Below are 288,358 nucleotides of genomic sequence, written 5' to 3' on the forward strand. Positions count from 1 at the left end.
AAATATAAAGAATGCAGTAAAAACTTGTCTAAAATTAGACTTCCTAGATTGTTAATATTTTGCCACATTCTTTCACTTCTCTTTCTCTCTCTCATTACATATACCTCTATTTTATACATGCATGCTTGTGCACCTATACACACATAATCCATTTTTACTATTTGAGAATAAGCTCTAGGCATTATTTTAAATTCAATTATATCTACATTTCACCCCTAAGAACCAGTGTTCTCTTCTCTGTATAATAAAAATACCATTATTATATTTAAGAAATATAATATTGATATAATAAATAATACATAATAAATATATTTTATTTTATGATGTCACAACTGCTTCATTAACGTCTCCCTAGGCATTCTCCCATCCATATCCAGCTAAGTATAGCTCACCGCATGTAATTTTCATGTCTCTTTACCACCTAGTAACCTTTGTTTTCTCCTATGGTGGTTTACATAGTGGCCCAGAAAAGACATATTCATGCCCCAGAACATGTGAATGTAACCTTACTTAAAAAAAAAAAAAAAAAAAAAAAAAAAAAAAAAAAAAAAAAACAAGGAAAAGAATGCGTCTTTTGAGATGTAATTACATTAAGGATTTGAGATAAAATCATCCTGAATTATCTGGCTGGGTCTTAAATCTAATGACAAATGTCCTTATGAGAGACAGAAGAGAAAACATACAGAGTGAAAGCCCTTGTGAAGACAGAGGCAAAGACGGGGGTGCAGCCACAAGCAAAGGAACACCAAGTGCCAACAGAACATGGAGGAGGCAAGGAAGAATTTCCCTCTGGAGTGTACAAAGGGAGCACTGATCTGATGAAACCTTGATTTTGGATTTCCTCTCTCCAGAGCTATGAAATGATAAATTAGGTTGTTTTAAGCCGCTAAATGTGTGATTTTATAGGACAATACTAGGGAACTAATGCACACTCCAATCTTCTCTATTTTTCAGTATTTCAAAGTATTGCCTTTTTTTCCCTTAAACCCACACCAGTTGTTTAACGGAATATCTCGTCTATATTCGTTTTGTTATTCCCCCATAACTAGAGATAATTATTGTTATTATCTCATATTTGAGATGATACTTTTTTTGGTAAGAATATAGTATAGGTTGTGCTATGTGTTATTACATCATAATCACGGGAATGTAATATAATCTTATTATACTATTTTTGTGCTTTTTAAAACACACTTTTATTTTGGAAAACAGACAGTACCCAACTAATGATTTGACTTATGATTTTTCAACTTGATAACGAGTTTTTCTGGAAGTAACTTTCGTGGTAAGCCCTGAAGCATTAATAATTTGGATTTATAGAAAGTTGAAAAGAATATAGAGAGTTATTATAAAAGTTACAACTTGATTGTACTGTTAACATCTTACATACTTACAGAATATTTGCCAAAAGTATATATTAGTGTTAGTACAATGCTATTAAGTAAATTACTGATTTATTCTGATTTTACCAGTTTTCTCATTAAGACCCTTTTCCTCTATTCAAAGATCCAATCCAGGATGCAATGTTATATTTAGCCATTATGTCTCCTTAGTCTGTTTGTCTATGACAGTTTTATACCTTTTTCTTATTTTTCATAACCTTGACACTTCTGAAGGAATATGATCAAACATTCTTCTAGAAAGCCATTCAATTGGTGTTTGTCTGATATTGTCTCATTATCACACTGGGTTTATTGATTTTTGGAAATAATATTATAAATGTGAAGGATATATGATAGATATCACCATGACTTATTACTGGTGATATTAATCCTCAGTGTTTGGTTAAGGTGGTGCCTGCCAGTTGTCTCCACTTTAAAGTTACCATTTTTCTCACTCCATATTCTATTATTTGAGAGAGTCACTAAGTCCAATCCATTCTTAAGGGGAGGGGTAAGTTCCACCTCCTAAAAAAGGAGTCCTGTCTTTATCTCTCTGCACACACACACACACACACACAATATAATGTAAAAGTCTTTTGTAAAAATGAATTATTCTTTTTCCCTCACTTTTGACTATTTTTTCCAATCCTTTATTTGTGTCAATATGGATGTGTGGATACTTATTTATTTTAATACTTGGGTTATAATTATTACTATTATTATTTTTGTTGTTATGATTTTGTTACTCAGATTATTCCAGCTTTGATTATTATGAGCTCTTTCAGGTTGCTTCCTGTGTCTCTTTGCTATTGCCCTCTTCTTCTGTTTTTGAACACCTCTTTAGTTTCTGGCACTGTAAGGTACTCCAGGCTAATCTCGTATTTTCTCTGCTGAAGTTCTAGGATCAGCTATTTCTCTAAGAAATGTTTTTTTTTTTTTTTAATTAAGAAATATAGTGTGAGGAAACCAGTATGTAGCCATAGAATGCACTCTATACAGGTATCTATACGTAGTTCACCATCTATCTGTTAAAAAATACACATACACACTGAAATAAGTACATACCAATATTTGCAATTCTAATTACACTAAAGAGTTTCTTCTAACTTATTCACTTGTTTCTTTGCAAAATTTTACCTGCTTGTTAGTCTTGTTAGTAAATTGTTACTCTGAGATTGAGAAACCTGGTTAAAGTACTGTTAGTTTGAACCTGCCACACATATAGTTTCAGAATTCTGAGTCACTAACTCTGTGGTGAATAGCGGAGCTTATGCTTCACAATACAGTGTTTATGTACATGTTATTGTGTCTGTATCCTTATAGAACCCAGTGAAAATACCATTTTCAAACCTACATATATCGGTGGTACTATAGTCACACTTTGAAGGTGCATGCACACTCTTTTTCATCCGAAGACGTGGACACTGATGAAACCACACAGACACCAAACGGATCTGAAGATATTTACTATTCACATAGCGAGGCTTTTGGCAGAGTGCAGAGAAGACATTTGAACAGGTTCAAACATTGCCTGAGAAAGAAGGGAGCAGCAGCTAATTGAGGAGCAGCAACTAATTGTGCCTGTGCATGTGTGTGTGTGTCGTGTGTGTGTGTGTGTGTGTGTGGTTGAGGGGTCAGGCTAAAATGAGTATTCTGTATTCTTGCAGTTTGGATCTTGCATGATTTTAACTCCCCTTTGGCATCAAGGACAGAATAGTGTGGCCTTTCTTATCAGGTACCCAAGATATAGGACAAGAGAAGAACACAGAATGATGAGACTTGAAAACTGCCAACAGTCAAACATCAACAATGGATTCAGACTTTATTACAGTCAGTTCCTTTCCCTCTGTGCCCCATATTGAGGTTGTATCAAACATTTGTAGTAGAGTCAGGCACATTTGTTTCAGTCTAAAATTATTTCCTGGGAAATGCTGCTGTATATACCTGGGAGTAAAATTGCGCGTCATATGTTAGTTTTTTGAGGAACTGTCAAACTTTTTTCTGTAGTGGCTCCTTTACTATTAAAGTATTGATAATACAATTCAACATGTGTCAATCATTTATTCTTTATTTCTTTTTAAACTTTTTCTTTGCCTTATTTGGGTTAACATTTTTTATGATTTCATTTCATGTTTTCTTTTGACTTGTAACAGTATCTTTATTCTATTAGCTTTCTAAATGTTTTGCATAGATTTTCTGTATATACTTTAAATAGCCTGAATCCATCTTTAAATATTGTACTGTTTCTAAAATGGTCTAAGAACTTTAGAACAGTATCTATCCAATTTCTCCCTTCATCTCTTGTGCCATAACTGTCAAATACTTCACTTTGACATATGCTGTGAACACACAATACAGTTTTACTTTTATTACTCTAAGCCATCAGTTCTTTTCAGAGCAATTAAACATAATAACTAATTATATTTTAACTCCATTTAGTCAATTTTCAACACTGTATGTTCTTTTGTGTATATAAACCTTGATCGACAGCATATTACTTCTCCCTGAAGAATTTCTTTAACATTTCTTGAGTATGTCTGCTAACAATAAATTCCTTGTTTTAATTGTCTTTAAAAGTCTTTATTTGCCTGAAAAAAGTCTTTATTTGTCCTTCAATTTTGAAGAATATTTTGCTATGTACACTATAGAATTCTGAGTTTACAGGGTTTTCTTTGTTGTTGTTCCTACTTTAAATATGTTAGTAGCTTTTTCTTGCTTTTAGGTTTCTAAAAACAGATGTAGGTAATATCATCTCCTCTGCTGGCTTCAATTTTTTTTTTTCTCTTTGGCTTCAATAGTTTGAATATTATATGCCTTGCTGTGGGTTATTTGATCCTTATCCTACTTCATGTTCTCTGAGAGTTCCGAGTTGGTGGTTTGGTGTCCCAATCGTTTTGACAAATTCTCATTGATTTTTTTCAAGTATTTCTATCTTCTCCTTTTGGGATTCAAAATTACATATGTTTCAGGATGTTTGATATTGACTCACTGTTTCTGAATGATCTGTTCTTCTTTTTGCTTGTTCAGTGTTTAACTGTTAGGTTGGAAAATTTCTATTGATGTAAAGTCAAATTCATTTCTTTCTACTATAAAGTACAAAGATATGCCTTTTAAAAATATTCTTTACTTCTGTGACTATATTTTTAATTTATAAAATTTTCGCTTATTTTTCTTATTTGTATCTCTCTGATGGCATTTTTATCTGACTTTGCACGTTATCTACCTGATTTATTAAAAGTTGTAGCATCAATTTTAGTTGTTTTAAATTACCTGACTGATATTTCTAACAACCGTATATTTCTAAATCTGTCTTTTATGATTATTTTATCTTCTGATGTGCTTATCTTGCTTTTTTGTATGCCTTGACTTTTTTTTGTTGAAAGCAAAATATGCTGGATAAGATAATAGATACTGATGCCAATGTATTTTTATGTTTGCTGTTGAACATGGCTTTTTCTTTTTTATGCTAGGATGTTAATGTGGGTATTTGGGTTAATCTAGTCAGCAGTTGGTTAGATTTGAAGTTTGTTGTTACCATGGTATGGCTGGTGCACTGGAGACTCCAATTCCCCTAGTGATACTTAGTCATGCCTGATTTTTGTTTTTCTGATTGGTTCTGGATCATGCTTTTGTGTTGCTCCCAGAGGGATCCTGGCTCTTATAACTCATCCAACTCTATGTTACTGTTATTTTTATTTGAGTTTTGCTCACTGGAGCGACGTGGAAGGGTGAGTTCCCTACAAGCCACAAATCAATGCTTTTGTTACTCAGGAATGATAAGCAAGACACGTGTGTGAGGAGTTTGGGTGTTGAGCTTTGATTCATTTCCCCAGTCTCAATAGACTTCTCATAGAACTCTGATGCTGCATGTTTAGATGTTCTTGCTCATAAAAATTAAATCTTTTGTTTCAAAAGGGACACAGGGGAGAAGGGTGTAGATAGATTCTGGCAGTGATTGCGATTTCCTTCCTTAAGCCACCTCCACCACTGGGCTTTCTCAGGATGCTCTCTGACTTTCCCTGTGGGTATCTGGTGGAGTTCCTTGAGGAAAAGTCTGTGTGATGGTGAAAACCCCACTATGACTACATCCCTCAGTAGCTTTATATTGGGACACTCTAAAAAGTGACACAGACAGAGTGGCTCAAACAACAGAAATGTATTATCTCACATCCTGGAGGCTTGAGGTCAAAAAGCAAGGTACATAAAAGGACGGTTCCTTCTGAGGACTGTGAGGGGAAAGACCTGTTCCAGTTCTCTACCCTTGGCGTGTGGATGGCCACCTTCTCCTTTTGTTTCTTCATTTCATCTTCCCTTCTTCAGTGTCTCTGTGTCGACATTTTTACTTTTTGTAAGGACATCAGTGTTACTGGATGAGGGCACACTAATGGCCTCATTATAGCTTGATTACTTATTTAAAGATACTATCTCCAAATAAGGTCACATTCTGAGGTACTGGGGATTGGAACTTCAACATGTAAATGTTGAGTGGACATAATTTAACTGATAATCAGTTTCATGCTTCCTTGCCCACACTTGGCCTCAAAGAATTCATTCAAATTTATAAGACACTGTGTTCTTCTATTTCAGACCAATGTCTGGGTCCTGTCTCTCCCTGTGGGTGACTGTTTCTCTTAAGATTCAGATTAGCTGTTTGCCGTGTGGATTCAATTCTCTGAGGAGAGCAGAAGAAGTCATTAATTTGCTGTTTGCCAAGTTATTTTTCATATTGTATTACTGGTAGAAGCAACATTTTCTCTAGGTCTTTACCTCTTTGGGCTGAAACTGAAAGCATGTGATGCTATTTGAACACTTGATTAAAGTGAGATGTACTAGATTTCTTCATTGTGAAAATACTCTTTATCTTTTGAAACTAGTAGGGGATCTATGAGATAATATTATAGAACATATTAATATTCTGTACCACAAACACATTTAATTGATAGTTTTCTAATCCACTGAGGGCTTTTTTCTGAATCAATTTTTAGGCTAGTGAATGCAAAATGATGATTTTAAAAAATTGATTATTCTCTTTACTTTTATAATCTTCATTTACAGGCTGAGAAGAGTTTTCTCTCCACCCTCCCACATTCTTATAGCTCTTAGACTTCTAAAGTATTTTTCAATTCAATGTGTTACAACCCAGTAGTATCATTTACTCTTTTTAATTTTAAAATTATCCCAAATGTTGATGGAGAGAAATCCATCAAGGAAGTTTTGTCTGGTATATTTCCATTATTTTGGGGGGAACAATTATTTGCATTGGCAAAGGAAGGCATTCGTGATTGATCTATTTATTAATGTGCAAAACCTGGGATTATGTTTTTCTCCTGGATCCTCCTGAAAAGAATGCCATTTAACAAGTACAATTTGGATATCATATATGATTTTTTTAAAAATTGCTTACTAATACTTTGTAAAATGTTGAGTGTCAAAAAGATGTTGAGATTTTTTTACATGCTGAGGTTAATCTGCTTCAATAGAGAGTGAATTATGCAACAAGATGTAAGGAATGACTTGGACATTGGTTGATGCTACCTCACTTATGGGATTCTTAAAATACAAATGAACAGTCATCAAAGGGTAAATGACAAGATGCAATAAAACTAAGTTTAGCTACTTTATGTTTGTGCTGAAGGTGATTGCAGATTACTGACTTCACTGACTTTACAATTTAACAATTATAACCAACTTCTTTTTCCAAATTCATCATCCCAGAATTCAGTGATTGGTGAGAAACCAGAGGCACAACCTAGACTTCAAATATTCTTGAATTCTGGTGAGTCTGTCACTGCTTTGACCAAAAGAGTAAGTGTAATATGCTCGAGTCATTCAGAAGACCAGAAGTTTCTTCTTCCTTCCTCTTGGAGCACTGAGTATTCATGTAAGAAATACCAGTAACGGAGGTTATCATGCAGAGAAGATCACCAACATAGACATGAGGAAGGGTTATGAGGATAGAGAGAGAGGGGATAAGAAAGAACAAAACAGAGAGGGAAGGCGGGAGGGTTGGTAGAGAAAGAGAGAGAGTGAGAAAGAGAGAGATTAGGTTATTTCATTTGAGGTTCCAGACTCTCTTAAACAGATCTGAGCTACTCTTGCTGTGTCCAAATTCCTAAAACATATAATTATGAAAAATAAAAATGAATTTGGGAATGATTTGTTACACATAAAAGAAAACTAACAGTTCATCATTGGGAGTATCATCCTTCCTTTACACCCATCTAGTTCCGCATGTCCAGTCTACATTATTATCAGAAGTATCATTCTAAAACACCACTCCATTTCCTTCCAAATTTGGTCATTTGTTAGTATTCCATTTCTCGGGGAATTGTGGCACTATGAAATTTTTACCCCAGGAACTACAGGATAACCTGGGTCACAGTTCTCTCCTTTATTGCACATATACTTCTTTATTAAGTCATTTGCTTCATTACGTTCTTTGCTATTAACAGCTCTTAAAAATACATATATTTGGGTCGGGAGCGGTGACTCGCGCCTATAATCCCAGCACTTTGGGAGGCCAAGGCTGGCGGATCACTAGGTCAGTAGATAGAGACCATCCTGGCTAACACGGTGAAAACCCGTCTGTACTAAAAATACAAAAAAAAAAAAATTAGCTGGGCGTAGTGGCGGGCGCCTGTAGGCCCAGCTACTCCGTAGGCTGAGGCAGGAGAATGGCGTGAATCCAGGAGGCGGAGCTTGCAGTGAGCCCAGATGGCGCCACTGCACTTCCAGCCTGGGCGACAGAGCGAGACTCCGTCTCAAAACAAAAACAAAAACAAAAACACACACTTGGCATTATATGTATTATATGAGACCTTAATATTTGTGTGCCAAACTGTCTCTTTTTTCATGGCCTGTGCTCTAGTCACACTGGACTTTGTACAAGTTCTCAAACCTATTATCCTATTATGTTCCACCTAACTTTGAAAACACATCATTTTCCATAACATAATGTTTTCACCCCACCTTTATTATTTTTTCTGGGGTAAATCTTATATTTTTCAAAATCTAAATTTAATGCTCACTTCTTCAAAAAAAAAAACCTTCCCTGACTTCTCCCAGTGCTTATTTCCTCTGATACATGCTATCATATCACTTTCTTCCTTTCCTTCAAAGTGCTTCTTTTCAAATTATACATCAATATGTATGCTTTATGAGATTATTTTATTCATAGCTGACTCCTCCATTGGACTGTAAACTGTGCAAGATCAACAAATGTGTGAATATTCGCTTAGCATTGTATTTCCAGCATTCAGACAATGCTGGAATATATTAAGTATTGAGTAAATGGTTTTGAAATAATAACTATTACTGAATGAATGAATTTTCTGAAATGTTTGTATCATTTTACACAACTAAAAGATAAATGTTTGTTTACTGGGGCTAGCATTGAATTTTTTTTTACTTTAATTCATTAATATATTTTATCTGTTCAACTTCTACAGAATTATATAAAAATAAATGCTCTTTCTAAAATACATCTATTCATATATATTTGTGAATATATTGTTTACAGTGACCCCTACTTTGTGTAGTTTTTCTTTTTTCTTCCTCCTAATCTCTACCACCAACCCTGCAACAGACACATATAGACACATAAACAGATGCAACACTTTTTTCGGCCCATGAGTAAAATTACAATAAATAGGAATGGATGTGATCTAGTTACTGCCAAGGTAGTTATTTTGATTTTCAGCTTTCTTCTTAGCTTGTGAACTTTTTGAAATCGTGGAACATGTATAATTTCTTTCTTTCTTTTTTTTTTTTTTTTGGAACATGTATAATTTCTTATGGATACCCATGATCTAATTATTTGCTTGATACATAGTTGATTCTCAAAAGTGTTTGCTACACTAATGAATGCCTTTAAATCATTTACAAGCCAATACAATAGATTTTTCATAATCTCTATGAGTCCTAAATTGAGTTTATGTGTATATGCACAAAGAGGGACCACATGCTTTACAAATTCATGCTGCACCACAAATTTTGCTCCCTTCTGTTAACCTATGTTAATAAAATATGATTTTTATATACAGGAGTGGTAGACGTTTCATGGTGCTTGTCAGGTAATAAAATGTGTTTTGCAGTTTTCTGCTTTTATCTTGATGGATGCAAACATAATATACAAACTATTTTGAGACTTTCCACCCACCATTCGTGTCTTGCATAAGAGCTTGTTATTGATGAATGTGGTTACTCCAGAGCGTCTTAGGTCAGGAAATGAAGATCAATTGCATACATATTTGACAATGCAAAATGGATTTAGATTCATACAATGTGCTAACATTAGAATTTAACTTATTCCAGTAGAAATAGGTTTGTAAACCATTTTTTAAAACTGAGATATCACAAACCTCTCAGGGAATGTTTAGGAAGGATATTTATATATGATGATTATGATAGCACTGCCGATGGTGATGACATTTACAAGAACTCCCAGTTATTGATCATGTTAGATGTGCATAATATACAACAGACTTTAAGTCATTTAATCTTGTAAAATTTAACGAAGAGCAAAACTGGGATTCAAAAACGCTAAAGTAGCTGGGCGCAGTGGCTCACGCCTGTAATCTCAGCACTTTGGGAGGCCTAGGTGGGCGGATCACGAGGTCAAGAGATCGGATCATCCTGACTAACACAGTGAAACCCCATCTCTACTAAAAACACAAAAAATTGGCCGGGCATGGTGACGGATGCCTGTAGTCCCAGCTACTTGGGAGGCTGAGGCAGAATGGTGTGAACCCGGGAGGCGGAGCTTGCAGTGAGCCGAGATCACTCCATTGTGCTCAAGCCTGGGTGACAGAGCGAGACTCCGTCTCAAAAAAAATAAAACAAAATAAAATAAATGCTAAGGTATTTGGACAATTAGGTTAAATAACTAGCCTTTTGATGTCTATCAAGCAAGAGAAGGAAGGTACAAACCCAACGTATATGATTACAAAGATGTTATTTTAAATATTTCCAGTGCTCCAAACCAAACCAATTTATTGTCTTTCGGGACTTGGGAACAAATGTGTGTACAGAAATACTAATCTATCACGAGAATAATTATAACCATATAACTAAGCTTAATTACACTTGAGAAATACATTAATGTTTTGGAATTAAAAAATCCAATGAAATATTTGAAATATTTTCTTGGAAAATTTTATAGAAATCCTTGTACAAGTATATTCAGGCTAAGAATGGAGAAGCTTTATGATGGAGGCATATGTTCATATCAGAAAGCTTATTTTTTAATATTTATATGACCACTAATTTTCTTCATAAACAAATAGCAATTTCTTAACTCCGTTTTAACCTATCACTTAAGTTTGAGTTATAATAAAATAACAGAATTAATTAATGTGAAATGAGAGTCTTTTTTATTATTTATTAACCACTATTAGGTTGCTTTATCCCACATTCTGTGTTATTAGGAGACCAAGCTTTCCAAACAACACAAAAGTAGAAACTCTTTTTGTCAGGAAAGCAATAAAAAGTTACAGTGATACTGATGAAAAAAAATGATTACAGTATATGGCCCAAAAGTCAAGTTTAGTACAATTTGTTTCTGACCAGTACATATTGTCACAAAGTCAATTGGACTCCAGTAACCCCACTAGATTTGATACCACTGGTGGCTGTATGACTGAAGGAACTTTTTGGCATTCTAGCCCAACTCTGCCAGATGAATTTTTATATTACTGCTGAATCTAGAGATAGAACTTAGTTTTTGCTTTGCCTCAATGATTCTCGAGTTTCCATTCAGTGCAATGTTTGTCTTGTGCTTTAAAAATTCAGAATATAATTTTGTATTTTATCTGGGAACATTTCCTATATTTACTGACATTCTCACTTACTTTACTCTTATGTTCTGGAGTACTTGTCTATACAGGAATTAATCCACAACCGAAAGATACAGGGAGACAAGCTTATTATTATTATGCATTAATCTTCTTCAGTATTTTCTCAAAAGACTTTTTTGTTTATCAACCCTTGTTTTTTTTTATGTAATAAAAATATATCAACTATAGATGTTGATATAATTTTTGGTTCTACTTTATTCCAATAAATCAATGAAGCATTGTTACTTGTCAAGACTGAGTCCTGCTGTTTGATAAAAAGCAACATATACCAGAAATAAAGAAACAGAAACACAAACAAAACAAAACACATGTGAATAAGAGAAGGACTAAGTCATGTGTATAAGAGCAATGGAACGTTTTCTCAAGTAAATCACTTGACAGAAAACAACTTCTTTGGGTATACATGAGATAAATTTTAAAAAGGACAATATTAAAGCAGATAAAGCTGAAAAAAAAAAAGTGTATAGGGGTAGGAATGAGCCACATGACAAAAACATTCCGTGAAGAAAAGAGAAAATAACAAACTTCAAGATCATTATCATTTTTTATGAAAGAGTTATGAGAAGTCCCAGATTCACATGTTGATGCCCCTCTTATCTAGGAAACAGGGTAAATGCATATAATTATGTGATCTGTAAGATAAATTATGCTATTTTTGAGTGCTTTCCAGGTTTAATATCTAAGATGATTATATAATCTAATTTATAATTTTTATTTCCGTTTAAATGGAAGTTCACTTAAATAATAGAAAAAATAAAATATCTACAAAATGATTTTAAAAGTAACAACCAACCCTACTTTACCATGTAGAATGAACCTGCTGGCTCAATGGATCCCTTGATTGACAGAGATTCCCCTAATTCCATTGGCCTGGGTCACTGATGCTTCTGCCAAGCCAAAACCCAATGATATCCACCCAGCTGTGCAAAACCAAAAGCATACATGGTTGCTCCGCTCAGTTGACAATTGAGCTGTTGACAATGTCCACACCACCTTGTCTGCTACTTAGAAGACTAGAGACTAGCAGATTAAAGATAACTCCTCTTTAGGGATACAACACAAAATCAGATCATTTGCATCACTCATGTAAATGCTCGCGGTAATGGCCTGATGAGATTTAAGGTGCTGATAAAATTGTCACCTAAATCATTTCTCAGATTAAAATATATCCACCCTCAATGACTAAGCACACAGTAAAGAGTTATATGTTTCTGATGGAAAAGCTACCACTGTATGTCATGCTTCTGACTCCTGCAAAAGGATGTCTCAGCCTTATTTTCTGCAAGTGGAGAAAGCCACTTTACGTGGGCATTGGCCCTGCCTACCTGTGACATGTTGGTTATAACAGATCTCAACCCCTATCAATCATTCTTCACCACTATCCATTCTTGGATTAAAAATAAATAAAGACTCAAAGAAGCATGCCAATTCACTTTTTAAAGTAATAGATTGCTAAATTTTTTTCACATACAACTTTGTTTGATGTATATTCCAGGGTCTTGGTTTCCAACTAGTGATAATTCTTATTCACTTAGTCAGATTTGTGCATAGCCCAGATCTAGTAAGTAATAGATAAAATGAACCCCTTTTCTCTCAAAATCACATTCCAAATTTCCACATCAAGAAATAGTAATAACTAACATTTTTGAGGACTTAATATTTGTCAATGCCATCTTACTCTAAGATCAATATATGCTCTTCAGCATTTATTGGTTTAGAAACATTCTGTACGCACACGTTCAGAACTTCATTCCAGCTGCATTCACTTATTACAATTATTTCAAAAGCTTTTCTGAGGGCAACAATTCCAATAACATGATTTCCCTTGATTTCATTTTTGCCTTTAAATTTTACTTTGACATATTTTTACTCAAAATATGACATGAGCATTCCTAGATTCATTGAATGATTATTCAAAACACAAAGTATTACACTAGTGCTCTATTAACACTTTTAAAAAAGAGTATCTATATGTATCTGCTTTTTGAAGCTTCAATTCATGTTGAATTGGATTTGATAAAAGATTCACATTTATTTCAGAAGTGATGCAATCTTTCTTTTTAGCATGCATACATTTAGAAAGTCATATTTGATTCCTGAAGAGATATCAAGATACTTCCGCGTGTGTGTGTGTGTGTGTGTGTGTGTGTTTGTGTGTGTTTGTGTGTGTGTATAAAATATCTAAGTTACTCAGAGTTCTATCTGCAACTCTTGGGACCCCCCTGTCCCAGTTCTGCTGAAGGTGTATCGTGGCCTGTCATGTTCAAAGATACTATTTCTCATAAGTAACTGATTTCTGCGTTTTCTCAGAAACTCCATACCACTGAAACAATACTGAACAGAATTTCATTGATTTACTGGAATGTCATCTCTAATGTAACAAAACTGGGAAGGAAAAAGAGTTGGGTATCAGTAACAGTTCAAAAACTGATGCTTTAATACTGAAATCTATATATAATCATATTAGGACAGTTCTAGGCAATGTAGAGCAGAATAACTTCTCCACACAATGTTATTGATTCTGGGCTATCCTGTAAATGTCATTTGTCCAGCTGCAGAACTTTATCTGGTCAAATATTAAACAAATAATGCTTACTTTAAAAATACAATACGTTTCAGCTTTTTCTTCCATTTCTCTTCCCTTAAAGGGACCAAATAGGCAGTATAGATGAGGAGGTGTCAATAACGCCAAATAGATGGTGAGTGCCCAGGAATAGATGATGGGATGGGAGGCCGAGGAGGAGTGGAGCCAAGGAGTTGGCAGTGTTGCCAGTGGTCAGAGAAGTGGCTGGCATCACCAGGAGATTGAGTTCACCTAGGGTGATTGGGCAACTAAATAAATACATTTATATTATAGGAGTCAGGACTCTCACTATTAGAGAAATAATTTACAAATATATATAGAGAGATGGTATTAGATTGGACATGGTAATATTCTGAATAGACCTCTACATATTTATACATACAAATAAATATAGGTATGCATGTATATTTAAGTAATATTCGATAGAGATATAGATATTTCTTAGCTCTATTATCTAGAGGACCCAGATTCTATGATACCTCTGTATCAATGAGGATGCCAAGCACATAGATTTTGATCTCAAAACCCATCACCCATTAAAAGGAAATGAGAGTCCTTCAGGAAATCAGTGGATGACTAGCTTCAAGACTGGATCAGAAAAAGTAGAAGATGAGTCTGCAACACATTTTTGTTACAAAAATTTTAGAAGTTCTCAAAGTAACAAGACACGTCAAGAAGAGACAGAAGTCAGCTTGAAGGGGCTCCTATTTGATAAATCTAGAGGAATTTGAGCATCAAGAAATATATCAGTAGTATTGGCTTATGTAATATTGAATAAAATAGTAATCCACAACTCCATACAGATACAAATAAATTAACAGGTTAATAAATGTATGAGGATAAAGGAAAATATCATCTTCATCTTAGAATATCAATATATGTAGGAAGAATAAGAGACATAGAAAACGGACCATTATAGTGGGCTTCAACTCAGCAGGGGGCATCAAGATTGTTAAAACTGGTGGCCAAAAATGTGGTGATAAAAGAATACTGAGGCCTATTCACAGTAATTGTTCTTTAGGTATTTAAAATTAAAAATTACACAAAGAAAAACTACACATTTTCAGTAAAGAAAATTTGCAGACAATTTTGCAACTTAACTAGGGTACTAGAGTTACAGACCGAGTGGGAGAAGGGGAAAATGTCCTGTTCCCAGTATGTGACTCACTGAAAGTCTCAGTATCACTGGATAACATTCTTCCTCAAAAGTAGTGAGCTGACTTTGCACATGAGGAAATTACTCGACAGAACAGGATTGAGAAAAATTCTTCAGATGGAAAGTTCTACATTCTTTCAAAGAGTCAGCATCATGACAGACAATGTAAGACTGGAGAAATGCTCTAGATAGAAGAAGAATAAAGAGATATGATCATACATGAATGATTCTGGATTTGATCTTAAACAAGAAAGAAAGAGATACTGTTGGATGTTAGTGAATTGTAAATGAAATTTGTGCATTGCATAGGAATACTGTATTAATATTGATTTCCAGATTTTCGTGGTTGTGCTATGGTAATGTAGAATATTTTTGTTTTTGTAAAATATGCATTGTTGTATTAATTAAGGACTAATTGAACTTGATGTCTGGAGACATTTTCAGTGATTAGAAAAAGGGAAGGATGATAATTTATATTTATTGTTAGGAGACAATTCTCCATGAATCTTTACATTTCTGCATGTCTTGAAAAATACATTATCTTATACTCTCTTGCAGGGATTTTTGTATAGCAAATAGCCGTGGAATACAGAGATAGTATTAACGTTTAGTCAGCAGAAAGGAGATTTGTTTTACGACTAAGATAAGAAACTTAATTTCTCCTCTTGGATAAATGTTGAATGGGTCTGTTGCAATATCTGTATAAGTTAGATGCTTTTTTAAATTTGGGATTATTTAGTTATGATAAAGACCCATTTGATGTAAATTGTCTACCTGGACCTGCCTTTTCAACATCCCCATCACTGGGACCAAGAGAAACCAATGGGAGCATTAACATAATGCTGCCTGCTATGTCATGAGTAATAAAGTATTTGTCTCTGACCCTGAAGTCTCTTGAGTTCTGCCAGCACCTATGCAACTATGACAAGCTAACGTGCTAGCTTGTAAGCAGGATAAAATATCAGATCATTCACAGTTCTTGATATTTATGTGCAGTAAGCCAGAAAGAGGTGATTCAGCAAATGTGGTAAAATATCATCAGTGGGAATCTGAGTAAAGGTTGTATAAAAGTTTCAATACAGCATTTCTGTATTTATTTATTTATTTATTTTTTGTTGTTGTTGAGACGGAGTCTCGCTCTGTCGCCCAGGCTGGAGTGCAGTGGCCGGATCTCAGCTCACTGCAAGCTCCGCCTCCCGGGTTTACGCCATTCTCTCGCCTCAGCCTCCCGAGTAGCTGGGACTACAGGCGCCCGCCATCTCGCCCGGCTAATTTTTTTTTTTTTTTTTTGTATTTTTTTAGTAGAGACGGGGTTTCACCGTGTTAGCCAGGATGGTCTCGATCTCCTGACCTCGTGATCCACCCGTCTCGGCCTCCCAAAGGGCTGGGATTACAGGCTTGAGCCACCGTCAATACAGCATTTCTGTAAGCATAACATTTCTGCTATCTCTGTGTCAATTTGAAATTATCCCAAAATATAATTGTACAAGAATTCATTTCCATTGACTTAAAAGTAAGAAAATAAAACTCTTATATTTCCACTACAGAAAAGTCCTTGAAAATTAAATCTTGAATTATCATTTACTCTGCATGTATGGAAGCCTTATATATCCACCAAAGTAGACCTAGATGAGTCATAAAGCAGTGGACAGTTATTCTCACTTGGTCTATAATATATGTAGTAATATAATTTCAACTTGCCATTCATATTTTCAAAACTAATTATCTTATCACCATTTAAAACATAATGAATATCTAGAGACTTATAAATATCAGTGACCATCTGGGAATTTATTGGCACTTTAATTTTTCATAGACAGGCAACATCATTAAAAAACAAAATTATACACAAGAAAACATGTATGTAGAGAATACATTGTCTTCTATAATGCAATTTTTTTCTTCCATAATCACTCTGACATGTACAAACATACATAGATTTTTTCATAACATTATAAATTTTTAAATAAGAAAAATATTTTCCTCAGAAAAATATTCCAAACATTAAACATTAAATATTAATATTTTAATTTAGTATTTACTACAAGTGAAATATCCAAATTGCAGTTAAGTAATTATAAGTAATCTAAAGGCAGATTATTTGAAGTCTCATGCATGTTATTTAATTTCTTTCTGCCTAAATTTTCTCATCTGTAAAATGGGGATGATAATAAGGTCACCGAGAAGAGAAAATGTAAAATATTTTGTACCTAGTGAGAATTCAGTATATGATCTTTTGTCTAGCCTGCATACAACTCCTCTTTTTGCATGTGCAGAATTATAGGGAGTTATGGAAAATACATGTTTCAATAAGAATAATATTCTATCTTCTAATAAAAATCCATTTTTTTAACAAGTGACTTCTTACAATGGAAGACATCTTTTTCTCTCCCCAAATCCCTTGTCCGTAATTTCCCCGTTGAGTGAACTTTTTGATATGTCTGATGAAGATTATTCAAAAGCATCTAACTAGCTGAAAGGAATGATGAGCTTGCACCAGTAATAGACCATAGTAAAGATAATTTCAATTCAATACTCTGTTTACACTATTAATGAGAATAACATGCAATTTTGGGGGGTTTATTTTTAGGACTAATGTATACTTTGTGTCTGTTATGCTTTCTCTCTTTTTTTTTCTCTGTTTTATTCATGGTATTATTATTTTTAAAAATCATTTTAATTTTTGAGTACTCCAGTGTGAATTACCTGTTTATCCCAAATGTTACTATTTTTCAAAGCCAGAAAGAAAAACAAACAAACAAACAAACAAACAAACAAAAAAAGGTGTGTGCCTTAATTCTCTAATGCCTGCCTTCATGAATTTTGATTTTGTGCCTCTCAGGAAGTACAAAGGAAACAAATAGTGTTATCCATTTCATATTTAATCAACTCACATATGTTAATTATAGATCTGTCTAAGGGGAAAAATCACATTAAATTTTCAAGGTGTTAAAAGCTGCTGCACTTCAATATATTTATATTTATTGAGTTCCTTGACCCTTTGAGTAGACGTCAGAGTAAACAGGAAAATCTTCAAGGAGTTTACTCTAAAGTTAAGTAGATTCCATCCTCTTTTGCTCTCAACACAAAGGAAATCAATTATGTCAAGCTCAACTTTGATGTCCCTTGTATCTACACTTTCTTCTCAATTTTCTGTGCTATTGCCACTAGAGAGATCTGAATTACCTCCTACTGTTTGGGCTGCCCAAGAGTCTCTGTGCTTTCTTTCAAACAAGATTCTTACACAATGCCCTCAGAGACATCTCTCTATATTAGCTCTAATCATGCTATCCTCTGATGTATTTGTTTACTGGTTAGTTGGTTGGTTGGTTAGTTGTTGTTTTAAGACTTCCTATGTGTCCTCATTCCCTAAAGAGTAAACCAATATCCAGCTGTCTTATCTTCCTAAGCCTCAATTTGCTCAGCTATAGGATGACGATAATGAGAATACAGACATACTTAGAATTCTTGATATAGTTGTTCAAAAAGTGTTTGGTATCTTTATTATATACATTTAAAATAGAAAAGTGTTGTATTTTATAATTTGAGTAAAAAACATAGTAATAAGCTTTGACTTAAAGTTTATATTTTAAATTGTATAGGACTTCTCTATGTTCTTCTGCCCAAGTATTGGCAATTTGCTCAATATTGCTGTAAATGCTAGAAATGAGATTCCCTACAACCCTGAACTATGTCCAAGGATGTTTTTCAGGGTCCTCTTTGGCACTTCAGAGAAGGTGTACACATAGGAATGTTAAATATACAATAAGCAAAGATTTGGATTGGTCAGGTTGCTTCTTTCCATCAAACAGTAACTAATGCCTTAGTTGAAAGTGATGAAAGATTCGAACTTCTGACCACAATGTTTGTATGAATAGCAGATAGAGGGTTTATAACTTACTATATTCTAAATAAAAACATGTTCATTGAGTTTAGCTTCTTAATAAGAAGCACACAAATACAAAAAGCTAAACATACTCTCAAAATCCCAATGAAAGTTAATCAATAGCTACTAATTACCTTAATTAAAAGATGACCCTTTCCCTACATAGAATGGTAAGCTTTTAGAATAAAAACAAATGGAGCCTTTATTCATTAAATAGTTCTTCATTTTTCTTGCTTCAAACAATATCCAATATACAGTCATCAGCTATGAAATATCCATGACAAAACTCAATTGTTCAATAGGACAGTAAGTTTTTACTTTAAAGCAAATCCTGAAGGATCTTAAGTAAAACAAAAAAGTACAAACAAAATAATTTGACACCAAGAGAAAGGAATACCTCCCGAACAGCTCAAAACTAACTCTGTAAATACACTTCACGGCTTGTGAAAATACAGGGAAGTCCAAGCATCTTGAAAGCATTAGGATGGCATTTTCTATTTTGAAACAGTTAAAATTGCCATGTGAATTTCAAAATAAAACTGTATATAATATATGTAGTTATATATATATACATTTGTACTATATGTAAAGTATTTATATATATATATACTTTTATACTATACACACACACACACATGCATACACTTTTTGTGTGTGTGTGACAGAATCTTGCTCTCTCACCCAGATTGCAGTGTAATGGCATGATCTCTGTTCACTGCAACCTCCGCCTCCTAGGTTCAAGCAATTCTCCTGCCTTAGTCTCCCAAGTAGCTGGGATTACAGGTGCCTGCTACCACACCTGACTATTTTTTTATTTTTTTATTATTTTTTTTTTAGTATAGACGGAGTTTCAACATGTTGACCAGGCTGGTCTTGAACTCCTGACCCTAGGTGATCCACCCACCTCAGTCTCCCAAAATGCTGAGATTACAGGCGTGAGCCACCACATCTGGCCTAAAACAATTTTTTTACACAGTAAAAATTAGATAATTTGGGTTATTTAAATCGATCAGCAAACAATAATCTGTCAATTATTCTAACTTTAAAAGCATTATTCTGAGTACAAGTGTTTTTCATACATAGACTCACTGACGGCTTCTACAAAACTCCTTTCTTTTGCAAGACTAATCTTTACATTAAACACGTTGAATTTTATATTAAATTTTAACTTTCCAAATGAAGGTTTTTTGTTTTTTTTTTTTTAGAATAGTTTTAAATAGCAATAAGAAAGAATGGCATAAAAAATATAAGAAGAGTCAAGAAATGAAAACATGGAGAAAGAATAAAGGAAAGGAGGGAAAATGAAGGAAGTTTGAAAGACGGAGGAAAAAGACTGAAAGAAACAAAGTTGGATTAAATCATGAGAAAAGTGCTTCCCATATTTATTGTGCTTAAGCTTTACAAAAACATTAACATATTTTCCGATAGAAAGGTGTAGTATTAGAATTCTAAAAAAAAAAAAAAAAAAAAAAAAAATGCTGTATTTCAATCCCAAAACATCAAATTCGGTAGGTTAACAGGAAGCTGTACTCACCAGCTCAGAAACACTGCCATCTGCTGACCGTATAAAATTGATATATTTATTGTTTCTTTATGTGTATCACCAAAAACATTGTAATAATAACATTGTAATGCATATTATGAACCTTGTATGAGAAACAATATGTATTTAGCAACCAATATTAAGAGAATAATTTACAAATATAACTGAATCATAGAAATTTGAAATATGAAAAGTACAAATGAAAATACTTTGAACACAAAATTGCAATTTTGCTTGTCCAAAATTGCAATTACCCAAATTAGTAATTATTAACACAGAATATAAAAACAAGATGTTTCAGATAGTCTATTCAAAATTCTGTTACAATAAACAAATGTTTAAACTTTGACTGAAGCCGCAGCATTATTCTAATTTATAGCTCTGATGTAAGAGATTCTTTCTAAGACTCTTTTATTCACCAAAGTCAATCTCGACACTAAAAGAAAGTACATCAGGTTGTTGAAAGCACAAGGGAAAAGGTCCAGATACTTGCATGCTTCCATTCCCTTCATATGCTTTCATTCTTCCCACATTAAACAGGGGCAATAAGTAGGAAGGTGCACATTTTAATGCACTTGGGAGGCAAAGACACATCATTTTCTGACATATCATGTTGTATAAATATGGGTTATTTCTATAGACTGTAAGAGTGATCACAAAATAAATTACCCAGAATATTAATGTCTATGAGTGTCAGTGATTTCAAGAGTCTCCGTATTGACCTGCCCTTATGGGCAAGGTCTGGCTGATAGACTGTGTGAATAATGTCACATTTATTCAGTGTCGCCAAATTACAGAGCTTGCTCCTGTTCTTCATACGCAGCCTATGTCCTATGAGCCTAGTCTTGATTTTTATACTCCAGTGATGGGAATTTTCTTGCAGCTGAAACCTCATGTCTTTGCTCAAGCTGCTCTCTGCATTTGGCTTACAATTATGTTCACAGGGATGTTCTTCCTGACCAACTAACACAGGGAAGGCCGAATTTGAATTCCCATCCTCACTGCTCTCAGAGTGCACTGTGTTTGTATTTGTCATTCACTTACCAGGAGAAAGTGTTTTCTGTTTGTCAGTCTATCATTCCTGTTTGATAATGAATGTCATCAAATGATGGATCTTGACTTATTTCTTTACAGGTGATCCATTACTGTATGGGCACCTTATGAAGAAAAAGTTTTTAAATATCCCAACGTTTTCACATCCATACAACATTGTATTGCTCTTCATAATGTCTGCAATGATGGAGAAGTTCCCACAGAAATTATTGACTCAATATATAAACATACATTTAGCATGTTGTTATATATTTTCATCGTGCCCCTCTCCCAGCTAGGCTGTAAGCCTTGTTGGCATTTGGGCTATTTCAGACTGTATATTGCCCACCAAACTGAATAATGTGCTGAGTGCCAAGTAAGTTCTTACTAACCATTCTTTTGTCATATACTATCAACTGGGTTACTAAAAATTAGATTACTAGAAAACAAGGTAACATTGGGATATAACAAATACTATGTAATTTAGGGATTAAAATGCAAGTGGAACACAGAAAATGATAAAATAAGTCTGTGTGTAGGGAAACATTTTCCTTGAAAGTAAATCACAAAGTGTAATAGAAATAGACTGTATTTACACAATGATTCTCTTTAAATAGCAAGAAGCAAGAACATATGTAATTGGTCTGATAACTAGCAAGTAGATACAGAACACTGACATTTTTATTTTTTAATTTCTATATGTAATGAGCCTGGGTCACAGTAGAGAGCAATGTGAAACACATTGATGATGCTGAATTATAAAATTTAAAAAGAACAATAAAGTGACTCTTTAATCAGGAGAATATAAAATACTAATTACTTCCTCAAAACTTGGTCACTGGGTTTATATATCTAGCAAATCTCTCAAAGTTATTTGAGAAAAGTGAACCACATATTAAACAATCTATTTCCGTAGAACTTGTTATCAAAGCATTGTTGGAAATCAGTTCTGGACACTTTGCTTGGAAAGAAACAATACAGTATACAGTGAAAAGTGCAGTGAGATGTTTTCTCCATGTTCTTTTTGGGTTCCTATGTGTCTTCATCTCCAGGACAGAAGTTTTAATGATACGTTACAGGACCAGATATCAATGGCATTGTCATTAAATGCTATTCAAATTTTATAATCATCTAGGAAGTCCTTCACCTCTTTACAGTTCTCATATTTAGCAAATCTTGAATACTTAGATTAACTTGAGACATTTGCACTTGAAAGAAAGGAAGCTCATCCTTAGGGGAATAGACACATACAGTAGCAAGATTCTTTATTATTTTATATTTTATTTTTTTTCATTGTGGTAAGTACACTTAGCACAAGATATCCATGTTAAGGTTTTGTTTGTTTGTATGTTTGTTTGTTTTGAGAAGGAGTCTCGCTCTGTCACCCAGGCTGGAGGGCAGTGGTACGATCTCGGCTCACGGCAAGCTCCGCCTCCCGGATTCATACCATTCTCCTGCCTCAGCCTCCCGAGTAGCTGGGACAACAGGTGCCCATCATCACACCCAGCTAATTTTTGTGTATTTTTAGTAGAGACGGGGTTTCACCATGTGAGCCAGTATGGTCTTGATCTCCAGACCTCGTGATCCGCCCGGCCTCGGCCTCTCAAAGTGCTGGGATTACAGGCCTGAGCCACCGCTCCTGGCCCCCTTGTTAAGGTTTTAGTTGCAAAATACAGTATTTTTGACTGTAGGCATAATACTCTACAGCAGATCTCTAGAACTTACTCATCTTGAATAACTCAAACTTTATACCCCTTGAACAGCAACTTACCATTTCACCCTCCCTCTTGCAGCACCAGGTAACCACCATTATACTCTCTGCTTCTATTAGTTAGACTATTTTTGATACCTCATATAAGTGGAATCATGTGATATTTTTCATTCTGTGACTGGCTTAATTCACTTAGCATAATATCCCCAGGTTCATCTATGTTGTCATCTATGGCAGTATTTATCTCTTTCTAAGGCTGAGTAATACTCCATTCTTTGCATATGCTAAATTTTCTTTCCCATTTATCTGTCAATGGAAATGTAGGTTGTTTTCACAGTTTGGCTATTGTAAATACAGTTTGTAATAATGAACGTGGGAGTCAGATAATTCTTTGAGATCCAGATTTCAGTTCTTCTGGATATATATCCACAGTGGGGTTGTTGGATCATTTAATAATTCTTTTTGTTGTTGTTGTTGTTTGTATTTTGTTTGTTTTGTTTTTTGAGGGACAAACAGCATCAAACATAATTAAATGCTCTTTTATAATAAAAATTCTCTACAAAATAAATGAGGCATAGAAGGTATCTATCTCTTTTATGTTTTACAGGCCACATATGACAAGCTCACAGTTAACATCATACTCAGCGGTGAAAGACTGGATACTTTTGCTCTAAAATGAAGAAAAAAGAGAGGCTGTCCACTCTATTTCTGTTCAGCATAGTACTATAAGGCCTAGTCAGAGCAATTAGACTATAAATGAATAAGTAACATCCAACTCAGAAAGAAAGAGGTAAAATCAACGCTATTCCCAAATGAAATGTTCTTACATGTAGAAAGCCCTATAGACTACAACTACAACAAGAAAAGCAAATAAAACCCTGTCAGAGCTAATAAACACAATGAGTAAAGCTGAAGGATACAAATCAACATAACAAAAATCAACTATTTTTCCTGTCACTCATTGCAACAGATTGTCACTAATGTTGTGAGTGGTAAAATAATTGACCAAAACAGCAATGAGTTAAAGAAAGAACGTTTATTAGAGAGACAGTATGTTACAAGGAAGCAATGGGCAGCACAGCAGAGAAGGTGCTCTCTGCCAAGAGGAAAGGACTGGAGTGAAATTTTAAAGGGTGGTGCTGGAGGGACTACGTGCAGATAAGGTCATGCTGCTGGGGTTATGAGCAAATTGAAGTATTTGGGAACAGGATACTGTGCCATGAGTCATTTGTAGTTAGACATTTCTCAGAATAGTTACTCTCTTGCATCTGAGGACACTTCCTTGTTCTTGCTTAGTTACCAGAATTCTATATTTCTACATATTAACAACAAACCATCCCCACCCATCAAAAAATTAAGAAAACAATCTCATTTACAATAGCATCAAAAAGAATAAAATGCTTAGGATTCAACTGAATTAAAGAGGTGAAAAACATGTACACTGAAATCTATAAAACATTGATGGAAGAAATTAAAGAAAATGAAAATAAATCGAAAGCTATTCTATGTTCATGGATGGAAAATTTAGTTTGTTAAAATATTCATGCTACATAAAGTGATCTACAGATATAATGTGATCTCTATCAAAATCCCAATGGCATTTTTACAGAAATAGAAAAAAATGTTAAAATTCATATGGATCCACAAAAGACTCTGAATATGCAAAGTAAACTTGACAGGAAAAAACGAAGCTAGAGGCATCACTCTTTAGGATTTCAGAATATATTACAAAACTACAGAAATTAAAACAATATGGTGCTGGCATGGAAAACAGATGTATAGATCAATGGAACAGCATAGGGCGTCCACCCACAGATAAACCTTTGCATATACAGACAATTGATTTTAAAAAGAGGGCAAATAATACACAATGGTAGATGGATCATCCCTTCAAAAAATCAAGTTGGAAAAACTTGATATGTACATGTAAAAGGGTGAAATTGGACCCTTATATTGCACCATACACAAAAATCAATTCAAGTTGGATTAAAAACTTAAACAAAACCTAAAATAGTAAAACTCCTAGAAGAAAACAGAGGAAAAGTTCTATAAGATTGGTTTCAGCAATAATTTCTTAGATATGACACCAAAGGTATGAGCAAAAAAGCAACAATTAGACAAATGAGACTACATCAAACTAAAAATCCTCTGTTTTTGAAATGCAATAAGAATGAAAAGGCAAACTACACAATAGCAGAAAACATTCACAGACTACATATCTGATAAAGGATTAATATTCCAAATATATGTGACTCCTACAGCTGAAAACCAAAAATAACATGACTTTAAAATGGGAAAAGGACTGAAATAAATAGTTATCCAAAGAAGACATAAAAATGACTAATAAGTATGTGAAAAGGTACTCAAAATCACTGATCATTGGCAGAATGCAAATAAAGACAACAATGAGATAAAACCTCACTGTCATTGCTAGGCTGGCTAGTAACAAAACACAGAACATGACAAATGTTTATATGACTGTGAAGACTTTATAAATTTCCTACTGTTGGTGGGATATAAAATGAAATACATTAAAAATTTAAATAACACTGTGAGTGATAGGATACTCAAACCAATGGATCCTAGAGAAGAGCTGACCTTGTTGGAGGAGTAGGAAATGGGGTTAGCTGGAGAAGATAATTTCATATGCCCAGGTCATGGAATTTATAGACATAAGAAAAAATATTATTCAATAATATATTGTAAAATATCATATATAGATAGTTATGAATATGTATATTTACATAAATTTAAATAAATGGCCATACCTGTCTTTTAATCTCTCCATGTCTTGTTTTTCTCATCAGAAAGTTACAGGTAGTATTTATCCATTTTTAAAAATATTTAATCCATAAAAAATCACAATGAGAACAAGGTTATTAGTTTGTTTTACCAATAACAATGCTGAAGCTCAAAAAGCAAAGTAATATGTCCACTATCATAAATCTTATTAAGAGGGAGAATTATGCTTCAAAGCATACCTAGCAGACTATACACTGATTCTCTTAAGCTGTACGGGAGCCTTTTGCACACTGTATGCTGTTGTTGTGGGATATATGATTTCTAGAACTAAATTATCTTGATCCACATTGTAGGTCTGCCACTTATTGGCTGTGCAACTTTGAGCAAATCACCTTACTTCTCTATGCAAATTGTTAAAGCAGATTACTTGACTGTTTTCTTTGTAAAAGAAAGCTAATGATACTATATACCTCATGTGAGTTATTTTATGTAAAAGCAGTGCCCTGACTAGATAACCTTTAACTACCAAGGAAGTATTACTACAATATTTTAAGAAGCTAAAACACAAAAGGAAAAGGCACATGAAAAGGGAAGGGTGATCAAAGATGAATTCAAAGGATTCTGTTCGTGGAGGATACTGTTTCAGGCAAGGGGATAAATGTGAGAAATGAAGATGTCTTTTTTTTCTAACACGTTTTTCCTTTGTGAATTGATATCCATTCAAGATTGCTTATTTAGGTTCATTCCTTAAAAGCTTGCAGACCTTCAGGATGTAGGAGCAGGAGTAAAAAGTTCAAAGAATGGGCATATGAACAAAAGAAATCACATAAACAGATTGCAAAGGATACATTAATACAGTGTGTGATCAAATGGATTCAGTTGCCTTTAGGTAATCCCTGGCAACTCAAAAAATATATATGGTTCTCTTAGTCTATTATGAGACTCCATATCCTCAAAATAGCATGTAAGACAGACAGAATGCAAGGAGTACCAGCAGCAGACAGCAAAATTCCTCCTACAATGCTGAGAGTTAGGGAATGGTGAAAAAAGAAAAGGAAGGGTGAACATGGCTCGCAAAGCAGCAGTATTAAAGCTAGTCTGAGACATTTCAATGTATTCTTTATTTCTTTCACAAGATGCTTTTCTATGTATTAAAAATTGAAATTAGTAAAATGTCCCTGAAAACCAGTGTTACCTCTGATTAGAAATGGCATAAGAAGCAGGAGAAAAGCTTTACACTCAGCTTGAAGTCTTGGGAAATAAGAAAACCTTTCAGGAGTAAAAACAAAACATAGCAGAGGAAAGGCAGATTAGTGTGACTTCAGAAATGAGTTCTAAGACTACTGAAGCACAGTATATTAGCTTTATGACGAGAGCCATTAGCTCTCCACAGACAGGCAATATTTCTAAAGAGCTACACTGCGCAGAGAAGAAAATGCAGAGGATCTAGGAACAAAGCTCTACTTTCTCACCAGTTATTAACCTCATTTATACCACTGAGTTTCTATCATTATGCTCATTGCCCTGACATGGCTCAGTGGGTTGACATTCCATTCCACAGGGTGCAAATTGTGACGACAGAGGAAGGAAACCTGGGAGGCTTGGCTGCAATTGCCTTTGTTATGACCAACTGCACCTCTGGTCAAAGTAAACATCTAAGTAACTATTCTGGAAAAAAAAATCTTAAAAACATTTTCCGAGTCCTTTTTCCTGATTCCTATTTGACAACTATCTGTTCCTAAACCTCTGCAGGTGATAAATTCATTTTCAAAAAGCAGTTGCATTCTTTCATTCCACAGCATTGATAAACACAAGTTGTAAAGTCAATGTGGATCTTTCCACTAGCCTCCTTTGATTTTATTTTGCTTTAATTTTATTTTGTAATATATTTCTATATATTTAGGGAGTACAAGTTCAGGCTTCTTACATGCTTATATTGTGCAGTGGTGAAATCTAGGCTTTTGGTGTAATAATCACCCAAATAGTGAATATTATATCTAATAGGTAATATTAAACCTTTACCCCCTCCCACCCCTCCGTATTTGTAGTCTTCAGTGTCTGTTATTCCACTCTGTATGTCAATGTATACCCATTGTTTAGGTCTTGCTTGTAAGTGGGAAGATGTGGTATTTGACTTTCTAGTTCTTAATTACTTCATTTAGGATAATAGCATTTAGCTCCATCTACATTGCTGCAGAAGACATAATTTCATTCTCTTTTCACAACCGAGAAGCATTCCATGGTGTGTGTGTGTGTGTGTGTGTGTGTATTCAATATAAAGAAAATACACCACATTTTCTTTATCTAATCCTCCATTGATGGACACCTTGGTTGATTCCAAATCTTTGCTATTTTGAATAGTGCTGTGATAAACATATGAGTACAAGTCCTTTTTTATAAAATGGACTTAATTCCCTTCAGTTACATACCCAGTAGTGACATCTCTGGATTGAATGGTAGTTCCATTTCTAGTTCTTTGCAAAATCTTCATACTGTTTTCCATAAAGACTGTACTAATTCACATTCCTACAGTGTATAGCATTCCCTTCTCTCCATATCCTTTCGAACATCTGTTTTTAGGCTAGTTATTCTCACTGGTGTAAGATGATATCACATTGCAGTTTTAATTTGCATTTCTCTGATGACCAGTGATGTTGAACATTTTTTTCACATGTTTTTGGCTGCTTTTATATCTTTTTTTGAAAAATGTCTGAGAGAACAAGATGGTCGACTAGACACAGGTAGGTGAAACAGCTCCCACTGAGGGATCAAGATGACTGGCACACTGTTAAACAGATCTCAGAGGGTAGGCACAGACATTGGACAGAGGGAAGACACAGAAGCTGGGCTGAAAGATGAAGCTGGTAACCCTGCAGGGAATTATCATATACCAGGACTCATTCCTGGTCCCCAGTGACTCCAGAGGAATGGGTGGGTTGAATAAACAAGACGCAATCCACTCTCACCATGGGTCTTTGGAATCTCAGAAGGATGAGACCCCTCAACCACCATGGACACTTGAGTTGGTGGAAAGAGTTGCTTAGAGAAGTGGTAGGTGCGGAATACCAATGGAAGCAGAGTCCACAGGGTTTGGTATGGCAGTGTCTGCAGTGGAGCATAGCAAGGGAAGTCCATTTTAGACTTGACTTTCTCCCATAGGAATCTTTAGTTACAGGGAAATTGTTGGACCTGAACTTTGCAGGACAGCTTTACCCATCAGATGGGACTTTTCCAACCTGAGTACCCCTTGGTCTGCTGGCCACTTCCAGGGTCCCAGCCTGGCCATGTCTGCCTTTATGAACATGTGTATGGGTGACTTTGCCTTGCCTGTCCCAGCAGTACAGCTGCTTGTTTTCACCCTGTCCTGCCACTCATGTGGTGGGAATGCAATCCATTCCCACTTATCCACACCAGACTGTCATTGCAGTTGGAGCCTTGGCAGGCACAGAGTTAGCCAGGCCCATCCCCACCAGCACCCTGCCCTTCTGCCAACACTGCCATGAACAGCAGATCCTCTTTTGCCCTGAGTGACCAGCCTTGCCTGAAGTGCACAGAGAATTCAGACAGACCAATATTCACGAGTGCCCTGCCCTTGTGCTAACACCACCACTAGTAAAACTGCATGCTCCGTTTCCAGGAGGGGTCCCCCATTCCCCTAGGCCACGCTGCCTCTGCCACTACTGTGAATACCTACACAAAGGCAGGAGCCCCAGCACCTACTAGCACCCTGCTCCAGTTGATGAGTGTGTACCCTACCACACTGCCACTGTTGCTGGCATATGTAAACAATGATACTTCAGGATCACCTTGACCCCCTTACAGAGCAGTGGACTCCTAACCACAAGGAGCTAGAAAACAAAGTTGGGGCCTGATACGAGTCCCTCGGCATCAGAGCACATAGCCCAGGAGTTGGGAGCTGGGTATTGCCTTCCCAACAACTTACAAAAACAAAGCTAGTTGGCTGAATCCATCTTATACAACAATCAATTCCTCAAGGTTTTCAAGTAGGATAAAAGAAAAAAAAGATAAGCAATTTTAGATTGAAGAAACATTAGCCTACAAAGATGAGAAAAAAACCAATGCAAGGAATTTAGCACTGTAAAAAGCCAGAGTGCTTTCTTTCCTCTAAACAACCACACTACCTCTCCAGCAAGGGTTCTGAACTGGGCTGAGATGCCTGAAATGACAGAAATAGAATTCACAATAGGGATAGGAATGACAATCATCAAGCTTCAGGAGAATGTTGCAACCCAATCTAAGGAAGCTAAGAATCACAATACAATGATACAGGAGCTGACAGACAAAGTAGCCAGTATAAAAAGTACATAGCCAACCTGATAGACCTGAAAAAGCATTACAAGAATTTTATAATGTAATCACCACTATTAAGAGCAGAGTAGACCAGGCTGAGGGAAGAATCTCAGAGTTTGAAGATTGACTTTATGAAATAAGACAGTCATAGAAGAATAAAGACAAAGAATAAAAATAAATGAACAAAACCTTTGAGAAATATAGGATTATGTAAAGAAGCAAAATCTGTTACCAATAACTGTCCCTGTAAGAGATGGGGAAAGTGTAAGCAATGTAGAAAATGTATTTTAGGATATCATCCATGAAAAATTCCTCAATCTAGCTAGAAAGAGCAACATTAAAAATCAGGAAATGCAGAGAACTCCAGTAAAATACTTCACAAGAAGGTCATCTCCAAGACATATAATCATCAGATTCTCAAAGGCCAAATGAAAGAAAAAATGCTAAAGGCAGCTCAAGAGAAAGATCAGGTCACCTACAAAAGGAAGCCCATCAGACTAAAGGGAAGCCCATCAGACTAACAGTAGACCTCTCAGCAGAAACCCTACAAGCTAGAAGAGATTGGGGGCCAATATTCAACATTCTTAAGGAAGATAAATTCCAACCAAGAATTTAATATCAGGTCAAACCAAGCAAACGAGAGATAAGATTCTTTCCAGGGAACAAAATGCTGAGAAAATTGATTGCCACCAGACATGCCTTACAAGAGCTTCTGAGGATACTGTAAATATGAATAGAAAAGATTGTTACCAGCCACTACTAAAACAGACCAGTGACACTATAAAACAACCATAACTGAAGAATAACCAGCTCACTTTATGACGGCAGGATCAAATCCACACATATCAATACTAACCTTAAATATAAATGGTCTGAATGTCCCAATTAAAAGGCACAGAGCAGAAAGCTGGATAAAGAACAAGATCCATTGGTATGCTGTCTTCAAGAGACTCATCTTACATGCAGTGACATCAATAGGCTTAAAATAAAGAGATGAAGAAAAATCTACCAAGCAAAAGGAAAACTGAAAGAAGCAGGGGTTATAATCCTAATTTCAGAAAAAAATAGACTTTAAACTCACACAGATTTTTTAAAAAGACAAGGAAGGGCTTTATATAATGGCAAAGGGTTCAATTCAACAAGAAGACCTAACTATCCTAAATATATGCACTCAACAAAGGAGCACCCAGATTCATAAAGCAAGTTCGTGGAGATGTTTAAAGATACTATGACTTCCACACAATAATACTGGGTGACTTCAACACCCCACTTACAGTATCAGACAGATCATCAAGACAGAAAATTAACAAAATTATTTATGACCTGAACTCAGCACTAGATTAAATGGACCTGATAAAAATCTGCAGAACTCTCTACACAAATGCAACAGAATAGAAATTCTCATCACACATGAAACATACTCCAAAATCAACCACATATTGGATACAAAACACTCTTCAGCAAATGCAAAGTAACTACAATTATAACAGTTTCTTAGATCACAACACAATCGACTTTGAAATGAAGACTAAGAAAATCACTCAAAACCATACAATTACATGGAAATTAAATAAGCTGCTCTTGAATGAATTTTGGGTCAATAATGATATTAAGGGAAGAAATCTTTGAAGAAATCTAAGAAGTTCTTTGAAACTAATAAGAACCAAGATAGAACATACCAGAATCTCTGGGACACAGCTAAGACAGTGTTGAAAATGAAATTTATAGCACTAAACGACCATCTCAAAAAGTTAGAAAGATCTTAATTTAACAACTAAAAGAACTAGAGAACCAAGTGCAAACAAACCCAAAGCTAGCAAAAAAAAAGAAAAAAAAAATAGAAAATAAAAAATAACCAAAATTAGAGCTAAACTGAAGGAGATTGAGATGCACACAAAAAATTCAAAAGATCAATGAATTAAGGACCTTTTTTTAAATAAAATAAACCAGTAGCTAGACTATTATAACAGATTCAAAGATTTAAATAAACTTGATTAGAAATAAGAGGCTATTACCACTGACCTGACATAAATGCAAATAATCATAAAAAAAAATTATGAACACCTCTATGCACATGAAGGTAGGAAATCTAGAAGAAGTTGATAAATTCCTGAACATATACACCTTCCCAGGACTGAGGCAGGAAGAAATTGAATCCCTGAGTAGAACAGTAATGAACTCTAATTTAATCAGTAAAAAATGTCCTACTAACCAAAAAACAAAAAACAAAAAAACAAAAAACAAACAAACAAAAAAAAACCTGGGCATGGAATTCACAAGGAGGGACTCCTTTGTAACTTATGCTACAAGACCAGCATTATTCTGATAGCAAAATCTGGCAGAGACACAACAAAAAAGGAAAACTTAAGACTAATGTACTTGATGAACATCTATATGAAAATCCTCATCAAAATACTAGCAAACTGAATCCAACAGTATATCAAAAAGCTAATCCTTCATCACCAAGGTTGTTTGGAATAAAAGGTTCGTTCAACATAAGCTAATCAATAAATGTGATTCATCACATAAACAGAACTAAAGACTCTATGCCTGTATTTTTGAGGATTTTCAATCTGAGTGATGGTAAATTTTGTTGAATGCTTATTCTGTATCTATCAAGATAATCACATACATTTTGTTTTTAATTATCTTCATGTGATATATCGTCTTTATTGATTTCTGTATATTGAACCATCATTGCATCTCTGAGATAAATCCCACCTGATCATAATATATTATCTTGTTGATGTGTTGTTGGATTCAATTTGCTAGTATTTTGTTGAAGATTCTTATATATATGTTCATCAGGGATATTGGTCTGTAGTTTTCTTTTTCTGTTGTTTCCTTGTCTGCTTTTAGTATCATCGAATGAATTAGGAAGAATTCCCTCCTCCTTAGTTTTTAGGAAAAGTTTAAGGGAGAATGGTATTAGTTATTCTTTCTATGTTTGATAGAACTTGACTGTGAATTCATCTGGTCCTGAGTTTCTTTGGAAGATTTTTAAATTGCTGATTCAGTCTCACTATTCATTATTGACCTGTTCATGAGTTCTATTTCTTCCTGGTTAATTCTGATGAAGTTGTGTTTCTAGGATTTTATTTATTTCCTCTAGGTTTTCTAGTTTGTGAGCATGTATTGTTCATAACAGTCTCTGAAGATCTTTTGTATTTCTGTGGCATAAATTGTAATGCATTCTTTTTCATTTCTGATTGTGTTTATTTGGATCTTCCCTCTCCTTTTCTTGCTTAGTCTAGCTAATAGGTGTGGTGGCTCATGTCTGTAATCCCAATGCTTTGGAGGGCCTAGGCTGGAGGATTGCTTGAAGCTAAGAGTTCAAGACCATTAACCTCTTTAATGGGAAGTAGCTTTACTTAAATTTAGGAATATCATCTGATGGGGTGATGGATTGGAAGGAGTGGGAGAGGCAGTATTTTAGCTACTTGCAAACTAAAACAAGAATGCATACTCCAAATTTGGAAGCTATCTTTTTAGGATGAGGATCTTTGGTTTGACTAGCACTCAGTGAATCACAAGATCTTATGCTTTTTTACTTTATGTTATGAGAGAGTCAGTACGAAAAGAATAAAGATGTGTTTAATAAAATTACGTTAATTATAATAATTTTGTGTAGCAATAATAATATTTGGTAAAATGTCATCTATCTTAGTAAATAAAACAGAAGATAAACTTTAAGCACAATAACATCTATCTCTGTAAAATAAAACAATAGAAACAACTTTAAATGGGTTGTATTCATTTATTAAAAATTCTTGACCATTCATACATAATATAATTTATAAATATCACACTACTACAGACAATTTTCCTTGATCTTTAGAAATAACCTTAATTAAAGTTCAAATATTGGCCTGGCATGATGGCTTACACCTGTAATCCCAGCACTTTGAGAGGCCAAGGCAGATGAATCACCTGAGGTCAGAAGTTCAAGACCAGCCTGGCCATCATGGTGAAACCCTGTCTCTACTATAATTACAAAAATTAGCCGGGCATGGGGGGCAGCTATTCGGGAGGCTGAGGCAACAGAATTGCTTGAAGCTGGGAGGCGGAGGTTGCAGTGAGCCGAGATTGCAACATTGCACTCCAGCCTGGGGGACAAGAGCGAGACTTTGTCTCAAAAAAAAAAAAAAAAAAAAAAAAAAAAATTCAAGTATTTCTAAAAGAAACATTTTTTAATACTTTAGCCTGATTAATCTATACATTTGCATTCAAAGGAGATACCTGAAGTCAGGTTACTGACCAGAAAGTAAATATCACATCTATTCAGGACTTCATAATTTGTTAACCAGTAAGACAAATACTTAAATCTAATGATAAGACTGTATTTGTGTAAGCAAATGACAATTCTGATGTATTGGTATATATTATATGTAAGATTTTAGACGTTGTTATAGAGCCAGGCATGGTGCAGTTTGGGAAACCAAACCAGGCAGATTGTTTCAGCCCAGAAATTCAAGACTAGTCTGGGCAACATGGCAAAATGCCATCTCTACTAAAAATATAAAAATTAGCCAAGTATGGTGGGTGCAACTGTAGTCCCAGTTACTTTTGAGGCTGAGGCCGAAGGATTGCTTGAACCCAGGAGGTCAAGGCTGCAGTGAGCAGAGATAGCACCACTGTACTCCAGCCTGGGTGACAAAGTGAGAGCTTGTCTCAAAAGAAAACTTGTTATAAATGTCAATATTTTATTTTAAAAGCTCAAATTTAATAGTAAAAATGACATTAATGTTCAATATATTATTTGAAATAAAATTTAAGATACACATTTAATATATCTTAAAATTCTGATATAAGTATTACTTGCCATTAACGTCTTTGCTGTTTTTCTTGGTTTCAAGCCACTTTGCCCTGTGGTCTTTAAAGCAATGCAACCCATTTGGCTAATGTGTTGATTTGCTAAATTTATCTCTTCTGTGAAGAGGTTTTAGGATAGTCTTCATTAGTGTTTCTACCCTCTGACCAATAGATCTTGATAAAATATTTGCTTTCCAAAGTAACAAAAAATACAAATTAAAAATTCTACTCTTCCATGGAGGAATGGGGGTAAAAGGGTCAGAAAAATTGCTAAGGATTACTGGTGATGTGCTCATGAGAAGTCTGAGATGAGACTGCATGAGAAGGAGAAGAGGAGAAGTGAGGGGTAAGAATTGGCAAAAAACCAAAGGAGATTAAAGGACTCTCAGTAGTTTCTGAAGTATTGCTATTACAAACCACAAATACTGATATTGCAATCCTTTCAAAGAGTACAATATAATAGAAAAGAGCTACACCCAAAAATCACAACCCACAATTAGCTCTGTGGGTGGAAAAAGCATAATATAAATAATAAAACTGAAATGGAGCAAGGGTAACTTAACTTCCCTTAGCTAGGTCAAAAAACACTTATATTTATAAACTTTTCAGTCTTAATCGAAGGTCAAGAAAAAATTGATAGTCCACATCTATCAAATAGAGTTTGCAATTTTAACACTTGATCTATGTGTTTCTTTGAAATGTAATTGCCCCAATTTTTTAACTCAGACCTATCTCTTTTGAAAGTTTTTAAATCTTCACATTCAAATTTGTGCAGTCTGATTTTTTTGAACGTGTTGACAACACAGGTTTCTTTAACTCCTAGCAAGACTCTTCTGCCAGTGTAAGAAATAGTGAATAAATTATTCCCTACAAACAGGTTATATTTAATCAAACCGGACTCTGAAAACTGTTTATCAGTGAAATAAGTGTTTAGATTAGAGAGGTTCTTGAGGTTTTATAAATAATCAAGTAAGCTCAATCAGCTTAGAGTCAAATAAAATGCCTGTGCCAATGAAATTCACAATTGCTAGTTAAGACTGAAATCAAACACAACAAACTTTTAAATTTCTCAATTTCAATTGTACTTAGACAAAAGTTTGATAGTAATGTGAAGTAAAAGACAACTAAGGGAAGGGAATGAATTTGGCAAACAGATATATATGACTACGATGTAATTTCCTCATTAATTTAGATCAAGTTATTTTGAGAAAATATTCCTGCAGAGCAAAAAGAAAAAGAAAATATCCACAAAAATATATATTTATATTGTTTACCTATAATTATTTAGCCAAACAAATACAAATATGAAAATAGTTTTAGGTCTTACATTAGGTTTTTGTTTGTTTATTCAGTCATAACTTCTGTTTTTTAAGAACATTCCTAAATGCTTCCAGGTGCACTCTTTATAATTTTTGCAATAACCTCCATGTAAACTTGATTTAAGATATTAATGAGAATTCTAAAATATTTTTAAATAGGGGAAATGAATTGTATGGCTAACATTTAGAAAATTATTTGGGAAAAATACCATTTTAACTTAATGTTGATCATCATAAGGAAATTATATTACAAAAATAATGATAATACTACTGTCAATAAAAATTAAAAAGCATACCATTTACTGAATATTTTCTTGGTGTTAGTCACTTTTGCTTTTTTATGAATTTATTACTAAAATTATATGATAAATGTACTTTTCTATTTTACAGTAAAAGAAATCAAGGCCAGAAATGTTAAGCAAATTGTCCAAAGTTACAAGACAAATTTCAAATTCAAATCTGTATGTAGCGGCCTGTGAATTTACAAAGTGCTCTATTCAGTACCCACCTCCACTTCCAAAATAATAGACTAGTTAAAACAAATAGTAGCAACTGGATAGTTGTCAGAATTCTTTGAATAAAGAAAGGAACATAATGCCAATTCAAAGAAAGGTATACATGAATAGATCTGAATACAATTTGCTATACAAAAGTTAAATTCATGTATTTAAGCTACAGACATTTATTGGACATCATGTATATTCCTGTTGTCACTGGGAATATACAAGTGAATAAAACATAAAAATCCTTGCAACTGAAAAGAATAGAATTTCTATTTACTGAATTGGGAAGACAGCTTCACATTATATGTGTACCAAAGCCTGCATTTTTTCACCATAGCCTTCAGAATCTCAAGGATATGCCCTACCTGCCCATCCCTGCAGCTTCAAATTCTGACACTACCCTTATTACTCTTTCAGTTTTAGCTACAATGACCTTTTCCCACATCCTCAAAAACACTATGGACATTTTATTTCTACCTGGAATGTTATTTTTTTAAACTTCATTAAATACACAGTGAAGGTGTTTTTTTTTTCAGAGAGAATGTCCCTAAATGCAAGTACAAAGTATCCTTGTTTTGCTTTTTCTTGATGACTTTTACCATTTTGTTATTTTTCTCTAAATTATGTAGCACATTTTGATATATTTTATTTGCTAATTATTCAAAAATAATGAAGACAACATATTTTGTATTATATTTTAATTTCTAGGGTACATGTGCACAACGTGCAGATTTGTTACATATGTATACATGTGCCATGTTGGTGTGCTGCACCCATTAACTCGTCATTTACATTAGGTATATCTCCTAAAGGTATCCCTCCCCTCTACCCCCTCCCCACAATAGGATCCGGTATGTGATGCTCCCCTTCCTGTGTGCAAGTGATCTCATTGTTCATTTCCCACATATGAGTAAGAACATGTGGTATTTAGTTTTCTGTTCTTGCTGTTGTTTGCTGAGAATGATGGTTTCCAGCTGCATCCATGTCCCTACAAAGGACATGAACTCATCCTTTTTTATGACTGCATAGTATTCCATGGTGTATATGTGCCACATTTTCTTTTTTTTTTTTTTTTTTTTTTTTTTTTGAGACGGAGTCTCGCTCTGTCACCGGGACTGGAGTGCAGTGGCCGGATCTCAGCTCACTGCAAGCTCCGCCTCCTGGGTTCACGCCATTCTCCTGCCTCAGCCTCCCGAGTAGCTGGGACTACAGGCGCCAGCCACCTCGCCCGGCTAGCTTTTTGTATTTTTTAGTAGAGACGGGGTTTCACCGTGTTAGCCAGGATGGTCTCGAACTCCTGACCTCGTGATCCGCCCGTCTCGGCCTCCCAAAGTGCTGGGATTACAGGCTTGAGCCACCGCGCCCGGCCATGTGCCACATTTTCTTAATCCAGTCTGTCACTGACGGACATTTGGGTTGATTCCAAGTCTTTGCTAATGTGAATAGCGCTGCAATAAACATATGTGTGCATGTGTCTTTATAGCAGCATGACTCATAATCCTTTGGGTATATCCCTAGTAATGGGATGGCTGAATCAAATGGTATTTGTAGTTCTAGATCCTTGAGGAATCACCACACTGTTTTTCACAATGTTTGAACTAGTTTACAGTCCACCAACAGTGTGAAAGTGTTCCTATTTCTCCACATCCTCTCCAGCATCTGTTGTTTCCTGATTTTGTAATGATCACCATTCTAATGAGTGTGAGATGGTATCTCATTGTGGTTTTGATTTGCATTTCTCTGATGGTGAGAGATGATGAGCATTTTTTCATGTGTCTTTTGGCTGTATGAACGTTTTCCTTTGAGAAGTGTCTGTTCATACCCTTTGCCCACTTTTTGATGGGGTTGTGTATTTCTTACCTGTAAACTTGCTTGAGTTCTTTGTAGGTTCTGGATATTAGCCCCTTGTCAGATGAGTAGATTGCAAAAATTTTCTCCCATTCTGTAGGTTGTCTGTTCACTCTGATGGTATTTTTTTTTTATTTTTTTATTTTTTTATTTTTTTATTTTTTATTTTTTTTTTTTTTTGCTGCAGAGAAGCTATTTAGTTTAATTAGATCCCATTTGTCAATTTTGGCTTTTGTTGCCATTGCTTTTGGTGTTTTAGACATGAAGTCCTTGCCCATGCCTATGTCCTAAATGGTACTACCTAGATTTTCTTCTAGGGTTTTTATGGTATTAGGTCAAACATTTAAGTCACTAATCCATCTTGAATTAATCTTCGTATAAGGAGTAAGGAAAGGATCCAGTTTCAGCTTTCTACTTATGGCTAGCCAATTTTCCCAGCACCATTTATTAAATAGGGAATCCTTTCCCCATTTCTTGTTTCTCTCAGGTTTGCCAAAGATCAGATGGCTGTAGATGTGTGGTATTATTTCTGAGGCCTCTGTTCTGTTCCATTGGTCTATATCTCTGTTTTGCTACCGGTACCATGCTGTTTTGGTTACTGTAGCCTTGTAGTATAGTTTGAAGTCAGGTAGCGTGACGCCTCCAGCTTTGTCCTTTTGACTTAGGATTGTCTTGGCAATGCGGGCTCTTTTTCAGTTCCATATGAACTTTAAAGCAGTTTTTTCCAATTCTGTGAAGAAAGTCATTGGTAGCTTGATGGGGATGGCATTGAATCTGTAAATTACCTTGGGCAGTATGGCCATTTTTACAATATTGATTCTTCCGATCCATGAGCATGGTATGTTCTTCCATTTGTTTGTGTCCTCTTTGATTTCACTGAGCAGTGGTTTGTAGTTCTCCTTGAAGAGGTCCTTGACATCCCTGGTAAGTTGGACTCCTAGGTATTTTATTCTCTTTGAGCAATTGTGAATGGAAGTTCATTCATGATTTGGCTCTCTGTCTTTTACTGGTATGTAAGAATGCATGTGATTTTTGCACATTAATTTTGTATCCTGAGACTTTGCTGAAGTTGCTTATCAGGTTAAGGAGATTTTGGGCTGAGACAATGGGGTTTTCTAAATATACAATCATGTCATCTGCAAACAGGGACAATTTGACTTCTTCTTTTCCTAATTGAATACCCTTTATTTATTTCTCTTGCGTGATTGCCCTAGCCAGAACTTCCAATACTATGTTGAATAGGAGTGGTAAGAGAGGACATCCCTGTCTTGTGCCAGTTTTCAAAGGAATTGCTTCTAGTTTTTGCCCATTCAGTATGATATTGGCTGTGGGTTTGTCATAAATAGCTCTTATTATTTTAAGATATGTTCTATCAATACCGAATTTATTGAGCGTTTTTAGCATGAAGGGCTTTTGAATTTTGTCAAGGCCTTTTCTGCAACTATTGAGATAATCATGTGGTTTTTGTCTTTGGTTCTGTTTATATGCTGGATTACGTTTATTGATTTGCATATGTTGAACCATCCTTGCATCCCAGAGATGAAGCCCACTTGATCATGGTGGATAAGCTTTTTGATGTGCTTATCCACCATGGTGGATTTGGTTTGCCAGTAGTTTATTGAGGATTTTTGCATCAATGTTCATCAGGGATATTGGTCTAAAATTCTCTGTTTTTGTTGTATCTCTATCAGGCAGGCTTTGGTATCAAGATGATGTTGGCCTCATAAAATGAGTTAGGGAGATTCCCTCTTTTTCTATTGATTGGAATAATGTCGGACAGAATGGTACCAACTCCTCCTTGTACTTCTGGTAGAATTCAGCTGTAAATTCTTCTGGTCCTGGACTTTTTTTGGTTGGTAGGCTATTATTTATTGCCTCAATTTCAGAGCCTGCTATTGGTCTATTCAGGGATTCAACTTCTTCCTGGTTTAGTCTTGGGAGAGTGTAAGTGTCCAGGAAATTATCCATTTCTTCTAGATTATCTAGTTTATTTGCATAGAGGTGTTTATAGCATTCTCTGATAGTAGTTTGTATTTCTGTGGGGTCGACGGTGATATCCCCTTTATCATTTTTTATTGCATCTATTTGATTCTTCTCTTTTTTCTTCTGTATTAGTCCTGCTAGTGGTCTATCAATTTTGTTGATCTTTTCAAAAAACCAGTTCCTGGATTCATTGAATTTTTGGAGGGTTTTTTGTGTCTCTATCTCCTTCAGTTCTGCTCTGATCTTAGTTATTTCTTGCCTTCTACTAGCTTTTGAATGTATTTTCTCTTGCTTCTCTAGTTCTTTTAATTGTGATGTTAGGGTGTCAATTGTAGATCTTTCCTGCTTTCTCTTGTAGGCATTTAGTGCTATAAATTTCCCTCTACACACTGCTTTAAATGTGTCCCATAGATTCTGGAATGTTGTATCTTTGTTGTCATTGTTTTCAAAAAACATCTTTATTTCTGTCTTCATTTTGTTATCTATCCAGTAGTCATTCAGGAGCAAGTTGTTCAGTTTCCATGTAGTTGAGCTGTTTTGAGTGTGTTTGTTAGTCCTGAGTTCTAGTTTGATTGTACTGTGGTCTGAGAGACAGTTTGCTATAATTTCTGTTCTTTTAGGGTGAAGAGTGCTTTACTTCCAAGTATGTGGTCAATTTTGGAATAAGTGTGATGTGGTGCTGAGAAGAATGTATATTCTCTTGATTTGGGGTGGAGAGTTCGGTAGATATCTATTAGGTCTGCTTGGTGCAGAGTTGAGTTCAATTCCTGGATATCTTTGCTAACTTTCTGTTTTGTTGATCTGTCTAATGTTGACAGTGGCATGTTAAAATCTCCCATTATTATTGTATGGGGGTCTGAGTCTCTTTATAAGTCTCTAAGGGCTTGCTTCATGAATCTGGGTGCTCCTGTATTGGACGCATATATATTTAGGATAGTTAGCTCTTCCTGAAGAATTGATCTCTTTACGATTATGTAATGGCCGTCTTTGTCTCTTTTGATCTTTGATGGTTTAAAGTCTTTTTTATCAGAGACTAGGATTGTAACCCCTGCTTATTTTTGTTATCCATTTGCTTGGTAGATCTTCCTCCATCCCTTTATTTTGAGCCTGTGTGTGTCTCTGCATGTGAGATGGGTCTCCTGAATACAGCAAACTGATGGGTCCTGACTCTTTATCCAATTTGCCAGTCTGTGTCTTTTAATTGGACCATTTTTTCCTTCATTTCAATTTTGGTGAATCTGACAATTATGTATCTTGGAGTTGCTCTTCTCGAGGAGTAGAAGACTACTTTTTGAAAAGTATATTTTATTCATTAGTGTGAATCTAGCATATTACTTAGTACTTGGTACATACCAGACAGTAAGTAAATATTTTTGACTATCTGAATTGATGAATTGGTATAGTTTTGTAGTCGATTACATTTATATTTCTATTACAATACTGACAAAGTGGTTATCTATGTAGAACTCTCCAAAGATTATTTTCAGAAAGCAAACATCTTCTATCTAACAGTTATTTGTGAATTGCTTTCTATATTTAAACCCTGTTCACCAGGGCTGTAACAGTCCTTATACTCACAAAGATTATTATTATTATTATTATTATTATTATTATTATTTGACAAAGTCTCACTCTGTCACCCAGGCTTGAGTGCAGTGGCATGATCTTGGCTCACTGCAAGCACCACCTCCCAGGTTCATGCCATTCTCCTGCCTCAGTCTCCCCAGTAACAGGGACTATAGGCGCCTGCCACCACGCCTGGCTAACTTTTATTTTTGTATTTTTAGTAGAGAAGGGGTTTCAACGTGTTAGCCAGAAAGGTCTTGATCTCCTGACCTCATGATCCACCTACCTGGGACTCCCAAAGTGCTGGGATTACAGGTGTGAGCCATCACATCCAGCACCAAGATTATTTCCTAAAGAAAAAGGCAGAGGCAATAAACAATTTATCAAGAAATTACAAGCAATTCTGTAGAAAAATGAGTTGGACACTATACATAGGGAAGGTCATGCCTGAGGCAGAGTCAATTTTCAATGTGATGTTTAAATGAAGTTCTCATTGAGAAACTGTCATTTGAACAAGTAGTTGAAAGGGGTGAGTGAACAAACCATGTGGATATCTGAAGGAGGAGTTTCTCATAAATTATAAGGGCACTAACTTGAGAACTTGCTATATACACAGAACAGTGTGAATCTGCAATTTCTATCTCCTATGCTTCTCACTCAGGTGATTGACCTCAGCTCTTCAGCCCATCTGCAGGTAGGTTTAAGACAGTCTCCAAATAAGTAGTATCTACTTAGAGGAGGGAGAGAGATAAGAGCCATACTAAAAACTGAGGGCAGGATGAAAGTGTACACTCTAGAGTAAGATCAATTTCTGCCCCGTTCCCTTTCCTTACTTCAAAATGTTCATTGCCAAGCCTGTTTCTGTTAGGCAGGGCATTGGAGAACTATTTGCTGAAGGAAATTAAGAGTCTCAGTAAAATCTTCAAAACATACAATGAAGGGATTGAATGACCATCGTCTTACCGTGTAGTCCACATGTCAGTTTTCCCTATTCAGACAAGCAGAGCTCTCAGATCATAATTAGTCATAATTACTCTTAATGTTAAATGAACAACCAACAAATAGCAGCCATGAAAAGAAAGTCTACAACATGAAACACAGTCATCAAAAAGTTGGGGTGGGGTTTGGTGGCAGGGGAGAAGAGACTCAACCCAACTAATCCAAATAAGATCTTGGGAACTAAAACTTTCATTGCATAAAATATTATTCAACAATTACATAAAAGGATATGTATAAGCATGTATAAAGAAATAACAATATAAAACAAAAATCAAATAAAAGAAAGAAAGAGCTAAAAAAATTAAAGAATAAATTCAGAAGTTCCAATACATGACAAAAAATTTCAACAAAGGACAAATAATGCATAGGTTAACACACAAATTATTTTAAAATAATATTTTAAAAGATAATGTTAATATATAAATATTAATTTGAATACTTAAAAGCATCTTTATTATTAAAAATGTCTCCATATGGAAAGGCATACCCTACTGTGTATGCAACAAAATGCATGAAATGATGCAAAAAACATAATCTAAGGCAGCTGATCGTGAAGTCTTAAAACATGAGAAATAAAGACAACACCAGAATGAAAAGTTATGTTACAAATGATGGAACAGAAATTTTAAATTACATCAGATTTCTCATTAGCAATATGATTAAAATTTCTGATGAGAAAGAATTTCCAGTTTAAAATTATATACTCATTCAAATACTAGTCAAGCAGAAGGATAGAAAAGAAGACATTTACATTAATGCAAGCATTCTCAATATTTACTTCCCATTGTTGTTTTGACATAGAGCTGCTATGGAATGTAAGATCCAGGAAACAGGAAATCTAACACCATAAACAGGCGATGGATTGTGAGGGTTCCGCAAGCAAAGTATTACAATTGCAGCATGCAGTAGGCTAGAATAGCCAGGCAGCACTTAGAGTAGCAGAAAGAAGGAGGCCTCGGGGGCATGAAAAATGACCTTGATTGTTATCTAGTATGTTTAGACGTCTTTAAAGTGACATTGATAGATATATATCAGATCGAATGGAGCATGTGGAAGCAATTAAATTAGATACAAAAAAAAGCAGACAAGTTAAAACATGAGACAATCATTAATTTCAGAAAAACCAGTAAGTTTTATAACAAAGAAAATTAAATATGATTGAATATTGATGCAGAGATAGTTTAAATATATAATTTGTAATAAAAATACAGCTTTTGACTGAAAGAAAATGCTGATATAGCCATATACGGCAATATGTAGAGAGTTGAAGTTAAAGGCATACTGGTATAATCAAATTTTACCTACCATACAGAAATCTGACATAAAATGTAAAATGTTGTCATACGAAATTACTAACATAGCATACTGTTTATGAATATAAAGGTAAATACCACTAATAACAGCTAAATGTTTCAATATGGTTACCCTCTTGTGAGAGAGTAGGGACTGTGGAGGCTGAAGTCAAGTATTGTTATTTTCATTGTAGACTTAGTATCTTGTACATATTATTTATTTTTTACTAATTGAACGCATTTTAAGACAATACAGTTCAAAATGCTCTATACAATATAATGATGAACTGCATTATGCTGAAAGCAACCCATTGCAATAGCATGCACATTTTAAATAAAAGCCTTAAAATCAGAAATTAAAAGCTTGTCATTGTCAGGCGACAGGATGGAGGAAAATGGTAAAGAACAGGCATAAATTGTTTTGAAATTTTTAAAAATTTTATAAGAATGATGTTGAATATTATCTCTATGCTCTGCCATAAACATTTTGATATTGATTTCTGTAATTATTCACTCATTTTCACATTTTTGGTAGAGATATTTTGAATAAGGAAGGAAATATAAATTTCTTCCTCTAAAGCTTCTTTGAACTTTTTTCATATTACAACAGTGTCATGATCTTATGCTAAATTATTCAGCTGTAGTCCCCGCAGAACAATTTTTAAAATTATCCCCAAACTAAAGTCAGCTATTTATTTAAGAAAGTGTTCATTTTCCACGAAAATATTTCAGTCCCTCAACATAAACTCTATAGTTCTTCCAAGTGGTAAGAATCTAGTCTGGTAAACAAATAAACTACAATCAATGAGAAAAGCACACAATAGGTAATCATTACTTGTTTGCAAAATGAACAAATTGAATGAATGTTGTTATAGCAAATTAAGAAAAACCCAAAGTGTGGATTGCATTACATTCTAATATCCATTTTTAGCATCTTCCTTTGGAAGGCTAGCAATAAGCTCAGCAAGTTATTTTAATCATGGGGAAGACAAACAATTGCCAAACCTAGTGCAGAGAAGCTACAAAAGAACCATCTCGGCCGGGCGCGGTGGCTCAAGCCTGTAATCCCAGCACTTTGGGAGGCCGAGGCGGGCGGATCACGAGGTCAGGAGATCGAGACCCTCCTGGCTAACACGGTGAAACCCCGTCTCTACTAAAAATACAAAAAACTAGCCGGGCGCGGTGGCGGGCGCCTGTAGTCCCAGCTACTCGGAGGCTGAGGCGGGAGAATGGCGGGAACCCGGGAGGCGGAGCTTGCAGTGAGCCGAGATCGCGCCACTGCACTCCAGCCTGGGCGACACAGCGAGACTCCGTCTCAAAAAAAAAAAAAAAAAAAAAAAAAAAAAAAAAAAAAAAGAACCATCTCTTTTTCACTGCTGAATAAATGATCAGCAGCAATAAAGAATTTTTTGCCAACTTTTCAGAAAGGCAAATTGCCTTGGAAGAAGGAATAAAAGTGAAGTCCGACATCTACAACCATGTTATATTGAATTATTTCTATAACACAAGCATTTTCTAATTGTAATATATTATTTACTGCAAAAATATTTATTCATCTTATTACTCTATAAGGAATATTAAATAAATAGAAATTTGCCATGGATCTGTTCTAGGCTGCTTTATCATCTTTCTATATCTATTCTATCTCAATCATCTCACCAAATCAGAATTTAATTTTCACCTCTGGGTGTGTGACTGCCATATCTGTGTTTTTAGCCTCTACTTTTTTCTTATTCTGAATTTCGAGCCCCAGGTTCTTAATATCTCCAAATATTCTAGGATTGCTTCAAATTATGGTACATCTCCCATCTCAATTTTCTCTTCTATTTTTTTCTTATTTATGTACATATTAACCTTAATTTGTCCAATCACCTGAGCTCAAAACCTTAGTGCCTTTCTTCTTGTTTGATTCTGTAATTTCTTGCCAATTGCATGTATCTTTCCTCAACAATGTTTTCACACGTATACTCATCGTTTATCCCGTTTTTCGCTCTCCTAGTTGACATTTACCTTACCTTTCATCTTTTCATTACCTTTCATCTAGCAAGCAAGCTTAATTACTACCCTATGTATTGTTAGCATATACTTTCTTCAGGAAAACCAACACTGGTGAACTCTTCGGTCAGAAATCACCAATGCTCCTTCAGCATTTTTTTTTTTTTTTTTTTTTTTTGAGACGGAGTCTCGCTCTGTCGCCCATGCTGGTGTGCAGTGGCCGGATCTCAGCTCACTGCAAGCTCCGCCTCCCGGGTTTAAGCCATTCTCCTGCCTCAGCCTCCCGAGTAGCTGGACAGGCGCCCGCCACCTCGCCTGGCTAGTTTTTTTGTATTTTTTAGTAGAGACGGGGTTTCACAGTGTTAGCCAGGATGGTCTCGATCTCCTGACCTCGTGATCCGCCCGTCTCGGCCTCCCAAAGTGCTGGGATTACAGACTTCAGCCACCGCGCCCGGCCTCCTTCAGCATTTAAGAAATAAATCCAGTTTCCTTGGTTGTAATTTTAAATTCGTCAAGGTCTTGCCTCCAATTATTTCTAACTTCATTTTTTAGTGCTTACTTTCTAGCATCTTATTTCTCTGTCAAACCATTTCAATGTTTGTGCTTGCCTGCCACACTTTGACCCTATATTCGTGTTGATGTTTGTATTGGGATTTCCTTTTACTGTTAGTTCCATCAAGACAAATTCAATCCGTCTTCCCAGGCTCATTCAAATGTCAACTATGACAGAAAGTTTTTCACGTTACACCACTAAAAAAATGATGTGAGTACTCATAGTAATTTTTGTGTGCCTAATTGCTAGTCATTTTATCCAGTATAAAACAATAATCTCTGAAGGCTAGGATTTATAATAGATTGTCCATATGTTATCAAGTCATTTATAAAAAGAACGTCCGCTATATAGCTGATACTGTTCTGGGTTTTAAGAATATAGAGACGAATAAGACAAGATCCTTGATATAGTAAAGTATTCATTCCTTTAGTGGGAGAAACAGTTAGTAAATGAGCAGGTGAATAAACAGAATTTAAGGGAGTGAGTAGTGCCTTAAAGAAAATAATGCAGAGTAATATAATAGAGAGAATTTGTAGTCATTTGATAGGGAATAACAGTCAGCTTAAAGCATTTCCTATGATAATATAATGAAAAGAAAGAAGGAAGAAAAAAGAAAGAAAAGGAAGGTGTATACATTGTACTTATACAAAACAATATGTAGAATTGTTCATACATTTATTCAAAAGTACATATTGAGCAGCTCAAATATTCAAGATCTACTGTAATTTCTGGATACATAAAACATGATACAAAGGAAAGTAGCTCAGGTTGTGAGGAGACAGGTATGTAAGATCATATAATGCTATATGACAATTTCTGTAATAGCATGAGTATTAAAAAATTATATTAGGAACATGAAATAAGTAGTAATTAGTGCAGTTTTGAAACCCCATCTGCAAAGTCTGATGAACAAAGTGATTTCTGTGCTGGATCTTAAGGGATTTAGTGCTCAGCACTCTTTTCTCCTTTCTACTTAATGGGCTTATTCCATCAATATACCAATATAGCGCACATGGGAGTTCCAATGCCTTATTTATTTATTTATTTATTTATTTATTTATAATTGTACTTTCCTGGCCATACTGGTTTATCTATTGATGGAGTTGTGATCCAACACTGTAGCACATTCTTAGGTCACAAATGGTTGGTTCCACGGTGGAAACATAAGTTAATGTGAGTCTTTTTAGCAGGAATCTTAAATTTGATATTGAAGATAATACTGAAACTACGTCAAGAGCAAAGCTCACAAATATTCATCAAAAAAATGCCGAGAGCCTTATTTCAAAATCCAGGGACAATGTCAGTCAAAAATAATGGAAAGGACATAAGAGGACATAGAAGGAGAAGTAGATATGCAATGGAAAGAGAAAACAGATTTTTTTTTTCAAGATTATTTGTTAATTCCTGAAACCTAGTTCAATCCTTCAACTTTCATTTTTTTTGAACTTCCATTTTTCTTAGTTGATTCAAATTAACATTGTGTTGCTTAAAACCAAAAACTTCCAGATTAGTTTAAAAATAGAAGAATGTTCCAGGTAGGGAAAGGAGAACACGGAAAGACAAAGGCTAAGAGTTTTGCATGAGTTTCATTTGTTCAGGAAGTACAATGTCACCGTGCTTCTCAGGACAGAACAAGTGAGGGATTAAAAGTAATAGATAAGATGTGTCTAAGCTTTGGTGGCAATGGTAGGAAAAATTGGTTAAATTAGTAGCACTATCATGATTGCTGTCTACCTTTTACTCTATGGTTTGCCTTTGAACCATACATTTAAACTCCTTCAAAATTTTGCTTCATAAAAATACTTTTCTTCTTTTCTCTCACCCATCTCAGACACATTTTCCAAAACAATTACCAATTTCATAGGAAATATCTTAACATGAAATTGGCTTCTGGATAATTAAAAAAGTACTGAATTCCAGGAAAAAAATCAAATGCATAATGCACAAGACAATTTTTAAAATTTGATTAGGAATTAAAAAAATGAGCAGTAACGGCCGGGCGCGGTGGCTCAAGCCTGTAATCCCAGCACTTTGGGAGGCCGAGATGGGCGGATCACGAGGTCAGGAGATCGAGACCATCCTGGCTAACACGGTGAAACCCCATCTCTACTAAAAATATAAAAAAAATCTAGCCGGGCGAGGTGGCGGGCGCCTGTAGTCCCAGCTACTCAGGAGGCTGAGGCAGGAGAATGGCGTAAACCCGGGAGGCGGAGCTTGCAGTGAGCTGAGATCTGGCCACTGCACTCCAGTCCGGGCGACAGAGCGAGACTCCACCTCAAAAAAAAAAAAAAAAAAAAAAAAAAAAAGAGCAGTAACAATAACAAGTTATGTATAGATTAGTCTTGTAAGAAGGTAGATGTGGTTGGTTAGCATGAAGACACGTCATATTTATATCAGAGTGAATATAAGGTACTATTATTCATTTTGTTCTTTATTTGCTTTAACTTACAGAACTTGAAAAATTAAGTAGCTATTCTATGTCCAATTAGAGTAGAAGACAATATACTATTTTATTTGCTTTTTACCAGTATGAATAAACAGAGTCACGAGTCATTCAGAATTAGTACAGTAAGATTTTTGAGTTGAACTCAATTTGAGCACAATATCAACATGTCAGCGTCCTCGTAGCTTTACTCCATTGTTTTCTAACTGATGAAAGCCTATTATTTGTCCATTTTTGTCTAGCAAAATGAATAGCAAATCCAATATTTCAAAAAAAAATACTGAAGTTCCTGAAAGGTACTCCAGAGATATGTGCATTCATTTATTATAAAGGATATGGTAAAAAACAAACACTGAAACTGAAGACAACATGCAAGGTTTACGGCTGCACAATATTCCTTTCTTTTTAGAGGAAAAATTTGCACTTCATGAAAGCTTTGTTTTGGTTTTTTAAATAGAAATTTGAAAATTAATGCATTTTATTATCATAACTGGATAGGAAGACATGGGAGAATGATATGGTTGTGAAGAAATATGCTAGGAGACATTTGAAGTGTATATAATCGGTTTGATCTTTAAAATTTTTTATTTGCATGACACATGTAACTTATAATGATGCTTGCATATACATTTGCTTTGTATTTTTGCACTAAGCTTTTTAAAAAGGGATCTTTAATATTAAAATATTATCTAATAAAATCTAATAAATCATAACCCTAATGATTAAATATTGCTATATTTAGGTAATGTCATTATTCATTTAAACATTAAGAGAACATTAAAAATAATTGACTCAAAGACATGAGTTGTTCAAAAAGTCTTTTTTGTTACTAAGGAAGACATGTACTCATAGCTTTTTACAATCAAAATAAAATTCCAATAATTCTATAAATCTCAGACATGAATACAGTTAAAGTTTGCATTTGATAATTAGTGATTAAGGATAAGTGCAAAATACTAACTGACTTTAAAGAGTTTGTGCAAAGAGAGGACATATTTCTAGGAGTGGATAGATGAGAAAAAAGTATTTGAAGTGTAATGCAAGCACCTCTTCACCCCAGCAATGCCAAGGAAGTCGCAACACGGTACTTCTATGTATACCTCTCAACAATCTGGAAGTTAGGTACGTTTTCAGGTGGACACATTAACAGAATGGTTTTCCAACTTGTTTATGTTTCAGTCAGTTATATTAATTCCACAGCCCATTTTACATCAATATACTATATTGGAATGTTGTAAGGTTTCTGGTGGATCTCTTCCCCTTTTAATATTTCAAAGTTTTGACAGATGACATAATGACACATTGTTATGAGATTATCAAAGCAAATAATCATGAGACAGATAACATATTTACTTAAATTCACAAAATATTTGAGTTTTTGACCCTTCATTCAGTAAGAATGTTGGAGAGATTTAATTTTACGTATATCCAAATTGTATTGAGTCAATCCAAGACAATGTTATAAGTACAACATTAAATATACTTCAAAGTAGAATATATGATATATATTTAAATCTTCAACAACATATATTTTAAGTATTAAAACTAAGATTTTTTGGATATTTTCTTGAACATGACTTTACATGAGAAATACTAGGTTTCTACAAAACTTGATCAATTTTTAGGTCCAAATGACAATGCCATGCCCAAAACGCATTCATACATGCATTAGTATTTCCATTCACTCGATAATCATTACAAAATAAGACTGGAGAAAAAGTAAAAAAATAAGTTAAAGGATGACATCGTATTTAAAGAACAGAAACAAAGAATGAATGAAGTTGTCTGAATTGTCCACTATTAAAAAAAAAAAAATTACTTAAGTGAAATATTCCTTGATTGCAGGTTTTATTAACTTTCCTGGTCCATTTGCAAACACATATATGCATACATTTTTTTCTATATTAGCATTTAGAAAGTCCAACGTAAGCTTATGATTTATATGCACATGGGCAACATAAGAGAAACAAAATTGGCTGTCAAAAAGCCAAAAATAAAAGTACAGAAAGATTCAAGAAGCTGGTTTTGCTGTGAGTCTGAAAAATAGTCACAATGGAATGCATGAGGGAGATGGCTAGAAAGAAGTTAAGTTAATGTCAGAATGAAGCAGCTGAATTTATTATTACTGAAACAGCACAAGGCTGGCTATTGGCAATGTCTAAGGTGGTGATGTGGGGTAGGTAGCAAATGTACTTTAATGGTAGAGATAACTTTATGCAGTCTGATCCTATGAAAAATGACATTATAGAAATATGATCAATCTAATTGTTCTCCATTTTAGATTTCTAGCATATATTTCAGTATTGATAAGAATTTCATCTCTAGATCCTTCAACAAATGAGCTTCTACTATGTGCCAGGCATTGAGTTGAGCGATTTACATACATAAATTCATTTAAGCTTTACAATAGCCACATGAGAAGACATACGCTAAACTTAAAGGTGAAAAAACTGTGGTTCTAAAAATGTGAGTAACCTTTTGAAAACTGCACAGTAGGTAAGTTAAGAAACAGTGTTCAAAGCTAGAGAATCAAACCCCAGGTACTACATTCTTAAGGAATTGCATTATACTATTATCTAAAAATAAAGCCAAAAAAGAGAAATAGATCTAATTAGATATTGCGATGGTTAATTTTAGATGTCTATTTGACCTGACTAAGGAATTCCTAGAAAGTGGGAAAAGCATTATTTCTGGATGTGTTCCAGAGGAGATGAATGTGAGTCAGTGGACTGAGTGGAGAAGATCTGCAGTCAATGTGGGCGAGTACAGTCCAATCTGCTGGGGGCCTGGATAGAACAAAAAGGCAGAGGAAACAAGTATTCTTCCTCTTTCTATCCTTGGATTTGGGACCTCCTTCTGCTGCCCTTGGATTTCAAATCTCTAGAGTTCATGGCTTTCGGACTCTGGGACTTACACCACCCTGCACCTGGGTTCTCAGACCTTCAGCTTCAGCCAGACATTTTACACCATCGACCTCTGTGGTTCTAAAGTTTTTAGACTTAGATTGAGCCATAGTACTAGCATCTCAGGGTCTCCAGCTTGCAGATGACATATCATGGGACTTCTCAGCCTCTGTAATCAAAAGAGCCAATTCACCTAAAAAAATCCTCTTGTGTACTATATTTATATCTATATCTATATCTATAGATATATCTGTATCTATATCTATATATCCCATTGGCTGTCTCTGGAGAGCCCTAATACACAATTGAACAGCAGAAACAGCAATAATATCTAAGCACATAAGTAATATTGTCCTGCAATGTTTATTAACTTTTGACTGTCACAGACCCAGTAGCAAGTCTAATTAGATCTAGGAACAATGTCTAAAGAAAATGCACATACATATATATTACAAAAATGATTTTGCATAGTTTTTTGGAAAACAAAAAGTGAAACCTTTATTAAAATGATAAGCCATAAGAAAAGTGTATAATTTGAAACACTTGGGTAAAATACTTAATACTTTGTGCAACATGGGAGATATGTCTATGAAGCTGGTTACATTTTTTGTAGTCACTTTGGGCTTTAAGGATTTTAAAATACAGTGTGATCAGAATTAATGAGTCCCAGTTGACAGAGCCATCAATAGTATTATGATATTCTTTTATGTGAGACATGAAAATTCCAAACATCCTGTGCTTTACTAAGGTTCTGTCTGGCAAGGGATTACCATGAGACACCTTTATGAGTTGTTTGAAAATTTATTTGCAAAGGTCAGTTCTCTACAGAATTGATATTAGTAATTCACTCAAAAGCAAAACTACCTCTCCAAAATATGCAACTTTCTGTCTGATTAGAGCTGAGAGGCTAGAAGAAAAAAAAACAGAGGCTTCTAAATTATCTTTGTTTCTAAAGCAGACTTACTCAGAGTTGGTTTCAAGGGCATAAGAATTCATACTCTTCAGCATTTTCCAAAAATTTAATAGTGAAGCAAAGTTCTCACCTTGTGAGAATTATATATTTATTTTTAAGCTAAAAATTGGCATTTTTAGAGCTTATTATTTGCTTCCCTCTGGCAGCTGCCATATTGCTCTGAATATTACTGTGTCTGCCGTCATTTGTGACATATTGCTACAAGGCTCGTCGGGAAATTTGGTCTCAGACTCAAACCTAATGAAGATTTAACAATAAGAAGAATCCTACTCTTTAATAAAACATCAAAAACATCCTCGGCAGCATGAAGACTAAAAGAGAGCCAATGGTAAACACTGAGCTGTCTGTGGCATTCTGAGAGAATCAAAATGAGAGCACTCAAATGATTTTGTAGCTTCAGACGTGGTCAAATTCTTGTGTAACTGATTTGTGAAAATATGTATCTAGTAATGGGCAAGATGGTAAATTTACTTAAAATAAGTTCCAGATGAAAATTGTAAGACCTAGTTCAACTGTAGTTCATTCTTTCAGGAGGAATCACAGAAGGGAAATTATGACAATGTATGTTTTCTTCCTCTTTTGTATCCTATGCATTATGTAATTTTTCATGTCGATTAGTGCATTCTTATGATGTTTCACCTTCAAACAGCTTCCGGAGAAACCATAAGAAGAAGAAAAGAAAATGAATAGGAAAATATTTAAAACTGAGAATGAGGAAACTGAATCATAGATAAGGATTGAAGAATAGAAATTAATCCTTTACGTGTGTGTTACAAAACATTGTTATTAGCTGTGTAGAACGGTAGACCAGAGTGGTGTCCTCCGAAAATGTGAAAAACAAATGTACTAAAATAGTTTCTTAGACTTAAATTGGTCAAATTTGTTTATTCACACAGTTATTATTAGCAAATAGTGGGAACTGTACAACCAATTGTACAATTGCAGCAACCAGTGGGAATTGTACGCCTTTAACAAAAGTGTATTCCTTGGGCATTTATAAATACCTGGAGCACCAATCAGGCTTCATGGAACTGTAATCTGAGATTCTGTACTTGAAAGGGATTATAATTTATCATCCAAAATCTGATCATTGATATTGACCCTGTTTAGGGAAATACTATGCAAGTAGTTCATTGCATAGTCTTATGGAAAAAATGCATTTTCAAAACACAGGCAAACTTGGACTGAAGATATTAATGCTTTGGTCCATATGTGGATTGTAATATGACTCTTAACCTGGATTGGCTTAGCCCATTTATTCCTGTTGCTCCATTTCTATTTTCAACTTCCGATTGTAATTTTTCTTCCCATGGAGATTTCCTCTAAGGACAGAATATAATGATCCATTTATTTAAATATTTGAGGCACTGGACAGTTGATTTTCTGATTGAAAAATACCGGATCATAATTCTGTCATAAACCATTCTGTGCAAAATTGGGTGTTATGATATTTCCCTGAGAATTCCTTACAATTTTGATTGCTAAAAAGAAAGAGAGAAAGAAATGTTTCTACTTTTAGAATCTTCCTGTCAAATTTGGGAAAAAGGTTAAGTCAATGAGGTATTCTTTACATTGGGAGGTACACTGCCAGCCAGCCAGCCAATTAAGACAGTCAGCTAGTCATCTTTCTTTCATAACACTCAGCTTCTGTCAACTAAACTAAGAAAATTTAGCCAATTGCATTAGGTTCTTTTGGTAGATATACACACACTTTGGAAATTAGATGTGAGGGCTCTAATTCTACTGTCCCACAATCTCTCTACCAGGTGGAGCTACAATATGAAAACAAGTCTCTAAATGAATTCTGTACCAGAAAGCAGGCAAAAATTGTCACACAACTTACTTTTGCGAGTGCAGCAAAGTCTCACACATTCCTAAGCACTTTGGATGATTGATTCAAGGCACGTGCCATAATATTTTAGCAGCAGAAACCAGGTAACATTTAGTTGGAATCTCATTACAGTATTCATTATTATATAGCAAGAAAACAGAGTCAGATAGATCTTCTATGCCTAGAGCACCAATGAAATTGGTATAAATTGTTGTATTTTTGTTCTAACAAGAGCAGCTGTTCTTGAACAATTTTTATAGCCTGCTCATATATCTAGAACAGCAAAGTCAAAGTTTTTCTATCACTTCTTATGCTGAACCAATTAGTGTCTTGCCATCAATCTGACAATCATAATAATATTATTGACAATTATTTTGTTGGTAAAAGGTTAAGTTATAATTCTTTCCTAGATCTCCACCTCTGTTGTTGGTTTGTATGCAGCATTCACTAAGAAGTTGAAATCCTTGAGGTCCAGTGAGGTACAACAGGGATTTTGAAAAGACCACTCAGTGGGCTAACACTGTCCAAATTTGTAAATGTCCTCTGAGGACATGAGAGAAAAGTGTCTTAATGTTCCTGGCTGGTCTCTGTTCCATCTCTCTGGTTTGTTTTACACCAGTGGACTCACAAAGCACAAAAGACACATCTCACAGGGCAGTCACTTTTATGAATCTCAGTGAAGTGGCACGTCACTGATAGGTTGAACTAAAATTGATTCTTGTGAAAGCAGCTTAAGAAATAGAGGCATTCTGGGGATTCAGTGGGTCCAGCTGGATAGGAATACAGTGATACCTAGAGCAAGGCTGAAGTTGTTAAAGTTGCTACTATTGCTAACTCTAGTTTCATCAGCGTCAGCCCCTACATGGAAAACTGAACTAATCTGGACCTTTGCTATTTCTGTGTAGTATGTCAGAAAAGAACACAGTGAATTGTTGAGAAGCCAATTACCAGTCTCTAGCATAGTTAGATGTGCTAATACAATAAAGCTTTTTCTTGTTCATAGGATAAGTATCATATTAGTGCTTCTGCAGCCCATCCTAGGAGTCTAAACAGATTTCTTGACCAGGGTTCCTCTTCTCCTGCTCTGGCCCGAGTCTGCTGAAGAAAAATGGTGTAAGGCAAGGTCATTCATTGTCTTCAGCTTCAGTGACAGACATTGCAGGAATACACTTCTTGCTTTTCATTCTTATTGTTTGGTTTTTCACTTCACTAAAAGGAGTAAAATAGTTTATTTTATAACAATAAAAAGTAGTGGGAAAAGGGACAATTTTCCTTCTTCCACAAATCACCCTCCCAAACTTGTGGGAAGTGCTTCAGCCATTATCATTATTAAATCTTCACTCTTAGGCACTTGGACCTTGGATAACGTTCAGCCAAAACTTCAGCTTCTCTCACTTGTCATCTTTTGAGCTATCCTTTGGTGATTCTCCTTTTTCAATTATATTTTCCACCTCATGTGACTACTTCATTCTGGCTGCTTCTCGTGCTCCATTTCACAGCATCTTAGAGTGTTAATGTCAAGCCAAACAGAAAGGATACAGGTGGTTGTTTCTCCAGCTGCAGACTCTGCATCTCTCCCATCACTTTCTCTCCCTCACTGCCACCAACATTCCAGAAATGGATAAGTAAAAGTAAGAACATGTGTTATGAAACAGAATTGCTCAAATAACCAACCACTTTTTGGAGTGTGCATTGCTGTGTATACTAAGTAACCTTCCTGAGTAGCACAGAATAAGGTCAGCAGGCATGCATATATATTGAATGCATACTGAATGCATACTGAAACATTAAATATTAAATTAAGGTAATATAACACTGTCATTACACATTCCATTCTCAACTTTAAATTCATAATATTATATACTAATGCAAACACCCCAAGATGTATTATCAATAATTTTTGAAAACATTACAAACGGCCTTATGGGTTGTGTCAGCTTTTCTAGAATGGCATGCAGTTAAAATGATGTTCTGGCACCTCCAAACCCAGGCCTTAAGAGAACTGAGAACTTGTACTTTCTGTCTCTTCACATCTAGCCTCTATGCTCAAAGAAACCCAATCCCAAATGGAAAGACCATATAGAATATAACCAAAATACAATATTTAACAGTCCTAGCTGAGCTGCAAGCCAACTGCCATATGAATGAGGTATTTTGGATGGCCTGCCCTAGTTGAGCTCCCTAATTGATAAGTACATCTCAGCTGACATCACTTACAGCACAAGAATCACTGGGCCAAACCCAAATAGCCTACAAAATCACAAGTGATGAAAAAGTGGTTCTTATTTTAGATTATTAAGCTTTGAAGTTGTTTATTATTTATTTATCTATTGATAACCAAATTTTGTCTATGTATGTCTTTCTTTAAATAGAGAAATCAAGGAATTGACACTATTATATGTCAGTGTGTACACACACACACACACATTAATTTTGGATTCACATTTTTAAATGCTTATTTTAGATATATTGCTTGCAACATAATTAAAGAACACTGACAAGTATCTATGTGAAGTCAGTTGATTACTCCCAGCATAGTAAAAGGTGATCTTCAGACTAATAGCTCCCTTTCAATTGCCATGTAATATCATACTATATACATGTGCTGAAGTTGAACTCTGTGCACTTAGATGTTTCTTAACTTTTAAATAAAATGAGAACGGAAAAAGTATGTCATACCGGCTGGTTAGTAAGCTGCAGAAGGTAGTAGTGGCATTACATTTTTAGACATTAATGGATACTTTCTTCTCTGGCATTTATATTTCCTTAATTCTTTTCATAATTGGACAATTTGAAGCACAGAATTAACTTCCCTTGGGGGAACAACAGAGACAAATTATTGATCTTTGAAATTCAAACTTCAAGGTCTAGACATAAGGTGAAACATTGAGGATAATATCTGACATACGAAAAAAAGATAAGTGAAAAAAAGAGAAAGAGAGAAGGGAGGGAGGGGATGGGAAGGGAGGGGAGAGGCTGATGCGTTAACCAGGGATAAGAGCCTTCTTTCTGTGAGTCTTAGGTCCTACAAAGTCAAGTCCCGAGTAGAATAAAGCATTGATTTGGGCATCAATAATGAAAGAATATTTGTATTCCCCATACCACTGAGAGATTTTTACTTGTTGGTAAGGTTCCAGAGATTTTCTTTACCCAACTAATGGGAAGCAGTAGAGAATAGATGCAGGTTAGTGAGCCACATGAAAGGGTACAGTGGTTCTTAAGAAGGGGCGATTTCGCACTACCCCCAAGGTAACTGGAGATGTCTGGAAACTTTTTGATTTTAAAGACCTGTGGGAATGAGGTATTTATTGGGTACATTTCAGGATTAAGGCTAAACTTCCTACAGTGCAGAAGACAACAGGGAATTTTCTGGTCCAAAATGTCAATAGTCCTGAGGCTGAAAAGTCTCTCATATCTTAGTGTGATGCAAATAATAAAGAAATGTATTTCATCACCAACAAAATTAACAGTAAATTAATGAAGAGCTTTAAACAATTCTACTCACTTTTTCAGCCCCCAAGTTGATTAAGAACAATGCATTTTTAAATCTGTTTAAAAAGGTAGGAAAACACTGAGAGAAAAGCAAATCAGATCTTTTGTTTTCAAACATGAGAGAATACAACACCATTTTGAAAACCAGGTGAAACAGTGTTCAGCAATTAAAAATGTGGCTGCGTAAAAGATCTACTGTCAGAATTTCTGACCCCTTCTTCCACTGACTGGTGTATTATGTAAGGCCCTCATGCTAGGCTGTGGCCTAAAAGATAAAGATAGATTTTAAATAAGTTTTCACCTGAACTCAAGCTTTTGTGACCAGTAAAATAAAAACACGACTAAATATAAGTTCAGTTTTAGAAAAAAAATAAATTTCTAGCACCTATGAATTTCTAGAATCTATATCATATCTGCTTCTAAACTATCATTTTAGGTGAAGAAGAAAGTTATCAACTCTACCAACCTGGGCTATATCTTTTACTTTCTTTAAAGCAAAGTGAAGAATAGTAATGATCAAACATTAAGGTCTAAAAAATGCTAAATCTGGGGCATTATTGAATATGAAAAATATTCCATGATTAAAAATGTCAAAAACAAGAAACTAGAAATATAGTGTTACCAATGTTATTTGTGTAACATTTGATTAAAACTTTTCATAATTATTTTTATTTTGCAAACATTTTTATATAATTATTTTTGTCATAAATTCTTTATATATTGTGTTATATGTAAAATGGGAAAGAAAGGATGTACATGGAATGTCTTTCAATTAACTGAAACATACTTCATAAGCATCCAAACATTTCTAATACAGAGGATTTCCAAAGATATGTCACTTTCTCTATTTAATGGAGGACAGAGTTCAGAGCATCTATAAGCTTATAATTTCCATGTGGAATACAAAGGAAAGTCAGGTCAGAAAAGGTTTGAGGCTGGGCGTGGTGGCTCACGCCTGTAATCCCAGCACTTTGGGAGACCGAGGCAGGCAGATCACGAGGTCAGGAGATTGAGACCATCCTGGCTAACATGGTGAAACCCCGTCTCTACTAAAAAAATACACACAAGAAAATTATCTGGGTGTGGTGGTGGCCGCCTGTAGTCCCAGCTACTCGGGAGGCTGAGACAGGAAAATGGCGAGAACCCAGGAAGGGGAGCTTGCAGTGAGCCAAGATCGCGTCACTGCACTCCAGCCTGGGAGACAGAGCAAACTCCGTCCCAAACAAACAAATAAACAAACAAAAGATTGAAATTTTTTGGAAAAGTGAATCCATAAAAGGATTAGTTTTCATCATTCCATCTTTCCCACTCAGAGAAAAAAATCTGAGAGGGAGAGAAAGAAGGATAGGAAGTTGCACCCTGAGAGGATTTTTTCAGAGTTCAAATTGCCTAATAAAATAGCTCTGAGTTATGATAAGGTTTAGGTTACGGTTGTGCGTGCGAGTTCCTGCAAGAAAGTGAAGACAAAATGTTTTAGAGAAAGAAAGGTCAAGGAGAGTCAAGTAATACATGCCAATTGACATGACAGTTAATTGTGACTTCGTTACTCCATGTTCATTAAAGATATGCAATCTACATTTTTCTTAAAATGATTTACATGAAAAAAAGTTTGTTCAATTGAATTATTTTCCTTCTTTCAAAGAAGGAAAACTACGTTATATAACCTTGTGTTCTTTTTCTCTTTACCACTCTAATTTAAAGAAAATCCTAGAGAGTAAATGAGTAAGAAACAGGAAAAGAGAGAGGGAGAGGGAGAAGAAGGAAAAGAGAAAGAAAGAAAAAGAAGAAGAAGGTGAAAGAGGAGGAGGAGGAAGAAGAAGGAGTTGCAAAGGAGTAGCATCTTTGCTAACATCTCTTCCCAAAAATTCAGAGTAGGTTTATGTAATGGGTTGTGATAATTTTTCCTTCTGAGCCTCAGCACAACAGTCACGATTTCTTCTCCAGCTGGTACTCCACAAAATCATTACCAATTTACTGAAAGTGGCAAGTGAGATGAATGTATTTTCTAGTTTCATTATAAATGGATCAATTGTATTGCCTCTCGAGAAATTACTAAACAAAAACTGATACATAATTGCAATTATTAACACATCAGTTCATATTTTCCTTTCTATAGGTTATCAATGTATATGAATCTTGCACATATTTAACAAACATGTCAAAATACACTGCTTGAAATGCAAAGAATAAAATTGTTCTTGTTCCTCACTGAGGAATTTGAAAATCAGTATAAACAAGAAAATGATGAGAAAGATAGAGAAAAAGAGATTGAAGAAACATGAAAATGGTGGATGAGGGAGAATTGTTTGGAGAGGAGAGAGATGGGTAAGAAAACAGAAGGTTACAATTGAGCTTAACTAGATTTCCATACGATAGATAACACAGCAATGACAGTGGAAGGGATAGCCAATGCAGAGACAAGGAGATGGGGAATAAGGGAGAAACTGAGTAAGTGAAAAATACTGTAATTGCAACAAAAGTAGAGAGTTTTCTTATTGCTATTACTTTACACTGCTGTATCTTCAATTCCTAAACTAATGCTTGGCACTATTCTAGGTGTTCCATAATACTTCCAGACTGAAATTAAAACTTCTAGTATTCTTCTGTTCTAAAGTATTTTCAAAGTTCAATAAAGATAAGGATATAAAAATGACTTTTCTTTGTTCATGTAGTTTTACACGATGAATGTAACATTATGTATTACACTGGGAAACATTATAATAGGTATGAATTTTAAGTTGTTAGTTATGCAGAACTTTCATTATCATTTCATAACATTGTCAAGTTGTTGGGGAAAGAATTGACTTTGCTTGAGGCCTGACTTAGTTCTGTCTGTGTATGCTGGTGCTGGGTAGACAAGCACATTTTTTTAAGCTACTTTATAGTGTTCTTCAGAATTGAGCAATACCCTAGGGAGCTGTCAAAGCATTGCCTGAGGTGATTTCATATGTTTGTGCTTATAATTGTGAAAATGTAACTGCAGTCGCACAGCATGAATTTGTACTGGGACAGGTCTACCTAGTGTTACATCTCCTCCAACAATACTCTACCATCCAGAAGCAAGAGAAGAGGGGTTGGGTGTGGGAGTTATCTCAGCTAGGTGATTATTGCTTTGGGCATATGGAAAGTTACTTGAGTAAAAGACAGTAATACTAAGGATAGCATTGAAATAGCAAACTAGGCAAACACCAAGGGGAAAGAATATGAAAATCAAAAAGCTTGAGGAGTCCAGAGCATAAAGTAGCGCATTATCCACCTTCCCAGGGGCTCTCAGCTGAGTACATTGAGAGAAAAAGGCTCTCGGTTTAAGAGAAACTGATTATCCAAGTCATACCACATCCTCTAGGAGAGCCTACATCCAAAGACTGGTGCAAGGCAGCAGCTAGGACGGGGATGGGAGGAGAGTGACAACCTTGACTCAAAGTGGTCAATTTAAAGAAACATCCCAACTCTCCATGGGATTGGCCAAAGCCTTTTCTTCATACTGTGCCACAGTTCAACTCTACTTCACTCATCTACCAAATGTTGAGCCTAAGGGTACTCGCCAATACTACTTCTCTCAACAATATTTATTCATGCTTATCTTCATTTCAAAGTTTATTTTCTGAAGAAACTGAACTAATACATTTGGTACCAAGAATTATCTAATGAACGGTCTTCAAGAATATTTTAGAGACTGCCCGACAGTAAAGACCTCATCACTTGTAGTAGGTGGATTTCTAATAATCCCTGGCATGCTATTGCAGTGCAATGGTTAAAACATTTACTGGTAGAAAATTGACACCACTAAAATGCATTGTAATGCTGATTGCAGTATCTTAGACTAAGAGATCTAAGAAGTACTAATTATAAGGAAAATGGAATCAGACAGCTAGGTTGAGTGCCAGTGAAACTTTGGAGGATGAAAATGAAACTCTGGGGGTATTCTCCACTTACAGATTTAGCAATGCTGACTAAAAGTCAAAGTGACTCCTTGGCAGCATACAAAGAGAAACTCACCTCCTGCAGTCAAGAGGAAGATTATACGTTTCAGAGTTCAGAGAAAGTTGAACTATCAATCCTGGCCACTCTGGGCTGCCAAGGATAGGGCACTGGTTGAGAAGGAGTGGGACACTGAGACTTAAGATGTGGATATCTGACTTAACCTTCTTGGAAATCTCAAAATTTCATATTCCCCTGAACCCACTGAGTATGCATAAACGATTCCTCATTTTCTTTCCATGGCTAGCATTTCTCTCTTGCTTGGACATTATGCGAACACGTCAGGATCTACCCTCATGTTCTCTCTTGAGCACTGGATTTTAACTACGGTCATATTACATGATTCAGCTAAAAAAGAAGTAGGCCTTCTAAGAAAGCAAAGAACCTGTATTCCAAAGGAGCTCCATGACCTAGTCTACTCGTTTTGGAAACAGCTCATAAAGTATGTATAATACTAGACCCCAAGAGAGCTATAGGAAAACTTTTGGAAAGTAATGATAGGAGAGAAAAAATAATAATAAAAAAAAAGCACATTGACTCCTAGTATACGGGAAGAAAGACCTTGGGAATGAATCCCTGTTAACACTGGTAAATGCCTCTTAGAAACTGGTAAGAAATAATTCCCCATATTAAGTGCAGCGGATATTTTTACATTGACAGAGAGTGAAAAAGGAGGCGGGGCAGAAGGCTTAAAAAAGTAGGCATGCGGCGGGGCGCGGTGACTCAAGCCTGTAATCCCAGCACTTTGGGAGGACGAGACGGGCGGATCACGAGGTCAGGAAATCGAGACCATCCTGGCTAACACTGTGAAACCCCGTCTCTACTAAAAAATACAAAAAAACTAGCTGGGCGAGGTGGCGGGCGCCTGTAGTCCCAGCTACTCCGGAGGCAGAGGCAAGAGAATGGCTTAAACCCGGGAGGCGGAGCTTGCAGTGAGCTGAGATCCGGCCACTGCACTCCAACCCCGGGCGACAGAGCGAGACTCCGTCTCAAAAAAAAAAAAAAATAATAATAATAATAATAATAATAAAAGTAGGCATGCCAGAGTAGCTATACTTTGTGAGAACTGAAAACCCACCAACTGATTATGCTTCACAGAGGAACCCAGAAGACATCCCATTTTATAAAGTAGATAGAGCAGTCCAGGCATGGTACCTCACACCTATAATCCCAGCATTTTGGGAGGCAGAAGCTGGTGGATCACCTGAGCCCAGGAGCTCGAGAGCTGCCTGGTCAACATAAGGAAACCCTGTACTTATCAATAATACGAAGATTAGCCAAACACAGTGGCAGGCACATGTAATCACAGCTACCTGGGAAACTGAGGTAGAAGTATCCCTGAGCCTGGTGAGTAGAGGCTGCAGTAAACCATGATCACACCGTTGCACTCCAGCCTGGGTGACAGAGAGAGATGCTGTCTCAATAAACAAACAAACAAACGAATGAACGAACAAACAAACAAACATGTGCTGGTGAGAGTTAAATCTTAGATATCTTTGTGAAGCTCAAGGATGATTATGCTTTCATAGGTCAGTCTAATGGTAGGAAAAGCTGTAGGAGAACAGAGGTTGCTGAGGGCAATAGTGATGATAAACCTCAGCATAACAGAAACCAAATGGCAGATCAACGGTGTCAGGAATAAGGTGAGCATGCTTATCATAATGGACAGCAAGATTGGACTGACAGCTAGAAGGACTTAATCTGTCGATAGGTGTTAGAATGTAAAAGAGACTCTACATCCGTAGGAGCAAGAGAGATGGGTAGACCATAAGGGCACTGGTTTATTCTTCAAATCAAAATAAAGATTGGATGATAAGAAAACTGACACAACTATCTAATAAAAAGTCACAATGCTTTGCCTCGTTCCTGAACTGGAGCCAGTTTTTAAACCTGCAACCCACTAAAGAAAGAAGCAGCTAGATCCTCTGGAGGAGGGATCCTGTGACAGTACAGCCAAAGTATAATACCTCTCCTGCCAGTAACACAGATCAAAGCTGAGACCATTATATGTCATTATCCCTGAAGCAGATCAATAATCCATTTAAATAGGACCCTTTGCAACTGGAAAATGCATCAATTAATGGTAAGTAAGATTTACAGGTATATTGGCGGTGGATTTATATTTCCCTTTGGAACTCAGCCAGCAACACTATCCATGTCAGTGTTTGATGCCTCAGCATGGGATCTTATATAACATCTCATTCAACTAAGAAACCCAATTAAAGGCAAAGTACGACATGGGATCCAGTGATCCTACAGTATAAGTTATCATTCAGAAGCTGCTGCAGGCCTTAAAGTATAATAGGATATGGAGTGGCCTCTTTAAAGTACGACTGAGTATTCTGATTAAAACTGATACTCGGCAAGATGAGACATCATCCTTCAGGGGCAGGGAGAAATATATACATTTATAAATATGCATGTATACATTTATTTATAAATTATATTATCTATATATAAGCCTAAATGAATGTACATGTATATATGTATATCTGTAGATATAGATAGATATATCTCAATGATAATTATATGGTGCTGTGTTCCAGTAGATAGACTACTTAGTTCTAAGAACCCAGGCATGAAAATAGCAGTGAGGATGATGACACTCTTCGTCAGTCTTAGTGGTCCACTTGTAGAATGTTGCATCTTATTTCTACAACTCTGGGCTACTCAGATTTAGAGGTCAAAATCTTTAGTTATAGAAATCTGTTGTAGCAGGAAAATGCTTTTACAAGAAAACTGACCAAGAGTCCTAATTGACTATAGCCCAGTTACTTTTGGATCCTTATACCACTCTGATGTGCTCTACCAATGTTATCTAGACATTCCCCATTTGATTCATTGGTACCTTTGTTGTTACTCCATTTCAACTTAACTCCCTTACACAGTCCTACAGTTTTCAGCCACTGTCAGTTGATCCTGGGAGGACTCTAATAAACTACCTACACACAAATTTTCATCTCAGAGTCTTTTCCTTGGAACTGAAAGTACAAAAGATAACCCAAAAGTAGATTAATCAAATAGGTACTAGATAGTTACCTTACTTCATCTAACCTAATTTCTATCAATTTTAAAAGAAAATAGTATTTTAATATTAAAACATATTCTAGTTAAATAGTGATAAAATGCAATCTTTTCACTTATGTTTATTTTATGAGCTCTTTGAGATTTATTTAGACATAGATATTTGTTGTATATAATTATTGAGTATGCATTTAAAAAGCTCTAAATGATATAATGTAATAACCTATAATTGATTAAGCTATATCTAAAATATGTTTTCATTTAGGTTCTGACTCTCACAATTCAATAGCTGGCACAACCACTATTGCTTATGTTTTCTTGCATAATATTCTCCTCCATACTATGAACAGCCTAGCAGAAACAGCATTTCTTAAAGGATGCTGTGTTGCTGTCTTTGGGATTCACTTACAAGACACTAACACCCACACTGCAGGTTTTGGTGCTGGAGATTTTCTTTCTACAACCTATTTCATTCTGATGAATGAATGAATGATTATGAATAAGATGCTCAGCAAAAGTAGGTGATATATAAAATCTCCAGAACAAGGCAGTAAGTAAGTAAATTACTTTTTAAAACATACGTATTACAGGTGGTTAGGGGAAACATAGCTATATCTATACTTCTATGCTGTATTTACAGAGAACCACTTTGCTATTGCACAGGTGATATTAATGACAAGAGACAAATAAATAAATAAATGAGAAGGTCTGCATTTTCCTAGTCCCAATGTTATCCTAAGAAACTAGGTTAATATCTACCAATCATTTGTATTAATTACAGATAACTACTTAAATCTTTTTGTGGCCTGTTACTTCTTAGGGAATGTTCTGCTTCGTGAAGAATACCTAGGTTCATACATCTAAATTAAATAGAGATTTTTGTTTGTTCCTTTTCCCTGATACTTATCTTTCTGTAGTTTAAATACAGCTAAGGACTCGCCCAAGGCAAATTTGGAATGTATGGATATACAGTGAAGCAATCCAAACCAAAAAACATGGCAAGATACGTTCATGCAAAGTCAATCAACCACACAGCTATTTATTAAGGTTAGTAAAGAAAAAAGGAGAAATGATGAGAAGGGGTTTAATACATGTCACCAAGCAGGGGACAAGAGAGACAATTTCAAAGTCAGGATTCCAGGACCTGTAGAGGGTTCAAATAGCCACAGGGAACCTTGACACTGTTCTAGAAATGAAAATGTGCTAAACAAGAGCCAGAGTAGATGGGGAGGCATTTCAGGAAAGATAAGGTAGAGACATTTCCTGAAGCGTGATGTTGAACAGAACATCCTTTATCTCACGGCGTTTTAGGCAGCCCTCACAGTGCCTACTCTTCCTCTGAGGTGTCAGAAGTTTCCGACAGGGAGCTCAATAATGACTGTAAAACAGACACGATTACTATAAATGCTGAAAGAGTTAAATAATATTGCAGCTTAAACCATAATCAACCATGGCAACTAGGAAATTTGTCTCCAGATGCCTGCATAACGGTGAGTGCTTTGATGGACTAGAGAATCTTCTCAGTTCAGAGGAATTCACAGTCCCTTGATTTTTCATTGAGTAAATATCGATTTAGCACCCATAATTTGCCACACATTTTCCAAATACCAATGTTAATATTTCAAAAAATAGAAAAAACTTGGATTTTTGAGTAGCACCATGCATGTTTAGCATCAACTATTCACGAAAAAATCAACTTTATACACACTATTAAATATTGTGCATGAACAATAATATACTTTGGTAAATTATATAGGGCGTTAATTATCACAAAATTCCTGTAACATGTATTAGAATTGTTTTATAGTGTTCACTTGAATTTGATGTGCATTTATTTTCTTTCCCAGGAGGTTTATAAGCTAACACTCTAACTTACTCTTTTGTTTTTGTCTCTCACCAAACAAAGTAAGAATTAAGAATTTATTAACAAGTAATTGATCATGAAAAAAAGTCAAACAGATTTCTGCAAATGTAAAGTTAGGTAATATTACTAATGGTATTTTGCATTGAAAGACTAAGGGGGAAGATACATATTTCTTGTGATTTGGTGTATGAAAATCTCATTTTAAATATATAGACAATTGTTATGCATAACTCATTTATACCTAACAGTTTTTGTATGTGCTACAACTGATCCATTCATATTGATTATACTCTAGGTTAATCAGATTGAAAAACAGATGGTTTGAAATGTGTTTCATTAATAATCCATTTCAAATTGTGACTCATATGTGCATAATATTTTCCTCTGTTTTATTCAACTTATTTTATAATTAGACACATGTATTTATCTGACAAATGTTAGAAAGAATAGGTAAAATTTTATAGACATTATGTTTAATATCAGGTTTCATAAAAAGCCTTTGTAATGTTCTTTGACGTTTTCTTGCCCAACAAGGAAAAAACATGAGATCAAAGATTGTTCCTTTAAAGTAGAAAACATCTCTCAGTTCATAAGTTTCTTTACCCTGGAGTGTTTTCCCTGGTGCTTTATTATCAAGGGCTCCAGATTAAAACCAGATCCCTGGAGGCCAAAAACATACCTGTATTCCTCTTGCATTTTCTCACTACTCTAGAGCAATATTCCTTTCTGAAGAGAAGCTCAAGAAATACTGTTTGTTCACAACTTAATCCAATTTATTTTTAGTAATTTAGAGATGAAAGGGAGTCGCATGAATGCTTCCAATTGTTACTATCGTAAGTTTCCTAAGGAAAGCAAGAAAACAAACGTTGCATGCATGTGCGCATTATAGAAACACCTTTGTATAAAGGACATATTACTTCACTTGTATTTCAAAATGCATGGCTTCTTCTGCAAGTGTTTTATCAAGAAAATTTATTTTGTAGAAGGAAAAAATATGGAAGGAAAACTACTAGTAGCTATAAAAACATTCATGCTGCATTTATCTATTTCATTTTTAAGACACTATTTTTAAAATGTTTTCCTGTTGTGTTGTTTTGTATTCATCTGTGTGTGGTTATGAAGTTAGCAATAGGCTGCTAACACTAGGTGAATATCAGGGTTTAGAAAGGTAATTAACTTTTACTTCTTGGGAAAGCAGTGTGACTTCCATATATTTATTTGTTGACTAATTCAGCAGCTTTTTAGTTGAATTTCATTTTTAATCCATACTTTGAATTACGTTGTTTTTGTAGATGATTTTCCTTGTTAAGATGCTAGGAGTTCTTGAATGGATTCTAATATTGAGTAGTCTGAAAGATCATCACTTTAAGTATCTGGCATTCTTAAGTAGAAATATATTGATCAGACAACACCTCTTACATAATCCTAATGCTCTGAGGAAAAGGCCTTTCCTTGGCAGCTATGGAGATAGATGAGAAAACATCCACTCTTAAAGTTATTTAAATGCTTATACATGAGGACAGCTTCAATAACTAAAGATATCTGTAAGTTCGTATGAGCATGGTAAAAGCTACCTTTATTTAAAATGCAATTTATCTGTACAAAGTAGGTAAGGAGCTCCTCCTACCTACCTGACACTAAATTTTTGCATTTCCTGAGTCTAAGAAGTAATCTGGCTTTATTACACAATAAATAATTGATACGCTTTTAGAAAGACTTTTTTCATGCAGGCTGTGCATGTCTGGGTGTCTATGTAAAACAGATGGCATGTTAAAATTAGGAAAGTTCTAGGAGTCCTTAAAAAGGGACTCTTTAGAAAAGGTGTGGTTGGGTATTAAAGAACCCAAGGGTGTAGGTTGGATGTAAGAAAGAGTACAGTAATCTGGGGCAGAGAACATATAGTGGTGGTTCCTAGGAACTTGAAGGAGAGTGTCCAGTGGAGAAGAAATCTTTGACAGGGGCAGTGACCTTCAGGGGAGAGACACAGTCAGCAGAGGCAGTCCCTCAAAGAAGGAACTAGTGGAACAATTACCATTATCTCATTTTTTGCCTTTCCTTTTAACTCTGGACATACCATTGGCCCAAGTTAAACTAAAGGCAGAAGGCGGGGAATTTGTTTGTGTAATCTGTGCAGGTCATTCTTCCAGTGCAGAGAGCAGAAGAAAAGTGGAGAAATGTGCAGGGTGGATGTGAAAAGATACATAGATGATATATAGAACATATGGGAACCAGTGAGGGCAAAGTGGAACATTTCAATAGCTTCAGATTTAATGCCTATATAGTCTTTGCTTCTTTTTGTGGCATCAAACCCCAACAATGGATTATCCAGTAAGCAGAATGACGTTCCTTTAGTCAGTAGAGGGTAGTCTTGAGTGATTATGTAGGTGAAAGAAGAATACTACTAGGAGGCTAGTAGAACATTTCTATTTCCCTAATAGAGAAATTTGGAATGAAGAATGTAACTGTGTATAATGTGCCACAGTGGACATACCACTGCATATGTAGGCATCACTGGTCAAAGTTAAATGAAATATCAGGAAGAGGCCAGGCACGGTGGCTCAGGCCTGTAATCCCAGCACTTTGGGAGGCTGAGGTCGGTGGATCACGAGGTCGAGATTGAGACCATCCGGGGCAACATGGTGAAACCCTATCTCTACTAAAAATACAAAAATTAGCTGGATGTGGTGTCATGCTCCTGTAATCCCAACTACTCGGAAGGCTGAGGTACGAGAATCACTTGAACCCAGAGGCAGAGGTTGCAGTGCGCCGAGATCGTGTCACTGTACTCCAGCCTGGGACACAGCGAGATTCCCTCTAAAAAACAAACAAACAAACAAAAATCAGGAAGAAACTTTAATTTATAATATATGGTAGCAAATTAAAATAAGCAATCATTTTCTAAAAATTAAGAAATAAGTGCTATTAAGTTGAATCTAAAAAAAAATCAAGATTAGTTTTCAATTTTGATTACTTCACAACTAGAATCACTGGTTTACTTTTATTCTCAGATTTTTATGTACATGAGAGTATTTAAACTTTATTCCAAAATTGTATGTATTCTCGTCATCCTTTGGATAAATTCATGTAGAGAATGGCCTTTGGATTTCTTCAACAACATTCAACCGTAAGCCCTTCTCTTAGAAAAATTGTAGAGATATCTAATAAGGTATATTACATAAATGTTGTCCTACAGTCTCCCCATACCAATTTGGGAAACTTTCTTTCTCTACCTGCAGCAATCTATGTGAATGGAGTTTAGGATTTAGAAAAACAATTCTTAATTTACTTTTTTTCAAGAGAGGAGGGTTAAGTTATTTGATTATTAAATCTGGTAGCAGTAATGTAGCATTGTGGCTCTGTTCTATTTTTCCTCTCTTCTGGGAGAAAGAAGCAGTTTGGGTGGGTGGGAAGAAGAGAGAAGTATTCTTTTAAAATGGCAAATTAAATGTCTCTCACTATATTAGCTGGGAACACACCCTTAAGAATCAATAGAAAATATTTCCAAAGGTGAGACATACTTGAGGGGAAAAATTCAAGAAGATCAACGTAAACCAATGAAAGAGTACCTGGGAGACTGTCAAGAATAAATGATTATTGCAGGATAATATCCAAGTGTTGCCTTCGTCCTGAGGGAATCCCACATGAATGTTGTGGAACCGAGACTAGGGGAAAGCACAAGAATAAAGAAACATTTTCAGGGAGCCAAGAAGAACTTTTTTTGGAAAATTTGCAAGTTTTTATGCATACAGTTCTAAGGCTAATTTTAAATCCCTAATGAAAAAGGTTATGAAATACAGGTAATGATATTTTTAACCCCTACCTAGGAAATCTAATGATCAAATTAATAAATTTTGATGTGAAGTTGAATCGTGTCTCCTGTTTAGGTTTCTCTTAGTATTTTGTTGAAAAAGCAATTCTAATTAAAAGTAAATGAAATAAATACATTACGCTTGATGAATTACAAAAGTTTATCACTGGAGATGTTAGAATATGTACTAACTAGGATGATGGATAGAAAAAATGAAACGTTGGTAAATTACATACAAAGACAAAGTACATTACTTTTATGTATTTATTTATTTATTTATTTATTTATTTATTTATTTATTATACTTTAAGTTCTAGAGTACATGTACATTATGTGCAGGTTTGATACATATGTGTACTTGTGCCATGTTGGTGTGCTGTACTCATCAACTCATCAGCACCCATCAACCTGTCATTTACATCAGGTATAACTCCCAATGCAATCCCTCCCCCCTCCGCCCTCCCCATAATAGGCCCCGGTGTGTGATGTTCCACTTTCCAAGTCCAAGTGATCTCATTGTTCAGTTCCCACCTATGAGTGAGAACATGCAGTGTTTGGTTTTCTGTTCTTGTGATAGTTTGCTGAGAATGATGGTTTCCAGCTGCATCCATGTCCCTACAAAGGACACAAACTCATCCTTTTTCATGGCTGCATAGTATTCCATGGTGTCTATGTGCCACATTTTCTTAATCCAGTCTGTCACTGATAGACATTTGGGTTGATTCCAAGTCTTTGCTATTGTGAATAGTGCCGCAATGAACATACGTGTGCCTGTGTCTTTATAGGAGCATGATTCATAATCCTTTGGGTATATCCCCAGTAATGGGATGGCGGGGTCATATGGTACTTCTAGATCTAGATCCTTGAGGAATCACCGTATGGTTTTCCATAATGGTTGAACTAGTTTACAATCCCACCAACAGTGTAAACGTATTCCTCTTTCTCCACATCCTCTCCAGCACCTGTTGTTTCCTGACTTTTTAATGATTGCCATTCTAACTGGTGTGAGATGGTATTTCATTGTGGTTTTGATTTGCATTTCTCTGATGGCCAGTGATGATGAGCATTTTTTCATGTATCTGTTGGCTGTAAGCATGTCTTCTTTTGAGAAATGTCTGTTTGTGTCCTTTGCCCACTTTTTGATGGGGTTGTTTGTTTTTTTCTTGTAAATTTGTTTGAGTTCTTTGTAGGTTCTGGATATTAGCCCTTTGTCAGATGAGTAGATTGCAAAAATTTTCTGCCATTCTGTAGGTTGCCTGTTCACTCTGATGGTAGTTTCTTTGCTGTGCAGAAGCTCTTTAGTTTAATTAGATCCCATTTGTCAATTTTAGCTTTTGTTGCCATTGCTTTTGGTGTTTTAGACATGACGTCCTTGCCCATGCCTATGTCCTGAATGGTATTAGCTAGATTTTCTTCTAGGGTTTTTATGGTATTAGGTCTAACATTTTAGTCTGTAGTCCATCTTGAATTAATTTTCATATAAGGAGGAAGGAAAGGATGCAGTTTCAACTTTCTACTTATGGCTAGCCAATATTCCCAGCACCGTTTATTAAAAGGGAATCCTTTCCCCATTTCTTGTTGTTGTCAGGTTTGCCAAAGATCAGATGGCTGAAGATGTGTGGTATTATTTCTGAGGACTCTGTTCTGTTCCATTGGTTTATATCTCTGTTTTGGTACCAGTACCATGCTGCTTTGGTTACTGTAGCCTTGTAGTATAGTTTGAAGTCAGGTAGCGTGAAGCCTCCAACTTTGTTCTTTTGACTTAGGATTGTCTTGGCAATGCGGGCTCTTTTTGGGTTCCATATGAACTTTAAAGCAGTTTTTTCCAATTTTCTGAAGAAACTCATTGGTAGCTTGATGGGGATGGCATTGAATCTATAAATGACCTTGGGCAGTATGGCCATTTTCACGATATTGATTCTTCCTATCCATGAGCATGGTATGCTCTTCCCTTTGTTTGTGTCCTCTTTTATTTTACTGAGTAGTCATTTGTAGTTGTCCTTGAAGACATCCTTTACATCCCTTGTAAGTTGGATTCCTAGGTATTTTATTCTCTTTGAGCAATTGTGAATGGAAGTTCATTCCTGATTTGGTCTCTCTTTGTCTGTTACTGGTGTATAAGAATGCTTGTGATTTTTGCACCTTAATTTTGTATCCTGAGACTTTGCTGAAGCTGCTTATCAGCTTAAGGAGATTTTGTGCCGAGATGATGGAGTTTTCTAAATATATAATCATATCATCTGCAAACAGGGACAGTTTGACTTCTTCTTTTCCTATCTGAATACTCTTGATTTCTTTCTCTTGCCTGATTGCCCTAGTCAGAACTTCCAACACTATGTTGAATAGGAGTGGTTAGAGAGGGCATACCTGTCTTGTGCCAGTTTTCAAAGGGAATGCTTCCAGTTTTTGCCCATTCAGTATGATATTGGCTGTGGGTTTGTCATAAATAGCTCTTATTATTTTGAGATACGTTCCATCAATACCGAATTTATTGCAAGTTTTTAGCATGAAGGGCTATTGAATTTTGTCAAAGGCCTTTTCTCCATTTATTGAGATAATGATGTGGTTTTTGTCTTTAGTTCTGTTTATATGCAGGATTACGTTTATTTATTTGTGTATGTTGAACCAGCCTTGCATCCCAGGGATGAAGCCCAGTTGATCATGGTGGATAAGCTTTTTGATGTGCTGCTGGATTCGGTTTGCCAGTATTTTACTGAGAATTTTTGTATTGATGTTCATCAGGGATATTGGTCTAAAATTGTCTTTTTTTGTTGTGTCTCTGCCAGGTTTTGGTATTAGGATGATGTTGGCCTTATAAAATGAGTTAGGGATGATTCCCTCTTTTTCTATTGATTGGAATACTTTCAGAAGGAGTGGTACCAGCTCCTCCTTGTGCCTCTGGTAGAATTCAGCTGTGAATCCATCTGGTCCTGGGCTTTTTTTGTTTGGTAGGCTATTAACTAGTGCCTCCGTTTCAGAGCCTGCTATTGATCTATTCAGGGATTCAACTTCTTCCTGGTTTAGTCTTGGGAGAGTGTAAGTGTCCAGGAAATTATCCATTTCTTCTAGATTTTCTAGTTGATTTGCATAGAGATGTTTATAGTATTCTCTGATGGTAGCTTGTATTTCTGTGGGGTCGGTGGTGATATCCCTTTTATCATTTTTTATTGCGTCTATTTGATTCCTCTCTCTTTTCTTCTTTATTAGTGTTGCTAGCAGTCTATCAATTTTGTTGATCTTTTCAAAAAACCAACTCCTAGATTCATTGATTTTTTGGAAGGTTTTTTTGTATTTCTATCTCCTTCAGTTCTGCTCTGATCTTAGTTATTTCTTGCCTTCTGCTAGCTTTTGAATGTATTTTCTCTTGCTTCTCTAGTTCTTTTAATTGTGATGTTAGAGTGTCAATTTTCAATCTTGCCTGCTTTCTCTTGTGGGCATTTAGTACTATAAATTTCCCTCTACACACGGCTTTAAATGTGTCATAGAGATTCTGGTATGTTGTATCTTTATTCTCATTGGTTTCAAAGAACATATCTATTTCTGCCTTCATTTCATTATGTACCCAGTAGTCATTCAGGAGCAGGTTATTCAGTTTCCATGTAGTTGAGCAGTTTTGATTGAGTTTCTTAGTCCTGAGTTCTAGTTTGATTGCACTGTGGTCTGAGAGACAGTTTGTTATAATTTCTGTTCTTTTACATTTGCTGAGGAGTGCTTTACTTCCAATTATGTGATCAATTTTGGAATAAGTGTGATGTGGTGCTGAGAAGAATGTATATTCTTTTGTTTTGGGGTGCAGAGTTCTCTAGATGTCTATTAGGTCTGCTTGATGCAGAGATGAGTTCAATTCCTGGATATCCTTGTTAACTTTCTGTCTCGTTGATCTGTCTAATGTTGACAGTGGGTTGTTGAAGTTTCCCATTATTATCCTATGGGAGTGTAAGTCTCTTTGTAAGTCTCTAAGGACTTGCTTTATGAATTTGGGTGCTCCTGTATTGGGTGCATATATATTTAGGATAGTTAGCTCTTCCTGTTGAATTGATCCCTTTACCATTGAGTAATGGCCTTCTTTGTCTCTTTTGATCTTTGATGGTTTAAAGTCTGTTTTATCAGAGACTAGGATTGCAACCCCTGCTTTTTTTTGTTCTCCATTTGCTTGGTAGATCTTCCTCCACCCCTTTGTTCTGAGCCTATGTATGTCTCTGCATGTGAGATGGGTCTCCTGAATACAGCAGACTGATGGGTCTTGACTCTTTATTCAGTTTGCTAGTCTATGTCTTTTAATTGAACCATTTAGCCCATTTACATTTAATGTTAATATTCTTATGTGTGAACTTGATCCTGTCATTATGATATTAACTGGTTATTTTTCTCATTAGTTGATGCAGTTTCTTCCTAACATCGATGTTCTTGACATTTTGGCATGCTTTTGCAATGGCTGGTACCGGTTGTTCCTTTCTGTGTTTAGTGCTTCCTTCAGGGTCTCTTGTAAGGCAGGCCTGGTGGTGACAAAATCTTTCAGCATTTGCTTATCTGTAAAGGATTTTATTTCTCCTTCACTTATGAAACTTAGTTTGGCTGGATATGAAATTCTGGGTTGAAAATTCTTTTCCTTAAGAATACCGAACATTGGCCCCCACTCTCTTCTGCCTTGGAGAGTTTCTGCCGAGAGATCTGCTGTTAGTCTGAAGGCTTCCCTTTGTGGGTAACCGGACCTTTCTCTCTGGGTGCTCTTAACATTTTTTCCTTCATTTCAACTTTGGTGAATCTGACAATTATGTGTCTTGGAGTTGCTCTTCTTGAGGAGTAACTTTGTGGTGTTCTGTATATTTCCTGAATTTGAATGTTGGCCTGTCTTACTAGGTTGGGGAAGTTCTCCTGAATGGTATCCTGAAGAGTGTTTTCCCCCTTGGTTCCATTTTCCCCCTTACTTTCAGGCACCCCAGTCAGATGTACATTAGATCTTTTCACATAATCCCATACTTCTTGAAGACACTGTTCCTTTCTTTTTCCTCTTTTTTCTTTAGACTTCTTGCTTCATTTCATTCATTTGATGCTCAGTGACTGATACTCTTTCTTCCAGTTGATCAAGTCTGTTACTGAAGCTTGTGCATTTGTCACATAGTTCTCATGTCATGGTTTTTACCTCTGTCAGTTCATTTATGGCCTTCTCTGCATTGATTACTCTAGTTATCTATTCTTCCATTCTTTTTTCAAGATTTTTAGTTTCTTTGTGCTGGGTATGTAATTCCTCCTTTAGTGCTGAGAAGTTTGATGGACTGAAGCCTTCTTCTCTCAACTCGTCAAAGTCATTCTCCATCCAGCTTTGATCCGTTGCTGGTGATGAGTTGCATTCCTTTGGAGGGGGAGATGCACTCTTATTATTTGAATTTCCAGCTTTTCTGCCCTGCTTTTTCTCCATCTTTGTGGTTTTATCTGCCTTTGGTCTTTGATGATGGTGACGTACTGATGGGTTTTTCATGTGGGTGTCCTTCCTGTTTGTTAGTTTTCCTTCTAACAGTCAAGACCCTCAACTGTAGGTCTGCTGGAGACTGCTTGAGGTCCACTCCAGACCCTGTTTGCTTGGGTATAAGCAGCAGAGGCTGCAGAAGATAGAATATTGCTGATCAGCAAGTGTACCTGTCTGATTCTTGCTTCGGATGCTTTGTCTCAGGGGTGTACCCCGCCGTGTGAGGTGTGGAGTGTTGGTCTGCCCCTAATGGGGGATGTCTCCCAGTTAGGCTACTCAGGGGTCAGGTACCCACTTGAGAAGGCAGTCTGTCCGTTCTCAGATGTCAACCTCCATGTTGGGAGATCCACTGCTCTCTTCAAAGCTGTCAGACAAGGTCGTTTGCCTCTGCAGAGGTTTCTGCTGCTTTTTTTGTTTGTTTGTTTAGCTGTGCCCTGTCCCCAGAGGTGGAGTCTACAGAGACAGGCAGGCCTCCTTGAGCTGCTGTTGGCTCCACCCAGTTGGAGCTTCCCAGTGGCTTTGTTTATCTACTTAAGCCTCAGCCATGGTGGGCGCCCCTCCCCCAGCCTGGTTGCTGCCTTGCCATTAGATCACAGACTGCTGTGCTAGCAATGAGGGAGGCTCTGCAAGTGTGGGATCCTCCCAGCCAGGTGTGGAATATAATCTCTTGATGTGCCATTTGCTAAGACCATTGGTAAAGCCCAGTATTGGGGTGGGAGTTACCCGATTTTCCAGGTGTTGTGTGTCTCAGTTTCCCTGGCTAGGAAAAGGGATTCCCTTCCCTGTTGCACTTCCCAGGTGGGGTGATGCCTCGCCCTGCTTCAGCTCTCGGCTGGTCCGGCTGCAGCAACTGACCAGCACTGATTGTCTGGCACTCCCTAGTGAGATGAACCCAGTATCTCAGCTGAAAATGCAGAAATCACCCATCTTCTGTGTTCCTCACGCTGGGAGCTGGAGACTGGAGCTGTTCCTATTCGGCCATCTTCATCTCCCCTTGCTTATTTTTGAATTGGACTGCTTATTTTTCTCTTGCTAAGTTGTTCAAGTATATTTCTTTATAAAGGTTTAGACAAAGTCACAAACAGAGATTTGGTAAATTAAGTACACACTCTATATTATGTAGTTCTTCTTAGTATATAGCATTTTGGCAATGATGAGTAAAATAAACTCATTGGTTATTAATTGCACTTCTTAAACATTTCAATACAATTTGCAATGTTTAATGGGTATTCAACATAACATGATTCCTCTATTTGTTTTCCAATTACATACAAGTGCTGACTGTCTTGCTTCTTTCTTGCCCTTTATTTTGCCAGTGGGGACAGATGTTTCTAAGCTTCTCTCAGATAATATACTCTGTATCTTATTTCTGCTGTAATTGGTCTTCTCAATTCTTGTTATTCCTATGACCATGATTCATTTTTTATGAAAAGATGCTAAAAGTTATTTGTGTCCCTTTGTGTAATCCTATATTTCTAATTTTAATAAATAACCATAATATTTGTTAGCACTATCTCAAGATGTTTTTAATGATCAAAAGAAATTCTTGCCCATTTACCTTTCCATTTCACAAAAGAAAACAAAAAATAAGAACACAATTAAATGAAGCTTGTTTATTCTATTTCTCCTTTAGAAAACAGTTCCTGAATTTCTCAAGTATTATTGCAAATGTAAATAAATAATGCTTATAGAAAATTACATCCTTTTATACTGCTTCCTGCTAGATCTTCCTCTGCAATTATATTTCCTGAAAAAGAAACCCTTTTTATTTTGTAAGCCACATTTCACCTATGCCTCACAAGCCCAGTTAACTCAGAAAATATTCTTAGCTTTAGAAGCTAAACTTCAATTGGTTATACCATAAATCTCTTTTATTTTTCAATGTATTGCAATAATCCTCTTTCTTACTCTGCCTGTCTATAGTAAGCATCTTTTTATACACAAGGATATACCTTCAATCAAGTTTAGCCTGGAACAAGCATGCTTGAGGTTAACCTGTGGCTGCCACATTAAAAAATTTCTGCTAATGAATCATTTGCTAATGTGAGGACAGAAAATAATCTTTGTTATTATGGAAGGCTTGTGAAATTAATTTTAGTTTATAAAACTGAAATTATTATTAGTTTTAATTAATGCCTACCATGTATTAAATACAAACAAATGCAAGGCCTTGTGATATACACAGTCCATTATTATTCCCACTGCTGTTATTATTATTTTCCCACCACTGTGCAACAAATTTCCACAAATGTAGCAGCTTGGAACAGCATATGCTTATTATCACACAATTACCAAAGGGCAGGAATCAGAGCACAGTTTATTTGTGTCTTCTGCTCAATATCTGACACAGCCATATCAAAGGTGTCGGCAGGGCATGGTGGCTCATGCCTGTAGTCCCAGCACTTTGGGAGGCTAAGGCAGGAAGATCACTTGAGCACAGGAGTTCAAAACCAGTATGGACAACATATCAAAAACCCTGACTCTACAAAAAAAAAAAAAAAAAAAAAAAAAAAAATAGCTGGACATGGTAGTGCCTGCTTGTAATCCCAGTTACTCAGGGTATTGAGATAGGTGGTATCACCTGAGCTGTGGGAAGTCAAGGCTGAAGGAAACCAAGCTCACACCACTGTACCACTCCAGCCTGGGAGAGAGAGTGAGACTCTCTGTCAAAAAAAGAAAAGAAAAGAAAGAAAGAGAGAAGAAAGAGAAAGGAAGGAAGGAAGGAAGGAAGGAAGGAAGGAAGGAAGGAAGGAAGGAAAAGGAAGGAAGGGAGGGAGGGAGGAAGGAAGGAAGGAAGGAAGGAAGGAAGGAAGGGAGGAAGGAAGGGAAACAAATACAAAGTTATCTGCCACTGGGCCTGTGACCTCACCAGAGGCTTAGGGTCCTCTTCCCAACTCACATGGTTGAAAGCAGAATTCATTTTCTTGCAGATGTGTAAATCGTTGACAGCTTATTTCTTCAAGGCCAAGAGAATTGCTTCTCTGCAGCTCTGAGTCTTATAAAGGGCCCAGCTGATTAGGTCTGGCCCAGCCAAGATAATTTTCATTTTGATTAAATTAAAATCAACTGATTTACATCTACAAAATTCTTTCATATCTGTCATTTAATGCAACCTATTATGACAGTGGCATCTATCATATCCACAATGCATAGTCACACTAAGAGGGAGGGGGTTGATTATGCAGAATATGCATGCCAGAGAGTGGAAACATTGGAAACAGTCTTAGAATTCTTCCTACCAATGTATCTTTCTGTGGTGGTCAAAATAGCTGTAACAAATATAGTTCAGGGTTGTAATAAGAACACATATATACATACATGCATACTGAGTAGGTCCATGCACACTCCTGGTTTAAGAAATTTGGAAGAATGTGTATACATATATTTCTGCCAGGCATATGTAAGTCCAGATAGCTTTAAATTTTTGCTTACTATATCTATTGTGAAAATGTTTTTGTGTAAACTAGAGAGAGATGTAGAGATGACTTATGTAAGCATATGGATTTCTTTCTTCCTACCCTAGGTAGTTACAAACAACCAGATGTTCTCTTAAATTAACTCCGTATTAATCTAGCCAAGCCCAAGCACCTGTATTTCAAAGAGTTCTATGTTTTAATGAAGCAAAATAACTACAGTTGCTATATGTTATAATGACTAATGAGTCTGAATACTTATTTTTATCTTTAATAGGTTGTAGAAGAGACCTTAGTGAGAAAAGTGAGTTAGCAAGAAAAGTAAGTTTTAAGGCAAAGTAAATGAAAGAAGTACTCAACATTTATTTATTTATTTATTTATTTATTTTATTTTATTTTATTTTATTTTATTTTGTTTTGTTTTTTTTGAGACAGAGTCTCGCTCTGTCGCCCATGCTGGAGTGCAGTGGCGTGATCTTGGCTCACTGCAAGCTCTGCCTCCCAGGTTCACGCCATTCTCCTGCCTCAGCCTCCCCAGTAACTGGCCTGGCTAATTTATTTTTGTATTTTTAGTAGAGAAGGAGTTTTGCCATGTTAGCCAGGATGGTCTCAATCTCCTGACCTTGTGATTCACCTGCCTCAGCCTCCCAAAGTGCTGGGATTACAGGCGTGAGCCACCGTTCCCCACCTCAACATTTATTTTAAGAAATTGCATTCAGTTAATAATTATTTAAAACCTGGTGTGCTAACAATAGTATCACTTTTCATTCATATGTGTTTTAAGGCTAACAAAGCTTTTTTTTTTTTAAGTATTTTTAATTTAATTATAAAAATAATCACACCCACTTTAAAATGACCAATATCTCTATATTTTTACTTTCTTATAGAAGCTGAAATCAAAATAATATTTTCAAGATCTTGTCTGACACCACTAACATGTTTCTAAAGTTGAAATGAGTATTTCTTGAAAACTGTAATTCTCAGAAGCAGTAGGAGTTCACATAGTCCCAGAAAATAATTTACTTATTTTTTATTTGGGGTAAACCAAGCAAAATGATCATTATGCATTCCACAAATCAAAATACCTTTTTAAAATGTATCTGCATTATCTGCTGTTTCAATACTTCCTTTCATCTCCCAACATTTTTACTTATTGAATAAAACTTTTCAGTGTATCAAATTGATCTTCCAGACTGGAGTGCAATGGTGCAATTTCAGCCCACTGCAATCTCCGCCTCCTGGGTTCAGGCTCCCGAGTAGCTGGGATAACAGAGGTCCGTCACCATACCCAATTAATTTTTGTTTTTGTAGTAGAGAGGCGATTTCACCATGTTGGACAGGCTGGTCTCAAACTCCTGACCTCAGGTGATCCACCCGCCTCAGCCTCCCAAAGTGCTATTATTACAGGCGTGAGCCACTGTGCCCAGCCAGGTGAATTTCTTTATACTCAGTTTATGTTGGTGAAATAATTCATGCACCTGGGTGGTTGAAAGATCATTAGTTTTGTTATTCATGGGACCTTAGTGTGAACCACAATTTTATCATATGCTATCTAGTAGCCTTTAAAAAGTCATTTAACTTCTCTAAGACTCAATCTTCTTTTGCATAAATGAAAGGTAGCAAAATCTATTGTTTGTCATGAGCATTATGAATGTTATGGGAAATATCCAGCATCATATATGGCTCATATTGTGTGCTCAAGAAACAGCTTTTCTTCCTTCTGTCTTTGTTTTGTCTCTTCATCCTTTCTTCTTTTTTCTTGTTTAAATAGCTATAATGAGGCATAATTCAAATGTTACAAACTTACTGATTTAAAGTATATAACTAAATATTAAATATTTTAACATGTTCAAAAAATTTGGCAATCATCAACACAATTTAATTTTAGAAGAATTTTATCATTTCAAAAAAGAAAACACTGATGCCCACTAGTAGTTAGTCCCCATACCCTACCCCCCTAAAAACACTGCTAGCTTACTTTTTGTTTCTGTATATCTTCATATTCTGGATGTTTCATATAAATGAAAGCATCAAAAATATAACTTTTTGTGATTGGCTTCTTTCACCTAATGTTTTCAAGATCTTTCTGTATTGCAGCATGAATCAGTACTTCATTACTTTTCATAGCTAAATAATATTTTGTTGTATGAATATACCACATTTGTTTATGCATTCATCATTTAATGGACAGTTAGGTTGTTACCATTTTACAGCTATTGTGAAAAATGCTGCTCTCCACATTCATATACAAATTTCTGTGTAGATATATGTTTTTGTTTCTTTTTTGTATATACCAAAGAGTGAAATTACTGGGTAATATGGTAAGAGTATGTTTAACATTTTCAGAAATAGTACAAGTTTTCCAAATTGACTGTACCATTTTATATTCCAACTAGCAATGAATGAGAGTTCCAATTTTTCACATACTCATCAAAACTTGTTATTATCTGCCTTTTTTATTTTAATTTTTCAAGTTTATGTAAAGATCATATCTCATAGTGGTTGTAATTCTATTTTTAATTGGTTGTCTTTTTATTATTGCATTGTACATGTTCTTTATATATTAGGTATATTAATCTCTTATCAGGTATATGATTTGCAAATACTTTCTCCTATTCTGAGTTGCATTTTTACTTTTTTGAAGTGCCATTTGCAGCAAAAATAAAGTTTTTAATTTTTATGAAATCCAACTTACCTAGTTTTACATTTTACTTATTGTATTTGCATAGTGACATCAATCCAAAAAGTACGGTATGTATAATTGGGTAAAAATATTAACTGCAGTGGAGAAGCCTGAAAAATACTACTTTGGTCAGGTAATGAAAGTGAACATCAATAGTGATAAGTCATGTTGATAATACCTTTGTAATGATGTGATGAAGTGGCATTTAATCTTTGTAGTCTTCTTCTCAAAAATACATAATACCAGTCTAATCATGAGAGAAACATGAAAGAAATCCTAATTGATAAACATTCTAAAAAACAGTTTTACTTTGAAAAACTTTATTTTGAACTTTACCCCTCAAAATTGTCAATATCATCAAACAAAGAACATCTTGACTGCACAGCGAAGAGGAGTATAAGGAGACATCATCATTACATGTGATATGGGATTCTGGATGGGATCATGGAACACAAAAAGGATGTTAGTTTAAAACTAAGAAAAACTAAGAAAATCTGAATAATATGTAAACTTTAATAATAATGAATCAATATTAGTTCATTAATTGTAACAAATATACACTAGTGTAAGATGTAAATAATAGGGGAAACTGGGTGTAGGGTATATGGTGACACATTATTGTCATCACATTTTGTCTCTAAGTCTATATCTTTTCCAAAATAAGTTTATGGAAACCAGAAAACTTTAATTTTTAACTCATTTACATATAAATTACATGTTATGTATCAAAAATAAGTAAAAAAGTTCTGCAAGTAAAATTCTATAAATTAATCTAATTTTTTTTATAGTGGACTTACAAAGGAGAAAAATGCTGCATATAAAAATTAAAAAATTTTGATTCCCTTGAATTGCTGGGGATTGAGTGTAGATTATAGGGAAAGTAAGAAGCCTCTAAGGGTAACAGTCTTACAGTGACTTCCATACTTCTTGGGATTTTACTTTCAGAAACTCAACAAGTTTCTCATGGTGAAAAACCAAGAAAGATCCCTTCCTGACTCAACCTCCACTAATCTTCCAAATTAATTAAGTCTACAGTTATGTTCAAGTATTAGAATACTATATATTTGATTTACTCTCTTGTCTTGTTATAAAACCAACAGGTTTGTGTGCCCACTGCACAGTAATGGATCAAAACACTGAGAAAGAAGGGTTTGCAGCAGAGAAAGATCAACTTCCTTGAGGAGTTCTGGGCTGGGATTTTTTTTTTTTTTTTTTTTATACTTTAAGTTCTAGGGTACATGTGCATAACGTGCAGGTTTGTTACATATGTATACTTGTGCCATGTTGGTGTGCTGCACCCATCAACTCGTCAGCACCCATCAATTCATCATTTATATCATGTATAACTCCCCAATGCGATCCCTCCCCTCTTCCCCCTCCCCATGATGGGCCCCAGTGTGTGATGTTCCCCTTCCTGAGTCCAAGTGATCTCATTGTTCAGTTCCCACCTATGAGTGAGAACATGCGGCTGAGATTTTTAAGGCAATCATTGAGGATGAGTGGCTGGAAAACTGAGATCATTCATTGGTTGGGGTAAGAGGGAAGAAATCATCACAATGTGAAAACCATATAAATATAAATATATATTTGAGACAGAATCTAGTTCTGTCACCCAGGCTGGAGTTCAATGGTGCAATTTCAGCTCACTGCCACGTCCATCTCCCAGGTTCAAGCGATTCTCCTGCCTCAGTCTCCCGAGTAGCTGGGATTACAGGTGCCTGCCACCATGCCCAACTAATTTTTGTATTTTTAGTAGAGACGGGGTTTCACTGTGTTGGCCAGGCTGATCTAGAACTCCTGATCTCATGTTCCACCCGCCTCGGTCCCCAAAGTGCTAGGATTACAAGTGTGACCCACCTTACCCGGCCAGAATCTGAATTTTTAATGAGTCAGCTCCTTGTGGAGTCCTTCAGATCAGCTGTGTCACTGGACTTCTTCAGATCAGCTGACATCTATAGTCCCAGGTCTGGGCTCCCTGAAGTGCTGCAGTGCTTCTCTCCTTTTCTCTTCCTCCTTTTCATCACCCACAACCTGGCTAACAAGGTGTATGATTCAGTCTTGTTTGTGTTACTGATCTTTCAGTCCCACTATTTGGCAAGTCCCAAATTCTTGTCTCATGTCCAGGAAGAATGAGGTTTGTGAACAGCTGAAGGGTGAGTAAGGTAAAGAGGTGCTTTATTAGGCAACAGAACAACTCTGAGGAGACTTGAAGTGGATAGCTCCTGTCTGCAGACAGGTCATCCTGATATCTGTTCAGCTCTCAGCTGAGAGGAGACCCACAGGTGGTAGCTCCTGTGTGCAGACAGTTTGTCCCAACATATGCTCAGCTCTTAGCTGAGAGGACACACACAGCATGTAGCTCATGTCTGCAGACAGGTTGTCCTATAATCACTGCTCAAGTCTGACTGAGTCCAGGGGGTTTTATGGGCTTCAGAGGGGAGGAAATTCATGTTGATTAATCCATTGATGGCCATGGATGGTCCTGGAGAAAGCACCATAAGTTCTCACTTCAGTCCATGGAACTGACCACTCAACCCCCTGGCCTGAATATGGGGCTTCACCAAAGACCCACCCCTTTCTTCACAGGACCCTGGATCCTGTCAGCCTCCCACCACCATCAAACTACTGTCCATGGTGCCAAGGCTGTTCATGCTGAGGGGTGCCTGCAGGCCCATGCCAATCTGCCCTCAGAATTCCTTTGGTCTCCCTCCAGTGCTTGTAGGTGCCCAAGTCCAGAGGTGGCAGGGGGCCGGACAACAGTGCCTGGCCTCCACTTTGCTCCAAAATCAGAACAGACCCAAGGAGTGGGGACAGACCAGGCAGTGGGAGCAGGCACTCCTGAGTCTGTGGAGGCAGGGTTTTTCCTGGGTCCCCAAGAGTGTGGGGATATCCAGGTCTGCAGCTGGGGCTGGGCAGCTGCAGCTGTACCCATGAGGATGGGGCTCCCACCACTCCGACTCAGAAGGGAGTAGAACTTTCACCTGTTCCTGGCTCCCACCACCTCCACTGAGCACATAGCCTAGGCCACATCATGGTAGTGGGCACGGCAGATGGGCCTTTGCTGACATCAAGTCTATGACTAGACACAGTGAACAACCATGAAGAAGCAGATAAGAGAGCAAGCTAACCTCAATTAATGCTGAATGTGCTGCAAGCTTAGTTCATTTTCGTTTTTCCCCTACCATCATTTTGATTAATTTTATAGAGCTTATAGGGATGGTTTCAGTATCTATTTCTTTTTCTGCATCCCTCTCTTCATATTTGCTGAAAGAGATATGGAGGAGGTGTATATTTTAACTCTACTCACAATTTAGTTTTAACTCAGAAAATTAACATATCTAGACAATGACCAGTTTGTAAAAATAAAATCAATGCTGAACTACCAAATTGCTGATATCAAAAGGAATTAAGGGATATAATGGCCAAGTGCAGTGTGTGGATATAGCTCAATCCTGGTTTGAAATGAATGGGAAAATGTATTTTTGGGAAAATCTGGAGAAATAAGAATATACTCTGGGAGTTAGATAATATTATCTTTTTTTTTTTTTTTCTTTTTAGACGTGACATAGCATTCTCATAGGTTATATAGGAGGATGCTTTTGGTTTTTGGTATTCATACTGAAGTACTATGGGGTACATAACATGAAATTATTTTAAAATATTAGATCAAATTAGATGAAGTAAATATAAAATAAGGTGACAATTGTTAGATATTGATGATGGGAATTCAGGGTTTATCATATTTTTCCTTTTTTATTTCTGCATATTTATAGGTTTTAATAATAAAATGCAGTATAAAATAGAATCTACTTAATGCTAAACTAAACAGAAAAAAATTTCTTTCAAATATTTAGCTTCCAACTACTCATTAACTCTCCATCTATAGTTGGCCAGTTTCCATGATATCTGTGGGGCGGTAGTACAGTGAGCTTCTGTGATTTATTCTCTACTCTCACAGAGCATGCAGTGTAAGGGGGATGATAAGCACTGACCAGGTCATTATAAAGGAATGAGAATAAAATGGGAGATGCTACAAATGTGAGTGACAGTTGGACCTCACTCAGTCTGAGACAAAATGAAATCTCTCAGGAAACAGTACCTATTAGAAGGAATCTCAAGTGCAGATAGAGGAGATGCAGTGGGTGGTGGATGGCCTTTCAGCTTCCTCTGTTTTAAAATAAGCACAATTTATTAAAGAACACACACACAAAAGTCCAGTACGGTGGTAAAATAGAGAGGTAAAGGGGAAAAGATGAATGAAATAAGACTAGAATGTTAGACAACAGCTGAATTTCCTTTAGATTAAGTTAAGGATTTTAGGTTTCTATTTTGAGAAAAGTGGGAAGTTGTTGAATGATCTTAAATAGCATTAAATGACTATGCGAGATAACTCATTCTTGCTGAAATGAAGAGAATGAAATAAATGATGTGTCTTTGAGAGAACAGTTAGGAGGAGGATACTGTAGGCACTGATATAAGAAATGGTGATGTTTCAAGAAGTGAAAAGGAGAACTGATAGCACGATACATGGCTCTGAGAGCTTGAACTTGAAGGGCCCTCTTTAATATCTTCTAAGTCTCTCTCTGGTACCTACAGTGTCCAGAACAGCAGCACCTTTAGGATGGCAGGGCACTGTGAGCTCAGATCATGACCTACTTGGGCCCTGTGACATGTGTTTCCCCTTTAGGACTTTCCTTTATCCTCAATTTCCTATATAGACCATGGGGTTGATTTTGTAAAAAGCTCTGGAACTCACCCCATGAGGTTGTCCAAGGGCCCCACAACAAGGGTGGATCATGTGATTTTGTTTTCAGAGTCACATGAGATTGGAATGGTGGGGTGCTCACATCCTGACTTGGGATTGTAGTTGTGTTGCACAGAGGACAAGTCTAGACATCTAAGAAACTAATAGTCCACTGCTGACCTTTAGTTTCAAACAGTACATGTGAACCATTTCTTTAGCTCTTACCCATCAGAATTTCTACTTCAGTGGGGTCTTGGCTCTACAGCAGAGTCTCTAAACTTTGACACTATTCACATTGCAAGCTAGATAATTCCTTGTTGTAGAAGGCTGTCTGCATATTGAAGGACGCTTAGCAGCATCACTGTCCTCTACCCACTAGACACAGGTAGCAATCTTGCCTCCCTGCCCAACCTGCCACTATGTGATGACTAAAAATGTTTTCAGACATTGCACATGCCCCCTGGGTGATAAAATAAGCTTTTACATGGGGTGAACTGACCTACAGAATCTTAATTGGGGTAGTCCAAGCATACCTTACCTTGCTCATGGCACCCAGAAGAGTTGCCCTACCTCCTCTGAAGTCTCCATACACCAGGCCAGTAAGTCTTATGGCTACTTGCAACTTGTACAAGAGCTTTCAAAACTGTTGTTCAATTATGTTAGTGAATGCTTCTCCACAATTTGGTGACATCGTCAGTCATAATCCATGTCAGTTTAGGGGCAGAGCTTTCATTCCTTGTTTCAATAGAACTCTTATTTTCGTTCTTTATACATAGCCTTTGACTTACAGTTCTCACCTCCGGGTAACTGTGCAAGAGGGAGGGGTTGCAATTAATATTTAAAGGCATCAAATTCTAGGAATGCAGTGATTATAGCATAATACATTAAGTAAAAAAGAAGATTGGACAATGCGTTGTTCCATATTTATTTTAAAATAATCTTATATTAAAGTAGTATATACAGAAAATTAATAACTCACATTTTCCTGCAAACTCTGGACAAGGCTTACATTTTTGTTCATCATCAATTAAGTACAGTAACAATTTTTGAGAAAATCGTTGGAAACCAAGAATTGGGAAGAAGGTGGCACAATGGATGGTGAAACATTATAAATAATAATATGAGGATGTAACCAGTATTAAATAATTGATATTAGGGAATTGCAGAGGCAAGAAGGTCCAAATTGTTTCAATACTAACGTGTTCTGAAGAGTTATTGCATTGTAATAATGGGTTTGCTAGCTTTTTCTCACAGTAGGAGATAAGATTTTAGCCACAACTGCCAAGACCAAATCGGTCATGGAGACTAACCCAGCGGCGCTAGAGGAATTAAAGCCACACACATAGAAATGTAGAGCATGGAGTGGGAAATCAGGGGGCTGACAGCCTTCCGAGTGGACAGCCATGAACAGCGTTTTACCCACATATTTACTGACAGCAAGCCAGTGATAAGCATTGTTTCTATGGATTATAGATTAACTAAAACGGGAAACAAAGGGATGGGCTCTTGCTAGTTATCTGCAGCAGGAACATATCCTTAAGGCACAGATTGCTCATGCTATTGTTTGTGGTTTAGGAATACCTTAGGTGATTTTCTCTCCTGGGTGGGACAGGTGTTCCTTGCCCTCATTCCGGTAAATGCACAACCTTCAGCGTGGGCATCATGGCCGTCACAAACATGTCACAGTGCTGCAGAGATTTTGTTTATGGCCAGTTTGGGGGCCAGTTTATGGTCAGATTTGGGGACCTGTTCCCAACACACAACAACACATTTGCCAAAATATAAAATAAAGTAAAGGATGATTTCTGGACCTAAGCAAAAAGATACAGTGCCTTATTACAAATAATGTGTATATAGACGAATGAGAAAATTAGCACATATGCAAGCACATGTTCTTTACCCATTTTGCAAAATGTTTATTGATAAGTCACTATACTTGTCACAGGCTGATGAATAATTTTTAAAACAAATTGCTTATAAAATAGAGACCTTAAAATAAACATTTACCCAAGTTCTGCACATCCAATAATCAGCTTAGTAGAAAACAGTGTATCAGGGGCCGGGCGCGGTGGCTCAAGCCTGTAATCCCAGCACTTTGGGAGGCTGAGACGGGCGGATCACGAGGTCAGGAGATCGAGACCATCCTGGCGAACACGGTGAAACCCCGTCTCTACTAAAAATACAAAAACTAGCCGGGCGAGGTGGCGGGCACCTGTAGTCCCAGCTACTCGGGAGGCTGAGGCAGGAGAATGGCGTAAACCCGGGAGGCGGAGCTTGCAGTGAGCTGAGATCTGGCCACTGCACTCCAGTCCGGGCGACAGAGCGAGACTCCGCCTCAAAAAAAAAAAAAAAAAGAAAAGAAAACAGTGTATCAGGAAGATATTTAGAAAGAGAATGTAGGATTTGATGGTTTATCAGATGTAGAAAGATGAAGAGTTAAATATGTCTTCCAAGTATTTGACTTGAATAATTAGGTAGATAAAAAGAGTTGTTGTAATGAATTTCCACAAAGTTATGATTACTCTTCCATATTATGTAATTCATGGTTTTGTAATGTAATGCTATTGGAAGAGTAATTTGTTCTTTAATTACCATTCTGAATATTTGTTCAAATTGCCATCCACATTTAAAAAGAACAAGAGTCAGAGGTAATTTTTTCTTTCCTCTATCTCTCTTAAATTTAAAATACTGTAACTCTAGCTAATATTTTTACATGAATGAGTGGATTGCATACAATGTATAAAATGACCCAAATCACAAAACTCTCCTGAGGTTTCAAAGTGCAATTCAGACAACTGAACTATAAAAATGGAGAGCTGTATAGCCTTGACTTGATTTGATTTGAGTAGTATAGTGCAATGATTGACATTTGAGAAATGTAGCATTCAATATTTACCCTCCAGAAAGGATGAAAAATAACCACAAAAATTCAATAATACCCATCTGCACATAACTGGACTTACCTCAAATTTATCTTCAAAAGTTTTATTTTTGATCTTAGGTTGATGTAATTACACAAGGTAACCTGTATTTTGATGAAGTGTAATATCATTTTTAACATTAATTCAATTTTAGTTATCTACAGAATTTCCCAACATGAAAGTACAAGCATACCTCATCTTATTGTGACTCACTTTGTTATGTTTTATTGATATTATGCTTTTTACAAATTAAAGGTTTGTGGCAACCCTGCATCTAGCAAGTCTATTGACACAATGTTTCCAACAGCATATGGTTACTTTATGTCTCTGAATTATATTTTGTTAGTTCTCACGGTGTTTCAAATATTTTCATCATTATTGTATCTTTTATGGAGATCTGTGATCAACGATCTTTGAATTTACTATTGTAATTGTTTTGTCATGTCACAGATTGCACCCATATAAGATGGCAAAGTTAATAAATATTTTTCATGTTCTAATTCCTCCACCGACTGTCCATTCTTCTGTTTCTCTCCATCTCTTCAGATTTCTCCATTCCCTGAGATAAAATATTGAAGTGGGGCCAATTCATTTTTCTGTAATAGCCTCTAAGTGTTCAAGTGAAAGGAGGAGTTGCACATTTCTCATTTTACATCAAAAGCTAGAAATGATTAAGCTTAATGATAAAGGTATGTCAAAAGCAAAGATAGGCTGAAAGCTAGGCCTCTTGCACTAGATAGCCAAGTTTTGCATGCAAAGGAGAAGTTCTTGAAGTAAACTAAAAGTGTTACTACACATGCCTGCAATCCCAGCACTCTGGGAGGCCAAGGGGGATGAATCACTTGAGCCCAGGAGTTTGAGACCAGCAAGAGCAACATGGCAATACCCCATCTCTACAAAAAAAAAAAAAAAAAAAAAAATTAAAATATAGCCGGGTAAGGTGTGGCATACCTGTAGTCTCAGCTACTTAGGAGTCTGAGGTGAGAGAAACACTTGAGCTAGGGAGGTTGAAGCTTCAGTGAGCTGTAATCGAACCTCTGAGCTCCAGCCTGTGCAATATAGCAAGGCTGTGTCTCAAAAAAAAAAAAAAAAAAAAGTTAAAAAGTGGTACTACAGTAAGCACACAAATAATAAGAAAATGAAACAGCCTTATTGCTGATATGGGGAAAGTTTGAGTGGTCTGGCTAGAAGATCAAACCATTCACAACATTCTCTTAAGGCAAAGCCTAATCCAAAGCAAGGCCTTAACTCTCATCTATTCTGTGAAGGGTGACAAAAGTGTGGAAGCTGCAGAGGAATCATTGGAAGCTAGCAGAGGATAGTTTATGAGGTTTAGAGAAAGAAGCCATACGGAAGAATAGAAAAGTACAAGCTGGAGCAATAAGTGCTAATGTAGAAGTTGCAGCAAGTTATCCAGAAGATCCAGCTAAGACATTTGATAAAGGTAGCTACACTAAACAACAGATTTTCAATGTAAGTAAAACAGCCTTCAATTGGAAGGAGATGCCATCTTGTACTTTCATAACGAAAGAGGAGAAGTCAGTGCCTGGCTTCAAAGCTTCAAAGGACAGGCTGACTCTCTTGTTAGGGGCTAATGTAGCTGGTGTTTTAAGTTCAATTCAATATTCATGTACTCTTCCAAAAACCCTAGGACCTTTAAAAATTATGCTAATACTACTCTACCTGTGTGCTAAAAATGGAAGAGCAAAGCTTGAATGATAGCATACTTGTTTACAGCATGCATTACTGGATATTTTAAGTCAGTTGTTGGACCTACCACTTAGAAAAACAAAGAAGTATTTCAAAATATTACTGTTCATTGACAATGCACCTAGCTACCCAGGAACTCTGAGAAAGACACATAAGGGCATTAATGCTATTCTTATTCCTCTTAACACAACATCCATTTTGCAGCCTATGAATCAAAAAGTAATTTTGACTTTCAAGTCTCATTAAAGAAATGCATTTTGTAAGACTATAGCTGCCATAGATAGCGATTTCTCTGGTGGATCTGGACAGAAGTTAAAATAACAAAAATAACAGGAGTTTTGAAGAAGTCGATCCCAACCCTCATAGATGACTTGGTGGGGTTCAAAAGTTCAGTGGAGGAAGTAACTGCACAGGTGGCCGAAATGGCAAGATAACTCAAATTAGAAGGAGGTTGAAGATATGAGTCAGTTGCTATAATCTATTTTCTGTTTTGTTTTGTTTTGAGACTGAGTGTCACTCTGTCACCCAGGCTGGAGTATAGTGGCAGGATCTTGGCTCACTGAGACCTCTGCTTCTCAAGTTCAAGCGATTCTCATGCCTCAGCCTCCCAAGTAGCTGGAATCACAGGCATGTGCCACCACACCCAGCTAATTTTTGTATTTTTAGTAGAGATGGAGTTTCACCATGTTGGCCAGGCTGGTCCCCAACTTCCGACCTCAAGTGATCTGCCCACCTCAGCCTCCCAAAGTGCTGGAATTACGGCATGAACCACCTCCCCTGAACAATTGCTATAATTTTATGACAAAACTTGAACGAATAAAGCATAATAACCAACAAGTAGTTTTTTGGGCCATGCCCAACTCCCTCCCTCCCCACTCTATTAGTCCTCAGTGTTTATTGTTCTCATCTTTATGTCCATGTATACTCAAAGTTTAGCTCCCACAATGTTTCATCCCACAGATGAAAACATTCAGTGTTTGGTGTTCTATTCCTGCATGAATTTGCTTAGGATAATGGACTTCAGCTCTAACTATATTGCATGAATGACATAATTTGTTCTTTTTATGGCTGCATAGTATTCCATGGTGTATATGTACTATATTTTCTTCATTCAATTCATTGGTGATGGGCACCTAGATGGATTCCATGTTTTTTTAATTGTAAATAGTCCTATGATGAACATATGTATACATGTGTTGTTTTTGTAAAACAATTAAGTTTCCTTTTGTTTATACACCCAGTAGTAGGATTACTGGGTCTAATGTTAGTTCTGTTTTTAGTTCTTTGAGAAATCTCTCTATCACGACTGAACTATTTACATTTCCACCAACAATGTAAAAGCATTTCCATTTTTCTGCAGTCGCTCAGCAGCTGTTATTTTTTGAATTATTAATAACTATTCTGACTGGTGTGAAATACTCTTTTACTGTGGTTTTTATTTGCATTCCTCTAATGATTACTGATGTTGAGCATTTATTCTTGTTGTTGACCACTTGTATATCTTCTTTTGAGAGGTATTTGCTCATGTCCTTTGCTTATGTTTAATGGGGTTATATGTTTTGCTTATTGATTTGTTTAAGTTCCTTATAAATTCTGCATATTAGACTGCTGTCAGATATATAGTTTGAGAACATTTTCTCCCATTTTTTAGGCTGTCTGTTTACACTATTGATAATTTTTTGGCTGTGCTGAAGCTCTTTAGTGTACATAGGTCCCATTTATCAATTTTTTGTTTTACTGGAATTGCTTTTGGGTACTTGTAGAAAATTATCTGCCAAGGCCAATCTCAAGAAAAGTATTTCCTTGATTTTCTTCTAGGATTTTTACGGTTTGACATCCTACAAATAAGTCTTTAAATCCATCTTTAAGAACATCGCTCTGTCGCCCAGGTTGGAGTGCAGTGGTGCGTCTCGGCTCACTGCACCCTCCACCTCCTGAGTTCAAGAGATTGTCCTAACTCAGCCTCCCAAATAGCTGGGACTACAGGCACATGCCACCACACCAGGCTAATTTTTGTATTTTTAGTGGAGATGGGATTTCACCTTGCTGGCCAGGCTGGTCTCAAACTCCTCACCTTAGGTGATCCTCCTTCTTCAGCCTCTGAAAGTGCTGGGATTACAGGCGTGAGCCACCACGCTGGACCCATCTTGAGTTGATTGTTGTATATAGTGAAAGGTAGGGGGCCAATTTTATTCTTCTGTATATGGCTAGCTAGTTATCCCAGCACTATTAGTTGAATAGAAAATCCTTTCCCCATTGCTTATTTCTGTAGACTTTGTTGAAGATCAGATGGTTGTGTATCATTTTATTTCTGGGTTATGTTTTCTATTCTATTGGTCTATTTGTCTGTTTTTGAACCAGTTTCATGCTGTTATGATTACTATAGCCTTATAGTATAGTTTGAAGATGGTTAATGTGATGCCTCTGGTTTTGTTCTTTTTCCTTCGGATTGCTCTGGGTATTCAGGCTCTTTTTTTGTTCCATATGAATGTTAGAATTTTTTTTTCCTAATTCTATTACAAATAACATTGACAGTTTGAGAGAATGAGTGGTGAATCTGCAAGTTGTTTTGAGCAGTATGATAATGGTGTTGACTCTTCCAATCTAAGAGCTTGGAATGTTTTTTCATTTATTTGTGGTAATCTCTGATTTCTTTCAGCAGTGTTTTTTAGTTCTTAGTTCTCCTTGCAAAGATCTTCAGCTATATTCCTAGGTACCTCACTGTTTTTTTTTTTTTTTTTTTTTTTTTTGCTATTGTAAATGGGATTGACTTTTTGATTTGGCTCTCAGCTAGAACATTGTTGGAGTATATATAAATAGTACTGATTTTTGCATAGTGATTCAGTATCTTGAAACTTTATTGAAGTCGTTTATCACTTCTAGATGTCTTTTGCTATAGTCTTTGCAATTTACTAGGTAAAGAATTATATCATCAACAGAGAGAGATATTTGATTTCTTCTTATTCTATTTTGATGCCTTTCACTTTATTCTCTTCCCTGATTGCTTTGGCTAGGACTTCCAGTACTATGTTAAGTGGTGAGAATGGGCATCCTTCCCAAGTTCCAGTTGTCAAGGGGCGTGGTTCCAGCCTTTACCCATTCAGTCTGGTGTTGGCTATGAATTTGTCATAGATGACTCTTATAATTTTGATATGTTTTCCTTTGATGCCTAATCTGTTGAGGGTTTTTTAAGTCATGAATGGAAGTTTTATTTTATAAAAACAAAAACAAAAACAAAAACAAAAAAAAAAACTTTTTCTGCATCTATTGAGGTGATCATATGGGTTTTGTTTTTAATTCTATTTATGTAATGAATCATAGTTACTGATTTGTGTATACTGTGTATACTGTACCAACCTTACATCCCAGGAATAAAGTCTACTTGATCATGGTGAATTAACTTTTTGATGTGTTAATAGATTTAATTTTGTTCATTTTCATTGAGGATTTTTGCATCTTTGTTCATCAGGAATATTGACTATAAATTTTCTTTTTCACTGTCTTTATGCCAAATTTTGGCATCAGGCTGATGCTGGCTTCACAGCATGAGTTAAGGAGGAGCTTCTACTCTTCAATTTCTTGGAACAGTTTCAGTAGGACGGTAGGAGTTTTTTTATTATCGTATATCAGGAAGAATACAACTGTGAATTCATCTAACCCAGGTCTTCTTTTGTTTGGTAAGTGTTTTTGTTACTGATTCAATTTAAAAACTTGTTTTTGGTCTGTTCAGGTTTTCACTTTTTGTTTCAATCTTGAGTTTCCAGGAATTTATCAATTTCTTGTAGGTTTTCTAATTTGTGTGTATAGGTGTGTTCATAATAGCTTCTAAGGACCTTTTGTATTTCTGAGGGATTGGTTGTAATGTCATCTTTATCATTTTTGATGGTGCTTAGTTGGATTTTCCCTTTGTATTTTCTTTGTTAATCTAACTAGTGGTCTATTGCTCTTGTTTATTCTTTTCAGTAATGAACTATTGGTTTCATCAATCTTTTGTATGGAATTTTACATATCTATTTCATTTGATCCTCTGCTTTTACTTATTTATCTTCTTCTCTTTCCTCCTGGGTTGGTTTGGTCTTTTTTTCTAGGTCTTTTTTTCCAAGTTCCTCTAAGTACAAGGTTAGATTGTTAATTTGAGCTCTTTCTAATTATTTTATGAAGTCATTTAGTGCTATAAACTTTCCTCTTGGTACTGCTTTAGAGTATCCTAAAAACTGTACAAGTTTTGTCTCTATTTTTCCTAATTTATTTTTTTTTTAATTCTGCTATAATTTTGTTGTTCACCAGAGTTTAGGAGTAAGGTGTTTACCTTCCATATATTTGTGTAGTACTGAAATATCTTAATATTGATATCTATTTTTATTGCACTGTGGTCTGACAGTGTGCTTTGTATGATTTCAGTGTTTTTGAATTTATTGGGACTTGCTTTATGACTGAGCATGTGGTCAATCTTAGACTACCTTCCATGTGTATATTAGAGGAATGCATACTCTGTCATTGTTGGATGGAGTATTCTATAAATGTCTAATATGTCCCATTGGTCAAGTTTTGAGTTTAACTCCAGAATTTCTTTGTTAGTTGTTTTCCTTGATGATATGTCTAATGCTGTCAGTGTGGTGTTGAAGTCTCCCACTATTATTATGTAGCTTTTTGCCTCTTTTCATAGATCAGGAACAGCTTGTTTTATGCATCTGGGTGCCTCAATATTGGGTGTGTATATATTTATGACACTTAAATCTTCTTGTTAAATTGAACACTTTCTCATTAAGTAATGCCCTTCTTTGTTGATTTAAGGTCGGTTTTGTCTGATATTAGAATCACAACTCCTGCTCTTTTTTTCTGCTGTTTGCATGGTAGATCTTTATCCCCTTACTTTGAGCTTGTTGGTATTCTTACACGTGAGACAGGTCTCTTGAAGAAAGCAGGCAACTGGGTCTTGTGTTTTTATCCAGCTTGTCACTATATGCCCTTTAATTGGCATGTTTAGATAAATTCAGAGTTAGTATTGCTATATGAAATTTTGATATTATCATCATGTTGTTAGCTAGTTGTTTTGTAGACTTGAACCTCTTATAAGACCAGTCTAGTGGTAATGAATTCCCTTAACATTTGCTTGCCTGAGAATAATTTTATTTCTCCTTCACTAATGAAGCTTAGTTTATCAGGATATACAATTCTTCGTTGAAATTTCTTTTCTTTGAGGACGCTGAAAATAGGCTCCCAGTCTCTTCTGGCTTGTAAGATCTCTGCTGAGAGGTCTGCTGCTGGTAGGCAAGATGGGTTTCCCTGACCCTTCCAACTAATTGCCTTTATTTATTTATTTATTTTCAAATTGAACTTAGTGAATATGATTACTATGTGCTTTGGGGATGGTGATCTTATATAATATCATCCTTGGTCTCTCTGTATTTTTTAAATTTCCATGTAAACTTCTCTGGTGAGACTGGTGAAATTTTCATGGACTATATCCTCATATTTATTTTCCAAGTTGCTTATCCTCTCTCCTCTCTCAGGAATGCTAATGAATCATAGGTTTGGTCTCCACATAATCCCATATTTCCCAGAGGTTTTATTAACTTTTATAATGTTTTTTTTTTTTTTCCTACATTTTGTCTAACAGAGTTTATTTGAAAAACTGCTCTTCAAATTATGAGATTGTTTCCTTGGTTAGGTCTATTCTGCTTGTAATACTTTCAACTGTATTATAAAATACATGTAGTGATTTTTTTTATTTCCAAAACATCAGTTTGGTTCTTTCTTAAAATGGCTATTTTGTCTCTGAGCTCTTGGATCATTTTATTAGTTTCCTTGAGTTCCTTGTATTGGATTTCAAATTTCTCCAGAATCTTGATAAGTTTCCATGCCATCCAGATTCTGAATTATATGTCTGTTATTTCAGTCATTTCCAACGTGGCTAAGAACCATTGCTTGAGAGCCAGTGTGCTCATTTGGAGTTAAGGGGACACTCTGACTGTTCGAATTGTCAGTCCTTACACTGATTCTTTCTCATCTGAAAGGGTTAGTAGTCCTTTAATTGTTGTGTGTGTTGAGTATAGTCAATTGGCTTCATTTCTGGATGTTTTCAGAGGACCAACACTCTGTACAGGACCTTTATTTGCAGGTGAATTTTTGCCTTGAGTGTCATACATTTTGAATATATGCAGAATATTTTTGGTGTTGTAATTTGGGATTCAAACCAGTAGATGGCACTTAAGAGTAATTGCCATCAGATAGTCCCTTATGCCTCTTTTGTACTTCAGCATGTTCACAGTGGTGGGTCAGGGGGAGGGATGACTCCATCACTAAGTTCACTCCTGGGTCTTGGGGGAGCCCTGTAAAATCACTGGTGCCATGCCTGCATTTCCTTTGTTAGGTGTTCTATGCCCTGAGGCTCTCTTGAGCAGAAGCTATAGCTAGCAGATAGGTGATACTCTTCCCAGACAGGTTCTGTAAAGTAAGGCACACCCCACTTCTGTGCCAATCCATGAGCCTATATTTCTGACCCCTATCAGTGTTCTGAGAGTGGGAACTTCTCACCTGCTTGAGTACTGGACACCAGTATCTGCAAGGCACTCCTTCCATGCAGCCTTGAAAAAGTGAGACCTGCCAGAAGCTCCAGTCTCCTATCCCCTGGGATTGAGCACTGGCTGCACTGAAGTATCAGAAATAATCTCAGGCCATCAGAAATTGGTGAGTTGGGGATGTCAGTGATGCACTAAGGCTGGCAGTGGAAACTGCTGTGCACATGCTCCTGCAGGAGTGGACAGGCAGGAGCTCTGAGAGGGGCTAGCAGGCAGATGGGCTTGAAGAACAAATGTGCCCTAATTCTGTAGGAAAATCAGCCATGCTCTCTTTTGGGCCTTCTGTATGTTGAGGTAAGAGTAACTCAGAGGAAAATGGGGAGCCTTGGAGGATGGATGCCTATGGCCCTGTTCTGCTGTAGCTGCCCTGTACTCAAAAATCCTTTGGCTTAGGACAGGCTGAAGTTCTGTCTCTGCTTACTCTTTAGGCAGACTCCTCTGTCAGCTCAAGTTTCCATGGGGGATGTGGAATCGCTTGACATTAGAATCCCAGAGGTCTATGGAGAGAGAGAGCTGACCCACCATTCCATCACTCACAACTTCCCTATGAAGAGTTCAGGGATGGATACTAACCCTGACATTTGGCAACCCCTGCAGGGTTCTCAGCTTCCTCCCTCTTCAGCCTCAGTATCTATATTGTCTTTCTATTGATTCTTGGTCTTCTGTCTCCAAAGACATGTTTTTAAAATATTGCTTTACTCAATTTTAGTCTCTTTTCTGTGACAGTGGTGCATTCTGGCTGCATCTATTTGGTTATATTGTCCCCTATCTCAAAGACTTGCTTCTTACAGATGAGCAAATAAAGTGGTTACTTGAGATGATATCTACTCCTGGTGAAGATGGTGTACAATTTTTGAAATGATAAGAAAGGACTTAGAATATTACCTAAACTTAGTTGACAAATCAGCAGGAGGGTTTGAGATGATTGACTCCAACTTTGAAAAAAGTTCTACTGTAAGTCTCGTGCTGTGAAACTGCATTTGATGCTACAAATGTATATTTCATAAAAGGAAGAATCAGTGGATAAGCAAACTTTATTGTTGTCTTATTTTAAGAAACTGGCATAGCCACTGCAGCCTTCAGCAACCACCACCCCGATCAGTTAGCAGCCAGCAATATTGAGGCAAAACCCTCCACCAGTGAAAAGATTAATACTTGCTGAAGGCTTAGATTATCATTAGCATTTTTAAGGAATAAGGTGTTTTTAATAGACTTGCTACATTGCAATATTTGCTTTAACATTGTGGTCTGGAACCAAACCATATCTCCAAGATATGTCTGTAGATACTTAAAGATAATTTAAAATTGCATAATCTGTTTTTAGCTAGTGGGAATATCAAAAATATTCTCCAGTGTTGCCTATAGTGTCTCTATTATTAAAGTGTCTCTATACACCTCTGAAGAAGAGTGAGCAGCTAGAATTAATTTCCTTTCTTCTTACCATCTACTGGTGACTGCAGTAGCATTTGGATTATTTCCTATTCTTCCTGTGATTTTCAAGGTGGTGATGCAGGGCTTTGGAAGGAAGGAATTTTACTATTCCCCTCTCAGCATCATCCCCATTGATCTCTTTCCATTTCTTTGTAAGAAAAATAAAAACAACAACGATTTCATGAGTGCTCATAATGTGCAAATTTAAGTGTATGGCAAAGATTATCTCTTTTAATTTTACAAATATCAGTGAGGGAGGATCTTTGTTTATAAATGAAACTAGTTTGTAGGTGGAAAAAAACAGATGATCATCAAGGTTACGTAATGTGTCTCATGTCACATAACTAGTAAGAGAATGCTCTGACCATCACACGCAGGTCTCTCAAATTCTAAATTACCATGTTCCCTTTTATTCCCAGAGCTCTTGTGTGAGTATCAGCTTTGTCAGGGATTGAGGTTAAACATTACCTGAAAAGATACAAGATTTTTCTCAGCCTTGGGAGGATAATCAATGTCAGCATCATAAATCCTCAAAGAATTACATAGTATATATACTTAGATTGTATAATTTGTGAATAACTAATAAGTAGATACTATTTAACATTTAAAGGGATAATATTAAGAGGAAAATCAAAGAAGGGAATAATACAGTTTAATGTTTTTGCATGACACTTTTCTACCAAACTTCATAAAACTTTGTGATTAGTTATAGCATTAGAAAATGTTGAATTTTATCTAAACACTTTAAGTTATTAAAGACAAGGAGTAAAATTTATCTCTGTATAATTGATCAGTAGCCAATGTTTTAATTCATTGCTAATATAATTTTATTCAATTACTATGACAGCAATATTTGACAAAATATAGTTTTCATAAAGAAGTAAGTTCAACTGAAAATCCTTCCTTAAGATTATTTTCTAAGATACATTTTCTGCTCTAGAGCTATTTCAGAAATTTATTCAAACTTTGAAAATTGGGAGTAAAAACATTTAAAATATATTAGCTGTTGAAATAGTATTCTGTAGGAAGACAGGCATATTATTATATTTAAAATTATTATCTGAAGAGATGTAAAATAACATACATCTTGAACATTGATAGAAAGCTGACATCTAGAAAAATAGGTACATGCAATCAGAGTTTGTTGTAATAAAGAATGACAAAATTTCCATACACCAAAGCCATTCAGTGAACAAAAGTAAATAATTTCTAAACAGATATTGACTAAAGTGCGAAGCATAAAACTGACATGTCAATAAAGGTCAAAATGAAACTATTATAGGAAATAGTCGACATGACGTGGAGATATATTAGACTGATAAGACATTTAATGAAATACAAATGGAACACAATGGAGCAGAAAAGTGAAAAGCTGAAAACATATGCAGTGATTAAAAATAGGAAAGACTGTAATAAAGAAGAAAAATTCTGAAAGAGTGTTTTAAAGTGAGATGCTGGTGACTTTTAACCAAATTGAGTATAGATAAATCTACCAGAGGGTACATGGAATTAATGGAGCTGTCTACACAGAGTGGAGGATGAGGGAATTCATGGCTGTTGATCATGATATTCAGGACTGCCAAGTTCCTCTGTGGCTTGTAACAGAGAATCTGTGACTATGTAATATATCAGAGTGGGCGTAGACTGCCAAAGAGAGTGTCTCAGATATCTCTGTGTAGAAATATGAAATGCAACTTTTATGGTCTGTGATTCTTAATTGTTAAATGTGTATTTTCAGCTAGAGTAATTAATCAGAATCCCTGTTTTTGTTATTGTTTTCTTCATGCATGGTCACTAAAAATTAACAAAGCTATACTATCTTTAACAAATTAACAAATTAACAAAGCTATACTATATTAACTTACATTGAGCATTTTCCTTTACTCCAAAATATTTCCCATCAATAAAAGACAATGGAATATGTGTAAATCTTCCTTTCACTTGCTTTCTTAATAGCGAACCAAATTTTGTGGAGTAGTTTATTCAAGTTTTATGCTTCTTACTGCAAGACCCATGCCTTTTAGAAGCCTTGACTTGCATGAAGTTAGTTTGCTTACTGAGTTTTCAGAATTTTGGTCTGTGGTTAGTGTCTAATAAATGTGCTTTGAATTCCACTGCTCCTTGGAAATTATATGTTTCATATGAGTAAATAAATAAAAAAAAAACCCCTTAGTTTTACATTTAGTGAACAAGAATGTTATTGAAGTTATTTTAAACAGGAGAAAGTTTTAAAGATAGTTCTATAAACTGTAAGTAGTTATACCTATGTAAGATTTTTTTCTTATTAACTGTTTTTTTTTCACTAGGAAATAGGCATAATTCCTCATAAGCCAGGATAACACAATGAGTAAATTTATACTGTGAAATCTTAAGTCAAGTTCAATTTTATGTGGATTTGAGTAATTTACTGAGACTCTCTTGGCTTTATTTTGTAGTCTATAAAATGTAAAAAAAAAAAAAAAAAAAAAGAAGAGTTCCAACAATATGTGGAAAGCTTTCAGTATGTAAGAAGGACTAAGAAAATTGTCATATAAAAATCTAAATTCAGAAATCTCCATAATTAAATATTTCATCATCACTTTTTACTCTAACTTTTCCAAATAAGAGCTATTTCCAGATTATAAATTTATTTTATATTAAACATTTTTATTATTAGATAACGATGATGCAGAATGTCAAGTAGCATTTATGGACCACATTTTATAGATAGAGAAGTAGCACTCTTAAGGATATTGAGGCATAAATAAGGTTTTGTGAATTGTAATTTAGAATGATATTTTACTATTCTCAAGTACTAGTTCATATCACTTTAAGGTGATTTTTAAAAAGGAAAGTCAGCTTCTTAAGTACATATTGAATTATGAGCAAATTCTTCTTTGATAATTTGCTGAAACAACTGAATCATTAATGTAAGGATTGTTTATAATTTTTAAAATTTCTCAAAAATGACAAACAATATCTAAAAACAGTGCTTTTCCACCTGACCAGAGATATTTTACGGTCAGTTTTAGACATTGTTTTAATACCAAAAATAAATAAATAAATAAAGTAAATAAATAAATGAATACATTTGACACATTTTAAAGAGCTTTGTTACAAACATAAAAGTTATCTTACTGAAAACAATGGCAGAACATTTATTTGGTACATTCAGACCCTAGGAGAAACTAGGAACTGAAACTGAAAATTTTAAGAAGCCAAACAGTTATCCATGCCATTTTATTTTTCCTCTGGGCTGGGATGGTTTCTTCTCTCTTATTTCTATTCTCCACATGCTTACTTAGAATATGAAGTGACACAGAGTGAGCACAATTTAAGTGTTTGCTAAATAAGAGCAAATTCTTTAAAATGTGTGTTTTTTTTTTTTTTTTTTTTTTTTAGTGCATAAAGATTCATAGAATATGAGTTTCATTTTGAGAGATCAAAAAATAGCAAACTGTCAGATGTCTCTGAATCGTAATTCCAAGGAGAAAGAATCTAATTGGCACCGTGTGTGTCCAGGGATCCAATTCTGGTCATTATACTGTAATTAGGGACAGAGTCAAGAATCCCACACATAGACTCATGCAGCAGCTTAGTTCTCTGAGAAATGGATCTTGCTCTTGGGCTGGTACTTCAAGAGATGTTTATTACAGGAAAGTTGTGAGCTCTTCTATCTACACCATCAGTACTCACTAGGCGTACAAAAGTAGAAAATACTTAATGGAAAGAAAAAGAAAAAATGCTGCGGGCATATCTATCTACTTTATCTATCTGTCTGTCTGTCTATCAATCAATCATCGATCTATCTAATCTATCTTTTGCTAGTGTTATACATCAAAGAAATCTCTTCCATGACATTGAGATTAAACAGCTGTCATTAATTGTAGCATAGAAAACTAAACTCCTGAATATCTCTTACGCAATTCAGATATATCAGCTTTTCTCAGTGTATAGTTGCATCAATGTTTAGCTTGTGCATTGAAAAACAGGTAACACTTTGTGTGTGTGTGTGTGTGTGTGAGACACTAATCACTTTGCTATTACAAATAACATCTTTAAATTTTTGTTTTGCTCGTGGTTTTCCTCTCCTTAAGGTGCTTAATATATAGTGCTTTGTCTTTCTTCTTTTTCCTTTTTATTTTTTTCTTGCCAGAAATATTTTATTAATGGTCCCTATTGCTTTCCATGGTCAGATATTAATTCATCCTCAGGATCTGACTTAGAAGTTACCCCACTTTTTTTTTTTTTTTCGAAGTGGAAAGACCCCATAAGTCTATCTTGAATATCTGTGTGTTTTCCGTAGTTAATGGAAATTTTGTAATGATTTAACTCTTCATTTTTTTTTTTTTTAATTTTCGAGACTGTAAAGGCTATCTCAGAGCTTGACACATTGCACAACTCTGAAAATATCTGTTAACTATATGGATGAATGAATCTAGAGAGACTATTTCAATCATAATTAATTATAATAAATTCCAGATAGAATAGTTCATAATACCTGACATTAGTCATTCTTGTCTATTCATATAAATTTAACGCATAATTAACCAGATACAATACGCTGAATATTGTTATGTATGCTCAATTACTTACTTCATCATCTTTTACAAAAATAAACAAACATTTTTTGGTTACTTTCAGCCCTCTCACTTTGTGCCACAGGTAAGGTCAAGAGGTTGGGTTAAAAATGGATTCCAGGCCGGTGCGGTGGCTCAAGCCTGTAATCCCAGCACTTTGGGAGGCCGAGACGGGAGGATCACGAGGTCAGAAGATCGAGACCATCCTGGCTAACACTGTGAAACCCCGTCTCTACTAAAAAATACAAAAAACTAGCCGGGCGAGGTGGCGGGCGCCTGTAGTCCCAGCTACTCGGGAGGCTGAGGCAGGAGAATGGCATGAATCCGGGAGGCGGAGCTTGCAGTGAGCTGAGATCCGGCCACTGCACTCCAGCCCCGGCGACAGAGTGAGACTCTGTCTCAAAAAAAAAAAAAAAAAAAAAAAATTGGATTCCAACAGCAGTCACTTCCCTGTATTCAAACTCTCTACTCTTCATCAATGACTAAGCCTTTGTAATTAGGTCAGGATCATTATCTCTCTTTTCTTAGAAATACTGTTTCTCATAAACCTGTTAGTTCCCCTGGAAAATATGTGTATGTCCAGTCACTCCAACAGTTTTCTCTATTTTGAGATATGTCTGAACTTTAGTGATAGAACAGGTTGAAAGTTTTCATTTATATATTTGTATGTGTTTGTTTTCTTGGTCTTTTCTCACAAGTCTTCTGAATCCTCAAATAAATTTGGTATATCATGCCGTTTTATTCACCAACCATATGCAGAGATGCATAGAAAAATCCCTGAAATAAATAGGAGTAGTTCTTTATCGTTAAATGTCAATTCTCTACTAGGGATTAAGAACTTGATAAGGAAGGAAGGAAGGAAGGAAGGAAGGAAGGAAGGAAGGAAGGAAGGAAGGAAGGAAGGGAGGGAGGGAGGGAGGGAGGGAAAAAATAAGAGAAAAATTGAGCAACCAACCAAACAATCTAAAATTTCCAACTGGTAACTTTGTAAAAGCAATTATAAGTTTGCATTCCTGTAGCCTACACAATAAAAACTATTGCACAGTGCTAGGCACATCACTTAGGACTCAATACATTTTCAATGACTAACTGGGGGAAGTTAATAGATTTATGCATTTGTTCACTGAGTGGAATGGTTAATTTAACATGTCAACTTAACTGGATTCAGAAATAACTAAATAACTGGTAAACCATTGTTTCTGAATGTGTCTGGGAGGGTGTTTCCAGAGGAGACTGGAATATAAATCAGTGGATTGAATGGGAAAGATCTATTCTCAATGTGGATGGGCAACATCCACATTGTCTGGGGTCCCAAATAGAACAAAAAGACAAATGAAAACAATTTCCTTCTCTCTCTGTCCTAGAGCTGGGACACTTTTCCTCCTTCCTTTGGACATTGGAACTCCAGGCTCTCCAGCTTTTGGACTCTGGAACTTTTGCGCAAGACCCCATTCCCCTTTGAGTTCTCAGGCCTTCAGCTCAGAATGAGAATTACAGCATAGGCTTCCCAGGTTCTGAGGCCTTCACACTTACATGGAACCACACTGCCAGCCTCTCTGGTTCTACAGCTTGCAAAGACTTTTGTGAGATTTCTCAGCCCCCATAAATGCAGGAGCCGATTTCTCTAACAAATCCCTTCTCTTACATCTATCTGCATACACATTGTGTGTGTGTGTGTGTGTGTGTATCTCTTATTTGTTCTGTCTCTCTGGAGGACCCTGAAAAAATAAATAAAGGGAACATTTATAGAAAGTTTGTGTTTAAGAAAACCAAGATGAGAAACTAGGAGCTTATAGAAAGGAGTCCATGTTAGTCTAAATGCATCTAGGAAAATTGCAACTTTAAATTTTCTTACAAATTGATTCCAATAAAAATAATTAGTAAAAGTGTCTTCAATACAGAAATCATGAGGGAAGTTGTCTTTAAAACAGTCCCCCATACATAGTGAAACCTAAAATATAGATTCTAAATTCTTAAGGCCATGATTAAACGCATTTAAATATATTAGGGAAATTTTTAAAATCTAAGTTAAATGAAGAATAAAACTGATTCATTAAAAGCCAACTTATAAAAAATCAGAGTAGCATAATATAATCATAAAATCTACATATATTTAGGAATCAATTGGCAACACAATAAAATATTTTTTCAAGACTAATGTTTTCCTAACCTGACTGATAATTAGAATCTCCCATGAATCATTGCCAAAACAGACACCTGGGGACCCTGATATAGAAGACTGTGGAAAAGTCTGGAAAATATTGTAAAAATAACCTCCCTTGATAATTCTAACAGTCTCTCAGATTTGGGATCCATTGCTCTACCTTCTGTAACATATTAGAACCACAAAAACATAGGAGCTAGATAGCTTAGCTCTAATTACTTTCTTTTATCTTGTTATCAATGAGCAAAATCCTTCAAATATCATCTTCTTACACTTAAAATATGCCCATCAAAACATACCCATCATTTGAATTCTCAACATTTCTCAGTCCTCACTGACACAAATGAATGAGCCTGGGGAAGGAAACATGTGATAGATGCATCAGTCTGGTTTTTGCCTTCCTCTACTCCCAAGCTTAAGAATACATTTGAATCCACAAGTTACTGCAAGGAGTTTGCACATTTAAATTGTTTAGTCTATATATGATATAGACTGGGATGTTAGGATAATTACATTCTACTCTGATTTTGTTTGTTTGTTTGTTTGTTTGTTTGCTACCCCACATGGAATCCTCACACTTGCACCTAAACTTGGAACGCCTACTGGCCTAAGAGTTCAAGGAATTGCATGAACTAGATTCTGGTGGTGTTTGGAAGACTGAGGTTCTCTAATCCCACACACAAATAGTCATTCACTGTAAAATACGCACTACAGGGAGGGTATGAGATGACATGAAGATACTGTAGCCCTTAGAGCCATTATGAAATGCTAAATAAACATATTTCTTGTATTATCTTCCATGGTAGAAGATCCAATCCATCCTTCTAGATGTGTGATCTTTTGGGGTGAGGCAGGAATCTGACGTAATCAACAAAATACTGCTCTAAACATTGTCATGTTATTGCTTCTGCCTTGTCTTTGGGGCAACCTCCCATGGCTAGGATACAAGTTTACTCTGTTACTTCTTGTCATAACAGCAGGACATTTGCATAGTGCAAAGTAAAGACACATACATAGCTGAACGCTTGAGCTTTAAACATGTAATCAAGTAAATTGTTGGTGCTCACAAACAATTTATTTGGCTTTCATGACAATTAATGTAAATGTAAAATCAATCATAATATTATTTAAATAAAATATGCACATTCCAATATCAGAACTTAACATGGAAAAACCATGAGGGTCACAATAGTATAATTTTTGGACCAATTTTATGACCGATGCCTGATTTGAATAATAAATTATTCATCTGTATGTGTGTGTTTATTGAACTAAGTTTTTTTTTTTTTTTTTTTTTTGAGGCGGAGTCTCGCTCTGTCGCCCGGACTGGAGTGCAGTGGCCGGATCTCAGCTCACTGCAAGCTCCGCCTCCCGGGTTCACGCCATTCTCCTGCCTCAGCCTCCCGAGTAGCTGGGACTACAGGCGCCCGCCGCCTCGCCCGGCTAGTTTTTGTATTTTTAATAGAGACGGGGTTTCACCGTGTTAGCCAGGATGGTCCCGATCTCCTGACCTCATGATCTGCCCGTCTCGGCCTCCCAAAGTGCTGGGATTACAGGCTTGAGCCACCGCGCCCGGCCTGAACTAAGTTTTTATTTGTCTTACACCATTGGAACATGAAAGCTGTAAAAATAGCAGAAATAAAATATCACTTTTTCCTTGCATGACTTAATTATTAAATTGAATAGATGGGAAGCAGATTTATCTCAATATCTCCTCATAAATATTGTTCTCTTTTACTCAGCCTCAGTGTCTGCTCTGAGAAGTAATTGGTGTATTAAGTCATTGGAATCTCAATTCATATACTTTAATTTCTACTGAACTTATGTCATGCTTTAGATCACTTATTTATTGTTGTTTTGATAAAAATTCTTTTCATTCATTTTGTAATGTTACATACATAATACTAGCTTCCTTTCCTCAAGTACCTAATACGTGCCAAGTACATTGTTAAATTTGAATATTTTATAATATAATATCTAAAAATACTTAAGATCCCTATTTTATGGGTATAGCAGGTGAACATGGAGAGGTAAAGATTGTCCCATATCTTACTACCAAGAAACGGTACAACCAGGATGTGAAGGCACATGACAAATTCTTAGCCATCAGTCATTGCACTGTGCTGTTTCCTATTTCAGGTATGCCTAATACAAAGGAAGGAATTTTTGTCAAATTGTATGAATATTTTATAAACCTTATACATAAAAGGACCATCATTATTCCTTTGTAATATTCTACTGTTCCTCTCTGAAGGACTTCACATTATATGTGTGTGTGAATAGAAAGCAAAGAAGAAAAAAATCACCTGTCCATCTACCATAAATATAATGGAACAATGTGAGTGTGTATGCGTGTCTTTTCCTCAAACATATTGCGTTATCTATTTTATTATCCATCTGTAAAAATTATTAAATATACATGATTCTATTCATCATGATAAATTTAAGCATAGGAGAAAAGTCTTATTTAGGAGAATAAAGACTTATTTAAAAGTAATGGGACTTATTCTGTGCACAATAGAAAAATCTATTTTAAAAATCACTTGTGAATCTATAGTAGATGTGATTATTTAATATGTTATATGTTTCTTTTACACATATACATACACGTGTTATTTTCCAAGTTGTAAATTTCATCTCATTAGTTTAAAAAATACATTTTAATGTCTGCATATCCAATATTCCTTATGGAACAATAATTTAAATTTAAATTTAGCATGAAAGAAGGAATTTTTGTCTGTTTTGTTCACTGACATGAACATCAAGAGTGCTTGGCATATGAGCCACGTGTTGAACAATTGTTTAATGAATAAAGTAATGGATGAATTTAATGATGACTCTGGATTTGGAAATGCTGGCTCTTTTCAGTTTCTTAATATTTAAAATTTCATATAATGATTACAGCTTATTCACTGAACAAAGGCATGACTACTTTCTTATGATTGACTCCCAGCAACAGGATTATCAGTTCAAAGGGTATATACATAATATTGTGGCCTTTGAGTTCCAGTTCTTCTTTGTTTAAGAATTAAAAAAATAAAAAAGGAGATCATCTATTCATTTCCTTTTCCCTGCAGTCTAGCATTAGAATACATGATAATGAGAGAGAGCTGGATTGGTCTTTCCATAGCTTTTTGGTTCTTAGAAGAAAAATTCTAACAATTTCACTACACTAAGATTTTATGCTTATCAAACTATCTGACAGCTACCAGGCTCTATCTCTCTTCCATTAAAAAAATTGGCTCTTGAGTTCACTCTATATCTAATTATCTGTACCTTTTTTTTTTTTTTTTTTCCTGCAAGTTTTCCTTGTTTTCTCATATCAAAGAGACTCATGCCAAATTGGCTTTGTGATTATCTGTCTCTCTATCTATTGTCTATCTATCTAAAATTTTATATTTCATGAGGTGTCTGAGGGCAAGAATGAGGCTAGATAGCTGATAGTTGCCACCTCTCTTGGCATCATTTAAATGAGATGGAAAGACAGAAGAAAGGGCTCATGGATTGGCTTTTTATTTAAACAAGTTATCCTGAAAAATATATACAACTACTCATAATCCTCATTATCGATGAATGAGGACACTTCCTTTCCTAATTTTTGGACTACTGTGAATAATTTTAGTTGCCATTTTGTGAGGAGAAAACTGGCATCTCATTTATTTTTCATGTTTTGATTACCTGTTTAATGCATGCATCTCATGAATGCATTGTCCATATGACTTTTGTCATGTATAAACTGCTTTTTTTGCTTACATTATTTACCTTAGCATATTTGTCTTAGTTCTTACTGTCTTTAATATTTGCCTCTGAGTTTGAGTCACCATTGAGATATAAAAAAGAAAATATACATGAAAATAGCATTTTGAGAGAAGCTGATTTCAAACTGAGATCTGAGATTACTGCATGTCTTTGTATTTCTAATCTGATTTACTAGTTTCATTTAATGCTTAGTCTTTTCAGATTGGGGCATGCAGAGAGAAAGAAAGGAAAAGGTCCCTGCACTGCATTGTTAGACACTGAGCAGAGGTTGGCACTGAGTTACTTTGCCAATTAACGCCTGGGCCAGCAGTTCAGAGAATACACAGGGCACTATTGAACCTTTCAGGCATCCATTGTTTGAAAAGTTTATAAAAAGATTAAACATTTCATTCTCAAAATTACACTGAGCTTCAAATAACTTGAAAGCACTGTGAGGGATGGAGCATTCTGATTCCTTTAAAGAGTCACAATCTGCTGTTTGTTTATTTTTTGATTCCCATTATATGAATGCTTTCATGTATTATAATAGGGCTGTAATATTGAACTGAAAATTGATTTCAAGTTACATCACTTGCTGTAGCAACAGGGTCCTCACGTAAAGCAGTGAGAACATTCATTGTGTAACAATTACCTGGAAAAGAGGACTTTTAGGATCCTGGTTGGGCCACATTCAGGTAATCTATTTAATGGACCTTTACCACAAAATCATAAAGAAGTAAGAAAGCAGACAGATGGGACAGAAGGTAGGCAAAAAGAAACCTTCAAATATACCTACAAAGTTTTATCGACTCTTCAAGGCACCAACAAACTTACTGCAAATGGAGCAGTCACTTTCAGCCCTGAGAACAAACTCTGTGCTAGCAAAAGAAACTTGTCCTGTTTAAGGTACTCTAAAGCATTTTATTCTATTTTATTGCCATTTGTTGTTTCTTGGTATTTATTAAGATTTTTATTTATATTTCTGGGCTGCTTATGCTGAGCTAAAATTGAAGAGTAGAATTGAGAAACAAATCTATATCAAAACTATAAAATGAAAGTGTTGTACTCCTGAGGTGCCTCCATGCTGGAGTACCAGGAATCAAAGTATGAGAACTCCAAAGAGAGATGCTTCACTCTGGAAACTACTGGACTGATAAATACGGAATGTCTCCTTTTCACTTTGAGGTTCTTCTTCTAAGTTTAAAGCACAAAAGGACTAATCTTTGCTTTAAAAATTGAGGTAAATTTTCTTTTTTTTATTTATTTATTTATTTATTTATTTATTTATTTATTTATTTATTTTATTTTTTATTTTTTTTTTATTTTTTATTATACTTTAAGTTCTAGGGTACATGTGCATAACGTTTATATCATGTATAACTCCCCAATGCAATCCCTCCCTCCTCCCCCCTCCCCATGATAGGCCCCAGTGTGTGATGTTCCCCTTCCCGAGTCCAAGTGATCTCATTGTTCAGTTCCCACCTATGAGTGAGAACATGCGGTGTTTGGTTTTCTCTTCTTGTGATAGTTTGCTAAGAATGATGGTTTCCAGCTGCATCCATGTCCCTACAAAGGATGCAAACTCATCCTTTTTGATGGCTGCATAGTATTCCATGGTGTATATGTGCCACATTTTCTTAATCCAGTCTGTCACAGATGGACATTTGGGTTGATTCCAAGTCTTTGCTATTGTGAATAGTGCCGCAATAAACATACGTGTGCATGTGTCTTTGTAGTAGAGTAATTTATAATCCTTTGGGTATATACCCAGTAGTGGGATAGCTGGGTCATATGGTACATCTAGTTCTAGATCCTTGAGGAATCGCCATACTGTTTTCCATAATGGTTGAACTAGTTTACAATCCCACCAACAGTGTAAAAGTGTTCCTATTTCTCCACATCCTCTCCAACATCTATTGTTTCCTGACTTCTTAATGATTGCCATTCTAACTGGTGTGAGATGGTATCTCATTGTGGTTTTGATTTGCATTTCTCTGATGGCGAGTGATGACGAGCATTTTTTCATGTGTCTGTTGGCTGTATGGATGTCTTCTTTTGAGAAATGTCTGTTCATATCCTTTCCCCACTTTTTGATGGGGTTGTTTGTTTTTTTTCTTGTATATTTGTTTGAGTTCCTTGTAGATTCTGGATATTAGCCCTTTGTCAGATGAGTAGGTTGCAAAAATTTTCTCCCATTCTGTAGGTTGCCTGTTGACTCTGATGGTAGTTTCTTTTGCTGTGCAAAAGCTCTTTAGTTTAATGAGATCCCATTTGTCAATTTTGGCTTTTGCTGCCGTTGCTTTTGGTGTTTTAGACATGAAGTCCTTGCCCATGCCTATGTCCTGAATGGTACTACCTAGATTTTCTTCTAGGGTTTTTATGGTATTAGGTCTAACATTTAAGTCTCTAATCCATCTTGAATTAATTTTCGTATAAGGGGTAAGGAAAGGATCCAGTTTCAGGTAAATTTTCTTACACACATAGACCTCTCTAAAGATAGCACAGGAAATTTTTGTCAAGTACTACAAACTGAATGACATCTTGGTGAAATGCATGTAAAACTTTGAATCAATTGATACCCACTGGATTTGGCATGTGTTCTATACTTTTACTCATCAAAAATTTTCAAGAGTTTTGATCTCTACTAAAGATTAAACAGAGCTGAGTTTCTCATTCATTTATTATGAATTTGATAGAGGGCAATATTGTTGGCAAACTGATCTAGCTCTTGAGAAGAATCCCTTGAATTGCATAGATCATTCTTGAGTCCATCCTACTTATTGATTCCAGGACTTTATTGGCAAGATACTTCAGGAGAGGGAAGTGGGGTAGCAAAATGTAGCCAAGGCTGGGTGTAGGTTGCATGTATATTAGCAGCACAAGGGGAGCTGATGGCAAAGGGTTGGGTGTTCTGAAGATATATGCTTATATAAAGTCTGAGTTCTCTAAGAATCACACACCACACTGAGATTAGAGTTATGTATATTTTTATAGGGTGACTATTTGTGTGAAAGAGAATGGGGAGGCTGATAGAGGCACCAGATCACAATGCAGTTCTACCCCAGACACAGGAAGAGAGAAAAAGGAGGGTGGAGAAAGCATGCTAGATTGTCATGCAGTCTAAGAAAGACTTGGCAGGGTATCTGGAAACCTTAAGACCAAGTCAGCTTTCAAAAGACACCTATGTGTCTCAGGGAAGCCTTAGTATACAACTACCCTCAGCCCTGATTGGGAGGAGCCTGCTGGAACCATGTCATGGCTGTGGATTTTAGAGCACAGCACCTGGGGCTCTTGGTCCATAATACTCCCTGAGTTGGAGGTCTACAAGGTGCATTTATTTTTATACTCATGGTTTTTTTTTTTATTATTATTATGCTTTAAATTCTAGGGTACATGTGCACAACGTGCAGGTTTGTTGCATATGCATACATGTGCCATGTTGGTGTGATGCACCCATTAGCTCATCATTTACATTATTAATGGCATCACAATAAAAAGGGATACAGAACAAATTAAAGATTTTTAGCATTTATCAAATGTTTACAATAAGGATATCAAGTGAATTGTTATACTTAATGTACACAATAATTAAGAAAATTATTATGTCACAATTATCAAAATTAGGATTCAGCATATGAAGAGGTCAAAAAATTGGCCCAAGGCCATAAGTTAGTTAGTGGAGGATAAGCGGGAGTTAAAGCAGGTCTGTCTAACTTCCAAACCCATGTTTTAACTTTTGAAGTTAGCTTGTTGAAAGACAATAAGAAAAATAAACAGAATCCATTCACAATTGCCACAAAAAGAATACCTAAGAATACAGTTAACAAAAGAAGTGAAAGAGCTCTTCAAGGAGAACTACAAACAACTGCTCAGAGAAATCAGAGATGACACAAACAAGTGGAAAAACATTTCAGGCTCATGAATAGAAAAACTCAATATTGTTAAATTGCCCATACTGCCCAAACCAATTTATCGACTCAATGCTGTTTCCACTAAACTACCATTTACATTCTTCAGAGCATTGAAAACAAAACTATTTTAAAATTCACATGAAAACAAAAAAGGGCCTGAATAGCCAGCCAAGACAATACTAAGCCAAATAAACAAAGCTGGAGGTATCACACTACCCAACTTTCAAAGTATACTACAAGGCTACAGTAATTAAAATAGCATGGTACTGGTACAAAAATAGACACATAGACAAATGGAACAAAATAGAGCATCGAGAAATAAGACTGCACACCTACAAGCATCTCATCTTCAACAAACCTGACAAAAACAAGCAATGGGGACAGAATTCCCCATTTAATAAGTGCTGCTGAGATAACTGGCTAGCCATATGCAGAAAATTAAAACCGAACGCTTTCCTTACACCATACACAAAAGCAACATAAGATAAATTAAAAACTTAAATGTAAAACTCAAAACTCTAAAAACCCTAGAAGAAAACCTAGATAATACAATCAGGACGTAGGCACAGACAAAGATTTGATAACAAAAATGCCAGAAGCAATTGCAACAAAAGCAAAAATTGACTAATAGGGTCTAATTAAACTAAAGAGCTTCTGTATAGCAAAAGAAACTATCAACAAAGTAAACAGACAACCTACAGATTGAGAGGAAAGTTTTTGCAAACTATGCATCTGACAAAAGTCTAATATCCACCATTATAAGAAACTTCAACAAATTTACATGAAAAAAAATCAAGCCCATTAAAAACTGGGCAAAAGATATGAACAGACATTTCTCAAAAGAAGACATTCATGTGGCCAAAAAAATATGAAAAAAAAGCTCAACATCACTGATAATTAGAGAAATGCAGATAAAAACCACAAAGAGATACCATCTCACACCAGTCAGAATGTCTATTACTAAAAAGTCAAAAAACAACAGATTCTGGTGAGGTTGTGGAGAAAAATAAATGCTTTAACACTGTTGGTGAGTGTAAATTAGTTCAACCATTCTGGAAGACAGTGTGGCAATTCCTCAGAGATCTAAAGGGAGAAAAACCATTTGACCCAGCAATCTCATTACAGGGTATATACTCAAAGGAATAGAAATTATCCTATCATAAATATACATTCATACATATGTTCAGCAGCACTATTCACAATAACCAAGACATGAAATCAATCTAAATGCCCATTAATGATAGACTGGATAAAGAAAACATAGTACATATACACCATGGAATATTATGCAGCCATAAAAATAAATGAGATCATGTTCTTTGTAAGGGACATGAATGGAGCTGGAAGCCATTATCCTCAGTAAATGAACGCAGAAACAGAAAATTGAATACCACATGTTCTCACTTACAAGTGGAATCTGAATAATGAGAACACAGGGACACATGTCAGTGAACATCACACACTGGGGCCCATGAGAAAGTGCGGGATGGGAGGAGGAAGAGCATGAAGAGGAATAGCTAATGGATGCCGGTCTTAATACCTAGGTGATGGGATGATCTGTGCAGCAAACCACCATGACACACATTTATCTATGGAACAAACTGCACATCCTGCACATATACCCCTGAACTTAAAATAAAAGTTGGAAATCCAAAAAAAAAAAAAAAAAAAAGAAAGAAAGAAAACAAAAGGAAAATAAAGAGAAATAGATAGGAAGATAAAAGAATTATGAAAGACAAGAAATTCATGTACATTCCTGTGAATGTTGAATCCTTTAGCTAGCTTAGGTTACCGGGTAATAAAAGTAAAAAGATGAGTGAAAGAAAGAAAGCTTCTCATTTTACTTTTCTCCAAAAGTAGTGATTTGCTACTATATTATCGGGGCCCTTTATGAATTTTTTTTTGAAAAGTGGTAGACTCTTCACCAAATTCCTACCTCTAACTGTGGTTAAATGTAAAATATTTGTGAATGGGCTGTTACATTTTGAGGCCATCTTTGAAATGTGATGGTCTCACAATTTTGTAGTTAAGGTGTGGGTTGGGGCTGAAATCATTAGAACGCATGATTGAGGTTAGAGTATCTACTTCCAAAATGGCTCATTCACATGACTGTGGACAGAATGACTTAGTTTCTTACCATATGAATCTGTTCATAGGATTCCTTGGGTGTCTTCAAAACATCCACATACCAGAAAAAGTTATCCTAGAACCCAAGATGGGAGCCATGACACCTTTGCTGACATACCTTCTAAAGTCATACCCATCGTTTCTGCAATATTCTATTGGTTATTCAAGTCAGCTAAATTCATCATGAGAGGGACCTATGCAAGTATGTGAATACCAAGAGGCAAGGTCCATTGATGGCTCTCTTACAGCTTGTTATTATATACGGTTTAAAGTGAATAGTACAAGAAGGCTGTATGGTTGGTGTCATAACAGTAGTAGATATTTCCACTTAAAAATGGCCGAATAGATATCATAAACCAAGTGGGATCCAGCAAAGCACAGAAACGTTTGAACAAGCAATATCAAATAAATATATCTATAGTAATAGGAAGTCTCTATGTTTTAGATAGCCTTGAGGATTCCAACTGTACAGGATGATGATATTTTCCATATGCTAAAATGAGAACTGGGACAGACAATAAAGGAGACCGTCTGGAGATATCGCCTTTACTACTGAATTTATTATATCAATAATTGGCAAACCAAAACAGCTCACTTCATACAAGAAATAAAATGCTCCCAAATAACTTATTCAACTTATTTAAATAAATAAAAATTCTTCTGATGACCTTAACCCATTCTGCCACCTCTGCCGAAGGCTTATATGGATATTCAGCATTAAATACTGACAAAGGAACCTGAACACTGCATTCTGAAATGTTTTCTTCTCTCTAGAATACTGATGATACTGTATAAACGTGTAATCTAACTACCTAGAAGCAAGGAAATATTTTCAAAAATGGATGCAGTTGAATATGAAACTGAAATCATGGGAAATTGTATTATTCATAAAATGGGAAAGTTACAATAATTTTTACTTTCCTAGTAAATACATTGATGCCTTGGAACAGTGTTGTTCAACCTTAAGTAACAGAGAAAATTCCGCTTGAATGGACAAAATTATTTTCATGTACTCCTGATTGCTGATTTATTTTTAGCATAATGTCATTTAAACATGTAAAATAATGAAATTAGTTATAAACTCATAGTTGATGTATAATAATCGAAAAGGCAATTTAGTAAAACAAAACACAAAAATACTCAAATAATGCTACTTAAATTAAGAACAGATGATGTTTACAAATGGAATTGTTTATAAAATAAATAATGTATGATATACCATAGAAGGATTTTCTTTAAATTCAGCACGTCCCCTTAACTATATGTCTTGAGATAACTTAAATCTTCTCTCACCTCATGTATTCAGATTACTGAGATGCCCTCATTTTGCAGTCATGGCATAATTTGATCATTAGCTGATATAAATGCATCATATAGTAGTTCCTGTTTCTGTTCCTTGGACAGTAACTTTTTGTAGTTAGACTAGTATCTATTGCTAAAGTAATTATAAGTAAAGATACAAGAAAGATACTATAATGACATGATACTGACTGATGTAAAGTGCTGATGTAGACAATCCAACTACACACACACAGACACACAAAGAAACAGACAGCATGTAATGGATATGTGTTTGTGTGTGTGTTGATTGAGATTCACATTGAAATTAAAATGCAAAATTAGGAAAACAAACAAATATTTTTGATCCCCAAACAAAGATCAAACATTTTGATATTTGGGTAAAAATGAGAGAAAATAGGAAAAAAAAAAAAAAAAAACCTTTCTTTTGTTTGATTGAAAGTGAGGGTGGAGTAGGTGAAAGACTTAAACTCTAGTTAAGGAAACAGCTATTACAAAAAGGTTACTGTGAGCTTTAGAATGAAATATCTGCCATAAGGAGGTATTACACTTGAAGAATGCTGTAAGGTTGTGTAGTGCCTGTGTAAGATAAATATTAACAACTGGAGCCCTAACATTAAAAAATAGTTTTCTGTATTTCTTTTTCAGGAAGTGAGAAAAATGTTCTCTAAAATACATATAAATTATGATATATTAAGACATTTCTATTGAGAGTAAAAGGTAGATCCACAATAGAGAAACTGCTTAACAATTCATTAGGTATATATTAGAAAACAAATTCCATTTAACATTGCCAGATAACTATCACAAACACACACACACACACACACACACACACACACACAGCAAAGCTATTGTATTTTTTCTGTTATTTGAGAAGCTGATAAATTCTGGAATTTGAGGGTAATATTTTCACATTGTGTTTCCATCTAAATGGAAATATATTTATATTTAAAAATACTCCACAAACTTCACACTTCTTTATGTTCTTAAAGTTCTGCTAACAGAACATTTTCCCACTAGTCAAAATGACAATCTAGTTGCAATTGGAAGGAGTTGGAAGAGTTCACATCCTGGAGCACTTTTCAGAGTTATATCAAAAGACGGTCCAGCTCATTTACAATGGACAAAAAAAAAAAGGAAAATCAAAAGTGAGTTTTTCTCTCTTATGTTCAGAAGGTTATGTCTCTTGAGGTACAGGAACTATACATATAAAAAGTCTTCACTGCTATTTGCAACAGGCAGCTTTATAAATGAAATATTTTAATATTTGTGGATCAAAGAACTGGAGACAACGTTGTTTCAAGTATGACAGAGCTGCAGTTGGTGTGCCATCTTGTATAAGAACCTGTTTAGTTATGACACTTTGCTTTGTCTAGTGCTGTGAAAGAATGTGTAAATTATTTAAATTTATCATGAAATATGCTCTTCATTCCTAAGGTTTCTGACCCTGAAAGTGTAATCTGCATTCAATTAAATTGCTATGATCTTTCCAGGGAAGCAATTTAAAAGATAAGTAAACCTGAGTGGGCACAATTGGCAAGCAGATGTTCATATATGAAATATAAGTCAGTGAGATTTTTCTTGTATTTGAATTAAAATCTCTCTATTTTGGAGTAACATAAAGTTCTGATTTAAGCATTCACTCTTTTAGCCCTATCTATTGGGATGAAGAACTTTTGCACACTAAGTATTCTTGAGAATGCACAAAGCAAATGATCTCACATGTCACAGGAGTAAAATTTTTTATATTAGTTAACTTAATTAATTTTCATGGTACATTTTCAAGCATTGAAAAAATTTTCAAAAAACAACTTTAAACTGAACAAATGTATAGAAGCCTAAAGAAAAGATATTATATTTGAGTCATTTAAGCATATTAAAAAGAGTGATGAAATTCTTAAAATGAATACAATGTACATTCACTTATGCAATTTCTTATTCTATGCCCATTTAATTTAAAAAATAAATCTAAGACTTTTAACACATTTACATAATGTGCTCATAATACAGATTTAAACTAAATTTAAACATTTAATTCACCATTATTCATATTACCAGCATTGGGTCATAAAATAATTTTTATATCCTTATTAAGCAAATCAAATTTCATTGCAAATCAAGGAATTAGTTAAGAAAAGACACTCAAATCTGTGAAACTCACTTCAATTATTATTAAGTTGATAATAACTATAATAATGTTTCTTTGTCTTCTACGGTTCTTAGATCATGCCTTATTATAAGTTTTCTGATACTTCAGGAATTAAAGATCTTTTCTAGAGCATTAAATATATTAGTGGAGAGTGGCTACTCAGAAAATCCAAGCTAAATATTATACGTATTTTTTCATGAATTAAACTACTGCTGCTTATTGAACTAAGCCAATAATTTATGATTGTATTTTGACCTAAAAAGCACAATTGTATCTCATTTATACAAATGTACCTGGGTGAATGTTAAAAAAAATACAATCGTACACTTTTAAGGAGCAACATTTTTTTAAATGTTAATTACTTTCATAACAAATATAAATAAAGGCAAAACTTCTCTATTATTTATTTACTTATTTGTTTATTTGTTTATTTATTTTTGAGACGGAGTCTCGCTCTGTCACCCAGGCTGGAGTGCAGTGAGGCAATCTCGGCTTACTGCAAGCTCCGCCTCCCGGGTTCACGCCATTCTCCTGCCTCAGCCTCCCGAGTAGCTGGGACTATAGGTGCCCGCCACCACGCCCGCCTAATTTTTTGTATTTTTAGTAGAGACGAGGTTTTACCGTGTTAGCCAGGATGGTCTCGAACTTCTGACTTCCCGCCTTGGCCTCCCAATGTGCTGGGATTACAGGCGTGAGCCACCGCGCCCGACCAACTTCTATTATCTTGACTCAAGTAAAATGAATTCCACATGCCACCGTGGAATATTATCATTGGGAAGGTTTGTAACTTTTTTGGGTCTTAGTTTTCTCACATGTAAATTATAACAGCTTCTGTAAACACTTGTGTACCTAATGATTATGCCATTTTAAGTGATCTTCAGAGAGTTGGTCTTGGGGAACTATTTCTTGACAAAAGCTAAGCATTATAATTCCATGGTGACAATAATCCAACATAATAATAATTACAACAACAATAATAATGTTTACTGAGGTCTTATTGGTGCCAGACGATATTTTTGGCACTTAACATATGTTAATTCACTTAATTTCCGTTGAAATTATAGAATTCATAGCCAACTATGATGGCTCCCCTGTTATAAGTGGGATATTATCCTACGAAGTAGGTATTATTATTACTTTTAGTTTACAGATGTAGAAATTGAGACCTAGAGTTTGGGAAACATGACCAAATTCAAACATTTGTTAAGAAGGAGGAGCCTGGATTTAAACTCAAACCCTCTGACTCCAGAGCCACTTAGTATAATCTCATTGAACAAAAAATACCTATATTTGTGGCTATGTAATTCATTATCCACTATTTGAGTCCAAAAAACATTAATTGATTTCCAATTACTTATAGATGGATATGGGAGATAAAATGACAAAAAGTCACCTTTAATATTCTGAATACCATATGAATCATGTAAATACAAAATAGTGAAAAAAGATCTGCACTTGAAGATCCTTTTCTGCCTGGTCCTGTTACTCACTGGACAGGCAACCTCAGGGAACTCACCTACCACTAATATTCCTCTTATTTGTCATTGTAAATTATTCATAGTAAGACATGCCTTTTTATATTTATACATGTGCTTTTTCAAAGACTAAAGGAAATAATGTACTTTGGTTAGTAAAAGAAAACATGAAGTTATTATTACTATTAATAATAGTTTATTTAATTTGTAATTAATATAATTCTATAACTATACTTAATATAGCATATGACTGAAATTGGGAAGCTTAGATATACTTTGAATTAAGATTGCAAACTTTATTCACCTCCACTTAAAATGAATTATTTGAACTCCCTGGAACTTGTATTTTATTCACATATTGAAAACAATTGAATTCATTAACTTATCAAATATTTTGTGATCCTTAGATAACAATATGAAAACAAGTTAATATAATAGTTTCCATTTTATCAAAACATATACATGTATTAACTTCTTGGCATTTATGCAATAACTTTTCTTCACAGACCCTAAGGTTTTCACAAATTTCAGTTTAATTTCAATGATGTTGATTTTCACAACTGAAGATTTACAGTTATACTTTCTAGGCATTTTTGGTATAATTTTACGATAATATAGGTATCAAATAATCAGCAAATTCATGAAGATCACTTCAAAGTAAATTGGAAATCCCTGCACAAATGTTACACATGGACAACTTGCAGAAATTGGAAGACAATGCAGACATTGGAAGACAATCGTCATGTACTTTCTAAATCTTCCTGATTTCATGCAAAGTGTTTCAATGCCCTTCCATCATAGTGCTTAATGTGTGCTAGATTTCACACTTTTCCCCTTCTGGCTACTTTCTTAAAGACCTGCTCTGACATCTACAATTTCTACTTTTTTTTTTTTTTCTTTTTTTTGAGACAGAGCCTTGCTCTGTCGCCAGGCTGGAGTGCAATGGTATGATCTCAGCTCACTGCAACCTCCACCTCCGGGGTTCAAGTGATTCTCCTCCCTTAGCCTCCTGAGGAGCTGGGACTACAAGTTCCCACCACCACGCCAGGCTACTTTTTTATGTTTTAGTGGATACAGAGTTTCACCATGTTGGCCAGGATTGTCTCGATCTCCTGACCTTGTGATCCCCCCGTCTTGGCCTCTCAAATTGTGTGAGCCAAAACACTTAGCCTTTTTTCTTTTAATATATGCTATAATATCAAACTATCTGTATTTTTCCTTTCACTTCACACTTTTCACCCCTTTATGCTATGTTAGTATACAAGTTTGCATTGTATAGTTTAACAGTTACCATGGACAAGAAGTCATTGACTTCATAGACAAGCTGAGGAGACTGAATTTCACTTGCCAGAGAAAATGATGGGCACCTATACCAAAGCAAAGAAATTAAGCCACAATATGTATTTCACATTTTTCTCTACCCACAATGTACAGAAATGATACTATTGCAATTAATGAGGGATTTGGCTAGAGATTTTCACTGGTGGTTCATGGAAAAATAACTATATCAAGTCTTGGATTTAGCCATTCGTATAGGAATCTTCAGAAGCTGAGAATATTCACTTCAGCCCAAAGCCAGAATTCTTTGTTCGATCCCAAATGTCAACTAGAGTTCAGATCTGGAACTCATTGATTAAAGAAGTGGCTGTGTCATGATGAGGAAAGTCCCGTCAATGCCATGGGAAGTACATATTGTGATGATTCTTCCAGTCTTAGAGGAAAAAAGAATATCCAGTTATTTCAAGAACTATTACACTCAAGACTCAAGGAATACATTTACTTTGATACTAAGAGACCAACAATAATAACTCCCCTGTTATAAGTGGAAACTTATGAGGAAAAAGTCATAAATAAAGTACCGGCTGAAGTCCTACTATATATAACATATATATAGGATATGTATAGCAATTAAAATATGCCCCCCCTTGTCATTGAGATCTTAGATTGTTAGGTAAGACCTATTATAATAATAAAAGGCAAAAGAAAACCTCTGACCCTTCCCCAACACTTCAGGAAAGATAATATATAAAAATAATATTTCATCCTTAGGAAGATTAGTGCCATCAATAAAGATCTAAAAGATGCATGGCGGCTTGTCTGCATCATATCTCTACTTCATTTTCCAATCTGGCCACCACAGAAAACAAATGAGCTCTGGAAATGACTATAAACTGCCACAGTCGAAACCAAATGGTAGCCACAATCACAGCTGCGATCCCATGTACATGTAATGTGATCATTGAGTTGGTGAATATGTATTTTCCATTCCAATTAGATAAGGAGATGAGAAACATTTTACATGTACTTGAGCTGGACATTATTCATTTACAGTTTTGTTTCAGATTTATATTTAACCCTCCTACCCTTCATCACAATATAGGCAAAAACAATCTATACCATTAGAATTTGTATTATGTTGGAACTACTAAATGTAAGAATTCATATGAATCTGGCAGCAGGCAATCTTAACAAAAATATTTTATCCTGCTTTCAGCCTAAGCAAAGTAAAAATATATAGGTAAGCTGCCTGACTAGGTACCTACACTGTGCTTGTGGTCATATTATGGGGAAAGATCCTTATGACCAGTTGAAGGAGGAGAAAACACAATCTGAGTATGGCTTATAGATAGATTGTCTCAGAGCATGTGTGGAAACCAAAAATGGATAGCAGCTGCATTGTAGCCACATTAGAAGTAGCCCTGAAAGATAGTGGAGATCAGAAACTTCCCCAATGGACAGACCTACAGCACTACACCTAGTCATCCATATTGGATGAAGAAAAGGTGGCCCAAGATGAGAATACATATAGATTTCTAGACAGTGACCAATGGTCTGTTTATGTGCTTGTGGGCCTAAAAGGAAAATAACTAGAAAACCCATGTGGTAGAGGGAACAATGTCCCCATCTCCCCAAAATGTCCACATCCTAAATCTTGGAACCTGAGGATATATTATCTTATATGGTAAAACGGACTTTGTAGACATAAGTAAAATTAAAGGCCTTGATATGATGAGATTCTCCTGTATGATTAGGGGAGTCATTAACAGGGGGAAACCTCTCCTGGCTGTATGGGGAGGGAATTGTGACTACGAAAGCTTAATAAGAAAGATGCAGTGGGTCATGAGTCAAGAAATGTGGGTGGCCTCTAGAAGCTGAAAAAGATAAAGAAATAGACATTCCCTTAGAGAGGAATGTAGTTCCGCTGATATTTTGATTTCAGCCCAGTGAAACCAGTGTTTGACATCTAATCTACAGAACTGTAACAGAATAAACTTTTGTTTATGTATACCACTGAGTTTGCAGCAATCTATCACAGCAATACTAGAAAATTAATGGAATGGAAACAAGGAGGTCTGTGGTACAAGCACATGGATAGATACATGAGAGTGGGGGGAAGGTTTGGGGGACACATGTTAAAGCCTGCTAGACAGCATCCACAACAATGAGGAACTAAACAACCCAGACCGAATGACTTGACCAGTTAGTTTGTCAAACTTCTTCATCAACTATTCCAGAACTCACCCTCTAGGCACAAAGGAAATAATGAAGGTAACAGAGACAGGCTATCTAGAAATCCAACAACATGGATTCTTGCTAGTAATTGGTCTATCTGAATGTCCAAATGTCCAGAAAAAGGCCAACACTGAATCTGCTTTATGTCAATATTCCTTAAGGAGTTGATTTTCTATGGCAACTTGAGTACATTGAGCTGAGTTCAAACTGAACTCAGCTGTCTGTCTTCTCAAGAAGCTATACCTTTTTCTGAATATGAATTTGTCTTCCTTGCCTGCAGAGTCCACTGTAAAGAAACTTACAAAATACCTGTTCTACAGGCATGGAATCTGACATAGCATAGCATGTGACCAGGGGACTCACATCACATTGAAAAATTATGTTCCATACTGCACCATCTAAAAATAAGATCCCCATAAATTTCTGGAAAAGCCTTTTAAATGGCAGCTGAATTATTATCTCATAAGCCAGTGTAAAATAATGGGATGCCATCCTTCAGGACAAAGTACATGTATTAAATGCAAGAAATCTATATGGTGCTCTGTTCCTCAAAGGAAGAACACATAGATCCTAGAACAAACATGAAGGAGTGGAGTAGTATGGATTCATTACTAATATTTCTAAAAACACAACTGGAGGGAATTTGTGCTTCTTCTCTCTAAATTCATGTACACTTAAAGATTGGAGTTCTTAGTTCATAAATGGAGCATTTTTTGTGTTATGCTTTAAGTTCTAGGGTACATGAACACAATGTGTAGGTTTGTTAACTATGTATACTTGTGATATGTTGGTGTGCTGCACCCATCAACTCATCAGCACCCATCAACTCGTCATTTACATCAGGTATAACTTGCAATGCCTTCCTTCCCCCTTCTCCCCTCCCCATAATAGGCCCTGATGTGTGATGTTCCCCTTCCCGAGTCCAAGTGATCTCATTCTTCAATTCCCACCTACGAGTGAGAACATGCGGTGTTTGGTTTTCTGTTCTTGCGATAGTTTGCTGAAAATGATGGTTTCCAGCTGCATCCATGTCCCTACAAATGACACAAACTCATCCTTATGGCTGCATAGTGTCCCATGGTGTATATGTGCCACATTTTCTTAATCCAGTCTGTCACTGATGTACATTTGGGTTGATTCCAAGTCTTTATAGCATCAGGACTTATAATCCTTTGGGTATATACCCAGTAGTGGGATGGCTGGGTCAAATGATATTTCTAGTTGTAGATCCTTGAGGAATCGCCATACTGTTTTCCACAATGGTTGAACTAGTTTACAATCCCACCAACAGTGTAAAAGTGTTCCTATTTCTCCACATCCTCTCTAGCACCAGTTGTTTCCTGACTTTTTAATGATTGCCATTCTAAATGATGTGAGATGGTATCACATTGTGGTTTTGATTTGCATTTCTCTGATGGCCAGTGATGGTGAGCATTTTTTCATGTGTCTCATTACTGTATGCATGTCTTCTTTTGAGAAATGTCTGTTCATATCCTTTGCCCACTTTTTGATGGGGTTGTTTGATTTTTCTTGTAAATTTGTTTGAGTTCTTTGTAGGTTCTGGATATTAGCCCTTTGTCAGATGAGTAGATTGCAAAAATTTTCTCCCATTCTGTAGGTTGCCTGTTGACTCTGATGGTAGTTTCTTTTGCTGTGCAGAAGCTCTTTAGTTTAATTAGATCCCATTTGTTAATTCTGGCTTTTGTTGCCATTGCTTTTGGTGTTTTAGACATGAAGTCCTTGCCCATGCCTATGTCCTGAATGGTATTACCTAGGTTTACTTCTAGGGTTTTTATGGTTTTAGGTCTAACATTTAAGTCTCTAATCCATCTTGAATTAATTTTCGTATAAGGAGTAAGGAAAGGATACAGTTTCAGTTTTCTACTTATGGCTAGCCAATTTTCCCAGCACCATTTATTAAATAGGGAATCCTTTCCCCATTTCTTGTTGTTGTCAGGTTTGTCAAAGATCAGATGGCTGTAGATGTGTGGTATTATTTCTGAGGACTCTGTTCTGTTCCATTGGTCTATATCTCTGTTTTGGTACCAGTACCATGCTGCTTTGGTTACTGTAGCCTTGTTGTATAGTTTGAAGTCAGGTAGCATGATCCCTCCAGCTTTGTTCTTTTGGCTTAGGATTGTCTTGGCAACGTGGGCTCTTTTTTGGTTCTATATGAACTTTAAAGCAGTTTTTCCTATTCTGTGAAGAAAGTCATTGGTAGCTTGATGGGGATGGCATGAAATCTGTAAATTACCATGGGCAGATAGCCATTTTCACAATATTGATTCTTCCTCTCCATGAGCATGGTATGTTCTTCCATTTGTTTGTGTCCTCTTTTATTGCACTGAGCAGTGGTTTGTAGTTCTTGAAGAGGTCCTTTACATCCCTTGTAAATTGGATTCCTAGATATTTTATTCCCTTTGAAGCAATTGTGAATGGAAGTTCATTCATGATTTGGCTCTCTGTTGTTCTGTCACTGGCGTATAAGAATGCTTGTGATTTTTGCACACTAATTTTGTATTCTGAGACTTTGCTGAAGTTGCTTATCCGCTTAAGGAGATTTTGGGCTGAGATGATGGGGTTTTCTAAATATACAATCATGTCATCTGCAAACAGGGACAATTTGACTCCTTCTTTTCCTAACTGAATACCCTTTATTTCTTTCTCTTGCCTGATTGCCCTAGCCAGAACTTCCAACACTATGTTGAATAGGAGTGGTGAGAGAGGGCATCCCTGTCTTGTGCCAGTTTTCAAAGGGAATGCTTCCAGTTTTTGCCCATTCAGTGTCATATTGGCTGTGGGTTTGTCCTTAATAGCTCTTATTATTTTGAGATACATTCTCTAAATACCAAATTTATTGCGAGTTTTTAGCATGAAGGGCTGTTGAATTTTGTCAAAGGCCTTTTCTGCATCTATTGAGATAATCATGTGGTTTTTGTGTTTGGTTCTGTTTATATGCTGGATTACGTTTATTGATTTGCATATGTTGAACCAGCCTTGCATCCCAGGGATGAAGTCCACTTGATCATGGTGGATAAGTTTTTGATGTGCTGCTGGATTCGGTTTGCCAGTATTTTATTGAGGATTTTTGCATCGATGTTCATTAGGGATATTGGTCTAAAATTCTCTGTTTTTGTAGTGTCTCTGCCAGGGTTTGGTATCAGGATGATGTTGGCTCATAAAATGAGTTAGGGAGGATTCCCTCTTTTTCTTTTGATTGGAATAGTTTCAGAAGGAATGGTACCAGCTCCTCCTCATACCTCTGGTAGAATTCAGCTGTGAGAACGTCTGGTCCTGGACTTTTTTTGGTTGGTAGGCTATTAATTATTGCCTCAATTTCAGAGCCTGCTATTGATCTATTCAGGGATTCAACTTCTTCCTGATTTAGTCTTGGGAGACTGTAAGTGTCCAGGAAATTATCCATTTCTTCTAGATTTTCTAATTTATTTGCATAGAGGTGTTTATAGTATTCTCTGCTGGTAGTTTGTATTTCTGTGGGGTCGGTGGTGATATCATCTTTATCATTCTTTATTCCATCTATTTGATTCTTCTCTCTTTTCTTCTTTATTAGTGCTGCTAGCGGTCTCTCAATTTTGTTGATCTTTTCAAAAAACCAACTTCTGGATTCATTGATTGTTTGGACGGTTTTTTGTGTCTCTATCTCCTTCAGTTCTGCTCTGATCTTAGTTATTTCTTGCCTTCTGCTAGCTTTTGAATGTGTTTGCTCTTCCTTCTCTAGTTCTTTTAATTGTGATGTTAGAGTGTCAATTTTAGATCTTTCCAGCTTTCTCTTGTGGGCATTTAGTGCTATAAATGTTCCTCTACATATTGCTTTAAATGTGTCCCAGAGATTCTGGTATGTTGTATCTTTGTTCTCATTGGTTTCAAAGAACATCTTTATTTCTGCCTTCATTTCGTTATGTACCCAGTAGTCATTCAGGAGCAAGTTGTTCAGTTTCCATGTAGTTGAGAGGTTTTGATTGGGTGTCTTAGTCCTGAGTTCTAGTTTGATTGCATGGTGTTCTGAGAGACAGTTTTTATAATTTCTGTTCTTGAACATTTGCTGAGGAGTGTTTTACTTCCAATTATGTGGTCAGTTTTTGAATAAGTGCGATGTGGTGCTGAGAAGAATGTATATTCTATTGTTTTGGGGTGGAGAGTTCTGTTGATGTCTATTAGGTCTGCTTGGTGCAGAGTTGAGTTCAATTCCTGGATATCCTTGTTAACTTTCTGCCTCATTGTTCTGTCTAATGTTGACAGTGGGGTGTTGAAGTCTCCCCTTATTATTGTATGGGAGTCTAAGTCTCTGTAAGTCTCTAAGGACTTGCTCTATGAATCTGGTTGCTTCTGTATTGGGTGCATATATATTTAGGATAGTTAGACCTTCCTGTTGAATTGATCCCTTTAACATTATGTAATGGCCTTCTTTTTCTCTTTTGATCTTTGATGGTTTAAAGTCTGTTTTATCAGAGAGTAGGATTGCAATCCCTGCTTTTTTTTCTCTCCATTTGCTTCATAGATCTTCCTACATCCCTTTATTTTGAGCCTATGTATGTCTCTGCATGTGAAATGGGTCTGCTGAATACAGAAAACTGATGTGTCTTAACTCTTTATCCAATTTGCCAGTCTGTATCTTTTAATTGGACCATTTAGTCCATTTACATTTAAGGTTAATATTGTTATGTGTGAACTTGATCCTGTCATTGTGATATTAGCTGGCTATTTTGCTCGTTAGTTGAAGCAGTTTCTTCCTAGCATCGATGGTCTTTACATTTTGGCATGTTTTTGCAATGGCTGGTACCGGTTGTTGCTTTCCATGTTTAGTGCTTTCTTCAGGGTCTCTTGTAGGGCAGGCCTGGTGGTGACAAAATCTCTAAGCATTTGCTTGTCTGTAAAGGATTTTATTTCTCCTTCACTTATGAAACTTAGTTTGGCTGGATATGAAATTCTGAATTGAAAATTCGTTTATTTAAGGATGTTGAATATTGGCCCCCACTCTCTTCTGGCTTGGAGAGTTTCTGCCGAGAGATCTGCTGTTAGTCTGATCGGCTTCCCTTTGTGGGTAACCAGACCTTTCTCTCTGGCTGCCCTTAACATTTTTTCCTTTATTTCAACTTTGGTGAATCTGACAATTATATGTCTTGCAGTTCCTCTTCTCAAGGAGTATCTTTGTGGCATTCTCTATATTTCCTGAATTTGAATGTTGGCCTACCTTACTATGTTGGGGAAGTTCTCCTGAATGATATCCTGAAGAGTGTTTTCCAACTTGGTTCCATTTTCCCCCTCACTTGCAGGCACCCCAATCAGACATAAATTTGGTGTTTTCACATAATCCCATACTTCTTGAAGACTTTGTTCATTTGTTTTTCCTCTTTTTTCTTTAGACTTCTTTTCTCGCTTCATTTCATTCATTTGATTCTCAATCGCTGATATTCTTTCTTCCAGTTGATCGAGTCAATTACTGAAGTTTTTGCATTTGTCATGTATTTCTCATGTCACGGTTTTTATCTGTGTCAGTTCGTTTACGGCCTTCTCTGCATTGATTATTCTAGTTATCCATTCTTCCATTCTTTTTTCAAGATTTTTAGTTTCTTTGCACTGAGTATGTTATTCCTCCTTTAGCTCGGAGAAGTTTGATGGTCTGAAGTCTTCTTCTCTTAACTCGTCAAAGTCATTCTCTGTCCAGCTTTGATCCATTGCTGGCGATAAGCTGCGGTCCTTTGGAGGGGGAGATACACTCTTATTTTTTGAATTTCCAGCTTTTCTGCCCTGCTTTTTCCTCATCTTTGTGGTTTTATCTGCCTTTGGTCTTTGATGATGGTGACGTACTGATGGGGTTTTGGTGGAGTGTCCTTTCTGTTTGTTAGTTTTCCTTCTAAGAGTCAGGACCCTCAGCTGTAGGTCTTTTGGAGATTGCTTCAGGTCCACTCCAGACCCTGTTTGCCCGGGTATCAGCAGCGGAGGCTGCAGAAGATAGAATATTGCTGAACAGCGAGTGATCCTGTCTGATTCTTGCTCTGGAAGCTTCATCTCAGGGGCGTACCCCACCGTGTGATGTGTGGGGTGTCCGTCTGCACCTAGTGGGGGATATCTCCCAGTTAGGCTACTCAGGTGTCAGGGACTCACTGGAGCAGGCAGTCTGTCCGTTCTCAGATCTCAACCTCCATGTTGGGAGATCCACTGCTCTCTTCAAAGCTGTCAGACAGGGTCATTTGCAACTGCGGAGCTTTCTGCTACTTTTTGTTTAGCTGTGCACTGTCCCCACAGGTGGAGTCTACAGAGACAGGCAGGCCTCCTAGAGCTGCTGTGGGCTCCATCCAGTTCGAGCTTCCTGGCAGCTTTGTTTACCTACTTAAGCCTCAGCAGTGGCGGGCACCCCTCCCCTAGCCTTGCTGCTGCCTTGCAGTTAGACTGCAGTAGGCTGTACTAGCAATGAGGGAGGCTCCGTGGGCGTGTGACCCTCCAGGCCAGGTGTGGGATATAATCTCCTGGTGTGGTGTTTGCTAAGACCCTTGGTAAAGCCTAGTATTAGGGTGGGAGTTACCTGATTTTCCAGGTGTTGCGTGTCTCAGTTCACCTGGCTAGGAAAAGGGATTCCCTTCCCCCTTGCGCTTCCCAGGTGAGGCGATGCCTCCCCCTGCTTCAGATCTCACTGGTCGGGCTGCACCATCTGACCAGCATCCATTGTCCGGCACTTCCCAGTGAGATGAACACAGTACCTCAGTTGAAACTGCAGAAATCACCCCTCTTCTGTGTTGCTCACACTGGGAGCTGAAGACTGGAGCTGTTCCTATTTGGCTATCTTGCTCCGAAATCCATATGGAGCATATTTTTTAAGCAGACACAGCATGGATGTTGTTGGACTAAAAAGTACAAGCTATACCAGGGTTCTTTGAACTCCTTGTGTGCAGCATCCAACTGGTAAGAGGAATTAGCATACAGGCCAGAATAATTGACTCTGATCAACAGAAGAAATTAGGGCTGCTTTTACCCTATGAGGGAGGAGCATTGGGAAGCTGAAATGATAAATTTGGTTGACTCCTGATATTTTTTTTCCTTTATAAAACTGCGAATGGATAAATGCAGCAACCCTGAAAGTCAAATGACCCCTTGGGTCACATGACTAGGTTGGCCACCAAGACAAGCTGATGCAATGGCTAACAATAAGCAAAAATTAGAATTGATGAGGTAGGAGAGAGAGGATACGTGTAATTGCAACTTCAAAACCAATTGTGGTGACCAGGGCTGTAAATTGTCCTGTTAATCTCTTTTTTTATATTTTCTTTCAGGAGGAGAAATCCTGGAGTCTGTGAAGGATGTATTCCCAAATCTTCATTTAAAAGTAAATATTTTACATAAGAAGGATTAATTGGAGTAACTCTGAAAATGTGGCTTTCTGGGCCTCTGCTTCAGGGAGTATAACTGTCTGATAGCCCCCTCTGCTGCTCTCTGAATCCACGCTGATGCCACACCTCCTATGTTTTTCATGGCTTGATAGCTTATTTATTTTAATTTAATTTAATTTGATTGATTTAATTTATTTTAATTTAATTTAATTTGATTGATTTAATTTATTTTAATTTAATTTAATTTGATTTGATTTAATTTATTTTAATTTTATTTTATTTTATTTTATTTTGTTGTTATAAGTGGAAGCTTACAAGGCAAAAGTAATAAAGTACCAGCTAAAGTCCTAGCACACACTGAGCCAGCAAAGTCCATGGATCCACCTAATATTCAATTATTCAATCCACAAGTGTATCTTTGAAATTGGTATATATAGCAATTAAAATATGCCATCCCCAACCCTGGTCATTGAATAATATTCCATTTCCTGGATATGCCAGTTTATTCATCCATTTACTTACTGAAGAATATCTTGGTTGTTTCCAAGTATTGGCAATTATGAGTAAGGCTACTATAAACATTTGTGTGCAGGTTTTTGTGAGAAAGTAAATTTTCAACTTCTTTGGGTAAATTTCAAGAAGCATGATTGTTGGATTTTGTGGTAAGAGTATATTTAGTTTGGTAAGAAACAAACTGTCTTTCGAGGTGACTGGAACATTTTGTGTTCCCTCCAGCAATGAACGTGAGTTCCTATTGCTCAACATCCTTGCCAGCATTTGCTGTTGTCACTGTTCTGATTTTTGGCTGTTTTAATGGTGTGTAGAGACATCTCGCTGTTGTTTTATTTCATGTTTCCCTGATGACATATGATGTGGAGCATCTTTTCCTGTTTAATTGTCATCTGTATATCTTCCTTGGTGAGTTGTCTGTTAAGGTTTTTGGTCCAACATTTTAATTGGGTTGTTCTTTTATTGTTGAGTTTGAATACTTCTTTGCACATATTAGATAACAGCCATTTATCAGCTACATCTTTTGCAAATATTTTCTCCCAGTCTGTGGCTTCTTTCTTAATTCTCTTGACAATATATTTCCCAGAGAAAAAATGATAAATTTTTAATGAAGGCCAGCTTATCAATTCTTTCTTTCATGGATTGTGCCATTGGTGTCATATCTAAAATGTTATTATCAAAGCCTAGGTCATCTATTTTCTTCTTTGTTGTCTTCTACTATTTTTGTAGTTTTGATTTTTACATTTCAGCCTGTGATATCTTTTAATATTTGTGATACCAAAGGTTTTTTTCTCTCTCTCTCTCTTTTCCATTGTTCTATATCTCACTTTCAGAAACACTAACTTTGCATATGTAGGCATACTATATTTATTTTATATATTATGTATCTATCTTAATTATTGCTTGCTTAATCCCATAGAAATATATCCCTTTGAAGACCAGAATCATATGATATGTTTTTGTTGTTGTTGTTTGTTTTTTGCCAATCTACTATTAGTAGCTGCTATGATTTAAATGTTTGCTCCTGCTATAATTCATGCTGGAATTTAATTTCTATTTAACAATATTCAAGGGTGAAAACTTTAAGAGGTGATTAGGCCATGAGGGCTACACTTTCCTGGGTAGTGGTGTTGCCCTTATAAAAGGGTGAATTTGAATACCTCTTGTTCTCTCTTTTGCCCTTCTGCCTTCAGCCATCACCATTTTCATTTCCTTGATTATACTTTTTAGCAGTGAATGTACTTACTTATTTTAAAAGAGTGTGTTAAATCTATGACCTACCAGCATTAGTTGTAAAGGGGAATGGTTTTGATTTTTTTGATGATCGATGTGTGTGTGTGAATGTGTGTGTGTGTGCATGTGTGTGTATGTGTGTATGTGTATGTACATTTCTATGTGTGAATGTGTGTGTGTGTGAATGTGTATGTATATGAATGTGACTGGGATTTTTCCCCCTTTCTTTTATTTCTTATTTTATAAAATGTACTACTAATTTTCCTTGTGAAAGAAAAAAATATATATTGATGTCATATTAGTTAAGGGTCTCCAGAAAAAGAGTCAGTGAGATGTGGCTCATCCAAAATACATAAATACATCCAAAATCCAAAAATACACAAAATTAAGCCAAGGTGATGCATAAAGAGGGACACAAATAGACAAAAGGAGACAAAAAGGATACGGTAGGATTAATGGATACTTGGGAAACTGACAGAATGCCAACTGAAGGCATTGTTGCTGGATATCCAGGACCAAACTGAACAGATCTACTTCAAAGGATGTGCTGTGGGAGTTGAGGGAGTTCTGAGTAAGGTTTTTGAGGGAATGCACTGGGAGATACAGTGCATGTGACCTGAATTCTGACAGAGGAATCCTTATCTATCAGCCATAAGAACCCCCATCAATGCACTGTGTGTGTTCCCTTGAATATCTACTCTACTCTACTCTACTCTACTCTACTCTACTCTACTCTACTCTACAGAAAATTGGTAGAGACCTTTCCTTCCTGCTATGGCAACTGAGTGATATTTGGACATGCACAGGATTTCAATTTGTCCCAGATGGAACCACTGGGTAGTTTGCAGGATAGTGAAAAAGACATTTGCAATCTGTGTTTTTTTTTCTCACAGAGGTTGCAGAAATAAGCAAGTTCAATCCCTTGTAACTGGAAAAAAAAAAAAAAAAGGCCTTACAGAAGAGATTCTGGAATTTGTGATGAGAAGGATAATGGGGTAAGCATATATTGTTTGACCCCTACCCAAGTTCGTCATGCCCCGCTAACAACAACAAAATATATTACCCTTTGAAAACCACTTGTATAGTGCATTAAACCATATAATCGTCCAACTACTAATTATCATGTTAGTTACTGTAAGATTTGGTCTTTTTCTATAGAAAGAACATAGTACTTTTCATAGGTAGGTTCAGAATGTAATTTTAAACATTTGATTAGATAACACAGCATAACGTATGTTTAAGATTTCTGCAGACTATAAAAATACATATTTAGAACATGTGTTGGTATGTGGAGGAGTATGTCTGAATTATTTACCAATGGGAATTTTAATTTGCAGATTTCCTGGGTGTAGATTACACCTTTTAAATATTAAGTATTTTAGATATTAAACATTCTTCTAAAATTTAAACATTAAAAAGAGGGTGAAGATGCCAGGTACGGTGGCTCACACCTGTAATCCCAGAACTTTGGGAGGCCGAGGGGGGCGGATCACCTGAGGTCAGGAGTTCGAGATCAACCTGGCCAACATGGTGAAAACCCATCTCTACTAGAAATACCAAAAATTAACCAGGCGTAGTGATGGGCCTCTGTAATCTTAGTTACTCAGGAGGCTGAGACAGGAGAATCGCTTCAACCCAGGAGGTGGAGGTTGAAGTGAGATGAGACTGCGCTGTTGTACTCCAGCCTGAGCAGCAAGAGTGAAACTCATACCAAAAAAAAAAAAAAAGAAAAAAAAGATGGTGATAGAACTTAGTATGGTTGGAGAATCCTAGTTTGCTCCTGCTGTTGTAGAGATGCCATTAGAATCATCCTCTTTACACCATCAAAATAATTTTATTTGGATGATACATAATATTACTAGTATTTATTAGCTTCTAAAATTATATGATATTTATCCTACTCTACTGCCTGCATCCATTTACTTGTTAGCTTTATCTTTTCTTCTGTGCTCCCAAGAGGTCACATGTGTTTTGCTAATTTCATTCTACCCACTTTAAAGGGGACTAACCACATATTGGCCTTGGCTGATAATTTAGAGATGGCCTCTTAATTTCATTCCTCTGTAATTTGTTGTCCTAAATGGTAATTTGGAGTTCCAGTGTTCAGGAAATAAGAGATGGTACCAAATGATGTATTAAAAAGTGTGTCTGTTCTATGCATTTGAGCTATAAATTTCACAACATTCCAGGGAATTAACATGCAAAACTTCAGGGATAAAGAAGTCTACATTTGTATAGTGCTTTCCAGTTTAGAACATGCTTTCATAAAAATCATGTCACTGTGCTTCTTTATAATAAAAAAAAACCACTCATTTCTTATTATGTCTTTATTAAGATGACCAAATAAGTGTGAGCTCATTCGTTAATGCTGAGGATACGTTATTGAGAAATGAAATCCACCGAAAAGCAGCACTTCAAACTTTCCCTTAGGAACCTGGCCTTAACTGCCAATGTTTAAAACTTATTTCAAGTTCTCCTTAGCTTCAGAACACTTCAATAATTCATCACTGTTTTGACTGGCCACTGCCCTTTCTTTATTTGCCTGTACATAAAAACCTATACCCTCTTTCTGCTGAAAAAGCAACTCTAAAGACAAAAATCAAAGTCTTAACAAAGGGCTTTTTATTCGTGCTGTTGTTTGAGACAATATCACATCTTCTCCCATCACCCCAAGGAAGTATGTTCAGGTCCATTGAAATAGAAACCTAGTTCAATTATGCTTCAAAATCTTAGTCAATACCAGTTAAAACAAAGATGTTCCAGGTTCTCCAAATAGTACCTAATATATTTTATGATAACCTATTATTTAATAGATAAAAATGTGAAATATTTTCTAAATTGGTATTCCAAAACTTAAAGCAGAATCATCAAGTTAAAAGCTAGACACTGGTATTAAGCAATGTCATGCTAAGTAAGTTCAATTTATTCTTCTTAACTTTTGCCCCAAATCAGTTTTCTTCATATCATATTGGGTCTTTTGATCCTAACATCCAAACTCATTGTGATAGTCATTAGAGCTATTCACCAACATTTCTGATTCTTTTCTTTGTAGGCAGGCAACGGTAACTCTTGTAGTTAGGGGTGGCTAATGAAATGTCAGCTTCCAGGTGGAGATTTCAAAAAAAAATGGTGGTGCACAATGACACAGTTTGTGAGTGTGTGTGTGTGTGTTTACCAGCCTATGTCCTTAAGGTTAAAGTGTCAATCTCTGGGTGAGGATAGTATGGCTGGATGTGGGCATGGGGGAAAAATAGGCCCTTTTTATTTTCAGCCACCAATATTTTGGGATTTTTTTTTACAGTACCATAATATAATTTGTCTTTACTAATACATTCATAAAAGTGAAAACTAGTCATGTATTGCAAGGTGGCTATATTAGGCTGACTAATATCTTCCTCCCCGTAAAGAGAGATATCAAGTCCTATTCTCTGGAACCTGAAAATGTTACTTTATAAGGGAAAAGCATCTTTGCAGATGTGACCAAATTAAGGATGTTGAAACACAGTGATTCTCCTGGATTATCCAGGAGACGATATCTAACTGCAACCTCAAGTAGTTTTACAAGAGAAAGGCAGAAGGTGATTTCACACAGCCACACACAGAAAAGAAGTCCATACGAAAAGGGAGCAGAGAAAGATTTGAAGATATATACCTTGATTGGAATAATGTAGCCACAATCCAAGGAATGCCAGCAGCCAACAGAAGGCAGAAGAGGTAAAGACTATATTCTCCCCTAGAGCCTCTGAAAATAATATAGCTCTGTCAACACCTTGATTTCAGCACAGTGCTACTGATTTAGGACTCTTGGCTTCTGGCAATGTGAAAGAATAATTTATGTTGCTTTAAGACACTAAGGTTGTGGTAATTTGTTAAAACAGTCTTAGGAAACTAATGTATTATAGCTGCTGTATTTTTCAATACACTAACACTTTTGAATAAAATATATTTATTTTAAAATTTTCCCCATAAATATTGATTTCGTATAAAATGTATTAATACTAAACAATGAGTAAGTCCTAAACCCCATAAAACAAACTGAACATACTAGTTTATAATAAGTGCTTTGTTTTACATTTGAAGCAAAAGTATATAGCAAACATAATATTTACATATATATATCCTCTCAAAGCTGTTTTCAGTGCTGACAAATAATTAATATACTACAGGGAAAGCTTCAAAGAAATTAAATAACCCTGTAATATCTTTTAATAAAAATGATCTCAATAAGAAAATATGGAAAGCTTTTGGAAACATTATCTTGTTTTCTCCCAGAGTAGATGTTCAGAGATCTGTGTTTCACTAACCATTTCTAAATGCTTTCATGTGCTGTAAGTTTTCAATAGGTTTATGTTACTAAGAACGCAAAAGTTTGAGTCTTGCCAGGGGAAAGAAAGTCTTATGTGTACGTTGCAGAAAGAGCCCTTTTGCTTTTAATAATACAAGTCATTTAAATGCCATTGCCCCAGAATTAAAGCATTAATGGTAATGACCATAGATAGAGCATAGCTCAGAGATTTGTCTGCCAATTTTACCACTATATTCCAAAAGCCTGGAAAAGGGCATGACACTCAGTGGATCAATAAACATTAAGTTATATTTTAAAAATAAGTTGAAATTCAAATTTTTATTGAGAAGATACCATTTTTGATGCTTAATTTTGTCAACTTGGAGGGTGTGTTTGAATCAGTTTACCGTTTTAGTGATGAACTTGGAGTAAAGCAGATGGCTTTTCAGAGTGTTAGTTGGCCTCATCCAATCAGTTGAAGGCTTGAGTAGAACAAAACACCAGCCTCCTCCAGTAAGAGGAGTTGGTAAATAGAGTTTACAAAGAAATATTTTATACTTTGTCTCACTAAACAAAATTGTGATGTAAAATTGGGCAGAAGCATCCAATACATTTTTGTCTCATTTCTTCATGTTTCAGAGAGCCATCCCATTATTTACATCATTTTTTTTCTAAACAATATATAGGAGTATCCATTTGGTATTTCTGGGTAATATACTCACGTTTTTACTTTTTTATTTTAGTTTATTTTGCTTGCTTTCTTGCTGATTTATTCATTTATTATATTCCTCTCCTCATCAAAATTTGTCTCTTCTGATGTAATTGAAGTTGTACTGTGAAAACTGTGAAAACTCTAGCTAGGAGGAAAACAGCAAATTTTTTATTGAATTTCTATTGTTGAGTAGTACTTTATCCAAGACCTCAATTTCCTCATCTATAATATATAACAGCAATGCTTGCCTTATTTAATTCCCAGAATTGACAGGATGATTAGATACAATCTTGTATGGCAATACAATTTATAAATCAAGGAATCAATTTTATTACCTCAAAGCTCTGTGTTTTGTTACACCATCAAAAATTAGTTCTAGTATATTAACTAGTTAATAATCTATTTCTGCTAATTATGACTATGCTTGAACAAATTAAAATCCATATATACTCAAATACATTTTTAAAAAATTATGTAATAAGGGAAGTGATTTTGTTCAGGTAGAACATTGAGGGTCCTTGAAACTACATACTACATATTTCCTGGTTTATCTACTTGTGATTCACCACTGTTTTCTCTTCTCTCTTTATATATTTCTGTTGTTTTCTTCATCTTTGAGGTTTTTTGTGCTGTGTCCTTCTTTCAGTCCATTTAGCTTCTGTTAAATTTACATGTATATTTTTCTGATGTTATCTTGATACTGCCTTTTACTTTTCTTTATATATTTTAAAGCTATGATGGAAAGCACTTTAAAAGCAACTGCAATGTCTGTGAGTTTATATCTTCTTCAGTCTTTAGTGGAGACTTCATTTAAAAACAAAAAACAAAACAACAAAAATCAATTTCGACTGACGTGTCTGGGATGCTTGTCTCTTTACTTCAAGTTTCATTGACATCTGGCAGATGAGAACACTGCAGTAATTTCACAGAAAGGCTGCCAAATATGACACCAGAAAAAAGACAAAGCATCTGCCTTTTCTTGCTTCAAAAAGCCTAAGGCCTAATGACATCCTTAAATGACTGGAAAAAGCAAATGATGACATGACTGCCAATAGTAGTGTTGTCAGGTGCTAGACAAAATGGACTGGAGATGTCAAGAGGAGAAACTGCCCTCTGGACAGGAAACTATTCTGCTTATACACACATAACACATCAGATATTTTATATAACAGCTCCTACTGCAATACTTAGTGTGTGCAATTCTAATATTACAAGGATATCAAGGGACTACCTTTTTCCCAATGACTGGCTGAAAAAAATAGAAGAGAAAGAGAAACGCAAGACTTGTAATTTAATTTTTTTTATAAAAGTAAAATACTATTTTGTTATAAACAAAATATATTTTGTCCTTTCTCCTGTATCCTGGTTTCCATTCTTTTCTGTTTCTTGATGGTTCCTGTCTCCACTTTATCTCTCCATCATTACTAATATATGTATTATAATAGTATTGGATCTATCTCTTCTCCGTTCAATTACGGACTAATTTCCATAACTGAAAACACATCTTTCTTCTCTGAACAATTGCTGATATTCTTCCTTGCTTTGACATTTTCTTTTCAGAGTGAGGAGCTTCTGGTGAAATCTTTTTTTAACTATGGATTTAGTATCTGGATATTATTGCTGAATATTTGAAACTTTGTTGTTTTTCTAGTAATTCCTAATTGGATTGTTGCTGTAGCGAGTGATGTATTTAATGGAGAAGGGAATTTAGTATTTAGTGAAGTCTCCCATGTGACTGATTCGGCATATTTGTGTGCCAGAGTTGATTCACATTTTATATCATTTTCCCTCCAGGCATTCTTTTCCCTTTTCTGAGAGTCTGGGGATTGCTGCCCTTAATTGATGAGCCCAAAGTCTTCTCTTTCCTGTAAGGGTCTATCGTTGTATGATCTTCTCATTTCATCAATTATCTTCTAGTTTTGCTGCCCTAAGTTTTAGCCTAAACTGCTTTTCTTATCCACTAAGTAGTCAGTACACCATATCTAATTTCCATGAATGTCTCTACATGCTTGCTTTAATGTAAAATAAAATGTCTTGTATTTCAAATATTTCTAGTTTATTTTGGAGATTAAAACTTTTTTTGGCTGGGTGCAGTGGCTCACGCCTGTAATCCCAGCACTTGGGGAGGTCGAGGGGGGTGGATTGCCTGAGCTCAGGAGTTCAAGACCAGCCTGGGCACATGGTGAAACCCTATCACTACTAAAAAATACAAAAAATTAGCTGGGCATAATGGCACGTGCCTGTAAAGCCAGATACTCGGGAGGATGAGGCATGAGAATTGCTTGAACCGGGAAGTGGAGATTGCAGTGAGGCGAGATCATGCTACTGCACTCCAGCCTGGGAGATAGAGACAGAGCAAAATTCTGTGTTCAAAAAAACAAACAAACAAATGAAAAACAAAATAAAACAAACAAACAAAAAACCTTTGTTGTTTTAATAGCTTATTATTTTAAAACAAAACATGTTGTATGTATATACTTTTCAATCACTAATGAAAATATACCTGGAAGGGTGAGATGGCCACTTGAAAAGACTTTTACATTATAATAAGTGTTTTCAGGACTTTATCTTAAGGAAATAGAAAGTTATTCAGTGATATTACTTGTGGGATTTCACAATCAAATGTAGACTTTGCTAAAATACTTTTTGTTTTGGTGAAATATAATGGGATATATTAAGAAGGTAGACAGAAGAGGTTCACCATGGGGAATGTTGTTAAGAAATCGGGTAAGAGGACTAAAATTAAGAGTACAGTGTGGATCAGTAATTTAAAAAAGACTAGTGGAGGCAGATAACAATTTGGAGTCATATAAGAAGAAGTGAGAAGTTGGGAAAAATGTGACCAAAAGTCTACCTTGAATAATAAAAACAGAGCATCACAAACCCTCAATCAATTCCCAATTCCAGACAGTTCACTGACCCAGAACCTCTTGAATAAAGAGAAAGCTAGGTCCCTTTATATGACCCCATATCACCATGAATTTTACATTTGTGCAATTTTCTTTTTCATAACTTTTAAATTAATTATTGACTATTTGTTACATTTCAGCATGTCTTGTCTGCTGTATTGTAAACTCCAAGAGGGTAGGGACCTGTCTGCTTGTTCATGGCTACACTTTAAGTATCTATCCAGTGCCATGGGTAAGATATTAGTCTTTGTCAATTGGGTGTCAGCATATACTATTTCATTAAATCTGCATCCGTATACGTCTCACACACACACTCACACTCACACATACAAAGACAGCTTTCTAATTTATTCCAAGCTTCCTGTTTATATCCTGCTCTTTATTTTACTGTCTAGTCAAGTCTTCCACTATCTCCTTGATTTGCCCTTTAGGATGACCATTTACTGATTTTGCTTCCATCTTATTTTTAAGTTTCTGCTTTAGTTGAGAGTTGTATTCTTCTCTACAAGTCAGTCTTGAACTTCTCTTTTTTCTCTCACATGTCTAATCACACTAAGCTTTAAGAACTGGCTTGACTACAGTTGAAGAATCTTGGTAAAGAGGAAACTACCTGGAGCAAAATAAACATTTTGTATAAATATTATTGTACTTCTGAACAAGTAAAAGCATCATCCCTTAGCACGAAGAGTCTTTTTAGAAAATGAGCTTTAATATTTTGAACACATTTCTTCCTCCCACAGCAAGACATTTTTGTCCTTCACATCTTTTCTATTTATATCCAAATCAATTTTTAATCCTAAACTTTCTCCTATTTTTTGTACTCTCATCTTTTCCTAAAATATTTTTTTATTAAGTGGACTAAAGTATAACTCCCATTACATCACTCCAGTGTTACCTTGCCATTGTCTTTCCTCTTAATCTACTGTATGATGAATCCAATGAAAACTTTAATACAAAAGTACATTAAACCACACTTCTATTAGGAAATAGTTTCTTTTGCTCTGTTTTTCAATGAAGAAACAAACTGGAATTTTATACAAAAAGTTTTTTACTAATAGCACACATTCTAATTCAATAGCAATTAATTGAATATATTAACAATATAAATTTCAACTAAAATAATTCTTCTCACTGTTATATATAATATATAAACTGAGCTTCTGAAAAGTGTTACTACAGGTAACTTGTATGCATTATCTATATTTCTATGCATAGATTATATTATTATATAAAGAGCTTCAGATTTAGTTACATAAACCAAACTGAGCTATCAGCACACTTGGCAAACTTTATTTGCTCATGTTCTCACTGCAGTCAAAGGATGCTGGTTAATTACTAAAGTACTTTCATTGTCTGAAAGAAATCTCTGAATGTGATTGATACTGAGCTTCAGAAAGAGCAGTAACAAACACATGGATCAAGCCTCCACACAAGCTATTATATAAGTCCTATGGCAATTTCTCAAGATTTTGATGAATTGATCGGCTTGCTCTATAGCCATGAATTTTCTCTTTCTTAACTCTAATTTAAATATGATGGCAGAAATGTAATTATCCTTAAAGGTTAATATTTTCAATTATAACATTTGTATATAAAGTACATAAAGTTTGATATGGAAAGTTCATCTTTTGGTATTCACACGATATAAGTGAAAGGTGTACAGAATAATTTGTGAATGACAAAATTTTACCTGGAACTTATCTGCAAGAGGTATTTTTTTCTTGATGGCTGAGTGTTGTTTGTCTATTATAAATGACATTTGTAACGTTAATTTAAAGAACAAAATCTGCTTTGCAGGTAAACCACAATATGGAATTTTCACGAAGGTTTTGTATTTCTTAGATGTCAGTTGGATGTATTGAATAGTTGATTTGCTGATCTGATGCTTCTTTATTATATGTTGCAGAAGTGTCATTTAAACATTGTATCATTTTTCTTACAGAAGTAATATTATTTACTTTAGAAACAAAGTGAAAATTTGAGATAAACAAAAACAACAAAAATTACCTGTAGGTCTATAACAGAGAAAACCAATTAAATTTGGCATATAATGTTTAGATTTTTAAAATTTTGTGTAATTCTAGCAGTAACTTTTAATGTAATATTGACTTTTCATTTAAAAATAGTCCTTTTATTTAATATGTCGTCATTGTGAATCAACGTAAAAAACGTGATGTATCTGATGTAATTATGTAAGAAAATAACAAGCAACTACGTCTCTACGTGCACGAAGTCTAGTGCCAAGATATATAAGAATATAGGTCCTGCAAACAAATTTAGAGCAAACGTTTATTTATTAAACAAGTATAATTTAGTGACTACTAGATACTGGATACTGCTCCAGGCACTTGGGATAAATTAATATCCTCAACTTTGGCAAATAAATCTCCTAGAATAATTGAGATTTGTCTCATCATTTTCCTCGATTGACAGTAGGAACATGCAAAAGTTCAGTGTGATGGGAAGGAAAGGGAAAGCTGGATAAAAAATGACGTCAAATAAGTAATGACAGATGGCATAAGAGAGTATATGCGGAGTGGCCGGGCGCGGTGGCTCAAGCCTGTAATCCCAGCACTTTGGGAGGCCGAGACGGGCGGATCACGAGGTCAGGAGATCGAGACCATCCTGGCGAACACGGTGAAACCCCGTCTCTACTAAAAATACAAAAACTAGCCGGGCGAGGTGGCGGGCGCCTGTAGTCCCAGCTACTCGGGAGGCTGAGGCAGGAGAATGGCGTAAACCCGGGAGGCGGAGCTTGCAGTGAGCTGAGATCCGGCCACTGCACTCCAGCCTGGGCGACAGAGCGAGACTCCACCTCAAAAAAAAAAAAAAAAAAAAAAAAAAAAAAAAAAAAAAAAAAAAAAAAAAAAAAAAAAAGAGAGTATATGCGGAGCAATATACTTCCCAGTAAAGAACCGAATTATAGGCCTAGCGAAGTGACTTAGGCCTCTAATCCCGGCACTTTGGGAGGCCAAGGCGAAAGGATCACTTGAGCTCAGGGGCTCTAGACCAGCCTAGGCAACAGAGGGAGACTGTGTCTCTACAAAAAATTGGAAAATAATAATAATAATAATTATCTGGGTATGGTGGTTCACGTCTGTAGTTCCAGATACTCAGAAGGCTGAGACGCGAAGATCACTTTAGCTGGGGAGGTAGAAGCTGCAGTGAGCTATGATCTCGCCACTGCACTACAGCCTGGGTGACAGGGTGAGACCCTGTCTCAAAAATAAATAAATAAATAAATAGGAATTAAAAAGACAAACACAAATTACATGTGTAATTTGTAGGGAAAGTAAACTTTTTTTTTTTTTTTTTTTTTTTTTTTTTTTTTTTTTTCAGATGCAGTCTCGCTCTGTTGCCCAGGCTGGAGTGCAGTGGCACCATCTCATCTCACTGCAAGCTCTGCTTCCCCGGTTTAGGCCATTCTCCTGTCTCAGCCTAACCAGTAGCTGAGACTACAGGCACCAACCACCATGCCCTGCTAATTTTTTGTATTTTTAGTAGAGACGGGGTTTCACCGTGTTAGCCAGGATAGTCTCGATCTCCTGGGCTTGTGATCCGCCCGCCGAAAGTAAACTAATTTTGTGTAGGTCTAATTAAAATATGAAAAAACAAACTTACATTTCCTACCTTTAGAACTTCTACAGCATCGAATAGATATACTGAAAAAGCAACACTGTCACATTTCAATATGATCAGGGAGATACTCAATGATGATCTTTCAGAAACATTGGAAAATGAAGACAGAGATTAGCAATGTTCTCAGCATCACATCTGTATAATTTTTTTTCAAAGAAAATATTTGATATTAGTGTCTGGCAGGTCAGTAATAAATAGATTTCCACATTTGTCCTCCCGCTCTATCATTTCTGATTAGCCTAATAGAAATTATAGAAGGAAAATTTCAAGCAAGAGCAAGTGGAAGAAAATATAACCATTTATATTTTATTGTATAATGATATAATCTGAATTAGTTCTGTTGCTGTTCTAGTGGAAGCGTATACGTTTTTATACCTGAAGTCAGGTAAGTTGGCAATTGAATGACATTTCTAAGACGTGGTTTTGTGTTATTTTGAGTTTTTATTTCAGTGTCTTTTTAAAGGATGGGATACTTCTGAGGGTAAATTAAACAATTGCATGCTCATTGTTCTGGTGCTAGATCCAGAATATGATAGGCAGTCAATGAGTAGCTTATTAATAATATACAATCTTAATCAGTGGTTTCCCAACTGCTATATACAATATACATCAGTATGACAGGAACTCATTTTTTTAAATTGCAGATTACCTACTTCTCCTTCAGAGATTCTGATTCTGTAATTTAAAAATCCCTCAGGATTTCATTGGAAAGTATCTTAAGGATTCATTTTTTGTTTGTTTTTTTGGTTCATTTATAATGCCCTTGCATATATTATCTCATATTTGACTTTTTCTGGGGGATATTAACTATTAAACATCAATTATAAGTCCCTGTCATATCATGCATTTAATTTCTAATATCTTTTTACATTTTACCTTTTGTAAAATGTATGAAAGAAAATAATTCCATATTTCTGTGTATAATCTTGTTACAAATTGAAAAAATTAAGTTATATTATGAAATTCAGAAGTACAGTAAGGCATAATTTAAAAGCAGTACTGCACATATTCCCCCAAAATAAAAAATAAATTTCAATTTTAGTCTTTTCCTATCCCTTGTGGATAATGATGCTAAAGATTATGACAAATTATCATCATTCCAGAGAAAGGTGCAATAGATAAGAACATGAACCACATGACAAGAGGACAAGGGTCCAAAATACAGGCTCTGTCACTTAACAATTGATGTGTCTGTGGACAATTAACTCCCTTTCCCCCTCAGCTATGCATCAGCAGGCAGGAGGAGACATTCAATTTCTTTAGTGGGGTGTCAGAAGTATTAAATATGTTTGTGAATGGAAAGCTCGTTGCGATGCATCTAGCATAATGTAAACAGAACGTATGTTTCGTATTTTAGTTTATGTAGTATTTGTTAGTGTGGTAGGCCTGGCAAAAGGCTTCAAATAATTTCCTGTTGGTATATATTAAAGGAATTTTACCTCAAAGGAGAAATTTTGAAACTCTGATGACTTCATATTCTCTGCAGCGTATTGACCCTCTTCTCACATTTTTAAGTGTTTTTACCCCATAAAATCAAAAAAAAAAAAATGCAGAATCATCTACTTTAGCCTCATCTGGAGGATCTGCATTCTTCCACATACATTTGTCTCTTCTGATTTTCACTCATAAAAATTTTGTGTAGTTAAATACCACAGGAAATAAACATTAAGTAAATAAATGCTCCACATGCTTTTTCTCCCTATCATATGTTTTAAATATGTCATCCCTAAAATGTGAGAATGCGTATTGTTATATAAGTGGATATAAAATGATCCCAAAGAAACACTTTGATGACAACTGTCTGCGTGTGTCATAAAACACAAGACACTGGGCTTTGAGGCCTGAGATTGTCATTTAAAGATTCCTTCCTGATTGAAGCCTTGGCTCCTTTCAGTTTCCCCTTCACTATTTCTTGTTAAAATAGACAACAACGGATTCCCTGTTAAGAAAATTCAGACTCACTACAGTTTTATCAACCCTTCTCCATTACATATGATTGCTACACAGCTCTGCTTCAGCTAAGTGAATCATTTTCTCTGATTTAAACCTTCCTGCTGAGGTGTATGAGAATAAAAGCTGTTTTGTAAGAAGACTGTCAACAGAGTACTTTGTCATCTATTTAGCTTAAGTATATCAATGAGAACTTAAAAGCACATTTTGTCACATGCATAAGGTACAACAGAGATGATCCTCTTGTAGATTTTATTTTTTTATATTTTTTAAATTTTTTCTTTTCCTTTTTTTTTATTATACTTTAAGTTCTAGGGTACATGTGCATAATGTGCAGGTTTGTTACATAAGTATACTTGTGCCATGTTGGTGTGCTGCACCCATCAACTTGTCAGCACCCATCAACTCGTCAGCACCCATCAACTCGTCATTTATATCAGGTACAACTCCCAATGCAATCCCTCCCGGCTCCTCCCTCCCCGTGATAGGCCCCAGTGTGTGATGTTCCCCTTCCCAAGTCCAAGTAATCTCATTGTTCAGTTCCCACCTATGAGTGAGAACATGCGGTGTTTGGTTTTCTGTTCTTGCAAAAGTTTGCTGAGAATGATGGTTTCCAGCTGCATCCATGTCCCTACAAAGGACTCAAACTCATCCTTTTTTATGGCTGCATAGTATTCCATGAGTGTATATGTGCCAGATTTTCTTAATCCAGTCTGTCACTGATGGACATTTGGGTTGATTTCAAGTCTTTGCTATTGTGAATAGTGCTGCAATAAACATACATGTGCATGTGTCTTTATAGCGGCATGATTTGCAATCCTTTGGGTATATACCCAGTGATGGGATGGCTGGGTCGTATGATACTTCCAGTTCTAGGTGCTTGAGAAATCGCCATACTGTTTTCCATAATGGTTGAACTAGTTTACAATCCCACCAACAGTGTAAAAGTGTCCCTATTTCTCCACATCCTCTCCAGCACCTGTTGGTTGTTTCCTGACTTTTTAATGATTGCCATTCTAACTGGTGTGAGATGGTATCTCATTGTGGTTTTGATTTGCATTTCTTTGATGGCCAGTGATGATGAGCATGTTTTCATGTGTCTGTTGGCTGTATGAATGTCTTCTTTTGAGAAATGTCTATTCATATCCTTTGCCCATTTTTTGATGGGGTTATTTGTTTTTTTCTTGTAAATTTGTTTTTTTGTTGTTGTTTGTTTTTTTGTTTGTTTGTTTCGTTTTTTTGAGATGGAGTCTCGCTCTGTCACCCAGGCTGGAGTGCAGTGGCCGGATCTTGGCTCACTGCAAGCTCCGTCTCCCAGGTTAACACCATTCTCCTGCCTCAGCCTCCCCAGTAGCTGGGACTACAGGTGCCCGCCAACTCGCCCGGCTAGTTTTTTTGTATTTTTTAGTAGAGACGGGGTTTCACTGGGTTAGCCAGGATGGTCTCGATCTCCTGACCTCGGGATCCGCCCGTCTCGGCCTCCCAAAGTGCTGGGATTTCAGGCTTGAGCCACTGTGCCCGGCCATCTTGTAAATCTGTTTGAGTTCTTTGTAGGTTCTGGATATTAGCCCTTTGTCAGATGAGTAGATTGCAAACATTTTCTCCCATTCTGCAGGCTGCCTGTTCACTCTGATTGTAGTTTCTTTTGCTGTGCAGAAGCTCTTTAGTTTAATCAGATCCCATGTGTCAATTTTGGCTTTTGTTGCTGTTGCTTTTGGTGTTTTAGACATGACGTCCTTGCCCATGCCTATATCCTGAATGGTATTACCTAGGTTTTCTTCTAGGGTTTTTATGGTATTAGGTCTAACATTTAAGTCTCTAATCCATCTTGAATTAATTTTCATATAAGGAGTAAGGAAAGGATCCAGTTTCAGCTTTCTACTTATGGCTAACCAGTTTTCCCAGGATCATTTATTACATACGGAATCCTTTCCCCATTTCTTGTTTCTCTCAGGTTTATCAAAAATCAGATGGCTGTAGATGTGTGGTATTATTTCTGAGGACTCTGTTCTGTTCCATTGGTCTATAGCTCTGTTTTGGTACCAGTACCATGCTGCTTTGGTTACTGTAGCCTTGTAGTATAGTTTGAAGTCAGGTAGTGTGATGCCTACAACTTTGTTCTTTTGACTTAGGATTGTCTTGGCAATGCGGGCTCTGTTTTGGTTCCATATGAACTTTAAAGCAGTTTTTCCAATTCTGTGAAGAAAGTCATTGGTAGCTTGATGGGGATGGCATTGAATCTATAAATTACCTTGGGCAATATGGCCATTTTCATGATATTGATTCTTCCTATCCATGAGCATGGTATGTTCTTCCATTTGTTTGTGTCCTCTTTTATTGCACTGAGCAGTGGTTTGTAGTTCTTCTTGAAGAGGTCCTTTACATCCCTTGTAAGTTGGATTCCTAAGTATTTTATTCTCTTTGAAGCAATTGTGAATGGGAGTTCATTCCTGATTTGGCTCTGTTTGTCTGTTACTGGTGTATAAAAATGCTTTTGATTTTTGCACATTAATTTTGTATCCTGAGACTTTGCTGAAGTTTCTTATCAGCTTAAGGAGATTTTGGGCTGAGACAGTGGGGTTTTCTAAATATACAATCATGTCATCTGCAAACGGGGACAATTTGACTTCTTCGTTTCCTAACTGAATACCCTTTATTTCTTTCTCTTGCCTGATTGCCCTAGCCAGAACTTCCAACACTATGTTGAATAGGAGTGGTGAGAGAGGGCATCCCTGTCTTGTGCCATTTTTCAAAGGGAATTTTTCCAGTTTTTGGCCATTCAGTATGATATTGGCTGTGGGTTTGTCATAAATAGCTCCTATTATTTTGAGATATGTTCCATCAATACCAAATTTATTGAGTGTTTTTAGCATGAAGGGCTGTTGAATTTTGTCAAAGGCCTTTTCTGCATCTATTGAGATAATCATGTGGTTTTTGTGTTTGGTTCTGTTTATATGCTGGATTACGTTTATTGATTTGCATATGTTGAACCAGCCTTGCATCCCAGGGATGAAGCTCACTTGATCATGGTGGATAAGCTTTTTGATGTGCTGCTGGATCCGGTTTGCCAGTATTTTATTGAGGATTTTTGCATCGATGTCCATCAGGGATATTGGTGTCAAATTTTCTTTTTTTGTTGTGTCTCTGCCAGGCTTTGGTATCAGGATGATGCTGGCCTCATAGAATGAGTTAGGGAGGATTCCCTCTTTTTCTATTGATTGGAATAGTTTCAGAAGGACTGGTACCAGCTCCTCCTTGTACCTTTGGTATAATTCAGCTGTGAATCCATGTGGTCCTGGACTTTTTTTGGTTGGTAGGCTATTAATTATTGCCTCAATTTCAGAGCCTGCTATTGATCTATTTAGGGATTCAGCTTCTTCCTGGTTTAGTCTTGAGAGAGTGTAAGTGTCCAGGAAATTATCCATTTCTTCTAGATTTTCTAGTTGATTTGCCTAGAGGTGTTTATAGTATTCTCTGATGGTAGTTTGTATTTCTGTGGGGTCGGTTGTGATATCCCCTTTATCATTTTTTATTGTGACTGTTTGATTCTTCTCTCTTTTCTTCTTTATTAGTCTTGCTAGCAGTCTATCAATTTTGTTGATCTTTTCAAAAAAACAACTCCTGGATTCATTGATTTTTTGGAGGGTTTTTTGTGTCTCTTTCTCCTTCAGTTCTCCTCTGATCCTAGTTATTTCTTGCCTTCTGCTTGCTTTTGAATGTGTTTGCTCTTGCTTCTCTAGCTCTTTTAATTTTGGTGTTAGAGTGTCAATTTTAGATCTTTCCTGCTTTCTCTTGTGGGCATTTAGTGCTATAAATTTCCCCCTACACACTGCTTGAAATGTGTCCCAGAGATTCTGGTATGTTGTATCTTTGTTCTCATTGGTTTCAAAGAACATCTTTATTTCTGCTTTCATTTTGTTATGTACCCAGTAGTTATTCAGGAGCAGATTATTCATTTTCCAAGTAGTTGAGCGGTTTTGATTGAGTTTCTTATTCTTGAGTTCTAGTTTGATTGCACTGTGGTCTGAGAGACAGTTTGTTATAATTTCTGTTTTTGTACATTTGCTGAGGAGTTCTTTACTTCCAATTATGTGGTCAATTTTGGAATAAGTGTGATGTGGTGCTGAGAAGAATGTATATTCTGTTGATGTGGGGTGGAGAGCTCTGTAGATGTCTATTAGGTCTGCTTGTTGCAGAGATGAGTTCAATTCCTGGATATCCTTGTTAACTTTCTGTCTCATTGATCTGTCTAATGTTGACAGTGGGGTGTTGAAGTCTCCCATTATTATTGTGTGGGAGTCTAAGTCCCTTTATAAGTCTCTAAGGACTTGCTTTATGAATCTGGGTGCTCTTGTACTGGGTGCATGTATATTTAGGATAGTTAGCTCTTCCTGTTGAATTGATCCCTTTACCATTATATAATGGCCTTCTTTGTCTCTTTTGATCTTTGATGGTTTAAAGTCTGTTTTATCAGAGACTAGGATTGCAACCCCTGCTTCTTTTTTTTCTACGTTTGCTTGGTAGATCTTCCTCCATCCCTTTATTTTGAGCCTATATTTGTCTCTGCATGTGAGATGGGTCTCCTGAATACAGCAGACTGATGGGTCTTGACTCTTTATCCAATTTGCTAGTCTGTGTCTTTTAATTGGAGCATTTAGTCCATTTACATTTAAGGTTAATATTGTTATGTGTGAACTTGGTCCTGCCATTATGATATTAAGTGGTTATTTTGCTCGTTAGTTGATGCAGTTTCTTCCTAGCCTCGATGGTCTTTATATTTTGGCATGTTTTTGCAATGGCTGATACTGGTTGTTCCTTTCCATGTTTAGTGCTTCCTTCAGGGTCTCTTGTAAGGCAGGCCTGGTTGGTGACAAAATCTCTAAGCATTTGCTTATCTGTAAAGGATTTTCTTTCTCCTTCACTTATGAAACTTAGTTTGGCTGGATATGAAATTCTGGGTTTAAAATTATTTTCTTTAGGAATGTTGTATATTGGCCCCCAGTCTCTTCTGGCTTGTAGAGTTTCTGCCAAGAGATCTGCTGTTAGTCTGATGGGCTTCCCTTTGTGGGTAACCCGACCTTCCTCTCTGGCTGCCCTTAAGATTTTTTCCTTCGTTTCAACTGTGGTGAATCTGGCAATTATGTGTCTTGGAGTTGCTCTTCTGGAGGAGTATCTTTGTGGCGTTCTCTGTATTTTCTGAATTTGAATGTTGGCCTGCCCTACTAGGTTGGGGAAGTTCTCCTGGATGATATCCTGAAGAGTGTTTTCGAACTTAGTTCCATTTTCTCCCTCACTTTCAGGCACCCCAATCAGATGTAGATTTGGTCTTTTTGCATAATCCCATACTTCTTGCAGGCTTTGTTCATTTCTTTTTCTTCTTTTTTCTTGAGGTTTCTCTTCTCGCTTCATTTTGTTCATTTGATCCTCAATTGCTGATACTCTTTCTTCCAGTTCATCGTGTCGGTTACTGAAGCTTGTGCATTTGTCATGTATTTCTCGTGTCATGGTTTTCATGTCAGTCAGTTCGTTTATGACCTTCTCTGCATTAATTATTCTGGTTATCAATTCTTCCACTCTTTTTTCAAGATTTTTAGTTTCTTTGCACTGGATACATAATTCCTCCTTTAGCTCTGAGAAGTTTGATGGTCTGAAGCCTTCTTCTCTCATCTCGTCAAAGTCATTTTCCGTCCAGCTTTGATCCGTTGCTGGCAATGAGCTGCGTTCCTTTGGAGGGGGAGATGCGCTCTTATTCTTTGAATTTCCAGCTTTTCTGCTCTGCTTTTTCCCCATCTTTGTGTTTTTATCTGCCTCTGGTCGTTGATGATGGTGACATACTGATGGGGTTTTGGTGTGGGTGTCCTTCCTGTGTGTTAGTTTTCCTTCTAAGAGTCAGGACCCTCAGCTGTAGGTCTGTTGGAGATTGCTTGAGGTCCACTCCAGACCCTGTTTGCCTGGGTGTCAGCAGCAGAGGCTGCAGAAGATAGAATACTGCTGAACAGCGAGTGTACCTGTCTGATTCTTGCTTTGGAAGCTTCCTCTCAGGGGTGTACTCCACCCTGTGAGGTGTGGGGTGTCAGACTTCCCCTAGTGGGGGATGTCTCCCAGCTAGGCTACTCAGGGGTCAGGGACCCACTTTGCAGGCAGTCTGTCCATTCTCAGATGTCAACCTCCATGTTGGGAGATCCACTACTCTCTTCAAAGCTGTCAGACAGAGTCATTTGCATCTGCAGAGGTGTCTGCTGCTTTTTGTTGTTGTTGTTGTTGTTATTTAGCTGTGCCCTGTCCCCAGAGGTGGAGTCTACAGAGACTGGCAGGCCTCCTTGAGCTGCTGTGAGCTCCACGCAGTTTTATCTTCCCATGGCTTTGTTTACCTACTTAAGCCTCAGCAATGGTGGGTGCCCCTCTCCCAGCCTCGCTGCTGCCTTGCAGTTAGATCACAGACTGCTGTGCCAGTAATGAGGGAGGCTCCATGGGCATGGGACCCTCCCGGCCAGGTGTGGGATATAATCTCCTGGTGTGCCCGTTGGCTTAAAGTGCAGTATTGGGGTGGGAGGTACCTGATTTTCCAGGTGTTATGTGTCTCAGTTCCCCTGGCTAGGAGAAGGGATTCCCTTCCCCCTTGCGCTTCCCAGGTAGGTGATGCCTCGCCCTGCTTCAGCTCTCGCTGGTCGGGCTGCAACAGCTGACCAGCACCGATTGTCCGGCACTCCCTAGTGAGACAAACCCAGTACCTTAGTTGAAAATGCAGAAATCACCCGTCTTCTGTGTCGCTCGTGCTGGGAGCTGGAGACTGGAGCTGTTCCTATTTGCCCATCTTGCTCCGCCTTCCAGATTTTTTTATTTTTAAAAAATATGTTTTTGTGTCAAAAATGAGTTGTTTTTAATAGGCAGCTTAATCCTATATTTTCAAGTTTTAGCATCATCAGTGACTAGGAAAATGTCTTTCTGATATTATGATAGATTCTTCCCAAATTTAATACTTTTTAATATTTGGGTTGTGTCCAACTATCATATATTTTAACATTTTTAACTTTGGCATTATTTTTGCTTTGGTATAAAATTTGATTTTAAATTCAGTTATGATTTTAACATTTCTATTTCATAATAATTTTTCCATCTTATTTAAGTATGACTTTTTTGACAATTTTATGTTTTATTTTTAATTTTTTTTTTAATTTCCACAGGTTTTCTTGAGTCTCATGAGGTTCAGAACACACTATCCAAAATGGGGTGCTGTGGCATATTGAATAGTTTAGGTTGAAATCACTTAAAGAACAGGTGTGAGGACTCTCTGACTTCCTCTTTTGTCCCTGAAGCAGGTCATAGAAAGAGCACGTACTACAAAGACACTTTGATCTTTACTTTCTTTGAAAGTAGATCATAGACCCTTATGTGAGAGCTATCCTCCCTACACAGAGAAAAAGAACAGGTTTGTCTTCAAAGATGGAAGAATGTAAAGAAGAATCTGAACAAACAGGCCTTACTAAGTTTCCTCCAGTTTACTACCTTTAGCTCATACCTTTTGTCCTATTACATTTTTCTGTGACTTTCCACTCATCATTAAAACCAGTCTAAACATGTTTCGTTTAACCACCTCTTCATGTGTCTTCATTTCCTTAGGAAAGCTCCAGTGTCATGTAAAACATATTACATAAATGTATATGTTTCTATATTGTTGATCTATCTTTTGTAAATCTAATTTACAGCTGGAGAATATGAGAGGGTAGAGGGAAAATAGATTTTTTTTTTCTTATCAACTATCTATTTTTCTTTTATCTAACAGGATGTAAGTATACCCTGAATGCCTTGAAAAGGGAAGCCAGACATGAAGACCACTTCTAACTGATGTATACTTGTTTGGATCTAACTTGTTTTATGGTATACATGATATACAGTGATTACATCAGAAAGACTTATAGTCATGAATGGGAACTATGTTATGTTCCTACATATTTGTAACATATGAAGGTAAAATATTTTCGAAAGGGAAATTGTAGCAAACAGATCAAACTGTTTTTGAAGGAGGAGATTTTTATTTTGAATACACATAAGAATAAGCAGGGTAATAATGTTTCTTTCTTTTAAAGATTAACAACCCTCACATTATTTTAATAAATGCTCCAGTCAGTCAGAGACTTAATTGATTGTAGTAGATATGGTAAATAGCTTGTTCAATGTTTTATAAAACTTTTAGTGTACCTTACTGGGCTTCATTCACAGCAGAACAAAAAACTGCATTGACTAGGGTTGTTTTCAGCTAAGTTTCTGTAATTCACATAGAATCTATTTACCAGGGACTTGAATTCAGACCAGAGTTAGGTGGAGACTGTAACAGCAAAGGCTAGTCAGATGTAGCAACAGAAGTGCTTACCTACTTTACTTCGATAATAAATTAGTCACACAGTATTAATTTGTTAAGTTAAAAAATCAGAAAAATAAATAAATTCAGTAAATAAAAAGTTTGAAAATTATATCGTGACAAGTTTCTGCAATAATTCTGTTCACCCACATCTGCCTACTTCCTCTGCCTTCCTACTTTTTTATGTTATTCAATTGATTAGATTGATTTTTAAATTCATTTTCTAAGGAAAGAAACATTGCTTCGATTAGAGCTTCATAGCTTTTTCAAAAGGATCAGCATGCATGAAAACACTGAACAAATCTATCAGAATTATCTGTTTTAAGTAACACAGTAGGTTGTCTCTATGCAATGGTTTTATTGCCTTTTCAAGAAGCTCAGAATATAAATGAGAGACATATATAGTGCAAACTACATTATAATGTGAAATAATTTTTAACATCATAATATTAAATTCTAAAACAATTATAGGAGACTGCCATTAATCAGTTACTGAGAAAATAATGTATACAGAAGGAAGCCCATGAACATTTGTGTTTAGACAAATATTCACTCACTATATTTTCTTGCACAACACCTACATTACCCCTCACATTTTATAGAGAGAAAGGGCAGTACATGCAATTCAGAAGCTATAAATTTTTAAGCTTATAAATGTCAGCTAATGTATTCCTCAAAATGTCTGTACTCTTTAAAAAAAAACACTTTAATTTTAAAAGTATTTTTTATTTCTTTTAACCACATTATAACACAGACTTCCTAACCTATGCTTTTATCTGTTGTATTATTTAACTTGGCAACTATGACATAAACTAGGTGACTTATAAGCAAAGAGTTGTTTCTCACTCTTCTGGAGACTGGAAGTCTGAGATCAGGGGACCACCATACAGATTTTGGGGCTAGTGAGGAAAAAGTGGTTCAGTCTATAACACTTGTATTTAAATGTAAATTTTTCTCATTTTTGAGTTACTTTCAGATATCCATCAATATCCATGCTGACTTCTCCCTCTCATATCACCTCTTACGATATTGCATAGTAAATTCCCTTTAACTTTTAGAATTTAAAATATTAGTCATACATTTAATACTTTCTACATAGTTAACACAATAAGATTATAAGATTTTATGATTCTATGTGACTTTTGAATATAATTATCTTCTGTTTCACTGCATAGCTATGCTTTAAAGCCTTCAGATGTTATAATCTTTTTCTTTAAACATAACTCAAAATGCCTGGAAATCAAATTTAGCTTTAAAAACATTGCAATATGGATAATTAGACATTTAACAAGTTTCAGATATTTACATATAAGTAATCTATTTTTTAAGTTAGCAATAATTTTACCAAAGAAAAAATATAAGAAAATCAACCCTCATTAAACAGTTACATGCAATGCATACACATAAATACATCACTAAAAGCAAACAAAAGGATACTGAGCAGATAATGTACTAAAGAAAATGATGGCAACAAATCTCGTAGCAAATAGAATGTTACTTTTACTGTTCAGGAATAATGAGAAATTAAGTTTGAACTAGTTAAATTAAAATGCCAATGAATAGCTTACTTATGTTTACTTTAAAAATTTTATTTTAATATACAGATTGTATTAGTTCCTTCTAATGCAGCTAATAAAGACATACCCAAGACTGGGTAATTTATAAAGAAAAAGAGGTTTAATAGAATCACAGTTCCACATGACTAGGGATGCCTCACAATCATGGCAGAAGGCAAAGGAGGAGCAAAGGCCTATCTTACATGGTGACAGGCAGGAGAGAAGTGCTGGGGAACTGCCCTTTATGAAACTATCCGATCTCATGAGACTTATTCACTGTGATAAGAACAACACGGGAAAAACACACCCCCATGATTCAATTACCTTCCACTGTGTCCCTCTCATGATGTGGGGATTATGGGAACTATAGTTTAAGATGAGATTTGGGTGGAGACACAGGAAAACCATACCACAGGTAATTTCAGCATGTCATCCTTCAGGAAAGGAGACAAGAAATACAGCTGCACTCTGTAACATGCACTATGGGATTAAACAAGAATACCCATATTTGCTAAAGGAAAGAAATAGCTATTTATATATATGAAAATCTGTCCTGTGTGTGCAAACTCTTTATTGTCGACTTTAGAACACAGTGATTAATCTGATGTCAACACCGGTGAAATCTTTTCACAACCTCTATCAGTCACTGATGTGTCATTTGTGAAATGATGGAATCAATTCAGTTCATATCCTGTTAAAGTTAATCTGGCAGGGTAAGGGGGCAGGTGGACAACAGCTTTCTTAGAAAACAACATCAATAATTCTTATTTAGAGGAGAGAGTAATATATATTTAATAAGTCTTTCCTCAGTTTTGACCCAATGCATATTGCTAGGAAGAGATTAAACCATTTTCAAATTAGGAAGTGAAAAATAAATTCTATCTTTTGTAGGATGATTTCAAATTTTAAAAATTACAGTTATCTTTTAGAAATAGTTCCAATTCTCTTAGTGTTAGTCAATCATTTATCACTACAAAGCACCACCTGAGTCTAAAATATTGGCAAAATGCATGTATTTTATGAGCAATGCAAATATTTACTGGAAGAAATCAAACCACAAATGACTAAGGGCCTATAATACACTGAGATTATGTACAGAGTGTGAAAATTGTGATTGAAAAGCAATTTTGGAATCAGCATTTTCTGGTATAGTAATATATCTCTTTTTATCAATTTCAACCATATATGTCATCTCTACCATCAAAAACAAACACCTCTGAGGCATGACAGCACCTGATACAATCAGGAAATTTGTGCTAGAGTAACAAAATTGCATTGATAAATAAGCTTTCCGTTTTAGTGACTTCCAATTTTTAGAGTTATTTTTTATATCTGCTTCTGACAGTAAACTTAGTGTTGCATAGTTAAAAAGATTAAAGTGAATTGATATGACTTTGAAAGACATTCAGTTAAGACTTTATAGTGTTCCTAAGCAAGGGAAAAATAAATATGAAACTGTGACATATTTTCAATGTGTATAGTTCCCAACCATTTGAAGAAAAGTGGTCTGAATGACCAAGGCTAATAGGCTAGAACTATGTAACACTGACAAATTATTATTTTATTAATATATTAATGTATATGTTATTTTAACTTTCATTGAATTTAACATCGAGTATTTTTTTTTTCTGCCTTCGTTTCTTATTTTCTTTCTCTCTCTTTTTTTTTTTCTCCTATTTTCTTTTGACATTAACAAAAGGGTTTGGAGATTTGACTTAAATGGGTATTCAGTAATGACTTCTTTTTATTCTCTTTTATTTTATCAAAGCAATAAAAATTATGCTAGACAGAACAAGAAAGTATCATGTCATATTAGGCATGGATAATTATTTAGAAAGTTTTTGTCAAGCTCTTTTTTGTAAGGCTGAGTAAAATTTCACTGCTGCTATGGTCATGTTTAAAGTTCTATTAGAAAATAGTGATCATGAAGATGATGGTTATGAGAATACTGATGATGAGATGAGACCAGCAGGAGGAGGAACACCTATCTAAAAATATACCAGGAGTCATCTTAGCTATAGCTACATTTTTAGAAAAACTTAGTAATTATTAAAAAAAAATCTATGAGGAAATTAATTTCAGGATAACCTACATTTTATGGTCATTTTTAAGGCAAGATTTTGAGGGAAAAATAATAAAAAGCATTTTAAAATTTTGATTATGAGAAGTAAGCATAGAGAAACTTAGTTTTCTTTTTATTCATTCACCTATTTACATTATTACTGAATGCTAACTATGAGACAGGCATTGTGTTGACCACTGTGGGTGCAGCAGGTAATCAAACAAACAGAAATTTTACTTACATTAAATTTACATTTAAGTGTAAGGAAATAGAAAACAAACAAGTAAAATGGCAAGTTGTGTAAAGAAACAGACTCCTTGGATAAATGGCTGAATCCAGAACTGGGACAGAGAAAATCCAAAATGAGCTTGTAATGGCATGAACTACCAGAATGTAAGGGAGTGCTAACCAAACCAGCAAGCAAAACCAAAACAAAACCCATAGATGGATGGCAGCATGTCAAAGTGGCCAGCTTGTAAAAACTCGAAAGAGAGAACAGTTTGACTAAAACAATAATAATTATAGTAGTGTACTATAACCGCAAATATATAATGCTTATGTCCCTACTGATATGAATAAATGTTTAAATAAATAAATTCATGGAATAGAAGAGATACTTTTTCTTTAGAGAAAAATTCTCAAATCTACATACAGATATCTGTATTTCATTATACGGAGACGAATTTCTCTTTTTAGAACATGGACTGGATGGAGAAATTTGAATACAATGTGGAAAAGTAAACAGGGTCAATATTCAACAGTCTTAAAGAAAAGAATTTTCAACCCAGAATTCCATATCCAGCCAAACTAAGCTTCATAAGTGAAGGAGAAATAAAATCCTTTACAGACAAGCAAATGCTGAGAGATTTTGTTACCACCAGGCCTGCCTTACAAGAGCTCCTGAAGGAAGCACTAAATGTGGAAAAGAACAACTGGTACCAGCCACTGCAAAATCATGCCAAATTGTAAAGACCATCGATTCTAGGAATTATTAATTAACAGGCAAAATAACCAGCTAGCATCATAATGACGGGATCAAATTCACAAATAACAATATTAACCATAAATGTAAATGGGCTAAATATCCCAATTAAAAGACACAGACTGGCAGATTGGTTCGAGTTAAGACCCAAAAGTGTGCTGTATTCAGGAGACTCATCTCACATGCAGAGACACACATAGGCTCAAAATAAAGGGATGGGAGAAGATCTACCAAGCAAATGGAAAATAACCAAAAAAAACAAAAAACAAAACAAAACAAAAACTGGGGTTGCAATCCTAGTTTCTGATAGAACAGACTTTAAACCAACAAAGATCAAAAGAGACAAAGAAGGCCATTTCATAATGGTAAAGAGATCAATTCAACAAGAAGAACTAACTATCCTAAATATATATACACCCAATACAGGAGTACATAGATTCATAAAGCAAGTCCTTAGAGACCTACAAAGAGACTTAGACTCCCAAATAATAATAATGGGAGACTTTAACACCCTGCTGTCAGTATTAGACAGATCAGTGAGTCAGAAGGTAAACAAAGATATAAAAACTTGAACTCAGCTCTGCACCAAACAGACCTAATAGACATCTATAGAACTCTCCACCCAAAATGAACAAAACATACATTCATCTCAGCACAACATCGCATTTATTCTAAAATTGACTGTGTAATTGTAAGTAAACCCCTCCTCAGCAAATGAAAAATAACAGAAGTCACAACAAACTGTCTCTCAGACTACAGTGCAATCAAATTAGAACTCAAGATTAAGAAACACACTCAAGGGGGGCGCCCAAGATGGCCAAGTAGGAACAGCTCCAGCCTCCAGCTCCCAGTGTGAGCAACACAGAAGACAGGTGATTTCTGCATTTTCAACTGAGGTACCAGGTTCATCTCACTGGGGTGTATCAGATGATGCTGTTCCATGGGTGCAACCCGACCCGTGAGAGCTGAAGCAGGGCAAGGCATCGCCTCACCTGGGAAGCACAAAGGGGAAGGGAATTTCTTTTCCTAGCCAAGAGGAATTGAGACACACAACACCTGGAAAATAGGGTAACTCCCACCCTAATACATTCTTCTCAGCACCACATCACACTTATTCCAAAATTGACCACATAGTTGGAAGTAAACCACTCCTCACCAAATGTAAAAGAACAGAAATTATAACAAACTGTCTCTCAGACCACAGTGCAATCAAACTAGAACTCAGGACTAAGAAACTCACTCAAAATCGCTCAACTACATGGAAACTGAACAACCTGCTCCTGAATGACTACTGAGTACACAATGAAATGAAGGCAGAAATAAAGATGTTCTTTGAAACCAATGAGAACAAAGATACAACACACCCGAATCTCTGGGACATGCTTAAAGCAGTGTTTAGGGGGAAATTGATAGCACTAAATGCCCACAAGAGAAAGCAGGAAAGATCTAAAATTGACACCCTAACATCACAATAAAAAGAACTAGAGAAGCAAGAGTAAACACATTCAAAAGCTAGCAGAAGGCAAGAAATAACTAAGATCAGAGCAGAATTGAAGAAGATAGAGACACAAAAAACCCTCCAAAAAATCAATGAATCCAGGAACTGTTTTTTTGAAAAGATCAACAAAATTGAGAGACAGCTAGCAAGACTAATAAAGAAGAAAAGAGAGAAAAATCAAATAGATGCAATAAAAAAATGATAAAGGGGATATCACCTACAACCCCACAGAAATACAAACTACCATCAGAGAATACTATAAACACCTCTATGCAAATAAACTAGAAAACCTAGAAGAAATGGATAATTTCCTGGACATTTACACCCTCCCAAGACTAAATCAGGGAGAAGTTGAATCCCTGACCAATAGCAGGCTCTGAAATTGAGGCAATAATTAGTAGCTTACAAACCAAAAAAAGATGGATTCACAGCCAAATTCTACCAGAGGTAAAAGGAGGAGCTGATACAATTCCTTCTGAGACTATTGCAATCAACAGAAAAAGAGGGAATCCTTCCTAACTCATTTTATGAGGCCAACATCATCCTGATACAAAGCCTGGCAGAGATACAACAAAAAAAGGAAATTTTAGACCAATATCCCTGATGAACATCAATGTAAAATTCCTCATTAGCATACTGGCAAAGCAAATCCAGCAGCACATCAAAAAGCTTATCCACCATGATCAAGTGGGCCTCATCCCTGGAATGTAAGGCTGGTTCAACATACACAAATAAATAAATGTAATCCAGCATGTAAACAGAACCAAGTACAAAAACCACATGATTATCTCAATAGTTGCAGAAAAGGCCTTTGACAAAATTCAACAGCCCTTCATGCTAAAAACTCGCAATAAATTCGGTATTGATGGAACGTATGTCAAAATAGTAAGAGCTGTTTATGACAAACCCACAGCCAATATCATACTGAATGAGCAAAACCTGGAAACATTCCCCTTGAAAAGTGGTACAAGACAGGGATACCCTCTCTCACCATTCCTATTCGACATAGTGTTGGAAGTTTTGGCTAGGGCAATCATGCAAAAGAAAGAAATTAAGGGTATTCAGTTAGGAAAAGAAGATGTCAAATTGTCCCTGTTTGCAGATAACATGATTGTAGTTTTAGAAAACCCCATCGTCTCAGCCCAAAAGCTCCTTAAGCTGATAAGAAACTTCAGCAAATTCTCAGGATACAAAAATCAATGTGCAAAAATCACAAGCATTCTTATACACCAGTGACAGATGAACAGAAAGCCAAATCATGAATGAACTCCCATTCACAATAGCTTCAAAGAGAATAAAATACCTAGGAATCCAACTTACAAGGGATGTAAAGGATGTCTTCAAGGAGAACTACTAACCACTGCTCAGTGAAATAAAAGAGGAAACAAACAAATGGAAAAACATATCATGCTCATGGATAGGAAGAATTAATATTGTGAAAATGGCCATCTGCCCAAGATGATATATAGATTCAATGCCATCCCCATCAAGCTACCAATGACTTTCTTCACAGAATTGGAAAAAAACTACTTTAAAGTTCATATGGAATCAAAAAATAGTCCGCATTGCCAAGACAATCCTAAGCCAAAAGAACAAAGCTGGAGGCATCACGCTACGTGACTTCAAACTATATTACAAGGCTACAGTAACCAAAACAGCATGGTACTGGTACCAAAACAGAGATGTAGACCAATGGAACAGAACAGAGGCCACACATCTACAACCATCTGATCTTTGACAAATCTGACAAATACAAGAAATGGGGAAAGGATTCCCTATTTATTAAATGGCGCTGGGAAAACTGGCTAGCCATATGTAGAAAGCTGAAACTGTATCCCTTCCTTACTCCTTATACAAAAATTAATTCAAGATGGATTAAAGACTTAAATGTTAGACCTAAAACCATAAAAATCTAGAGGAAATCCTAGGAAATATCATTCAGGACATAGGCATGGACAAGAACTTCATGACTAAAATACCAACATCAATGGCAACAAAAGCCAACATAGACAAGTGGGATCTAATTAAACTAAAGAGCTTCTGCATGGCGAAAGAAACTACCATCAGAGTGAACAGACAACCTACAGAATGGGAGAAAATTGTTGCAATTTACCCATCTGACAAAGGGCTAATATCCAGAATCTACAAAGAACGTAAACAAATTTACAAGAAAAAAGCCAACAACACCATCAAAAAGTGGGAAAAGGATACGAACAGACACTTCTCAAAAGAAGACATTTATGGAGCTAGCAGACACCTGAAAATAATGCTTATCATCACTGGTCGTCAAAGAAATGCAAATAAGAAACCACAATGAGATACCATCTCATGCCAGCTAGAATGGTGATCATTAAAAAGTCAGGAAACAACAAATGCTGGAGAGGATGTTGAGAAATTGGAATGCTTTTACACTGTTGGCATGAGTATAAATTATTGCTGTAGTGTGACAATTGCTCAAGGATCTAGAACTAGAAATAGCATTTGACCCAGAGATCCCATTACTGGGTGCATAACTGAAGGATTATAAATCATGTTACTATAAACACACATGTACACGTATATTTATTGTGGCACTATTCATAATAGCAAAGACTTGGAACCAACCCAAATGTCCATCAACTATAGACTGGATTAAGAAAATGTGGTGTATATATACCATGGAATACTTTGCAGCCATAAAGAAAGATGAGTTCATGTCCTTTGCAGGGACATGGATGAAGCTGGAAACCATCATTCGCAGCAAACTATCACAAGGACAGAAAACCAAACACTGCATGTTCTCCCTCATAGGTAGGAATTGAACAATGAGAACACTTGGACACAGTGCAGGGGACATCACACACCAGGGCCTAGCTGGGGGTGGAGGGCTGGGAGAGGGATAGCCTTAGGAGAAATGCCTAATGTAAATGATGAGTTGATGGGTGTAGTAAACCAACATGGCACATGTATACCTATGTAACAAACCTGCACGTTGTGCACATGTACCCTACAACTTAAAGTGTAATCTTAAAAAAAGAAAAAAAATAGTGACATTTCAGTAAAGAACTGTGTGAGGAACAACATGCACCATACGTTTAAGGTTAACATCATCAGTGATAAGTCATATTCACATCATGAATCCCAGTTATAATGTCATGAACAGCATCCTTCACCTCTATAATATTATTTATCTAAATTCGTAACCCTAGTGTAATCATAAGAAAACTTCACTTCAGATAGCCTCAAATTGAAGAGCATTCTACAGGATATCCTATCAAATCTCTTCCAAAGGATCAAGGTCATGAAAAGCAAAACTGAGAAACTAACATAGATGGTAGAGATCAAAGTGGTATCTAAAAGTGTCACAGTAACTTAGATTGGGTCCTAAAATTTAAAAACGGATATTAATAGATAACTGTAAAAATCTGAAAAAGTTTGTAGTTAAGCTAATAGTATTTTAACCAAAGTTAATTTCTTAGTTTTGACCAAGGGATTCTTGTTGTGAAAGATGCCAATAGTAAGGCTAACTGTGAAAGATGCCAATAGTAAGGCTAATAGAAATCATTACTATTTTTGCAACTTTTCTGTAAACTCAAATAAATCCAAAATAAGTTTTTAGATTTTTTGTTTGTGTGTTTGTTTGTTTGTTTGTTTGTTTTAATAAAACTATGTATCTCTGATGGTGACAAATGCTATGGAGTTAGAAATGGAAAGAGTGTTTGGTAATGTTTCATCACTAAAGCCCTCAGTGAGAAGGTGACACAAATAAAAAGACTTAAAGAAAAGAAAGAACAGTTCATTAAGGTATCTAAATACAGATATCTGTCATTTAGACACATGAAACAGCCACTGCAAAGGAGAAGAAAGAGGGTGTTCTTGTGTTTTATTCATTATAAGCTGCTCATTGCTAATAACATTATGCATTTAAAGAAAGTGATCTTTTGTTCACACCATGCTTTAAGTTCTGTCTTTACTGAAATAAAAAATAGGTATCAAATATTTTATTTATTTACTTACTTACATTTTTATTTAAGGGTTGAGACTGAACTGGTTTCCTATTAAGAACGTTTTGACATCTGAATTTTAAAATAATAATAAAATCCTTTGGGCCAATCTAAAATAATCCTTTTAAACTCAGTCTAAAATTGTCCCTGACCTTAAATGTGCATATGCTTTTAAATATTGTAAGATAAAGAGGCATTTATCTTTAAAATAATGTATCTGGTACTAATGAAACAATAAGGTATCTGGCATCAACATGTATTAAAAGTGCTTATAAACTGACTTCTGAGCATTGCAAAGCTTTACATATTTTTTCAGTGGCTTCAGATATCTGAATCTCAGTGTAGACTAGGAATAGTGGCTAGTGAAATCAAACCCATGTGTAATTGATATTGGCTAACATCTCATTCAACCAAATTGACTCTCCAATAATTGAAGATTTATTCATTATTCAAGAGGTTATTTCTTCCTCTGGATATTACTTGGTTATCAATTGTTTGATAAAATCATTCTGTTTATAATCTTATCATTATATTCAGCAATGCCAACTTTGTAGGCAGATATTGTGCTGGATCAAAAGCTATGAAATCTCCTAAATCAAAAATTTCCACTCTTCACTATAAACCCTTACTTCATTATAATTCTACATAATAATCATAATTGTGAAACAATTCTATTCACTCCAACATTATACATTTTCAACAGATGGAACTAAAGAAACTGGATAATCACATGCCAAGGAATGAAGTTGGGCCACCTACCTCACTCCATATACATAAATTAACTCAAAATAGACCAATAATCTAATATAAGATGTAAATCTATAAAACTACTTAGAACAAAGCATAAAGGTAAATCATCATCATCTCAGATTTGGAAATAGATTTTTATTTGACAACAAAAGCACAAGCAATAATAATAAAAAAAGATAAATTATACTTCAAAATTGTGTATCAACAACATTATAAAGACAACATAAAGAATAGAAAAACATTTGCAAGTTATACCTGATAATGATTTACTATTCAGAATATATGAAGAACTCATAACTCAGCAACAAAAAGGCAAAACAACCCAATAAAAATGGATAAAGGCTTGAATAGACATTTCTTCAAAGAATATATTCAAGTCCAATATGACCGGTAAAGATGTTCAACACAATTGGTTGTTAAAGAAATGCAAATCAAAACTCTAACAGGATACCATTTTAGACCCACTAATGTGGCTATAGTAAAAGAAAGAAACAAAATAACAAGCCTTGGTGAGGATGTGTAGAAATAGTAACCCATATAAATTACTGATGGGAATGTAAAACAGTAGAGTCACTGTGGAAAATGATGGTTTATCAAATACTTAAAAATATATTCATTTTATGACCCAGCAATTCCACATTTAGGTATATCATATATCTAAAAGAAAAGTAAACAGGTTCTCAAACAAATTTTCATTTATAAATATTAATTTATATGCATACCAAGCAAAATGTGGATATAATCCAAATGTTCATCAGCGGATAAATGAATCAACAAATTGTGTATTTCCATACAATATAATATTTTCTAGCCATAAAAATTACTAAAGTGAGGAAACATGCTACAACTTGAACACTAAGCCTTTTGTCCCAGATGAGAGAGAAGATAAACAGCAAGAACAAGGACAACAAGCAAGTGTTCATCTCTAACTCATCCAGGTGACTTTTCAAAAAGTACATAGTCAAAAAGTATATAGATAGCTACTGTATCTCATTCCAGTTTTGAAACTGCCACTATCAAAATGCCTAGGGATTAGAAAGCACCTAACAATGCTCATAAAATCCATTGATTTCAACATTAATTGAATCAATTTGGGGAAAAGTAAGAACTTCCCCAGTCATTAAATAGAATATGAAGGATGAGACTGGAGTGTATGGTTTGTTGTCAAAGCATTTCTTTAACTTATTTTATATTTATTAAAACTATTGTAAAAAGTAGTCTCTTATTTGCTTCACTTTTGAATCTCTTCATGAGGTGCTGACATATCTGCCCTTCATCCTCAGTACTGTCACTCCTGATTCAAATTTGAAGTTATTACTTGTAATGTCTCTGATGAATACTATTGATCCATGTTTACTGGGCATCGTTTCCTCTAATGTTCTAGATGTGTCTGAGGCCCTGTCTATGAAAAGTATAAAAACATCAGTCTCTTGATTTTGGTGTTACATTGTTTTGCTGCTGTGGCATTATCGAGTTTTGTGGGTTTCAACATATTAAAGATATTTTATTGCAATGATCTCTCATTTTCAGCCAGAAAATTCCCCCTAACCACTCATCCTCTTTTGCTTTACCATATTACTTGGGAGAAGAGGTTGGAGAAAATGTTCAAGTGACAAATATAATATTAAACTAAAATTTTCCCTGCTGTGTAACCTAAAAGTCTTAGGTTCAAATATGATTGTGAATTGATGTTCTTCCTTAATATTTATCCCTAACAAGAGGCTTTTCAGTCCCTCATACTAACAGATTTTTCAGGGATAAATCTACCATTTCAACAACGACAAGGCGTAGGACGAAGTTTCCCCCATCCTTAACCCAACACAGCACAGAAATAAAGATAGCACTTGACAAGGGCATCCTATAAATACAATTTTCCAGTAGTTTGCGTATATCAATGTTTTTCAGAATTTTCTTGCAAAAATTGTTTATGAAAAGAGATTTCTCATCAGATCCAATCTATTATTTTTAGTATGAATGATCAAGACTGTTAAGAAAACCTCAGTAACAAAGGGAGTATAAAGAAAAGAAAGTAAAACAAAGGTATTGATTTGCAACAATCATATGGGAAAAAAGGTTGAGGTATTGTACAACATATAAAAGGTAGCTTAAAGAAATGAAAACAGTAGCTATAAAGGTCAAAAAGTACGTAGATATTTTACACACACACACACTCTCTCTCCCTATTTAGGAGCAAGGAGTGTGTATCTTATGAGGGTCCCAAAAATATCATTTAGCTCACCCTGATGGCAAACTGTTTTCTGTTCTTGCAAGACAACTTAAGGAGTCCAAAAATTTTCAATATGAATATACATAGTTGTAAAATTTATATTTCACCAGTCATTTATTTCAAAGGCACCTCTAAAGCTAATAATTTTTCTCTTTTTAGTATTTCAATGTTCAAAGTCTAATATAAGTTTTAAGTAATATGTCAGAGATTATGATTACCCCATATACATCGTCCATTTTTTTCTATTTAGTAAGAGTACAACATTGATAATCAATTGAAATCTACATTGCTTAGATTATTTGCAACGATGTTTAGCCATGTGATTTAGTTCTGATCAAGGATATAAAATGAACTAATATATGCAATTTTCATGTTATGCTTTCAAAAAGAAAGAAGCATGTGTCAGGTGTCGAGATGAAGCAAGCATAAAAGTAAGAGAGTGCCTTTCCTTAACATCCTAGGGATGACCTCTCTGCCTGTATTGTTCATATTTTGTCACATGAGAGAGATATTATCTAAACTGTACTTTCTCATGGGTATCTGTTACAATAGCCAAGCCTATATTCTAATACAAGACACAATAGTGAAGTCACTATCATTTGAAGAGTCTTGGAAATTTAGTATCTGTATTTAGAGAGTTTCTTAATATTAGTGGGGGTGGGGGGAGACTTTATTTAAGAAATTTGCCAGAAAGAACAGTTTAGTTTGACAAAAGTAAAGCAAATGCTTTCTTTTGATTTTAGGTAAGTAAATGTAAGTCTGAATGTAAATGTTGGATTTTGGGTTGTTATTGGCTATTATTAACTATACATTTAAAGTATAGCTAGATAGTGAGACACATAGTGTTGTTTGGTTTGTTTGCTTGCTTGCTTGCTTGCTTGCTTTTTGAGACAGTGTCTCATTATGTTACTTAGGGTGGAGTGCAGTGCCTATTCACAGATGCAATCTTGTGACACTGCAGCCTCAAACTCCTGGGCTCAAGTGGTACTTCAGAGTAGCTGGAACCAGAGGTCTCTCTCTCTCTCTCTCTCAAGTCCTTATATTTCTCTTCCTAAATTGTTCTCATATTCTTGCTGTCTTCCAACTTCTTTCCCCTTTCTATTGTTAAATCCATTTTGCACAAAATTTGAAATTCCATTGCATTCTCCTTCCTTTTTTATAGTTTATTTTCTTTAGAATCCCAACACTATGTGTCACATGCATGACAAACCCAGATCATTTTTGAATGAAGGAAATAGTTGCTTTAGGCATGATAATCACAGGATAAATAATATAGTAAAGACAGTATAAGAAGAGAGCGGAGCAAGATGGCCGAATAGGAACAGCTCCAGTCTCCAACTCCCAGCGCGAGCGACACAGAAGACCGGTGATTTCTGCATTTTCAACTGAGGTACTGGGGTCATCTCTCTAGGGAGTGCCGGACAATCGGGGCGGGTCAGCTGCTGCAGCCTGACCAGCGTGAGCTGAAGCAGGGCGAGGCATCGCCTCACCTGGAAGCGCAAGGGGGAAGGAAATCCCTTTTCCTAGCCAGGGGAACTGAGACACACAACACCTGGAAAATCGGGTAACTCCCACCCCAATACTGCGCTTTAAGGAAACAGGCACACCAGGAGAATATATCCCACACTGGCGGGAGGGTCCCACGCCCACGGAGCCTCCCTCACAGCTAACACAGCCGTCTGCGGCGATCTATCCGCAAGGCAGCAGCGAGGCTGGGGGAGGGGCGCCCGCCATTGCTGAGGCTTAAGTAGGTAAACAAAGCCGCTGGGAAGCTCGAACTGGGTGGAGCTCACAGCAGCTCAAGGAAGCCTGCCTGTCTCTGTAGACTCTACCGCTGCGGACAGCGCACAGCTGCAGTCCACTAGGGGAAAGAGCGGGGCGCTGCAGACCCGAACGACTCTGTCTGACAGCTTTGGGGAGAGCCGTGATCTCCTAACGCGGAGGTTGAGATCTGAGAACGGACAGACTGCCTGCTCAGGTGGGTCCCTGACCCCGAGTAGCCTAGCTGGGAGACATCCCCCACTAGAGCAGTCTGATACCCCACACCTCAGGGTGGCGTCACCCCTGAGAGGAAACTTCCAAAGAAAGAATCAGACAGGTACACTCGCTGTTCAGCAATATTCTATCTTCGGCAACCTCTGCTGCTGATACCCAGGCAAACAGGGTCTGGAGTGGACCTCAAGCAATCTCTAACAGACCAACAGACAGTCCTTCTGACTGTCAGACGGAAAACTATCAAACAGGAAGGACACCATACCAAAACCCCATCAGTACGTCACCATCATCAAAGTCCAGAGACAGATAAAACCACAAAGATGGGGAAGAAGCAGGGCAGAAAAGCTGGAAATTCAAAAAATAAGAGCGCATCTCCCCCTGCAAAGGAGCGCAGCCCATCGCCAGCAACGGATCAAAGCTGGTCAGAGAATGACTTTGACGAGATGAGAGAAGAAGGCTTCAGTCCATCAAACCTCTCAGAGCTAAAGGAGGAATTACGTACCCAGCGCAAAGAAACTAAAAATCTTGAAAAAAAAGTGGAAGAATTGACAGCTAGACTAATTAATGCAGAGAAGATCATAAACGAAATGACAGAGATGAAAACCATGACACGAGAATACGTGACAAATGCACAAGCTTCAGTAACCGACTCGATCAACTGGAGGAAAGAGTACCAGCGATTGAGGATCAAATGAATGAAATGAAGCGAGAAGAGAAACCAAAAGAAAAAAGAAGAAAAAGAAATGAACAAAGCCTGCAAGAAGTATGGGATTATGTAAAAAGACCAAATCTACGTCTGATTGGGGTGCCTGAAAGTGAGGGGGAAAATGGAACCAAGTTGGAAAACACTCTTCAGGATATCATCCAGGAGAACTTCCCCAACCTAGTAGGGCAGGGCAACATTCAAATTCAGGAAATACAGAGAACGCCACAAAGATACTCCTCCAGAAGAGCAACTCCAAGACACATAATTGCCAGATTCACCAAAGTTGAAATGAAGGAAAAAATCTTAGGGCAGCCAGAGAGAAAGGTCGGGTTACCCCAAAGGGAAGCCCATCAGAATAACAGCAGACCTCTCGGCAGAAACTCTACAAGCCAGAAGACAGTGGGGGCCAATATTCAACGTTCTTAAAGAAAAGAATTTTCAACCGAGAATTTCATATCCAGCCAAACTAAGCTTCATCAGTGAAGGAGAAATAAAATCCTTTACAGATAAGCAAATGCTTAGAGATTTTGTCACCACCAGGCCTGCCTTACAAGAGACCCTGAAGGAAGCCCTAAACATGGAAAGGAACAACCGGTACCAGCCATTGCAAAAACATGCCAAAATGTAAAGACCATCGAGGCTAGGAAGAAACTGCATCAACTAACGAGCAAAATAACCAGTTAATATCATAATGACAGGATCAAGTTCACACATAACAATATTAACCTTAAATGTCAATGGACTAAATGCTCCAATTAAAAGACACAGACTGGCAAACTGGATAAAGAGTCAAGACCATCAGTCTGCTGTATTCAGGAGACCCATCTCACATGCAGAGACATACATAGGCTCAAAATAAAGGGATGGAGGAAGATCTACCAAGCAAATGGAGAACAAAAAAAAAGCAGGGGTTGCAATCCTAGTCTCTGATAAAACAGACTTTAAACCATCAAAGATCAAAAGAGACAAAGAAGGCCATTACATAATGGTAAAGGGATCAATTCAACAGGAAGAGCTAACTCTCCTAAATATATGCACCCAATACAGGAGCACCAGATTCATAAAGCAAGTCCTTAGAGACCTACAAAGAGACTTAGACTCCCATACAATAATAATGGGAGACTTCAACACTCCACTGTCAACATTAGACAGATCAACGAGACAGAAAGTTAACAAGGATATCCAGGAATTGAACTCATCTCTGCACCAAGCGGACCTAATAGACATCTATAGAACTCTCCACCCCAAATCAACAGAATATACATTCTTCTCAGCACCACATCGCACTTATTCCAAAATTGACCACATAATTGGAAGTAAAGCACTCCTCAGCAAATGTACAAGAACTGAAATTATAACAAACTGTCTCTCAGACCACAGTGCAATCAAACTAGAACTCAGGACTAAGAAACTCAATCAAAACCGCTCAACTACATGGAAACTGAACAACCTGCTCCTGAATGACTACTGGGTACATAACGAAATGAAAGCAGAAATAAAGATGTTCTTTGAAACCAATGAGAACAAAGATACAACATACCAGAATCTCTGGGACACATTTAAAGCAGTGTGTAGAGGGAAATTTATAGCACTAAATGCCCACAAGAGAAAGCAGGAGAGATCTAAAATTGACACTCTAAACACAATTAAAAGAACTAGAGAGGCAAGAGCAAACACATTCAAAAGCTAGCAGAAGGCAAGAAATAACTAAGATCAGAGCAGAACTGAAGGAGATAGAGACACAAAAAACCCTCCAAAAAATCAATGAATCCAGGAGTTGTTTTTTGAAAAGATAAACAAAATTGACAGACCGCTAGCTAGACTAATAAAGAAGAAAAGAGAGAAGAATCAAATAGACGCAATAAAAATGATAAAGCGGATATCACCACCGACCCCACAGAAATACAAACAACCATCAGAGAATACTATAAATGCCTCTACGCAAATCAACTAGAAAATCTAGAAGAAATGGATAATTTCCTGGACACTTACACTCTCCCAAGACTAAACCAGGAAGAAGTTGAATCCCTGAATAGACCAATAGCAGGCTCTGAAATTGAGGCAACAATTAATAGCCTACCACCAAAAAAAGTCCAGGACCAGATGGATTCACAGCTGAATTCTACCAGAGGTACAAGGAGGAGCTGGTACCATTCCTTCTGAAACTATTTCAATCAATAGAAAAAGAGGGAATCCTCCCTAACTCTTTTTATGAGGCCAACATCATCCTGATACCAAAGCCTGGCAGAGACACAACAAAAAAAGAGAATTTTAGACCAATATCCCTGATGAACATCGATGCAAAAATCCTCAATAAAATACTGGCAAAACGGATTCAGCAGCACATCAAAAAGCTTATCCACCATGATCAAGTGGGCTTCATCCCTGGGATGCAAGGCTGGTTCAACATTCGCAAATCAATAAACGTAATCCAGCATATAAACAGAACCAAAGACAAGAACCACATAATTATCTCAATAGATGCAGAAAAGGCTTTTCACAAAATTCAACAGCCCTTTATGCTAAAAACGCTCAATAAATTGGTATTGATGGAACGTACCTCAAAATAATAAGAGCTATTTATGACAAACCCACAGCTAATATCATACTGAATGGGCAAAAACTGGAAAAATTCCCTTTGAAAACTGGCACAAGTCAGGGATGCCCTCTCTCACCACTCCTATTCAACATAGTGTTGGAAGTTCTGGCTAGGGCAATCAGGCAAGAGAAAGAAATCAAGGGTATCCAGTTAGGAAAAGAAGAAGTCAAATTGTCCCTGTTTGCAGATGACATGATTGTATATTTAGAAAACCCCATCGTCTCAGCCCAAAATCTCCTTAAGCTGATAAGCAACTTCAGCAAAGTCTCAGGATACAAAATTAATGTGCAAAAATCACAAGCATTCTTATACACCAGTAACAGACAAGCAGAGAGCCAAATCAGGAATGAACTTCCATTCACAGTTGCTTCAAAGAGAATAAAGTACCTAGGAATCCAGCTTACAAGGGATGTAAAGGACCTCTTCAAGGAGAACTACAAACCACTGCTCAGTGAAATCAAAGAGGACACAAACAAATGGAAGAACATACCATGCTCATGGATAGGAAGAATCAATATTGTGAAAATGGCCATACTGCCCAAGGTGATTTACAGATTCAATGCCATCCCCATCAAGCTACCAATGACTTTCTTCACAGAATTGGAAAAAACTGCTTTAAAGTTCATATGGAACCAAAAAAGAGCCCGCATTGCCAAGACAATCCTAAGTCAAAAGGACAAAGCTGGAGGCGTCACGCTACCTGACTTCAAACTATACTACAAGGCTACAGTAACCAAAACAGCATGGTACTGGTACCACAACAGAGATATAGACCAATGGAACAGAACAGAGTCCTCAGAAATAATACCACACATCTACAGCCATGATCTTTGACAAATCTGAGAGAAACAAGAAATGGGGAAAGGATCCCTATTTAATAAATGGTGCTGGGAAAATTGGCTAGCCATAAGTAGAAAGCTGAAACTGGATCCTTTCCTTACCCCTTATACGAAAATTAATTCAAGATGGATTAGAGACTTAAATGTTAGACCTAATACCATAAAAACCCTAGAAGAAAATCTAGGTAGTACCATTCAGGACATAGGCATGGGCAAGGACTTCATGTCTAAAACACCAAAAGCAACGGCAGCAAAAGCAAAAATTGACACATGGGATCTAATTAAACTAAAGAGCTTTTGCACAGCTAAAGAAACTACCATCAGAGTGAACAGGCAACCTACAGAATGGGAAAAAATTTTTGCAACTACTATCTGACAAAGGCTAATATCCAGAATCTACAAAGAACTCAAACAAATATACAAGAAAAAAACAAAAAACCCATCAAAAAGTGGGGAAAGGATATGAACAGACATTTCTCAAAAGAAGACATCCATACAGCCAACAGACACATGAAAAAATGCTCATCATCACTCGCCATCAGAGAAATGCAAATCAAAACTACAATGAGATACCATCTCACACCAGTTAGAATGGCAATCATTAAGAAGTCAGGAAACAACAGGTGTTGGAGAGGATGTGGAGAAATAGGAACACTTTTACACTGTTGGTGGGATTGTAAACTAGTTCAACCATTATGGAAAACAGTATGGCGATTCCTCAAGGATCTAGAACTAGATGTACCATATGACCCAGCCATCCCACTACTGGGTATATACCCAAAGGATTATAAATTACTCTACTACAAAGACACATGCACACGTATGTTTATTGCGGCACTATTCACAATAGCAAAGACTTGGAATCAACCCAAATGTCCATCTGTGACAGACTGGATTAAGAAAATGTGGCACATATACACCATGGAATACTATGCAGCCATAAAAAAGGATGAGTTTGCATCCTTTGTAGGGACATGGATGCAGCGGAAACCATCATTCTTAGCAAACTATCACAAGAAGAGAAAACCAAACACCGCATGTTCTCACTCATAGGTGGAACTGAACAATGAGATCACTTGGACTCGGGAAGGGGAACATCACACACTGGGGCCTATCATGGGGAGGGGGGAGGAGGGAGGGATTGCATTGGGGAGTTATACATGATATAAACGTCATGCACATGTACCCTAGAACTTAAAGTATAATAAAAAATAAAAAAAAAAAATAAAAAAAAAAAAAAAAAAAAAAAGTATAAGAATGTTAATTCAAAGTCATAAGTCTTCAAGGATCTGGAGCAATTTAAGATTTAAAAAACCTTATACTTGGCAACATGTTCGAAAGCAACCTCTGTTATAAAACAATACAATACTTCTCTTCAAAGTTTATTAAATATCAATTAAAGCTAGTATACAGGGAATTATGCAATGCAGTTTAGATGAATTTATTTTTTACATAAAGGAAATTAAGCTAATGAAAAGGCACTTACAGTGACAAATCTACTATTAAAAATAAAGGCAAGTTTACAGTATATTTTCTGAATGTGTAGCTTAGTGTTATAAGCATGTTTAGGTAATTATTGGGCTATCTTTGCTGGTGGAAGCTCAATATTGAGCTTTTGGGGGAGTGAGATTTTTAGACTGTCTACCTCTTAATTTATTATAAACATGTTCTATGGAGGTTTTTATATATTGCCCAATTGGTCTTTCTACTCCCTTCTATTCTTGGAGTAAGAGCTTCCTCTCATTTGGTATCATAAACAGAACCAAAGTAGGATATTAGAGAAGCACAAATCTTTTAATGAAATTACACAGCAGCTTAGAGAGGCACATTCATTATTAGCAAGAAAACTATGTGTACCATTATAAATGTTTCACAGCTATTTAATATATGCCATTTTGGGAATCTTCTGAATACCAAATACTATACGTCCAGCCTTATCACGGGATAAAGTAGACAGAATAAACTAAGCCTGAATTAGGGCTGACCTAAGGAAAAGGAACAGATTTATTCTAAAGAGTTAATAGGAAGATGAAAGGAAGTGACTTAAGAAAGAAAAGATTCAATGATGTCTATCCAAAGTGGTTTCTGTATGATTGGCACCTAAGGCAAAGAAGAAGTAAAAATCCCATAACAATTAATTTGAAGAAAAGGATCCACTGAAGGGGGAGGAAACCTTTAAAACCGGACAATGATAGCTAATTCTGAATAACATTTGTTGTGTACCTGGACTTTTCTGCCAAAGAAAGTACCATTTACAAGAGTAACTGCACCAGATGGTAAAGACATCTTTTCTGTATTTGTTTATGTATGCTGTATGCAGGAACAAACTTTCAAGAAGGCATCGGATTGCATTTTACTTTACACATTTTCTTTTCATGGACACACCATTATTTACCAGCCTCTATTTCAATTTTGTCTCCGAATTAATTCTTACTCAATAATTAAGCAATGTCCACTACTTAGTCCTACATGTGAAATAACCAAAAGATTTTAAAACCATTTCAATTGCTTTCTATACAATCTGTCTACAAGATACATTTTTTCTTCTCTTGATATCAAAATTTTACAATTTTTGTTCTTAAAAGATAATGACTGATAACATTTATTAAGTGTAAGGAAATACTGTATACAATTTTGATAGATTTAGTCTTCTAAAAACCACCTAAAATAATTATCTTTAATTCACATTTAAAACGACAACATTAGGTTTATTTAACTTATAAAAATCGGTTTTACTCAATTATTTAACTTTCTTTCATCTATTTTTATTATATTGACAATTCCATTAAGATTATTGTTTAATTTTGAGACCATTTACATTTTAGGAAATTACGTTTTCTCATCTAAGAGATGAGCTCGTGTTTTCATTTGTTGTGTTGCTTATTGTTCTTTAATATGTTATTTTATTATTATTATACTTTAAGTTCTAGGGTACAAGTGCATAACGTGCAAGTTTATTACATGTGTATACATGTGCCATGTTGGTGTGCTGCACCCATAAAATAGTCATTTACATTAGGTATATCTCCTAATGCTGTCCCTCACCCTTTCCCCCTCCCCACAATAGGCCTCGGTGTGTGATGTTCCCCTTCCTGTGTCCAAGTGATCTCATTATTCAACTCCCACCTATGAATGAGAACATGTGGTGTTTGGTTTTTTGTTCTTGCGATAGTTTGCTGAGAATGATAGCTTCCAGCTGCATCCATGTCCCTACAAAGGACACGAACTCATTCTTTTTTATGGCTACATGGTGTATATGTGCCACATTTTCTTAATCCAGTCTGTCACTGATGGACTTTTGGGTTGATTCCAAGTCTTTGATATTGGGAATAGTGCTGCAATAAACATACGCGTGCATGTGTGTTTATAGCAGCATGATTTATAATCCTTTGGGTATATCCCCAGTAATGGGATGGCTGGGTCAAATGGTATTTCTAGTTGTAGACCTTTGAGGAATCACCACACTGTTTTCCACATGGTTGAACTAATTTACAGTCCCACCAACAGTGTAAAAGTGTTCCTGTTTCTCCACATCCTCTCCAGCACCTGTTGTTTCCTGATTTTTTAATGATTGCCATTCTAACTGGTGTGAGATGGTATCTCATTGTGGTTTTGATTTGCATTTCTCTGTTGGCGAGTGATGACGAACATTTTTTCACGTGTCTGTTGGCTGTATGAATGTCTTCTTTTGAGAAGAGTCTGTTCATATCCTTTACACACTTTTTGATGGGGTTATTTGCTTTTTTCTTATAAATTTGATTGAGTTCCTTATAGGTTTTGGATATTACCAGTTTGTCAGATGAGTAGATTGCAAAAATTTTCTCCCATTCTGTAGGTTGCCTGTTCATTCTGATGGTAGTTTTTTTTTTTTTTGTTGTGCAGAAGCTCTTTAGTTTAATGAGATCCCATTTGTCAATTCTGGCTTTTGTTGCCATTGCTTTTGGTGTTTTAGACATGAAGTCTTTGCCCATGCCTACGTCCTGAATGGTATTACCTAGGTGTTCTTCTAGGGTTTTTATGGTTTTAGGTCTAATATTTAAGTCTCTAATCCATCTTGAATTAATTTTCGTATAAGGAGTAAGGAAAGGATCCACTTTCAGGTTTCTGCTTATGGCTAGCCAATTTTCCCATGACTATTTATTAAATATCTCGGAATCTTTTCCCCATTTCTTGTTTTTCTCAGGTTTGTCAAAGATCAGATGGCTGTAGATGTGTGGCATTATTTCTGAGGCCTCTGTTCTGTTCCATTGGTCTATATCTCTGTTTTGGTACCAGTACCATGCTGTTTTGGTTACTGTAGCCTTGAAGTATAGTTTGAAGTCACGTAGCGTGATCACTCCAGCTTTATTCTTTTGACTTAGGATTATCTTGGCAATGAGGGCTCTTTTTTGGTTCTATATAACCTTTAAAACAGTTTTTTTCCAATTCTGTGAAGAAAGTCCTTGGTAGCTTGATGGGAATGGCATTGAATCTATAAATTATCTTGGGCAGTATGGCCATTTTCACGATATTGATTCTTCCTATCCATGAGCATGGTATGTTCTTCCATCTGTTTGTGTCCTCTTTTATTTCACTGAGCAGTGGTTTGTAATTCTTCTTGAAGAAGTCCTTTACATCCCTTGTAAGTTGGATTCCTAGGTATTGTATTTTCTTTGAAGCAATTGTGAATGGAAGTACATTCATGATTTGGCTCTCTGCTTGTCTGTCACTGGTGTATAAGAATGCTTGTGAGTTTTGCACATTAATTTTGTATCCTGAGACTTTGCTGAAGTTGCTTATCAGCTTAAGGAGATTTCAGGCTGAGATGATGAGGTTTTCTATATATACAATCATGTCATCTGCAAATAGGGACAATTTGACTTCTTCTTTTCCTAACTGAATGCCCTTTATTTCTTTCTCCTGCCTGATTGCCCTAGCCAGAATTTCTAACACTATGTTGAATAGGAGTAGTGAGAGACGGCATCCCTGTCTTGTGCCAGTTTTCAAAGGGAATGCTTCCAGTTTTTGCCCATTCAGTATGATATTGGCTGGGGGTATGTCATAAATAGCTCTTATTATTTTGAGATACGTTCCATCAATACCGAATTTATTGCGAGTTTTTAGCATGAAGGGCTGTTCAATTTTGTCAAAGGCCTTTTCTGCATCTATTGAGATAATCATGTGTTTTTTGTCCTTGGTTCTGTTTATATGCTATATTACATTTATTGATTTAGGTATGTTGAGCCAGCCTTGCATCCCAGGGATGAAGCCCACTTGGTCATGGTGGATAAGCTTTTTGATGTGCTGCTGGATTTGGTTTGCCAGTATTTTATTGAGGAATTTTGCATCAATGTTCGTCAGGGATATTGGTCTAAAATTCTCTTTTTTTGTTGTGTCTCTGCCAGGCTTGGTACCAGGATGATATTGACCTCGTAAAATGAGTTAGGGAGGATTCCCTCTTTTTCTATTGATTGCAATAGTTTCAGAAGGAATGGTTCCAGATCCTCCTTGTACCTCTGGTAGAATTTGGCTGTGAATCCATCTGGTCCTGGACTGTTTTTGGTTGGTAGGCTATTAATTATTGCCTCAATTTCAGAGCCTGCTATTGGTCTACTCAGAGATTCAACTTCTTCCTGCTTTAGTCTTGGGAGAGTGCAAGTGGCCAGGAAATTATCCTTTTCTTCTAGGTTTTCTAGTTTATTTGCATAGAGGTGTTTATAATAGTATTCTCTGATGGTAGTTTTTATTTCTCTGGGGTCGGTGGTGATATCCCCTTTATCATTTTTTATTGTGACTGTTTGATTCTTCTCTCTTTTCTTCTTTATTAGTCTTGCTAGCGGTCTATCAATTTTGTTGTTCTTTTCAAAAAACCAATTCCTGGATTCATTGATTTTTTGGTGGGTTTTTTGTGTCTCTATCTCCTTCAGTTCTGCTCTGATCTTAGTTATTTCTTGCCTTCTGCTAGCTTTTGAATGTGTTTGCTCTTGCTTCTCTAGTTCTTTTAATTGTGATATTAGGGTGTCAATTGTAGATCTTTCCTGTTTTCTCTTGTGGGCATTTAGTGCTATAAGTTTCCCTCTACACACTGCTTTAAATGTGTCCCAGAGATTCTGGTATGTTGTATCTTTGTTCTCATTGGTTTCAAAGAACATCTTTATTTCGGCCTTCATTTTGTTATGTACCCAGTAGTCATTCAGGAGCAGGCTGTTCAACATTGGTGAATCTGGCAATTATGTGTCTTGGAGTTGCTGTTTTCGAGGAGTATCTTTGTGGCGTTCTCTGTATTTCCTGAATTTGAATGTTGGCCTGCCCTACTAGGTTGAGGAAGTTCTCCTGGATGATATCCTGAAGAGTGTTTTCCAACTTGGTTCCATTTTGCCCATCACTTTCAGGCATACCAATCAGATGTAGATTTGGTCTTTTCACATAATCCCATATTTCTTGGAGGCTTTTTTCATTTATTTTTACTCTTTTTTCTGTACACTTCTCGTCTTGCTTCATTTTATTCATTTGATCTTCAATCATTGATACCCTTTCTTCCAGTTGATCTAGTCTGTTACTGACGCTTGTGCATTTGTCACATAGTTCTCGTGTCATGGTGTTCATCTCTATCAGTTCGTTTATGGACTTCTCTGCATTGATTATTCTAGTTATTGATTCTTCCATTCTTTTATCAAGGTTTTTAGTTTCTTTGCACTGGGTACGTGGTTCTTCCTTTAGCTCTGAGAACTTTGATCGACTGAAGCCTTCTTCTCTCAGCTCGTCAAAGTCATTCTCTGTCCAGCTTTGTTCCATTGCTGGCCATGAGCTGCGTTCCTTTGGAGGGGGAGATGCACTCTGATTTTTTTAATTTCCTGCTTTTCTGCCCTGCTTTTTCCCCATCTTTGTGGTTTTATCTGCCTTTGGTCTTTGATGATGGTGATGTACTGATGGGGTTTTGGTGGGGTGTCCTTTCTGTTTGTTAGTTCTCCTTCTCACAGTCAGGACCCTCAGCTGCAGGTCTGTTGGAGTTTGTTTTAGGTCCACTCCAGAACCTGTTTGCCTGGGTATCAGCAGCGGAGGCTGCAGAAGATAGAATATTGCTGAACAGCAAGTGTTACTCTCTGATTATTTTTCTGGAAGCTTCGTTTCAGGGGTGTACCCAGCCATGTGAGGTATGAGGTGTCACTGTGCACCTAGTGAGGGATGTCTTCCACTTAGGCTACTCAGGGTTCAAGGACTCACTTTAGCAGACAGTCTGTCCGTTCTCAGATCTCAACCTTCATTCTGGAAGAACCACTGCTCTCTTCAAAACTGTCAGTCAGGGACTTTTATATCTGCAGAGGTTTCTGCTGCTTTTTGTTTAGCTGTTCCCTGTTCCCAGAGGTGGAGTCTACAAAGGCAGGCAGGCCTCCTTGAGCTGTGGTGGGCTCCACCCTATTCGAGCTTCCTGGTGGCTTTGTTTACCTATTTAAGCCTCAGCAATGGTGGGCGCCCCTCCCCCAGCTTGGCTGCCGCCTTGCGGTTAGATCTCAGACTGCTGTGCTAGCAATGAGGGAGGCTCCATGGGCTTGGGACCCTCTGGGCCAAGTGTGGTATATAATCTCCTGGTGTACCATTTGGTAGGACCCTTGGTAAAGTACAGTATTAGGGTGGGAGTTACCCAATTTTCCAGGTGTTGTGTGTCTCAATTTCCCTTGGCTAGGAAGAGGAATACCCTTCCCCCTTGTGCTTCCCAGGTGAGGTGGTGCCTTGACCTGCTTCAGCTCTTGCTGGTCAGGCTGCACCCATGGACCAGCATCGACTATCCGACACTCCCCAGTGAGATGAACCAGGTACCTTAGTTGAAAATGCAGAAATCACCCATCTTCTGGGTCACTCACGCTGGGAGCTGGAGGCTGGAACTGTTCCTATTCAGCCATCTTGGGCTCCCCCCTGTTTTTTTTTTATATATTTTACCTTCACTTTATGAGATTTTCCTATTTTATTTTCTTCATTATATTATTTCAATTTTTACTTAAGTTTTAGTTATATAGAAGTGACAAACTTTATTGTAAAAAGACCAGCAAAGCATACTGTTTATGTCTCATATTGGTTGGGTTCAGAAGTACTTCCTTTATGATGAGTCTTTAGATAAAACCTATTCAATGTCATATAATTGGAACTTGGGTCTAGTAGGTCAGAGTGTTGGCTCCATAGGTAGACTAGAGGGTTAGAATATTTACTCTGCCATTACCATGGAGCTCGTTTCCTCATTTGATTATGAGGCTATGATTTAATTTGTGTAAAGGATTATGACAACTTGGTGTATTGCATTCATTGCTCAGTTATAGTTATGATGGTTAGTTGTGGTTCAATTCAGAACATTTACGTATCCCCTGGCACTCACAATTTTGCAAGCCATAATTTTTTCTTTTATTTATTTTATCAAGTATTCACCATATCATATTCAAATTGTATTTCCATTTGCAGGTAATTGATAGATTAAGGAAAAGCTATAAATTATTTTATAATTTAAATTATGTATAATTAAAAATTAATACAATTTAAAATTCTGTTACTGATGCTGTTTAAATGTTTTTTAAAAACTAAATCATCTCAGATTCTTTATCTAGAAAATTAGATCAACATCCAAAACAAAACAAAAAGGACGGGTAATAAGAATAAGTGGTCCTTAAGTAATGTTTGTTATAAAACTGACATAGCTATGAGCACTTCACATGTACTAACATGCACTAACTCATTTAGTACAGTGACACCGTGAGGTGGGTATTAATATTCTTTTTTCATCAGGTGAAGGGATTAAGCCACAACAAAGATAACTAGATTGAAATAGCTAGTAAGTGGGAAAACTGAGATTTGAATCAACACAGTCTTGGTCCAGAGTACCTGCTTTTATGGCATATTCTATTTTCACCAAATGACCATGGTAGAATTTCTGGGCCCACATACTCTTTCATAAATTTTCCACTATATATCAACATATGGAATCTCTTTCTCCTGGGCTGGTCTATGTGCCTGTTTTTATAAATAATATAGTGGCAGTGATATTATGGGACTTTTTTATTTGTTCTTTTAAAACTTGCATTGAATGTCTTGTTCATATTTGATTTTTCTTTGAGTCTATGTAACTTTGACTCTGCATGTTCTATGTGCATTTGTATGTTATGTATGTGTATGTACATGCATTTAATTTCAAGATTGAGTTTCATACATCATGGTACTTTACTCTTAAATAATACTTCATACACATTCTAAAAATGGAGATATTCTTATACAAAATTATAATACAGTTATCAAAGAACACCTTGATGTAATACTTTTATGTAATCTAGTGTTGATATTCTGATTTTTTCAATTAAAAAATCTGACATGGTTTGACTGTGTCCCTACCCAAATCTCATCTTGAATTGTAGCTCTCATGACTCCCATCTGTTGTGGGAGAGACCCAGTGGGAGGTGATTGAATCATGGGGGTATGTCTTTCTCCTGCTCTTCTCGTGATGGTGAATGGGTCTCACAAGATTTGATGGATTTAAAAAGAAGAGTTACCCTGCACAAGCTCTCTCTCCTTTTGCCTGCTGCTATCCATGTTAAGACGTGACTTGCTCCTCCTTGCCTTCCACCATGATTGTGAAGCTTCCCAGTCACGTGTAACTGTAAGTGCAATTAAACTTTTTTTTTTTTTTTTTGTAAATTGCCCAGTCTAGGGCATGTCTTTGTCAGCAGCATGAAAATGAACTAATACAAAGTCAAAATGTGCTTTTTCTCATTTTCTCCCCTTAAATGCAAGGGATCTAACTTGCATTTACTTGCCACCTCTCTTTTGTCTCATCCAAAGTGGAACAAATAAAGTACATTTTTTTCGGTGACATTTTTGAAGAAACACTTTGAAAACATTAGTTTTAAAGTCATCTCGGGGGTTTTTCTGATGTTTCTCATGATTAGATTTAGATTATGTAATTTTGGACAAGACAAAATGTAAGTGATTTTCTGTCTTCATGGTATGACATCTGAAGGCACATGATATCCATTTACCACTCATTGGTGATACTCATTCTGTTTATTTCATCAAAATCTTATACAATTTCTTCATTGGATAGTTACAGTATAAGATCAAGAAAATAACTGCTTTTCTTGAAACATTTCCTCTACATGTAACGTCAATCGGTAATTTTTATCACAACAAATTTTTCTCAGCTTAGTTGCAAAAAGATGAATTTCCAACTTAGGCACTTCCCAATTTGCCGTTGGCAGTTGGCATTTTATGACAAGCAAAAGCCCTTCCTTCTTCTTCTCTATGATTAACTGTTTATCTATCAATTATCTATATCTATCGTTATCATTATCTATCATGTGTTTTCTATCTATTAGTATCAGTATAAAGGAATAGATTTAGTTTTTTCTTTGTAATGCTTTATGATTTATTATTTTACTTACTTTTTTGATTTTCAACTTGTACAACATTTGACTAATAAGGAACTTTTCTCACTTCAGTGACAATTTAAGAGAGAGGCAAGGTAAATGTATATAATTAGGGCTGTCATTTAGACCTGATCATCATTGCACACTAACTTTTTTTAAATGTTTAAAACATCTAACTAGATAACCTAGTTTTTAGATATATTCAGGTCATATAATTCCATTTAATTTTAATGATCATGACCAAGGTAAAATAAGCTGTTCAATTTTATGTTTGGTCTCCAAAATACGTAATATATCACCACAATTCACCCAGATAGCCTAACATTTTACAGACAGCAAGACGTGTATTCATTTTTGACACTGTTATTTAAAATATATGTTCAGAAATTTCAAAATTCCACAACCAATATATATATATATTATTTCTAGTGAGTGCCAAATGAAAAAGAGAATTTATTTAGTAAAACTAAACTTTTTTCAAAGGGAATTATCTATTTATTCATTAATTCATTTCCCGGTATTTTAAAATTCTGATGTATATTCATAAGTAATAATTCAAGTTTTTGGACTATACCACATAGAATCAATGTGTTTTCAGTTGGCTGCTTCTCTGTATCCTATTTGAAAATGTTCACAGCTGTATTAACTACACAAATTCGTATTTTCAACTTTAGAATGACAAAATCTTGTAAAACAACATCTTTAATGTATGAAGGCTGAAGTTGGAAAATCAGTCAATTTTTTTGATCATATTCTTATAATAGTTTATATGATTTTTTCAAGGCTATGTAAAGTAAAAGTGATTGTGAATATAGAGTTCAGTGTGTTAGTATGAGGTTGACAATGTGATTGAAAGGTATCATTACATTTTATTTTTATTTGTTTTTGAGAGAAGCAGAATTAGGCAAATATATATTAAAGGATATAGTGTTGAAAAAATTAATAAAAGATGCCACAAATACATATATTTACACAATTATATATGAGAGAAGAAACAAAATGTCAGTAACCTATAGCCTAATAAACATATGTGAATGGAAGAGTGGAGGTAGAAGCAGTTCCAGGAAATTTGCAATCCAGCTACATATTGCAAGAAATGTAGCACATGATGTAGGAAACACAGTAGATTGTTGAGACTACTACTCCTGCCAATAGGAGCAGTTATGAGGTCAGAAGCAATTATCCATTTATCAGAGAGAGAAAAATAAGAAGGAAAGTATAATAGAAAAGTTAAGAAATATGGAAGACAAATTGACAGTCTATTACATGTTTCTTTTCATATCACAAATGTTGAATGAGAGAATGAGACAGAGGTGATTTGTGAGGCTATAACAAGAAGAAAACAATAACATTTCAGACCAGAAACTGAGTTTGTCACCAGAGAACAGTTACTAAGGAAAATGATAAAAGACTATGTTTTAAATAAAGGGAAAATTATCAGAGGAGTACTTGACAAATTAAAGTGATATCAGATAGAAGACATCAATGCAAAAAGAAATAAACAAAAATCTTTTAAATATTTAGATAAATCTGTAAATAAATATATCTGTTTGAGATTTAAAAGTGTATAGTATGTTAATATGCAAGAAGGAACTTACACATAATTTGAGAGGTAAGCAAAGGGAGGTATATTGCACAATATGCGTATTTTTTAATTTAGGAGACTAAAAGTGTTAATTAACCATGACTTTGATAATTTTTAGAAGCATGTTGTAATTTCTAGCATAATTACTGAAAGAATAAAATTACTTGAATAACCGCAAAAATACAAAAAGGAAAAGACGAGTTACAAAAAATAGCCAATTTGAAAGATGCTAAAGGGTTAGAGAAAAAGAAAAAAAAGAACAGACATGACAAAGGGAAAACACAAAAATAAAATTATTGATTCTACAAGCAAATGAAAATAAGAAATATAAATAGATGAAATGCTCAGTGGAAATTTAAAGTCACTTACTTGGGGGAAATTTATTAAAATGCTGTGAATAGGAGACCTATGCAAAATATAAAGATGTTAAAAGGATGGAAAAAATAGAAAAAAACTAACAGAAGACAAAAAGTTACAATAGCAGAAAAAAATGAAGTTTAAAGTAGATTACATCATTGGCAATAAAGATGTCAATTTAGAATAAACATTTCAATACACCAAGCAAATATGATAATTTCAAATTTGTAAAAATCTACTGGTATTTCCTCGACATGTATGTATTAGTTTCCTAGTACTGCCAAAACAAAGTACCACAAACTGTGGTTTAAAACAACTGAAACTTAATGCCTTAAAGTTTTTGAAAATACAAGTCTAAAATCAAGATATTGATTTTATTTTGTCTCCTTTTGGATGTCCTGAGGAAGGTTGTCTCCTTTTGGATGTCCTGAGGAAGAAACTCTCAACGCTTTCTCTGGGCTTCTGTTGGTTGCTGTCAATCCTTGGCATTCCTTCGCTTCTAGTTCACCTCACTAATCTCTGTCATCACACAGTGTACTCCCTCTGTGTCTCAGTGTCTGTGCTTTCTCTTCTTGTGAAGATACTAGTTATTCAATCAGGGCCCATCATAATCCAATAATATCTCATTTCAACTGATTACATCTGAGCCCACTCCTTTATTTTTAAATAAGGTCATATTCTGAAGTTCTAGGTGGACTTGGATTGTTGGAGAACAATATTCAAAACAGTAATAAATAAAAATAACTACAAGGAGAAATAGACAAATACACAATAATACACCCAACTTCAACACATCTGTCTTGGTAATTAATAGAAAAAATGACAAAATGTCAGTAAGTTTACACAAATTTAAACAATATATTTTTAAGACATACATAAACTAATAATGAATATTGGCCATATCCTAAGTCATACATCAAATATAAACAATTTCAAAAGATTAAAATCACATTTGGCATAATAGAGCCAAAAGTTAAATTTCCATCCATTTTTGTTTTACATTACAAAATTTACATGGCATAGGAAACATCCATTTCTGTATGTATTTATTTTAAATTATTTATTTAATCAAACGCAATTGGTGCAGATTTTGAGTGCTCTTATAAAATTATTTTTTTCTATTTTAATTTCTAAGTGTCTTTTTGAGATTTTTCACTCCAGTAATTAATATTGAGAGTTCATATTTTCTGGTTATAATGATATTTTATCAAGATGTAAAAGGTACTAACAAAAAAGCAGTATTTAATTTTTTTGAATTTGAATTATTATATGTACATATATATTTTCTTATAGCAAGGCTCTAAGATCTACATATTTGTATACATGTACATGAATATATATTCTAGTTAGATTCTAGCTGTTTATTACATTTTTCACATTAGTTCAAGAAAAAATAATAACTTTATCAATTGTCTTTTTCAATTTAATTTCCCTTTAGATTTCATTTATCCCTATAAAGCTCAGGCTTGTTTAATTGTCATATCAGGAAAAATAATCTTTTGAATTAAACATATATTATTTTATTTTAATACCTTCTTATTAATAAGTAAAAAGATGTTTTTCTTGACACTGTGATTGTTATTTTCTAAGAAATATAATTACAGCTTTGATTTTTCTTATGCCATCAGTTTTCACTAGTATTGTTTTAGAATTTTTTCAAACGAATATTTTCTTGAACAATTAGTTCATTTTGTTCCATTTTAGAAAATACGGTTTCTGCTTTTCATAATGTATTGAATTTTCTTCATAATATTAAATGTGATATAGTTTTATGAAAGTTCTAAGATTGCACTAGAGCAAGGCTGTACACTACATAATGTATTTTAAATATTGAATATAATGTTTTCAAAAATGATTTTAAATGAAATTAAAAATTTAAAATTATTGTTACTGTTATGCAGTCATAAATCGCTTAATGATGGAAGTACATTCTCAGAAGTGCATTAACAGGCAAATAAGTCATTGTGCAAACACCAGAGAGTGTACTTACATAAACTTTGGTTCTATAATGGTATAGTAAAATATGATATTATAATCTGATGGGATCATTATCCTATATGTGTTCCACTGTTGACCAAAACATTGTTATGTGGCATACAACTATATAACAAATCTTAATAATGTGTAACTGAGATTTTGAGAACTTTGTAACTACATCTCACTTCTATTATTTTTCTTTCTTTTTCTCCTTGATATTAATTCATTTAAAAATTACATATTTATAAGTGCATTTATTATTTGTAGAAAAATTTTGATTTTTTTGCTTGCCATTAACTATTACTTCATTAACTTCACAGATCCATTTAATAAGAGGTATTTAAAAACGGTATGCCCACTTTGAAACTATAATACCTTGTTTAACATAGGTTCTCACAAGGGAGAACAGAGGAAAGCAGAAGAATAGTAGTTATACCAGGCATGCTGACTACCTTCCATTTGTCCGCCATATCTGCACTCCACTCTGCCCTGGGTTCTGGGAGGTTCACTGTGTGTAGTCCTTAGTTCCTCCTCCCTTCTGGCTCTCTGACTTTGGTTTACGTCTGCCCAGTGGGAAATACCAAAAGAATATGAGAAAAAAGGCTGGGCGCGATGGCTCACGCCTGCAATCCCAGGACTTTAGGAGGCCGAGGTGGGCGGATCACGAGGTCAGGAGATCGAGACCATCCTGGCTAACACGGTGAAACCCTGTCTCTACTAAAAATACAAAAAATTAGCCGGGCGAGGTGGCGGGCACCTGTAGTCCCAGCTGCTCGTGAGGCAGGAGAATGGCGTGAACCCAGGAGGTGGAGCTTGCAGTGAGCCAAGATCGCGCCATTGCACTCCAGCCTGTGTGACAGAGCGAGACTCCGTCTCAAAAAAAAAAAAAAAAAAAAAAAAAAAAAAAGAATTTGAGAAAAAAAAATACAGACTGAGGTTGAAGGTATACTTTAAGGTTGCCCCTTAGTGGCAACCCTGTATCTGTGCACCTGTCCTCTTCTTTAAGCTGAAGAGTGTTAATTTTGACCTGTTGTTCTCAGCCCCATAGTACCGCATCGTTCTTTAAGGTCTTTCTCACACCGTGCCCGTAAGTTTTCATACATGATCTGTTTAAAACAAAACAAAGCAAAGCAAAAAAAAAAAAAAAAAAAAAAAAAAAGAGAGAAGAGGCACAATGCAGACCCACCATCTGGGCTCTCTTTTTAGTATGAATAGTTAGAGAGTTACTTTGCTCTTATATGGATGCCAAAGTTGAGTATTACCACAATCCCAAACACATGTATTTTCCAAATAATTTTAATTCCTTTAATTGTGTTTGTGTGTCATATGGAAAAAAAATGAAATAAGATCCTCTTGTATTACAGATCAATATTTGGTCTTGATATTTGGTAAGATTCTGGAAGAGAGATTTGCCATTTAAGCCATCAAATTTAGGAAGTGATCAGAAAAAATAAGATGGGCCAATCAATGAGTCAAGAGAAAATAAAGCAACGGAAGGGGAATAAAAAAGAGCTCTAATTATTGAAAGAAAGAAATAATATTTTAATGCAAGAAATTGAACATCTTTAGGAGAGACTGAAGAGGTTGAAAAACTGTTTTGACAAAAGTGAAGAACTTAAAGCATGAACTATGGAAAGTGATTAATTTGTTTCTAGTACAACATCATTAGTATTCAAAAAGTGTAATGAAATGAGCACAAGGCAGTTAGCTCCCTTAATTATGAGTTGGATTAATTCTGAATGGGAAAATGTTTTTTTATTAGATAATTTAGAAACAAATAATTTACCATGTACTGATAAGCAAAAGATACACCAAGGACTTCTCGCTGTGATTTTAAAAACAAAAAGTGTTTCCTTTTGGAACCTGTATTTATGGGCTTTATGCTTCACAAACACTTTCAGGAATTTACATTTGAAGGAAAACCTAACAAACTGAAAGAAAATGATGAGTGTCTTTGTTACCATTATTATTTTTTCTTTCTGTCTACAGCAGAGAGACAATCTGACTCTTTTACATCGTTTTAAATTTAGAATAAATGAATTTATCAAATGTATGTGGAACTAGCAACCTGAGACTTAGTCTTTTAAAATATAATATAAAAAAGATATATAGATGTGTTTTAGTGAACATAGTAGACACTTAAAAATGCGTTTTCTCAACTACTTAGAATGACTTATATTTGACATCTCTAGTTTTTTTAAAAAATAAATCGGCCTAAAACATGAACAGCTACATGCCTCTCACCCACATATAAGGCCACAGTGAACTACCATGCCAATGATCATTTTCCAATCACATATTCATTTCATTAAACAATAGTCAGAAAGATTTCTGAGAATAAATTCTCTATATTCGATTTTTTAGAATAGTTTAGGTCAAAACATATAGAGAAAATAGAGTCTCATCTCATTAAATTTAAGAATATATTTCTGGCAAGGGTTAGCTTACAACAATATTGGAAACTTGTTAAGGTAATTAAGAATAATTATGTGACACTTTAAGCAGTTCCAAGGTAAGGGCCAGCAAGGATTTTTTTTATCCAAAAAAGTTAAACCTATGCATATAAGGAATTTTGTTGTGTAGGGGTGTGTGCACACACAATTTTTGTTTGTACATGCTTGGACATAACCTTGCTGGTATTGAAGAAGGAGAAAGGGAGTGATAAAAAGAAAAGCCATCACAGAAGAAACACAACATAACAAGTGAGGCAAAAATTAAAATGGAAAAATGTCAGAGGAAAGTTAGATGCCATTTTGGGTATGTCAAATACTTAAATTCTGATATAGATACAACATAATTGATTAAATCACTATGATTATTAGAAATTGAAGTTTTAGCCTTAACCATAAAGTATATTTTACTTAAATTTTCTGCCTTATATGCATTTGCATTTTATCTAATTTCATAAAAGATTATTTTTTAACTTATCTTTGTAAAAGTTCCAAGTAGATTGTTTTTTCCAACTCTCTGTCAGTCATAACATTCTTCCCAAAATGTTTAAAAGTATCAGTCTGACAGGTTTTTGTCTGTATGTTGGTTTCCTGGTGATATGTATCCTGAAGTTATCTACCCTCCTGACTCAAGCAATATCAAAAGCTATGTAGGTCTGTTTCACAAATGTCTTTCTAGGGATTTGTTTTTCCATTGTTCAAGAAAATTCCTTTGCCCTCTTTTCTACTGGAATTACTGAATCTATTTCCTGAATCTATTATGTTCCCATTTCTCATTAGTACTGTTTTCATGGAGTATATCCCCTAGGGGTTTCTGGGGAAAGGGTACATAAGAGGAAGGTTTTGAAATGCTACATGTACAGAATATGTTTGTTATTTTGCTTTAAATACAATGGATAATTTGGCTAGTGTAGAATTCTAAACTCCCTCAGATTTAAAGGACATTTTTTAAAAAATTACTATTTATAAAATGTATCTTCTAAAGTTAATATGATTTTGATTTTTATTTATTCATATTTTTACTTTCTAGTTGTTCTTTCCTATCCCTATCTATGGAAGCTTTTATAACTTTTCTTTATCTCAATGTTCTGATTTGTTTTGTTCATGTGTTTTGTTCTGTATTTTCAAAATTATTTTTGTTGCTTTCTAAGTAGGTAAATTTTATTCTGAGATATAGTCCTCTGTAATTTTTTAATAACCTACTACTCTCCAATTTCTCCTTTCTCTCCTTTGAAAATCTCATGATTAGGTATTAGATCGCCAGAATTAAGCATTGATTTTCTTGTATTTTCTCACAAAATTTTTTGGCAAGATGTATGGAAATACATGTGCATGCCTGTTTAATAAAATGTTTCCTGATATAAAGGATATATAGCATACAAGTTACATACAGTAAAATATAAAATACTCAGTCTTAAATTCCAAATAGCAATATATTCTCACAGAGTGACTTCATTGACTTTTTTTCAGAATTTTTTTCTCTGTATTCAACTTATGGCTGCAATTAACAAATACGATTATTGCTTGATATATTCATTTACTTTAATAAGTATGACAACAGCGAAACAGCAAAGACATATATTAGGAACCTCACTCATTCGTCAATGGCATGTGCTATTTCTTTATTGGAGTGGATCATCTGAAATACTGAAAGAATAGTTTCTCAGTTTTTGATTCTACTCATAGTGTAAAACTATGATAAATTTTAAGCATAATTTACACTTTTAACATTTTATATTTTAAGAAAATCTATAGACATTTCATAAAACAATAAATCATGCCAAGGTTTAATGTGTTTGACAATTTATATGATATAAACATTTTCTGTAGGACCAATTTCAAGCTACAACCTGAGAATACTGAATGGGGAGGTGGAAAGAGACGTGTTATATCTCATTATTAATAGAATTTCCTATCTACTGATGTCACAGGATCCTTAGGGTGTTGCTTTTCCAGCCAGAAGCCTTTGTGGCCGGTGACACCTTTACCCGAGTTTTAACTGAGTCTGCTGGACTCATTCTGCCCAGTAGACGTGATAGGCTGTGCTTGGTGCAGGCTGTGCTTCGCTCAGGCTACCAGCCCAGATCCCATGCCTGCCAAGAGTGAGCCAGGTGCAGAGTGGCAAGGGTTGTGTGAGCGAGTGTGGGGCCCAGCCACAGCACAGCCAAGTGTGCCAGCTGTGGCAGGGGTGGCAGTTCCAGGCACCAGCACAGGTTCCAGTTTAGTGCAAGGCTATGGCTGGACCAGGTGTACTGAAGAGGCTTCCACTGCCGCCACTGGGGAACACAGTAGTGCCCGGAAGTTTGGAGGTGCTGAGAACCACAAAGCCCCAAAGTGGGTGTCAAAGCCCTGGCTTGGGGAGACCCTAAGTCTTAGCTCTCCAAAGGGCTGCAGTTCTTCTCTCCTCATTGACCACAATTTGGCAAGCTGCGAGCATATTTCAGTCTGTTTTTGTTACAGCTCTTTCCGTCCTGCCATTCAGTGGGTCCCAAGTTCTTGTCCCACATCCAGGAAGAATGAGATATGTGGACAACTAGAGGGTGAGCAAGATGGAGAGGAGCTCGACTCAGGAAACTCAAAGTGGGTACCTCCTTTCTGCAGGCAGGTCAGCCTGACGAGTGTCCCGCTTTCATCAGAGAGGAGATCTGAATTAAGTAGCTTCTTCCCACAGCTGGTAGTCCCTGTATCTGAGTCTGGCAGATTCTAGGGTTTTTATGGGCTCAGAAGGGAGGAAGTGTATGCTGATTGGGCCTTGGGTGGCCATGGGTGAGCCCAGAAAAAACACTCTAAGTTCTCACTCCCAGCCACAGCCTCCACCGGTACCTGGAAGCCCAGCCCCCAGGGTTTAGGCTGTCCCCAGCTTGAAGGTGACGTTTCACCAGTGACCCACCCCTTTCTGCTTAGGGACCCATCCCTTTCTGTCGAGGAACATTAACACGTCTTTCTCCTGCCATCAACATGCTTTCCACCACACCCAGACTGTTTGTGCTAAGGGGTGCCTGCATGCCTGGGATGAGCTGCCCACAGCAACCGCCCCCCGCCCCAACACACCACTCCTCCTTCCCACATTCATCTGCACCCAAAGTCTGGAGGGAGCCAAGGTGGCAGGGAGCTGGAGTTTCAGTGCCGCCCCAAGCAGGCACACACCCAGCCAGGTCATGACAGCACCTGCCTTCGGCCACTACTTTGCTTCACACAAGAGCGGGTGCCGGAAGCAGGGAGAGGCCAGGCAGTGGGAGCAGGCACTTACAAGCCTGCAGTGGCAGGGGCTTACTGGGCCTCCAAGAGCTCAGGGATGCCCAGATCTGAAGCCACGGCTTGGCAGGGGCAGCTGTGCCCAAGAGTACAGGACTCCCACCCCATTAACTCAGTAGAAGGTGGGGCTCCTACTTGTTTCTGGCTGGCACCAGCCCTGCAGAGCGTGCAATCCAAGCAGCACCTCCCTCACTTCCGCCAGTGTCTTCAGAGCAGCTGTTCCAAATGGGCTGCTGCTGTCGTCACAGGAGCAATAAATTTAAATAACATCAAGAGCATATATATCAGGAAAATGCATTAAAATAATTAGGAATGGATAAGTTTTAATATCTTTTGTTGTTTTAAATATAATTTATTTAACACTAACTTTATAATTTATTATTTAACCATAGCTCACAAAATTTCACGAAATTTGAAGAAGTGGTTTTTATGAGCTACTACAGTTGGCTCCCACCCAATACTATCACCGATATTTCTTTTACTTGTATGTATTCGTTAACAGCATTTGATTTCTAAATGTTCTTAGATGATTTCTAAATGTTTATTTATATTAGTATTACTAGCAGTTTCATTATTATGTGTAATTTATATGTTATAGTTGTTTTATCACTGAATTTTTGGTTCTGATTGATTTTGTTATTGTTTCGTTGTGCCTGTTTCATTCTTGTCCCACATTAGAGATTTTTGCCAAGTAATTGGTGATTCTTGGGGGTTTTTTGAGGTAAAAAGTGCAATTTTATGAGAGAGACTGGCATCTCTGTGTGCACGTACTGTATAGGGATTGCTGTTTGAAAGGCTTCTCTGTAAGGCAATGAAGTAGCAAGCTGCCTGTTTTATATAAAGATCTACAAATGTCAGAATCTAAAGATTTTTTCATCTGGCCTGCTCATTTAAAGTTTCAACATTATCCAGTATGCTAACATTTGTCAATTTGCTTTTATTTACAATATTTTATTCTATTGTTATTTAATGTGTTCTTCACTTTGTCATTTGGAGTTTATGGTTTTTTAAATACATTACTCTCATTTAGCTGTATTTTTTGGAGAACTGAAAATAAATGTGTGCTTTCCATCTGCCATGTTTAGCAAAGATTGTCCAATTTATCTTCTGTTTACTTTATTCTAGATTTGTCAGCACTGCTCTACTGAAACAGATCTTTTTTGAGGTCAAATTGTCTGTTGCCAAATACAGTGGATACCTCTTTGCCTCTAGTTTCCTTGATCTTTTGACAATATTTGGCACAATTTACTATTTTCATCCTCTTGAAATGTATAGATTATATGACACTGTTTTTGTTTTGTTTTTTAATTTTCTTGCTGACTCCTAAATGACGTCTGTTTTTTGTCATTTAAGAAAATTCTGCCCCCACTATTTTTCTCTATGGAAATCTAATTCACATCAGTGTTTAGGAACATTGCAGACAATTCTCAAATCTCCAGCCTTATACCTATTCTGTGAACTCTACACTGCATGGTGTCTCCAAACTGTATCAATTGATGGACTTCACAACACTTTTTTATTTCTCATTCACCCTTAACCCACCCAATGAGATTCACCTTTCAAATCCAAAACCTGGCAATCAATCCTGATTCTTCTCTCTCCGTAACTTGCATAACTGCAAGTTCCATTCATTCTGTCTTCTAATATATAGATAGCACCCACTCATCACTTACCCACACTCTTGCAACTAAACACTTCTTATTGTTCACTCTTGGTCCTATATCAACAATTTATTTCTTTTTCAATATCTTATATTATCATGAAATATTCTTAAACATGACATAGAAGATTCAGCACTGTTTATCTAAACTCTAGCCAGCTCTCCAAATTTCTCCTTTTCATCTGTTCAATTTCTCAGAAAGATCAATTTTCATTTTTTTCTTAAATATATTGTACTATTTCTTTTAGGATTCTGTATATGGACTTTGTTAATTCTACTTTCTCTGCTTGTAATTCTCCTTCCCCCACTCTTAGAATGACTACAAAACATTTTATCTTTCAAGATTCAGATCACTTAAGTGCAGGGACTATTCTTAACCACCATGTTATTATTTTTCCTTCCTAGAATTTATTATTACTGATAATTGTTTGACCTTAGCATCTCTCATGTGTGGGCTCCAGTTTCTCTGGTTCCAACAAAAGTGTTGGGCTATGTGAACTCTAAAACTGTTGCAGTCTCATATTCCTTTATCTTATATGCCTTTCTTTAGCTGTGTCTGGGTTTCTAGACCCAGACTACATTAACATTTACTATTTCATATGGATAGTATAAATTTATGTTTCTGCTTTTCCCTTTCCTAGTTTGAAATATTAAATAAATATGTTATTGTCAGTAGAGTAAATATTAACTGCATCAGGAATGAATAATCAATATTTACTGTGTCTAATTTATTTTCTGTTTTACAGAGAAAGGTGAGGAGGGGCCATTCGGTGACAACAATCAATCAAAATTTGTGGCATATTATCAGAGCTATAGTTTTGGTTTATTTTATTTATCTTAAACATCTTTGGCAAAAAATACTGCAATCAAAATGATACTAAATATCAATATGCACTTATTTCATTTCAATCTGCAACCAACATTCCTAGTTTATAATATGTAATATATTTTATTTATTTAAGTGCAGCAATAATTTGTGGTAAATCTGTTTCTAAGAGGGAAGATATTTATATATTCTATATGAAAAATAAATGAAGTTTACATGTAAAAAATAGAAAGAACATTTGTAAGATTTCTATAATATTTGTAAATTTGCAGAATATTTGTAAATCAAGGCAACTTAAAATTTATGACAACAAAAAAAATGGAACACCATGCTGCTTATTTTCAGCCTTTTTCTTCCTTTGTACCCTTTTTATTCAACTTCAAATAAATTAAAATCACACATAAAATTATAAAGTACAGAATATATTAGAATAATTTCCTCAAAACCTTATATTGGATATATGCAGCTAAATCAATTTTTAGAATAATGTAGTGCTGACTAAATGGTTTCAACTCTGCCTTGCTTTGCCCTTGTAGCTGCGAGGGCATTGCTTTGTGAAGAATTGCCAAATCGTGTGTCAACGGCCATATCCCAACCAGGATCCAAAGGCTGAACAAAGACTTCTTATTGGAAGGCTTAAAAATAAAATAAAATCAGTTTCTTCATGCATAAGGAAAAAAGAAGTAATGTCCTTCATGGCAAACTGCTGGAGAGTGTCATCTTGATACTATTTAAAATGAAGTTTTAACTTCATTCTTTATAGGAACGATGATAGAAATGTACCCTGAAAATTGTAATATAATGTTCAGGAGCCAGAAGCCATACCCTTAAATATTCAGGTTTTATACCAGTAAGATACTAACTTTAAAACAGAAATACTACTCAGATTTGCTTGAATCACAGGGTTTGTTTTTGCTCTTCTCAAACTTTTTAATTTTGTCTCTTAGCTTATTCTTGGTTGAACAATGTTTCCTTTGATAAGCATAGGATGCCTCTAAGAGATTAGAGTGATTTGCTCTCAGAGACGTGCTCTGTGCTTCCCTTAAAAAGGAAGCTGCAGATGTGAATGATTTTAAAAGTCTTTATCCAAATCAGTTTCTTTCCCCCATCCTTCTCTTTCTGCAGGAGGAAAATCAGTCATGTCCACACAAAATCCCAATTTCATTAACCTTTCAGCTACTGCTGAGACATGGTTGTACTAAGGTCCCTAACATTATATATGTCAGAAATTGGCTGGCATATCCTTTATAAGACTCTCTTGTAATATCGACTATTTCAGAGAGTTTATAGTTTTGTTACATGAGAATATTAAAGTGCAGCACAACTTTGACTTTTAGAATTAATACCTGAACTTGAAGTTCACCAGAGAGATGAGGAGCAGCAAAGGCGCATGCACACACACACACACACACACACACACACACAGTTTTATTTCTCTTATGTTACACTTTTTAAAACTTAAAATTTCTTATGTTTAAAGTTCATGGAAAGACAAAAAAGAGAAGAGTAGTGAATATTACTCAAAACATATAAATGTATTCTCTTTCACACTCACTCTTGGAAATGATAGAAATATGGGTAAATTGAGCCCATGAGACAACACACTGTAGCAAATAAGAATGAGAACTCTACAACCTGATTGCTTAGTGTCACTCTATCTTCACATTTTATAAAACATGTAGCTTGGGGAATACAACAACATTTTGTGTATCAGTTTTCCCAATTGCAAATGTGTATAAAACTGACTAACATAGTCATTGCAATAATTGAATTAGTCAATATTTGCAAAGAAAATAGCAAGCATTCACTATATGGTAAAAGCAATTATATTTACTCATAGACTCTAAAAAAAAGTCATTGAAAAAACTAATGTAACTTTTTTAAAATAATGAGTAATAAGTATCTATTATAAAAGAACAAGGCCGGGAGTGGTAGCTCACGCCTGTAATTCCAGCACTTTGGGAGGCCAAGGTGGGTGGATCACTTGAGGTCAGGAGTTCAAGACCAGCCTGACCAACATGGTGAAACCATGTCTCTACTAAAAATACAAAAACTAGTCAGGTGTGGTGGTGTATGCCTCTAGTCCCAGCTACTTGTGAGACTGAGGCAGCAGAATCTCTTGAACCTGGGAGGCGGAGGTTGTAGTGAGCCAAGATCACACCACTGCACTCCAGCCTGGGCGACGGAGTGAAATTCTGTCAAAAAGAAAGACAGAAAGGCAGAAAGACAGAAAGACAGAAAGAAAGAGAGAGAAGAAAGAAAAGAAAGAAAGAGAAAGAAAAAAAAAGAAAGGAAGGAAGGAAGGAAGGAAGGAAGGAAGGAAGGAAGGAAGGGGAAGGGAAGGGAAGGGAAGGGAAGGGAAGGGAAGGGAAGGGAAGGGAAGAAGGAAGGAAGGAAGGAGGGAAGAAAGGAAGGAAGGAAGGAAAAAGAAAGAAAGACAGAGGAAGGAAGAGAAGGAAGGAAGGAAGGAAGGAAGGAAGGAGGAAGGAATGTAGGAAGGAAGGAAGGAAGGAGCTAACAATATAAAGTAAAACACAGGATTTCTGAGATCATTTTAGAATAAATAACAACATTTCTCAAAATTAGATTAACTCTTTTTGAATCTGATAATATTACCACATTACAACTCAAATTACAGAACATCAAGCCACACTAGATTATGATATTTGTTTATCAGACACTCAACAAATGAATGAATTATTTGCAGTGGAGAAAATTGAACGGATTCAGAAGGAAAGTGGAAGGAAAAGCAGATACAATGGTTCAGAGAAATATGAGTTTTGCAAATATCCTGTAATCCAATATGTGATGTTTTCTCTCTCCTGTATTTTTAGCCTTTTTATTCATAGGCTTCATTTCTTCTTCTTCTTCTTTTTTTTTTTTTTTTTTTTTTTTTTTTTTTTTTTTGAGATGGAGTCTCGCTCTGCCGCCCAGGCTGGAGTGCAGTGGAGCGGTCTCGGCTCAATGCAAGCTCCATCATAGGCTTCATTTTCTTATCTAACGTATTTGGTTAGAACAATTCCCTTGTTGAAAGAAAACCAAAACCTATCATTGTTTGTACTTCTTCATGCTACCACTGTCTATTTGCTTTGAATAAAAAATAATTTAAAATATGATTAATATCTACTTTTCCTCTTTAAATCCCAATAATTCTATTTTCAATACAAAAATGTTATTGAAATTACTTACTTCAAGATTACCTCCAAATTGAATAAATTTCCTCCAAATTGAATAAAAAGTTTTCCATTTTTATCATTTGTTTGTGTTTTCCTTTCATCTTTTAGCTATCTGTAAGAGTCGGCTGGGCAACAGCTGATCTTCATCATCTGGGTTCCCAATATTGATGAGTATGTTATTGTACTGGTTTGTCTCTTGTTCTGTGACTATGATTACTCCTCTATCTCGTTGTTTCAGACTCTTTGTGTCCTCTGGAGTCCTTAGTGCTTGCAACACCCACCAACGTTACAGATGTAGGACTCCATGTTTTGTTTAACAATTTAGTTTTTCTTTGCATTGTATAGTATTATTACTTCATCTGTCACATCTATGCAAATAATGAGAATGTCCTCAATACTTGTTATGAGAGCCAGTACATAGAGTGGTAGATGGAGTGATTTAGTGGATAAGAGGCCGGTGCTTTTTTGGTAAGAAAGGAGGTACAGATGAAAACAATCTTTGTCCAAATCATCTCTTCTTCCTTCAGGAGGAAAATCAGTAAACAGAAATGATAAATAATGACCCATTACTGCCTAAAATTCACCAATTTTAAAATAGAATATATTATTCCCTTTTTCTGTAACTTGCTCTGTGTTTTTCCCAGAGACTCAAGCTTTAAGCTTGGAGTAACTTTCAGGTCTTCCCTTTTTCTGTCATATTTTATGAATGCAATTGAAAATCAGTTTACCATGAATGCATACCCTACAATACCGAAAATTTAATTGTAGCTAATATGGGTTGAATTCTGTCCCTCAAAAGTTATGTTGAAGTCCTAACCTCTAATACCTCACATTGTGACTTGTTTGGAAATGGAGTCATTGCAGATTTAATTAGTTATGTCAAGATGAGGTCACACTTCTGTAGAGTGTACCCTTAATCCAACATAACTCATGTCTTTACAATAAGAGGAGAGACAGAAACACAGGGAGAATCCTGTGTGACAGCAAAAGGGAAGATTGGACTGATGTGCCTGCCAGTCAAGGGATGCCAAGGATGTATGGCCACCAACAGAAGTTAGGAAGAGATAATGAAGGTTGTCTTCTAGATACTTCAAGAAAACGTGATTCTACCAACACCATGACTTTGGGTTTCTATTCTCCAGAGTCATGCAGCAATAAATTTCTGTGTTTAAGCTACCTAGTTTGTTATACTTTTCAGTGGCAGCCCTGGGAAAGTGATAAAATGGCATTTCTCATTTCTCAATCACTAAATATATGTGAGCCCACATAGTGTTCTTGACTTTCTATTGAAAGTTATCTACTTGTTCAGTTTCTAATTGTGGTTATGTTTATTTTTCTGTGTATTTGTATCAGTTGTATTAGATACAGTGCATATATGGTGAAGCTCTAATGTTACATGCATACATGTTTAGGTCTTCTTGATGAATTGACTGCATTACTGTTATAAAATGATTTTTATATCCCTTGTGATATTCTTTTCTCTAGAACAAACTTAACATTCCAGTTTTTGTTTGATTAGTGTATATTTATCCTGATACATTTTTATACCATGATATTAAGATAGTATATTTCCTCCATTATTATAATCTCTGTGTGTCTGTGATCTAGTCAACATATGTTGGTGTCACCTTTTTTTTTAGTCAAATATGATAATACCTTCTTTTAATTGAGATATCCAGACCATTTAAGTTATTGGTGGTATAGTTCATTTTAAATAAAGCACTTTGCTATGTATTTTCTTTTCTTTCTTTTTTTCTTTTTTTTTTTTTTTTTTTGTAGACAGAGTCTTGCTCTGTCACCCAAGCTGGAGTGCAGTGGTGCAATCTCGGCTCACTACAAGCTCCCCTTCCTGGGTTCAGGCCATTCTCCTGCCTCAGCCTCCTGAGTAGCTGGGACTACAGGAGCTCACCACCACACCTGGCTAATTTTTTGTACTTTTAGTAGAGATGGGGTTTCACTGTGTTAGCCGGGATATGGTCTTGATCTCCTGACCTCGTGATCTGCCTTCCTTGGCCTCCCAAAGTACTGGGATTACAGGCATGAGCCACCACGCCAGGCCACTTTGCTATGTTTTTTCTATTAGTCCTATCTGTTTTTTGTATACTTTTTTTCTTTTTCTGCCTCCTGAAAGTATATTAAGTATACAATTTACTCCTGAACAACCTGTGTTTGAACTGCATAGGTCTACATATATATGAATATTTTTCAGTAAATGCGTTGTAAAATCTTTGAAGATTTATGACAATTTGAAAACAATCCCAGACAAAACACATAGCCTGAAAATACAAAAAATAAAAAAATTAGATATGTCATGAATGCATAAATTATATATATTAAGAGAATCAATGAGAAGAAAGAATATTTGCCTGAACAAGGTTTTCATTCAGTTGAAAGTGCTCTATTCTGGGAAAAATATTCCAAAAAGACATTTATGAGTATAGAAGAGAAGCTATTACCAGGACTCTAAGCAGAAAAGTTTACACTTACCCTACTGTTTGGTGTAAATGCAGTTGGATTAATGGTAAGGACTGTCCTCATTTAAAAAGCTGCTAAACTCAAACCTTGAAGGAAAATGATAAACACCAGGTGCCGGACTTTTCATTGTATAACAAGAAGGCCTGGCAAGGAGAACCTTTCATCTGGATTGGTTTCATTGATGCTTAGTCCCTGAAGTCAAAAGTTCCTCAACAGTAAAGGGATTGCCTTTGAAAATTCTTCTGGTATTGAACAATATCCCTAGCCACCCAGAACTCCGTGAGTACAATACTGAAAGTATTGAAGTGGTCTACTTGCTTCCAAATGCAATGTATTTGATTCAGCCTCTAGATTAGGGGAGTCATAAGGCCCTTAAAGTTCACTATAAATGATACAGTATTGTCAACATTATAGAAAAGATCCTGCATAGAGACAACATCATGAAAATGTGCAATGATTACACTATTGAAGATGTATTCTTCTTAGAGAAAAGCTGTGAAAGTTATCAAGCTCAAACCAATAAATTTCTGCAGGAGAACTGTGTTCAGATGTGTGTGACTTCACCAGATTTACAACAGAGGCAATCAAGAAATAATGAAAGAGACTGTGGATGTAGTTAAAAGAAAAAGAAAAAGAAAAGAGAAAATCAGTGTAAAGCATTTTAAGATATGAATCTTAGAGAAATTCAAGATCTAGTAGACAACACACTATAGGAATTAGCAGAAGACAACCTGATGAAGATGAGTGTGTCCAAACCATTGCCAGACAATAAGGAGGTATAAGAAGCGATGTCAGAAAACAAATTGACATTAGACAATTTGGCAGAAACATTCCTATTTTTTATTTTTTTTTTTACTTCTTTTACCACATGGACACTTCTATGATGCAGACACTGAACCTAAAGAAAATGGTAGAAAAAGAATTGGCACCATATAGAAACATTTTTAGAGAAATGAAAAAGCAAAACCATCAGACAGAACTTATGATGTATTTACATAAATTTTCACAGCCTGTACCTGACTTCCCTTTTTATCATCACTCTTTACATCTCTGTGACACCTAAGACAGCAAGACTAACCCCTTCCCTTCCTTCTTTTCCTTAGCATACTCAATGTGACAATGATGAGGATGAAGACCTTGATGATGATCCACTTCCATTTAATAAACAGTAAGTATATCTTATCTTTTCTTTGATTTTCTTGATTTTTTTCTTTACTCTGGCCTACTTTACTGTAAAAATAAAGCATATATAGGATATATACGATTATATATGTTATATATATATCTTATACAAAATATGTATTGTTCAATTGTTTATGTTATCTGTAAAGCTACTGGTCAACAGTAGGCTATTAGTAGTTAAGGTTTTGGGAAACCAGAAGTTATACATAGATTATTGACTATGCAGGGGGTTGATGCAGCTAATCCTTGTATCGTTCAAGGGTCAAATGTATTTTATTATTTTATTTTGTTTTAGATTTTGGCAAAATTTTTGTTGTGTTACTTTAGTTATTGTTTATGTATTTTAGTGCACAAGTATAGCTTATCATGAGCTATATTCAAATGATATTTTACCTTTCTGTGTTTAAAATAAGAATTTATAACAATAGCCTTTTAGCAATTGTCATACGTTTTATTCTTACATATATTGTAAAGAAGGATTGATACACTGTATCCTGTGGACCACATTTAACACACAGCCTGTATTTTTTATAATCTCAGAAAAAAAAAAAATTTAAATGTTATGAAACAAACAGAATAATGTTCAACAGAGAACAAATAGGTTCTACAAAGCCTAGATCACTATCCTGTATTCCATTATAAATCCCTGCAATGCATTACCATAGCTTTTCTCATATACAATAAATTAACTTTTAAAGAGCTTTATTTTAAATGCCCATTGTATCAATATTTTTAATTTTCTTCATTCCTATGTGTAGATTCAGATTTTTATTCAGTATTTTACCTTGATACCTGGAGGACTCTTCATTATTTCTTACAGTGAATGAAGTTGTTTCAGCTTTTGTACATCTCAAATAGTTGAGTTTTCCCCCAATTTCTGAAAACTATTTTCCCTGATTTTAAAATTTTAGACAGATGATATTTTATTTTTAGTTCATTACTATACAGAGTTCCTCACTATCTTCCAGTTTACAATATTTCCAAAGAAAAGTCATCTGTCATTCTTATATTTGTTCATTTGTTCATTTTTTATGTGGCTGTTTTTGGAATTCTCCCTTTATAACAGATTTTCAATAATTTTATGGTAATTTGGTGTAGTTTTCTTCTTGCTTCATGTGATTAGTGTTCTTTAATTTGTGTATTTATAATTCCCTTCAATTTTGGATAATGTTGGGCAAAAATTTTTTGAAACATTTCTTTCAATCTTGACTTCCTTTGAGGAAATCCAGTTACACATATATCAGGACATAAACATACATACCCATCAGCTCACTTATGTTTGATATTAATAAATGTGTTTGTCTTCTAGTTATTCTTTTCTGTGTTTCATGTTCGATCATTTTTATTGCTTTGATCAATAATATTTTTTGCTGCAATAAATAGCCTTCTCTTAATTCTATCTAGTGTACTGTTCATCTCAGTCATTGTGGTTTTCACTTTTAGAAGTTTCATTTGGGTCTCACTGTACTTTCCATGTCTCTAATTTACACATTAAAGTTTTCCTCTAGCTTTGTGGGTCTATGAAATACAGTTGTATATGTTTTAATGCCTCCTATGCTGATACCAACAGGTTTGTCATTTATGTTACTTTTGATTGACTAATATAATCCTTAAAATAGGTTTTATCTTTCTGCTTCTTTTTATGTCTAGCCAATTTTTTCTTTAATTTTTTTCATTATGCTTTAAGTTCTAGGGTACATGTGCGCAACGTGCAGTTTTGTTACATATATATACATGTGCCATGTTGGTGTGCTGTACCCATCAACTTGTAAGCACCCATCAACTCGTCATTTACATCAGGTATAACTCCCAATGCCATCCCTCCCCCTTCCCCATTCCCCACAATAGGCCCCACTGTGTGATGTTCCCCTTCCCGTGTCCAAGTGATCTCATTGTTCAATTCCCACCTATGAGTGAGAACACGTGGTGTTTGGTTTTCTGTTCTTGTGATAGTTTGCTGAGAATGATGGTTTCCAGTGGCATCCATGTCCCTATAAAGGATACAAACTCATCCTTTTTTATGGTTGCATAGTATTCCATGGGGTATATGTGCCACATTTTCTTAATCCAGTCTGTCACTGATGGACATTTGGGTTGATTCCAAGTCTTTGTTATTGTGAATAGTGCCACAATAAACATATGTGTGCATGTGTCTTTATAGCAGCATGACTTATAATCCTTTGGATATATCCCCAGTAATGGGATGGCTGGGTCATATGGTATTTCTAGTCCCAGATCCTTGAGGAGTCACCATACTGTTTTCCATAATGGTTGAACTAGTTTATGGTCCCACCAACAGTGTAAAAGTGTTCTTATTTCTCCACATCCTCTCCAGCACCTGTTGTTTCCTGACTTTTTAATGATTGCCATTCTAATTGGTGTGAGATGGTATCTCATTGTGGTTTTGATTTGCATTTCTCTGATGGGCCTGGCCAATTTTGATTGGATTATAAGCATTGAAAACTTTATGTAATTGATTGCTGGGTATGTTTTTATTCATACAAAAACATTCCTGTAATCATGCAGACAAAAATTATTTAGCTTTCTTCTGGAATGTGTTTAAGTTACTTAAAAAGAGTTTGATGCTATTGTAACATAGTGAGGTTTTCTTAATTTTTGGGGAGGGACAAGAAAAAGATTTACTCTGTGTCCAATTTTTCTCTAATACTGAGGCAAGACTCTTCTGAGTAAGATAAGTAGTGTGCTATAAATTATGAGGGTTTCCTCCCCATCTGTGGAAAAATTGTCTTCCATGAAACTGGTTCCTGATGCCAAAATGGTTGGGGACTGCTGTTCTAGAAATCTCCAGAGCTATCTCTCTGAGCAACTCTCTTTTCTGATACTAAGGCCTGTTAATTGCAGCTTCCTTAGCTTCTCTAGAATGTCAGCTTCATCTCCTCATGTAAGGGAGACTCAGGCTGCATTTGTTTTCTTCCTTTTTGCAACACAGCCTTAAAATATGGGGCAGTTGGAAGACTCTATTTGTTTTCAAAGTCTCAGGTGCCATTGTCTTTTGTCGCTTGTTCCAATGTCTTAAGAACTATTGTTTCATTTTTTAAAAAAATTTCTCAGTTGTTTCAAGCAGAAGTAAAAAGTTGGTGTCAATTTCTCCATCTTGAATGGTCATAACATTTCCAATACTCTATTTTGAACTCAATTTGTAGTGGATTATTAATATAGTCATAAAAAGAATTACTTTATCTGCAGTCTATGTAAAATATATTACATTATGCTCCACTTCATTAAAAATATATTACTACCCCTGGAATATTTAGCTGAGTGCAAATAAGCCCACAAGTCCGAGAAAACTACCAAAGGCTGAGAAAATTAAGATAACATTTAAGCATGATATACGTAAGTAAAAATGTAAATAAAAATATGACAGCTATATACTAGTCAATAAACAAGATGCTGTTAGAATATACATCAAGGCCTGAATATTTTCCCGGAGTTAGTGAAAGTCTCATTAAGAAAGTGATAATCGCTATCCACAGTAGGAAAAATAACTTCCCTGATTATATAAAAGTAATTAATAAATACAGCTTTGAACAATACTTAATATGTAAGCAATCTTTAAGACAATGCACATAAGATAATCATCATACATATTTTGGTGAAAAGTCTTTTGTGTGACTCCTTCCCTTCATGCTATTAGATTCCGTGTAATAATGATGGAGTCAAGTAACATTCTCGTGTATCTAGAGAAATTCATTTCTGCATTTAATTAAGATACACAGAAAAACAAATGGGAACATTGTATTTAATCTTAGAATATCAAATAGAAGAAAGGAAACTATACCTATGATTCACTTCTTTAATATCATTCAAATACACTAAATACAGTAAATACACTTCTCTACAGACACTACCAGCACCTTGCTTCATGGTATTCTCATCTCCTACTTTATCATTTTCATGGCTTACTTTTTACCCTGTTTGGACCCAATCATCATTCCAATTCATTCTGTACTTTCTTGCATACTAATATTTTTAAATTCTATTTTAAAAAGTATTTTTCCCACTGATGAATAACCTTCAATGAGTTATCAGTATCAGCAGGATAAAAGCCAGCCTTTCTAAAATGATACTAAATGCTCATCAAAATCCAGACCACAAATGAATGGATGAAGAAAATGAACTAATCATATTAATTTTTTCATCCTCAAATGTAGGAATGGTGATTTGTTCATAGTAGGTGCTCAAAATTATATCTATTTCATGGTTGGATATTTAGCAGATAAGGACTTTTCTCTTTTTTAGATTTTTTTTTTTTTTTTAGCATATTGCTTTAGTGAAGAAATACATAGAAATTATTATTGTTTCAGAAGGTAGACGAAAAACAGCATTGCTGAGTCAAGCACTGTGCCTAGCATAGCTTGCACCTAAACAATGTTTATTGAATAAATGACTCTGCATTTATGTATTACTTGGATTAATATTGCAAAAAATATGAAATAAAATAGTGTATACCCTGGACACTTAACGCCATTCACACAAATGTTGCCCAGGAGGTCTGCAGCACACTTAATGCTAAATTTATTCAGTTCTCCTGCCTTCTTATATAAAATAGCACTTCTTTCATGCTGCATTATTTTTTGTGTCTTAACATGGTTCTTAACTTCTCTCATTACCTGCCAATATGTTACATTTATTACATAACATAATGTGAATGTAAGGATTTTATTATTTTATGTACTACTACCTGTCCAATACCAAAAATAGCACTTAGAGTATAGTAAAGATTCATTAAATAACTGTTAAATGAGTAAATACATGAATGAAAGCTTTCAGAGACCTCCCTCTTTGTTCTTAATTAATTTCCATCACTATTAGAGCAAGGACGCAATTTTGCAGTTAATAAATTAGATGAAATCTAGAAGATAGAATTGTGGGTGGAAGGGAAACATTCTCAATATCATTGCTGGTCATTGCAATTTTGAAGACATATCTTCACATATTTTAGAATGATGCACCAACATGGCACATGTATACATATGTAACAAACCTGCACTTTGTGCACATGTACCCTAGAACATAAAGCATGATTTTAAAAAAAGAATGGCTATAAGTCATTGATAAATGAAGTTCAAATACTATGTGCAAATGTGTTTATCCTTCTGAAAGAAAACCGGCATCATTAAATAAATTCTGCATCAAACTAAAGCCAATAGAATATGTGTCACTTTTTGATATGGCTATTGTATTTACCAAAAAGAATTCTATTTTCTAACTAAGTCTACTCAAAAGACTCATGAATCTACTGGATCCAAGTCTGATGCTTTTCTATTTCTATGTTATAACTTATCTAATCACTAAAATGATGAGTTCATGAGCAGAGATGGATAGCTAAAATACGTAATATAAGTGATCTCTCTTATTTGCACTGCTCAATATGATGGAAATAGATACGCTAAAGAAAAGCCAAATAATGAAGTCACTCTGTCTGGCATAACATTGGCACTTGTATTTTCTTTGTTAAATACAAAACAAAAAGCAGAACATGAAAGGGTGAGAAACACACATGTATTAGTTATCATACTGACTTAACTGCCTTAAATTAGAAAACACTCTACATTGTAGAAATTGTTTTCACATAGATGATCTCACACTTTTTAAAAAATAGGCAGTTGGTGTCTGCTTTTAAATATTGCAAAACCTAAGAAACAAGCTACTCAATATATTTTATTCATTTAGCTGCCAAAGAATATTTTAATATGACAAGATTTGAAACACTATAGTATATACTTTTACCTTTTCTTGTGATTAGAGATTTAATTGGTCTATATTACTTTAAAATAGCCTGCACTAGTTGTCCTATGCAATAATATTACTGCTTGGGCAAAAAATATTAGGTTGAAATGAACTTTTATGATTTTTAAACATCATTTCGCCTTCATCACATTATTTGCTGCATTTGCCTGAAGTGAGTTCATTTGCCATCTTGTACCCTGCAGAGGCATCTTTATGAGGATGTCTTTTATTTAAAATAAGGAAATCACTTTCATGATAGGTTTTCATGTCAATTTCAAAATACCTTCTAATTGTCCAATGTATTTAAAATTGTGTCTGCCTTAATTCTTACCCAGGATATAAATAAACACTTTCAATTAATGGATTAATGCAGAATTACTGTGAGCAGTTCAGAGAGTTAAATTCCATTACATTTCCTAAGTGTTAATCAATTAGTCATTTCACTAGCTGTAGGTCATAAGATTGGAGTGCCCCAATGAATTGATTCCCTACTCTTTTCATGAATGAAAATATGCTTATTAATTCAATTCGATGAAATGTGTCACATCTATAGCTAATTTTATCTTTCCTTTTTCAGTCTCATTGGAAAACTCTACCACTGACCTTTGGACTTGCACAAAAGCTAACCTCTACACATCCCCCTCTGACATGTGATTAAGCTTGCTTCAAACTGCTGGGATATGCTGTATACTAAATATTGTACCTATCAAGATTTTACATGTTTTCATTTTGAAATTTCCATTTAAATGCAAATTCCGCCATTTAAATAGAGTCCTCGTGTTCTTTATTACACTATAATTACTATTTCCCATCTTCATCAAACTGACTGCAGGAAAGGTTGTAGGTCACTTTACGAACCCTCTAAAAGTGCAGTTGAAATCAAGAAGTCATCATTGCCAGCGTTTCTGAGTGACATCCATTCGTTAAGGGAATGGATTCAAACAGTGCCCTCAAACATATTCTGTCCTATGATTTACAGGAACAAAAACAAACAAAGCCCACAGCTACCATTTCTTCAGGACCATGTGAGTTAAATAATGTAGTCAGGATGTGGCACAAGTAAATAGCAACTGAAATGCTGCCCTCATTTTGAAAGGAGATACATGCCAAGTGATTCAAACTAATTCCAATGTCAAGAGATAAGCAAGAAATACAAATATATTTAGATATTCTCTATTCTGATTAAACGAAATGCAATCAATCATGAGTTAAACTGAATAAAAATATGTTAGAAGTAATATTTTCCATAGGTCCAGTTAGTAATATCATTGGCAATTAAATACAATGTATAAATTTAATACAAATTTGAAAGTCCTTAGGGTGTATGCATATAAATAAAATTAATACTAAGAATTTGAGATGGTAAAACTACAGAATAACAAAATCCATGAGATATAACATTTTGAATACTTAAGTATTAGCATTTAATGCAACCTTAAAATTATGTATTTCACACACATATTTTGTGATGTTTTTGGGGAAAAGGTTGAAGGTGAGAAAGTGGGGTTGGGATATTGTGTCAACCAGAAAAAAACAAACTTCAATAAGCAGTTTATCTCCAAAAAGTTTACTTGAATCTCTGTTTTGATAGGCTGCATTATACAGTGGAAAAAAAAAAAAAGCAATATTTGAATCAGACAAACATGGATTCAATAGGATTAAAATTATGAAATCAGTGTCCCTGAGCAAGATATTTAATCTTTTTCTGAAACTGGAAACTGGGAGTATAAGATATCTCTGAGGGAAGCACATAGTAAGGGGAGAGAGAGAGAGATGTACAGATGGATTGCTTTAGGTAATAACATCATTGAACACAAGACAGATAACTTCCACAGACATTGAAAATATCTATGCGCTTAGCTCAACACTCATTGGAACATATGTTAATATTTGATTATAGGAGAAAAACTCATCCCTTAACTCATAACTTCTTGATACTTTAGCCTCTCTATTAATTATGACAAGATTTGAAACACAATTGAATATAGGTTTACCTTGCCTTGTGATCAGATAATTAATTGGTCTATATTACTTTAAAATAGGCTGTGTTGGTTGTCTTATCAGTAATATCACTGCTGTATTTTTATCCCAGTTCATTGGGCTACAAATCCCAGGACACTGAGTGAAAAATGTTACACCAAAGCACTGAAGGAGCCAAACACAACCATTTACATACAGGGTAGGTTCAATCTGAGTCCTGTCATCTTTGACCATATCCTTTTAAAGTGCATTAAATCACCAACTAAAAGTTTATTATTTGTTCTTCTGTTTGCTTTCACCTTGACTCCTTGCTATCTTGTCTCTAATATAGAGTCAAATCAGCCTTCATTTTCTAAGTAGAATTTGAAAATCGTATTTGCTGTTAAGTGAACTTAAATGTTACTCACAAAGCTCTGATTTGGGTAGTCACTGGTTCATTCTGAACTGTGTAAAGCACATCGTGCCAAAGTTGCTCTTTCTATCAATAATATTATTTATTCTCAATTGTCATCTGGGATTATGTCCCATATCAATATTGAGATCATATTTCCAGAATATTTAATGATTATTCAATTCTTTATAACTTCTCATTCAGGTAATTTATTATAACATAAAGTGCACTTATAAAAATAAAAATGTATTTTAAAACACAAAGCATTCCTCAGCATATGATACAACTATTTAATAATGGGCATTATTTTCTTTTTAAAAAGTAATATAAAGATTTGGCTCTCTCTTTAGCCTACAACAGTAAATAACCAGGTCCAATATTTGTAATCACATGGTTATACTTACATACCTGATAAGTGACTGCAAGAGCCCATGAGGAGCTATTTGTCAAAACAGACCATAATGTTCAGTATTTGGACTAGGTGCACAGGTTTGGATTAATAATATGCAATTCCTGTTGAATGATTTAAATCCCATTTTAAATGTTGTTCACAATTGGTGAATCCTGTAAGTTTCAATTTTGCTTCTCAAACTGTTCATTACATTTTCTTCTAAGATTATGTTCTGGAGGAATTTTTACTTATTACATTCATTTCTGGAAATTAATAGCATGACCCAAGTACATTTTTTTCATGTAAAAATATGTATTCTTTAAGCCTTGTGCTATAAATTTATCTTTACCTTCATTCTATTTTCCAGACAACAGTATTTAAACTCCATAAATTGTTTCAAAATGTCAGCAGAATGCAATTGCTTTTGTCAAGATATTAACAAAATCAATAATTGAATCTTTCTCCCTTCTCAATTCCTGGTGCTAGCTACATTATAACATCTCTCTAGTTTCTGGCTGTTCACCAAAGTATTCCTTAATGTATTTCAACCTCAAAAAATGGAGCACCTGTAGAAGATTGTAGTTACACCCACTTGTATTTCATTCATTCATTTATTCTTTCACACAACAGCAATATCTCTTGAGTGCCCACTTTATGCCAGGTACTAATCAAGCACTGGGGCTAGACATACAAGTGAGTCAGATAACTCTCTACCCTCATTAATTCTTAATTTAGTGAGGGAAAACATACAATCATACTGTATAACTAAATAAATATATTGCATAATGTCAACCAGTAGCCCCACAAGCAAACTAGAGAGGACTAAAGTGAAAGAGAGTGGTGTGAGAAAGGAAGGAAAACACGTTAGAAATGGAGTGGGCCTGGCATGGTGGCTCACACCTATAATCCCACTACTTTGGGAGGCCACGGTGGGTGGATTGCTTGAGCCCAGAAGTTCAAGACCAGCCTGGGTAACATGAAGAAATCCCCATCTCTACAAAAAATAAACAAACAATAGCCAGGCATGGTGGTGCACACCTGTAGTCCCAGCTACTTGGGAGGCTAAGGTGGGAGGATCCATTGAGCCTGGGAAATCATGGCTGCAGTGTGCTAACATTATATCATTGCATTCTAGTGTGGGTGACAGAGCCAGACCCTGTCTCAAACAAAAAACAAACAAACAACAACAACAACAACAACAAAAAGGAGTTTCAAAATGTCTTTTACTAAGAGATGAAGTTTGAGAAAAAAACAGAAACTTGACTGAGGTGAAAGAGAAACTTTGCAACGATTTGGGGCAAAGGCTGTCCCAGGTAAAGAACAGTCCTGGAATGGGAACTATTTGTTACTTTCAAAAAACAAAAATGCTGTTTGGTGCACAATGAGCAAAGGAGAAGATTGATTATAAATGAGGTCGGGGGTCTCCCTTGGCTGCACCAAAGGGCATTTGAAATTCAAAGGAAGGGCTTTGAATTTTGGTCCATGTGATGAGAAATTTTTGTTTTCAAGAAGATCCCTTGTGCTATTATCTGGAGAACTGACTGTGAGTGGAAGAGTGGAAAGAGTTTTATTATTGGAGGCAGTTTTAGTGGTTCTGGAGAGATGATGATTACAAAGACCAGGGTGGCAGCAGGAGGTATGATTGCAATAGAGGGTCAAGTCACTACATACATATTTAAAGTTAAAGCTTATGGGGCATATTAACCCCTTAGTTTCCAGGATAAGACTGTGTTCTTTGAATTATTTCTGTCTCTCTTACTCCCCCTACACAATCTATCAGCAAAATATATTAGTTCATTCTTCAAAATACAAACAGAATCTAACCATATCACTTGTTTCATTACTATTAACTTGGTTCAAGCCCATGGTGTCTCTAGCCTGGATAAATATCTCCTAACAGGCTATCTCATTTTCCCTAACTCCATGTCATCTATTGTCAATACAGTAACAAGGAAGATACTGTTAAACTATAGGAAAGACCATTTACTTTTTCTGCCCAGACATTTGAAGTGGCTTTAATTGATGTGGTCTATTGCTACATCTTTAGTTCCCTCCTGTACTCGCTCATCTCACTCTCTTTCAATGCTAGCCTCCTTGCTGTTCCAGCAGCACGTGCCACAGATCTCTACCTGAGGAACTTTTGCTTTCTCTGTCCTCTGTAGAATTCTCTTCCCCCTCTGCCATATCCTTCCACTTACTTCATATCTTAATTTAGTGTCAACGTCTCAGCTAGATCTTCCCTAACTTGCTATTTTTAATACGACTCCTGAAGCTAAACTTTCTCTTCAATATTTCCGTTCTATTTTACCCCATAACTCCTATATAGTCTATATATTCTAGCTATTTTTTTCTTATTGTATGTTCAATTTGTGCTGCTCATGAAGAAGATCCAGCTCTCCATCTCCTGGGTATATGGGAGAATTCCATTTCTGGCCCTTTTATGTTTGAGTGGGACCAGGTGACTCATTCTGGTAAATGAAGTGTTGAGCAATAGAAATAGAAATGTGTATCATTTCTGTTCTGGAATATTTGACTACTGGTATGAGGCCCTCCATAATCTCTTTTCCTCTTAATTTGTGATTTGTGGAAAAAGCAATGGCTGTACCATAGGCCTTATAGAGCAGAGCCTCAAACCAACCTATAATAAACATGCAGTTTGTACAGTAAATAAGCCCTTATTGTTTTAAGATTCTAAGATTTGGGGTTATTGAATAGGGCAGTATCTACTTAGTTTACATAAGCACATATTTTTGTCTGTTTTGCTCATTGTTGTATCCTTAGAAACTGGAAGAATATTTTGTACATAGTAACTTACCAAAAATGTTGAATAAATGAATTAGACATTCAGAGACTAGTAATTATGAGATCATAAATATTTCCCTGTTGTAGTCAAAAATGGCCCCTCACTGAACCCTACCATTAACTATTAAACCTCTTAGTCTCTGTAACACATTATACTGGAATATCAATCTGATTTTAATACTGAGTCACATTTATGAGTTGTAATGTTCATTAGCCTTGGGAGATTATAGACGAGTCAAAGCCTTTCCTAGAACTTGATGTGTATGGTTGTGCTGTCAATCATGGTGAATACTGATGGCAGGGAGGCTAGAAAAAATGAAATGAAATGAGAAATTAAGCATGTTTGCTGGGTGTTCCAGTTATCTGTGTTGCATCACTGGCAAGAGACAATACTTTGCTCAATACCATAATCCTTTAGCAAGAAAGACGGTCTTATAGAACAGCAACTCAACTCAAGTCAAAGGGGGTAGAGAAAAGTCTATGCCCTGCAGAAAGCAAAAACCCCATCTAAGGCTGTGAGGCTGCATACTGCTTATGCAGGCTTTATAATAGTACTACTCTAGGGTAATTTTTAATTTTTGTTTTTAAAATAATGAACTGTAAATACCAGCTTTGATTAGAAATAAAGCATCGTTTGTGATTTAGCATGTCTGTGTAACTGATTCTAAATTGCCTACTCTGCTGCAACAAGCATAGCGTGAAGCAGATGGACACATCAAGAGATGGCCATAGTTGATATTAGAGACCAGTAAAGGAAAATAGAGAATTACTGAGTTGCTTATGTCAAGTTATTAGTAGACTCAGCAATATTATTATCTCCTTTCTATTCAGAGTGCTTCTTAAGTTGCTGTAGTCATTAACATTTCATCAGATTTTAAGCAGCTGCCAAGAACTGCTCTTACAAAATGATGACAGATAGCTTCTCTAATAATGTCTACTGTGGGTAGCAGAGAGGATGTTTTATTCTAGAAACACCACAAATCTCTGCCTTCTAAGCATGAGTCTCCTTGGTAAGATATATGACCTCACTCATCTAACTGCATAGCCAGGGTAAAGATAACACAAATTTTCAAAAAGAATGATGAATTCGCTGTAAGTGGTGATGCAGTGTGTACTTGAGACCCCAAACTGGAATTCATCCATTCGGTTTTTATTAGCATGTAATTAGCTGAAAAAAAGCACTTTGCAATCTTGATCTTAATGATATAAAGTTTAGCATACTTCACACACACACACAGAGAGAGAGAGAGAGAAAGAGAGACAGAGGGAGAGAGAATTGTTTTAAGATGAGGAGTTAGCTTTTCTGTATCACTTGAATATTCCGGATAACTGCATTTTATCCACAGTTAATTTTTACAAAATATTTATTTACTTAGCTAATATGCCACAGCAAATTAAATGAAATGTTTAGAGGGTAGCTATAAAAGTGAAGCTAAATTTAACAATACTGATACACAGTATGCTCAGATTATTCAAATTTTAAATATTCTGTTATGATTTAGAATTTAAGAAATAATAGTTGTAACATATGCACAAAGCTTAAATATACTTTAGTAAAATCATTTTGCCCTAATATTTGATTCATGATTTGATAAAAATATGAGCAGTTATAAAATGAAACTTCAGTCTTATCTCTAACCACTTATGTTTGAATTTTCCTAGCTGTAGGTAGAAGAGACCAAATGCATCTCAAAAATACTGAATTGACTTTCTATAACATATGAAATTACTTTTCAAGATAACAAGAGGGAGGCAGAGCCAGTGTTCATGGGAGTCTATTTTGTCAAACCAATGGTAAATGCGAAAGAATTAATTTTGATTTTAATTTAATAATAATAGAGTCAGAGTATTAATGCCCACTACAGAGTAATGGGACCATAGGAATTTAAGGCAAAGTAATATTTCCAGTCATTAAGGTGAGATATGTCTATTTGTCCTCTATATTGTGTTCAGTAATTCCTTTAAGGGTATAGGGAATAACTTGTTTAAATTTTGTGAGATCTTCAAGTGTAACTCTGCCTTAAGTCCCATTATCAATTAAGTCCACGAAATTTTGTCAATAAGGGCATTTCATCAGATGTTAAAGTTAATTCAGAATCTATGTTGAATAAGTAAAAAGCCACTCAGTGTCCTTTTATCTTTTTGTTTTATCTTTGTTATAAATTTCTTTTGGTGAATTTTGAATTTTCTATTGAGTTAAATTTCAGATATGTTTCCGTTTTTATTTGTTTGTTTGTTTTATCTCCCTGTATTCAGGTATTTTGTTTGTTTGTTTGCCGATATTACCTTTTTTGTGTGTGTTTGTTTTATTTCTTGATATATTTTAGCAAGTTCTTCTGTACTTTGCTTATTTTTATACACTTCTTCCTCCGGAGGGTCTCAAATCAGTATTGCCAAAGTATGTACCTACTTCATGGTTATTGCTGCTTTATTGCATTTAAGAACCATAGGCTTGAAGTAAGTTTACTGTGCCATGGGTTTGCTGTGGGTATTTTTCCTATTACTCTGAATGTCAAAATCTTTGTTGTGGGAGAGGTATAAGCAGCATCAGCAGCAAAAAGGCATTTTGTAGCATTCTAGTGAGCCATCTGCTTTTAACTTTGTGACTTCAACATACCAAGTAGTTAATTACCAACTCCAGCAAGGTAATCAAACTTTTCTTGATACTAAAAATATATTTGAATATTTAAAGTTTAATTCCTAGACTCTGAACAACACATTCTAATTTCATGTTTTAGTAAAAAAATTAACATGTAGAAAATCTCAATTCTATTCACATGAGCAAAAGAGTGTAACAAACAAATGTTCTATGAATAATGTGAATTCAAACAAAATTGACTGAGGTTCAGAAATACCTAGTGGAGTTCTGATCTCCTCACAGAGAGATCACTGATAAGGCAGCTGATAAGGACAAAGTGCTATTTTTTAAAAGAGAAAAGGGGATGAACTCATTACAGTAAAGCTTAGGTCCAAGACGTTGCATGACACAGAGAAGCAGAAGTCACTTCAGATGAGAGATATGTGGAAGCATCTTTTATGATAAGCTAAATTGTTGAGAAACTTACACAGGGCTTCACTAGGAGGGCAAGAATTATCCCTTAAGGCCAAGAAGGAATCCATAACATCTAGTACACTCATGCATCAATGTAATTCTATGTTTTTGACCTGGATAGAATTCTGACTGAACTTCTTCCTCTTAATCTCAGTCAAGTTATTTTATTCTCCGTGTGTTTGTCTGTGTGTCTGTGTGTGTATGTGTGTGTGTATCTTAAGTATGAAATATGAAGACTACAATATTATGGATTAATTGTGGGAATTAAATAAAATATTCTGTGTAAATTATTTTGAATTATGGCTCTTATATAGAAAACTCAGTAAATGGTAGACTACGGTAAGAATGTTACATTAAGGAAACAGCATTTAAACACACCCTCTTCATTAGATGGAGCTTAATGTGATTGTAGTATTCGTGTAATTTTATTACTTTAATTTTAATGTAACAACATTTCAATAAACTTCTTTCAAATTAAATATTCTTATTAAGTTTACCATTGACAGGAAAGCATCTTACTTATGCTGCACTCAAAGGAAGCTATTTTCCTGCTCTGATTACCTCTGTTACCATAAGCGTTTTAATTTTTTACTGCTTTGTGGTTCTTGTCTTTGGAATAATCTAAATGTAATTTAGGTACTGCATCACACCAATATTTATAGAGTATATTGCATTTTATGATCACATAATGAAACACAAGCATATGTAATCTAATAAATTTAATTTAGAAGAAAAAGCACACAAGATCAAATACACAAACTGCTTTATACACTCCCTATGGAAACGTTATTGCTTGCAAATTAGCAGCCTAGCATTGGTGGCAATCAACATATTATGGGACTATTGACAAAGAGTCACAAATGGAAAAATAGCCAACCTGATAGGGCAGGAGGCAGTCAAATCCCTAAGCAGATGTGAGTGGGTCCCCAGTGAAACCCAGTCTTCAAGCCATGACAGTTTAAAGCCTGACAAGCAAGCTACCAGTCTCAAATAAATCCGTGGACCAGACTGAGAACCTCTCTTCCTGTTTGGTGCACTTTCCTTTGATTGATCCCTTCCCTTCACTATTTTACATATACCTACCCTTATTTAATTAGTTTCTTACACTGTTGTACCCATCTTTGACTGATGGCTTTTTTTAGCCTTTTTTTTTTTTTTTTTTTTTCACCTCACAAAACAATTATCACTCATTCCTCCATTTGGAGCCAATAAAAGCCCTGGGCCCAGTCACACTTTGGGGAGCTACCTGACTTTGGGTAGGGGGCTGTCCTCTTCAGGTCCCCTCTCTGCTGAAAATGTACCATCACTCAGTACAACTCTCTGCTCTGCTCAACCTCCAGTTGTCAGCATAACCTCAGTTTTCTCAGTCAGGGAACAAGAACTTTTTCATACCTGCATGTAATGAAGGTATGAAAAAGGTTGTAACATTGTAGCCCTCCTCCTTCTGTGCTAGCACCAGGCAGTTGCCCCACATGATGGGAAACAGCCTTGGGACCCAGCCCAGGAGTCATGGGCCAGGGTAGGGCAATGGGAATGAAAGAGTTGTTAGCACACCCCCATTCACGGAGTGGATGGTGGAAATAACGTGCACTCTGGGGCTCTAGGGTCACTGGTGTCTGAGTTTCTCCAGCACCACCCCGTTCACCTTGTCCAGACACCAGCACCCAAGGTGGAAGCAGGTCAAAGGATAACCATTGCAGCCACAGGCTGAGTGCAGATCCCAAGGTAAGCATGGGATCTGGGCCACAACACAAGCCAAATGCAGCCAGCCAGGCCAACTGGATGGAGTATCTCCTGTGGGGAGCCTGGGGCCGAGCAAGACCCTGGACAGGGGCACCACCAGCCACAGAAGTCTCCAACTGGCAAAGTAGCACCAAAATTATCCTGTGTCAAACCCAGGGTTGTGAATAATTAAGCTATCTCTAGATAATTAATGATGAAATAATATTACTAAGTAGTTTTGCTGAATGAAAATTAACATGATGGGCACACGCACAGCTCTTGACACATTTGAAATTCCATATAACTTATATAATTTCATACGGGGTTCAGAGTTCCACCATTGGCCCGAGAGGAAGGACGACAGAGTACGTTACAATAGGACCAGCCATCTTTCCTTTATGTAACAATTGGGTAGCCAGAACATTAGTTACTATCTGGCTATTCTCACATGAATCTGTTGGTTTTGGCAGACTTGACTGATCCTCAGGTAAAGAGTTAATTTAACCCTCAAACATAGGGTTAAATTAGCTCTTTCTGTACTAGTTAGTTCAAGGAGAAACACATGGCATCCTTGAGGATGGAAACTACTCTAGCCTTATAATGGATTACAGAAATATTTCACACACATTATCTTCTTTCCACTTTAAAACAATATTTTGGGCATAGAAAACAAAACCTTCATTATTTCTACTTCAAAATTATGGAAACCAGATCTCAAGAGATGAGGTTTAAGGCTTCAGTTTTCTAAAACAGCAAATAATGTAGTTGAAATATAAACCTCAGTTCTGAGCCTGTTCTAAATTCATTTTCTGTGTACTTCTTTGTCTTTACTATGGTTAACAAACACCATACAACTTTGCCATGTAACATGAGAGTGCATGTCACAAATGTCCTACTGCTATAACTGAAATGTCCATTATATTTACTGAAATTTCCATTATATTTACAGCTATTTATCTGCCATCTATCTTATTTATATGGCCATCACAGATAAGCAGGCTCCTAAGGAGACATCTCCTAATGCAAAGAAGCTGTTAATAAAGAACATTTCCATATCTGAATGTGATAGCTATGTCTCATACAATTCTTGTTCTTTCAGATTATAATAGATGACACTCTATTTTGTTAACCTGTGATTTCAGAAAAAAAGCATAATGCTGCAAAAGGTCAGCTACTTGTTTGCCTTGCAGATGAATTTCTAAGTTATTTCACCCATTATTGCTCTTAATAAACTATTTAATATTTTGATGCTAAAGATTAGTGGCAACTTTCAGTTCATTCTTTCTCTGATGAGTCAGAATTATGTGTAGGTTTCTCCTCCTGAAAAATTTTCCCTGGAACTGAGACACACAGAAAAATCATAAGAACTACCTATATGTGTTTCTCCTTTAGCTAACTACTAACAAAAACAAAAAGAAAAGAAAAACAAAGGTCCTTTGTGTCTTATTTCTAGGGCCTTAAAACAAGCTATGCAATTCTAAAACTACCTCCTAGATTCTTAGTGAGGAATGGTGAGGATCTCTAGGCACAAGCAATCTTTAACCAGGAGAGCTAAGTGCATGCCTGCACATGTGACCAAAGGCACTCTTTATATCACAAATTTGCGGCAGCTCTGAAGACCCTTCTCACTACATAACAAAAGAAATATTTCTAGAATCTTGAACTTCATTAATGTCTTTCCTACCAAAGGCTCTGCTATTATTATGTGTTGTTTGAATATAAGGAAAGAAAGAATAAGATGTATAGGGATGGTCACTAACAAATATAAATATGTATTTCAAGAATAGGTGGTTGATTTTCTCACTTCTCAAAGGAATATAATTTTAGTTGATTCTAATCTTATTGTGTCTTTATATTGGTTCTATTTGTTCCAGCATTATTTACCCTATTTTGCATTTCTTTTTTTTTTTTTTTTTTTTTTTTGTTGAGACGGAGTTTCGCTCTGTCGCCCAGGCTGGAGTGCAGTGGCCGGATCTCAGCTCACTGCAAGCTCCGCCTCCCGGGTTTACGCCATTCTCCTGCCTCAGCCTCCCGAGTAGCTGGGACTACAGGCGCCCGCCACCTCGCCCGGCTAGTTTTCTGTATTTTTTTTTAGTAGAGACGGGGTTTCACCGTGTTAGCCAGGGTGGTCTTGATCTCCTGACCTCGTGATCCGCCCGTCTCGGCCTCCCAAAGTGCTGGGATTACAGGCTTGAGCCACCGCGCCCGGCCTATTTTGCATTTCTATGTAGTATTTCTTCTCTTATGTTTTATTACTACTTTTAAATCCACTAGTAGGATGTAGAGTTTAAAATGGTATAACTTTATATTAAAAAGTGTTAAAACTATATCTGATGCTACATATTTCTCAATTAATAAGTTAATATTTTAATTAATAATTAATATTTTTCTTGTCCTTTATGGAAGAATGACAGAGTACAGGAATTATTTCAACAGAAAAAAATGAAATGAAACAATATTTGCCAAGCTCCATTATAACTACTTTAAAAATATTGACTCATTCAAATCTCAAACATCTCTGTGAGATAGTCATTATTATTTTCCCCATTGGACAAATGGGAAATGAAGGCACTCAGAAGTTGAAGAACTTGATTGCTCAAGTTTATATAAACAATAAGTAATTCAAGAGCAAACGGCGGCAAGCCCACTCAGGGTCACACTCTAAGCTATATTATCATACCTTACATGTCAAATGAGAGTTAGCAACCTCTGGACTGGGCGATTTTCTAAACATCTGAAGAAGTAATTTCTAATGAGATTATCACTGTCTTTCTGGTTTTATCCTGTAGATTCAAATTAATCTGAATAAAAATCTCAGAAAGTTTTGTTTAATAAACTGGCTGGCTGTTTCCAAAATTCATATGAGAATGCAAAGGAAACAGAGTAGTAGTCAAAATGATGGAGTAAAGGATAAAGTTGAAGGACTACAATACCTGAATCAAAGTTTTATAAAAAGCCACTGTAACCAAAACCGTGTGGCATTTGTGAGGATAGACATGTAGAAGAATGGAATAAAATAGAGAACATAAACAGATGTACATGTACACTGTTAACTTATTTGTTAACCAAATATTTGAGGAAATTTAATGTTTAAAAGGTAATCTCTTCAACAAATGCTGTTAAAGCAACTGAGCATCTGTAGGGAAAAAAAAAATTACCCTCTTCTTTACCTCAAACCATAGCAGCAATTAACTTGAAATTAATAATAAACCTAAAGGAAGAATTATAAAACACTTCTGAAAACAGAAAATCCTTGTGGCTTTGGAGTAAGTAAAGGTTGCTTAACCTGCATAGAGTAAGCACTCATATGAAAAAATAAAATTAATAAATTTGAATGTATTGAAATTAAAACATTCTGTTCTTTGTAAGATATATTCAAGATAAAGGCAAGCCATATACTAGAATAAAATTTCATTTCTAAATTATTTTATACATTGAAATTAGTAAAAATACCTATTATTGATATTATTTATAAATTATATATGACAAAGAACTTGTATCCTGCATATTAAGTATATATAAAGAAGCAAAGATATACAAATAAGTAATGAGAACACAACGTCAAAAATAGAAAAATAAATCTGTACAAGTTGCATAACAAAACAAAAAATAAAATATCCATGCACATCTAAATATTTCTTAACACTATTATTCATTAGAATAATGCAAATTTAAACTATTTTATACCTACAAAAACAGCTAACATGAAAAAGAATGACAATATTTACATTGACAAGGATGTGGACTGACTAGAAATCTCAAGCATTACTGGTGGAACTGTAAAATGATACAACTACTTTGGAAAATAGTTTGACACGTTATTTTTATTTAAAAATATACTTGCCATTCCACCCATGGAGTCTATTCTGTGACTTTTTATTTTAAAAAACTGAAAGCATGTCTACACAAATACTTTTTCATTGATTTTTCTTGTAGCTTTATTAAAACACCAGAACTCAGCACAGCCCAAATGTCCATCAACAGATAAATGGATAAATAACTTATAGTGTAGCAAAAGGATGTAATACTTCTCATTAACCTAAATAACAATATACTGATGCATGCAAAAATATCATTGAATCTCTAAAACATTACGCTGAGTGAAATAAATTAACACATAAGAGTAAGACTTCTGTAGTTCTATTTATATCAAAGTATATGACATACCAAACTAATTTATAGTGACAGAAAGCAAATCAGTGGTTGCCAGGGGCAAGAATCAGGTAGAATTTATTGCATATATGGTGATACAAATATTTTATATCTTGATTATTATTGAGACTACACGGTGGATTACAATTGTCAAAACTAGTTGAACTTTACACTTAAAAATAAGTGCACTTATTATCTTTGTAATTATTATTGTATGTATATTATCTCTCAATAAAGTTTATTAAACTGTAAAACGGAATACTACGAAGCCATAGAAAAGGATGAGTTCATGTCCTTTGTAGGGACACGGATGCAGCTGGAAACCATCATTCTCAGCAAACTGTCACAAGAACAGAAAACCACACACTGCATGTTCTCACTCAAAGGTGGAGTTGAACAATGAGATCACTTGGACACAAGAAGGGGAACATCACACACCGGGACCTGTTGTGGGGTGAGGGGAGTCAGGAGGGATAGCATTAGGAGATACATCTAATGTAAATGACGAGTTGATGGGTGCAGCACACCAACATGGCACATGTATACCTATGTAACAATCCTGCACGTTGTGCACATGTACCCTAGAACATAAAGTATAATTTAAAAAAAAAAAAAAAAAACTGTAAAATGAAGGACTGTGGAAGCAATAACTGGAATAAAATAAAGGAGCAAAAAAGAAAGGAGCTCTCAATTTAAATTATCAAGTGGCTACACGTTGACTTAAAACACATCATTTATTTCAATGTATATAATCATGTGCAGATTCACCCAATTCCCATACAGTTGGCACCTGCAGTGGGATAGTATGCTAGAAAACTACTGGAAGGACAATCTAATACTTTTTGTTTTATGTAATTCCCAATTCTGAGAAAGAACACAAGCAATTGCACATCTCTCTTCTATATATCCGTTAAGTAAAATATTGTGCAACAAAAACTCTGATAATTGTTTGCCTGGAAACAGGTATTGAATATCTATTCTCCTAAAGAACACTAATACTCCAAGCTTTGTTTAATTATTATGAGGATATTTTTTATTTTTCAATGTTTCATACTTTTTATGCATTTGGTTATGTCTAAACTGGGATAATAATTTGTCTAAATAAGCAAACTTCAGTCAAATAAATTTTCCAAAGCTAGGGACGACATGTTTTTTCACGTAGAAGAAAATTGAAGAGATTCAGAATCACAGAAAGAGAAAATAGAAGGTTAACTGTAACTTCATTTAAATTATCATGTTCACTTTGCAAGTATGAAAAACAGCACTCTGAGAAAGAAACCAAAAAGAGTATGTTTGATAAAATTGATGATTTTCCTAATGACATATATTGTTACCAGACCTCATCTCAGAATTCCAACCTTCTTATTCTCAATTCAGTACTCTTTTTCTAATACCTAGATACAGATTACTAGGAATATAGTTTGGGATTTCTAGTGTAACTAGCAATTCAAATATCTGATTGTATTTTCTATAATATTTACATCAAAGCCTTAATTTTAAACTTATTTGCACATATTCCTGTGACATAATTAATTCACTGAATATTCCCATTCATATTGTCCTTATGCTGGTAATATGGTTAACAACTTAAGTCCTTCATATTTCCCACTGGAGTATACGTAGTCTGTGAAGGATCTATGCATCTGGAATTTTTGTAATTCTCAATGTGATCTGCTTATACTTAGTAGAGTGAGTTGAATGTGGTATAAATTTATAAACTAATGTAAAAATAATAAAGAAGGTACTTGGTACCTTCTCAGATTATACATTATTATATTTGATTATTATAATCACTATTTTTTAAGAAACGAGGAAGATTAGACCCTGGAAGCTTAAAAGACTTTCTCAGCATTACCTATTTAGGAAACAACCAGTTTATTCTAGTGGAGTGTTTGTGTGAACTACACCGAGGGCTTTCCACTTTACCTAAGCTGTTGTCAATTCTCTTACATATGTTCAGTCAATATGAATAAAAGGAACTATCTGCCTTGTATTTGCCGTTATTATTTCTTGCTCATTCTTGGAAAAAATGAAAGTATTCTTATCAGTGAATTGAAAAAAGCATAATTTATTAGTGGAATAGACATGGAGATTATAAAGCCTCTCTACTAAGCACAGAGAATAAAGTCTTCTCCACTTTCCATTATTACATATATAATTTATGCTTGAGAGATTTTTGAATGAATGATAAAATTTGTAAGAAAAATGTCTATGACATTTGTAATAAGTTGTGCTTGCATCAACTGCGGTGTCTGTTTCATCTCAATGATAAGCTAAGAAATGAAAGTTTTCTCATAGCATCTTTAAGTATTTCATTTTGAAAGAGAGCAGGTGCTTATATATTTCATAAGGGTGGGGTTGAATTGTTTTTTGCTACATAGTAGGAAAGACTCAACTTATTGTGGTGAACTTGATAATTCTGATGACTTATATGGTAACTATTTATAATATTGTTATCTAACAATATATTAAAATTTGCTTCTCTACCAGTATAATTGTATTTTATGGAGTTTAAAAAACATATTTAATGATCATTGCACACGCAGGTGTGTGTGTATACATATATATATATATAATATATATATATATATATATATACTATTAATTATTAAATTATCTCTTGTTGCAAAACTCTGAGGAAACAGAATGCCTTAAAAATGCTTGATAAATTCAAGTTTATACTTGGCCATTTTAAGGTTGTCAAATGGTAACTCCTCTAGAAAGTCTGATATTTCTCAGCTAAAGGTATATTTTTATTCATTTATGTTCCTATTTACTATCTATGTAACATTGCTGCAATGACAATTCTCTCATTTTTTTGTATTTCCCTGTATCAGTCCCCTTGAATAGCCCCTGATACATGGACTCTTACATACTACCACTTTTGCTTGCTTGGGCCAATAGGCTAGTATGCAATATGAGATAGTGACCTAGAAAGTGCTTTAACACTGGTGCTTGCTCTGATGCTACTCTGGAAATCTTGACAACATGTAAATAAACAATTGCAGCCTAGCCTGCTATGTGATTAGAGACCAGGTGTAGTGATGTCAATTTACTGCAGCCCTCCCAGGCAAGACCATCATTAACCGGCAGCCCCACCAGCTCACCAGATATATGAATAAACACAGTTGAGATTAGGCAAGGACATTGTAAGCCAGCAGCCCCACCAGCTTAGAAGATATATGAACAAACACAGTTGAGATTAGGTGAACCAGATCAAGAGCAAAATGAACAACTAGCTGTGCCTGAGCCAAGTTGTCAACCTGGAGAAATATAAACTAAATAATAGTTGGCTTTTCAAGTCCAAAAATTTTGGAATGGTTTCTTATGTAACAAATACTATCAAACATATTACCTGTCTTCACTAACTACACACAATTTTTATTAGGCAAGTATTTTTATATTGTTCTTTTTATAGTTCCAGCACCTAGAAGGGTGCCTGATACATCATAGTGTTTTGAAAATATTGGGTGAATAAATAGTGAAGAAAATAATAAGAAAATATTATTCTAGCTTCTTAAGATTCTCATCTGTCACAATGGAATCAATATTTATGTGCTTCACATGCCTTTTTAAAAAAATTTGAGATGGAGTCTTGCTCTGGAATGCAGTGGTGTGATCTTGGCTCACTGCACCATCCCCCTCCTGGTTTCAAGCAGTTCTCCTGCTTCAGCCTCCTGAGTAGCTGGGACTACAGGTGTGCACCACCAAGCCCGGATAATTTTTGTATTTTGGGTAGAGATGGGGTTTCACCATGTTGGCCAGGCTGGTCTCGAGCTCCTAACCTCAAGTAATACTTTCACTTTGGCCCCCCATAGTGCTAAGATTACAGGCATAAGCCACCTTGCCCCACCTTCATATGTCTTATTGTCCTTAAATTCTTTTTTCTCAATTACATTCAGAAATCTTACCAGAGAAAATTATATGGATTTTCACAAGTGGGACAGCCTCTCTGTTTGCTCAGATTCCTCTTCTGTGGAGGATGGAGCAGGAGTGGAGAATGTATTACAGATGTGAGGTTCTCTCTTACATTGAATAAGAATAAAAATACCTTTATCCAAGTACTGTATTAAGGATTACATGAAGTATGGGTGGATGCATAGTTTATTTGTTTAGTGTAACATATTGTTAAATGTATGTACAATCACTGTATAAATATAAAGTATTTTAATCATTGATATTCTCTGAGAGATATTTGCATTTTTGAAATTTTCCTGTATCTGTAAAAATGTATACTGCCAATATTAACCTTCTGATTTTCTTTTCAGCTGAGTTTTGTTTCACATGCTATGGACACTGTCAAAAATTACATGGAACAGTGGCAAGGGGACACTAGAAAAATATTTTCTGTCTCTCTGGCCCTGAGTTATTCGTGTTTCTTTGCAATGATCTATAACAACACTATGTTCCTGGTTTTATGAGTATGATTTTTTAGAAAATGGCAGCTCTCATGTTCGAATATGGCTAGTTTTCTATTTTATTTTAATTTAAGGTGTATGTGGTTCATTTTATCATAACCTTGTATATTCTGTTAACACTTCATATGTTTTTATAAAGTGATACTCATAAAAGAGAGGCTTGAGTCAATTCAAATTTGAAGGATAGGAAACAACTCCTTACAATGAAAGATTACAGGCTATAGTCACTGAAAGAATCCTCAACCCTTCCAAGAAACTGAGATTTGTTGCAGTTGAGGCCAAGTGGAGTAAGAATTTAGGGAAGACACCTTTACCCCATAGGTTAGAAAAATGTAGATTACCTTTCCACCAGAGGCTCTTCTTAGTGTGCCTCAAGATACTGTCTTCCTATGCAATGACCAAAGACACGTACAAGAATGCCCGTAATATTATTAACAATAGTCAAATAATTTGAAACCATAGAATTATTCATTAACGTTAGAATAGAAAGGCAACCATATATCTATTAAATAAGGTATTATATAACAATAGAATTATATAAACTATAACTGCATACAACAAAGAAGATCTATCCCACAAATTGATCTTGGGAAGAAAATGGCAGCAGTGTAAAAATGTATATTATATGGTTTCATTTCTATAAAATTAAGCAAGAAGCACTTTGGGAGGCCGAGACGGGTGGATCGCGAGGTCAGGAGATCGAGACCATCCTGGCTAACACGGCGAAACCCCGTCTCTACTAAAAAAATAGAAAAAACTAGCCGGGCGAGTTGGCGGGCGCCTGTAGTCCCAGCTACTCGGGAGGCTGAGGCAGGAGAATGGCATAAACCCGGGAGGCGGAGCTTGCAGTGAGCTGAGATCCGGCCACTGCACTCCAGCCTGGGCGACTGCGAGACTCCGTCTCAAAAAAAAAAAATAAATAAATAAATAAATAAATAAATAAATAAATGTGATGTTAAATATCAAGATAACCATTGCCTTTGAGGAAGAAACAATGAGGAGTGATTAGAAGGCAAAACTAGAAGGAACTACAGGAATGTGAGCAACTTTCCATTTCTCATTGCATTTTAAATTCAATGATTTTTAATTTCTGCAAATTATGTATTTTTTGTTAAATTTTCTAGTTATTTTTCTATTTCAATGTTTCCTGTTTTAAAAATATGTATCTTATCCCTTTTATTTTTAATTTCTTCAAAATATTTTGAACTCATGCTGTGATTAAACACACAAAAGTCATTGGCATCATAGAGTTCACATGCTAGTCAGCAAATAAAAACAAAATCAAAATAAGGAATTGTATAGTGACAAACACAATAAAATACAGAACAGAGCTAGAGGGATTGTATGCCTCTTGGGAGGGTGTTTGTACATTTAATAAGATGATCCCAAAAGACTATACTGACATGTCTGGCAAAGACCAGAATTGATCAAGGGAATGAACTTACAGATATCTGAGCAAGACAGTCCAGACAGATGGAACATCAACAGCAAAGCTGAGAACCAACGTGGAGTGTGACCATTTGAGGACTAGAAAGCAAGCCACTGTGGCCAAATGAGAATGACAAGGGGTATAATGTTAGATGGCGAAGTCAGAGTTATAATGGGTGGCCAGTACAGGTAAGGTATTGAAGACTTTGGGTTTTTCTTCGGATGATGTGGAAAATCACTTAAGAGTTTTAAAAGGCTGATATGATCTATCCATCAGTAAAAAACATCACTCTTGCTGCCCTGCTGAGAATTGATTCAAGCATGAAAAAGGCAAGGACGGAAGCATGAAGTCCTGAGGACTATTACAATAATCCAGAAGAGAGGGGATGCTGAGTTAGACCTGGAAGATGGAAGATGGATAGATACAGATAATCAAATTCTGGGTTTATTTTGAAGGCCAAACTGGAAATATTTGCCAAAAAATTGGATTTGGGGTGTGAAAGTAAAAGAAGAGTCAGGGATAAATCTATTTATTAATACCTGTTCAACTGGATTTGCTGTCATTAATGAAATAAGAGCCATATCAAAAAGATATGGCTGGGCATGGTGACTCATGCCTGTAATCCCAATACTTTGGGAGGCAAAGGTGTGCAGATCACCTGATGTCGGGAGTTCAAGACCAGCCTGACCAACATGGAGAAACCCTCTCTCTACTAAAAATACAAAAATTTAACTGGGCACAGTGGCTCATGCCTTAATCCCCGCTCGGAGGCTGAGGTAGGAGAATTGCTTGAACTAGGGAGGTGGAGGCTGCTGTGAGCCAACATGGCACCATTGCAGTCCAGCGTGGGCAACAAGAGTGAAATTCCGTCTCAAAAAAACAAAAAAAAAAAAAAAAGAGGAAGTTCAGGGGGAGATGCATAGGGGTTTCAAGGTGCAAGTGATACACTCAATTCAAGGGACGGGTAGATGTGAAGGAGCTCACATAAGACGCTGAGTAATAGAGTCACTGAGCTCAGGGAAAATTAGGCAGATAAAGTACTTCAATAAAGAATAATTGATAATCCAGATTATATGTTCCAAATACATAAATCATAGTTAATATTCTGTGCCAGGTATTGTTTAGAAATATTAAGATAAAATAGTCACCACTTGTGTGAGAATCCAGGACAACAATGTCCTCAAGGGAGAGGCATATTTTCATAAGAACAAGATAGTAAAAGGAATTTTCTGAGAAAGCATTGAGATATAGAACATTTGATAGTAATAGACCACAAAGAAAGAGTTGTTGTTCAGGGGGGCGGAGCAAGATGGCCGAATAGGAACAGCTCCAGTCTTCAACTCCCAGCGCGAGCGACACAGAAGACCGGTGATTTCTGCATTTTCAACTGAGGTACTGGGGTCATCTCTCTAGGGAGTGCCGGACAATCGGTGCTGGTCAGCTGCTGCAGCCTGACCAGCGTGAGCTGAAGCAGGGCGAGGCATCGCCTCACCTGGAAGCGCAAGGGGGAAGGAAATCCCTTTTCCTAGCGGGGGAACTGAGACACACAACACCTGGAAAATCGGGTAACTCCCACCCCAATACTGCGCTTTAAGGAAACAGGCACACCAGGAGAATATATCCCATACCTGGCGGGAGGGTCCCACGCCCACGGAGCCTCCCTCTGCTAACACAGCCCTCTGCGGGGATCTATCCGCAAGGCAGCAGCGAGGCTGGGGGAGGGGCGCACCATTGCTGAGACTTAAGTAGGTAAACAAAGCCGCTGGGAAGCTCGAACTGGGTGGAGCTCACAGCAGATCAAGGAAGCCTGCCTGTTCTGTAGACTCTACCTCTGCGGACAGCGCACAGCTGCAGTCCATTAGGGGAAAGAGCGGGGCCGTGGCAGACGCGAATGACTCTGTCTGACAGCTTTGGGGAGAGCCGTGGATCTCCTAACGCGGAGGTTGAGATCTGAGAACGGACAGACTGCCTGCTCAGGTGGGTCCCTGACCCCTGAGTAGCCTAGCTGGGAGACATCCCCCACTAGGGGCAGTCTGACACCCCACACCTCACAGGGTGGAGTCACCCCTGAGAGGAAACTTCCAAAGAAAGAATCAGACAGGTACACTCGCTGTTCAGCAATATTCTATCTTCGGCAACCTCTGCTGCTGACACCCAGGCAAACAGGGTCTGGAGTGGACCTCAAGCAATCTCCAACAGACCAACAGACAGTCCTTCTGACTGTCAGAAGGAAAACTATCAAACAGGAAGGACACCTATACCAAAACCCCATCAGTACGTCACCATCATCAAAGACCAGAGACAGATAAAACCACAAAGATGGGGAAGAAGCAGGGCAAGAAAAGCTGGAAATTCAAAAAACAAGAGCGCATCTCCTCCTGCAAAGGAGTGCAGCCCATCGCCAGCAACGGATCAAAGCTGGTCAGAGAATGACTTTGACGAGATGAGAGAAGAAGGCTTCAGTCCATCAAACCTCTCAGAGCTAAAGGAGGAATTACGTACCCAGCGCAAAGAAACTAAAAATCTTGAAAAAAAAGTGGAAGAATTGACAGCTAGACTAATTAATGCAGAGAAGATCATAAACGAAATGACAGAGATGAAAACCATGACACGAGAAATACGTGACAAATGCACAAGCTTCAGTAACCGACTCGATCAACTGGAAGAAAGAGTATCAGCGATTGAGGATCAAATGAATGAAATGAAGCGAGAAGAGAAACCAAAAGAAAAAAGAAGAAAAAGAAATGAACAAAGCCTGCAAGAAGTATGGGATTATGTAAAAAGACCAAATCTACGTCTGATTGGGGTGCCTGAAAATGAGGGGGAAAATGGAACCAAGTTGGAAAACACTCTTCAGGATATCATCCAGGAGAACTTCCCCAACCTAGTAGGGCAGGCCAACATTCAAATTCAGGAAATACAGAGAACGCCACAAAGATACTCCTCCAGAAGAGCAACTCCAAGACACATAATTGCCAGATTCACCAAAGTTGAAATGAAGGAAAAATCTTAAGGGCAGCCAGAGAGAAAGGTCGGGTTACCCACAAAGGGAAGCCCATCAGACTAACAGCAGACCTCTCGGCAGAAACTCTACAAGCCAGAAGAGAGTGGGGGCCAATATTCAACGTTCTTAAAGAAAAGAATTTCAACCCAGAATTTCATATCCAGCCAAACTAAGCTTCATCAGTGAAGGAGAAATAAAATCCTTTACAGATAAGCAAATGCTTAGAGATTTTGTCACCACCAGGCCTGCCTTACAAGAGACCCTGAAGGAAGCCCTAAACATGGAAAGGAACAACCGGTACCAGCCATTGGAAAAACATGCCAAAATGTAAAGAACATCGAGGCTAGGAAAACTGCATCAACTAACGAGCAAAATAACCAGTTAATATCATAATGACAGGATCAAGTTCACACATAACAATATTAACCTTAAATGTCAATGGACTAAATGCTCCAATTAAAAGACACAGACTGGCAAACTGGATAAAGAGTCAAGACCCATCAGTCTGCTGTATTCAGGAGACCCATCTCACATGCAGACATACATAGGCTCAAAATAAAGGGATGGAGGAAGATCTACCAAGCAAATGGAGAACAAAAAAAAGCAGGGGTTGCAATCCTAGTCTCTGATAAAACAGACTTTAAACCATCAAAGATCAAAAGAGACAAAGAAGGCCATTACATAATGGTAAAGGGATCAATTCAACAGGAAGAGCTAACTCTCCTAAATATATGCACCCAATACAGGAGCACCCAGATTCATAAAGCAAGTCCTTAGAGACCTACAAAGAGACTTAGACTCCCATACAATAATAATGGGAGACTTCAACACTCCACTGTCAACATTAGACAGATCAACGAGACAGAAAGTTAACAAGGATATCCAGGAATTGAACTCATCTCTGCACCAAGCGGACCTAATAGACATCTATAGAACTCTCCACCCCAAATCAACAGAATATACATTCTTCTCAGCACCACATCGCACTTATTCCAAAATTGACCACATAATGGAAGTAAAGCACTCCTCAGCAAATGTACAAGAACAGAAATTATAACAAACTGTCTCTCAGACCACAGTGCAATCAAACTAGAACTCAGGACTAAGAAACTCAATCCAAACCGCTCAACTACATGGAAACTGAACAACCTGCTCCTGAATGACTACTGGGTACATAACGAAATGAAAGCAGAAATAAAGATGTTCTTTGAAACCAATGAGAACAAAGATACAACATACCAGAATCTCTGGGACACATTTAAAGCAGTGTGTAGAGGGAAATTTATAGCACTAAATGCCCACAGAGAAAGCAGGAGAGATCTAAAATGGACACTCTAACATCACAATTAAAAGAACTAGAGAGGCAAGAGCAAACACATTCAAAAGCTAGCAGAAGGCAAGAAATAACTAAGATCAGAGCAGAACTGAAGGAGATAGAGACACAAAAAACCCTCCAAAAAATCAATGAATCCAGGAGTTGGTTTTTTGAAAAGATCAACAAAATTGACAGACCGCTAGCAAGACTAATAAAGAAGAAAAGAGAGAGGAATCAAATAGTCGCAATAAAAATGATAAAGGGGATATCACCACCGACCCCACAGAAATACAAACAACCATCAGAGAATACTATAAATGCCTCTACGCAAATCAACTAGAAAATCTAGAAGAAATGGATAATTTCCTGGACACTTACACTCTCCCAAGACTAAACCAGGAAGAAGTTGAATCCCTGAATAGACCAATAGCAGGCTCTGAAATTGAGGCAACAATTAATAGCCTACCCACCAAAAAAAGTCCAGGACCAGATGGATTCACAGCTGAATTCTACCAGAGGTACAAGGAGGAGCTGGTACCATTCCTTCTGAAACTATTTCAATCAATAGAAAAAGAGGGAATCCTCCCTAACTCTTTTTATGAGGCCAACATCATCCTGATACCAAAGCCTGGCAGAGACACAACAAAAAAAGAGAATTTTAGACCAATATCCCTGATGAACATCGATGCAAAAATTCTCAATAAAATACTGGCAAACCGGATTCAGCAGCACATCAAAAAGCTTATCCACCATGATCAAGTGGGCTTCATCCCTGGGATGCAAGGCTGGTTCAACATTCGCAAATCAATAAACGTAATCCAGCATATAAACAGAACCAAAGACAAGAACCACATGATTATCTCAATAGATGCAGAAAAGGCTTTTGACAAAATTCAACAGCCCTTTATGCTAAAAACGCTCAATAAATTCGGTATTGATGGAACGTACCTCAAAATAATAAGAGCTATTTATGACAAACCCACAGCTAATATCATACTGAATGGGCAAAAACTGGAAAAATTCCCTTTGAAAACTGGCACAAGACAGGGATGCCCTCTCTCACCACTCCTATTCAACATAGTGTTGGAAGTTCTGGCTAGGGCAATCAGGCAAGAGAAAGAAATCAAGGGTATCCAGTTAGGAAAAGAAGAAGTCAAATTGTCCCTGTTTGCAGATGACATGATTGTATATTTAGAAAACCCCATTGTCTCAGCCCAAAATCTCCTTAAGCTGATAAGCAACTTCAGCAAAGTCTCAGGATACAAAATTAATGTGCAAAAATCACAAGCATTTTTATACACCAGTAACAGACAAGCAGAGAGCCAAATCAGGAATGAACTTCCATTCACAATTGCTTCAAAGAGAATAAAATACCTAGGAATCCAGCTTACAAGGGATGTAAAGGACCTCTTCAAGGAGAACTACAAACCACTGCTCAGTGAAATCAAAGAGGACACAAACAAATGGAAGAACATACCATGCTCATGGATAGGAAGAATCAATATCGTGAAAATGGCCATACTGCCCAAGGTGATTTATAGATTCAATGCCATCCCCATCAAGCTACCAATGACTTTCTTCACAGAATTGGAAAAAACGGCTTTAAAGTTCATATGGAACCAAAAAAGAGCCCGCATTGCCAAGACAATCCTAAGTCAAAAGGACAAAGCTGGAGGCGTCACGCTACCTGACTTCAAACTATACTACAAGGCTACAGTAACCAAAACAGCATGGTACTGGTACCACAACAGAGATATAGACCAATGGAACAGAACAGAGTCCTCAGAAATAATACCACACATCTACAGCCATCTGATCTTTGACAAACCTGAAAAAACAAGAAATGGGGAAAGGATTCCCTATTTAATAAATGGTGCTGGGAAAATTGGCTAGCCATAAGTAGAAAGCTGAAACTGGATCCTTTCCTTACCCCTTATACGAAAATTAATTCAAGATGGATTAGAGACTTAAATGTTAGACCTAATACCATAAAAACCCTAGAAGAAAATCTAGGTAGTACCATTCAGGACATAGGCATGGGGAAGGACTTCATGTCTAAAACACCAAAAGCAACGGCAGCAAAAGCCAAAATTGACACATGGGATCTAATTAAACTAAAGAGCTTTTGCACAGCAAAAGAAACTACCATCAGAGTGAACAGGCAACCTACAGAATGGGAGAAAATTTTTGCAACCTACTCATCTGACAAAGGGCTAATATCCAGAATCTACCAAGAACTCAAACAAATATACAAGAAAAAAACAAACAACCCCATCAAAAAGTGGGCAAAGGATATGAACAGACATTTCTCAAAAGAAGACATTATACAGCCAACAGACACATGAAAAAATGCTCATCATCACTCGCCATCAGAGAAATGCAAATCAAAACCACAATGAGATACCATCTCACACCAGTTAGAATGGCAATCATTAAGAAGTCAGGAAACAACAGGTGTTGGAGAGGATGTGGAGAAATAGGAACACTTTTACACTGTTGGTGGGATTGTAAACTAGTTCAACCATTATGGAAAACAGTATGGCGATTCCTCAAGGATCTAGAACTAGATGTACCATATGACCCAGCCATCCCACTACTGGGTATATACCCAAAGGATTATAAATTACTCTACTACAAAGACACATGCACACGTATGTTTATTGCGGCACTATTCACAATAGCAAAGACTTGGAATCAACCCAAATGTCCATCTGTGACAGACTGGATTAAGAAAATGTGGCACATATACACCATGGAATACTATGCAGCCATCAAAAAGGATGAGTTTGCGTCCTTTGTAGGGACATGGATGCAGCTGGAATCCATCATTCTTAGCAAACTATCACAAGAAGAGAAAACCAAACACCGCATGTTCTCACTCATAGGTGGGAACTGAACAATGAGATCACTTGGACTCGGGAAGGGGAACATCACACACTGGGGCCTATCATGGGGAGGGGGGAGGAGGGAGGGATTGCATTGGGGAGTTATACATGATATAAACGTCATGCACATGTACCCTAGAACTTAAAGTATATAAAAAAAAAAAAAAAAAAAAGATAGTAATAGACCACAAATTCCTAAAAAAAAAAAAAAAAGAAGAAGAAGAAAAAAAAAAAAGGTTAAGGCCCAGAAGAAAGATAAGATTAGTAATGTGTATGAGAGTCATGGATTTTTCCTGATGACTGACCCAGCAGGGATAAAGGGAAGGCTGAAATGAAGCCTTCAGCTTCCTCTTCACTCCTGCCAATACTGATGCAAAAGCTGGACGTTGGTGCTGGGAGACATATGAAAGGTGTATGATTTTCTATTGCCTCATCTCCCGTTTATGCTCATGTAGCATTGTTTCCCATATTTGCATTGTTTCCTTTACTTCGGGATCTCTAATACCTTTGTTGCTTTTCCTTTTGATCATCCTCTTCAACCTTGCTCAAATGTCTCTTCCTCTGGAAAAACTCTTCTCAATCCATCAGACTTGCTGCATCAGAGCTATTTTTCTCTTTCCCACGAGACTGTTATCTACTGGATATACTTTAAAAAAATGTATGCTTCATCTTTACATTACCAATAGTGGGTACATAATAGCTTACTTTTTGAATGAAAGACAAATAATTTGTAGTAGTCTAAATTTAAAAGAACATACTCGAGTTTTTAATGAGACCATTGCAAATGCACAGGAGTGAATCCCTCTAATTATGTATCTTTGCTATTAACAAGCTTAAATATCGGTACATAAAGGCTTTCTAAATAAGAATCAAGTATTTAAAAATATGTAAAAAAAAAAGTTTAAAATATCACAATGAAATGAGGGTTGCGCAAGATACTAGTTTACACGTAGATTTTACACTCCTTTTAGAATAAAAAGTAGAATAAATAATGGCTAATCTTAAAGCTTTAGGCAAGGTTAGCTGGGAAATCAGAAAAGATGCAAAAAAATTCTTATGTGTTTTCTATCGTCAATGGCAAGAAAGAGAGACAGGAGTTGGGAGAAGGAGAGAATCACCTTCAAACTGAAAAATCAAATCATTAAATAAAGGAAATTTGAGCCCAAGACATATACAGACGCTTGAAAAACCACTGACTCTAATAAAATAAGGCCAAAACACGGCCAGGCGCAGTGGCTTATGTATGTAATCCAGGACTTTGGGAGGCCGAGGTGGGTGGATCACGAAGTCAGGAGTTCAAGACCAACCTGGCCAACATGGTGAAGCCTCATCTCTACTAAAAATATAAAAACTAGCTCGGTGTGGTGGTGTGTGCCTATAGTCCCAGTAGGGAGGCTGAGACAGGAAAATCACTTGAACCCAGGAGGCAGAGGTTGCAGTGAGCCAAGATTGTGTGCTACTGCCCTCCAGCCCGGGCAACAAAGACTCTGTCTCAAAACAACAACAACAACAACAACAACAACAACAACAACAATAATAATAATAATACAAAATAAAATAAGGCCAAAACACTTAGTCTAGACATTTGGTGTTCAAGGATATTAACATACCCTCCTTAAACATTTATATGCATATAGTGATTTACTATTATCCATATCCTGTATTTATTTCAAATACTATGCCATAGCCCATACCGTTGTCCATATAATTGTCTGAGAAATGTATTCTTATTTCCATTCTACAGATGAAAACAGCAACCGTACCTGACTTATCTAAAGACCTGGATGAGTTAAGAAGTGGACTCAGGACTTAAAGACAGGTATTTTGAATTTAGACTTCTTTCTCCAGCAAAAGAGAACCTGCAAGTGTATGTTAAGAAACAATTTGGAGAAATAATAGCTCTTCGAGAAATAATAAAAAATGGGAGGGACACAAGTATACTCGAGTCAGTTTCCGTACTAATGTTCAAAAAGATGAAATGGTATGTAATGAAATTAAGCAGCTGAAACTGGGAAGTTTGATGTTAAATCCTTCTAAAACTCAAAAAGCACAGGTAAATACTTGCTTGGAGGGCATTAGAAAAGAATGTTCAAGCAAAATTTCCTAATGCTGGTGTAATATAAGTATAATATAACATAAACTCAATATTGTCTTTCATTTTTGTAATTTTATATACTTTTTTTTCTGCATGAGGCAGGGATATCACAGATTACATGACTGTTGGAAGACATTTAATCATTTTACTCAAAAAACTTTGTGGATAATATGAAACAGGTTAAACCTTCATTCCTAGGGTGTACTGAGTAATGAAACAAACACAATCTGTAGAAAGCATTCATAGAATATGCCTGAAGTGTCTATTTCTGCACCTATTTCTTAAGCCTGGAACACATCAGAGCATAACTTACCTCCTTAATAAGATCCTGACATTTTTCTGAAGAGCAGAAACTGATTTTCATATGAATTTGATAGTTAAGATTGATTGATCTTTTACAATTAACAGTATTTGGGCAAACTCAAGTGACTGGAGTAATCAACCTAAATTATATCAAAGCTGAGTTGGACATAGCTGCATTTCTAGGCACACTATTATTCTTCCCCCATGTTATAATTAAATAATTAAAATTATTCCTTTTTTCTTCAAAATGATAAATGACAAAAATAAGGGGAAAGAAAGGAAAAACAGCAGAAATCAACCTTCCATTTTTCAGCGTGACAGACTCTTGGCACAGGCACAGCTGTTGCTTCTGGCAAAGCCTATTACAAATGCAAGTAAACTCATTTATTTTTCCCTACAAATAATATTTTCATTAATTTCACAGTGTTTCAGAAATAAATCACATTGCAGTAGATCCTTTGGAGCTTCAAAGAAATAAAACTGGCTTTCTTAAACATCAAGTTAAATTATTGACCACAGCAAGGTATGTTGAGCATTAGTTTTTATTTCGTTATAAATTATTGTTTTTCCTTATTTCCTTATAAAAGTGATTTTATTATTACACTTGTCATAATCATTTATAATTATCATCTCATTTCTTATAGTTTTTATCAGAGTAAGAAAATTGGGTGAGGCAGCAAAACTGACCATTTTAAATTCAATAAAGATGCCACATCTGTTCACATAATATCTCTCTATAAAATTCAAAATATTGATATGTCAGAGGAAAGAAAATGGGTTCTGAAAGCAGAGAGGTGTTTTAATCAGCATTCTCCAGAGAAACAGAATCAATAGGATGGATGGATCGATGGATGGATGGATGGATGGATGGATGGATGGATGGATACATACATACATACATATTTACCATGACAAACTGGCTCACATAATTATGAATGTAGTGAAGTCTCATGACCTGCTGTCTCCAAACTGACAGCATAGGAAAGTTGGAGGTATAGCTGCAGTACAAATCAGAAGGTCTGAGAACCAGGATCCTGATCATACATACATCCCCATCCAAGTCTAAAGGTCCTAAAGCAACAGCACCAACATCTGAAAACAAGACAAGATGGACATCCTAGTTCAAGCAGAAAACAATTTTGCACTATTCAAGCCCTCAAATGATTGTATTATGCCTACCACCATTGGTGAGGGTAATCTTCCTCATTCAATCTATCAATTCAAATATTATTCTCTTCCAAAAACACTCTCACAAACACACCTGAAATAATGTTTTACCAATTATCCAAGCATACTAAGCTCGTTCATGTTGACAGATAAAATTAATCATCTCGAGGTCAAGTACAAATTCTTGTTCCACTATTTGTGTGACTTTTGGCAAGTTACATAATCTGTTTTAATCCTCTTACATTTTAACAGGAAGAAAAGAGAAGGAAGGACAGAACAAAAAATACAAATATCAATATATTTGTGTTATGCCACTTGGACATTGAAATAGTTCCTATCTATTTGTTTAGTTTTTATTTTTGTTTTTTACTGTGAAGTAGTATATAAAATCATTTCTTGAGAAAGATTTATTGGAAGTTTGATGATACTTCAGGATGATACTTCAGGATGATTTAACACTTGTGAAAAGTGAAAAATAAAAATATTCAGGCAAATATACTTGTTCACTGGGATCAATGGTCCTGTTAAGATTGCTAAGAATCTGTAGTTGTAAATATGCTCAATTAAGTATATAGATGTTAAATCATAATATATGTTAAATATTTTCATAGTATTTCTATTGTATCATAAATACTCAGCAGGCCAATTGCGGACAAGACGATGTAGGTAGTTGGATTATCCAGGATTGGGGTTTTGTTATGTAATGTGGTCAAAGGATAAAAGGGCAAGTGAGTTTGAAATTTTGACAAGAGAGTGAGTGACAACATCATGGTGAGTGTATCAGAAGAACTGTGGGGATAGTAAAAGAAATCGATAAAATACCGATTCACATAACTTTCATGTAATTTGGAATGGGTATAAGTTCAGCAAGAAACTCAGAAAAAAAGTAGAAATGTAAGGTCACAGGGCAAAAAAAAAAAAAAAAAAATTCGGGATTTTTGTGTGTGTGTGTGTGTGTGTGGTGAGGAAGTATATCAATGAGACGCATGAATTCAGTGACAGGCTAAAGAGAAACTGCATCATAAATGGTAGATAGCAATTGGTCACAAGTCATGCAAGTGTTCAAATATGGGTGAACTCTAGCAATAAGCATCACTTTTAAGATGTATTACTGTAAGTTTTAAAAAAACAGACTTGAGTACTGTGTGTCCTTATTGAGTATAGGTTTTGAGGTCAAAAAGAACGAAGTTGATGTATATCTCTGAAACTTTCTTTCTTTGAAAACTCCAGGAAATTGCATGTTTTCTCTTAACCTCAGTGTCCTCATGTCCAAAGTGAAGGTAGCAATGGGGGAAGATATAGGCAGATTAGGTTACATCCCCTAGGTCATATATCACATAAGTGGGTAAAGACTATGAACCTAGATTTTCTAAATTCAAATTAATTGTGCTTTTCATTATATCACAATAACCTATGGTTAAATATCTAGAAAAAGCAATAAAGAATTCACAATTCATTTACTGGGTTTGGGGAATTCAGACAAGATTTATGTTAGTGCTTATCTCTACCAGCTGTCTTTAAATCACAAGGCTAAACACAGGCAACAGTTTGCTTGGATTTTCCATTTTGGTTACTTAAAACATATTGCAAGAAGTTTCTGCACCTAGGTTTAAAGCACAGTTTAGTTGGTGGCAAAGACTAACTGTTCTCTGCAAAAAAATCTAAACAAGCACTAGACATTTCTTCAGTTTTCAATCAACTGTGCTACATGTTTAAAATATAGCTAAAGCAACAGCAAAACTAGAAAGATGGCAGAATGCAAAGGAGCATATAGGCAGGGCCACTTTGCAGCCAGAAAAGGAAGCAGATGGAGAATCATATAAGTAGGAAAAATTAGAGTCAGGGAGAGAAGGCAGCAGAGCCGACATGGTGAGAGCAACACCAGTGAAGAACACAGGCAGATTGCTAAGCTTCACTGCTGCTGCAGCAACAAGACATCAGACACAAGTCATGTGGGAAGAATGTCTATCTGGACATTTTAAACCACACAGATAGAGAAAGACTAAGAATATACTATTTAAAGAGTCACTGCACAACACCTGTTTTACATCTTCGAAACTGAAGTTTTTCCCTTCCTGGTACTCAATGAATAAAGTTCAAATGCCTCACTCTAGCTCCTTGTTAAGTATCTAAAATAAATTTAGATGTTGGCAAAATGACATAACCCTGAAGATCTGCAACATCCCTGTTTATCCCAATATACCTTATACATACTTTCTGAATTGTTGTAGGAATTTTTTCACTATGCTCTAAAAATATACACATCAACCAATTAAATTTTCCTTAAGATTAGTTAACAAAAGTTAAAGACAAAAACATCAATAGATATTTGCAGGTATATTAACTGAATTGTCATGTAAATAACTTTTTCAGTTGGTGAAATGAAAGCTTAGAAGATTATATTTAATCTTCTACAATATTTAATCTTGTATTAATACAAGATTTAATATAATCTTCTAAGCTTTCATTTCACCAACTGGAAAAGTATCCAGTAAAATGAAAGTAAACCAAATCACACTGATTTGAAGGACTAAAGACATCATGATTATAATCATCTTCATCATCATCATCTAAAGAAAATTCCAAATGCAAGTACAGATTCTGTCTCTGCTTCACACACTGTAGAGCACATTGTTATATGTCTAATTTCCTTGTCAAAAATATAGATAGAAATTGATTCTCTCTCTACACAGAATATGACACCAAAAAATGCCTTCTAAGATTTTCCAACTAAATTGGGTAATATGTGGGATGATTTCTTCTCTGACTCCATTGAATATAGAACTGAAGTTTCTGCTTATCTAGTGAACACTAAAAGCCAGAGCAAAGTATCCCCTCGTGGCTTGTTATATTGTTCTACAGAGTCTATTCCACTATGGTGACATAAATGTTCATTTCTAGTAATATTGATTTTTCTAGCTCATTTTGCTAATTACAGAGAAGTTAACTATGACAAAGCACAATTTTGCATTTGTCAACTGATAAGCAACCACATTTGAACTTTGTTCAGGCCAAGAGAGAAGAAAGAATATTATATATTGATTTTGTTTTTTTTGCTAAACACTATAATACTTCCTTCTCTAAAGCCCAAATCACTATGAAACACCAATTTAATACTTCTTTAAATCTTGCCATTTTGGTTGTTTACAACTAACAGCAATTGTTTTGCCTAATTTACACAGAAAGTGAGATAATCAACTTTAAAGTCTGAATTTTTGGTTATATGCATGTATAAACATATATACACTTAAAACCATCTCTATCTAGTTTTTACAACTTGTCACAATGAAAGAGTCAGCCTTGTTCTAACAATTTTTAAATCTAATTTAATATTTTCTATATAATTTATGTTGTCTCTTATGTATCTTAAAATTTATCTTTTGTTCACATATATTTCAGTTTATAAATATGACCAAAGCATCCTTATCTCAAATCAATATCCACCTTCAAAACTCACCTTGACATATAGTAAAATAAACAATAACCTCCAGTTGAGAAAAGAGAATGTTACTACAATAGTAATTGACAACCAAGAAATAATCCCTAGTAAAATTTTTGAATTTATATTTAAAATATAAAGAACGTTTGCAATAATTGAAACCAAAAGCATAGGAAAAATGACTATTTAGAAAAATACATATTTTCATGTATGTATGAGTTTAACCATTTTTATGTATGTATGAGTTTTACATATGAGTTTAACTTCATAAAAAATACCAGGTGGATTCAGTTACACGGTTGGAGGAAAATGTGTATGTGAGTATATAGCGATAGTCTTTGGGGAATCTTAAAAATAATAACAAAAATGTTTCCACGTAAAAATAAGTTATATATTTTACAGCACAAATTTTACTGAAAAAAGTATATTAAAAGTTAAAGTATGAAGTAAAAAACAAACAAAAAGATGTAGTTAGTACATTTTCTATGACGACTCATTTGTCAACTGAAAGGATGTGTTTGTGTTTATTTACAAATTAGTGACATAATATTTTCAATGTAATGCTGAACTTTTGATGATTAATCTTGAAATGAGTAAAGGTTTGCCACAAGGTGAATTGTCTAATTTATCATGACTTTACTCTGTATGCTACATAGCATTAATATTTAATAAAAGGAAAAATTCAAGAAAAAAGAATCACCTTGGAAAATCTCCATGTTCAAAGTAGCTTATTATTTTTTACATTTCTAATAGTGATATAAAACTGTACTATATTAACTCATGCTTATACAGAGTGAGGCTAATGAGAAAACTGTTATGTAGACTATGCAAATAAAGCTATACACAAATACTAGACATAAAAGATATTTCATATATATGTGGTTTGCAAAAATTTGGATTAATTATATAGTTAAATTTTGGTTTTATGTAAACTTTTAAAAAAATTGTAGGACACTGAAAGACTATCATGTATCATTTTAATTTGGATTTGCTTTTTATTGAATGAAATGTTTGAATTTTTCTGAGCCCTATTAAATAACCTATGATTCATTAGTCATAAATAACTTAAAATCTAAAATCTTCCTGAAACAACTGGAAATGTGGTCTTTTAGATGACAACTGTGCATAAATAAAAGTAATTTTTGGAGAGTTAGCATTTGTACTGGTAATAATCTGTTTTACAAATTAGAATATCAACAAGAAAATACCCACTATGTCAATTAATAGGCCTGTGTCTATCCTCCCCCTTGATATGCTTTCTTTGAGAGAAAATACTGTTAAAAAAAATGTGCTGCAGATTGAGTATTCCTGCTCCAAAATCGTAAGCTTTTTGAGTGTTAACATGATGTCACAAGTGGAAAATTCTACACATGATGTCTTTGTTTTCTGATGGCTCGGTGTACAAAACTTTGTTTCACGCACAAAATTATTAAAAATCTTATAATAAAGTTACTTCAGGCTATTTGTATAAGATGGATATAAAGTATAAATTAATTTTGTGTTAGAATCACATCCCATCCCCAAGATGTTTCATCATGTCTATGCAAATATTCTACACCCTCCAAAAAAAATCTGAAATCTGAAACACTTTTAGTCCTAAACATTTTGGATAAGGGATACTCACTTAACTCATCTTTCATATATAAGTTACCAATTCATAAGCATAAGATGGCAAGAAAATAGAAAAAATATCCATAACTTTGTGGTGTTTAAATTCTGTGAAACAGTCCCAGATATGAGACAGGTAAAATACGCAGTACATTAAGTTAGACGAGGATCAGGACAAGTATTTTGGAAAAGATTGTGAGATATTTTGGATACATTTATGTCTATGTTTGGAAATTATTGTTGTGAAGGACAGAGATGAAGACATTTAATTTGAAACTAAGAAGCATGTTTAATTTGATGTGACCAAATATCAACAGGTGATTTAAAATTTCTATTGCTATTTTGTGTTATCTTTCCCACCAGGCAGTTTACTTACCAGTTGCATTTTTTTTTTTTTACTGTATATATATATACACATACATGTTTTTTACTATATTTTCAGTGTTTCTTATCCATCTTGTCCCTTACTTTAATAAGGCGGATATACTTGGAGTCAATTTATATTAATTATTGAATAATATATGAATTCCACTATTATCTACTGGTAACTACACTCTGTCAAGCGCTATTTTAGGTCTTAGATAAGTAATAGTGAATGAAATATAAAACATTCTTTCTGTTTTGGAACTCACAATTTAGGTGAAGCTGTATGAAGACAAGTAAAGTCATCTTCCAATAGCCCTTAAAAAAGTACAGGAACTGCCACTATTTAATGATGATAGAGTGGGCTCTCAGCTCTGAAAGAATATTTATTAAAATGTGTTATTACTCTTAGTTTATTATTTTAGCTAAAAATACTCACAAGATTTTAACCATTATAATTTGAGGAGAAATGCTGACTATATTTCACAAGTTATAAGTAAGGTATCCTCATTTTAAACATAACTCTAATTATTTTAGGTTACTTTTGCACATTTAAAATTTTTCTTATAGCCCCAAGATTTTATAAGCGCCTATTTTATATGCCTTGCAACATGCTAGGTCATTATTTTGCTGCACTTTGGGTAGGAATTATAATTAGTAGCATAGTCTCCGTAGTCGAGTTCCTGAGTATGACTGAGTAAGAATCCAGGCTTTGCAGTTGATCAGTTGTGTGAACAGAGGCAACTTGTTTAAGTTCTATTGACTACACTTTTCCCATCTACAAAATACAGATACAATTAGTTAAATTTAAAATAAAAAAAGAAGTTTTGGAGAATTAAGTGACATAACACAGGTGATGCAATTACAATTAGCCTGGTACTTGTCAAATCTTAAATGATTATTGGCAGCTCTTATCCCTAGAAGATATAAAATTATTAAACTATTTTTAATGGTTTTATAATATAATTAAGAAAATAATATGAATGACATGAAGCAATCAGCAAATGATAAGTAATTGCTAGAATATATTAAAGAGAAAAATTATATTGTTAATATAGTACTGGATTGACAGAACTGTGATTAATATTTGCACTTTTTTAGGTGTGGTTATTTTAGGTAAGGCTTAAGCATATACATTAATTTGCTAGGGCTGCCATAATAAACTATCACAGACTGGGTGGCTTAAATAACAAAAATTTATTTTCTCTACTTTTGGAGGCTAGGAAGTCCAAGATCAAGGTATTGGCAGGTTTGGTTTCTTGAAGTCTCTCTCCTTAGTTGGAAATAGCCACCTTATTGATGTGTTCATAGATGGAAAAAGGAAAACTCATTTTCCTCTACTCTCAACATTTCTCACACCATATATGTGGGTTTTCTACACATAGCAATTAGCCAACTCTTTGTAGACATCAATTGGGTGTCTTACAATTTTATTCAATTTTGACACTAAATATTTGGAGTTAGTGCAGACCCTCAGGTTACAGGCTTAGCCTGAAAAGATTGCCCCCACTTCAGATACCAGTCATAAGTAGTAAGTCCTCACGTTATCTGCACTTCTGTCTGATATGGATACAAAGTAGGGATTTCACAACTCCCTTCTTGTTTGGTAATTTGCCTTAACAGCTCACAGAATTCAAGGAAATGCTTTATTTAGCCTAATCATATTATTTTATTTATTTATATTTTAATTTAATTTAATTTAATTTAATTAACTTTTTTGAGATGGAGTGTTGCTCTGTACCCCAGGCTGGAGTACAATGAGGCGATCTCAGCTCACTGCAACCTTTGCCTTCCGGGTTCAAGGGATCCTGCCTCAACCTCCCAAGTAGCTTGGAATACAGGCATGCGCCACCACACCTGGCTAATTTTTTTGTTTTTAGCAGAGACAGGATTTTACCATGTTGGCCAGGCTTATCTTGAATGCCTGACCTCAAGTGATCTGCCCACCTCAGCCTCCCAAAGTGTTGCGATTACAGGCGTGAGCCACTGTTCCCAGCCCCTAATCAGGTTATTATAAAAGATATACCTGAACAGCCAGTTGCTGTGTATGTATTCACCAATACAGAAGCCCTCAAAATGCTATTTAAAGTTTGTTATGATCCTTTATGTAGGAACAATTAATACAAGTATTTTTTATTGATTATTGGACTCCATTTTCAATCTCTCTCCCTTACCTGGAGGCGAAGGAGTAAGACTAAAAGTTCCAACCCTCTAATTATATGACTGATTGCTCTGGCAACCAACCCCCATCCAGAAGTTATCTAGGGGATCCCCACTGTTCAACTCATTAACATACAAAAAGACACTTATGACCTCAGAGATTCCAAGGGTGTTAGAAGTTCTTGTGTCAGAAACTGGAGACTAAGATCAAATATTATAACACAAGATGCTCCTATCACCATTATTATTTAGGAAGTTACAAGTATTTTAGAATCTCTGTGCCTGAAAGTTGGTGAAGAAACCAAACACATATTTCTTATTATGTCACATATGGTCATCCCTAAGTCTGTACCATTGTGTTTTAATCTCCTCTTCTTAGAAATACACCAGCCATATTTAGGACTCACACATAGGACTGCATTTACCTAATTGCCTCATTAAAGACTCTGTCTTTAAATTTCTGTCATTCTGAGGCACTGGGGATTAGAATTTATACATATGAAATTGGCAGGAGGACAGTTTGGTGTCTCAATTTTATCATCTCTAAAATGCAGATGATATTATACAAGCTGCAAATGTAATTGCAAAGATTTATTATAAAAAGGTATGTAATGCTTTTAACACACTGACTATGATTTAGTGCTCAGATGTAACTGTGTCAGTCAGTATCACAAAAAGAAACAGAAGACTCATTCAAATGTAAATCAAAGAGGGTTTATTTAAAAAGGGATAACTGCAAATATGTGAGTGAAATGGAATCCAGATTTCTAAGGGAAACCACAAGAAATGGTGTGTCTAATACCTCCAATACTGTTCGTATCCCAAGCCATTAAGGCATAAGAGAAGTAGAGGTTATTAAAACCTAGAAGTTGTCAATGTCTTGCAAGGAAGCTAACAATAAGAAAGGTAACTTTTGATGTCAGAATACAGCCAGTTCAAAGCAACTTTGAGAGAGGAAGTACAGGAATAATTACCTTCATGTCAAGTTTTATATTCCTTTAGATTTCTTTACAGGTTCTACATTAGTAGAACACAAATGTAACCCAGACACTTATGATCTGTTTTACACATGTCAGTGTCCCAGGGGAAGATAGAAGAATGGAGAAGAATAAAGAGTGTTTCTGAAGTGTCAATTGGACATTAGGTAGTAAAAAATGTTAAGTAAAAATTTGAGAGAAAAACATCTTTAGTATGATTTTTGTAAAGGAAACAGAATTGTTGCAGGTGCCAGTATGATTTATCCTTAGTTACTCAGTTCTTAAAAGAAGGATGATAAGTTTAATCCTTGAAATTATGAACACAAAAATAGTAAATAAGAAGGCACCAATGTTAATTATATGAAGATTGGTGCTATTGAATAAGCCTAAATTTTAAAAATAAAATAAAAATCTGTGGAAATCATACTCCATAATGATCAAAGACTAGGACGATTTTTTTTTAGCATAGTAAAAGGCCTCAAGTTCAAAATTGCATGGTGTTAAAATTTATCAGGAAAACCTAGTAATACAGATTAATTCCAATTCTAAAATGACAAATGCACACAAATAGCCTTCAAAGTTAATAACCATTTTAAATGTGGAAAAGAACACAACACATTCAAACTTACCATATTATAATTATTCAGATCTTAGTATTTATTGTTATCACTAGTCTACTTATACTTCAAGTTAATCTTCTTATAAAATTGTCTGTCTTGGATAGGGAACATCACACATCGGGGCCTGTTGTGGGGTAGGGGGCAGGGGGTGGGATAGCAGTCGGAGATATACCTAATGTAAATGACGAGTTAATAGGTGCAGCACACCAGTATGGCACATGTATACATATGTAACAAACCGGCACGTTGTGCACATGTACCCTAGAACTTAAAGTATAATTAAAAAAAAAAATGTTTATTGCGGCACTATTCACAATAGCAAAGACTTGGAACCAACCCAAATGTCCAACAATGATAGACTGGATTAAGAAAATGTAGCACATATACACTATGGAATACTATGCAGCCATAAAAAAATGATGAGTTCATGTCCTTTCTAGGGACATGGATGAAGCTGGAAACCATCATTCTCAGCAAACTATCGCAAGGACAAAAAAAAAAAAAAAAAAAAAAAAACACCGCATGTTCTCACTCATAGGTGGGAATTGAAAAATGAGAACACTTGGTCACAGGAAGGGGGACATCATACACTGGGGCCTGTTGTGGGGTGGGAGTTAGGGGGAGGGATAGCATTAGGAGATATACCTAATGTAAATGACGAGTTAATGGGTGCAGCACACCAACATGGCACATGTATACATATAAAACAAACCTGTACGTTGTGCTCATGTACGCTAGAACATAAAGTATAATTTAAATAAATAAATAAAATAAATAAATAAATAAAACATACAATTCACTGAGGGCTTTTTACTTTTATTTTTTTAGTATATTTACGTAGTTTGGAGCCATCACCACTATTTAATTTTAGGACATTTTCATGATCACAAAAATAATCCCTGTACTTATTATCTGTCAATCTCCACCTCTTCCTTCTTCTAGTTCCTGGCTAGCACTAATCTACCTTCTGTTTCTATGAATTTGCCTATTCTGGATATTTCATATAAATTAAATTATATAATATGTTGCCTTTTGTGACTACCTTCCCTCATTAAGCATAATGTTTTCAAAACAATATTAAAATTTTTAATATTATTCACTAATGAGTAATATTTAATTGTATTAATCTTTGAAAACTACATTTGTTTATCCACTTTTTAGTTGATGGTCATTTAGGTTGTTTCCAATATGGGACAAGTATGTTACTATAGAATATATGTACATGGTGTAAACATATGTTTTCATTTCTCTTGAGGATATATCTATGAATAGAATTGCTGAATCATGTGGTTACTCCATATTTAACTTTTAAAGGAATGGCCAAACTGTTTCCCAAAGAGTCTGTATCATTTTACAATATCATGACCAATCATGGGGTTTTCATTTTCTCCATAAAACTTACCATTTTCTGTTTTGTTTCAGTATGAGTCATCTTTTGGATATCACATGGCATTGCTTTTTTGGTTTTGATTTGTAGTCTCCCAATGATTAAACATAATTGAGCACATTTCTCATGTGCTTGTTAATTATTTTTGTTCCTTTTTTGGATAAATAACTACTTAAATTGCTTGCCATTTTTTTACTTTTCTTTTTTCTTCAGCTATTTCATTATAATTGCTTTTTATATATTGTGGACACAAGTCTCTTACCAGAACATATTTAATTTGCAAATATATTCTAATATGTGGGCTGTCTATTCACTCTCTTCATGATATTTTTCAAAGCTTTTTTTTTTTATTTTGATGAGGTCCTATTTATTTATTTATTTATTTATTGTTTATTTGTTTGTATATTGGGTGTCACATGTAAAAGAAGAAAAAATGCCTAATTCAATATCACAAAAACTTACTCCTAAGTTCTGAGAGATTTCTAATTTTAGGCCTTAAATTTAGATATGATCATTTTTAAACTTCTTTTTGAATGTAAAATAAGGGAGAGGTATCACTTCTAGAGCACTTTTGTTTTCACTATATACAAAAGTCAATTCAAAATGTATTGAACACTTAAATCTAAGACCACAAATTATGGAATTCCTACAAGAAAACATTGGAGATGCTCTCCAAGATGATGGAGCAGACAAAGATTTCTTGAGTAATACCCCAAAGCACAGGCAACCTAAGCAAAAATGAGCAAGTGGGACCACATCATGTTAAAAGTTTTTGCACACCAAATGAAACAATTAATAAAATGAAAATACAACCCATAGAATGAGAGACAATATTTGCAAACTACCAGTCTGTGAAAAGATTAATAACCAGAATATATAGCTCCAACTACTCAATAGGAAAAATCTAATTATGCAATTTAAAAATGGGCAAAATATTTGGATAGCTATTTCTCAACAAAAGACATACAAATGGCAAAGAGGTATATGAAAAGGTGCTCAACATCATTGATAATCTGATAAATGCAAATCAAAACTACAATGATATATTATCTCACCCCAGTTAAGATGGCTTTTATCCAAACAGCAGGCAATAAGAACGCTGGCGCGGATTAAGAAAAAAGGAAACACTGTTAGAGGGAATTTAAATTAATGCAGCCACAATGAAGAACAGTATGGACATTCCTCAGAAAACTAAACATAGAATTACTATATTATCTAACATTTTCACTGCTACGTATATACCCAGAAGAAAGGAAATTCATATATCAAAGAGTATCAGCACTCCTATGTTTATTGGAGTGCTATTCATGATAGTCAGAATTTGTAAGCAATGTAAGTGTTCATCAACAGACAAATCAATAAGGAAAATGTGGTACATATACCTAATGGAACACTATTCAGTCATAAAAAAATACAGATCCTGTCATTTGCCACATGAATGGAACTAGACGACATTATGTTAAGGGAAACAAGCTAGATTCAGAAAGACAAATTTTGCATGTTCTCACTCATTTGTGGGAGCTAAAATTTAAAACAATTGAACTCGTGGAGATAGAAAGTAGAATGACGGTTATCAGAGGCTGGGAAGGATAGTGGGGGGACAGGGGAAGTGGAGATCGTTAATGGTTACAAAAACATAGCTAGATAGAATAAATAAGATATAGTATTTGCTAGCACAATAAGGTGACTACAGTAAAAAATTTATAGTATATTTACAAATAATTAAAAGGGATTTTTTTAATTAGAATATTTCCATAACAAAGAAATTATAAATGTTTGAGGTGATGGATACTCCATTTACCTTCATGTGATTATTACGTGTTGCATACTTGAATGAAAATATTTATGTACCCCACATAAATACATACTTACAATGTACCCATGAAAATTAAAATTTTAAAATAAATGAATTAACCATACTTATAACTTTTTATTAACAAACTTTCAATTTTCTTCCATTGAACCATAGGTCTCTCCTATGCCAGTACCATGCTCTATTATGATGACTCTGAAGTATTGCCTTACCTATTAAAACATTTGATTTTTCTCCTGTGTTGGAAATAGACTCTAGAGGACTGAGGGCAGAAGCAGGATATCACTTTAAATATTACCTTTTTAAAGAATAGATCACAAGTGATACCAGCTTAGTTGAATATGGCAATGATAGAGATTAAAATAATTGGACAAATTCTGGATATATTTTGAATTTGTAGCCAATAATATTTGATAATTGATTAAACATAAGGCATAAAAGAGCAGACTCAAAGATGAGGTTAATGTTTTTCTTAAGCAACTGGAAGGAAATGGGTATCATTTACTGGGATAGGGTTGATTACAGAGAAGCAAAATTTTGGATTAAACAAATAATTCAATTTTTTGATATGTTAAGTTTCAAGAATTTTTATACAGTCAAGTGAAAATGTAGAACTATATATAAATCTAGCAATCAGGAGTGGGTGAAGATATGAATTTGGCTTATAGAGAATTTTAACAACATGGAATTGCATCCGAGACTTAGATGTGAGAATAGGAGGGATAACTTCTTTGACAGTCCCACAGTTAGAAGCTGAGCTAGGAAAAGGGATTTGTGCAAAAAACTTCATGAGGAGAAGTAGCCAATGATCTGGGCAGAACACCAGGCACATGTGGTATACTAGAAAGCAAGGACGTAATAGTAACTCTTTAAAGAACTGCAGGTGGATATGGTAAAATGAAAATACGGTAGTTAGGCACTGGATTTAACAAAATAAAGATGACATAGATGCCATTGAAAAGAGTGGGTTTGGTAGAGTGATGAAGATAAAACATTGTACGGAATAAGGTTAAGAGAAATGGCATAACCGAAAACCAAGCATGTAGGAATAGTGTAAATAAGAAGATCAATAGTGAGGGGAAGGTTACTAACTCTACCAGACATTACTACACACTAAAATTCTAAAGAATGTGGTATTTGTATATTAAAAATTTGATAGGCCAATGGAATTGAATATAAGAAAAAAATCCAGCATCTACAATCGACTGAGGAAAAAATGGAAGTAGTAAAATTGGATCATTTTTCATACCATATGGCAAATCTTCCAAGTAGATTCAAAATTAAAATGTAAGGATAAAAACACATGTATTAGGAGAAAACATGACATTTTTTAAATTATCTAAAAATAAAAATTTATTTTCTCACAAAAATCCAGAAGTTTTAAGAAAATATATACTTTTTGAAAAATGGCAAACTAGTAATACACATATACACCCATATACACATAAGGCAACAAAAGGTAAATGTAAATGATATAGGAAATCTTCAAAGATAGAGAAGAGATAAAGTGATAACAATAAAAATGGACTAGAATACGTAGAAAAATAATTAAAATGACACTAACCATTTGAATAAATAATTTTAAACGTAATAAGTTGAATTCAAATTACATATGGATACAGATACATTTATTATCACATTGGCAAAAAAATGCAATAATTTGAAGACTTGCTGTTGTTGAAGTAGAGAAACAGGTTCTCTCAAAATTTGTTACTGAAAATGCAAAATGGCACAACACCTACAGAAGGTAAATTAGCAATATCTAGCAAAGTTGCATATACATTTATACTTTTAAGATCACTTCTAAGAATCATTCTCAAAAAATTAATGATAAAATACAAAATCATTCTCAAAAAATTAATGCTAAAATACAAAAACACATATGTTTATTTATCAGATTCTCCTAGGAAACAAAACCAACAGCAGGTATATATATACACACTACTGGTATGAATGTGTGTGTGTATATATGTGTGTGTGTGTATATATATCTAATATATATCTGTGTGTGTGTGTATATATATATATCTGTGTGTATATGTATGTGTGTGTGTATATATATATATATAGAGAGAGAGAGAGAGAGAGAGAGAGACAGAGACAGAGACAGAGATTTAAGAAATTGGCTTCTGCAGATGTGGACTTGGCAAGTCCAAAATCTAGAAGGTAGACTAGCAAGATGCAAATTCTGGCAAGAGTTTATGTTGCAATTTTGAGTCTCACAACAGTCTGGAGGCAGAATTATTTCCTTCTGAGACTTCATCTTTTCTCTTAAGGCCTTCAGTGGATTCAACGAGGTCCATTCACATTATAAATAGTAATTTCCTTTACTCAAAGTCTACTGATTTTATTGTTAATCACATCTAAATAAGTCCTTCACAGAAACATCTGGAAAGATATTTGACCAAACAAATGGGCAACATAGGCTATAAGGTGATACATGAATTAGCCCTCAAAATATGCAAAAGACTTTTCACACAAGCACTGAAACTACTACAGTTTAGAAATCTATTTTGAATTAAATTAATTGTTAATTATAATTAGTAGAAAACAAATACATAAGAAAATTTGGAAATAATTTAAATTCCCATGAATAAGGTACTGATTTTATAAGCTTATATATCTACATGATAACTACATAGCTGTAAAAGAGAATGTGGAAGAATTCTCTGTCACTGTCATAATATCAGAATATATTTTTGAATAAAAAGCAAGCTTTGTGTGTATATTTATATGTGTGTGTAATTATAAATGACATATATAAGTACATGTTATATGTTAAATAAGTATATATAAATAAAATCAAATATATATAAATATTAATTCAATATATAAATTATAAAAATTAAAAGCATTGTTTTAAGGGGGACATGAAGGCAAAGGGCAGAAGAGATAAATCAGAGCTTAATTTCCTTGAATAAATTTGCTTTTAAAGTTTTGACTTCAGAATCACAGATATATTTCACATAATTTAAGAAATTATTTAAAACCATCCTGAAAGATCAAAAACAGAATGAAACATATGTGCCTGGCTGTATATGGGTTAATGAAAGAACCACAAAAACAATTTGTTTTTACTATTCATTGTAAAATAACTTAAACTTGTAGAAAAATTTCAAGAACAACAACAAAAAAAGTCCTATAAACTCTTACCAGTGATCCAGTGGTTAGAATTTTGCTTTATAATTCTCTCTCTTCCCCCATATACTCTCTCTCTGTATATAGACATAGATAAATATAGAGAAATATATAAATATAATATATGTATAGGTATTGACATAAATGTTGATATAGGTAGATTTACATAATCATAGTGATATGGTTTTGCATCTGGATATAGGTATATAATCCATATTAGTCTTTTTCTAAACTTGAAGGTACATTTGAGACATCATGCTTCTGTATCTCTAAATATTTCGGTGTATATTTCTTAAGAACAAGAATATTCTTACATAATTACCCTTCAGTTAACTACTTCAGACAAATTAACATTGATACAATATTATCAACTATTACAGCCTACAGGTTATTTTTTGCCAGTTTTTCAAATAATGTCCTCTGTATTAATTTCTCCCTCTGAACCAGCACCCTACCACAACTTCACATCAAATGTAATTGCCCTGTCTGTTTGGTATATATGTTTTTACTTTGGAGTAGATATCTTGATTTTAGTTTTGTAGATGGATTTACGTGTCAATACACTACTCTGCAATTTAGCAATGAACATTCAATCTCACACAGAAATATTTCCAGTTTTCACAAATTAGAAAACCGCCCTAGGTTTCCATTGTTGATGTACATGTCTCTATAGTTTATATTATTTATATCTTTTGATTTAGAAATAAGAAGTTGAGAGAAAGTCCTACGTCCATTTTTCTAAATTGTGTCTCCCCTATGTCTTCCCATAATAAACTCACATGACATTTTACAAAACTGATGATTAAAAGAAGGAAATATGCAACGGATGAAAGTCCAGAAAAGAAAAGAAAAGTAATAATGCTGGATGTGAAATTAGATCCAATAAGAAGACAGCTGACCATGGAATATTGACACAGCTGTCATTTGAGGTCTGTATGTATAAGGCCACGGAAACTTACTGGAAGAGAACTTAACATAAATGAGAAAGGTAGTTGTGATGAACAGAATGAACATGTCCTAGAGGAAGTAATGCTGGCAGGAAATTTTCACATTAGAAAAATCTCTTGAAAGTGTTTCAAGATACTGAAAGAACAAAGAATACAATGCAGGAAGCCGGTCCAAACTTTAAAAAGCATATGACAATTCACCAGTGCGTAAAGAAAGATGGTGCTCCACATTGTTAATTATGTGAGAAGGAGGCAAGCATGGTTTCAACTACTTTTGATAAATTTTTATGAAAAGTAAAACACTTTAGTTTTATTTTATTTTTTTTTAATTTTAGGGTTTTGCTTTTTATTAATTGAAATTTTTGCTATAACCAAAATTGCTTAGCATTTGAAATACTTTATTATTATTATTATTATTATTATTATTATTATACTTTAAGTTCTGGGACACATGTGCAGAACGTGCAGGTTTGTTACATAGGTAAACACGTGCTGTGGTGGTTCGCTGCAGCCATCAACCCATCGTCTACATCACATATTTCTCCTAATGCTTCCCTCCCTTAACCCCCCCCAACCCCGACAGGCCCTGGAGTGTGATGTTCCCCTCCCTGTGTCCATATGTTCTCATTATTCAACTCCCACTTATGAATAAGAACATGTGGTATTTGGTTTTCTGTTCCTGTGTTAGTTTTCAGAGAATCATGGTTTCCAGCTTTATCCATGTCCCTGAAAAGGACATTAACTCATCCATTTTTATAGCTGCATGGTATTCCATGGTGTATATGTGCCACATTTTCTTTATCCAATCTATCATTGATGGGCATTTCAGTTGGTTCCAAGTCTGCTATTATGAATAGTGCTGCAATAAACATACTTGTGCATATGTCTTTATAGTAGAATGATTTATAATCCTTTGGGCTAATACCCAGTAATGGGATTGCTGCAACAAATGGTATTTCTGGTTCTAGATGCTTAAGGATTTGCCACAAATGGGATCTAATAAAACTAAAGAGGTTCTGAACCACAAAAACAAACAAACAAACAAACAACAACAACAAAAAACTGTCATCAGAGTGGACAGGCAACCTACCTGAGAGAAAATTTGTGGAATATATCCATCTGACAAAGGGCTGATATCCAGAATCTACAAGGAACTGAAACAAATTTACAAGAAAAAAAAAAAAAAAAAAAAACCCTATCAAAATGTGCAAAAGATATGAACAGACATTCTCAAAAGAAGACATGCATGCGGTCAACAAATACATGAAAAAAAGTTTATCATCACTGCTCATTAGAGAAATGCAAATCAAAACCACAATGAGATACCATCTCATGCCAGTTAGAATGGCGATCATTAAAAGTCAGGAAACAACAGATGGCAGAGAGGATGTGGAGAAATAGGAACATTTTTATACTATTGGTGGAAGCATAAATTAGTTCAACCATTGTACATCCATTTTGTAAACATCACATTGCTTGAAAATGATCATCAAGGATTCAAAATTTAAAAACTGGTAATTTATAATTTTATATAAATATCAATTAATCATGATCAGTCAGGTATTTTGACAACTCTGTTAAGAGAAGTGCCAATTAGTTGCAATGAATATTTAGTATAGAAGTCAAATCTCCACAATTTTTTCTAAATGTATATATTGTATTACAGCTTCTTTAGGATATACCTTAACATGTAGGAAAATACTGCTTTAAAGCCTCATCTAACATGGAAATCATATTTCTCTCCTATACAGTGTGAAATAATTGTTTTTGGTTCATGTTATTTTAAAAAGTAATTAATTTTTCTTTTATAAATATTGTTTACAGGCTTGACTGCAATGAAAAAATAAAATTTTAGTAGAATATTGAGTCACATTTAAAAGCCTGAAAAAAGGGCTGTTTAAAGTTAGAATTTTCTTACACTACTAAGGTCAGATTTAAGAGAAAAGCAGGTAAGATGCCCTGAAGTCTGAAAATGCAGGTTTGTAGATTTACATTTCCTGTTTTTCCCTTAAAGAACTGCTACCTTGCTGAGCATATGCGCGCGCACACACACACACACACACACTACAAATTATAATGGACGTATTTTTGTCTCTGGTACATTGAGCTAGATGAGAAAGATACTTAAATATGGGCATTAACGTTCCATTGAGAGTCAGTAAAAAGACTTTTAGAGTAAAATCTAAATATATTGTTCTAAATCAAAGCTCTATCAAATGAATACTCTTTAAAGCCCCCCACCAAAATCATTTTCTTTATCAATATGGTAATATATTCATTTTGAAATAGTGTAAGGAAGACATCTATTTTCAGAAATGAGCAAACATGTCTAATTAAAATAGAGATGTACACATATAAAATTAGTCTATTTAATTTATAACTATACCTGTTATACTTAAACGATACTTAGAGTTAATCAATGTTTATCAAATGCTTATATTTCATTTTTTTTTCAGAATTCAAGTAGATAAAAATGAGATTAATGATAGAAATTGATGTGAAAAAAGGATTAATGACACAATTTAATGTACTGTAAGGATCAAGTTAATTGGTTTACTTTCATAAGCAAGACAAATAATCTACTTTTGCTCTAAATTCCAATAGTATAAACTATTGGAAGAAACAAGATTATTATCACGTCTATTATTCTTCTATGTTTTAAGAGCCCATCATGCTGACCAATAGTTATTCAGTAATCTCCAATATCACTCACAAGCTGTTTTCTTAATTTTGAGCATCTTAAAAAGAGTATGCATTGATTACTTTAAACCTGTGAAAACAAATTACAACATGTTCACAGATTTACAGACATATATAAAAATCTCTAAAACATATATATGATTTTATATAAGAATCTCTAAAATAGTAAACTCAACTCTAAAAATTTGTATAGCTCATTTTGTCTGTCACTTGTAAGATCGGCTGATTTACTGAAAGCTTAAAGTATCTGCAACAGTCCGAATATCAACACCAACTAAACTTACTTTTTACTACTATTTAATCAAAATTTTAAATGTGTTTTTACATCTTCATATTACACTACACATGGAGTATCACACTTTAGCATTCACAGAAGGGATTACTATACTTACTGTCAAACAAAGTTTTTATATTCAAAGTTTTAATTATTTGAGACGTTTACATTGATATGGTCTACTATTTACAACTGTGCTCCTTAGGAAAAAATAATTTGAGCAGTCATTTTAAAGGCATCCAGCAGCATTTTGGTCAACAATGACGCTGAACACAGTTGGTGTTATATGTCTTTCACGTTGGGTTTTCATCCAATAGGAAGCTACTTTTCTAATGATAATCTCACATAGATTCCATCAGAGAAACAGACACAGAACAAGGTATTCAATTTTTTTCTAAAAATTCCATTAGTTTTCATTGCTTTTCTCCCCTGTGGTATCTTTACAAACATGAAGCTGAATTTGTCAGTTTAGTTTTACTTTAATATGCATACTAAACACAACCTGGCAATATTTTTACTAGACCAGCTCTTAAGCAAGCTTTTCAAATCAAACGAAGAAAAATAGTTGTTGTAATAAAAGAATTACCTTTAGCAGATTGAGCATTAGTCCTATTTATTGATAACTAGAGATATACTACATTTAAAAAAAAAAAAAACAACTGTGATTTCTATAAATAATTACATTTACAAATATTTATAAGGTTTTAAGAGTCATCATAGTGCACTTATCTTTAATTTGTTCCATTGTTAATATTCTGTAGAATAATAAATAATAATAAATAAGGGAGACATTCTTGTAAGATTTTTGTGCAAATAATTGTCTCACAGCAGCTTTTTCAATAGCCTGGAATTGCTTACCCAAAGGCCACATGAGAATATTTTAGAGGAAGTTAACATTTGAATGGGTAGACTGAGTAAAGCAGATTTTTTTTCACAAATATGAATGGGCCCCACCTAACCAGTTGAAGGTTTGACTAGAGCATAAAGGCTAATCCTCCCTCAAATAAAATGGAATTTCTCCTGCCTGATTACCTTGGCCTGGGACCTCAGTCTTTTCCTCACATTGGACTTGAACTCAAATACTAGTTCTTCTCAGGTCTTGTGACTGCTGTCCATGGGACTGGGCGTTATACCATTGACTCTCCTGATCTCAGGACTTTGATCAGACTGGAGTTAAACTATCAGATCTCCTGGGTCTCCAACGTGCTAATTGCAGATCTTGGTACTTAGCCTCCAAAATCATGGGAGCCGGTTCCTTTTAATAAATAGTTCTCTGTATACATGGACATCCTATTGATCCTCTTTTTCTGGGAAACCTTGACTAAAATAACTTACATTTTTTATAAACACTTAACTTTGGCTGCCTGACTATCCCTTCTTCCCAAATGCTATCTCTGAATTGTTGCCTGAATTGTTTTTCTCACTGATATTATATATTTTATTCATTTCTTTGTATTTTATGCTTTTTTATTATCATATATTGATATTGTAACAGAATAATATTTAAATATTAAATACATGGACATTGTAGCAGGATAGTATCTCCTCTTTAATTAATTCATTCCCAGTTGAGCTGACATGTGGGGAAATAAACAATAAACTGCTTAACAGATAACATGCATACTGTAATTTCTAGTGCTCATTAATACTAAGAAGAAAAATAACATTTATGAAGGGATTCTAACTAATAGAATATTGCCATTTTGAATAAAGTGGCTAAGGAAGATCTTCATGAGGAAATGATAACTGGACAAAGATAAGAGATAGTCCTAAATATCTAAGGAAAGTTTATTGTTTATCTTTTCACATGCAAACTCAATGAGGAAAGCAATTTTTTCCTAGTGCATTATTACCCATTTGCCTAGCACAGTGCATGGCACATTTTTAATATACAAAATTGAATTGTATATACAGTGAAAATATCTTTAATCATGAAAAAGAAATGAAGACTTTTTTAGACAAATAAATGCTGAGGGAAGTCATCAGCACCAGACCTGTTCTATAGGAAATGCTAAAAAGTTCCTCGATCTGAAAGAAAAGGACCTTAGTGAACAAGAAGAAATCATTTGGAGGTATAAAACTCACCAGTAAGCCAGGCACAGTGACTCAAGCTTGTAATCTCAGCACTTTTGGGAGGCCGAGGCGGTGGATCACCTGAGGTCAGGAGTTCAAGAACAGCCAGGCCAACATGGCGAAACCCTATCTCTATTAAAAATACAAAAATTAGCTGGATGTGGTGGTGGACACCTGTAATCTCAGCTACTTGGGAGCCTGAGGCAGGAGAATCACTTGAACCCAGGAGGCAGAGGTTGCAATGAGCAAGATAATGCCACTGCACTCCAGCCTGGGCAACAGAATTAGACTTCATCTCAAAACAAACAAACCAACAAACCAAAAAACCTCACTGGTTCCACTGGTAGTAATAAATACTCAGACAAAATATTATAACAGTGCAATCAATTGTGGTGTATAAGATACTTGTATCTTTAGTAGAAAGACTAAAAGACAAACCTATCAAAAATAATCACTATAACAACTTCACAAGAAATAAATAGTATAACATTAATAGAAACAACAAAAAGTTAAGGAAATGCATTTAAAGTGCAGAGTGTTTTAATAGTTTTCTCTTTACTTGTTAGTTTTTGCCATCGGTGTTAAGTTGTAATCAGTTTAAAACGATAAGTATAAGATGTTACTATAAAAATTATTGGTAATCTCAAATTTAAAAAACCTACAACACATGAACAAAAAATATAAAACAAGAAATTAAAACACAGTAGCAGAGAAAATCCTCTTAACAAAATGGAAGAAAGAAAGAAGACAAAAAAGGAGAGAAGACTATAAAACAACCAGAAAACAAATAACAAAATACCAGTAGTTAGTCCTTATCAATAACATTGAATATAAACACACTAGACTCTCCAAAAAACAGAGTGTTTGAATAGATTTAAAAAATGAAAACAAGACACAATAATTGCCTGTAAAAAAGCATGATTTACATATAAAGATACACATCTTTATTTAATAAAATAAAAGCATAAAAAAGGATATTTTATGAAAATGGGAATAAAATAGAGCGGGAATAGCCACATTTATATCTGATAAAATAGATTTCAAGATATAAACTATACAAAGAGACAAAGACGGTCATTATATAATGATAAAGAGGTCAATTCAGGAAGAGAATATAAAAATTATAAATAGATATGCACCCAACACAGGATGGCCCAGATAGAAAAGCAAATATTAAAGAGAGAGATAGACCCTAATAAAATAATAGCTGGACATTTCAACTCCCCACTTTGAGGATTAAATAGATCATCCAGACAGAAAATCAACAAAGAAACATAGGAATAATGTGCACTGTAGAAAAATGGACCTAATGGATATTTACAGCACATTTCTTCCAATGACTGTAATACACAGTCTTCTTTTCAGCAGATGGAACAGTCTCAAAGATAGACCCTATATAGATCACAAAACACAAAACATGTCTTAAAACATTCAAAAAATTGAAATCATATCAAGCATCTTTTCTGATCAAAGTGGAATACAGTTAGAAACGCACAGTGTGAGGAACTTTGAAAATAACAGAAACACATAGAAATTAATCAATATGCTTCTCAATGGCCAGTGAGGTCAATGAAGAAATCCACAAGAATATTTTTTAAATCCTGGAAACAAATGAAAATGCAAATACAGCATACCAAACCCTATGTGACACACTAAAAGCAGTACTAACAGGAAAAATTCTAGCAATAAGTGCTCTCTGTCTCTCTTTCTCTCTCTCTCTTTCTCTCTCTCTTTCTCTCTCTCTTTCTCTCTCTCTCTCTCTCTCTCTCTCTCTCTGTGTGTGTGTATGTGTATATATATATATATATATCTCCTATATATATGTGTGTGTATAAAGCAAGAAATTAAAACACAGTAGCAGAGAAAATCCTCACACATATGGAAAAAATTAAATAAACTAATGATGCATCCTAAAGAACTAGAAAAGCAAAAACAAATCACTCAAAATTAGAAGAAAAGAAGTAACAATGATTAGAGCAGAAATAAATGAAATTAACCCCCCCAAATAACAAAACGATAATGAAATAAAAAGTTGCTTTTCTGAAAAGATGAACAAAATCAACCAACATTTAGCCAGACTAGCTAATAATAAAGAGAAGATTAAGATAAATAAAGTCAGAGAGATAAAAGGAGACATTACAACTGATACCACAGAAATTCAAAGGATCATTAGAGACTGTATTAGTCAGGGTTCTCTTAGAGGAACAGAACAAATGGAATATATATACATACATATGTACATATATACACACATATACATACATATGTATATGTATACAATATATATATACATACATATGTACATATGTATATGTATGTATATATACACATGCAAGCATATTTTAACTCCCAACTGGAATATATATACACACACATACATATACACATGTACATATGTATATAAATACATATATAATTTATGTATATATACACACACACATATATATATAGGGGAGTTCATTAAGTATTAACCCAAATGACAACAAGGTCCCACAATAGGCCATCTGCAGGCTGAGGAGCAAGGAGAGCCAGTCTGAGTTCCAAAACTGAAGAACTTGGAGGCTGATTTTGAAGACAGGAAGCATCCAGCATGGGAGAAAGATGTAGGTCAAGAGGCTAGGCCAGTTCCTCTTTTCACATTTTTTCTGCTGGCTTATACTCTAGACATGCTGGCAGCTGATTGGATTGTGCCCACCCAGATTAAGGGTGGGTCTGTCTTTCCCAGCCCACTGACTTAAATGTTAATCTCCTTTGGCAACGCTCTCATAGACACACCCAGGATCTACACTTTGTATCCTTCAATCCAATCAAGTTGACACTCAGTATTAACCATCACAGAGACTACAATAAGCAACTATACACCAACCTAGAAGAAATAAATAAACCACCAGACAAATAAAACCCACCAAGATTAAACATAGAACAAATTCAAAACCTGCATAGACCAGTAACAAGTAATGAGATCAAAGCCTATATATATATATATGTATCTCTCAACAAAGAAGACTTGAGATGCATTGGTTTCGCTGATGAATTTTGCCAAACATTTAAAAAAGAACTAATACCCCTCCTATTCACACTTTTCTGAAAAATGGAGGAGCAAATACTTCTAAACTCTATGAGGCCAATAGTACCCTGATACCTAAATCAGACAAAAACACATCAAGAAAACTATAGGTCAATATCCCTGATGAATATCAATGCACAAATTCTCAACAAAATGCTAGCAAATTGAATTTAACAATACTTTAAAGACAGCATTCATCATGATCAAGTGGAGTCCATCCCAGCAATTCAAGAATGGTTTAATATATACAAATCAATCTATATGATACAGCATTATTAACAGAATGATAGGAAAAAAATTATATCATCATTTTAATTGATACTAGAAAAGCACTTGATAAAATTTAACAACTCATCCTACTAAACACTCTTAAAAAACTAGGTGTAGAAGGAACATATCTCAACATAATAAAAGACAAATATAACAGTCACACAACAAGTATCATACTTAATTTGAAAAAAACTGAAAGTCTTTCTTCTAATATTTGAAACACAACAAGGCTGTCCACTTTCATCATTGTGATTCATCACAGTACTGGATATGCTATCCATCATAATTGCACAAGAGAAAGAAATAAATAGCATCCACAATGAAAAGGGAGAAGTCAAATCATCCCTGTTTTCCGATGATATAATATTATTCGGACAGACCAAAAAGACTCCACAAAAGAAGAAAAAAAAAAAAAAAAAAAACTAGTAGAACTCACAAAGACATTCAGTAAAACTTCAGAATATGAAGTCAAAATACAAAAATCAGTAACATCTCTATATGTAAACAGTGAACAATAAAAAAATCAAGAACATAATCCCATTTACAATAGCAACAAGTAAAATAAAATACCTAGGATTAAACTTAACCAAAGAAGAGAAAAATCTCTACACTGTAAATTATGAAACAAAAACACTTATGCAAGAAACTAGAGGACATAATAAAATGGGAAGATATTTAATGTTCGTGAATTAGAAGAATCAGTATTGTTAAAATGCCCATGCTACAAAAAGCAATTAACAGATTTAATGCAATTCTTATCAAAATACCAATGATATTCTTCACAGAAATTAAGAAAGTAAACCTTAAATATATAAGGAACCACTAAAGACCCACAATAGCCAAAGCCATGTTGAGCAAAAGAACAAAACTTGAGGAATCACATTACCTGAGTTCAAATTATACTAAAGAGGTATTGTAATCAAAACAGCATGGTACTGGCATAAAAACAAGCATATAGACCAACAGTAAAAATAGAGAGCACACAAATAAATCCATACATCTAAAGTGGGCTCAGCACAGGTGGCAAGAACATATACTGGGGAAAGAAGAATCTCTCCAAAAAAAAATTGTGCTGGGAAAGATGAATATCCATATGCAAAAGAATAAAATTAGACCCTTATCTCTCAACATATTCAAAAATCAAATCAAACTGAGTTACAGACTTAAATTAAAGGCCTAAAACTACTCCCTAAGAGAAAACATTGGGGAAATTGGCCAGTACATTGCTTTGGGCAACAATTTCTTGAGTAATACTTCAAATGCACAGGAAACCAAAGCAAACAATGGACAAGAGGAATCACATCAAGTTAAAAAGCTTTGCCACACCAAATGAAACAATCCATAAAGTGAAGATACAACCCGTAGAAAGGAAGAAAACATTTGCAAACTCCTGTCTGACAAGGGTTTAATAACTAAAATATATAAGTAGCTCAAACTAACAAATAGGAACAAATCTAGTAATTCTAGTATGTACCCATAACAATTAAAAATTAATAAAATAAAAAATTATCAGAAAATTTTGACCTGACCACAGATAAAATGTTCCCAACCTCCTACAACTCTTGCTAGCACTTTTAAGTTTGTGATTGTTGGTCACCTCTTGATTCCAACCCCTTCCTCTTCCCACTGCCTTTAATATAAAAATAAGCTGAAATTTGTTCTGACTTGAGATTGTCTTGGTGATACTTGTTCACCATCCTCTTGAATTCTTGGCTCCTGTATAAACCTGCTTTTCCTCTTCATTCTTGTCCCTTGAGTTTGGTTTTCAAACAGCAAGCAGCCAAACCTAGGTTCCATTACACCAGTGTGTTCCCTCACATAAATTACAAACTTTGGGTGATAAGAATGTGCCAGTGTAGACTCATCAATTGTAACAAATGTATTGCTTATGTGTGGGGTGTTGATAATGGGTGAGTCTATGTATGTGTACAGGTAGGGACTATATAGGAAGCCACCGTACCTTCCATTCAATTTTGTTGTGAATCTAAAATGGTCTAAAAAAATAAAGCTTATTAAAATAACACTTTTGATATTCATCACTTATTACTGCATGCACTTTGTTCCCTGGCTGTCTCATGCTCATCCTTTGTTTCTAGGCCACATTCTTCCATAGTATACATTGATAGTGACATCGTACTAGCAACATTTCCCATTAACTCCCAGATAATTCTACTCTTTCTCAGTTGTTATATATTTCCCTTGAGATTATTCCACCTATACAATATCAACAGAAATTATTTCAATCTTGGAAATAAAGATTGCAAGCTTGCCTATATTACAGAATCACAGCAAATTCCATATCCATATTCATTGTTCCCATATGATATCAATTTCCAGAAAAGTACTCTCATCCAACATATACCTTCTCCCACCCCCAAACACATACAAGTGAATGTATTAGATTTATATGTGGAAACAATAAAAAGCTTAGGAGAAAGAGGCTCAGAAGTCAGTCATTCTCCCTTGATCCAGATATTAAAAGCCGTACACAGATGATGTACATATCCATAAAGCAAATAGCACCTGGGTACCAGAATTTGCCTCCTCAATTGCATGCCCAATTTTTTTGCATGTTTTGAATATTTCTTCTTGAATATTTCTACCCATGTCAGTCTTCCTCAATTCTACCTGTTTTTTAAAGCCATTCTCATGTGTGATTTCCCTCATTTTTTCACTGGATATTAACACTAGTTCCTCGATTAGCATATTTTTAGACTATTTATCCTATTCAACCCTGTATTGCAAGCATTGGGTCATCCACTCATTCAACAAATGATTATAAAACCTTGACATCTGATGAGAATTAAGCAGACTATGGGGATGAAGAGTAAGCAAAAGAGCTTCAGTTCATCATGGAGATAATAGAGAAATAGACATCACTTAGTATACACTGTATGCCAATTTTGAATAAGAAATATAAACTTTTATATGCAAGTAAATTTATATTTTACATAATTAGCTTCTTATCAAGGGCTCTGTTCAGTTCTTCAACATCAACATCAAACAACTATCATACTGTCAAGCATATAATAAGTCATTTGTAAATATTTGTTGAAAAAAAAAGTAGTTGAAGAGGTAAGGAACTTGCTGTGCATAAAGATATTTTCTTTCTTTATTCCTATCAGTAGAAAAATGTAGGTGGTTATGGTTTGTCACTGTAAGTGTTTTTGCTGTTCTGAGATTTTACTTTCAGCTGAGGTAGTATAGCAGAAATAGTTTTTCTATTGTGAAGTTATGTTTAGGTTTTAATGAGCATTTTGTGTGTGTGCTACACTTCAAATTTATTATAGATTTTGTCATCGATTTTTCAGAAATGGGCCATAGCAACTTCTATTTAGAAAGCTAAACCACATATGTAATTGAAAGTGTTGCAAAGCCTCTACTGCATTCCTCATTAGATCTCCCTTTGAATTAAAATTGAGTTTTTAGGACTGGGTCAATACCTCCCACAGAGTAATTAGACTGTTTGGGCAGTAGGTCAGAGTTCTAGACTCCAGCTGATACCATATATCAAAATTATGTATTCAATTATTTTTGTGTGTTACTAGGAATATGAGAGTCAAATTTTATACTGAGATTTACATAGGTTAAAAATGAATAGAAAATTATTCTGCTAGAAGACATACTCTCCCAAGAACACTTTTGTTTGTTGTTTTGTTTGATACTTTCCAAGCTACAATATTCAGAACTGAACAAAAGTAATATATTTTTTTCTTAGCAGATGGAGCCAGATCATAAGTCTATTGCTATAGCACAATCACAGAGTGGAAAGAGACTGAACTAATTGGCAATACTGGGAAATAAAAAGAAGATCTGGATTAGAGAGATAATGTGAGAAAAGGCTCAATAAAATGTTTCGGTTCATAAGGAGGCTTGTAAGCCTGAGAGAAGTGAAGCTGGCAGTAAATGACCTTGGATACCTCAGAAAATGACAATATGCAATATTGGTATAAATAAATAAGGGGAAAAAGTAGAAAATACTGATTATAAACTTAGCAACATGGAAAGCCAATTTACCAATAAATAATGCGACGTCCATATTATTTTGAAATGTATGGGGAACTCACAGGTGAGAAGTAAGGATAATAGCCTTCTGTTATTTTTCTGAGAATAGTAAACAGAATGGGGCACATATGGTAATAAAAATAGTAAAACAGTCATAATTTGATTTCATATATATCCTAAAATGACAGTTCTTTAATAAAGGCAAATCGATATATAAAGTAAATTTTTGAAATATAGTAAAAGTATCAAGGCAGAATTTAAGTAGATTTTTTTTTTCTGATAAATGTCCTATTTATGATAAAAAATTGACTTAGCATTTTAGTCTGGTTATGAGGACAGTAAATAAAATTTTAATACAGATTAATTTCTCCAAAATAAAAGATGAATAAGAAATATTATCTTTAGAAGCAAAACGTATTTTTTCAATTTAGTACCTCATTACATGTCTAGTACTTTAATGTAAAATTATGAAAAATTTAAAAATTCCAAGATATTGAGAATGACATTGCCCAGTTTTTGGACCATTCTCTAGGCATGAATTCAATAAGTTTAGAGGAATAAATGCATCTTTTATGAATGTCAACATGATGATATCCTAGACTGCAGAATGTTGCAACAGTTCTTTATGACTGCCCGTGAAAGTCCATACAAATGCACTGAATACAAATGAATTTTTCATTATTTTTAAACAAAACATGTTTTTTAAAATTGACTTTTTTAGAACCAATTGAATATTATCTAAATTTTACAGAATATATTTATGTTAAATTTATAATGCAATAAAAGAATGAATATGACAATAAACATCACTTACATATAATCTCGAAAGATAGAAAACAGTGTCATGAAAGAACTCTCAATAAATTCAGTACTGATGGACTGTATCTCAAAATAATAAGAGCTATTTATGACAAATCCACAGCCAATATCATACTGAATGGGCAAAAACTGGAAGCATTCTCTTTGAAAACTGGCACAACACAGGGATGCCCTCTCTTACCACTCCTATTCAACATAGTGTTGGAAGTTCTGGCAAGGGCAATCAGGCAAGAGAAAGAAATCAAGGGTATTCAGTTAGGAAAAGAAGAAGTCAAATTGTCCCTGTTTGCAGATGACATGATTGTATATTCAGAAAATTCCATCATCCCACCCCAAAATCTCCTTAAGCTGACAAGCAACTTCAGCAAAGTCTCAGGATACAAAATTAATGTGCAAAAATCACAAGCAAAATTAATGTGCAAAAATCACAAGCATTCTTATACACCAGTGACAGACAGAGAATCAAATCAGGAATGAACTTCCATTCACAATTGCTTCAAAGAGAATAAAATACCTAGGAATCCAACTTACAAAGGATGTAAAGGATCTCTTCAAGGAGAACTACAAACCACTGCTCAGTGAAATAAAAGAGGACACAAACAAATGGAAGAACATACCATGCTCATGGATAGGAAGAATCAATATTGTGAAAATGGCCACACTGTCCAAGGTAATTTATAGATTCAATGCCATCCCCATCAAGCTACCAATGACTTTCTTCACAGAATTGGAAAAAAAACTACTTTAAAGTTTATATGGAACCAAGAAAGAGCCCGCATTGCCAAGACAATCCTAAGTCAAAAGAACAAAGCTGGAGGGATCATGCTACCTGACTTCAAACTATACTACAAGGCTACAGTAACCAAAACAGCATGGTACTGGTACCAAAACAGAGATATAGACCAATGGAACAGAACAGAGTTCTCAGAAATAATACCACACATCTACAGCCATCTGATCTTTGACAAACCTGGGAAAAACAAGAAATGGGGAAAGGATTCCCTATTTAATAAATGATCCTGGGAAAATTGGCTAGCCGTAAGTAGAAAGCTGAAACTGGATCCTTCCTTTACTCCTTATATGAAGGTTAATTCAAGATGGATTAGAGACTTAAATGTTAGATATAAAACCATAAAAACCCTAGAAGTAAACCTAGGTAATACCATTCAGGACATAGGCATGGGCAAGCACTTAATGTCTAAAACACCAAAAGCAATGGCAACAAAAGCCAGAATTGACACATGGGATCTAATTAAACTAAAGAGCTTCTGCACAGCAAAAGAAACTACCATCGGTGTGAACAGGCAACCTACAGAATGGGAGAACATTTTTGCAATCTACTCATCTGACAAAGGGCTAATATCCAGAATCTACAAATAACTCAAACAAACTTACAAGAAAAAACCAAACAACCTCATCAAAAAGTGGGCAAAGGATATGAACAGACATTTCTCAAAAGAAGACATGCTTACAGCCAACAGACACATGAAAAACTGCTCATCATCACTGGCCATCAGAGAAATGCAAATCAAAACCACAATGAGATACCATCTCACACCAGTTAGAATGGCAATCATTGGCCGGGCGCGGTGGCTCAAGCCTGTAATCCCAGCACTTTGTGAGGCCGAGATGGGTGGATCACGAGGTCAGGAGATCGAGACCATCCTGGCTAACACGGTGAAACCCCATCTCTACTAAAAAATACAAAAAACCATCTGGGCGAGGTGGCGGGCGCCTGTAGTCCCAGCTACTCGGGAGACTGAGGCAGGAGAATGGCGTGAACCCGGGAGGCAGAGCTTGCAGTGAGCTGAGATCCCGCCACTGCACTCCAGCCTTGGCGACAGACAGAGCGAGACTCCGTCTCAAAAAAAAAAAAAAAAAAAAAAAGAATGGCAATCATTAAAAAGTCAGGAAACAACAGGTGCTGGAGAGGATGTGGAGAAATAGGAGCATTTTTACACTGTTGGCGCGATTGTAAACTACTTCAAACAGTATGGCGATTTCTCAAGGATCTAGAACTAGAAATACCATTTCACCCAGCCATCCCATTACTGGGTATATACACAAAAGATTATAAATCATGCTGGTATAAAGACACATGCACACGTATGTTTATTGTGGCACTATTCACAATAGCAAAGACTTGGAATCAACCCAAATGTCCATCAGTGACAGACTGGATTAAGAAAATGTGGCCCATATACACCATGGAATATTATGCAGCCATAAAAAAAGATGAGTTTGTGTCCTTTGTAGGGACATGGATGCAGCTGGAAACCATCATTCTCAGCAAACTATGGCAAGAACAGAACACCAAACACCGCATGTTCTCACTCATAGGTGGGAATTGAACAATGAGATCACTTGGACTTGGGAAGGGGAACATCACACCTGCTGGGCCTATGGTGGTGAGCGGGAGGGCGGAGGGATGGCACTGGGAGTTATACCTGATGTAAATGACGAGTTGATGGGTGTTGACGAGTTGATGGTTGCAGCACACCAACATGGCACAAGTATATATATGTAACAAACCTGCACGTTATGCACATGTACCCTAGAACTTAAAGTATAATAAAAAAAAAAAAAAAAGAAAATACAGCTGGCATATTCCAAGATATTTATGACATATGAATTATTTTAGTAAGTCTTGGGTTAAAATTACTATTTTATGCATTTTATTTACATTACATATAAATTATGAGTAAAACTAATGAAAATAAAACTGCTGTGAGATAGCAAGCTCTTTTAGCAATTCTCATTGTTTTTACCTTCTCTATACATATCAAATACCTATTTCACTAATTTTATAAGCTAAGTTTAAGAAATATAAACTAAAAAATTCCTCAAACCCCTCAGCTCTGTTATATAGTACCATTTATAAAATTTCTAAAATGACTGCTAATATTTAGTACAGAAACATGTTCTTTTCAAGGAAAATTAAATTCTAAAAATGAGTGGCCAAACTTATTTCTCTCTGTTCTTCTTTTTTTAGTGAATTGTGTATAAATAACAAAAGTGACACCCATACAAAGCCTTTGTGATGTTCATGTTGGTATTATACCTAAAATTAACTACTAATTTATTTTTATAAAATAGTTCCTTTTATAGGTCATTAAAAATAGTTGTTTGTTGAACATCAGAAATGTATAACAACCAGTAACCTTGTTACATCATCATGTAGCTCTGCCACGATTAACAAGCCTCATATGGGGATTGCTTCTTATTTGTACCTAATTATGCAGACATCAACTCATAAAAGCATCATATGATTTATGTTTGACCACTTTTGTGTGAGTACATTACCTTCCAATGAGTTGGTTGTAATGGTAACATAAAATCAATGACATGAACTCGTCAATTAATTAACTACTTAGGCAAATATTAAAATATCTTTAAATGTCTTCTTTTGTAAAAGGCAATAGCAAAACATTGAAGATGTTAAAAATGCAAATAAATTAACAGTAAATAATTTTCTGCTGCCTTTTATGTACATCCACTTAAGACCTGTCTTTCTAGAGGCAGTGTCTGCCATGACCAATTTATTGCAGATCTTAGCAGCGACAGTCTGTACACTGACAAAATTATACATATATCTATATTTACAGTTATATCTATACAGAATATTATATATATTTATATATATTTAGAGACAAAGTGTAACACTGTCACCTGGGCTGAGGGCAGTGGCACAATCACAGCTCACTGTAATCACAAATTTCTGGACTCAAGAGATCTTCCTGCCTCAGCCTCCCAAGTAGCTGGAACTACAGGTATGTGCCATTACGTGCAGCTAATTTGTAAATATTTTGTAGAGATTGAGTCTTGATATGTTGTCCCAGCTAGTGTTGAACTCCTGGCCTCAAATAATCCTCCTGATCTGGACTCCCAATGTGTTGGTATTACAGGCATGAACCATCATGCCTGGCCTTATATATTTACAAATTGCAATACTCTATATGCTTGTTCTGTACTGTGTTTTCATTTAAGATTTTTCTAGAAACATCTATATTAGCACAAATAGAGGTGCATTTTTCATTTTCCCAACTGAAAATGTTTTTTGTATGGACAATTAAACTATGATTTTCTTTTGCCTTAGATACCATAGGACCTCCCATATTTTAAAGAGACTTACTTTCCAAGTTAAAAATAATTACTATCATATTGTATATATTTCCAGCATGTTGTTCATACTTAATATCTTTTTTCTTTGAAAATGCATTTTTGAAAACATTTTACTTGGTCTTAACTTTCTATCTTTTTATTCTTTACATATCTCTCATTTGAAATGGGTGGGATCAAAATATCCTCATATTTCCAGAGTAAAAATGTAATTATTACTACAAATTCACCTTTTATTTATTTAATTATTAAGCAATAAAAATGATAACAAATAATATTGGCAAAATAAATCTATGTCATTATTTGATGTGAAGTGGTGAAGACTGATATAATAAGTTTTAAAAATATGCTAAGAGTAACAAAACAGATACATTGAAATAAATGCACTTTCATATATATTAAATTTTCAGACATGGAAGAATAAGAAGAAATGTAGAATAGAAAGAATAAAGAAAGGAATAGGAAGTACAAACACAAGGAAGGAAGGAAGGAAGGGAAGGAGGGAAAAGACTTACCAATTTTCAAACATAAAAACATAGCATGCTAAGCTATTCAACTTACATTATTTTATTTTACTTTAACAATTTCCTGAAAAGTAAAGATAATCACAAGTGCAAAAGAAAGCCTTGAGTCAAGTCTTTTCCATTTCCTGCTTTTTTTATAAATAAGGTTTTATTGAAACAGCTATAGTCATTTATTTACTTACTATTTATGGCTGTTTTTTCCTGCTGCATTGGCAACCCTGAACAACAACATTGCTAACAGAAGACATATGACCCACAAAGCCTAATATGGTTATTATTTGATCTGATACACACACACACACAAACACACACACACACGTCTAACATTTTGGGAGAACAGTTCAAGTGTTTATGATATAAAATGTGTGTATTTTTTAATGATTAAACTGTGTAATAAAATATTTGAATATACTTATTAAATCAGAATATTTCTGAAAAAAATCAAAATGTTAACATAGGTGTTAGTGGCCAAGGAAGCAAAACTAGAATTTCAATTATCTCACTTGTTACCTCCAACTAATTTTGTTTTTGTTGTTGATTTTTGCTTCATTTCCTCACCCAGATATCTTGATTACACAAACTCAATCTCATCAGGACCTACAGTCTGTTGACCCCATTCTTCCTTATCTTTCAGGGCTTTACTTCTATTCTTACTCACTTAAATGTGATAAGTCTTTCTTACAATTTTGCCCTTACCTAAGTCCTCAGCTCCTTTATTCTTCTCTTGCTTTTTCATATTTTCTTAGCAAACTAAATCTGCTTAAATTCATGCTTTTGTGCCTGTCTTCAATACTCCTAAACAATGCTGAACTAAAAGAAGGAATTAAATTTATATCACCTAACTTTAACTGTGTTCATCTACTATATCCTATATGCACTATCTTCTCTTTCATTACTACAGCAATTTTCATGCTTCTAATAAAGTCCAACCCCTCTTGGTGGGTACCATCTCCTTCCACTTCCAGAAATTCTTCTCTTTCTCTTGCATCCCAATGTTCTCCTCTTGACATTCCCAATGGCATAAACACATATCATCTTTTTTTTATTTTGAGATAAAAGTATTCTTGCTTTTATAGTCACATATAGGTGTCTTTCCATTTTGTTCCTTTCCGGGATAGAAAAAATGCTTCATATGCATCACTGTCAACATTTTGATCTTATTCTATTCCAATAAAGTTTAGCCTCCTCTCAAAATTGTCCTGTCAAAATTACCAGTGTTTGTGTTTTGTTAATCCGGCAGTTATTTCTAATCCTGATTTTAATTAACCAAGCAGCAAGATTTGATCACTCATTATTTGCTTAAATAACTTTTCTGATTTGTTTTTTAGGGTGCTGTACTTTTCCGCTTTTTCTCTGACCTAGTGACTTTATGTTCCAGCTCTTTATTTTTCTCTTCATCTCCCTTAAATCTTAATTTTGTATTCTGTGTTGTTTTGTTTTGTTTTGTTCTTTGGATATGTTATTTTCCCTCTGAACATGCAATTCCTTGGTGATCTCAATCAATTATAAGCATGTAAATGCAATCTATATGTTGAGGTCACAGATATTTCTATTTTCAACTGAGCCATCTTTCCTGAACTCCAAATGTATATACCGAACTCCATAATTCACATCTTCCCTCAGTTTCCATATATCCAAAAACTTCTCTTGAGTTCTTACACACCTCAGCCTTAAAATGTCCAAAACAAATCTCTTGATTTCTAGTTTTTATCCAAGCTTGTTTTTTCCATTTCCATACCCTTCCCAATTCTCAATACTACTAACTTCTTTTTGTCTGGCTACTTTAACCAAAGACCTTAGAAATATTCTTGAACTCTCTGTTTCTCCCAGGTCCCCGTCTGATCTACCAGAAAATCCTGTCATGAGTCTTTTCAAACTTTACTAAAGTATAACCACTAACACTACTTCTACTACATATATTTGGGACATGGTTTTTCATTTAAAAAAAATAAATTTTTTTAGAGATGATGTCTGACTATGTTGCTCAGTCTGGAGTGCAGTGGATATTCACAGACACTATCATAGTTCACTGCATTCTAGAACTCCAGGCTTCAAGCCATGCTTCCACCTCTCAAATAACGAAGACTACAGGTACGCACCATAGCATCTGGTGGGCCATGATCTTTCTAGGAATATGTAAAATTATAACTGATACTCTTGTTTTAGCAACTGTGTTGAGCATAAATCAGAGAGAGTAATCCATGCTCTCTAAGTCAGTATTGAAGAATAGGATAAAGCAATGTAACCAGTGTAATCACACAGTGAAGTGGCTTTGTTGTATGGGGAAATACCTGAGATTCATCATTTGGCGGTGAGAAGATTAACTACATGGACACACACACGGAGTGGATTAAGAAGTGAAAACATGGCCGGGCGCGGTGGCTCAAGCCTGTAATCCCAGCACTTTGGGAGGCCGAGACGGGTGGATCACGAGGTCAGGAGATCGAGACCATCCTGGCTAACACGGTGAAACCCCGTCTCTACTAAAAAATACAAAAATCTAGCCGGGCGAAGTGGCGGGCGCCTGTAGTCCCAGCTACTCGGGAGGCTGAGGCAGGAGAATGGCGTGAACCTGGGAGGCGGAGCTTGCAGTGAGCTGAGATCCGGCCACTGCACTCCAGCCCGGGAGACAGAGCGAGACTCCGTCTCAAAAAAAAAAAAAAAAAAAAGAAGTGAAAACATTAATAGGCAGAAAATAAGAGAACGGGTCCCCCATGCAGAGGGAGGAGGGCTTGGAATGGAATCCCCGCTTAAGGAGGCTTGAGGAGAAGGTGTCTGATTTACATAAGGCCCAGGGGATTGGTCTGACTAGATGTGTCATTTACATACCCATGAAGAAACTGGTCATCCCACCTTAACTTTTTAATTAGGTAAATGGGGTTATTTACCTGGCTAGCTCCATGACACCTGCACAGGTGGCAACCAATAGAAGGGCTGGGGAGTCACCAAATTGGGTGTAACTGGCTTTTACTATAGCTACTGACATTCCCCTATGCAAGCTTCCAGCTTGTTTATCTATCCTTGCAGCCTGGCTTTTCAGGCTGCTTTCTGTTAGGAAAGAAATGGTTTGAGGGTTGCTTTTCATTAAAAGAAAAGCTTTACCAAGGACTCCTGTACCCTCACTATCTGCCTAAATAAATTCTTTTTAACTCCTTTATTAACAGGGCCATAAACTCAGAATCCCTAATTGTTGGGACTTGATGCTCTGTGGTTGCTGTTTTAAAATTCTTGATTGTATCTTCATTTCTGCTTTGTAGGTAACTGCAATAAGACAATGAAGAATATGCTTCCACTATCTCTCTTCTTCTTGGGATGGATTCTCATCTCCTGGCTTCCTATATCTTGTTTGATTGCCCTCTTCTTGTCCCCAACAAGCAAATCAAACACTGCCATACTGTGCCTGGGTAGATGACTGGGTAGCAGAGGCAACAGTGGACCCATGTTTCACTGTTGCTTGAAAAACAGGTGAGGGAGGATGGAAGGGCAGAGAGCAGGCATTGTCAGACTCACAATGAGGGTCCCACAATGCCTGGGGTATGACTGTTCTTGCTCCAGATTACAAAAGAAGGTGTTCTCAATTTGGAGTCAGAGGATGAGTGTAAAATCACAAATCTGAAAATTAAATGAAGCCTTAAGTAGAAAAAAAAAAATTTGGAGAAAACCCATCCTTTTGTTAGCTTGAAGTTGTAATCCTAGTTAAAGCAAGAGATGATCCAGCAAGAAATCTAGCAGGTGTCAAAGTAAAAATTTTATCAAAGTTAAACAGGCAAGACAGACCCTATTCAAAACCACTAGAATAAGGGAGTGTATTAATTTGCTAGGGCTGCCATGCCAAAATATCACAGACTAGGTGGCTTAAAGGACAGACATTTATTTTCTCAGTCTGGAGGGTAGAAATCCAAGATAAAGGTGTTGGTTTGTTTTACTTTTTCTGATGCCTCTCTCCCTGGCTTGCAGGTGGCTGCTTTCTTACTATGTCTTCAGTTTTTCCTGCTCCCCAGGTGTCTCCTTTTCTGTCCAAATGTCCTCTCCTTGCAAGGACAATAGTGAGATTTTGTTCGGACTCATAAAAATAGCCTTATTTTAACCTAATTGTTTTTGAAGGCCTTATCTCCAAATACAATCACATTCTTTGGTTCTGTGGGATCAGGGTTTTATCATATACATTTGAGGAGACCACAATTCAGCCCATAACCAAGAGAGAGGCCAAAACTCAATCTGAACTCATCTCTGCTGAACAGTGTTTGGACGAACGGAGGCAAGATGGCGCACTTCCGGGTTCTTCATCCCCCCCCCAACTTTTCCCCCGCGCGAAAATGCAGCCGACTCCCGGGAAGGTGCAGACCAACTGGGCATGCGCCAGGTGACGTCAATCTGAAGAGACCAAGATTTACCTGGTCGCACCTGCCGAGCGCCCCCGGACACGCCGGTGCCCTGCCTATCGCCCTCCCACTCCCAGAAAAGCCGCTCCGGACGAGTGCCACGCGCGGACTTCCCAGCTTCCCCACTGCGGTCGGGACTGTCGGAACTCCCTCCGAGGGCAGCACGGAGAACTCTGTGGGCCTCATTTGCCGGAGGCCAACAGACCTCTCCTTACCCACCTTCTTCCCCTGAAGCTAGGTGACCAAAATAAACTTGCAGTTTTGCTCCTACCCTTGCCTAGTCGCTGGTTCCTTTGCGCCCGATCTGGTGGTCTTAGAAAAAACAAAACAAACAGTGTTAGAGAGATTTTATGGGCTGGCATGCGGAGATTGTAGGCCATCTGTGTTTGCTAATTAAATTTATAAGAAGAAAAACTAAACTTCTCATATCTTTATGACATGCAGAAGATTTACAACTTGGAGCAAGGTGCCTACTCCAAATTAGGCTTTCTGCACAGAAATTTTCTGCACAGAAATTGGGAGATAGGCCATTATCTTCCTTGGTGTTTACATTTTTAAAGGATAGCTCCCAGGTCTTTGAGAAGACAATCCTGGGTTTTAAAACAGCTGGAAGAGGCTTTTTAAAATATTTACATCTCAAAGGAACAAAAACGAATTTATAATGAAAAGTTTTCTGAAGTAAATACTCTGTGAGAAAAAGAGGTCAAAAGGCTGCAATCAGGAGGAAGCTGAAGTTTAGTCAAGCAGAAGGGAAAGTTAAGCCGCTTTTGTGACAGGAAAATCCTGGAAATTAGAGGGGGATATATGGTTAGATAATTCTCCACATATTTTTTCCCAGGTGGGAAACTATGTCAAGTGTAGGTAACGCCAGTGAGAGCCCGGTAGAAAGTAAAAACCAGGCCGGGCGCGGTGGCTCAAGCCTGTAATCCCAGCACTTTGGGAGGCCGAGACGGGTGGATCACGAGGTCAGGAGATAGAGACCATCCTGGCTAACACGGTGAAACCCCGTCTCTACTAAAAAAAATACAAAAAATTAGCCGGGCGATGTGGCGGGCGCCTGTAGTCCCAGCTACTCGGGAGGCTGAGGCGAGAGAATGGCATAAACCCGGGAGGCGGAGCTTGCAGTGAGCTGAGATCCGGCCACTGCACTCCAGCCTGGGCGACAGAGCGAGACTCCGTCTCAAAAAAAAAAAAAAAAAAAGAAAGTAAAAACCAGTGAAGAATTGAGAGTAAGAATTGAGTGTGCTTCCCAACCTATATGCTGATCCATGGGCAAAGGGAAAATCTTATGACTTGAAAAATTTGATACAAACTGAGACTAAAAAATCCTTTATTTAAATAATTATTCTGTGAAAATTAAGGCATAGATTTTCTCCAACATCACAGAAGTTAGTGCTGTGAATCTATTTGTCCTTGCCAGAGACTGCAGAGAGCATTTGTATTTTCCACGGACTTTCTCAGTTCTCATTAGGTCAGCTGGATCATAAGGGCCAAGTTGAAGAGTGGTGTTTTACCACATCCTGAACATACTGCAGACTTTCTTTTGATCTGTCCCCTTTTGCAACTTGAAGCCTTGTTGGTGACTCTGTAGATTGGTCAGAGTAACACACTCAGATGTAGTATACATTTCCTCCAAAATCCGAAAAGACTGACCACAGGCACTATGCTAATTTGTTTTTTTCTGGCAGGTCATGTGAGCTATAGAAATTTGTTTTTCACCATGAACAGACTATGTTGACATGCTCCAGAGAAATGAACCATCAGAAATTCACTGAGATGACAGGTCTATACATTTGTATGGATTTTAAAATCTCTTACCTTCAAGTTTTCATTCAAAATATGTGCCAATTCCTGATTATCATATACAGTCTGCCCAATGTAACTGTAGTAAATTTTGTGATGTCTTATGGAATTTCAAGACAAATTAATATTTCTTCAGATCATATTACGGTATTATGGCAAACAGCAGGAAAATTAGCATTTTCCTGAAGTAATACTGTGAGGGTATACTACTGACAAAAATGTCTGTGAAAAATATCAAATGTTCTCTGCCGTCTCTTAGCAAGCAAAAACAAGAAATTCAGCTTACCTCATACTCTCTCCACAGATGCTTAAAGAACATTTCCCCTGGCCGGGTGCAGTTGCTCACTCCTGTAATCCCAGCGCTTTGGGAGGCCAAGGTGGGCGGATCACAAGGTCAGGAGAACGAGACCATCCTGGCTAAAACGCTAAGTGAAACCCCGCCTCTACGATACAAAAATTTAGCCGGATGTGGTGGCGGGCGCCTGTAGTCCCAGATGCTCTGGAGGCTGAGGCAGGGGAAAGGCGTGAACCCAGGAGGCGGAGCTTGCAGTGAGCAGAGATCATCACGCCACTACACTCCAGCCTGAGTGACAGAGAGATATTCCATCTCAAAAAAAAACAGCAACAACAAGAAAACCAAAAACAAACAAACAACAACAACAACAACAACAACAACATTTCTTCTTCAACCTCCTAGTAACCACTTCATTTCATCATTTTATTTAACTCTTATCTACCCTAGTGTGGTCTGCAATCTCCAGACAGTTTCTATGAATTCTCTGCATTAATTCCATCTTTTATCTTTAACTTCTACTCATCTCTTATTTTTCCCCTATTTGTTTATTTTAGTTTTTGCAATTTTAAAAAATATTTCTGTATTTCTTTGCATTTGTGCTTAAATTAGTCAATAGTCAGAGAGTGAATTACCAAAAAAAAAAGAGTTTTTTCCCATCAATATAATATTTTCTTATGTCTAGAAGAATTTCATATTAAGTTTAAATTCATGTTCAAAATATTTGTATGTAGTCAATTGGGCTATAAAATAGGGACAGAATAGATATTTAAATTATTTATAGTCCAAACCATAATTATCAAAATAGCATCTTTCTTATAAAGATTTGTTCCTCTAGAAACAGAGAAAGGCATATCTTATAATTAATATATACATAATTTTGTAATCATAAAAACAGATTCTCTTATTATGAGCTACTAGCCAGGATGCTGAAATATATTTAATGGCATTGCTGGATAGGAGTACACTTGTAAAACATTGCGTTCTATGAAAAGTAGCACATGTATTTTTGCCACTTTTTATTGCTTTCTTATAAGCTGCATTTCTTTTCAATTATATTCAGGAAGTAATCGGAGAAAGGAAAAACACAATGCTTTATATCACCTGTACAGAAAATACTGTCACTTAAAGAATACTCTTTGAGTAAAATTCTGATGTCATTGACTTTTTATTTTTTTCTATTTTTTATTTTATTATACTTTAAGTTCTAGGGTACATGTGCATAACGTGCAGGTTTGTTACATATGTATACTTGTGCCATGTTGGTGTGCTGCACCCATCAACTCGTCAGCACCCATCAATTCGTCATTTATATCAGGTATAACTCCCAATGCAATCCCTCCCCCCTCCCACCTCCCCATAATAGGCCCCGATGTGTGATGTTCCCCTTCCCGAATCCAAGTGATGTCATTGTTCAGTTCTCACCTATGAGTGAGAACATGCGGTGTTTGGTTTTCTGTTCTTGTGATAGTTTGCTAAGAATGATGGTTTCCAGCTGCATCCATGTCCCTACAAAGGACGCAAACTCATCCTTTTCTATGGCTGTATAGTATTCCATGGTGTATATGTGCCACATTTTCTTAATCCAGTCTGTCACAGATGGACATTACAACAAATTTTGATTAAAGCTATAATTGGATGTTATTTGAAATTCTAGAATCCAGCACTATCTCATTTTATAAAAGAGAATGAGTGTTCCAATGAGTTGAGAATAAGATTTTGGCTTTACTAAGAAAAAAGGGCTGAACAAAGCAGAAATAGAAAACAAGAAACAGATTCATCTTTTCAGTTTTTTTTTTTTTTTTTTTGTGACGCGGAGTCTGGCTCTGACACCCTGGCTGGAGTGCAGTGGCAAATCTCGGCTCACTGCAAGCTCTGCCTCCCGGGTTCATGTCATTCTCCTGCCTCAGCCTCCTGAGTAGCTGGGACTACAGGCGCCCACCACCATGTCCGGCTGATTTTTTGTACTTTTTAGTAGAGACGGGATTTCACCTTATAAGCCAGGATGGTCTCATTCTCCTGACTTTGTGATCCGCCCACCTCGGCCTCTCAAAGTGTTGAGATTACAGGCATGAGCCACTGCACCTGGCCAGATTCATCTTTTCAAAGCTGCTTTCCTCATAAGGTTAAAGTAGAGGGATATTCTTTCATGCTGGTTTGGGTAAACTGGAGGCACCTTCTGATTGGTTGCTATGAGTCTCCTGCTTTTGGAAAACTGGGAAATTTCTGAATTCAGGTTGATTTCAGGACACCTAGCATGAGTTACTCCATTCTAGTTTGGTCTATTCAGCTGGGTCTTAGTTTAGGAGCCTCATTCAAATCAATGGCCCCCAAAAACTTCATGTAACAGGACTATGTTTCTAAAATGCAAAGACTTACTTAATCCTGTTTTGTAGACTTTACTAGCTTTAATTAAGGAAGAACTACAAAAATTGCACACAAAAAAGTTTATATTTCAAATACAAGATATGAGAGCTAATGAATCAACATGGGCTAAAATACAATATTAAGAAGTGTTACTTAAATGTTATTAACTTTTATTGACACTTTGTGACCTAAAGAAAATCACCCACACTTATAAGATGAGCTAAAATTGTAAATATTTACCATGAAGAAAGAACGTGAATTTCTTCTTTTTGTTTAGGAAAGCAAAAACTAAAGATATGAATGCATTTTAGGAGGTATAAAAATGGGCATCGCTTTCAAATATGCAAGGTGATAATAAAAATAATGTACCTACAATATGTATAATGTCTCAGGTATGTCTTATTAATTAATCTTATCAGATATCCAATGAGGTATCATCAATTCCATTTACTTAGAAAGAAACTTCACGTTAGGTGAATTAAGTGATTTATCCATACTTACATATCTTAAGTAGAAGCCAGATTCATGTTTTTAAATATATATATATATGTACCACAATAAATCACAATAGAATTGTAAATGTCATGCTGAGAAACAAAAATATGTTAATATGCTAATGACTATAATTTGACAACAGTTGTCCACATTTATCCTGAATCATAATATAGTAATGATGGGGATCCTTTTAAAAATAGAGAAGGGGTTGTCAATCCAGCAAAATTTGTAGCCCCCTAAAATGATTTCTCGTGATCTACTATTCCATTGTTAGTGTATTATTATTCACTCAGGAAGACCTCCTAGAAGGCATATTTTCCTTGTAGGGAATTTTGTGAAGTCTCTAACACTTAGTTATGGTATAATTTATGCCATTGTTTTTCATACTCATTAACCCTTCCCTTGTAATAAAATATATACTAAGACACTAATTTTTAGTCCTAGCGTTTATCAAAATACCAAAACAGTAGCAGCAGATGGCTAACATTAAAACAGCAGTACTTTATGGACCAAACGGGATACACTAGTTTCCCTATTTAGTGATAATCTCCTTTAACTGGTGCGGGATTTTTGCTCCTTATTTCCGCTAAAAACAGGTTCTTGTCACTTGACCAAGAAAGATTAGGCACGTGGACATACTGAAAGGTGAGGAGAGCAGAATTTATTTAAAAAAAGCTGTAAGTGAAAAAAGGAGGGGTCCCAACAGGCTCCCACTTCACAGATTGAATACCAGGTCATCACAAAGTCGCTGAAGAGGGCAGGCTCCTCCTCCCTTCACAAGGCACAAACTTCCCCATTAGCTCCACCCCAATCTCCCAGCTGCTGGCGTGAGCAGACAAGATCCTGGGCGGGTTCCCTTATCTGCATAAAAGCATCTGATGTAAACACTTGTGGGGTGGGTTGGAGAATCTCCCAGGACCACCCCTCCCTCCTTATCTGCCTCCTGCTTCTATCACAACAATCAGTTTATTTGGTTAACCTCCTATAACCTCTAACACATCTTCATTAAGGAAAACAAGGATGCCATAGGTTGGAGAACAAATAAACACAAAACGTTCAGCACCCCATGAGTCCTTTGGATACTTAGAGAAAATACTATTTGCAAAATTACTATAAAGTATTGCACCTAACCATCCCTCAAGAAGCTTTTTCTCAATTTATCTTCATAGCTCATAAACTGTGCCCTTTTTGTGACAAAATGTCCTGAAGAATTGTGTGAGAACACTACAAAGTTGTGTACTACTTGCTTAAGGTATACCTTAGAAGCTAGGCTCAAAAGAGAGTCCCATACTAAAAAGAGACAGAGGCCAGATAAAGAGGTGAAAACAGAGCTGATATGGGGAGGCAGAAAGATGCTGTAGGGCATTTGGCAGCTATAACCCAGGTATCAGTGACCATTCTAGATCATTATTCATGGAAAAACCTCCCAAGATCCTGGATAACACAACATTTTAGTACTTTGCAGAGCAAATTATTTCACTGTACTCAAATCTAAAGAACAAATGTAAGGAATGTATAATAAGATTATTTAATCCTGAGGCACATAAAACGGGATATTAACCTGTAATCTAGAAACACATATGGTTCCAAATACTATGGAGACCTTAGAGAAAGCAAATTTGGGCCAACTCTGGTAAAATCTTAAACCCTAGCAAATGTATTTAAATGTGATTCCACCTAATTGAGGATCCTTGGAAAATGTGAAAAAGAATGAGTGTAATAAATAATCCAATTTTCCCATTCTATGCAATTCAAACCAACAGCCTCTTCTCTCATCTCTAATAAAATTGGAGGTGATTGGATGGAAGATGAGAACTAAGGAATCAAGGGATATGGTTAATAATAAACCCAAAGTTATTAACTCATTTTAAATTTGAAGGCCAGAGTAGCTAATTTTGATATCATTGCTATTTTTTTCCTTCGATTTTACAAATTATCATGCTTCCTGTACATCTTCAACTTGCGTATTTACTTTTTAAAGACAATTTGAAATAAAATTTATTATCTTCACAGTGTCATTTGGACAGGAATTTTGGAATGACTAAGCTAGGTGATTTTGGTTCAGGGTCTCTCATAAAGTTCATTCAAAGTATCATCCAAGACTACAGTCAGCAGAACCTTGATTGGAGCAGCAGCTACTTCCAAGGTTACTTGTAGGCTGGGAAGTTGATACTGACTGTTAGTGGATGTCTTCAGTTCCACCCCCTGTCCCCTGCCCTGATATGGTCCTTCTGCTGCTAAAATGGTAGCATACTCATGATATTACATAACTGACCTTCAACTGGTCCCCCAAATGAAAGACAATTCTACCCAACAAGAAACCAATTCAATAAGCTTATTTAGATTTTTCACATCTTCTGACAGTTTCATAGAAATATCACCAGTTTTCTTGGGCTTCAATGTTGATTAAGAGATGATAAAACATTCCTATACTTTTATAGGAATGTAAATTTGTTAATAGAAATTATAAAAAACCCTTAGAGACTTATTAAATCTATATAATAAATTTGAGATATATATTATTTCCCTTATTTTACAGTGGAAGTAAAGTCTTTAAAGCACCATCCATAATCACAGGAAATGTACTAATCTAAAGCCCAACAAAAATACTAATATTTCAATATTTATGTTTCTTTTCACTTCCCAATGGATAGAAATTGAAAAAACGATGAGAACCTATATAGCCAAAAAGCTATTAGCAAAATATTTATTTTAAAACATGATTTCTGGCTGAGCACAGTGGTTCCTATCTGTAATTCTAGCATTTTGCGAGGCCGAGGTGAGTAGGTTGTTTGAGGACAGGAGTTCAAGACCAGCCTGGACAACATAGTGAATCCTTGTATAAATTAATAATAAAAATTTAAAAAATCAGCTGGGCATGGGGGCACATGCTTGTAGTCCCAGCTTCTTGGGAGCCTGATGCAGGAGGATTGCTTGAGCCCAAGAATTAGAGGTTACAGTGAAATATGATCATGCCTCTTTAGCCTGTGAAAGAAGAAACCTTGCCTCTGAATATAAAAGAAAACAAATTTGTTTTTTCTAATTGAAGAAAACATTCCAAACTACAGCTTCCACTCTGCATTTTCAAAAACTATTAACATTTCAACTTGTAAAAT

This window comes from Trachypithecus francoisi, unplaced genomic scaffold, assembly GCF_009764315.1.
Source record: "Trachypithecus francoisi isolate TF-2019V2 unplaced genomic scaffold, Tfra_2.0 Lachesis_group1, whole genome shotgun sequence".
NCBI classification, from domain to species: domain Eukaryota; kingdom Metazoa; phylum Chordata; class Mammalia; order Primates; family Cercopithecidae; genus Trachypithecus; species Trachypithecus francoisi.